Source organism: Pocillopora verrucosa, chromosome 8 (assembly GCF_036669915.1).
Source record: "Pocillopora verrucosa isolate sample1 chromosome 8, ASM3666991v2, whole genome shotgun sequence".
NCBI lineage: Eukaryota > Metazoa > Cnidaria > Anthozoa > Scleractinia > Pocilloporidae > Pocillopora > Pocillopora verrucosa.
Window position 1 is genome coordinate 12,383,102 of NC_089319.1, and position 229,369 is coordinate 12,612,470.

The following is a 229,369-nucleotide window of genomic DNA, read 5'->3' on the forward strand; positions in this document are numbered from 1 at the left end:
AATGGGAATTATGTAACTAGTGTTTCTGGCAAAGACATATAAAGAAATTAGCGTTTCTTATTCAAATAGTAATCACATACTATAACAAAAGAGGCTCCAGACTTCCCCCAAACTGTCCCAATATTTTCTCCCCGTTTCCCACGCAAACATACAAGCTGATTCCCGATGCTTTGAAAGGAAAATCCTTGTTGTTATTTTCAAATTTTCGTATTCGTTTACTTCGTCAAATCCTGGCTTAGTCAAGTCGTCATCTTACTTTTTGAAATGTCTGATCATGAGTACGATGAAACGAAACGTGTATTTGTCAGTCTAGCTGTTAATAGTAGCAGTCGCATATTCCACTGTCTTTGTCCCCTGTTTTCTAAACAAAACCGTAAGATGTGTCATCGAGTTTGAATTAAGTTTAAAATTAAAAAAAAGTCAGGATTATCAGGTTTTTTTTCCCTTCCCTCTCGATCGGTGCTCACAAACTATATACAAAATTTAAGCTAAAAAAAAAAGTTTTTTTGAACATCTCTTTTTAACATATATTGCTCAATCTTACGGTTATATGAATCTTTTTTTTTTTTCATATCGCCATTCATTTCCACTAAATTTGAAAATTCAAAAGTTTGTGGGGACGTCCTGGGTTCAAGTAACAACAATACCTTTTGACTTTGAAAAATTCATTCCTGAGTGGAGCAAATGGAAACTTAAGGTTATTGCATGTTTCGTTTCTTTGCGGGCAAAAGAATTCAAGCGAGGTAATTTGACAAAAGAAATATTGAAAAGAAAAACAGCTTAGCAGGGAGGAAAAGCTAAAATTCACTCAAACAATATACTGCATTATTTATTTATCACCCTACTCTGAGTTTTTCCAAATCGATCTTTCGAGTGGACTATAGATTTAGTTTGAAAACGTTTTTGCCTTCAGAAAGACAAAAAAATTGAGATTTGGAATTGCCGTTTCACTGAAAATCAAAATAATGTAGAAGGGAGCTTTGTAAATATATGTTTACCTCTATACGATCTAACCAAACATTTACTGTTTATTGGTTACTGTAACTGACTCTATCGGGCTGAGTTGGTCTACCCAAGTTACGAAAATGTTCTACTTACGAGGCACTTGATCGCTGCAATTACTTGAGCCCTACAAGGAAAAAAATATATAAATCGATAAACTTATTTGACATCTTGAAAAGATTTTCAACGAGGTTATAACTATGAACTGTACCAGAATAACTCTGAAGAAAGATACGACTATTATTTGAAGTAAAAGAGGATCTCTCCACTGCATTCTGTGAACAGTTTTATTTTAAGTTGTTCGAAGCCGATCGCCAGTATCTCTTTCGAAAATATTGCCGCTGTCAGGGATGCCGAATAAATTTCTGTTTAAGAATTTTCGCCTCTTAAGCCACGGATCGCTGTCATGACATAACACACAAGCCGCTGAGTAATTGACGCAGCGAATGTAACTTTTCTTCCAGAATATTCTCTTGATTGGCTGCAGAAAATCATTATAACCGTATCTAACATGCAACCCCCCGGTGCGAAGGTACTCGGTTTATTTCAACCTCATTGAATTCTGATTATTACCGTGCTGATACTGAATTTATCAGCGTGATTATCATTGTGTCTCGAGTCGGGTAAGGCTCAATAAAGGAACCACACCTAACGGCATGGTAATTTGCAACAAGATAAAACAACGCCTGTATAACTGTAACTGTTAATGAAAATATTGATGCATATGACTTAAACATAATCCTGTACTTTAGTGATGTCCATCTTCGAGAGCGAAAAGTATTATGGAGCTAAACTTGATTCAGATGACGCGCTGAAACACCTTAATTCTTAGACACTAAAACAATACTTTCCCCTTGTCTTTACAACAGTAAGTCTTGGGTTTTGACTAATTCTACTAAACCTCCATCTTTTTAATTACACTTGTCACTATTTTATAAGAGCTGAAATTAATTATTTAACGCCTAAATCCATTTCGTACATCTGGCGACACGAGAAACCCTCGATGGAAGATTTATGTAAAAATCACATCTATCTTTGGTTTAGCTTCTATCTAAAAGACCTCTGTTACATCTCCAAGTTAAAACATGGCTTTCGAGTTTTTTTAATTATTCCAGTTAAAATGATAACTTTACGAGCACCAAGAAATGAAGGTTGGTGTTGTTGTCAAACTCTTTCTAGGGTTTTGAAGTTAAACAAAACATATAATCATAAAAATACAGACTAAAGATCTTCTCTGAGTTGACTGTAAATTCTGAGGATGTTTCTTAGGAGCAAGTTCCTCACTCTAACTCACTGATGCAGGTATCCAGTCATTCCAAAGGCAGTTTAATTCTTTGGGGGATTTTTTTCAGTGTTTAAATAATTTTTATGAGAAACCTAGTTTGAAATTTTTTTCTTTATAATTGGTTTTCTTGAATGAAAGACAAGCCAAAATATATACAACGAAAGTTTCTGGAGTCATATTAGTGAAGGATAATTTTCAGCTCGCTTGGTGGTAGGGTGCACGGCTAATTCGTTTTTGCAATTTTTCCACCTCCACTTAAATAACATGAGTCAGGGATCGCTATGTGTTTTATGCTGCTTCTCTAACTTTCCACGACGATTTTCTCTTTTTTCCCATACGTGTAATTTGTGTTTCGTATATTTGACCATCACCTTGCACGAGAAGTACGTGATTTCATTATCCTCCTACCATGAAAGGTCTTAATGGTACATTCAAATGCCAGGTTTTGAAATTGTAACTTTTCTTGATATAACTGATTATTAAAAGAAGTCGACAGCTCATTGCACTTGGTTTTATAACGCAGTGTTCAGTTGAAACTGTTTTTGACAGTAACCAGGCTAGGCAATAAAATTACACGCGCGTCTTGCGTTTGATCAAAGAGAATTCTACCCACTTTTTGTGCGGAACATTAATAGACCGCTTTTGTTTCGTGTGAAACGTGACTTAAGCTTTAATTAATCTGTGATTTTTGATTGCTAATGAGGATGTTTTCCCTGCACTTGAAGTAGGACTTAGTGCAAATTAATTCAAGTGGGTGAGGGCAAAACCCACAACTTGAGATAACAAGTGATTTCGCCCCATTGCAAGTACGCCCCTTTTAGGAAATTTGCATGTTTATCGAACTTTGTTATGTTGGTCATAACATATCATGATTTCGACAGGAAATGAATACGTTCAGCGGTAAGGAAAAGAGTCGAAATATTTGGCTGCGCGCTCGTTCGATTTTGATATCACACGTATGATTTCAGAACTGTTGCACTCCAATCAGTTTAACTACCATCATTTATAACATCCATTTTGACATCACACGTAATCCTAGCAATCTTATTTGCTCTCATCGGTGCGATTTATCCACGAATCACACCAATTTTTACTCTAAATCACATCTTTTACCGATTCAATGAGACAGCTTCACTAAAACATAACAACCAATCAGATTTCAAGTCTTCTTTAAAATAAAGAATCAAATTAGAGGAAAATTACAGAAAACTTTTCATCATCATCATAAACTCTATTAATATGTCTTGAATACCTGGCCGATGGGGTTAAAAACCCCTCTACTAGTAGGGGACACTTTATATAGTTAATAACCAACTAACTATTTTCTAATGAACTATTACATACTGACCCTATGTCATAGCGTTTTCACAGAACGGTTTATTTTTAGACTATCCTTTCGCGTAAAATAGGCTACTCGAGCTCACTTGGGTTATACGATCCATGGAACGCGAAGAAAAAAATGGCGGCCTTATGCGGGGACGTCTTCATATCAAAACTATGCAAATTCTGCCTTTCTTTTGCTGTATTCCAGTATTCCAATCCTTCCTTTCCTTATATATCCCACTACACTTTGCAAATTTTTCACACTTGCGAAAAAATACGTAGGAGTGCGGATCATCGTTATATTTTTATTTGTATTTATTCCTTTTTTTAATTTTCGTGTGTAGCAAAGGTCATTCGTCTTCTGATTCTGGCTCCTCTAAAGAAAACTTCATTAAAAAAGTCCAAAGATGATGAAGAGGCGAAATGCCAGCGATGATGGAGAGCGCGGAAACAAGAAATTGCGTGAGCAAGCTGTGTGCGAATTGTCTTCATCTCAAGAACTTCATCCACACAGTCTGTAAAGGAAATTTTGCGACATAGGATTGAACAGAAGCGGGTGCAACAAAATGAAGAGCGTTTTTCTAGATAATACTACTCTTTCGAATTAGGCTTCGATCTTGTCAAATCTTACTTTATTTTTGGGAAGTGCGGTCGATAATTGCCGCATGCGGCAAAATTCACGGTGCCTATTGTCGCTTTGATCATTGAACAGTCAAGAGTCAGGTTCATCTTCACTAGAAATTTCCTCGGAACTGCCGCTTCCCGAGGTATTTTCAAAACATTCACACTGTAAGCGTCCCAAGCTCACTGTTATTCCTGTTATGAGACGAAGTCAAGGCTGCGCACTTCGATTTCGACCGTCGTATAACAGGAACAACAGTGACTGCAAAGCAAGCTTAAAACGGTAGAGAACGCCGGAAACCACAACGGACACAAAAAAATGTGAGTAAATTCGATTGATTTAACGCGTAATATGTGCATATTTCGAAATATTTATCGTTGTAAATCGACCATATTTCGTTCCCCATGCTATTCCTTATATCATGTTCAAATTCTCAACGGTTCCTCCCGTAAGTTAACACCGAGTCACACATGTGACGCTTTCATGAATTAATCGTTTGCTTTTTACCGAGACGTGAGCTTGGGACGCCTTTGTTCACACGAATCTGCACTCGAACTATCACAAGAAGTCTTGCATCTCTCTGCTGTTTCTCTTTCGATATGTTTACGAGTAAAATTAGAAATAAACCAGGCGCTAATCTTGATTGGTCGATGTGCTCTCGTGGGGAGTCCTAGTTCGCGGTAAACTCAAACTAAAAATAGACTTGTCTGTGAAAACGCAGTGACAAAAATACAGGGCAGTTGAAGGCTCCAAGTGATGGGCTCCTGACTATTAAAAAAAAGCCTAACGATATAATTAACAATATAATATAGTTAAAAACCTATTAACTATCGACTAATGGAATAAATTATTAAAAAGAGAAAAGATTAAGAATTACAAAGGATGCAACTGGAAAAATTGTCATCTTCTACCATTACGCTCAAATCAAATTTTCGGATACGATGTTTAAAACGGAATAATGATGGGAGGGTTCTAATTTCGCGTGGTAACTTATTCCACAACTTTGGTCCCAGGTAGGTGAGCGAATGTTTACCATACCTCTTTGTCCTAAATCTGGGGATGACAAACTCCGCCACCCTCAGATCATCGTCGTTAGATCACTCTTGTCCAGTAATGCTTGGTAGCTTGATTGCTTATCGAGGAAAACTGCGTGTAGTGCTCTTTCCTGAATAAGTTCGAGCTTTCTTTTTTTCTTTCATTTCACAGAAATGCCAAGTCAGGTGGCCATAGGTTGAGTAAGGCAATATAGCTGATTTATAGAGAGTTAATTTAGCATTGGTAGGAATAAGTTTTTTGAGCCTCAACATTACGCCTACCTTTTGACTCGCCTTCTTACAGATTTCAATAATGCGAATGTTAAAATTCAACCTAGCAACTCAAGACATTCAGAAGATTCAATGGTGCTTCCTTGAAATTGTAATGGAATGTTACTTTCTGCCTAGTTATGCTTTAAAGTCATAGTTTGATATTTGCTCAGGTTTCCTTTTAGCAGATTGCTAGCATACCATTCGGTGGCCCTATTGGCATTCTTCATAAGATTGTTGTAAGCCATTTTCGGGTCCACCGCTGTTTCATACATTTGATGGTCATCCGCGTATATGGAGAGATGCGAAGTAATTATGTACGTCAAATCATTTTGAAAAATGTTCCAGAACAATGGGCCTAGGGCCGATCCTTGTGGGCAACCCCTATCTGTCTGCCTCCACTCACTTCTGAAAGCTCCCAGTTTCACTCGGTTCAATCGATTACACAGGTAAGATCGAAGTGGATCACGCAGTTCGTCATGAAATCCGTACGCTTTTAATTTGCTGATCATTAAGGAAGGATGGAGCGAATCGAAAGCCATACTAAAGTCGGTAGACAAGATTTTAACAGTTTGCTGGTTGTCACGTGCTGATTCCCACGCTTCAGTGTTGTTTCACAACTATAGCGTTTACGGTATGCCCTGATTCGAGGGTCCAAACGGTTGTCAAATCGCTTTGAAATCTGGTCGCTGGGTAGCTGCTCAAACACCTTACTAACCACTGGAAGGACAGTTATTGGTCGATAGTTCCGCCAGTGGTATAGCGAGTTTTTCCGCTCCATACCTCAGTACTCTGGCTGGCAAATCAGTATGTCACATCCAGATACTTTTCTCGTATTAAGTGACTCCAGAGCATTTCTGACTTGTACTTGGTTAACTGGATTGGACTTGATCATTGGGTTTGAACTATTCGCCATTCGTATTTGCAAGACACCTAGATGGTTATTTAAGTCACTCTCCGAGGAGTTTCTTAAGTTGACATCTCCGGTATCGCTTGCTATTGTTGCAAAATGATCTGCTAATATTTCCGCAATAGTCTCTTGGCTGCCAATGATCTTGCTGTCAACTTTTAAGTTAATATTAGTTCCCATGACCCCTTCCTAGATCCAAGAAACGGTTTAATAGTTTCGAAAAAAATTCTTGGGTTTTCTTTAAGGTCAGAAGTCTTTTTCTTCCAGTATTGCCGTACAACAAGTCTTCTTTGTCTGACTGCCTCATTGCGACATTTCACTTTCTCTTCCCAGTTTTGTTGTGCCCTTTCATTTAGATACTTCTTAAAAGCTCTTCTCTTTGCTGGGATGGCATGTTTCCATGCAGTCGTCATATAGGGTGTATTGTTATCCCTTACTCGCTTCTTTTTCTGAGGGAAGCATTCGTCCACGATGTCTTGCATGATTTCTATCCCAATAGTACAGCTCTACATCGTCAAACAGGTTTCCGACGTGCCAAGGCGCCGTCATTAGTAGGTTATCATATTTCACCGGATCAAAATTTTTGTAGCTCCTAAAATGGATAATTTTACGTGAGTCTTTCCTCGCTTTTTCTTTCACTATACCATAGATGAGCATACGATCACTTAGAGCAGGGTCAAAAACTCCTCCTCTAACGAACAGGTCTGGTTGGTTGGTCAGCGGTACATCACTAATAATTTTGCAAATTTTCATAAACCAGCTCAGCCTGGAACAATAAAATGATTGTACAGACTAAAAATATTCTATATTGGGGTGACTGAATTTTGCGATTTCAAAATGAATGTGATAAAGAGGTAACTGAACTTATAGTCGTGCAATTTTAATCTGAATTCATACTTGCAGTTTGTAGTCAAACCTGCGCTGCGCGCTCGTTCAATTTTGAAATCATTCAAATAATTTCAGACCAAACTGCACTCTTCTCAGTTCAATTATCATTATTAATTTATGAGCCCTTGGCCTAAAAATTTTTGCATAAATCAAGAGAAAATAAAGAATTAGTTTCTCTTGACGCATATCTTTAGGTCGCTAAAGCAAAATAGATGTGTCTCCAAAGAGTCACATTATTACCCCCAACCAGACGATCACAATACTCGCCCGGAGAAAGATCTCTTCGGTTGTAAAAAAAAAAAATTTCCCCGATATCGATGAAAGATTTGATAAATTTGAGTAACTGCTTTATCGAAGACAGGTATTTATCATCAAAACCATGAACATAAGAGATATTTTCGAAATTGGAAAAACCATCATTCAAAAATGCCACGACTCCATCCATCAACACCTCTTCTCCCCCCAGAGAAAAATATTCGACAACACATGGACAAAGAAGATTAAGAAGGCTTAGATTCGAGGCAGATCGATCTATTTCATGGCTGAACTGTCACTTACTAAAATTCCCTGTCTGAAATTCGATTTCGCATTCATCTTTGAAAATATCAAAATACTGCTGAGATATATTTAAAAGTATGCTATTGTAATGCAAATAGTGGTTGCAGCTTAATCACGGGAACATGTTAAATGCATCTCAAGGTTGGCACAAGGAAAATCCTCTTTCTTGAAAATTTGAATTTCCTTACCGATTTCGCCTTCGAATGCTCCAGAAACCGAGCTGTGGAGAAGTCGTTGGTAAGCCAAGCCATGTTAAACTTGTTTCATATGTGATAAGTGCGCGTCCTGCATACTGGACTAACTAAGGGTGTTTGCAGGGTTGCACAGTTGCCCTGGAAACCATTCGTCAAGTTAAGAACCTTCCTTTCAAATCACTTCTTTGACAAACACAATCATCTTCTAGTTTGCAAATTGCAAAAAAAATATCTATTTTCCAGAATTTCCTTTGCTAATGTATTTCTATGAGGCACTGTGGAGCAGCAAAAATTCTGGCTTTTATGTAAAATTATTAAATTCCATGATTCCGTGTGAGTACCCATTGCGAGCGTATTTTAAAAAGTCAATCGCGCTTGGACTGGAACCGAGCCACGTTTTATGAAATTCAAATGAAGACTCAAGCGCCGTCGGCCACGTCTCAGAACCCCCCTCGATCAGCTGATCCAACACAACAAAACATCACTGAATGTAAATCGCAAAGAGATCGTTGGAAAAGGCTTTATAGTGTTTAGTAAAGCATCTGATATGGAACTTCAAGGATTTCAAAGCAAAAAGAAGCCGTCTTTGATAAACCGTTCACTGCTACCCGCGAAGTTGATCAACTTGGTCCTGTCGGCCGGCGAAGCGAATCTTCTGCCGTTTTTGCCGATGTTTTATCGTTTCATTGGACTAACAGCTCTTCAAAATGGTATTTTGGGAAGCGCGAGACATTTGGTTTCTTTTTGGGCTTCCCCTTTGCTGCGGATCATCGCCGAAAAGACAAACAAGAGAAAGTTTCTTTTTCTTGTCTTGCTGTTAGCCTCAGTGATTTCTAATATTTCCCTCGGACTAGTAAGAACGGCAGTATCCACAACAAACTTCCGAGCTTATAACTGCGAGCATTTAGAACTTAATCACAGCATTTCAAGAGTCAATGGGTCCGACATAAATCACTTAAACGCTTCAACAAAGAAATCAGCAGAATTCTCTCCAACAGGTGCAATCAATAAATCGCTCGCCACATTATTTTCGAATGAGCCGGAAGCTGCCGTGGGAAATTTAACGCTATTAAATAACAATACGTCAACGACAAACAAAAGATTTGACATCGGATTGCGGAAAATTAAACGAAGAGACTCTGAAAACAACGGAAATATTTTAACTCTTGCGAGCCTATCGCCTCTGGCACCCCAAGTTAATAATTCAGCAAGCACATATAACAATAACCAAATCGATTACTTAAATTATCAAGCGAAGAGCGAATGGTACAGCCTCTTCGGGTTTAGAATGGATTACACCTTCAAGGTCCTTTTCACTTTGGTACTTTTAAGTGAACTTTTCATGTCCTCTATGAAAGGAATCAGTGGAGTTTTGTTTTCTGACATAAACCGACAGAACAAAATTTCTCGCTTTGCTAACAATGTCTGGACATCTTTAGGAACAGTTCTTGGAGGTGGAGTGCTAATTATGGTCATTGGCTATTATCGGTGCGAGTTTGGCCTGATAAACAGTTTCTACTTACATTTTTATATTTATGCAATCTTTGGAGCTGTGTCCTTTGCTCTTGGCGCAGTCTTGAAGGAACAAGAGCAGAAGTCAATCTTGGTACTGAGATTTGCAAGGACATGTGGACATCTCTGTTGTGATGTAAACATGTTATGCTTCCTTGCCGTGTTGCTGGTACTGGGAATGGCAGAGTCTCTCATGTACAACTTTATGATGTGGTACCTGCAAGACATTGGAGCATCAATTGTTGTTATGGGCATAATTTTAGTAACAAGTGCATTCTCTGAAATTCCAACACTGTACATCTCAAAACACTTGATTCGCTGCTGTGGTCATCACTGGGTAATATTTGTGTCTCTCTTCTGTTATGGAGGCCGTTTCCTTTATTTCTCATACTTTAAAAACCCCTGGCTTATTATTCCTATAGAACTTCTTCATGGTCTTTCATATACAACAGTTCACATGGCTTGTTCATCATATGCAGCCACAGTGGCCTTTCAGGGAACAGAAAAGACACTAAAGATTATTTTCTCCACAGTATACCATGGTCTGGGTATGGGAATTGGTGGTATTGCTGTGGCTCTTTTGTATCAAATTTATGGTCCTATAGTGATTTTTCGCTGTGCAGCAGGAGTATGTGGTGTGTATGCACTGGTTTTTGCCATGCTTCAGTGTATTCTTGTTCTACCTGATGGAGATAGAAGTGGAGGAAAGGTTATGGAATACCAACAGATAAGCTTGGATGGAGAAAGAGGTGACTTACCTTTTCAGGCAGACTGGCTAATGGAAGCCTTACAGGCAGAGGAGGAAGGAGAGGAAGAGACTCACTTTATGAAATAATCAGCCAAGGTGACCAGACCTTATAAATTTGTAATGTTTTCTTTCTTGAGAAATTTTCAATTTGAAAATACTTCCCATGTAATATAATTCTAAGAAAAACACTTTCTTTTCTTGGGATGCTGTATTTCTACCCACATATTTGAAATCTAAAGAAGAAAAACATTGCAAGATTAAATTATTTATAGCTACCTTGTCTCTCTCTTTTTTTTTTTACCTTTAACTCTCAGTGTCCAATTTTTAAATCTCCTATTTGGCTGTAACACATTTGCTTGTGGACCAATAAAGAGAACTTGTGTAATATCAAGATAGGACCCTGTTGCTGACAAGGTTGTTTATTCCCATCAGATGTTTGTGGGATAATTTTGTCATTCCTGTCACCATAACATTTTCAAATTGACAATAAAAGTAATAAATTACTCATAATTTAACCCTTTTTACCCTAACATCAGTATGCATATTCTCCATGTACTGATCTTTATACATTTCTTAAAGTGCTAACATGGTGAATTTGTTTAACAATTTACGTGTGTAATGGGTACTCACACAGAATCATGCATTTGAGCATTTTAAAATGAAAGCTGGAAGGTGTGCTCCTCAGTGTCTCAAAGAAATGTGTCTGCAAATGTACTTCTGGAAAATAAATGTCATTTCCAATTTGCCAACTAGGAGATGATTGTGTTTGTTAAAGAGGTGAATTGTTAGGGAGGTTCTTTTCTTAACAAATGGTTTCTAGGACAACCATGCACCCTCACAAACACTTTTAACATTACCATCAATTTTAGCAACAGAAAAAAGAAGAGTACACAATCAGCTAATCCAATATGCAAGCGCTTCTTTAGTTGGTTATCATTTTCTTTATTCTCATGACCTATAAGTGTGTTTCAGGGGTAACATCATTTAAAGAACTTAGATGCTAGTTACTTTTAGGGGTCAAATGGTGAATTCTAGAGTCGATTACCCTTGGAAGAAGTCTTTCAACTATGACCCATATGGCTAAAAGTTCAAAAATTTCAAAACATTTAAATCATCCCATTTGACCACCCATTTATATAGCCATGTTGTGCCACTAGTTTGGCCATTTCCTTACCTCAACCAACCAGTTACCTCCCCTGTGTCTAAAACATTTGGATAATTGAAATTTATGGACAAATGCTTCAGGAATGTATATGTTTAGACCAGTTTTGCTTTGAAATTGAACATTTAATTTGATTTTAGATTACCTGATGGAAAACATATTTTAAATCAAAGATCAGTTGTTTAAAAAAGATTTTCCAACAAGCTTCTTGAGGTAAAATATTGCCATGGCAAAGTTGTAATTTCTTTTAAGAATTCTTAATTTTATGGCTGTGGTTGTAATTACTTCACCCTTTACACCCTAACATCTGTATGGATACTTTTCATACTGCTCTGATCCATACATTTCCTAAGGTTCTGATGAGAAACATTTGTCTGGCAATCAAGAGCTTTAATGTTTGGTGATCATTCTCTTTACTTTAACAACAACCCAGCATGATGTGTGATTCAGGGATGATACCGTATGTAGAATTTAGATGCTAGTCACTCTCTGAGGGCAAACTGTTAAAAATGAACTTGGAAAGACAAACACAATGTGAGACATGTATTGGGAAGGTGCATTCAGTTTGACTTCACAGTGACTGCATTGTATTGTCTGTTTTACCAACTATTCTGAGTGTCTATTGCATAAGCTTAAAATGTACAACACTAGCAACCAAAGAATTATTATTTTTAGCCTATTTGAAAAAGTCTGGCTATTCCCCTTTCACAGTTCATCAATGAGATGTCATGGATTAGAATGAAGAAGGCAAATTAAGCCTAACCCTGGACTTCAGCTTACTTCAGGCCTCTTCCTCAAAACGAGGCCAGTTCATATGAAGATAGGTTCAATTTGCATTTGAATGAAAACCTATAATCATATGAAAGGATGTGCACCAGGACTCACTTTGAAAAAGAGGCCGAGATAATAGGCCATTTTACAGTTGTGTACTTAGTTGCCAAGCCTTTGATTTGGAGTGAGGCTGAAGGTGACCTTGTTGTGATAGAGACCAGTATCTAGTTTGCATGATAACAAAGTAATTTGCATTTGAAAAGCAGCAAGGTTTGTATCATAACAAGGTCACCCTTAGCCTCATTCCTGTACAAAGGCTTGGCAACCAAGCACACAACTGTAAAATGGACTATTCGGAAATGGGCCATAAAATTGCAACAAACTAATATTTATGCATGAAATTGGCCCCCTACCCTCCTCTCCTCGACAGTGCTAGCTCCTATACCTGCCCCTATCCCCCACATGAAGCTCGTTGAACCGAATTAAAGCCTCGGGAATGAGTTCATCGATCACCGTACTTCTCTGAGCCACCGTGATATGTGACAGAAAACTCTATTTTCACTCCGATAAACTTTCTTTGCATTAAGCGGGGAAGCCTAAGGAAATACATCGCTACGGAACAAAAAAAGTATGCGCAATTCTACAAGATGAAAGCGTTCGTTTATGTTGTGGGCCTATGGCAAGAACACAAAGCAAGAAGCTGGCCAATTTCATATTTTCGGCATTATACTCTGATCAAGCTCAGCTAAAGACTTGATTGACCTCGTCAACCTCGCAGCTGAAATACACTAACCTGAGCTGTACGATTTCCAAACATCCGTTCATTTAAAATTGATAGAGTGGAAAATGGTATGTAAAAGTATTTAAATACCTTTATATCAGGATTTGATCGGCTAAAACAAAGTTGTGCTGAGTTAGAATCTCACGACTAAGGCGGAGACTCTCGTCATGTGACGCGCGTCTCGAATTTCGCGTCCTCGCGCGCGTTTGAGTATTAGGTGACTGATGCTGGTTAACCAGGGCTGTAATTTTTGCAGCCGTCGTATTTTGACGTCAGCAAGTAGGATTTTCCAATATCAGTGAATTCCATAATTGAGTTCCAAATGAAAATTTAATTAATAATTTGCCGTCGCGGTTTTCGTGTCAACGAGGACATGGAAAAACAAAAGATCTAATTGGCAGAAAAATAGCTCAGCACGTGCGTTTTAAAACTTTGTACATTTCTTAGCCGTCCTATGCAAAACAACAACGTGAAATCACCACAATTTGCATCGTCTGCGAACCGAAACCGCGACGGCAAATTATTTTAATTTTCATTTGGAACTTAACGCTTCTTTTATACGTTATGCTGACGTTGAGGTGTGGCGTCGTGTGAGACGGTAACCACATACAGCCATTTTTAATTTCTAATAAAAGGCAGAAATTCATTTTTTAATCGAAGTCTTCCTTGGCGTTGTCGTCCTGACTGCTTGAGGTCCCTAATGATGAAGGCCTGTTCACTGGCTACACATCTACCCATAGAACAGGCGAAGTTCGTTTCGTTGAACTCCTGCTCGGCGTGTGGCCTTTCAATCAATTTTTTATTTCGGGTGACTGCTATTCATGGTGGTCGACATCGAAATAGAACCAAAAAGGAAGCATTCTTTGTTTCCTGTACTCTTGCATGCTTGCAAAAATAACGTCGGAAATGAGGTTATGTTCGATTGCAAGTGGTTGGATAAAGTTGAACTCGTACGCCGTCGTGCACATACTATCTCACTACTAATGGTACTCGAGTCTGTCTGTCGAGACTGGTCATAAGTTTCCATTAAAGGAGTGATAAAATCTGTTTTTACTTAAGTTGCTAGCTAGCTAGCTCGTGCTGAGTCTTCTAGAAGATTTTACAAGAGCAAGCCGGTGATCACGTAAATCAAGTAGACTCCCTGATAGATAAGGGACTGGGTTAAAGTGGATACATGAACGCACATTCCCCAATCTGAACAATTTGTTTGATGCAATTGAGGAATTCTCAGAAATTTCCTTTCATCAAAATGAGAGTACAAATAAATATTTCGACTACCTTAAGCCTACTTCTATCAAACTTGATGCAAGTGTAAGCTGTTGTCTATCGTCATAAGACGCCCCCGCTTTTAAAAACAGGTGAGTTCAAGTTTCGTCTACCAAGTTTATGAAAGTAACTTGTGTGCATTTAGTTTTGAAGCTTCTATTGTTCTCCCTTCGAGATTCTTCGATCTATTTACATCACATGATTATTTAAATTGATCTTTCAATCCAGATTGGACTCGAAGTGATTCCGGGGTCTTTGAGTTTTAACTTTTTGTCCACAATGTCTTTTTTCCTGGAGAAAAAAAATATATTTGAGAGCATTTTCATTCTGTCTCACTGATAGAGAGGTTATTCAGCACAATTAAAACGATTTCGTTTAGGTAAAAATTCCTAGACATTTTTACGGTATTCATTTTTAATTAGGCTCATTACGTCAAGTTTTTCTTTATTTAATCCAAGGAGTTGGGTATTCCAGCGCAAGCCTCACAGAGAATCTGATTGGGGCGATTGGTCATAGCTTCCACCCCCCCTCCCCTCCCATCTCCTCTGCCAACTTTAATTTACTCCTTATCCAATGTAGTTTGAAGTGAACTCGGCACAGTCTCTACTCTCATCAGACTGTACTTTTTTTACTTCATTTATGTCAAACAGTTAACCTTTATCAAAAAGAGAACTTTTTTTAACAATCAAATTTACTGCTTCAGGACTTTTGATTGCACAGTTTTAGGAAATCACACACTCAGAATGAAATCGGCGAAAGAGGGACTGTTAACCCCTTTGCTTGTTCTCACCAGCTGGATGCTTCTTGCATTGAGTTAAGTTATCCTTAAAAGATATGAAAAAAGTTAAGTAGCATTTTTACTACGTAATGTAAATTAGACGATGGTGTGGCATAACCAAAAACTGTCAAAGTTCTTTTGAAGTTTACTCCAGTGCAAAACGGGTCCTGAAATATGAATGGGCCGCAACTATCACAGAAGTTCAAAAGTTTTAAGCTACAGCAAGTATGAAAGTAATGAAACCTTTTTAGCTAAGAAAAAAACTTGTTATTTCCTATTGAGGGTGGAGCTGAACGGAAGATTTCTATAAAGAATGAAATTTCTCGTCTCATTAAATTTTTGAAGTCGATAATCAATCAAACCTTTATTCGTCAGTCATGTTATGACATCAAACTAAATTTGGTCTAGATATAGCTTTGATTGTTAGGGCTCAAATTCTTAGGCGAGATTTTCAAGAAGTCGTAGCGAATACGGTGGAGTGCCAAACCTGCACTATTCCCTTTTTACTTAAGCGTACGCTCCAAATTCCCGGATAATCGAAAGGATAAAGTCTCATCTGAGACTTATTGTAGGCATTTTCTTCGCGCCCAAGATAGATGAATGCTTTCGTCCGTTAATTAAACAAAGCAGCTAATTATGTGGCGGTGCTAAAGAATTGTTGCTGTAAACACGGCATTGTGCTTGAATGATAGCAATTCAATCGTGCAATTTTAAGTCTGATAATTCATCTCTGAATTTTATCCATCGGGCATAATGCTACTTCTATGTCAGTTTTAAAATTTTCTTTTAAAGTTTGCCCTATGTTCATCGAGCCTCGGTCAGGACAGGTTTAAAAAGGCCTTAAGTGATTAACCCAATTAGACATTTTCAAATCTCTGGGAATTATATGTTTGGAAGTGCAGGTGTTTCGACATTGTCCGTAAGCAGGCACCCAGCCAATTTGTTTAACCAAACTGCATTTGATCAAGAAATATTCAGAGCTTCTGTTGTTTCGACTCCGTCAAGACTCGTTTAGCAGACTGCAAGTATTCAGTGGCACTTACAGTTCGATCAATTTTGTCAAGACTCGACGATCCACTGCATGTTGTTGTTTCGGTGGTCTGATAAGTTGTCAGAACAGACTTTGCCTGTGCAAAAACAGAATTTTCAAGAGCGCTGTAGTTTCAATTGGTTCTAAGAGTTGACTGAGTTTTTCGACGAAACTACGATTTTACTGAGTGAAAATATGAAAACGTACACATAATTTAAGATGAAAAACATTTTAGGTTTTCACTGGAGCACAGTTTTTGTCGTCTTAATTTGTCATGTAAGTACTAACTTCGTAATGACCAACAAAGTCCTCCTGTTAATGTGGGTTTCTTGTAGAAATAACTATCTTGTTCCATTCCTTCTTTTCAGGCCCGCTGGGCTGAGTCAAGCTACACAGTACCAAGTAAGCTTGTAATTCCTATCCATTTTCAATATTTACAGTTTTGTTATCGGTTTTAAGGATTTGTCAAACACAGCACGCTTGTGCCTTCGTGAAACGAAAAAACTTCCCTTCGTGAGCTTGCCTAATGATTGTGTTCAGTTTTTGACATCATCATCACAATTTTATGTTAATTTTTACTAGATCAAGTTAAATGTTCACTACTCAGAAAATTTTTTTCAACTTCTCTACACATGCGATAAAAGAAGGTCACCAGCAAACTAATTAACTCCAATAAATCGAATAATATGTCTAATTACGACTTTACTTTGCAATCTTTAGTACCATTAATTGACAATGTACAGTGCAATGATGAGACTAAATGATACGGTTCTCGATAGTTTCAGCAAGTTGATTTTATTATAAATTTCGTATTTTAAGTTTCCAATAATTTATTGCACAAGATTCTGCCGACTTGTGAAATATTTAGTTCACGAGAAATGAACTTAACCACAGGGATTCCTGAAAGGATGAATTATGAAAGAGTTCTAGAATGATATTGAGTATATCTGACGGGAGGACATTTAGTTCGGAATGTTTGTCTGGAGTAATTAAATACGGTTGTGAAAAAAGTCGGATACTTATTTGAGGAAGTTTTTGTTGTCGGTCATTTTTAGAAGACAGTGTTTTGTTCTGTTTTCTTATTTCGTTTATTTTGTGCCATGCGAAAGTTTCGTGATTAAACAAATCAGCATACAGCGTAACTTAGATCTTTTTCAACAATTACAGCCGACTTAATCCAGTCAATCTGCTGCAGGATTTTTTCTTTTGTTTACAAATTAAGAGAGCGGTAGTTGATATTAGAAGATGTCTATCGAGTTAACCGTTAGCCTCAAAATGGCCAGAAAATTTAGTCGTCATGCATAAAAATTGACAAATTTTAACCGTTGGTCGTTAAAAAAAATTAGGCGTAAAAGTTTTCCTATCTACAATATATCATTTTGAAAGTGTCAAAATTTTAGACTGTTTTGTGTCTTGTCGCGTGGCCAACGTGGGAAAACAAAAATTACTGTATATTACTCAACACCGGCTCGATTTGGAATCGTCCTTCTTTCTCGACTCTAATGGTAAGAGCGAGCCAGTGAATGTGTTTTAGAACAATGAAAATTTATCACTAACTTTTTTAAATACAATTGAAGCTAATTTTTAACATTTCTGTTAACTGCTACTGAAATAATTTTGAATCCTACTCATTTTTAGCCGTTAAATGGCCAAAATTTTACCGTTGATCGTTAAAGCGATCTCCCGATTGATACCCTCGAAGGGCAATCCGAAAATTCAACGCAACAGCGAAAATTACAGAGCTAAGTGGGATAGCTTTCGGATGCATCCTCAACGAATATTACAGGGAATTGCAATTGTGCATGATTAAATTTATTTTAGCAAGCCTTCGACAAAACAGCCCTGAAAATTGATAGGCTTCTCCTCGAACTTTGAAAACAATTGTGTATCTCGAAATGATATTTTTTTTCACAGCATAAGAAACCATACCTTGTGTAATAGAGAAATGTTTTAATGCTATGGGAAGCGGAGATAATTTCAAGAAAGGCCGGAGTAAAATTATCATCGCACTTGTCACATATGCAGCGATAAGATGCATTACCTAGGTTTACTTTGTCAGTTTCTGAGTTATACCATTTCACGAGTCAACTTCGGGCCCGAGTCAAGTTTGAGTCAATCGCAAGGCAATACTTCTATGGCCCACGACCGTCACGGAAATAACAAATACCTCATGGCAAAACCAAAAAGCTCACGGCAAAACCAAAAGCCTTGTGAGTTGGTAGGTATACTGATGCTTCTCACCAGCTGTATATTAGCTCCACCGGAGCTAATCCACTGTCGCGAATACCCCCGCATGTTATGAAATCCACGATAAACTCCGCTCACTTTTAATCGCAGAGAATCTTTGGTAACTCTAGTCACGGTATACGATAAGTCCCTAGTTTCATAGTAATAGAACAACACCTACGGTCTACGATTCCTGTATCAATTTTCTATATATGTTCTCCACAATTTTGGCCGAAGAGACGATGGGGTCCCTATGGATGTAACATGGCGGTCGAGTACGAGAAATCAGTTTCATACTCCGAATCTAGACGGTTTGTCGTTGAGTAAGGATTTCTGCCTCAGGTGTGTGTAAGCAAAAAGAGGTTGGATTCTTTGGGGGAAACTCGTAGACACCTTGGAATGTTTACTTCTATGAACGCAGCCATGAATCAGTGCAGAATTCACCCTCGCAAACGGTTGTGAAAAACGTTTTAAGCTTAAAACTAGGTGTTCTTGTATCCCTGATACATCACTTTGACACAGAATCAAAAAAAAAAAAGAGAAAAAAACTAAAAGCAGAAAAAAAACGTTCAATTTGAATTCACTCAAACTTGACTCGTCACTCGAACTTGACTCGTGATATGGTATAACTCGTCTTTTCTTGCTAAACTGTCAAGCGTATGTCAAGCGGACGCTGAGAGGACTCGCCCAATAGTGTTCGCCTAATACACAGAGTTTGTCTGATAAAGATGCTAGTGACCTGTGAAATGAGGAGAAACTACTTATTTAACTGTTTTGAATCACTTCTTGTTTACTTTCTTTTATGACTGATCGACACTTAACTAAGAAATTTGTGTTGGTAACAACATGATTACTAGTGCAATTTGGCGTAAATAAGCATGAGTAATTTTTCAAAGACAACATAGTTGGACGAGTGCTTATCTACAAGTGTTTATTTACCCCAAACTGCACTCGAAATCATGAAATTTACATGAAAAACGCATCACAGAAAGTAAAGACGGATGAAATTTTGGCAGCACGCGCGCTATTTGTAATTTGCACTCGTGTTGCATGAAAATGCACTCGTTTTCAGCCAATCAGACGCGCGTGGTTTTTCCATGTATATCATTAGACGGTATGACATTACACGGTATAACTTTACATGAACTGAATGCCATTCTGTTCAGGTTTCATCAGTCGGGTCACACTGACATGAGTTAGCAGAATACTGCAAATTAAATAACTGTTGCATTTTCTGTACTTCACGAAAACTAGAAGGAAGTTCATTTATGGATCTGCTAGCATGCTGCACGTCTTAATCAGTAGTTGTGGGGAGCTACTGGTTTAACAGATATTAGCAAAGTTATAAACTTCGCGCTAACATGAGTTTAAAACTGATTTCTTCTTTAAATAGGGATCTGATTTAATCATTTATAATGAGTGGCTATCTCGTTTTAATGAGTAAGCTTCCAATTTCATTCGCTGCCTATGAAAGTGACGTCTCCTCCTATAACTGGAAAGCCATATTTACTTACCACATAATATGTGACCAATATTTCTACCTCCACGTTCCTCTTTCTCTCTCTACCTTTAAACTCTGATCCTCATTTGTCTCCGATTCACCTTTGTATGCTTTAAGGTTTTCAGTCCTTGTCAATGCAAAGAGAGTATTCAATATTGTACCCTAACGTATCTCTTTCTATATTTCTTCACACTTCCTTCAAACTATATTCACATTTGTTTCCGATTCACCTTTGTATGCTTTTCAGGTCTTCAGCCTCTGTAAAGAAAAGTGAATAGCTCTTTTATTTGTCTTTGGGAAAAATAAAGAGGAGATTCCTAGTTCAGGCCCGAGTAGGATACGTTTTCTCAAAATAAATTCCGTGCTCAGAGACCTCCTTGTGAAGGCTTATCCCGGCTATCTGGTGTTCTGAGTGATAACTAGATTGAGGCAGATAGCATGCAAATCAGAATTGTTGTGGAAAACATCAACGAAAAAGAAGAAAATTGTATCTCTTGAGCAGAAATTTACATTAGTATACTAAACGAACATTCGGTAAACAGACTTCCGTTTCTGACTAAACCAAAAAATGTCTTCGGTAGATCCCAGCTAACTTCTTGGCCGCCCATCTCTGTCATCTCACTCTAATATGCTCCATTTCAGACTACCTTCGCTGCACACACATCAACATAGCAGCAACAAGCAATGGTGGGCAGTGTACTGAAGCCTCGCACAATCAGGGTACATGTGGACTGGTAATAGACGGAGGCACAGCAAACGGTTGGGCCAGTAATGGGGGAATAGGACAGTGGATCAAAATCCAGTTCGTTCGAGCTTATCTACTGAACACCATTCGTGTGATGCAAAGAGTTGAACTCACTGATCTTGCTAAAAGTCTACGACTTGAGTTTTCTGACAGTTCTGAGGCATACGTGAGTAGATCAGGAGAAGATTATTTTATTTTTTTCATTAGATCTTGGAGGAACAACGTATAAGTTTATTCATCAGAGGATGGGTGAACGAATCTCTGGATTTTTTTCCATCTTTTTCTTCCGAGCATAGCATCTTAAAGATGTTGAAGCATAATAGTTTGCGAAGAAAGAATGCTAGAATTGTATTGCTAGGCTGCTATTTTCGTTCGTTTCGCGATGAAAAGCTTTTCCTTTGGAAATAACAAATCTTCAATCCATCTTTTCTGCACAGATTTATTTTGCTTGTTGGTCGTATCCTCGTAGTCGTCCTAATTACATCAGAAGGTTCTGGAACGTTGGGGGACAATCCATGCGACTCAATAATTTCCACTTAGGCAAAAAACGTCATTTCATTCTACTCTTATAAAATTCTTTAATACTTTATTTTTAGCTTAAAATTGTATGCAAGTGCCTACCCGTGAATAAACAATTCAAGATAATTTGGTTTTATCAATTTGGTTGATGATGTAAACTGGTCGCGGTAGAGTCTCTGACGTTTCGAGCATCGGCCCTTTGTCAGAGCATAATACTCCCACTGACGCCGGCAGCACCACAATCTCTTTCGAAACTTACCCCCTATATTGAATTCAAGTCTATTTGCTATGACGTTCTTTGATACATTTAACTCAGTTGAGATGGATTTCCTAAAAGTCACAAGGAAAAAAAATAAGAACGCGATATCTTGCAATTATGCAGTTGTAATTTTTCAATTGCTAGGACGACTACCATATCACCAAGAAAGATTGCTTCATTCCACAAGCTATGAATTATTCTTCTCTTGCATGATTTTGGCGATAAACTTCGATGATGCAGCTGTCAATTGTAATTAACTGTAAAAACAACGATCAGTATGATGTCGTGATTAAGTCTAAGTTAATTTTAAAAAACAAAAATGCCCAAAATGTACTGTGAAAAGAAAGCCAGGGTGCTAACGAATAGTAGTTTTCATGAAATAGTAGAGTTTTTGTGTTTTGACTTACAATCCTTTCACCGTGTGTCATCTGTCCAAGGTTGACCTCACCAAAACGGATGGTTCGACACCAATCTGGGACGTACGAACGTTTGCTGATGTCAGCACTTCTTTCGTGAAGGTCGTAGTAGATACAGTGTATGCGGCAGGACAAATAGGGTTTAGAGAAGTGGAGTTTTATCACGATAACTGCCTCAGAGGTTTGTTTCTTGTCTTCAAGTTAATTTCAGTGGTTTTATTTTTTTTTAACTGAGAGCTATTCGTAAGACTGTAAGTGCCTAAGTTAGCTATTTTTCTGAAGGAACAATATGAGAGGCCATGCACTTTGCAATTCATGAACCCCGACAACCGACATCAATATTGGCGGACGCTAATTTTCAATGTGTTCAAAAACCTCGCCACCACGAGTCTCGATATTGGAAAAGAAAACGGAATTGACTGCCCCGTGGTGTAACTATCACTGTAGCCTTTGTCCTTGCGTGTGTCATTACAATTGGTATCGCCAATGTCATTCCAATTACCGTTTCTGTTACCATTGCCATTAACACTACGATTACAATTACTACTACCATTACTTTTACAGTTATCATAACTATTTTTGTTAGAGTTGTCATCGCTACTATTTTTACGTTGTTTTTCAGATAAGCTTTGCAGCAGAGTGACACTTCCGGCAGGAAAGAAATCCGAGATACATCCCCTGTTCGGGAAAACCATCTCGGTTTTGGTTCTGACTAGTCAAGAAGTCAGCATAACTCTACATGAAAAGCCACAAACAGACTCTGCTAGATACCGTTTTAATATTGGCGGTAATTCCAAATCAACCATTTATCTCGCGACGGAAGGTGGATCAGAAGTGTCGAGGGATTCCGCAGATATATCAAGTTATCCTTTCCACGCGAGCCAATGGCGAACGTTCTGGATTGACTTCCGTTCGAGCAAACTTGTTCTGGGGTCTGGAAGTGAAGTTATTCTTCAGTGGAATAACCCTAATCCTTTTTCCATTAGCTACGTGTCGTTCACTGCTGATGGCTCATCGGAAACACGGATTATTCTTTGCAACAAAGAGAGTAAGTCTGGACATATCATGTTTTATAAAATTTCATGCTAATGGTGTGAGAACTTGGAAAAAGTGAAAGATTAGTTTACTTAGTGAATGACACAGAACCACTCGGAGAAAAAGGCTAAACCGTTTAACTAGGTCCATGGTGACAAACTTCCTGCATACTGCGAGAATAGGAATGATGATATCCGATGCTTTTGCCCAACGATGATGTAAAGGAAGATGGTAAATCTGAATCCTGCATACTTAAGTGAAAGATGATGTTATTCATTGAATAACACAAGCAAATTCGGAGAAAAAAGTTGCAATTTTGAACAATAATTGATGAAGCGAGTCGTTCAAAGCCACCGTCCTCTTGTAATCCATTTGATCTAATAAGGTGTAACGCAAAATTATTGGAACAATTGAGATGGAAGTGAGATAAAACTGATTAACTTGAATGTTTGATAGCTAACGCTTTTGAACGTAGGGTTTCCTCTCGCTAATTTGAAGAATGAATCAGTCGCCGCAGCAGACGACTTATCTTTTATTCCCTTTTTAGTCAAATGTTACAAAGGTGCTGATCATTTCTGGCCGCTGGATAAAGTTGTAGCTGGTACTGTGTTTGATTTGATTGGCTCAAAGCACGGGAAAGCTGACAAATCATCCTTGGGAAGTGGTCCTGGGTACCAAGGAATGGCCAGCTTAGGCGTGGTACTTAAAAGTACGGAAAATAAAACCATCGACTTTGGCGACTTTTCTGATTGTGTCAGTGACGCGGCAGTATGTAATACAGGAATCGCCATTGGTTTCTGGGTGATGGTGGTTAGTAGCAGCGATATCTTTCACACTGCCGAGACATCATCTGATCGAGGGCTATTAATTTCCTACGACAAAGACTCTTCCAAACTGACTTTTCGATTTTACTCCAATGATGTGTCAGGCATGGTTGAACACAGAATAGCTACCCTAGTTTGGTACCATGTATTTGTAAGCTGGAAGAAAGGCGAGTCACCATTTCTCGTCGTGAACGGTGCGTACGACCTTTGGGGCTCCTATTCGTCCGTATCAAGACTCCAGGAGACGTACACACATCTTCTTGCGGGAAAACGTCCCGCGGGCGGGGAATCTGACGGCGGTCTTAGCCAGGTTGTCATATATAAAAGACCTTTGAGCAAGCAAGAAATGTTGGCAAAGTTTCACTGCGTTGGATTGTCTCCCGGTAGGTTTTCTTGATTTCAATCTGTCTAGCTTCCGATGTTTCTGCATTTCTCACGTTTCAGTGAGTGCTATTGTTGAGAATTGTGTCTCATCAACACGGAATTCGCCGCTTTTATTTTCATTCTTCCATATCAGGGTTGAATCTGAATTGTTAAAGGACGTTACATGTAAATATACCACACCTTGCATTCAAATGGATTGATATCCCACCTGGTAAACTGGTTTTAAGCCTCGTTTATTTCCGTAAAATTCAGCTCATCCGACTTACTGATTTTCTAGCTCCTTTGTTTCACACAATTTAGGATGTTGCTGCCTGAGTATCGAAAATCTCTTGCCATAAGAAATTTCTCCTCGATTCATTCCGTAGGTCTCAGCTACGTTGAGTAATTTATCTTGATTTCTATCCTTCGTAATGGCGATGTTCTTAATTAATATCTGGTCCGCTCCACTAAACTCGTTCCTTTATCATCGCCTCCACTCCCCCACCTTTACTGGGAGCTTCTAATTAGTTCGGTATTGATTTCTGCAAAACATGAAATACCCGTGGTTAAAGCTGTCGATGTGAAATTTCTTGTAAAACTCACCCAAGCCATTCGCATCTTTACCTATTTTGATACAAATTATCAAAGCATTTTGTGTATTTTTTTTTTGTCAGAGTATCCACCTTGTGCTAGTATTGAGACATCTGATCGTATTAGCTGCGGTTGGAGTGGTATTACAAAGTCTTTGTGTATCTCATTGGGTTGCTGTTACGATTCTGGTGCCAGCAGTTGCTTTCAACAGGACGGACTCAGTGGAAATTGTAAGTATATGTCGTCGACAGAAATTTTCAGCGATCCAGTACAAGCACAAGGTATAACTGTTAGGCCCAGTTCAAACGCTGAACTTCACGAGATGAACTAAATTGCAATAAACATTTTGGTCGACCCAAACGAATCAAATTCGACCGATAGGTCAAACATGGAACATAATTCGTCGAATCAAATTAAGAGCAGGAAAAACGAATCTTTAAATCACGCGATTTCACACGTTGTATTCATCTGAAGAAGATGGACAGAGTGTGCTGGTCCATCGAAATTCAGTAGGTCGAACTCGACCAATTCAAACATCCAACTTAACATGAACTTAGTTCTGTCAGTTTAGGTTCGACCAATGAACTGGGCCATAATTTCTTGACCACCGACTTGGTTATAGATATCATTCAGATGTTTCATCAAATCATTTGCTAAGAAAGGACCACATGTAAATTTTACCACTAATTCTTGTTTACACATATGTTTTATTGTTTTCTTTAGCCAAGCTTGGCGTTGGTACGGGGGCATCAGGGCCGATGTCAGCTTCATCAAGTGTAACTGGGCATTCCTCATCCGAAGGTCGTCTGATATGGCGATCTGAATTAGGTTTGATTCATGTTTTCCCAACTACCTCCCGCTATTTCCATCTCTTTGTGGGTTTAATCTACGAAATAAACATCGATTACTACATATACTTAAGAGAAAATCTGATCGGAGACTTTAGAAAACTTTAGATTTTGAGATGAGTACGGTTGCAACTTCGAGATCCACCAATAATGAAACAATGGGATTGCGTAAAAATGTTGCAGCCCTCACGTTTTTGCGAAAAGTGACAGTAGGAAAATTGAGATCTCAACACATTAAAAAAGTTATAGTTAGTTTTTTTAGTCAGAAAAGGGTTCAGTTGCTCCCTAAAACAATAGCTTTCAAATCATGTTGGTTGTACACAGCACAGTGCAACTTGGCGAGGTATATGTTTAGTATTTTGCTGAAAAACGGTATTCAAATCTCATATCATCCGCAGGGTGAATTATTTCAAGGAACTTAATCGTCACTAAAACCAGCCTCTTCAAATACAAACTTTAGAAAGCGGAACGAAACGTCTACGACAGCCTGCCGACACTGAAATTGGTAGCAATTGTACAGTTTTTCCAAGTGTTTCTTACGCAGACAAATTTATGTCGTTCTTTCCCAATTTTAACTAGCTATTAAACGAAGTGGTGGCAGAAGGTTCTGAGCTCTAAAAACGCTTTTATTCAAAATTATCACTTTAATTCTTTTGTTTGTAGACGGCTCATGGAATGACCGGGCGTGGAAGCCAAAAATTATCACGGGCGAACAGTGGCTTCAAGTGGACTTGAACCAAGTCAAAGCGGTCTCTGCGGTAGGCACGCAAGGCGTGTTAACAAATGGCGGCAGCTCTTACTGCCAGACGTACACTCTTTCCCACAGTAAAGGTGGCGCTATTTGGCAAACGCACAAAGATGGCAGTTCGATAAAGGCAAGTAACATGGGTCTAATATTTGAATTTAACAACAATATCCTACCTTCCTTGTTTTGATCAATTAATGTTTCTCTTTTTATTCTCAAACAGATATTTACAGGGAATACAAATGCAACAGATATTGTCAAAAATACAATAAACCCGCCTCTCAATGCCAGATTTATCCGTTTTTACTGCAAGTCTTGGTACAGCGAGCCGGCACTGAAAGTAGAAGTATATGGAAATACAACAGGTTTGAAAGCTATAAACGTAGAACTTGTGAACATCACTGAATTTTTGCATTCCAACCCGAAAGAAAGCTTGAACTTTAAAATAAAGCGATAGGCAAACATTTCCTCAACGGAAAAGGGTGTGAAATTGAACAAAGTAAGAAAATTATGCCGTTGAAATTCTTTGCTAAGTACCTTCCAAAGGAGAAGGTAATTGGTGACAAAACTGTGTTTGCCACAAGAGGTACTTTGAAATGGAGTGAAAATGTGTCAAATAAAACTAATTATACGCCAATACAATTTGCAATGTCAAATCCAGGAAACCCACTGCAATTTTTTTTGAGGGTGTAGAGGATGAGATTGTTTCCCATGCGCGAAAATTGTGTCTTTCAAACGCTTCATCCCTTATTTTGTCATTTAATCAAGATTACCACGATTTGAATTTTCATAACATTTCCAAATCGTTTATTGTTTCCTTGGAACACAGCGGCAAATTACGTTGGGTGTCTTACGAAAGGCACATTTGAAGCCTGTGGAGACTATGCATCGAACGCCTTAACAGCTGAAATCTGCACCACTTGCTGTGGGCTCGCAGGGTACCAGTTCTCCGCGTTAAGGAACGGCGAGCAGTGCTGGTGCTCAAATGCACTGGATATGAGTAGCATTGTGGGGGAACCACAATGCAACGAGCCGTGCTCGGGAAACATCGTGTTACGTTGTGGAGGGCGGGAGTCTTACAGTGTTTACCAAGCTTTGGGGAATTACAATTTTTCGTTCGAGGTGACGGTGCCGGAAAGCACATTCGTATATGAAAGGATTACCGCTACATATTCCAGTTATCCAGGCGCTTCCTACACGCTGGATTTTGGCGAAGATGTTGTTTTTACAACGGAGAACACTTCCGTGTCTTATATTTACCACACAGATGGCCGACATAGTGGTTATGGGCGTGTCCTATTGGGGGAATATGGAGAAGCTCAAACGAAGTTCACCTCATGGGCCGTAAGTCACCTTGACGTAATCTATTAATTTGAACCGAGGCAATTTAGAGGCAATTTATCCGATCCAAAATCATATAATCTGAGACTTAAACTTTGCAAGCAAGCCATTTTCATTCACCTTTTCTTTCTGCATATCGTGTCTACTTTTCTCTCCTCTCTACTTTTCTGATGCAGGTTTGTAAAGGGTGTAAAGCTCTCTATTGATCTCCCAATTTAGATGAAACTTCTTATCGAAAGATTTTCATATTTCAAACTTGGCCAATGATTGATTTAATGTGATCCTTTACAGGTGAATGTTCAATCTCGTGCGGCTTATTTTGAACTCAACTGTCCACCAGCCGTTGAGGCTAATGAAGAGTTTCACTGTCCCGTTAAAGTGTACCAAGGATCCAGCATGCATCTCGATATCCAATTCACCGGTGGCAGCTCATATTCAACACCTTTGGACGGTAATATTACAGTGTCGAGGGGGACTTTAATGTTGCAGGCAACATGAAAGTAACCACTGCATGAAACAGTCATGTTACTAAATCAAAACTTGTACCATTGCAAAACACCCAAGTTTTGGTTTCCAAGCAATGGTGATAGTTGCACTTATATCAGATTATTTAGTGTTAAAGCTCGATAGAGATCACTGGGAGTAGCAACATTAACCTCTCCTAGCTATCTCTATGTCATAACGATTTAATGAAGCAGACCAAGCTGTCGGAGGAGACAAAATTTTAATAAACGTACTATTTTTTGTAGATGCTTTGTCTAGACTTGTGGGAGAGAATTTCCAAATCGAAGCCGGTAGTGCTCTGAGCCAGTCCTCAAATAAAACAATACTGATCCCTAGCTACAGGTTTGAAGAGGATGGCAAGTTGATGGGATGGAGAATTTGTTCGCAAACCAGCGGCTTCGTTTCCCTACAGGTAGAGGATACAGTAGCTATCTTTCTCCATATAAAAAAGATTCGTTTTTTTATGATTTGTTCGGCTTTGTGACGTTACTTGATGGATCATAACGGTTCAAGTTTCTGTAAAATGAAGTGGCTCGAATTATGTGTATTCTCCTCTTCATGGAATGCCACCTAATAGAACAAAAGCTTCTTACATTTTGTCAGATTTTCGTGACAATTCATCGGGGCTCATTTATGCTCCTGGAAGGTGTGAGGCACTTTGCGTGTCTTGTTTAAGAACACATCACAATGACCTGGCCGGTGCTCTCACCTGAGGTTTGAGTCTGATTGCTTGAGAAAAAAGAGGAAGTTTTCTGGACCAATCACAAAGCAAGGTTAAGCAAAACCAAAACAATCCCGCATTACTCTCGACACTAAATAAAAAATTAGTTTTGTAAGGTAAACTTCTGTTAAGTAATATAGCAAAGCTACGCATATTTTTATAGAGATAAAAAAAGGGCTGCACGTTTTAGGTGGATTGATGAAAATGCCATATAATGATTATTGACAAAAATATTTACGTCCGTATTTTTTCAGTTCTTTTTTATTGCTATTATGTCATTATGTGTTTTGTTTAGTTCGTGCTCAAAGAAAATGTGATAATACTTGACTAGCAGAGTGTTAATTTAGAGGGCCGTTCACGATCGTAGAATTGTGTACTTGATTATGGGGCTTCACTCTATTCTAACAGTGACATCGATTTGGTATTAAAGTTTCCGTGATACAAAGCATCAGCATGGCTGATATTCTTTTTCTTTCTCCTCTCTCTCAGGTTTTCCGACCAGTCTGCGGTAAAGGGACACACGATAGGTACTGTTACTCCAACGGTAACTGTGCTATTAACATAACACCTTGTGGTAATCTTCATGCCTCTACGTGCACCAGCAGCCAGGTATTTTCAACTGCAACAGGCACGTGCACTGATGACAACATTACCCCCCAATACATGCCGAGCGCAGCTCTGGGCGAGAAGTACGAGCTGGTTATCGAAAGCCACGTCTTCCTCTCCAAGCCTGGATGTCATATTTTCCAGTTCGATGACGTCAAGAACTGCACGGATGTTAAAGAGGGTGATATCCTGGGGTTTACTTATTATGGACGAGGATTTGCAGAGATAACATCCCGGAATTCTGGAAAAAGTCAGAAGATGAACGCTACGGCATTTAGTTTCGACGAGTTACAGCCTGGCCTTGGTTCGATCATCACTACAGCTTCAAGCTCTCCGAGCGAATCACAAATACAATATGCCATTGCAGCAATTCAGCAACTTCCTTCGCTGTTTTGGTTTACTCATAACTACTCCATCGGTCGTTATGAAGAGGAAGCTACAGTCCGTGGTCCACACAATACCTTAAAAGATACAACAACAATCGTTGCTACTGAAGGAGTGGCCAATGTAACTTGGACAACGCCCAAATTTGTAGCCACGAATGCCACATATACTATCACAATACATCCTCACAAAGGTTATAATGTCACTTATGTTGTGGACTTTGGCGCCGGGAAGAGCAACACCATGCAGAAAACTCGTCTTGATAACGATCTACCGTCCAGCTATGTATATAATTCGAGCGGTTCTTACAACATTTCTCTGTACGCTATCAATATGATATCGTTTCAGATAAAGGCCTGTTATGTGACTGTACAAGATATTGTCTTAGGTCTATCATTTTACGAACCTATCCGTCCTGTACCCTTGGGAAATGACACAAAAGTTACCTGGATGCTACGACAGGGAAACGGAGTCAACATTTCAATTGACTTCGGCGATGGAGATTTCTTCCATAACGGCTCCTTTGATATCACCTACCTCTTTGCCGCCATGAATAGTCACAAGTATGCTGCAATAGGAGAATATACCGTGGCAATCAACGTGTCGAACTGCGTTTCCAACGCGTCTATTGAAGAGATAGCTATTGTGGAATTGCCGCTGAATGGCGTGACATGTAACGTCATCCATGCAAACAGGGACATCGAAGTGAATGAAACCGTGACCGTTGAAATAACAGTTCAACAAGGAACCAATCCTGAGTTTTACATTGACTTTGGAGACGGTTCGGCTACCACAACCCGAGAACTAAGTGTTAAGCATTTGTATTCATACTACGCCTTTTTCAACGTTAGTATTTCAGCTTATAATAACGTGAGCAGAGAGAACGCATCCCAGGAGATTCAAGTTCACAAGCCAGTTAAGCCACTGATCGGGTTCAACGTCACGTGCCTTCACACTAATTTTACAGATAACACGCCCTGTATGCTGAACATCACAGAAGGAACAGACTTCAAGTGCACTTGGAATTGGGCGGACGGTAAATCCAGTGAAACTCACTTCGTAGATCTTGGAAATTTCACATATCACAATTATAGTGCTGTGGGGCATTATAACGTTGCTTTGAATTGCACCAACCGCTTGTACAACACAACTGCAGAAGCCACAGCCATCGTCGAGATTCCGATTCTCGGCTTTAATGTTGATGACTCTGTTGCCAAACCGTTTCAAGCGGATTTCACGGTGACCTGGAGTACTGTTTCAGGTACCGACGCCATATTTAATGTAACATTTACGCACGTGATCGATGGGGTTTCCTTTAATGTGACAGACGTCACTACGTCAAAGGGCACGACATCCGGATCAGCTGTCATAACTTCAGACATGATGCCCTTACTCGGTATTTACGAACTCATGGTGACAGCCATCAATTATGTCACTCCACGTCAAACCATTTATCAAAGCGTCATGATCGATATTCCAATATCTACTCCAGTTCTCACGCGTGCCAGTAAGTTTGTGGAGGTGCACATAGCGACAAACTTCTCGCTTAGTTTAAAAACTGGATCTAACGTAAGCCTGTGCTGGAATTTCACTGATGGCTCACCGGTTATACAACAAAACTACCTTGGACCCTTTCCTGTCGACGGCATAACTATTGAGCATACGTTTCACGATGAGGGCGAATACATAATTCAACTTTTTGGTAACAACAGCGTCAGTAACTTTACTAGTGTTATCCCTGTTTTCATACAAAACCCCCCTAATTTAACACTCACGACGAACAGCCCACAGGCGATTCCACCGGGGACGATCACTTTTACGATTTCGGTTGTGCCGGGAGAAGAGCCCCCAACTGATGCAAACTACACGGTGTATTATGGCGATGGAACCATGTCCGCGGATCAGCCTTTTTCCGCTCCTCTCGTACTACAGCACAGCTATCAAAACCACGGCGCCTACGTCATGAATATTACCATTGTCAATCAAGTGCAGTTCGCCTTCTTGGAGACTGAAGTCGAAGTTCAAACACCAATAGCAGGTTTAAAAACCTTTCTCGCTCATACAGGACCCAAGGAGGAAGAAGGCAACCCAGGGAAAGGTCCGGGGAATACATACTTTCCAAATGATTTTCCAGTCATGTTTATCACCTTTATTAGAAATGGGACAAATGTGTCTTACTTCTGGGACTTCGATGATGGAGAAAGTGTAACTACGATGAACATTTCCTTGAATCATACTTTTAAACACCCTGGAACGTACGAAGTCAAGCTTATTGCCGAAAATGCTATTAGTCGTAACATCACAATTAGAGTCGTCAACATGCAGCGTATGATCAGAATTAACAAATTCCAAACGGATGGATCTCAAACTCTAGGCAAACCTATTTTATTTGAAGTTCTTCTCGACGAAGCTGGAACTGACTCGTGCTTTTTTGTTAACATTAGCGGCTACAAACTCATGAACTTCAAAAACTCCAAATCGTGTCCTTCAGCTTGTGACGGAGCAAGTTCAGAGGTCAAAGTCTTGAGTAATAATCCTACACAATTCTCCTGGACGCACCGGTGCTCTAAGGTTGGACCATTCAACGTGACTGTCACTGCGTGCAATCTGGTTAACACCATTGTCAAAAGAGGTGAAGGGGTGTGTACACAAAAGAAATGCAACTTCCCCAATGTGACCATGAAATCTAATTTGGTCGGACTTAGCCCTGAAAACGCGGTAGGGTACCCTAAAAAGAAGGGGTTCAAGATCAGCAACGTCATAGCTCTAGACTGCGAAGCAACTGAAAAGACTGAGTTTCAATGGCAAGTTAATAAAATGGAAACTGTCTCCAAGGAGAGGAGTGTTTCTCTAGCAACGTCTATCTCATTGACTGCTCCAAGCCTGGATGTTCCCGCCAGAGGGATTTCAGAGTACGGGATATTCCGTCTTATTTTTAGCGTGGCTATGGTCAACGTAACAGGAGTCGTCAGCTATTCCTATGGTTACATCAAAATTGAAGCATCTGACATAGAAGCAGTAATAGATCAGGGGACATCCAGAGCAGTAGGGCAGGGAAAAGATACAATAGTCAGTAGCCTCGAGAGCACTGATCCAGACGAAGTTAATAGCAATCCAAGTGACTTTCAATTCTGTTGGTTCTGCGCTAAGAAGGGAAGCTACAACCCTGACCTGTTGGAAAACTGCACCCAGCTCGACGCCTACCCCATAATACCAATTCCAATAACGGATTCGGGTAATGACACCAATAACACCTCGACCGAGCTTGATGAGGACGGCTGCTTTGGGTATCCTCTTGGAAGACTAAATACATCCGAGCCAAAGATCACATTTAACACGCTCAGGATGACAGCCCACTCAGATTATGACGTGTGTGTTCAGGTCAGCAAGGATACGCGGAAAAGTACTGCTTGCATTACTTTGCAAATAACAGCTGGAGACCCTCCTGAAGTGGCGATTACGTAAGTGAATCACAAACAAACGTTTTGGATCAGTGTCAGTATCCCTTAACCCAACAAAAGTCAACTGATAACAAGTTAGGGACAATGTTGGGTTAGGGGAGGGGTTGTTCAGAAATGTCTTAATTTCTATTCAATAATGTCTTGTTGTATGTAATCTGCTGAATTCGCAAACGCCTTACAGATTGTTTTGTCTAATCTTTTTTAGCTGTTCCAATCTAGTTCCAAACTGTGGAAGGAAGGTAAACCCCTCGGTAAACCTGAATTTGATTGGAAACGCTGTTTGTGATTTATGCGGTGATCCGAATGCTGTCGCATACCTGTGGATAATATCTGTAAAAAATGGTGATAAGTATGATGATGTTTCAAATCCAGCCGACATGGTGGCCACTCCTCTCGACGGAAAAACACTTGCCGTGAAACCCGAGACGCTTACAGGGGGAAAAACTTACAAATTCCGCTTGGAAAGCTGGGTTAAATCAACTAAAAAACAAGTGTTTGGATTTGCAGAATATGAAAAGGAGGTGAACAAGCCGCCCGAGGGAGGATCTTGTGATGTCAGTCCAAAGCAGGGTTTCGCCCTGCAGCCTGACTTCAAAATCACTTGTTCCGGATGGGTTGACGATACTAAACTGATCTACAGTGTAACAGCCAGTGTCGAGACTGGTCAAGCAGAACTTCCCATTTCGCCCGCCGAGCCACTTTCTCTCGATCAGTCTTATTCTCTGTCATCTAAAACTTTACCAGTTGGCTTAGCTCAGAATGAATACTGGATTAACGTCTTTATAACAATCAAAGATGAAGACGATGCTGACACAAAATTCCCCGTAAAAGTGCAGGTAAGACCCCCCCTCCCTTCCCCTCCCCTCCACTCCTGGGCTATTCCAGGTTGTGGGTTTTGTCTTCCTATGAAGGAATCCTCCGCTTGACGAGAGGATTCCAGGGGGTAGCCACTATTTTTCAAAAGGGGGGAGGGCACACTGGAGCAAACCTTAGATGCTGATCGTCGGAGAAGAAAGACTTCAACCTAAATCTGATAAAGAATATTCCTTACCTCTCATTTCTGAGCTGAAAACTTTCGTTTGTTTCGATATTTTCAAGCTAAAATGGCCAACTATATCTATAACATAGCGCGTAAATTTGTCTAATCAAATTCAATTGCGTGAGTGTGCTTCATATTCCTATTGTGCACGCTCATGACGCCAGCAAACAAATCTAGCACTCAAGAAGCTAGAGTTGCTCTCGGCTACGTCTAGAGCAACTCTTACGCATCTTTTATGCTCTCCAAACTTCCTGCGTGCTTCGTATCTCGATGAACGCACGCTGACGTATGAACCAATTGTTAAATGGCTTATACAGCTGCCCCCCTTGTTTATCAGAGGGCTCGTAGTAACGCGGCATGGAGGCCCATATTGACTAAATATAAGAGCCACTGGCAAAATAAGTATGATAAAAAATATATTTTAAAAAAGGGGGCTTTCCAAACATGACCTTTGCGGCCAAGATATCGTCATGGATTTTTCGCCACCTGAGTAGTAAAAAATTGTTTGTTTAAAAAAGGCTTACAAAAGGCTGGTCACGGGCGCCCCTAGACCCCCTCCCCCTTAGCTACGCTCTTGTGCCACTTAAAATGAGCCCACCCCTCAGGGATTTGTTGCGCCGAACCAGTTAAGTGCATACTAAGGGTGATTAGAATCCTTTCATGAGGTTTTAGACTCGTTCGGATCTAAAAGAACCTTCTATGCCGCAATGAAAACTTTAGAAACTGTTTAGTACGAGTGTTACATGTCAAGACACAGTTTGTGTTATTTTTTAAGCTCGGAATTTCTATCACCAACAAAAGAAAAAACAGAAAGCGAGCATATCTGACCACGATTTGGAAGTAAATTAAGTGAGCGCCCCACTTATTCAGTGCCTCATCCTTCAAGATAGGTACCTCACCCCTCCCTCCCTCCCCCCCCCTCATTCCAGGAGCCTAGATAAGAAAGGGATGCCAATAGCTGTAGAAATTGTTTGTAGGTAGTTCATTGTTAAACAATTAATTTTTTTAAAGGGTAGGGTTTTCTGTGAAAGTCGGTACCTCAGCTGTAGCTTGATGCACAGCTGTAATTGGTAGAAAGCCCTGATCGCAAAGGAAAGAATTATTTTTTACTGGCAAACAAGTCCATCCTTATTGCTGCGACTAAACAAATATCATCATAACAACGGTACAATCTGTATTCATTTAGAGTTAGACACTAGTTTTAAAATCATAAATGAGCTTGGTAAGCCGTAATTCTGTTAAAAGTAGCAAAGTTTACCTAACGGCTGTGTTTTGGTTTCCTTTCAAGGTCAAAATGCCCGCAGGAAACGCAGAAGAAATTTCTGCCAAGTTGGATGAAGCAACAGCTAATATCGATGTACTTATAAGCTCTGGTGATCCCGATGCGGCGTTGAATGCGATCGGTGGAGTTGCTTCTGCTATGTCCGCCCAATCAGCCCAACAAGATTCTGAGCAGAATGAAGAGACAACTAGTGAGGAAGAGCAGAAGAAACAGAAGGAGGTAAGGTTTGCTTTGTGTGATGCAGATGTATCCCGTATCTTTACCAAACCAATTTAATTTGCCTTCACATCCTGCAATGTCTCATAAGCAGTCTTACGGACAAGACAAAACATAGCATCAGTGTAGTTACGAGCTATTTTTCCCAAAAATCCTTTTGGCGATAGTGTTTAAGTACAGAATACTAAGTTTAGGAAATACGGTAGCTGAATGCGCCGCACTTTGGGAAAGAGTACAGCACATGCAGCCGTGATTGGCTCATTGAGTTGTTAGCTTGGCCAGACACCCCACTCTCGCTGTGTCTCTCTCCAATCAGCAATATAAATGAGCTAAAGTAAATTTCCACGGGAATCAAAAGACCAACAGACCAACATACCCCGCCCGCTAAAGGGATAGGCGTCGCGTCGTGAAATAGAAACCGAGTTGTGATGTGGATGAAGAATTACCAGGTTCAAGTTCAGATTTTCACAATGGTACTCTCTTGCAATTAATAATTGATAACTGCTCGGCTTCTTGTAAATTCTTGGATTAATATTAAATCGACGCTTCATATTCCCATTGTGCAGGCTGAATGACGGGGTGTTTGCAATGAACCAGAAGAGAGAAAAATTATTTTTATACAACGATTAAAATACAACATTGACTGAAATGTTAGAAAACAGATGCTTTATGTGATGGTTTCGCGTTCATTGAGATATGAAGCTCTTTTATTGAAAGTTAAGAGAAAACTATTGCGCATCTCTTGCCAAACTCTCTGCGGACTCTATATCTCAATTAACGAATGCCGACGCATGGATTAAATATTTTTAAAACATTTCCTGTATTTTAATGTTTTGCTTTCAGCGAAACGTGACACCCTTCCAAACTTTGTATTTCATTACTATTTATTGTCTTATGCAGAGGAAAGAAATGCTCGTTGGAATACTCACAAAGATACCTCCTCCCTCAAACCCTGAAGATGCCTTAAAGATAACAGGAGCTTTGGAAGCTATCAACACTGGACCTAAGACGACACTCTCATCTGATGCGAAGGTAGTGAGGAATGGCAACAAAAAACTTTCACACATAAAAAAAACCAGTGCGAAGTCTCAGTGTAACGGCTGATAGCACGCGTTTACATACAATCTTACAGCCCCGGGATTCCTTAGTTAAGTTCCTAGAGGTTGTTGGAGCACTTGCAAATGTAACATGAATGCGACCCCGGCTAATCGGGTCACCCCACCTGGAGACATTTACGTTTGGCAAAATGTGACCCCGACTGACAGGGTAACCCAACCCCGCTGACCGGGATACCCGCCTAGGTGGGTTATTCCACCTATCATGTAAACGTGATCAAGGTAAAATAAGAGATACTAAGTACAGTCGGGCTACCCCACCTAAGCGGGTTGCTTCGCCTACCCGGGGTTCCTTACCTCCATGTAAACAGGCTTTTACTTCTACGTGAGACGAGAGACGCGATAATTTGATCGTAAGCTTACTGGTTCAGGATGAGCGTCAGGGTTGATATCTCTTTCGGCACATTGTGGTAGATCTGACTCTCACAGTTCCTTTTTCCAGCCAAGAGCATAAAAGGGTACACAGCAGTCAAACATGTGCGCATGTTCGACGTTGTAGTGGCTAAGACGCTTTTTTGCAGACAGTCCTATAATGACTTTGTTTGACAGGAGTTACAAACAACCAGTTAGTCACAGTCCTCTAAAATCGTATTACGTTTTCGTGAAAGCTCAAAACAAACTATTGAATCAACAGGATATCAGTGATTTGATAAGCTTTGTATTCGAAAAAATCTTGAGTTTTCCTTTTCCTTTCTTTCGCTTCCTTTCGCAAATTTCTATGAACGTTTTGATTTTTTTTGCGCATAGTTTGCGTGACAGCGTGACAGCGTGACAGCGTTCTCTTCCTTTTCTCGTCTTTGGGCGGAAAAATTGACGCGCGGCTGTCCACTGTCCGAAATATGAACCGAGTTGTTTGAGATTGAAAGCTTCCAGGGTAAATGTTTCACTTTTCTATCAGAAATCAATCATTTTGTCGTAGGTATTGTAAATACTTACAGCAATTTGATGTTGACTTGCAGGGTAAAATGGCTGAAACCATGTCAAAATGTGCCGGTGTCCTCCACTCTCCAATGAGTTCCAAGAAACGGGAAAACTTAGCGAAGTCTCTTGTGACCAGCATCAGTGCTGTATTAATTCCTGGTGGTGATGAGGGACAAAAATCTTCCGAGGATTCTACCGAAGATAAGGTAAATGCTGTTTCTAAAGACACACACTGCTCATTCCATAATTGCCCTACCAACTTTAAAGGTGAAGAAAGAAATTAAATAGACGTTATCTACGCTAGGTTTCTCACTAATCAGAATGCGCAGAGCATCCTGTTGATTTTTATCCGACTTTATAATATGAGGTAGATCCAAGCGTTCAAATTAGTTCTTACTTGGTCAGGATTTTGCCAAACGGACCGTTTCCACGGATACAGTCATTAGCCGCGTATTTTTGTTTGAGTAAGCCTGCAAATTCAAGATAAGACGTTTGGTACAAGTGCCATATAATAATTTTACCCTACTATGGTATACTGGCTCGTCCGCACTATCACGACCTCGGGCCAATATTCCCCAGTGTAGCCCTCACACTCGGCTAATAAGACGTTAGTATGTGTGTGGTCTATTTTTAGGTGTGTAAAACTGCGAATGCTTTGTAGAGGGATTGTAGTTTGCTCATGGCTTTGCTTTCAACTCCTGCCATGTTCGTAGTCCGTTTTTTTATACAATAAAATTGAAAACGAGGCTGGATGATCCTCTTTAGTTGGTTGTTAGTCGTAAAAGGTAGACACGTAGTCGTAAACAATAGAGAAAGATGTTCTTCGTCTTGCCACGAGCGTGGGACGAAGAAAAACTTCTCGGTCCCCTCGAGAAATTGAACTTCAGACCTTCGGATTCCAATGAGCCACAGAGACTCTACGTTGAGCAAGGACATTACGAAGTTCATATATGACACGCGTCCTGAACACTGCAAGCATCAGCAGTGTCAGTAGCATCATGATTGTAAAGAAGAATAACAAAGAAGTTACCACGCTCGTGGCAAGACATCTTTCTCTATGTCTTCACCGAGCTTTAAATTTACCATCTTTCTTATTCGGTCGTAAACAAGTTTGCAAAGTTGCTGTTTCGAGCATTAGCCCTTGGTCGACGACAAGTTGCTAGGTTATCAAATTTTATCAGTCTTGAGACTGTTAAAATTGATCGAAAACGCCTCTTGAATTTGACTTGTTTACTATATCAAAGAGAACCAAGGATGTTGCTCAAAATTTCTCCAAATTAGCTCGAAAAGGGTCTGAAAGGACGATATTTGGTAACGAAGTGAACACATTTCGAGGAAGATTTGTTTATGATTTGGAGTCACTTGTAGCAGCTGTGTAACCATTATAGAACAAGGCTGCAGACGATAACCAGAGTTATCAAGACCAGGTTTCAAACCCACACTCTACTTGCTTTGAAAATATTGTCTGTAAATCCCTCCCACATAAATCAAAACTATCGTCCATAGGTATAATATAAGGACAGTGAGACATGGCTTCGTACTTTTAACCAATCAAAATTGAGATGGTGACCTAGATGTAACATAATTATAATAATTGCTGGAAAATATGCAAGCTAAATATCATTGACGATAACGACATAATGATAGAGTGCTGACTCTTAAAACGGGCGCACATGAAGCATTCTAAAAATGGATTTCTTTACCACAGGGTGATGACGAGGACGAGAAGGCCAAGCAGAAGACACTTGAAGTTACTAACGTGATTTTATCTACTGCTGGTAACTCTTTGGTTACTGGCGAAGAGTTTAAAGTGGAGAGTGCAGATCTTAGTCTTAAGGCAAAGAAAGAGAGCATGAGCAACGTGAAGGGGGTTGAAGCTGGCGGAAGTAAAATCAAGAATCTCGGCGCGGCTGTCGATAAGAACTCGTCTGAACCAGTTCAGATGCAAGTATGTGCTAAAGTTGTATTCAAAAGATTTTGAGGATGATATTAAATGAAACCAACCTCAAAACTGAATAATACAGGGAAAGAGGGACTCATCCCAGGAAACCATGAAAGGTTTACTAATTATGACGACTCTTGATTTTAAGTAACCAAACTTTTCAAAAATTTGCTTAAAATCCGTTAAAAACTTTGCTATGGTATCTGCCATTTTGGAAAATCTTAGTAGCCATGCCGCACACAACCAAATCGCGGAAATCACAACCCGCAGTTCGCAAAAAGCTCTTGGTCTCAATGTTTTTCGATTCTACAACGCAACGACATCAGCTAAGATATTTGCAATGAAAATTTCGTACGAGAATGATAATGATAATCAAAATTTTCTCGATCTTTTACAGATGTCCTCTTTCAGTGGCAGTCCCTATGGTAAATCCGCTGGAAAGGTTGACAGCGGGGTCACTCAATTAGAACTCAAAGATGAAAGTGGAAATCCTAAGAACATCTCTAACCTCACCTTATACATGGATATTTTTGTTCCGGCGAAAAATGGCTTGGCAAAGCCTGAAACATACACCATCAAAATGAGTGATATGCTTGTGATGGAGTTAAACGTGACGAACAATAAAAGTGCAATATATGTGTGGGCCGTCCCAGAGCATAATGGCACACAAACTGTGATATTCTGCAAGAGAGGATCCAAACCATCAACAACTGACTACGACTTTCGTCAAACTATACCGAACAATTCGTTTAGGAACGAGTCTGAGGAGACTGCGTCGGGCGAAAATTCAACTGATGCGCAGCCTGATCCGCAACTTTATCAAATGTTCTTGGACAACGATGCTTTGAACCAAACGGCCAGCGGTATCTGGTTCTGCGGCTTTTACTACAATGGATCTGTTCAACAAAATGGCGATGAAAAGCCCCCTGCGGAAAACAAGCTGAACATCACAATATTTGAAAGTACTTGCAAATACTACAACACTATCAATAAGACATGGGATTACGATGGTTGCAAGGTAATGATTATTATGTTTCCGTTTAAAAAATTAGTGAAGACATGCTCTTGTCTCAAAGAAGCTCCCCACTCTGATATGCCATTCCCCCCACCCCCTCCCCCGTCTGGGAGTTGACGAAGTATGCGAAATATATGATATAGTATGCGGCATGTAGATTATACGTGAGGAATAGATTCTCAAATGTTAACCTCAATTAAAGAAATTGCAGACAATAGAGTTTATCGACCCCACACTGTAGCTTGAAATTCGACTTGAATAAAAATTGGTTTGATTTGTCGTAATGCGATTTCTTCCACGTCAAGGCTGGTCCGCTAACGACTCCAACGGAACGACACTGTCGGTGCAACCATCTGACATCTTTCGCAAGTGACTTTTTCGTGCCACCCAACAAAATCGACTGGGATAAAGTCTCTTTGGCAGAGCTGCTCAATAACCCTTTGGTATTCTCAGTGGTGTGTGGTATATTCGGTCTGTATTTCCTTCTAGTTTTATGGGCGAGACGAGCGGACAGAAAAGACTTGGAAAAGGTACCTCGCTGTTTATTAACTCTTGAGGATGTAACTAATAATAACTTTGCGCTTTTTAACGTTTTACTGGTTCATTCTACTAAATGTTGTTCAATTTTAAAAAGAAATTTAGAACGTAGAGCGCTGTACTGTATAGTGAGGTTATTCTGATCTTTACCCTTTAAACCCCAACATCAGTATGCATAATCTCCATACTGTTCTCCATACATTTCCTGAGGTGCTGGTAAGGAGAATTTGTTTAAGAATCAAGAGTTTCTTTAGTTGGTGATTATTTCCTTTATTCTCGTGATCTTAACGAGTGATTCAGTGGTGATATTGTGAGGAGAAATTAGATGCTTGTTTACTCTTAGGGTTCGAATGGTGAAAATGCAAATATTGCCGCAGTTGAGAAGGCAGAGACCGCTTTTTTTCTCATTTTACCACAAACACATTCGTTTCCGGATCCTCACAGATTTCTTTCGTTTCATCTTTCGCCATACATAATAACTTCTTACTAACCAAGCTTGGGGGCCGTACTGTGGAATATTGGCCCGAGGTCGTTGCAGCACGGACCGAGCTCAGCGAGGTCCCCACAAGAATGACCGAGGGCCAGTATTTCCCAGCATGGCTCGAGCAAGCAAGGTAAGTAAGTAATTTATCATATGGCACTTCGACCAATCAGTTTAAGAACCAATCAGAAAGCTCGGATTCACCTCAGGACCACCTTGCCAATCATATGATAAGTGTATTTTTTACAATTACCGTCTTTAATCTTTTTGTAGAGGAAATAAGTAAATCCGTAGATTTATGAAAAAAGTAAGAAAGTTCAGCTCACTGAGTATATAATGATAACTGTACACAAGCACAAAGTAGAGTATTCTTAACTCGTTTATGCTCCCTTATTAAACATGGTCAATGACGAATAGAAGCCAGGCGGCGAAAGGAAGAGAAAAACGATTTTTTCATGAGCTTCTTAGCCATTTTCCTTACTTCACTGCTAATGATTGTCTTGTTTTGTTTTCGTTAATTTTCGCAGGTTGGAGTCGCTCCTCTACCAGACAACGACCCGCGTGACACGTACATGTACGAGGTCGTAGTTTACACGGGATACTCGAGTCATGCAGGAACATCATCCGAGGTTCGTATGGTGCTAACTGGTGGTCTAGACGAAACCTCTCCTCGTCGCTTAAAAGACACGGAACCCGGCCGGAGAAAGTTTTGTCGCGGAAATGTGGATTACTTTTTATTGAGCGTGCCTCGGTGCTTAGGAAAGCTGAAGACTTTGAGAATTTGGCACGACAACACTGGCGATGATCCGTCTTGGTACCTTCTTAGGGTCATGGTACATGATGTACAAAGTGATATCAAGACCTGGTTTATTTGCGATCGCTGGCTAGCCGTGGAGGAAGATGATGGATGCGTTGAGCGCGTACTGACCCCAGCCAGTAAAGAGGAGCTCACCAGCTTCAATCTGCTATTCTCCACTGAAGCTCGGAAGAATTTGACAGACGGGCATCTGTGGTTCTCCGTCGTCACACGCCCGGCGAAAAGTAATTTCACACGAGTGCAGCGTCTCTCCTGTTGTTTATCAATCTTACTCTGCACGATGCTTGCTAACGCGATGTTTTATCAAGTGGGAACCGAGTCTTCAAGTGGGACGTCTGTTCACATCGGGCCTTTCAGTTTTTCTATAAAGCAACTTTCCATCGGTATTACCAGCAGCTTAGTCGTACTTCCAGTCAACGTGTTGATTGTGACATTTTTCCGCAAGGCGCGGCCAGCAGAAGCCAAGAAAGGCCTGGACAAAGACCAGGATCCTCACGGACAAAGCCCAAAATATGAACTATCCGGCGAGAAAGCAAACCAAACCAGCAAAGAGTCGGAAACCGCTGAAAAAGAGGACGACGAGAAGAAAAAGGAAAACAAAAAGAAGAAGAAAAAGACTCTTCCACATTTTTTTATCTATATCTCCTACGTCTTGGTTTTTGTCTCTTGTACAGTTTCAGCAACTTTTACTGTGTTTTACGGGCTGACGTTCGGAAAAGAAAAATCTGCAGGCTGGTTGTCATCGATGATGATTTCGTTTTGGCAAGACGTACTCATTTCACAGCCTCTTAAGGTGAGCTTCTATTCCTTCAGGACCTTCCGTTATTAGTTAGTTCTCAACGTCAGGTCTGGACCGTGACTTAAGCTATTTGTTTTGGTCGATATTTCCTTCAAAAATGTGGTGAAAGGCATATGCATTCAAAGTTTTTGCTATGCATTGCTAAGTGTAATCGGATTGAAACAGCATTTATCTACCTTCTATAGCACAGCCAAGACTGAAGTAACACTGAAAAGAAAAATTGAAGTTAAAGTACATGAACTATGAGCTAGTAGAAAATGGTGACACATAGAGCGCTTTTCGATTGAGCGTCGTAAACCCAAAACCAAAGTAATCAAAACAGCCAATTAAAAGAGAGGAAAATACCTTTAAGAGCCAATGAGGACTCAAAGTAAAAACATCCAAACTTCTTAAAGCGCGGGAAAATGCACGCCACCAAGTCGTGATTGGCTCAAGTTTGTATCTGATTGGTTGAGAAAAAGGCACGAGTTTTCTGGGCCAATCACAGAGCGAAGTAAAGCATAACCAAAGCAATCACGAATTACTTTCGACTCTCACTTGAAAATTGCTCAAACTTAATTAATAGCAAGTGGTTGAGAAAGTGGCGGTCATTTTTACTTATACAAAGTATTGAACGTGTGAAGCAACGGCAGAAAGAAAGCAATCGATTCAAATTAAAGGGACATTTTTCGGCAATAAAGTGAAAATCGTCCATCACCTATTCTGTTTTGTTCGTTTGCTTTTAGGTTTTCGCAGCTGCCATGTTCTTTGCAGTGGTGATCAAAGATCCCAACAAGGCAGAAGAAGAAAATGAACAGGAAGCCAACGAATTAAACCCAGACGAGGAAACAATTCATAGCAAAACACAAAACAGCGAAGAGGAGAAAACTCTGAGAAAAATTGGCTTTGTTGATAAACCACCTAACGAAGAAAAGCTTGAATATGCCCGTCGACTCAAGGTTAAGCAAAAAGCCATGAAGGTGATCATACGTGAAATTGTTCAATACTTCGTTTTCCTTAGCGTGTTACTGGTTGTGGCTTATGGCAGCCGGGACCCGATGGGCTTCCAAGTGACAAGTGCTATGAGAAACATATTTGAGGATGGGAAATACTCAGGGCTTGGTGCATTTGACGAGGTAAAAATAATTAGCCTTTTTTTTTTACTTACTTTTAGTCTCTTTAAGTTGCTGTACGTTAACAGCTTGATGGTCTGGTGTCATTGTTGTTTTGTTGCCTCGTGCAATTTTTACAATTATTTTTTTTATAGCGCTTTTCGACCAAGAGTCATAAAACCATAGCCAAAGTTATCACAAAAGCCAATCAGACGAAAGGACAGTTTCAAGAGCAGTCAATTAGAATTCAAAGTAAAAACAGGCGAACTGCCTAAAGCGCGGGAAAACGCGGGTGACCAAGTTGTGTTTGGTTTCAGTTTGAATCGTATTGGTTGAGAAAATAGCGCGAGCTTTCTGGACCAATCTAGTGTCCATAATTCAAAGTACCAATTTGGGGAAATGCCAGGCTGTTTTATTGTTAATAATATACATGGAAAAATTACTCAGTTCTGATTGGTTAAGATAAATGCAGTTTTCAGGTAATTCAGTGCAGAAGAGGGTTAATTCAGTGCAAAGAAAGAAACAAATCAGACATTCTGATTGGTCAATAATCATAGAAACTCACAGATAGCCAATCAAATGCGAGCCTTGGATGTCGCAACAAAATTTGAAAATTTGCGAGCGAAACAATGGCCGGCGTTTTAAGTAGGTTTTTTTTTCGCCGCCGCAGCTGAAAAACAGCTTAAACAACGAAAACACTATAAAAAGCACTGCTTTGTGGTTGTCAGTTTGGAAAAAGTGGTGTGTAGAGAAGGGAATTGCCAAGGAAATCGAAAATTACGAGCCGACCCAGCTTAACACTTTGCTCGAGCGATCCAACGCCGAAATTAAAAACGGTCATAGTTAAACCTCGGAAACAACAATTCCGTTTCATCGAAAGTGATTCGGACACAGACTGAACTATTCCTTGAACTGTTTAGTCGGACTTTGAACTTTCTTGCACCTTAAAGATGTGAAGATATCATTGCCTATTATTGTTTTGATCCTACGCGGTTGTTTTGACCGAACGCACGGTTTGAATAAATTATTTTTTGCACTTGATGCGCGCGCTTTGCTTATGTTTAATTATGATAAGCCATCTCGTATTTTTCCATGTATATTATTAACACGTAATCACATGATTTTTCTCGTGCAATTTGGAATAAACAAGCACTTGTTAATTTTTTCAAAGACCACAAATTGCACTCGCCCTACGGGCTGGTGCAATTTTGTTAGTCTTTAAAAAAATTTACTCGTGCTTATTTATTCCAAATTGCACTAGAAATCATGTGATTACCTATACAAATTGTCCAATTTCCTGTCAAAGAGGGGGTGATGCTCATCAGCCCTTCGTCCTCTGATAGTGTCTAGCATGTAACTTCTCCTCACAATATCACCCCTGAATCACATATGTAGGTCACGAGAATAAAGGAAACGATCAACAGATAAAAAAGTTCTTGATTGTTACAGAAAATTCTCCCTGTCAGGACCTTAACAAATTTATAGAAAACAGTATAGAGAATGCACACTGATGTAAGGGTGTAAAAGGTTAAATCAATCTTACGAGATCAACCTAAGAAGTAAGGAACCGGTCATTAATTATCGCCTGATCACTTTGAGGGGGGAGGGGGGGTTGGAAGTTTTAGGTTGTGTCACGATAATATTTATTTGATCCTTCCCATAAGGCTCTTTAATATTCTAATGAATGATCTGCCCCCCCCCCCCCCTTCCTTCTCATTGGCGGTTAATTAGCAGTCAATTTTCTATAGTCCCCCTTTTATACTATGTTGGCGGACACCGATCCCCCAAAATCCTCCTCCCCTCCACGGGCAATAAGAAGTGACCGGCGCCAAACATCCTCTCATTCCACATCAGGTATCAGATTATCGATCTTACTGGGAGTGGGCTCAGCAAACGTTCATCCCTACTCTGATGCCACGGTACTGGTATGGCCCCGTTGCCATTGATAACAAAGACATTGTGAATGAAGAAGCTACCAACAGTGATACAAAAAGAACGAAACATAAAAAGGTTGTGAGCACGAAAATAACTGGTAGCAAATATAATGATGGTTCGTCCTTGGTGTTGTTTAGCTACGAAGGCAAGTTTGTCGCTGATCATAGCACGGCGTATCTTATAGGAACGCCAAGACTTCGCCAACTCAGGATACAGAAAAGTAAGTCAGTTTCAGTTCTCAGAGGTTAAAGATTGTATAACCGACTGACCGACTGACTGACTGACAGACTGACCGATGTAATGACTGACTGACTGACTTATTGACTGACATAATGGCTTACCGACTGACCGACCGACCGATTGACAGACTGACCGATGTAATGACCAACTTACTAATTGACTAACCTAATGGCTTACCGACTGATCGATTGACCGACAGACTGACCGATATAATGCCTGAATGACTAATTAACGGACATAATGGCTTCCCGACTGACCGATCAACCGACCGATTGACCAGCTGAACGACACAATGACTGACTGAATGACGTACGGAGAGATAGGCGAATGGATTGATGGACTTACGTATTATACTAACGGCCGACTCATTAAGTGTTCGACTCTGACCAGCCGACGAGAGATTAAGTCACGGACTTCCTGGATGGCAGGACTGGTTGATTGATGAACTGTTGACAAGCGGACGGACGGACTTTCCTACCGATTCACAGACTGAACAAACTAACTGAATGACTACTACCTGATTGTGCGGCTGATTAAATGGCTTACCAAGTAAATGGTTGACAGACAGATGAGCTGGCGAAATGAGTGACTCGCCGACTGACTGACTGACTGACTGACTGACTGACTGATTGACTGACTGATAGACGGAAGGACAGTTTGTATCATTTCTTTTCCATTTTCTTATCGAGTTCACATGTTTCAGACAAATGCAGCTTGCTTCCGACATTCCGTGCTCTGTTCGACGAATGCAACTTAGCCTATGATTGGGACTATGAAGATAAAGAATATTACGAGGAAGGCTGGGTGCCAGTGCCATCTAATACAAGCACTGAGGAAATGAAGGAGACCCCATGGACCTATCAGACGCAATGGAAACTAAAAGGAACTCCTTACTGGGGAAAATTTGCTACTTACCTGGGAGGAGGTGAGTCGATATGGTAAAACTGAAACGCATACACTCCTAATTGGACTACTGTTCCCCTTAGACGCCAAGGACATTGCAGTTAAAGATAGAACAAGAAGCCAGAAAGACGCAATAGTCTTCAACTATAAAACGTTTTTGTTTACTGCCTTTTTCTATCGAAATGTGCAAAATTGTTATTATAGTAAGTCTACAGACTCTCAACTACCAAACTTTATCGAATGAGAAATGGCCGTCACTGTTTTATGGTAGTAGGTGAGAAAAAGAGTTTTTAGACCAGTACTGTGGCAACAGGCGAATGACTTCTGATCTAACAGCGAGCAATTGTTAGGACTAGACTGTAAAAAAGGACCCCTTCCACACAACGTGCATATTACCTTAAGGACACGATATCATGTCATCTTTTGAAGAGTTAAGCAAACAATACTGAACTTTTCTCACATTTGAGTACGAAAAAGACACCACATATCAGTAATTTTTAAAGCGCAGGTGCAAGAGGAACAGAGTGAGGGATAGTGCTTTGTGAAAAGATACAATAAATGTCAGAGGTATATTAAGTAAAGTTATTATTGGAACTTCCTTTCAGGTTACGTGGCAGACTTTGGAGCCAAACGAGATGAAGCCGAAGAGATAGCCAAAGAACTCTCTTCCTTAGGCTGGATAGACCGGTATACCAGAGCAATCTTTGCAGAATTCGCGATTTACAATGCTGAGACGAACTTCTTCTGTGTCGTTACTCTGCTAACCGAGATTCTTCCATCAGGAGGTTACCATTTGAGCCCTAGAATTCAAACAATCCGACTCTACCGCTATGTAGGGCCAGAAATGGTGTTCGTAATGGCCTGCGAATTAGGCTACATGGCGTTTCTGCTTTACTTTCTCTATAAGCAGGTCAAGAAATACAGGGCTGAGCGACGAGAGTATTTCAAAGACCCGTGGAACTATCCAGAGCTGTTAGTTCTTGGATTTTCGTTGTCAGCAGTGGGGCTTTATTTCGCGCGTCTGGCCCTCACTAAATACAGTCTTCGCAGCATGCAAGATACACCAGACAAGTTTGTAAGCTTTCAGTACGTGGCATTCTTGGATGAATGGGTGTCCGCCACAACAGCCATGGCAGTGTTCTTCTCAGTATTAAAATTCCTCCGTCTGTTGAAATTCAACCGACGCGTTTCCACCCTAATGATAACCATTAAACTTGCTAGTAAACCTCTGTCGTCGTTCATGCTGTTGTTCTTCATACTGTTCTTGGCTTTTTCGCAGTTTGCGTTTGTGGTGTTTGGAATCGATAACGAAGACTATGCGTCATTCCCAAAGACTTTGGGAAGCATGATGTCCATGACGTTGGGAAGTTTTGACTTCGGTTCTTTGACAAGTTCGAGCCGAATTCTTGGTCCCGTGTTCTTCTTCTTGTACGTGGTGACGGTCTTATTTGTTCTCATGAACGTTTTCATCGGCATCTTAAATGACGCACTGAGCGAAGTGTCCAATGATTCGTCCATACAGTCCAACGAACATGAAATTCTCGACTTCATGTTACACACCTTCAAGCGTACCGTTGGTAAACAGGTTGGCCCTGCGATTAAACCCAACTACAAAGAACCAAAGAACCAGTTTGAGCTGAACTTGGACAGCATCGAGGAAATCTCAGAAAATGTTCAGTACGCTTTGAGAAACATCTGCATGGAGGACATAAGGCAAACAAACTGGTTTGAACCGGAAAATACAAACAAGAAGAAAAAATTGTGATGATGCTGGTTTTGGAAACAGACGAAGACTTTACGGAAAACGACATTTGTGATAGCATTCCCGTTCTTGATGATTTAATGGCAAAGCACGATGAAAACGAGCTTTTAAGGAAGCTCATTTATTACCGCGAAGAGAAAAGACTGGAAGAGGAAGCCTCCCAGAACGAGGACGACCAATCAGGTAAATCTTCGGATGATGACGACGACGATCAGTCGGAGGACGATCTCGACTCGGATGACGACAACGCAAGCGTAGCGAGCGGGGACAGTGAATCGAAACCCCAGAAGCAGAAACTGAGATTCGTGGAACCTGCCGACACAGGATCCATGGACGGAATGGATCGAGGCTCCGCCCGGTCAGAGGCGAGGCTCAATCTACAAGCAAGTGGCACGTCTGAAGTGTGAACTTGGACTGAGAATTTTCCGACTATTGTTCATCTGAGGGTTCAATTCACATCTCATTTTGCACTTGTACTCTTCTCACTGCACGCTAACACTTAACTTTCAAAAAACGTGTCTATTAAATGGACTTCTCTAGAGCATGACTCGGGTATACATACTGTCACTCCAAGCCTTTAACTCCCAAGATCTCTTTAGTAATTCTCCTTACTGTCTACCATACAGTTCTTGTGATGTTAGTTTGAAGAATTTGGTATTGGATCAACTAATAATCCCCTTATTTATATTTTTCTTCATTCTCATCACTTGTCAGCTCGGCATTGTATTGATATTGTAAGGAGAAATTCTGTCTTGGTCACTCATGGGAGTTGAAAGGGTAACATTAACCAGAGACGAACTAGTGAGTGAGGGCTAGTGAGTTCAGATAAATCATTTTCTGCAATGGTCGAATTGATCACTGGACTGAATTAATTTTTAACGTGTGTGATTCAAATGTCGAACAAACATCGAAATCATTTGGCAAATTGAAAGGTGAGATATTTTCAAGTAAGCCAATTTATTGCCATTGATGAAAGAAGTTGCTAAAAGGCGACAAAGATCGCTGTTTATAGCGGTGAATTCAATTGTCAATTTACACTGTACCTTTCATAGCTCACTTGAACTCATTGGTTTTCCGTGAAAACTCCTAGCGAAGGTAAAAAGAAAAACACTCCTGAGTTTTAAAGTATAAAATAACACGGATGGTAAACTGTGACCCATGAGTTGCACATAACATATTCTTTTTACCAGTGGACTCCTTCATGTTCACTGTAAGGGTAATTCGATTTACACAGTTTGGATTCGTGACTTTATTAATGTAAATAGAATTTACACTAGCTCACAAATGGCAAATTAAAAAATAGATGATTAAAAGTATGGTCTCTATGGTTTAGTTCTGAGAGGTATGTAGTCAAAGTTGAAGTGTTTCCGTCAAACCGGCCCTCCCAATTAGAACACTCCTGAACATTCAGTTCACAGACAAATATCTAAGCTGATGTGAAAAACTTAAAGCCGTGAGTATCCAGCACCGCAGAAGTGGAGAACTTGCAAAGACAGTACAGTCCATGGCCAATGAAATATCTGTTTTTTTCGCCACAAAACAGGATTACAATGACGAACTAGAAACTTGCAATTTGGTAATTTGGAGTCACACCTTACGGGTTAGAATAGCAAAAAGTTCAGTTGCGGTCACCATCTGGTATGTTTTTCTGGGGAATGCGCGTTCGGTCTTAATTGATAAAGATGGCTGCCAAAGACATAGCTTTCCCTCACCACTCAGTACTTTATAGTTACTGTAGGTTTTAATCTATTTTGCACGAAGAATGGAGAGGTGTGGGGAAGAAAAGGGGTCTGGGTCCTTTACAAGTATCCGAATGGCAGACTCTCCCATTTTACGGTCCTATGGTAGGTATACCGCTAACCGACAGAGAACTCTTTAGTGAGCGAAGACCTTTGCTCCATCTGCTCCATTCATAAGTGTCCTAGATACTCTAGGATCAGCAACGTCGACAGCGTTCGCGTCTGAGATTGTAAACTTTAAGCGGTCTCGCGACAAATAAGGGATGTCTGACATTTTCACCCCTGTAGGCGTTCTAGAATTTTTCCCAATCCCACCTTTTTTAAATACCGAAATTGTACCAAATATCAAATCGATCAACTCTTCACCAAATTTTTTATTCATTTTCGATCACTTCTTTTTACGTTTCTATGGGATGTTTTCGCCGGTTGCATTTTAACCCGCGTGTTTCGCTTTGTTTTGCTTTTGATTTTTTTGTTCTAATTGCAGACGATGCGTACTAAAGAAACTGAAAACGAAACAAGGTTTAAACCTAAGTTGGTCGACTTTACTAACATCAACAGTCTTTACTGCTCAATCACCTTTTAAATTTAGTTTAATCAGTCTACTTTAAATTTACATATCTATTAGAGCTTGTAAACGATCTTTATCTGCATTGAAAACAACTTTTACCAACCAACAATTTCAATGATTATTTTAAGTTCTGGGGCCCAGTTGTTCAAAGGGCAGTTGACGCTATTCATTGCATAAATTTCTATCCAGTACATGCTTACTGACAAAACGCTCTGTGCTATCCACTTGATACAGATTTCTCCAGGTGATAGGGTTATCCAGTCTTCAAATCAGGGCCAGATGTCTGGCTGGGCTACCAATACAGGTTTTTGCTTGTGTAAAGGGGCTCATTTCCTTTACTCTATCGCTTATCGGCCCTGGGCTCAAACAACTCTATAACACGCATTTAGATGGGCTTAAAAGTTAACTACAGCAATGACGAGTAAAATATGTTTCTCAATCACAGCTTTTTTGAGCTCTGTAACAAAACGTCGGTTGTAGGCAGTTTACAGTAATCTTTAACTTAAAGAAATTGAATTTGAAGGGTTTTGCAACACTGCTTGCAAAAACTTCACTACCTTTACCCAAAGAGGTGGCTGGTTCAATTCCCCAACACTCTGACAAGCTAAAAAAGGAAAAACTTTCCCATAACATTCATATAATAGTATCGATGGGTATGCCACGCCCACAACTTCAATCTTCGATCCTTTGATCAATATGTGTTAGAATCGTTTGACCTCAAAGTGGTGGTGGGTGGCGGTGGGGGGGTGGGGTACGAACTAGGGTTTTTGAGCGCTCTAAAGATATCTGATCAGAGTAGGAAAACTGTTTCCATTCACACTAAACCACTTTTTGACTATTATATAAACTTGGAGAATCCTAGATTAATACAATTAAGTGCAAGTGTTTTTATCTCTCACCAAACTGGAGTTCTTAAAAATCATTTCTAGTTAAAACTTGGCTAAAAAATACAAAATCACGTTTAAAACATTGTTAGGTCACCATAAGCTTAAAAGTAAATATTTTGATTAACAGTCTTCCACTCCTAACAATTATCATACTAGTGGTTATATTGTATCAAATAACAGTACTTCATGGTCACATTTTAACTTCTGTGATCTACTTCATAATTCTCACTTTAGCGCCCATAAACTTTCTTGTAAACTGATTAAGAGAATGTGCAATTATATTAAGGTATATATTCTCATCACTTGTTTGCTTGCTGAATGATGCATTGATACCAAAGGGACCTAAATGTCAATTAATTCTAGGAGGTAGGGGGTTAAATGATAGTCCAGCAGCATATCAGGATTTCAGTCAGGTGTTTCAGGTGGGTAAAGAGAAGACATGCATCCTTTTGGTCTAGACGAACTGGTTCCTGGCTGCTCAAAGGGCTTGGGCTCAGGTTTGGTTTTAGCATTTGCAGCTTTCTTGCTGTAATTTATACAAAAGTAGAATCAGTCCTACTAATAATCATAGCTATCTTTCATATTACAATTAAATATATTCCTAATACCCATCTTCTTTAATTTATGTTAATTTATTTTTTAACCTTTCTTTTGTTAATTTAATTTATTCATGGTTTTGACTTTGGATTTGCAATGTAATAGCTGTTTGCAGATCTTCAAACGAAAAACAAACACCATTCCTAAATTTTTAACAAGATCATCAGCTATTTCTATTAGGATCATTTGTGGTCCTGCAATCACCTGGAAAGCTTTACAGTCCTCATACAAATATATCAGAAATGTGAAAATCTTCTAAAAGTATACTACCTCTTATCTTTCAGCTGAATAAAAAGTGTGACAGCCTTCTTCCTTGAAAACTTTCGGTCCATTGCATCTTCTCGAAATTGTTTGTAAACACTTTCTTTATTTCCATAGAGAATAGCAACACCATTCTGTGTAAATATGTGAAAAAGCAAATATCACTTTGTTATAAGACACTTTTTTAAAGGCTCCATACATTACAAAATTCATAAGCTGGTACCTTTTTTTATCTGGGCATGATAATGTAATAACTTTCTTAAGGGAAGGTACCTAAATCAATACAATCTCATGGTGTTATTGATAAATTCACAAATAGTAGCTACCTGGTCATTGTCTCCTGAGTCATTAGATTCCTCATTCAGTTTACAGCTGTCTTCAGCTCGGCTCCCTTGATCTGTAATTGTGATCATGTAAATGAAATTGATAATGAAATTGATGGCAATAGGACCGGGTGGAGTCCAATTTAGGTCTGTAATCATGCAAGTGATTAACAAAATTGGATGACTGTGAAGCAGGAGTCTGATTTGTCAATTACGAGTATGATTACAGAATTTTTTAACCTCAGTTTCAGTAAAAGTGGCGGATACTTACCTTCAGGCTTTGCTTCTTGATAAATATCTACCACTATTTACCTCTACTTTAATGAATAAGTGTTAACTGTTAATGACTACCTTCGCAAGATCTTGCACTGGTGTCCAATCCTCTAGAGTCTTCGGCTCTTTGAGCGACAAGGAATATATGGAGTAAATCAATCAGCAAGCATCAGACAAACAATTGTTTTACTCAGGAAAATCGAAACACAACAAAATAACAACCCATCATCACAAACAGACAATAAAAATTATTGCCTTGTCATTTTGCCTTTGTTTTGTTTGTTTAATTTGCTAGATGCATGTAATCCATGTATGGTAAATTACAAAGGTAAGAAATTTGATGTTTTGAACAATTTTGACAACATTTACTATCAAATAACTTACAGATTATGAAAACACCCACATTCTAGTAGGTGATCAACCATTGTTATTGAGGGTTTATCTAAGCCTTTAATTCTTTAACCCTGAGTGTCTTGACTAGGGGTGGGGATGTCCCTCCCACTTCCTGTACATTTATTCATTTATTTATTTTTTTTTTTGTGTTGCTATGTGAATTGACAGGTTGGCTCGTTGCCATGGGCCACGTGCTCATGTGTGAGATAAAAAACAAGTTGAGTTCAGGAGTTTGGAGTAACATGAGCGAATAAAGTTGTTTAAAAAAAACGAATCAGCCAAGTCCAATTGCCATCTGGCAACGACACTGAGAATGACTAGTTCCTAATTTCTCCCAACGGTATAACCCCTGTGCCACACAGTAAGGTCATGAGAACAAAGGAAATGATCACCAACTAAATATTTTATTGATTGATAGACAACTTTTCCATGTCAGCACCATAAGATTTGTATAGAAAACAGTATAGAGAATATGCATACTAATATTAGGGTGTAAAGGATTAAGAAGCATTTTCCCAGCAATTCCTGTCGCAGAGAGGTGTTGATTAATATGACAAAAATGTAACATACCCAGGTTCTTCTCTGCTAACCACCAGCACTGGTTTCTTCTTTGACGTAAGAAGCATATGAGTGATTGACTTGGAGTCTACAACACCATCCTGTTCTTTGAACTGGAGAAGCTGTTGGTCTACTGGTATTTTGAATTGTGCTGTGATGAATTCTTTAAGAGCTTTCACAGAAATATTTTTGGGATCCACCATCAGAGTGATTGGGTCTCTCCCAACTGCTTCAATAGTCAGTTCCTCTGTAGCATTAACAACCTCAATCACTTCATTTTCACCCAAGTCATAAGAGCTTAAGAAACAAAACAAGCTAAGTTTAGTACTAATAATTTTCATGAGAGCTTTAAGTTTCCTGGCAATGGCTATAAGGCAATGCTTGGGAAACAACACAGCATGATGTGGAACATTTATATAGTAAACTTCTAATAAAGATATCAGAAACAACCCTGTTTCACTAAGATATACTGGTTAAATTATAGCCTGGGATACACTTATGCAAGTCTGAGACACCAAGTCAATTTACAGACCATGTCCATCCAAAAAACCATCTATGCAAGATTAAAATAACTTATCTTAATTGATCACTCCTGGCACACTCTACATAAGGTAAAAGACTGTACCTGATGGTTTCTTCTTCTTGTAAAACCTGGCCCCCTTTCAACAGGCAGGAGATACTGGATCCCCAACTTCCTTTAATTTCTTGTTTCAAGTCAGCAATAGTTGCTGTCCTAGGATCAGCCACTGTTACTGGAACAAGACGATAACTTCCTTGTTCTCGCACATGATGCACAAACATTTTCATGGTATCAGCTTCAGGCTTGAATTTCAGCTCAATCAAACCATCTACTTCTGCTCTCTCACCATAGATATCAGCATTAGGCTGTAGTTTCTTCTTATCTGAAGCACTGAAGAATTTGAAACGACCTGCTGCCCAAGTACAGCCTTCAATAATCAGTGGATTAGATAGTGACTGCTTTGCCTCCACCAACCAAACACCAAGGTATATTCCACCAAATGTGATGTCTACCTCAGCAGCTACAGTTAAGAGAAAGAAATTGAACAAATTAAACTTCTTTAGTACAAAATAATTTATAGCAGAGTTTAAGAAATATCTGGCAATGCCCAAAAATACTTTTTAATGCTTATTATTGTCCCTCAATTTCAGTGTTACTGAAAAGCTTTTTGCTTAAAAGTGAAATAGTCTCCCCCCCTTATCTTTCCTACATGCACCAATTACAAGAATACCACATATTCTTGACTAAGCACCTGAGGTGTTTATTTCAAATTTAGGATCAGACATGAAGTATGTATTCCTAAGGTGCTCTTGACACTTAACTCCTATGAGTGACCAGGACAGAATTTCTTCTTACAACATCAATACAATATCAAGCACATGAGTTATGAGAATGAAGAAAAATATCAATTAGGAGATTATTGGTTGATCCAATACCAAATTCTCCAAATTCACATTATAACAAGATGTCTGGTAGACAGTAAGGAGAATTACTAATTAAAATAAATGAGATCTTGGGAGTGAAAGATTTAACTGAACATAGCACTACCTCAATTTTTGCCAAAAATGTGACTTGTTATGATTTGTTTTTTTCTGTTGATATATAGCATTGCTAAGTCCGCATAAGTATGATCCTTAGTTTATACACAGAAGCAAAGTTGTTCAGGGAAGTTATTTGTCCCAACTTAATCATCAAGGATTGTTAATAAACAATCAAATACATGGATCTCGAAATTGTTAGATGCAACTTGAAAAGGAACAAATTGGTTTCTTCAGCTGTAATGATACATAATTGGGATCTACTAGCAGTATTTTTTTCAGGATGAGTGAGGGTGATAGCCAAAATCAATATCCACATCCTCTGTCATGTAAAAGTACTAATCCAGTAAAGCCAGGGAAGGGGAAAAGGCTCCTACTTGAAAAAATTCTCCTAGAGGAGGTGCCCATGGAGAATGACAAAACATTTGCCCATTATTAACCTACCACGATCATTGTTATTTCCAATTGATATGAAAAACTCTGTTCCACTCTCCATTGTGACCACTGCTTTCTCCTCAGTGCTTTCACAGAGCTTGCTGTTGCTGATCACCACAGAATAGCCTGCTTTGCAGTATGGTTCAGGTCGCCATGAAATTTGGTCTTCTTCATCTGATGAGGCGCCAGATGAGGCTCCACCCTCCCTTGAGGCGATCATTTGAAATAGCAATGCTGACCCAATTTCCTCAATTGATACATTGGAGATTCTGATAATACCCCGTCCAGTGGACTCAGATTCCCCATGATCTGAAGAGAGAATACTTGACAGGAGGTTGAACTCTTGAGACCCTACACTGGCACTTTCCTCTTCCTCTGAAACAATGCCTTTGTTAACATCAGATTCACTTGTTTTTTCCACAGGACAGGACTCCTCAGAATCTTCACTTACTTTTAGTTGTGTTTTTACATTTCCAATTCCAGCTGGAAGCATTTCACTGTCTTTTGAATTGATTGTGGAGGATGTTCCTTCAATGATTGTTTCTGGAATTTGAGATTGGATGAATGCTTCGGGGCTTTTATCTCCATCAAAACTATTCAATTCTGACTTGCTTTCGACAGGAGATAATCCGTTAGAATTGGTGCTTTCAATTTGTCGAACAGACTTTTCCTTTTCAGGAGGAAGTATTATTTGTTCATCCAGGTTGTTCATAACAGTTATTGTACCATGTGGGTCTGTTTCTGCAACATGAAATTCAGAGAACCACATCTCACTCAATGAACATAGGATCTCTAGCTGTCTCTTCCAAGAAGACTGACTTAACCCTTTAACTCCCAGATCAAATTTGTAATTCCCCTTACTTTAAACCATACAATTCTTATGATGTTAGTTCAGAGAATTTAGTATTGGATCAACTAATTTTTTATTTGGTTGATATTGTATTGATATTGTGAGGAGAAATTCTGTTTTGGTCATTCATGGGAGTTAAAGGGTTAAGATGAATGTATATACTTTTTTTGGGGTTTAGATCAACATAACTTTCTCATCAGAGCTGGTTAACAAATCATTAGTGGTTTAGCATGGTCTGTACTGTTATTGACAATGATATTTGTCATCATTGTGGTCAAAATGTTGTAGACTCACAGAATGCAGCTGTAAAATTTAACAGCCATCCATGTTTGAGAGCTACATGTAATAAAGGCATTGCTTGACACATTTCCACGTGCAGCATTGTTTGTACTATCATCAACAACAGCAAATTGGCCATTCAGATTATGACAGTACCCCCAAATTGTGGTAAAAACACTTTGCAGGATTAAAAGTCACTATACAATTGATAATATTATATTTCATAATTATGTAGTTTTCATACCTGTTGTGCTTGTAGTCATCACTTCATTGGTGACTTCTGATTTTTCTGCAACTGAAAATTCAGAAATTTTGAGAATTCAAATTAACACATAACATTTTCATAAAAATTCTAAGTGCATTTATATGACTCATTAATACAATGTCAATTAGACAAGTGATGACAATATAGAAAATTCCTATCAGGAGACTATTAGTTGATCCAATAACAAATTCTCTGAACTAACGTCACACAAACTGTACATTTATGACAGACAGTGAGGGGGATTAGTACATGAAATCTTGGGAGTGAGAGTCCTTCTTGAATATGTATCTACAATTAAAATGTAATTATGCCTTTCCTAGGAGTACTAAACACTGATACACAATACAAGCTGATTAAACCCAGAAGAAATACTATATCACAATACAATGCTGTACATGCTAATGGGATATGTTACAGAAACTTTGAAAGTGAGTGTAACTCTCCTCTTGTTTGTTTAAATATGGAGAAGGTCAGAATTAAAAGTTGTTTAAGCAGTTAATGTCAACCCAAACTTCTAAAGAGGCCCCCCCCCCCTTCCGACTCTAAGGTATCCATTTTTCATTGATACCTTCTTTGGTTGCAGTTTCCTTATCATGCACATTGGACTTCTCAAAGTTTCCCTTGTTATCTTCCTTACTAATGGTGATAACACCAGCTTGTGGAGGAATTGAGGACATGTTAGGAGGCATTGCTGTAGGGACACCAGTTCCACATTTATCAGTGCTCAAATTCTTCAGGTCATTACATTCTACCACTTCATCACCACTGGGATTCTTTTGAGATGCTTCAGGACAGGTTGTCATTTCTACACTTGCAAGCACTGGTTCTGTAGAGTTAGATTTTACACAACAGATAGCCATAAGTTTCATTAGACTGATAACAAGGCACTTGTTAGTTTAAATATGGAGGGTTTTACAATTAAAAATTGTTCACCACAAACAGTTCACTTCAACCCAAACTTCAAAACCCCCCCCCCCCCCCCCCCCCCCCGACTCTAAGGTATTCATTTTTCATTGATACCTTCTTTGGTTGCAGTTTCCTTATCATGCACATTGGACTTCTCAAAGTTTCCCTTGTTATCTTCCTTACTAATGGTGATAACACCAGCTTGTGGAGGAATTGAGGACATGTTAGGAGGCATTGCTGTAGGGACACCAGTTCCACATTTATCAGTGCTCAAATTCTTCAGGTCATTACATTCTACCACTTCATCACCACTGGGATTCTTTTGAGATGCTTCAGGACAGGTTGTCATTTCTACACTTGCAAGCACTGGTTCTGTAGGGTTAGATTTTACACAACAGATAGCCATAAGCTTCATTAGACTGATAACAAGGCACTTGTTTGTTTAAATATGGAGGGTTTTACAATTAAAAATTGTTCACCATGAACAGTTCACTTCAACCCAAACTTCTAAAGAGCCCCCCCCCCCCCCCCCCTGACTCTAAGGTATTCATTTTTCATTGATACCTTCTTTGGTTGCAGTTTCCTTATCATGCACATTGGACTTCTCAAAGTTTCCCTTGTTATCTTCCTTACTAATGGTGATAACACCAGCTTGTGGAGGAATTGAGGACATGTTAGGAGGCATTGCTGTAGGGACACCAGTTCCACATTTATCAGTGCTCAAATTCTTCAGGTCATTACATTCTACCACTTCATCACCACTGGGATTCTTTTGAGATGCTTCAGGACAGGTTGTCATTTCTACACTTGCAAGCACTGGTTCTGTAGGGTTAGATTTTACACAACAGATGGCCATAAGCTTCATTAGACTGATAACAAGGCACTTGTTTGTTTAAATATGAAGGGTTTTACAATTAAAAATTGTTCACCACGAACAGTTCACTTCAACCCAAACTTCTAAAGAGGCCCTCCCTCCCCCCCAATTCTAGAGTATGCATTTTTTTCATACCTCCTTTGGTTGTAGTTTCCACATCTTGCTCTTTGGACTCTTCAACATTTCCCTTGCTACTTTCCTTACTATCAGTGATAACACCAATATCTGGGATAGGTACACCAGTGTCGTTGTCTCTTTTAGTGCTCATTTCCTCCATGTTATTACAATGGACGACTTTGTCACCACTCAGATCCTTTTGAGATGCTTCAGAATGGTTCAAGCCATCTTTCACTGACTCTAGAGTTTCATCTAGAGAAACCCTCTGTTTCTCTGTGTTTGTCATGTCGCATTCAAGCAGCTCTTCACTGGCACTTGCTCCCTGCACAGACCCACGTGAGAGCAACTTTGATTCTTTCTTCAATGATCCAGCATTCTCACCATCAGAATCAGAGTATAAAGAAGACTCACTGGTATAGCATTCTACTGGAGATGATGGTGCAGACTCCCCCTTTGCTGTATTTAAAGAAGGACATTCAAATAAAATGTATATTTTAACAAATATAGCATAGTTATTAACATTAAGGAACAAAAACCCTTGAAATTGAAAATACCTGCACTGAGGCAGTGCTTGTTAGAAATTGCCATTAGTGAGTCAATGGGACTCATCTCTTAAAAAATAATGAGTACCAGACTAAAATGAATGGATCTGTTGACATAGTGCATGGTTTTGTTAATACATTAACTGTACAGGGTCTATATTTCAACCATAACCAAAATACATTTTATAATGAAGTAATATGACATATCATAATGCAAGCTGCCAGTACACATTTTCACAGAAAATTGAGAATGTATATATATTGTAAATAAAGAAGAAATTCCTTGTTGGTCACTCCAGGGAGTGAAAGGGTTTCAGACAAGACATTAGTTTTCTCCTTACCTTGTCTGTCTAAGTTGCTAACATTTTCTCTGTTGTTTTCCAACGTCTCTGTAATTTTGAGTGTTTTGTCTTTTGATTGTGCTCCTGCATCATCACAAGTGCCTGGATCTTGCCCTTCACCTATGAGCAAAAATTTAAAAGCCCCTCATGATGTACATATACACTGTAAGTTTATTTCACAAAAGTAGATTATATTTAATTTTGGCTAGTAATGAAGACAGGTTTAACCTCATCTTTGGCTTTTGTTACAGGCTTTCACAATCTGATTATATATACACTAAATAATGACCAAAACTTAGGCAATACTTAGCCTATTGTCTAAAAAAGAAAATGAAAAAAATAGAAATAAAATAAACAAGAAAACTATAAAGAGCAATATTTGACGCGATGGGTAAGGTAATGATCATCCTAAGTGTTCCTCTATTTCACTCAATGCTAGGACCAGCAGTATTGGATGCACCATGTATGTGCAAAGATTGAAACAAATGGTGATTTTACGCTCACTTATTGAACATAGAAACATAAACTTGTATAATTTGTTTCTGATACAGTAGGATAATTCTGCCCAGAGGGTTTCTAGAATGCACATTTTTAGCATGTTAGGAAAATTAAACTAAATTGAAACTGTCAAAGAAATGCATCTAAAGCAGAGAGAAAGTTGGAGCTACAACAACACTTTTTACTGTGAAAAATGTCAGTGAAAACACTCATTAACAATAAATAAAATCACATTAATTCATTAGTTTAAAAGGAGCTAGCACCCCTTAAGAACATTTTTTGTATTAATCATCTAACATTGTAGTGAACAGCTAAGCCCTACATACACTATTTAACACCTTTCAAAGATGGCTGAAGTAATGTACCTTCTTGGCTTCTCTCCTGATTATCTACCACTGAATCTGTAACATTTCCCTCACCATCTTCAAATTCCCTGCTCTCAGATGAATTATCATTCACCGGAGGATTTGTTGTCTCAGTTAGGACTGAGTTACCTTTCCCATTGCTCAAATCTTCTTGGTTCTTAGAATCTAAGACTTCCTCACAAGGCTCCTTTTGAGATGTTCCAGATAGAGTTGTTGTCTCTACATCTCCCAGCTCTGATTCTTTAGTATTTGATTCCACTACACTATCTTTAGTCTTTCCCACATCAAAAATTTCTGTCTGTTCACTATTGGCTGATTCTTCAGGCCTAACATGTGGGACTTCCATGCTCTCTGTGTTATCCATGAGCTGATGGAGTACAACATCAGCTCTACTAATACTTTGCTTTCTGACCAAGATAACTGTGACTGCATAGACAACCGTTCCCTTTTTAGAAAATGATCATTTTTCTCCTTCATTTTCTTCTCTTTCTTTCTACTCCTCTGCTTCCTTGAGTGTGTCATGGGATAATTATAAATTGATTAGAATTTTCTGTCTTTATATTCAGGAGTACATTTTATTGCCATATCTGGTAAGCAAGAATAACTATTTTGGTAAAAATTTTCTTTCTTTTGTTTTCATACAATACAGCACTATACTATGGAATCTTTGTTAGATCTTTCAGTTTCCCAAGAAATTATCATGCATACATACATGCTCATTTGAAAATAAAAGTAACACAGTAATATATGTACACAGGCTTAGAAACTATAAATCTCAACACAGGTGGCCCAAGTTCCAGCTGTAAGGTGATCATCTTGTGAAATAAGAGTCATGGCAAAATTAAAAGAGTTTGTATGGGAACATTTATGATCACTCCTAGGAATAAAAAATTACAGTCAAATTCTTACTAAAAATACCTCACCTTAGGTCCACAGTGCATCAATGGTTAGAGAAGCCATCTTATATAGTAACCCTAGAAATGGATAACTAGCTAAAATGGGTTCTTTTAACAAAGTAAGCAGCTAGATAACAAGTGATGCACCATGGAAGTAAGGTGAAGTGTATTTATTGAGAGTTTGACTATATTTTTAATTCTTAAGAGTAGTCGTAAATATCCCTATACAAACTCTTATAATTTCACCATGACTCTTATTACGCAAGATGATCATCTAACAGCTGGAGCTTGAGCCGCCTGTAGTATCAATTGTATGAACTTTCACAAACCATCAAATCCTAAAAATCAAAACATTTCTTAAAATTGAAAAAAGATAATTGCAAGCATGGTGGTAATAGTGCAACCTTTAAAACTGGATTGTGTGGTTAGCATTCACAGACTGCACAAACCGCAAAGCAAAGACACTAAGTGGGGATATTAGCAGACACAATCTCTCAGCAAGAGTTAGTCCATGTGACAGAAAAATCCCAAGGTAATGATATGAGACCCAAACCATCAGGTAGTTAGGCTGACAACTGAAGTGAATATATCAGCCACGTTGGCAAACTTACCCAGCAGAGCAAGAAGCCCTACTTCCCTTCATGACCCAACTGTGTTGTGGGTAACTTACTACATTGTAAAAGATCGGAAGGTACCCGCCAAGAATGCCAAGGTGATAGGTACAAGTGAAAGGTCTGCAGTTCATTCCCTGGTTACTTCCTGCAGTTAAAATTTATTTAAGGAAAGGGGAGGAAGTGGTGGGTGGAAATCAACCTAACAAGCAGAAAATAATGTGTCTAACTTATATGTTAAGTGTTCACTAATAACCAACAGATGTATATGACCAATTGCTTAATTAAATCGTAAACATCCAGACAACCACTTGTACAAATCTAGCAGCCATTGCCACTTGGATATATAGTGTTAATGACACTTGAACGGGCGAGCGCCAGTCTCTTTTTTCCGATCAAGCTGGTTTCTGCTGGATTACGACTTGATTTTGGCTCCTCAACAAAACTATCGCGATGCCTACATTTCCAAGTAACATGCTTGAGCAAACAAAGGTTAGCATCGCGAGGTAAAACACAGAATTCTCTTCTTTTTTAATAAAGCCAGTGAAAAGCATCGATATTCAAATGGTCTGATTTTGAGGAAAGCGACTTTTACAGCGATTTCGTTCTCAAGTTTGCCATATTAATTGCGTCAAAATAATGAATCTCTTCTTAAAACTCTCGATAGCCACAATCTTTTCCAAACGTACTTTAAACATGTCATCTTATGGATTCTCTTACGAGTCATTCAAAACTTACCACTTATCTATCGTGAAAACTTTCCTAGAAAGGCGAGCCATCGAAAAGGTTCGCAACGCGACTCTGAACTCCGCCATATTGCAAGTACAGGGCGTATAATAGTTCACTTCCGGTTCGACGACTTCCGTTTTTCCGTTCAACTCACTTTTTTGATGACTTTCAGCATAGTTAGTAGAGTCTCCTCTACTAACTATGCTTTCAGCAACAAAAGTTTGCACTGTTTCTCTTTAAGAGCACTCTGTGTTTAGCAAAGATGATATTTTCCAATGAGAGCCTTTATCAAGTCAAGGTTACTAATCAACTAATTTTTTCATTTATTTAAGAAAGGTTCATTTTACTTAATAATCAAATTGCTACTTACATATACTGTGAATAGAGAGGCTTTCTGATACAGAAAACTAGAACAGATAAGAAATACCACCACCAAAATGAACAACTGGGAGGGATGGGAGGGAAGGAAAATGGCTTCTAGGTGTACAAATGAAGCACATCATGCCTTAGAAAGCTTGGCAATTGAGAAACTGAACTCAAATCCCCAGGTGATATCTTTATTACCTAACATGACTGTACTTTTACTCACACTAGAAAAACCTACTAACAGCTTACACAACAGTCTGGTGATGTTAAATTGCTTTTACTAAGTGAGCTAGCATGAACAAAAGTATGATGCAAGACTGCCTCTGTACTGATTCCCATGTTTGTGATTCAGAAGCACATCACCTAGTATTTAGTGATATTCCCATTTGTTCAAAACAACTACATATAAACAATACCATTTATTTTATAAAATACATAAGAGCATTCAACCTTAACCCTGGGGACACTCAAACATACAGCTGAAAATAAGAGCCATGAATCAGCACTGCTGTCTTAGTTTTCCAAGAACTTGGCATGTCTATTCAACACAAGAAAGATCAAATTTGTGATTGCATGACAACTGGGCTTCAAATTTCCCACACAATCAAATCTGTCATACTAAACCAGTAAGAAAACTGCTGGACTACCACTATTTGAGTGTGGCTTCTGTAACAACAATGTATGCCAACTGACTATGGGCTGCATAACCCAATCCATGTACAGTAATTTTTGAAATGTTTTGGAAAAAATTGAAGACAGCAAACCAAGCCAACCAAGCCACTGTACTCAGCCTCTAGCTATAACACATTCTACTCTTACAAATAATGTCAAAAACAACAAAACTCATTATTATTGAAACAACAACAAAAAGTTTGTTCCATAAAACATACTATCTAGAATCACCTTAAAACTCACTACCTAACATTTCTTAATAAACTAAATATCTACCATCTTTCTGCTAATTACTGCCATGGTCACAATTTTTTTTTTAGTTAATGGTTTTTTCATGTAACCACAATATTATGCTCATTTGCTCTGACAAAGGACTCATGCTCAAAAAACCCTTTAAGGAGACCAATTTACACTATCATTTCAGTTCATAAAACCAATTACCTCATATTAATCCTAACCTTTGATTTTTTTAACGTTTCAAGATTTTACCTGCAAGTCACTAATTTTAAATCTGCTGTTCCCTGGATTAATACTTCCACTTAACACAGTCAGCAGAATTTGCTTAATAACTTATAAGCAGTTTACTTCACAGCCTTAATTGATCATTGTTATAATATAACTTCTCCTAAATGCAGTACATAACATCAAGGAGTGGGACATTCTTGATATTTAGTGATGGATGCAGATCAAGTTGTACATCAAAGCTTAGAAAGTTCTTTGAACCACATCATCAGATTACTAAGCCCAACTCAAAAAAAATAGTTGTAATAATAATAATAATAATAATAATAATAATAATATCTACCACTGTTGTATGTGACAACAATCTCAAGATCTAGTCAATATTATAGTAACTATACTCAGAGCCTAGGAACTCCAATAAGAGTTCATTCTGCAGCTAGCTTCAGCTTTCAGTTTCACCCACAGGAATATTAATTACCAACACGGCAGAGGTTGACTAAGTAAGTATTTACCATGCTATACTCTAAGCCACTGAATGTACACAATGCATAGCTCAGCTTTATGGTAGTTGTCATGGCAAAATAAAGTTATATTAATACACCAGTAAAAGTAAACTCCCCCCTCTTCTTTTCCTGGGATATAGGTAGAAATTGGTTCTGATTAGCAAACAAACCCTGACAAGTGCTCCTCCATGTCACAAAGTTTTTTTGAAAATATGGGGCATTAAATCAATTTGCTGAACTTAAATTGTTTTCCTATATGAAACTTCACAAAGTATTTCAATTTACAATTAATGTCAGTTTGCTTCAGTTTATAATATGGGAACCTTGACAGGCAGTTGCAGTTTATTTGATATTCAGTGTAACTTATAATACATTACAGCACCATTTTACTTGGAAATCTTGCCATCTAAGAATCCCCATAAATCTATGAGGTAGAGAAGCCACAATCTCATGTATTCAATTTTCCAGACTGCAGGTGACATAAATGTATGATTCCCTATCTACTCAAGACAGAAGGGCTGCCAGTAACTTACAGAATCCCTACCAAATCCTCACATATCTCACAATGGCATGGGGTTGGGTTTACTTTGACTGACACATTACATCTACATTTGACAGCCTTACAGCTGCCTGAGGAATCACTATGTAGCACAGCCCCTCAAAAGGCTCCTTAACATGTTAGCAACATCTTCACTCAGGCACTGGAGGTGGATATGGAGTGGACTTTGGACCTGTGGCTCCTGAGCAAGCTCTTGATGGAAGGTGAGGCTGTGAAGAGGTTGCACCCCCTGTGGCACCCGTACTGCATTTAATGAGAAAAAAGAATCTGTTCAGTGGATAGATGTATTTTTTTTAATACAACACTTATTTACTCAAAAGAAAAGTTGTTGCCAAAAAATGATGGACAAAAATAAATGAATGGATCAAGTTTGCAAATATAATGTAGGCACATGGAATGAATGCCCAATCCTTTTTTTAAGTCCTTTTCATGGTGCTACAGATGAAAATGAATTTTTTATAGATGACTCATACTTGCCTAGTAGACTAATGTGACTCTGAGCTTTTTTACTGGTTTCTGCTTCATTTATAATAGATGACCTATGTGACAAATCTTCTTTCCTGGCAAAATGTTGTAGCTCTTTTTTTTTTTAAATTAGTTTCTGATACAGAAATGAAAGACTTCCAAGGAATGACTTCAGAAAAAGGAACACTTTTTGCATTATTATAATTTCTTCCAAACTAAGTGCAAACCAGCAAAAGTTTTTATTCTCTCTTATCTAAAAAAGTTGAAAAAAAAGTGAGGTGACTACATTGTCCTGAGCTTTTCAGTTTTGGTAAAGTTGATGTTCAAGATGGTTCAGTTTAAGTACAAAGTCATGTTTAAAGTAAAGGCCCCAACCTCAGAAGGTCTGAAAGGCAATTCAAATTAACTTGACAAGTACTTTGACTGCTACCTTTTAGCTTTCAGCAGAATTGTAAGGGTAACAGCCTTCTCCTTGGAAAACTTTTTCTCATAATTATCAAGTGAGAAGTTTTTGAAAACCCTTTCTTCATCTCCACAAAGCATGGCAATACCATCCTGTACATTTATAAGACATGAATAATGTTAAAATGAATGAAGATAGACATAGCAAATATCTCTCATTCGTTAAACAGTGTAACAAATCATCTCAGTCCCAGAAGACAAATGAAACCCACAGTCCCAGGTTAGGGAGACACACCCATACATAATCCATATTAGGGTGGAAGTGTGATTGGTAACATTGATAAGTACCTTAGCATGGAAAAAGGTTTACAAAACTAGCTGTAAGATGGATGATGATATTAATGGAGTTTCTTGAGAATAACAAGCCTGTAGAGTATTGGTAAGGTTTTGTTAGTGTCTGCATATACTCTACAAAGGGACAGCAAAATGTCCCAAACAGTCAAGACCAATAAAGCCTCTTCAACAACCCAACAGTGGATGTACTTGTATGTTAGCTTTCCTAGCAAAATAAAACAATTGAATATGGTCTGCTGAATTAATCTGTTGACACTACACACCTCCCCATCCTCTTGGGAACAGTCATATGCTGCTTCACTTGCACAACTGCCTCCAGCACGAGTCCCTGAATAATCATTTATAAATTCACTCAAGTTCAGTCAAAAATGTGTAACAGACTACAAGTAAGTGAAGGTGGTAGGTGGGTGCTAATCCATTATGGCAAAAACTAAGGGCAGCCAAGCAAAATATGTGTGGGAAGGGAAAATGAAGGGGACTTAGGGAGACAAACTCTTTCCATTAAATTGTCCTTCAGTCCAGAAACACATGCATGTTAACATTTCTAACCATAACAAGCATGTCAACATTATTTGCACCAAGTCTATTCCCTTTTTCTGCCTTTTAACTTAGAATATATTGGAAAATATTTGCTTCTGGGATGTGACAGAAAATCAATTTTTTAAATATGTGCCTGCAAACGTTAGGAAAACCTTTATTCTTTCATGACTGAAAGCAAAACACAGTTGTATATCTCTTCTTCCATCTGTTTCACATTTCTTGGTTCATTAAAAATACACAGGAGACAGACTTAAGCCATGCTGCTATGTATTGTAAAGAGTTGTACAATGGAAGATGTCATGACAGTGGCTTTGTGGGAAGGAAAGGCTTTGCAGATTAGGCAGTTCTTACAGGAGTTTATATTATGGTTTTCTTTCATCATTTGGGTTCAAACCCTATTTTCTTTGGTTCAATCTCAAACATTACAGTAACTACATGTTCATGTATAATGATTACCATGCATTTGAACAATACAAAGAATACTAATTACCCGCAGAATCTGGAAATCCTCTCATGCTTAGACAAGCTACTGTTGGCTTGACCTGACCACCAAGTCCCCGATTTGTTCCAAATACTCGACTGGGGTCCCTAATCAATTAGGAGAAAAGTTCATCAGACAAGTCAAGTTCTTATCTAAATGATTTCAAATGCTCAACTATTATTATGTAAAATTTTGAATACTTAAGGCAATTTGTCAATCAAATACTGTTTTCACAGAGAAGTTTCAGCCCTATAATAATTATGGCAATAGAAGCAAAGTGCTCAATAATGGATAAGTGGTCATTACTATGGTCAATATGATTAATTCTGTGATTGGTGGATTTGGCTGAGTGGACTTAGTATGATTTGCTACTTCAACTGTCCAATTACAGGTGTCTGATTATGGTTAACTGTTTGATTATACTGTACAGAATGATTGGTGAAAAATAAAGCAACTAATGCACCAATCACATTTGAAGAAATAATTGTAAAGGTTATGACTAAGAAGATAACAGAATTGGATATTTATGCTTATTAAATATATGTACATTTGACAAATTAAAAAGTGATGTCTACATGTATCAATCACCTGATCTTGCATGCTCTGGTTATGGAATACATTCACATTGGTTAGCCTGAATTTTGACATTCTTTCTCAGTATGATAAGAAATTTATCAACATGCAACTTCTAAAGAAGAATCAAGGACAATTTGGTTCTTTCTTCAAATAGAATAGGAAACAAATAGATATTAAACATACCCACTGAGAGAACTCATGCTAAATCCACGGTGAGTGCTGCGGGCTCTATTTGAAACGACTATCTTGGTTTTGTTTCTCAAACCCAAGTCAAATAGTTTCCTGTTGCCCACCCCACTTATATCTTTGTTGTTCTCATCAAGGCTTAACTTAGCACCTCTATCACAGATGCCTCTTTCTACCAGCCTATCCATTAGCTCCTGAACTGTGGCAGACCATTTTATATCAACTTTTACTTCTTTTCCATCATGTAAGATATCAATGTTAATGTTCCTGTCCTTGATAACCTTCAACTCAGGTGTCTTCTTTGATGTTAAAAGTGCCCAGGTGAGTGTTTTGTCATCAATGTCCATATCTTGTCCCTTGAAACCCAGAAGTTGCTCATCAGGTGGGATTTTGAGTTTCTCTGCAATGAAATCTTTGACAGTATCCAAAGAAACATTTTGTGGATCCAGCCTCATGATGATCGGGTCCATCCCACTGGATTCAATCTTGATTTCCTCTGTATCATTGACAACTTGAATCACCTCATTTTTGTTCAATGCATATGACCTTAAAAAGGCAAGGAAAGAAATATGCTTAAGTTTAAATAGTAATTATCATATGCTGCCTGTTTTAGGAAAGATTTCCTTATTCTTTTGCTTATTCATTAGTGCTACAGTACTAACAGTTTTCATCAGTACTACTAACAGTACAAACAGTATGCATGAAGCACATTTTCCTTTAGTATTTTGTTTATTCATCAGTACTACAGTACTAAAAGTGTGTATGCAGCACTGTACAGTATTTGTTTATGTTTTAGTCCAGAAACCAGATGGCAGCCACTGTAGTCATAATCAAATGGATTTTTGCATGACAAAAAAATAATAGTCATTGGATGATTATTTTAGCATTAATACTTCGGTGAAATACCCAGAAACAGTTAATTACATAGTTGGTGAAAAAACCAAAACCAGAACCCTGCCTGGTGCTGGAGGGTTTGAGATCATGAGACCCAGGGGGGGGGGAGGGGGAGAGGGACCCAGCTTGCCTTATTGGTTTCTCAGAGGGTAAAGCAAATTGCTCAAGAAAATATATCACATTGCTGTGCCAAGATAGCCTGAAGTATCCTGTCCAAGAGGAACAGGTTATATCCTTGTCTTCCAGAGAAAACAAAGTGTTTCTACAATCTAGTTAAGATAAGGAGGAATGTAGATGAGCACTAACTGTACTTGTAAAAAATTGATCCAGGATTGAAACCCCCTGTGAAACTGTCATAACAACATCTTTGCACTAAATTGATGTAACTTTCACCTGATAGTTTTTCCTTCATCTAAGATTTTGCCACCTCTCAACAGATATGAGATCATGGAATCCCACTTTTTGCTGATCTCCTGTTTTAAGTCACCAATGGTTGTTGTACTGGAAGGGGCTATTGACACTGGAATGAGCTTTTCTTCCCTTTGATCTCTCACATGCTGTGCAAAAATTTTCAATATGTGAACTTCAGGTTTAAACTCCAGCTCAATGAACCCATTAAGTTCTGGTTTTTCACCATAGAAGTCAGCACTGGGTTTGGGTTTGTTGTCATCTACATCACTAAAGAACCTCAACCTTCCATCAGCCCAGGAGGAACCTTCAATCACCAGAGGGTTATGAGATATTGACTGCTTAGCTTCTAATGCCCAAACACCAAGAAACATTCCACCAAATGTTATGTCCACCTCAGCAGCTATAGGTGCAAGTAGAAACCCAAACAAGAAGGATTTATTATAATAGTGAATCAGAATTTCTGAAGAGAAAAATGTTTAAGGGAGAGTGGACACTTACTTGGTATGTCCCCAAAGGAACAATAGGGGCTTTAGCACACTATGAAAGTATTCAGTTAAACTTAGACAAGATTGGGATTTGATTCCTCTGTTTGTATGCATTGGACACTTGCTGTAGAGTGACATAATACACAATAATGACACTAAAATTTAGTTTTTTTCCACTGAAGTTACCACCTACCATGATCATTTTCATTTCCAACAACAATACAAAACTGCGTCCCACTCTCCATCATGACCATGCCCTTGTCATGCGTGCTTTCAGTGAGCTGGCCATTAGTTACCACCACAGAATAACCTGCCTTGTGATAGCAGCCAAACTCCTGTGACCAGTCTGTTTGACTGTTGGGCATGTAATTCTGTGATTGCATAGCTAAAATCTGTTGAAGAAATGCCATTTGTTTTTCAACACTAAGTTGTTGGGCAGAAGGGTTTAATGCTGCAATAATTTCACTCAGTTCTGCCTGAGAATGAGCACTGTAGCCAGGAAAAGCAAGGCCACTGTGCATAGCACCTCCATGAACTAGAGCACTGGAGCCAGGGGAAGCAAAACCACTATCCATAGGACCTCCATGAACCAAAGGTGGAGCACCAGAGCCATAGAAACTAAGGCCATAGTCCATAGAACCTCCATGAACTGAAGGTGAAGGTGTTGAAAAAACACCAGGTGGATGGTAGCACTTGGGTCGCCCCATGCTGGCAGGTGCTGGATCATGCGGTTCTTCATCATACGTCACAGGCCTTTTTTCACCAGAAGTGGATGTGGATATCCCAATGTCTGAAGGTGGAGTGGAGAATCCATCTACAGAGGGGTTGTCCTTAGTGAGCTCCATGGTGACAGGTGTTCCATGGGTTGAACCAGACAAGAATACCTTAGGTTCTTCATCTAATGTTACATCACTGTTATCACTGATGAATGGGTCAGGCCCACTTCCTTCTTCATGAACAGTTCCAACAGGAGATGATGGATTAGAATACCCACTTTCTGTAGGTTCTTTAGAGCTTTTGGTATCAGGGGGAACCAATTCACATTCTTTTGTAGATTCATTTGCAAAAAACAATGTACCATGGGTATTGGTTCCTGTAACTAAAAAAAATTGAATCATTGAGCCTGTAATCAATTTTCCAACCCCCCCCTTTTTTTTTTAATTAAGTCAGTCTTGAGTGTGTCAATTGTTAAATCAACAGGGACAAAATTCATTGATTTGAACTCACAACTTTCTATTGACTTAACCACAACATTTTATCAACTTGATTTTAAAATGTTAGAATCTGTCCACTTTCAGTTTTGCTCCAGTCTCAGCAGAGACATTGTATCATAAAGCTGGCCAAGTCACACAAGAGTTCAGGTCCTTTGCAGCCTCTCTTCGCGCCAGTTGACACAATAGGCAAAGAGAGGGAGTGTGTACTCAGAGTAATTGACAGAATTTTGAGTGTGAAAAATCTTTTAAGCAAAGAACTGCATTACCCTCAGTGATTTGGGGGGGGGGAGGGGGGGGCATTATACAAATGTACCTTTGTCATCCACCTCCATGGCCTTTCCTTGGTCAGTTTTAGATGGCCCGGTAGTTTTCACTTTTTTCTCTTTGGGACGTGCTCCAGAACCATTATCATCTACAGGACTTTTCTTTTCAACTGAAATTAAAATTACAAACCAGAGAGTTTTCTTTTTAGAGTTGAAGACATTTCCTTATCAACACAACAAACACACCATTTGCTTATAAATTCACATGAGCGTATTACTGTTTTTTTTCCACATATTTGGTGTGACAGTGGTTGTTGCTTTTAATCCTCTTAGAAATTTTGTGCAGGAAATTGGAGCAGCACTGGCCGAAATTGATCCCTTTGCACATGCCCTATGTTTAACTGCTGTGTTTATAAATAGAAATAGTGTATGTATAACCTTCCAAAAATTATATTATAGATGTAATTTATATAACTTAAAGACAGCCAATTGTGACTGTTGTGCTCCATTATCTTTGAATAAAACTTACAGTTGCTCACCAAAATGCAACTTTCTGCTTGTTAAAAAGAAAAAATAAACACAATGGAAATAGTTCAAAGTTCATCCAGAGTTTAAGATGCAACAATATCATTACATGCACTCTTACATTTCTCTCCATCAGCCTTGGATTCTGCTGCAGATTCTTCTCCATTTTCATTACCATCAGTAACAACATCGCTATCCAGATTACTTGAGGACATGCTACTAGTAGGCACTTTTCCATCAGGTAAACCACTGTTATTAATGGGAGCGTTTCCACTATCAGATTCCACTGGACCATTATGGTAAAGGATCTTATCGTCACAAGGCCCCTTTGGAGATTGTTTGAAGGTGCTTTTCATCTCCACATCACTAACCTCCTCTTTTGTGGTGTTAGATTCTGTGATTTCATCTCTAGCTGCTTCATCACTTGTCAGTTGTTCATTGCTGTGTAAGTCAATGGACCCATCATGTGAGACCTCCATGCCCTCTTCCCTTTTCAACAAATAATCAGCTTGGGTTTTCTTTGTCTTTTCTTTCTTTCTCTCCATCAATTTTTCATAATTCTCACTGTGGTTCTGCAACAACTCATTTTGCACTGCAAAATAAGAATAATAATTATTCAAAGAGTAATTAATCATAATCAAACAGTACAAGTATCACAAAGAGTACTTTTCTTCCTCCTCCTTCCTCCTCTCCACCATTAACCCTCTACACCCTAACATAAGTATGCATATATTCCATATCATTTTCAATACCTCTCCTAGGATGCTAAAAAAGAGAATTTGTTCAACATTGAAGAGCTTCTCTAGTTGGTGATCATTTCCTTTAATCTTGTGACCCTAATGTTTAATTCAGGGTGATATTGTAAGGAGAAATTAGATGCTGGTCACTCTTTGAGGTCAAAGTGCTCAGCCACTTTGTAGGATGTTCTTTCCTCTCCTAACCCATTACTCTACTTCATACAGTGAATACTCAATCGCACTTACAATCAGGACTGTTCTTTCCACTGTGTCTTCCATTAGCAGTGCCATCAAACTCTATATCAGAATCTGAAATAAAAAAAAAATGCTACATCAACCCAGAGACTGCTTAGTTCAAGGTGAATGAAACTTGAAAAGCAGTCAGTACATAAAAAAGCTTTAAGGATCTCAGACAGAGACAAATTCATGTGTGTACAACTTATACTTAAATTGTGACCCGGAAAGGCAAATGGACACTAATGGAAAACCATTCAAACAACAAAAATGCACAGATGACGAACAGTTAAGAACAATCCTTGAAGCATTCAAATGGTTTGTTTAACTGTTTGAATGGGTGAATAAATTATTTGAATGGTTTGGTCAGCCGTTTGAATGGATGAGTAAAAGTTTCAAACAGACAGGCAAACCATTTGAATGGGTCAATAAATTATTTAACCAGTTTGATTAGCTGTTCAAATGGTTAGCTTAGCTGTTCGAATGGATGAGTAAAATGGATAATGCCAAACGGACTGGCAAGCCTTTCGAATGGATGGAAATATTATTGATTCATACGATTGGTTTACCAATTGTACAGATGAATAAATTGCTTAAATGGTTTTGGAAACCATTCCGAGCACATGGCTTGATCATAGAACGGGTAATGTTGCTGTGCATTGTTTTCATTTCATTTGTCATCATTGTCAATTTCAAGGCCTTTATTCTCAAGATCGAAAATGGAGACTATTTCAATTTCTTATCAAAATAATGTTTTTAAGTTATTGTCTGAAACTACTGAATATCTCATGAAAGTGTTTGTCATCATGGTTTAAAATGATGGCTGAGTTAATCGTTTGTCTCACGATTTAGTCACATAGATATGGGTTGTGACATTTCAACTGCTATACTGACTAACTGGAGAAACAACTAGTGCAATTTTTTCCTTTCAGACAAATGAACAAAATGGACGTCAAACCATTCGAACGGATGCCATAGGTCTCAGAATGGACATTTCTAGTTAGTGAATGGATGCAAAAACTGTTCAAACAGATGTTGAAACCATTTGAATGGATGTCAGAACTGTTCAAACAGATGTTGCAATACTTCGAACAGATGCTAATGTATTTTGAACGGATATGCAAAGCATTTGAACAGTCTGTCAAACGCTTTGAACAGATTTTTTCAAAATGAACAGTTTGCCTTTTCAAATGGATAACCATCAGTGTCCGTTTTGCCTTTCACGGTCACAATTGTTTAACCAGTCTCCACTAGTAAGAAACATTAGCTATAAATTAGAGCAAGATGAATTGTTTCAACCAATTTAAAAGAAAGAAATCTGGGCAAAATACTAAGCAACACTGTCCACAGCAGTGTAACAGTATTGTTTTCTTGTCTCTCTGTGACAGGTGCCAGACTGATAGACTGCTTTTAGTGACAAAAAGCAATAACTTGTATCTAGGTGCCTAATTATTAACATGATCATAATTTATTAGATTAGTGGCCTGAGCATCCCAATATTTATTTTAACTTATTCAAGTATTAAATACAGTACAAGAAACAAGGTACTAGGAGAATAAACAATAGCTTTAGGGGCCAGGGTCCCCAACCCAACCCCCAAAAAATTCCTTTGATCCTTGAACCCAATGAACTACCATAAAAGCAAAGTATATACAATAAACTAGATGTAATATGATATTACCACTAGATAATATTGTGAACAATTTTGGAATAGTTTTCACAGAGAAGTGTAATGAATAATGTTGGATCAATGATCAAGTTATATCCAGTAGTGCGTAGATCAATATAACATATGATAATAGTAAAACCTGTGTCAACTGTTTAACTACCAGGGCTGGGTTGTTCAAAGCTGGGTTAAGATAACACAGGGTTAGTGTGAAATCTGACTTCAGATCTAAATGCTCTAAAAGAAAATTCAGTCAAATTCTTTTCATCTAGAATATGACTATTTGATGCCTTAAGGGACACTAAAAATTATTCCAAAGAAACCCAGATTAAAATTTATCCTTGGGTCAGCACTAGTCAGCTGTTGAACAACTGGGCCCAGATTGTCAATAACAATTCTATCCCTTGTCTGTCATGCATTTCTAATATACCGTATTTTTTCAGTTATAAGGCGCAGCATTTTTTCAAAAAAATTTTGCATTATCACCTTTGAACTTTCTCAGATTGGAGGTGTGTCTAATAGCCAAGTATTTTCATGCAACTAAATTCAAGAATGTCCTATTTTCTAACTTTAATAGCCAAGTATTTTCATGCAACTAAATTCAAGAATGTCCTATTTTCTAACTTTAACCTGGTATAAAACAAGATAAATGGATAGAAGGCTGGGAATATTGGTTATTGACTTCACTCAACTTGGTGGTTCTGAAAAGAACCATTCTATTAATACTGCTGCAGGTACGTTTGTGAACCATTGACTCGGATATTCCATACTCATGTGCAATTTCCCGATTGTTTTTCACTGCCTCTGCTTCCGCTAATATTTCCAACTTAAAGTTCAGATCGTAAGAATGACATTGCGTACTAGGCATGATTTTTGTTTTGAACTTAGCAATGCTTGCTGAATCACAGTGAATGAAGTTTTACAACTAGGAGTTCGACCAGCTGAGACATGATTATAAAGCTTAAACTGGATCAATTAGTATTCATAGCTTTAGAAAGTAACACTGTTTCCTAAGAAGGCAGACTGTATTCATGGTGTCTATATCTCTTTTATAGGTGTGATTTTTTTTCACTTTGTTCGTGCAAATGTGTTGCCTTTTGTTAAAAAAAGGTGACATGACTGTAATTAGGAACTTTGAAAATGCTATTGTTTTTAAAGTGAAGATAGTGAAAAAGCCCAAAGTTAAGGTTGCATCTTGTAACTGGGTATTTAGGCAACGTTTTCGGTTTAATGACTTGAAAGAAACAAGTTCAAAAATTCAGGGTGCGTCTTATAACCAAGAAAGTATGGTATGTTCAAGGACATCAAAATCAAACAACATCCCCTATCTGAAATTCTTTGTTCTCCTCATCACCTTTTTGCGGAAAATACACTGATGAACTTCTGAAGGAGGACAGCTTTTTTATCTCTGAACCCCTTCCCCTTTGCTTTTTTTTTTGCTCCAGGCTTTCTCCCTCTTAACAAACCAATCTGGAGGCTGCTTCACGTGGCCAGAATTAGCAGCACTCTGTTATCAGAAAATATGCCTATTGCATATGGGCCATAAGAGACCAATTGATATCCACTTGATACATAGGCAAGACTTCTGTACAACCTCACACTACATTATGCATACAGTTCATTGATAAATAACAGCTATTGAACAAGAAGAATGCAATTTGGTCTGAAATCATACTCTTGATTTCAAAATCAGACAAGCATGTGTGGGAGTTTGATTCAAATCAGATAAAGACATTTTAGTCTGTGCAAATATTTTATTGAACCAGTGCTGAGCTGGTTTGTAAAAAGTTGCAGAAGTTGTCTTTTATATTCCTGAAATTTGACTGGTTACTTTAAACAAGCCTTCAAGTCTGATTGGTTGATTGCTTTCTCATTGGCTAGGAAAAAGGTGCAATTTGGGGCAAAGAAGGTGCTATTCTTGATTGAATAGCATCGATGAGGGCCAATCAGATTGCCAGGATCACCAGTTATTTCAAAATGGATGTAATTAAAGAAAACTATTAATGGCAAAAAAAGAGTATACCCTTGGGGTTAATAGTGTGGGAAAATACGAAAATCTTTCCAATACATATTTCTCACAATTATTAAAACAAATAGTAGACCCATCCCCAGCAAATAACATAAAACAGCTACTATACAGCAGGGCAAAGACCCAATTCCACAACAAATGTAAAGCGCATCATAATGCAAAGTTCTTCTGATACATATACTGTAGCTTATGAGAAATGATGTGCATGTAAATGTTAAGAAAATTCTATATACAAACCATTAGTTCCCAAGTTCGGTGCACCAATTTGATTGGAAATCTCTGAAAAGTACTGTTCTTTAAGTACTATTTTTTCCACAAGATCTTCTCGCCCTATTTCGTTGAGACCATTTTTCAAGACACCAAAATTAGTTCGACTGAGATGACACCTTCTTTTCAATTCCTCAAAATATGAACAAAATGACATTTTATCGCACTCAGCGGATGAGACGTAAGGCGTCAAAATAAACTTTAAATGTTCAAGGTCTTGTGACTTCAATTCCCTTCCAAGTTGAAGCAAAAAGCTTCGAAACTCAAAGTTCAGCTTTCGTTCCTGTTCCATGGAGAATATGTTTCAATCACTTCCGCTTTAACCAAAGTTGCAGGATATCCCGCAATCTTTCACCAGGTAGAAAACATTAGCTATAGAGCCCTCTGATGGACGAATAATAGCGATTAAATGAAATTTCAGTTTCGAACAAACGTCAGTGGGATTTACACAACACCAAAGAGAAAGAGATTTCAGCTCCCCTTCAAAAACGAAAGGCCTCGCCGGGGTATTCCCCAACCTCGATTTCACGAGTGACGTCACTGGAGATCACGTGGTACTTGCAAGGTACGTCTTTGGCGGGAACCACGTAAAGAAAGATCAAGATGGCACTGTGAACTGATTATCCAAGAAGTTAACCTTGAATCGCGAAATCCATGAGTATGGAAGAGTGGGAAATTCCCTATGAAGAGGATGATTTTGAATCTCGCTACGCGGATGAACTGGACATGCTCGAAGAATTCGATGAAGAAGGTGAGATTCTTCTGCAATGAATATGTCGAGGACGAATTGAAAGAGGTTCCCTTGAAAGTTGAAATGTCGGCATACTTCTCGGAGTTGGGTATTATATCGGGCTAAATTTTTGAAATTGATAAATTTTTGCTCCATTGTATCGTGAGCTCCTGATTTCAATCACTCCATACAGTTGACTGAAATGTCGATCGATCAGTTAGCTGATGGAATCTGTAGAGGATCCTATGGAATCTGCGATCGAACAATTTGTAATGAAATGGTAATTGTACCTTTCAAGCAGTAAACGAATTAGATACATTTTGGGGCTCGTATGTTTTTATCGTCGCTTAAAGAGACACGGCCAGCCTAATTGCATCAGTAATTCATGAGAAAATGCTCCAAAATCAAAACACAACAAACCAACTAATACGCCCCATTCCCCTTTGTAAAGGAATCTCTGTTTTTGGTTCCATAATAAGGATGGTGCACAGGGAATAGTATTTGAGCTGCATACAAAATTAACGATGAAATGTCACTGATGGTTATATCAGTCTTTGATGACCTATTTTATTACCCTTGTTCATGTGTTTTTGTGTTACAGTCGTTGCCCCATCTTCAAAAAAAGGCTTAAATTTTCATAATGTCAAAGAAGCAGTTTACAAGGGAGTAGATGTGGATAGTGAGTCTATCAATAAACGCACCGAACAACCCAACTCAAAAAAGCGAGATTGTGATGAGATGTTCCTGCCCCTCTTAGAGGATGATGAAGATGATGAACCACATCCTCTTGATTCAGGTCTGTACATTAGCTAGTATGCAGTTAGTGTTCTGTAGTTACAACAGCAGTACTCTTTACAAATATTGGAAAACTTTTATCCCTGCCTGTGATTCCTCCTTTCCCTCTTGTCATATAGATTGTCCTTTTTTTTTTTTGTGAAACTTGCAACATGTAAGGTTCTGAAATGGTTTCTTTGATACTGATGGTATGATGCATTATTTGTAATCTGTACTATCCAAACCGTTCCACTGGGATCAGTTCTTACAAAATGTAACTGCTAAACAGTCTTAGAAAACTAAACTGTCTTTAGAACTTATCTGCTGTAAACCCCATACCTGTGTCTAAATGTTGTTGTTTAATCCAGACAACCCGTAAAACACACCCCTACAAATAAATTCCATATCAACTTAAAAATTGAACAATGGAAAGGGGAAAATAAGTTGTGACTTGGACTTCTATTATTTTGTTGTCTTAACATCTTTTTAGCTCCTTGTAAAAAGAAGGCTCGTCTCAGCCCAAGCAAAAATGGTGCAAGTCATGAGGCAGATTACCATCTTCCCAATATACGAAGTCCACTTAGAGAGCTACAACCAAGTTTAGACCAGTCTCAATTTGTGGCCACCATGGACAGTAGACTGAATGAAATTGCTTCAACAAAAGCAGAGAGAAGGAAGGTGTTTCAAAGACCCCCTATGAGCTGTGAATCTGTCTCCATAACAAGAACAGATGGCCAAAGGCTTTATCTGTCAATCAGGCATGAGAGAGAAGAGAAATCTGATGGGTTGGAATCTAAGGTATACTGTCCAACATCTAATTTCTTGTTACTGTAATACTGCTAGATCCTTTATCAAGATCATTAGACTAAAGGAAATAATTGCTAACCTAACAAGCTTTGATTGTTAAACAAATTCTCCTTGTCATTACTAAAGAAAATGCACAGGGAAGAGTATGAGGAATATTGATACTGATGATAGGGTTTAAGGTGTTAAGTGAGCCTTGGAAAGTTGCATAAGAGGTACATGTGGTGATAGGTGTGATGCAAATGCTACAGCAAGCATGGAAGAATCCCCAGGACAAAAAAAAAACAATTGGGGGCTGCTAAGAGATATGTACTACCTAATGCTTTCAAAAGCCAGCCGTAGGAGACCCTTTCGAAAATTATGTCCTAAATACATGTGGCTACTCTAAAATGTCCCTTTTCAGAAGCACATTACTCAAATTTCATGTGGCATTTGTGCAATTTTGGTCATAAAATACACCCTTATGGCTGAAATTGTTTTCCTTTCCAAGCAATAACCAGTAAAATTTACTGCCAGTAGTACCTCTAAATACTGCCTAAACTCCCTTGGAATTCTTGAAAGTTCAAGAGCTGAAAGGATTGCCCTATCAGATTGGAAATTTCTTTTACCAATTGTTCTTAAATTGAGGAAGGATATTGTGGTAAACATTAATTTCAATGCAAAATTGTTACATTCATGAACAATTGTAAGGCAAACTGCAAATGATATATGCAGTCATTAAATTTTTTTTGCAGAAACATTGTGGATACATGTAAATTATGTACTAGCAGTATTACATGTACTTGAAAAGGCTGAGAAGATGATAAAGATCAACTTTGAAACTTAATATACAACTGAACACACGCCATATTTCTGTAAATCCTCCTTCTTTTAAACAGAAAGAACAACTTTTTGCTCTCTTTCCAGGGATTGAAAAAGAAACTCTTTAGAAGGGGAACAGGAAATTCGCTTCAGTTGCTGTCAGTACCATTTTCTGTGCTACGCGAAAGTGTGGAGGAAGAGGTATGTGCATTGTAAGTTTCATTTTCAGATAGGAATATCAAATCATACATCTTTGTTAAATCTTTATAGCCATCACTAGGACAGTATTACAATAAAACCTCCACTAAGCAGACCCCCAGTTAAGCAGAAACCTTCTATTAAGCGGACACTAAACCGGGTCCCAAAATTAATGACTCATATTTCCTTTCATAACCAACCCCAATTCAGCTGCCACCTCTATTAATTGGACACAGACACTAAATTAAATTGTATTTGACAAATTTGGATCATTTAAAACCTCTATTAAGTAGGCGTGCTGCACGTAATTTTTGCACAAACTTTGAAAGAGTCAATGTACTGCAGATATTATTGTTGCTGTTTTGCTGTCTTGTTTTTGCATTATTACCAGTAAATTAAAGTTGGTAATGAAAGGTAGTGAACTTGAACTCTGGATTGCTTCGTTAGCAACATGTAACTTTATCACAGTACAGAGTAACGGTTGAATGTTAATCTTTGACAATTATTGGAAAGTGGACCTCTGGGAAGCAGACACTTGGCAAGGGTATATGCATAATAGATGTTTCACTGTAATTTTAGACTAAGAAATAGACTGGAAGTGACTTTTTCTGTGATTGTGTTTTTTCCCTTAAATTTCAAGAGAATGTATTTTTGCCTAAGGTATGTAATGAAATTCATAAAATACCACTGTAAAATGTGCTTTAATCTTTTAATCCATCTTATTTGTTCTATCAGAGACGGAGAAGGACAATTGAGGAATCAGAGAAGCTAACAGAATCTTTACAAAGGTAGTCTATTGAATAACTACAGAAACTGAAAAATTTAAAATGGAATTAGAGAGAGTTTCAAAAGTAAATCCAATGGGCAATATATTTTGTTTATATTTTATTTCCTGTAAAAACGTTAAAGATTAAGTGATAATGATACAATTGTACTTGATAATGCAGTTAAATTGTTCTCAAACTATTGTTTGCCCAGTATGCTTCCCCTACATGTACATGCACATGTACATTCTTGGTGATTCATAGATTAAGTCTCGATTTTATTAACTTTAGAATGCTTGATGATGGTAATTCCAACATTGAGGAAGTTGAACTGAAAGAACCCAGCAGACATGACAACCATCATAGTATTCCACAACATTCCTTATGGGTTGAAAAGTATACCCCACGATTTTTCACAGAATTGCTCAGTGATGATGTGAGTAGTGTGTTCTCTATCTAATAGCTTGGTTGTTGAAAAACTCTCCCATAAGGAACTGAATTTAGGACCTCAGGATTTCACCTCCTGATGCTCAACACTGAGCTATGGAGACCCCAATGGTGGGCCAGGGATATAGAAGTTCATATGAGACATGCATTCAGGATACTGCTGGGATCTGCAAATTCCTAAAATCTGTTTTAACACTGCCAATGCCTGCGCACCAATGAGATATATATAGCTTAGTGTTAGAGAATTTGATCACAAATTCCAAAAGTCTGTCTTCTTGCTTGGAACAATGAGTAACATCTTAATATAACAGCATCCAAGCTTTAAGGTGATTCCTCAGAAAAAAAAGTTATCAACAATTTTATCTAAACTTTTCTTAAATGTTTGTTATCGATGCCAGTTTCAAAACATACAATAACAAAGATAGGTCTATAAATGCAGGCGTTTACACCATAGGGATGTCACAATTCAAAGTTCTCACAAGGACATCAATGCACTAAATTTCAGAGTAATAATCTGATGACAAACACGTCAAACTAAAACACAAGCCAAAAATACCTAATCTAAGCGACATTACATAGAGTTAAGCTAAAACAATAATTATTACATTACAATGCAAGAAAAGACAAGTGCACAAAAACCTAACAATAATCGATCAAATAATAAAACAAAAACAACAAGAGGAGAGAAAAATATGTTTAGCGATTGTCCTCTCTGTACACCTGAATAGAAGTCACAAATGAACACAGTAATTAACTACGCAGATAACTCTCTCGCACTAACTCTCTCTCTCAAGCAACAACACACGAGGTACTATGATAGCCCTTTTGATCTTACATGTCACTAATGTCTAACCAAACTTAATCTTTAACTTAAAAACAGTTACAAGGTTACTGTGCTTGTTTAGGAGATATGATGGGCCAAACTTAACCCATTTATGCTTGTACTGGCACTAATCACATGTGTCATTACATCGATTCACAGTACATTTTGCTGCAATTGGAAGCAAGGGTTTTTAGAGTACCACTTAAAAAAAAACTTGATAGATGGAAAGTCTTGAGTGTATGGAACAATTTGATATATAATTTGTGGGAAAATGATTCAAATTTAAATGACATTGACTCAAAACATTCCTCAAGTCATTCCTTTCAAGGTCATAATTTGCATCTTTGAGTAATGGGCTTCATGCATGCTTTCAGCTTTATCTTTTTTTCCCTTGTAAGAATTTATTTTAATTTCCCCAATTTAAAGGGGATGAATTGTACAACAAAAATATGAAGAAAAAAAATTTGATCACCATGCTCATTCAAGAGCTATAGACCATCATACCTCTTTACTTGGTCCATTTATTGAAAGCAATGCTGTGTTGTTGGAATTTGTGCAGGCTTTTTCCCCTGATTATGCAATTTTTATGGACAGTAGAGGATGCGCTGTGCAATACTTAGGAATCACCTTAAATATATTTCCCCTCTTAATCTGTTTCACCATCAGTGCCCATGTTGCTCTGTGACTACTCAGTAATAGATCACAGATGATGTCAAAACATAGCGAGAACAAAAAAGTGACACATTAGGTGCAGCTCTGTTACAGAACTGCATGGTGGCATGGCATCTATTTGTTTAACAAAATGAAGGAAAGAAATTTCATAATGGTGAAGTTATTTATGGGTCTTTCCTCCAATAAATCACACAGTGTAAGGCATGTACAATTTAGCTTAATGTGTACATATTTTAATATTTGTTTTTTCCACTCAAGGCTATAAATAGAACACTTTTAAAGTGGTTAAAACTTTGGGACAAAACTGTGTTTGGAAAAGGGCAGGACAAGAAAGTCAAGGTCAAAGCTGACCAGGCAACAAAACAAAAGACCTTTAACTCTACAAAAAACAACAAGAAACAGCAGTTTACAGGAATCCAAGATGAAGCTGACTGGAATGTGAGTACCATCGATGATATTGCATGAAAAGTATTTTTACTTGAGGGGGAAACATTCTGTCATATAGTGACCATACAATTTTTTCAAATTGTTTCATTTACAATTGAATCTCAACAAGGAATAAGGAGTTTTCACATGATGCAGAGGCACTGATAGATACTTAGCTCAAGACTGCAAACAGTTCTAAATACAGTATTTGTGTCTTGATACAAGCCCGAAAATGATTAAACCGTTTAGAATTCCATGCCAAATTGATTTTACCATAGGCAGGGTTCAATAAATTATAACAACCAATAGGCATCATATTTTCTGTAAAATTCTAATTCTTTGGTGAAAAATCACTGGTAAGTGAACTTTTAGCACCCTTACCAGCGATTTTTCACCAAAGAACTAGAATTTTACAGAAAATATGATGCCTATTGGTCGTCAAACTGAAGTAAATGTTGCTGTCATGTTATGGTGAACATTTCATATCAGGCAATAAAGCAGCCAAGAAATGTTTCAAAAGCTTTCTGGAAACATAAACAAGTATAAGTATATTATAGGTACACCATAAACATATAAATTTTTTATAAATAAAAAAAGATTTCTTAAGAAAAAGAGTAATACATGTGCTGACTGTGTATTTATTATTGACAGTGGGGAAAAAAAAGAACCTTGACAAAAGCCTAGACTGATTCACGCTAAAAGCTTAAAAATTATTTTGAACCCTGAACCCAATGATACAATATATAAATATATAATATTCACTGTTAAAAAAGAGTATCTTTGTTTTTGAAGAAGTGTCATTCATTATTACTTGCAAGGATTTTTTTTGACACTGGCAACTTTATATTTTATTTTCTTCAGAATATATGTTAGAATTTAATGGTTATGCTGGAATTTTTGTACTTGCTATGTATTGGTAAAGGATTTGTATGATATCCGTATACCTATGTTTCCTTGATTTTCATTTGTTAAAGCACAGTTGGTAATATAAACCCTTGCTCACAACAGATTTTCTCTTTTAGCAAGTTGATGCCTCTGGTCGGCCTGTTCACAAGGTATGGATTAATGTGATGTCCAGAGGTAGTAATTTTATTGTCTCTCACATTTAGACAGACTGGTTACCGTAATTTCCGGTCGTTTACCCGCACGGCCGATTACCCGCACCGGCCGATTATTGCATATGGCAAAAAAAAACAGTCAACAGATTACCCGCACTGGTGGATAACCCGCACGTTGTTATTCAACTTTTTGGTGGCAAAAACGTGACATTAAGGTGATACATTTCAGTCTTTTAAAAGTTGTCTGATCCAACTTTCGAAAACTTGAAAGCGTCTTTGTCGAGTTTAAAGGTCAAAGAAATTCAGACGCGTGCACAATTCTGTGTCAATATCAGCATGTACTTTATTGATAAGATTATACAGTAAAAACGCTAGCGGCCCATGCCCAAATCTCAAAGTTTCGTACTTGACAGAATGCGAATTTGTGGCCACATTTTGTGCGAGCGATCGTTCAGCGCCATGTTGATTTGTTGAAAAAAAGCTGGGTGAGTATTAAAACTTGAATTATAAAGTACTGTCGGCGATTTCTGAAAAAAATCGATATCTCCGGTTCTATTGGGCCTAACAAGTCCCTTAAAACGGGAAAATTCTCTTTAGCTCAAGCTAGTGTTAAATGGAAATTTGTTACTGATGCGCCGGATATCTATGCATAATTTTTGTCACCATCAAGGTTTTGTTTTCACGCATGCCGATAATAATTTGTTCGTCGCGCAACTAATTATGCGTGAAATAAACTCGAGTCGGCATCATGTTTTCGTGCCGCTTTGCGGCACTATTAACACAATAAAATTTACTTGAGAGGTGGAAACGCATGTTGGTGATATTTTTTTTCAATTCAACTACCACTGGATTTTAAAATTGTCACATAACCCGCACCTCCCTATTACCCGCAGTGGCGCGCGTTTAATGCAAAATCAACAGATTACCCGTGGGTAAACGACCGGAAATTACGGTAATTATCTAGCTGAATGATTTACTGATCAATAATATACATATTCAATGTGCTCAATCACTGAGTTCCAAAAGATGAAAAGGAATGTAGAAAATTAAAATTAAATGCTGATTATTATCACCTGACAATATGCCTATTGTTCATATGGAGGCAAATGTCTTAAGGATAGTTTGGAATAGAATGCATTGAAAAACAAAGGTTAAAAAAAAATTCGTAATTTGTAAATTCATTCACACATTTTGTAGTTTTTTAAAGTTGTACTTGGAATTATTTGATTACCTATAATTCTGCCTAATGTGCCTTCCTTCTAGGAAGGCTGTAGATACTATATTATGTTGTTGTGTAAATCCATAAACCTTCCCCCAAGTATGTTGTGGTTTTAAAAATAGTGGACAGTATTTTTCCAAAAATACTTTACAGCTTTACAGCAGTAAGTGCATTTAGTCCTAAACTGCCTTTTACTTTTACTTAGCCAACAAACGGATTGAGTTAGTACATGAAAAACAGAAAAAATTGAACTGTAGCAATCCTTTTAGGTAAACAATAAAAAAATCTAATACATTTTAGGTGGCACTGTTATGTGGTCCTCCAGGACTCGGTAAAACAACTCTATCTCATGTTATTGCACGGCATGCTGGATACAATGTGGTTGAGATGAATGCAAGGTGAGAACTGTTATAGCTACAAAGATCTAACTGACAGTTCAAGAGCAAAGCAGAATTGTGATCTTCTATCACCTTTTACTGAAACGTCATTTGTTGGGAATAGTTAAGATCTTTCCCTTTTGAACTAAAAGTTGTCAGGCGACAACATTTTTTTCTTAAAACAGATTTATATTTGTAATTTGTGACTCAGTTGATCAACCAAATTATTTTGTTATGCCCGCACCAGGGCTTGAAATTTAAAAAAAATTCTAAGTCACCTTTTGGTGACTATTGAAGGAAAAATGGTTGCCAAATGCAAAATGCAGTCACCAGATAGTACAAGAACAGAGACTCAGATTAGAGCCTCATTTAATTGGAATTGTTGTTCAGCTTGTGGAACTAAACATGTTTAAAACATGTTTAAAACATCCTGCGGTAACTGCTGCATGAGATTCACGCTCTGAACAAATGTTTTTGAAAGGCTTTGAAATGCTTCTTGTTTGCATACTAATAACAATCTTGCTTCATGGTAATTTCTAGACTGCAGTAAATTACGAAAAATCGCTCAGTGTATTCTTCTCTTGTGATAAATAATTCATGACTTTCGATGTAGACTGGTCTCACTTGATCAAGCCCATGGTGAAAGAAAGCATGTGCTTTGAAATCCGGTTCCTTGCATTGGAATCTGTGACAGAACACTTTTAAATTCAGTGGTCTTTCAACAAAATGTTGCAGTCACCATGTTGAAACTGCTGCAATGTTGTCTCGGAAGTAATGATTTGAAAGCAATTTCAAGTTTTAACTTAAAGGTAAACAGACTTAATTTGCATTTCCTTTAGCAGAAAAGCAGAAACAAGAATGAGGAAATTGTTTCTCACCTATAATCTTTTATTTATGAGAGGAACATAGTCACCAAAGTGGTGACTAAACTTGAATGTTTAGTCACCAAGTTGTAGTCGCATTGGAGACCTTATCAGTTGCAATTTTGAGCCCTGCCCACTGACTCAGCACCACAGTTTTTATAGAAACTAACCTCCTTTATATCTTTTTTCAGTTTTGGTGAAAACATTTTGTTAGATATGTTAATAAAGATGTAGCTCTTGGGTTTCAATAACGTGATTAAGTCTTCCAAGCTAATGGCCCTTACCTCTTTGAGCTTCTCCTAATTTCTGTGGCATGAGAAATCTGGAATTTTTCCAACAAATTGATTTACATTTTAAAAGCAGCAACATTTTTATCATAACAAGGTCATCCTAGGTCCCTCTCCTGTTCAAAGGCTTGACAACCAAGCATGCAACTGTAAAATGAAGTATTGTCCTCCAAGCTGGCAGTTTGTGAATACCTTTCTATATTCTTGGGCAGAAAGTGGCACCATGAGTAATGAATTGTGTCACCTAAAGCCAGAACAAAGACCCCAACCACATCTTAAACTTAAATGAACACATATTTGTAAAATTGTTCTGTTTTAGTGATGATCGCTCCCCAGAGATTTTCAGGAATACCCTTGAAGCATCTACCCAGATGAAATCTGTACTAGGAGGCAATGAAAAGCCAAACTGTTTAGTAATTGATGAAATTGATGGAGCACCAGCTGTAAGTTTAAATTCCCCAAGTTAACTATGTGTACTTTCTTTGTTTTATCTACTTATTGTGATGTCGTTCATGATTATTAACAGCTACATAAATTTCCATTTTAAGATTTACATAGTGCTTCTTAAAGCGGATATCATATATTTCCACTTATTTACTGAGATTGTTCTCTGCTCTTCTTATAACAGCCAGCTATAAATGTCTTGTTATCAGTTGTCAAGCAAAAGAATTCAGGTACTTGTCTATTCTTTACAATACTGCAAATTATGTTGAATCTGTTAAATTTAGTCTTTCATTTACTTATTAATGTCATCATCCTTGAAACAAGAACGCATTTTTAAGTTTTCTTCCCTTTAAATTTCAAAGTTCTGGAATAAATTATATTGTGAGAGGATTCATAGTACCACTCATGTAATCTACATGAAATATGTGTCATGAATCTATGACTTGAAGTTGTAATTTTTAGAGGTTCTTATAAGTGCTTTTCAAGAGTGTCCCAAGTCAGTTTTAATAAACTTAACTCATTCATATACAAAAGATTTAAGGTCTAAACAACTGGCTGTGACAGACTCACGGAGCAGCTGATTAATCTACTGACACAGCTCTGTAGAGGTTATTATGAAGCAATTATCTTTACAGACACTGATCCCAGTCAAAAAGGAAGAAAGAAGAAGAAAAGTGGACCTTTGTCACGGCCAATCATATGTATTTGTAATGATCAGTAAGTTGAACAAACAATTTTAATAGATTTAACCTGCAGCAAACAAGGTTCTCTCAACTGTAAATTCCTGGGAAAATAGGAAGGCTTATTTGTTAATTCTTTTTTTCACAAGATGACACTGATGCTTTACTGCTGGGCTTGATCTTTAGGGCACATTTTCATTAAACCTTATGGAACCAAACCCAAAGTAATCACAAAAGCCATCATCATAAGAAAGAAAAAATATCCTAAGGAGCCCACGAGAACTTATTTAGTTAAACAAGAAAACTGTCCAAAGCTCTCATGCTAATTTATTTTAAGATTGAACTTTTTTGTAATGCTTACCATGTTTTAGATACAGGAAGACTTTTAATAGCTTTTGCTGCATTGTGGTGAGAAACAGATGCCTGGACTTGTGTCTCAAAAACAAAAAAATAAAAACATTGTAGAGCTCACCCAACAGTTTTAATCTGATTTATTCGGATTAAAATTTGTTGGGTGTGCTTTACATGTCTTGTATACAGAAGGGCTTCTTGTTTTCTATCTATACTTCATAAGATAAACTTGAAAACGCAACAATGATGTAGAGCAGAATTTTTTTACAAAAATGATCAAAGACCACTGAAATCAGCTTTTGAGAAAGCTCCATTTTGGTCAGAGACATAGCCTGATTCCAGTGCACTGACAATCAAAGGGGTAACAAGAACTGATCAAACTAACTGTCTCCATGATGATGCACCAGACTCTCATGAATAGCCAACTATGTAATGGTCATCCCTAGCGGAATTAGCTTTCAGATCATTGGAGTTGACATGTCCTCCTTTAATTTTAAAAGGACATTCTCCTTACATGTATTCTATCTGTGCACTGTAATGACTTGGTGACTGTCCTGTAAATAAATAGATTATTTTTGATAGATCCAGTACCTTGTAATCTACATTTTTCAGCTTGCTCAGGGTTTATCTTATGCTCTTTCAGCTCCCATAGCAACTATGGAACCTGGAGTACTTATGCTGACAGGCAGTCCCCTATTCCTCTAAATTAGAACATTTTATGATAGGTTTACACAAGACTAAACCATTCCTCTCTACTTTCAGCTGGCAGATCTCTTATCCATTAGTGGCATTAAACTCATGAATTATACTTTTATTTCAACAGTAAATCCTGATTGATCTACCATGCATGATTAAATGTATTTTGTTTTGCTATAGATATGCACCTGCTCTTCGTCAGTTACGTCAAGTGGCCTTTGTGGTAACATTTCCACCCACTATTCCCAGCCGCCTTGCCACTCGTCTTTTAGAGGTAATCCTGGATAGAAATAGGTTGAAAATGTCAAATCATGATTGATTTTAAGGATTTTCAAGATTCTTTACAAGGTCCTAAGATTCACCCTAAAATCATTAAGGATCTCACAATGCCTATGTGTAGCAGTCTTGTGGATATTTGAATATCTTTCAAGCCTTTCACTCCTGAGATCTCATTAGTAATTCTCCTGACTGTCTGCTACACAATTTTTATGATGTTGGTTTGGAAAAATTGGCATTGGATCAACTAATAATCCTAATTGACATTTTTCTTCATTCTCATCTCTGTAATATTGATATCATTTCAAAATTGTAAGGAAAATTCTTTCACTGTCTTTCATGGGAGGTAAACTGTTAAGTCCTTAGGTTGATCTTCTAGAAATCCTTGTAGAGATTTATTGATATTCTTGATTTGTAAGGATCTTGGTAAAATAAAGAGTCATCAAATATTTTTGTTGACTTTCATGTTGGTAAAAAAGGCTGTCTCATTACATGAAGGGAACTTAATCAAGTGATATACACTATTAACTATCAACTCTTAATCACTTTCAGTATTCCCACAGACACATGACTGTTTGTTATTACTTAGTTTCCTGTTTGATGTATCTGCTCAGGAGTTTATCAGCTTTTTTTTAAATAAAAACTGATAACAAATAGCATGAAGTTACTGATAACCTGAGCCAATGCAAGTGGGTCATATCCTATCTGACTACTACAAGGAAATGAAAATAAATCAAAAGTGAATAAGTGACAAGATTTAGAATGATTTATGTGCCGATCAATTTTGCTAATGATCTATTGGAGCCTCAGCTAATGCAAGTGGGTCATGTCCTATCTGAATACTACATGTATTAGGAAATGAAAACTAGATTGAAAGTGAATAGCTACAAGATTTAAAATGATGTATGTGTTGATCAATTTTTCCTAATGATCTATTGGAGGAAAAATGCATAGAGGATACCACCATTAACAACATATGAAATAAATGTTGCTGTGGGTCTGTACAGTAATAGATCCTCAAGACATCAAGATGTGGTAAGAACATCAACGACACACTTGGCTAATCCTCATGTGCCACTTTTTGTACTTACCACATTTTGACGTCATCTGTGATGTATTACTCAACAGATACACAGCAATATGGAATCTATTTATTAGTTAGAGCATGCTAATTTGTAAGTACACCGTACAAATGCATCACTATCATTATTATTAGAATTTCTGTTAGTAAAGCCAGGAAGGTGAGGTAAAGTTTAATGTGATTGGTAGACTTGACTTGTCTCTTGATCTGACCCTGTGTATGAAACATACAGTAAATAATCAACTTCGGAATCTTGTTTTACACAATGATGATATATCTTCTCCATGTGTATAGATATCCAGACAAGAATCAGTTAATACAGACATGACAACACTGACATCTTTATGTGAAAAAACTGATAATGACATCAGGTCATGTTTAAACACCCTGCAGGTTAGACATGAAACATTTTTGTTTGACCTATAAATATTCTGCTAGAATTTTTTACATGTATCTGCATCATTGTGAAAATGGATGCTCAAACTGCTCTCTCAAAAAAGCATTGTAAAACTCTCCGAACAGTTTTAGTCTGATGTTTACACCAGACTGATACTTGTTTGGAATATTTTACACTTGCAAAAAGTCCAACTGGAAAGACAATAGAATATTTATTTTAGTGTTTGACTGTTTAAAGCATTTATGCTGGTATTATGTTATTTGTTAGCCACTTATACCATGCCTCAAGGTTACCTTTTTCTTTCCCTTTTTCTCTCTTGAGGAAAGTATTCCTACATGAATAATAACTAAACTACAAGACTGAAAAATTTCAAGTTATCATTGGGTCAACCATGGGCACTAGAGAATAGATACCATACCAAAACTTGCTGTGTGAGTCTGGGAAAGATCTTTTTTCTCCATTATGTACCTGTACCAATATTTATAATTACTGAAGAAAAACTTATTCCTGGGCCATAGGTGTAGGAACAGCAATTAATGTTCACCTCTCAAAGGGATAACACTCGTCACTATCATACAGCATTACTTTCCAGCCTCCTAACTTGCCTCTCCTCTATTCAAGACCATGTTAGACTCGTGTATTCTCTTTGCAGTTCATTCAAAAGAGGCATGGACAAGTAGGATTACAGCATGTCCAAGCTACGGACATTGGTCTGAAGGATTCTCATCGCAGTCTGTTCTCAATCTGGCAAGAAATCTTCCAACTTCCCAAACCAAAAAGACGTCGTTTTGCAGACATTGCAGACATTGAAAACCATAAAAGTTTAGCAGATAACAGAGGAATGCCCTTGGGTGAGTTTCAGGGAAATATGAGCAGTGTTGGTGAGCAGAGAGGAATGACATCACTGGCAAGTCGTTTCCACACAGTTCTTCATTCTGCCATGTCAAATGGGCAGTATGATAAAGTAACACAAGGTAGGTTGCTGTTGTATACTTTCTATCAGCAAGAGTGGCCCAAGGGAGGCTTGGAATATAAATCCTCCCCTGCTACCCCTTCACAATTTCAAAGTGAAATAAAGTAGATTTATCAAAGGAAACATTCTTTAGAATTTAATAAACTTTCATTTCTCTTCATTCTGATTGAAAGTAGATTCTTCCTCCCCAGTTCTTAGATATAATATCCTCTGAGGCTGGTCATAGAATGTAAAATTCTGGCTGAGTGAAATTTTTGTGAGGTATTTGAGATGTCTCTTATAGTGACTGACATGCTAATGAGAGCTGTTAGAGAGTATTTGTATTCCATGTGCGACTGTTTGGCATATCTTTAACCCTTTAAACCCTAAGAGTGACCAGCATCAAATTTCTCCCTACTGTTATACTGCTAAATCATTCATCAAGATCATCAGATTAAAGGAAATGATTGCCAACCTAAGAGGCTTTGATCTTCACATGAATTCTCCTTGTCAGTACCAAATGAAACATGGGAAAGAGTATGGAGAATATGGATACTGATGTTAAGGGTTTAAGATGGTGGTAATGTGACTGCATAGTAAATGGATGTACAACAGACAAACATGCTAACCTAGGATCATTTCTTGTGATTATTCAGGACTGTTTGAGAATTATTTGCAAGTGAAATTTAAAGATCCCAGATTTGAAGTGGTAAGTGGAAAAAATTTGACTTACTTACTGATAATGGCAAGGGCATTGTGAATGATTAATGAAATGACTCTAAGGAGTCCATACAATTTGTTACCTGATTTGTGACTAGAACTATGAGGTTTGTGGTGACCTTATGGTTTACATGGTGGACTTCAGATGGGACTTTTGTCATGTCTTTGTGTCATGGTTTTGGACAAGTCGTGTTAGTTTCATGGCTTTTTTCCTTCAATGGGAATAACTGAGTACTTGTAAATTGTCAGGGAAACTTACAAAATGCAGCATGGGTGGGGGAAGGGGAAGGGGGTTGGAAGTATCTTGTGTTATAGAGGTATCCTATGCTGTTGGATTAGTAATGCTTCTTATTTCTTTTAACAGGTGGTTTGTGGAACAGAGTGGCTGGAATTCTCTGACTTCATTGAGCAAGCGGTGATAGGGCGCCAGAGTTACATTCTCCAGGGATACAGTCCTTTTATATCAGTGGCATTTCACTTGTTTTGTGCAAGTCAGTCACACTCAAAGCTTAGCTATCCCAGCAGTCAATATGAGGTAACAGAAGTGTTTATAACACTGTTTATGACCACAATCCAACCCTCAGTTTATATGTTATCACATATTATTAAAATTAAGAAAATTATCAAATGGTGAACAGTTGGAAGAACCTTTTTAATTGTAGTTGGGAGTGTAAGTTGTGAGATCATGAGGGTTGAAGGAAACATTCCCCCCCCCTCACCCTGTAGTCTATTTGAGGCATGCATAAAGAAGGAAACTTAAGAAGTGGTTTCTAAGATAGAAAACTAAAAAAAATGGTTTTTATAAACCTGAAGAAAAGAGAATACCCATGAGTTTCAATGACAATTGTGAGACTTTAATAATCTGCTGCCTCATTTTAGATGCACTTGATGTAATGCAAATGCAAATGCAACTCTTTTGAAAACAATTTTGATATTTCAGTAAATCTTTTAAGAACAGACACCTGTTCCTGAAGTAAAGCTGTTTGATTGTAAACATTTGACCAAGGGTAGTCACTATTCCATTTGTTCAAGATCATCCATTTATAAAACAGTAACAAGACAGTTGACCTGTTTATTGCTCACTTTCAGAGCCACCTTAAAGAAACCAAGACCAAGAACCTTGTAAATGCTATCAAGAATGAGTCATCTCCACACATTAGGAAAAATATTAGTCTGCGAATAGCCTGTCTGGACTTACTTCCATTTATGTTGGAAGTAATCACCCCCACATTGAGACCTGTAAGCATATAATTTGTATTGTTCACTTGAAATCAAATCAAATCATGATATTTATTACACACAAAAATACATAAAAGGAAACCTCATAGGTTATTGCCATTAATGATGCCCCCTAAGACTCTTAAGGGATTGGTTACATATGGATGACAATATTTTTAGGTTACTCTGTTCTGTTCAGATTCCCCAAATGGCACTGAGGGAAAACAAGGGGAGGTTGGGAAAAGTTGTTAGACAGTGATGGAGTCGTAAAAGGAGAAAATTACCCTGTTCTTCAGGATTTGTTTTAAGTTTGTTCAAAAACAGAAAAATTCTCTGAGACTTAATAGAAAAGGTAAGACCAAGGACCCTACTCCCCCACTAATAGGTAATTGTAAGGCCAATAAAGGGTGTGTTTTGGAAAGGGTCCTCTCAGTCGTCAAGATCATTCTAGGAGTTATGAAAACCAAGAGAGATCTACTGAATAGAGTGGATCAGTTTCTAAAGAAACTGTGGTGCTGCTTCAGTAAAGGGTATAACAAGATAATTTGGTTTTATTAACTGAGTTAATAATGTAAGTTAGAAATACGCTTTCTTTCTTTGGTTTTATTAACTGAGTTAATAATGTAAGTTAGAAATACGCTTGAGATGTCAGCTTTAGAAACTCTTTACAGTGGCCAATTAACATCATCAACTCAGTTGGTAAAACCAAATTATCAAGAGATATATTGAGTTGTGTTGCCTTTTTTTTTTTCAGGTTAACACTCAGTTGTTTTCAGCAAGTGAGAAAAAACAATTAGCAGAGCTCATTGATACCATGATAGCCTACAATGTGACTTTCCATCAAGAGAGGAATTTTGATGGACAATACACATATGTTTTAGATCCGTGAGTGTTTGTAGAACTCCTTTCATGCTGATAGTTAGTTGTATGTTCACTGCTAAGTTGATTGAAGTTACATCCTGGGCTTGAGGGTTTTTTTCTCCTTAAAAAATATTGTTGAAAACTGAACCTTTATTTGGATAGAGAAATCTTAACACCCAATTTTGCAAGCCTTCCCCTGAACCCTTTAACTCCAAGAAGTGATTAACTTGTAACTTCTCCCTATAATATCCATACATTATCAAGCAAATAGGTAATGAGAGTACTCAAACTTATCAGGTAGAAGTCGTTACCTTGGGTGCGGCAGTGAGTGGGGAGAATTAACAATCAGATATTGGGAGTTATAGGGTTCATACTTCACTTCAACCCAGGGCAGAAGGTGACCCAGTTACCTCCACAACCTCTTGAAGACCATGAAGGTTATAAAGATTCTGATTTCCTCTTCAATTCTGCTCTAACCCTGCTGAAACGTGGAAGGGTTTTTTTTTCTTGTACTACAGAAACGTAGAAGAAGCTGTAAAATTTCCTGGTTTGCCTCGGCACAGGCAGTTGACGTATGCCATAAAGCAGCTTATAGCACGAGAGGTAACACTACTCTTTTTTTCCTTTTCTACTTTAAAGCACTGGTCTTCAGTAGGGTTTTTGTAACAGCAAAGACAACAGGACCTCAACTGGACGCTCTATGTTATAGAGTTAGGAAGTTTCAATGGAGAGAGTCCACAGTCAAACAACATTTTCATTTCCTTATTTGTTTTATTAAGTAACGTATTTCAGGAGAAGGAAGTCAAGTCCATCTAATAACATTTCTTTGGTAAAGCTGTTGTAACATCACTTTGAAACTGGAACACAACAGTTTGTGTTCTAAACGATATCTCTGAGAGAATTTACTAATGCATTTGGGATCTTTGTGATGCAGATTGAGTTGGAAAAAATGAGAAGAGCTGAGAGAGCCTTTAAATCTCGTGCGGATGAAAGGTAAGGATTGCGAATCCATTTTGATTACCTCATAAATACCAGTGATAAGACACTGGTGCTTTTTCTTTTCTTTCTTGAACATCGTTTCTGTGGTTAAGTCAATACTGTATTGCAGTATCCTCCATTGACCACGAGAGTTGAAACAGTTAACACACATGTACTGTTGAAGATGGGAGGGGGGGGGGGAGGGTTGATGGCAAGAAATCTCAGCAGGGAAAGGAGAATGTCGAACTATCTTTTTCGAAAAGCTGACCTCAACAAGACTGGAGTGAAATAATCAGCAAGAAACTCCTTCAACTTGTATTTAAACTTGAGGAGTAAAAATAATTTTGATAATTCTTTATCAATGTTATACTCCCATTCCACAGTTCAATATTCAAACTGTTACTGTAGATCTGTTTTCTTTAGAGTTCCCACCACTACCGCTTTGTTTGCTGAATTTAAAGTAAAATTTGCATTTCCATTTCTCTGTGTTTCAGTTGGAAAGGTTGATTTATTTGTAGCTCAGCTTTAGCCCATCACTGGAGAAACTTATCAATCAGGTGTATACTTAAAGATTTGAAGATAATTTTCATGTATGTGCCATTGTTATTTTTCTTCCCTAGATATAGTCCTCCCATAAATACCAGTGACTCCAAGAAGCTGGAACAAGAAAAATTAAAGAAGCCTGTAGTTGTTTTGTCTCTGGATACTAGTAAAGCAAAACCGCTAGAGACAAAGGTACCGGAATCTCTGTTAACTTTCCCCCTTGTGAGTGGGCAGACTTGTGATAGGAAAGTAAACTTTAGGTCTATTGAATTTCTGACGAACTAACCAATGGACAGATGAACATAAGCAGGAAGTAATGGACCGACTGACTGACTCGCCAACTGGTTGTTGAACAGAGGAGGAATTTTTTTATGCTGATCTGACTATTAGGTTGATAGACTGACTAATGGCTTGGCTTGCAGTCTTCTTACTTTTATCAAAACGATCTTATCGCAGTGAAACAAATGATGCTTTGTTTAATTCTCTTCCCTATTTTCAGCCTGTTTTAGACTTCTTTGGACGTCCAGTGAAGGTTAAACCTAAAGACACAGGTAATATCTTCTGAGATGTAAACCTAGGCTTGACACTACTTTTGAAATTAAAAATCTGAAGCTTCCACTCTTGTTTAACTTTTTTCTTTCCAGGAGACAAAACCAGCTCGCAGTCAGCTCGATCACAGCCAAGCCTTATTTGGTTTCGGTTTAATGAAGGATACAGCAATGCTGTTCGAAAAAGCGTCAAAGTGTTGGAGTTTCTCTAAAATAAAATAGTCGCAGTTGGAATAATAGGCAAAATTTTGTTGAGAACTTTTCAAATCATCTTGCATGACAATTTCAATTAGTTAAAGGGATGAAACGTGAAATAATAATTTGGAAGATCCCACATTGACCTTAACAAATGAGGGGAAGAAGATTTTTCAGCCATTTAAACAGCGTAAAATTCTTGTTGTAAATTGATTGTTCTATGTAGCTGCTCCTGACGAGATTGAGCAATAAAAATGTCTTATTTGTATGGATTCAGTGGTGGTATAATATAACTTATCAGAGTTTCCTTTTATCTTTGAACACATACATGTCGATCTACGTATGGTGTGTTTTGTTTTCCTCATTTTTTCTTGATGAACAAGAAAAAAGACTCGTACTACTCATACTCCTCATACTCACACTCCTCTTCAAGAGGAAACAATCTCTCATTTCTTGCAATCAATAAAGCATCCTCTACTCTAAGAACATCATAAAGCATACATGTGGGAAAATTTTGAAATCTGAATAGAGATTTCGGAAGCAAAATCATATACGAAAACACAAAGGAAGAGTGGATTGAAACGAGATCCCGGACAGAGAGTCAGCTCGATTGATTCATCAGTCTCAAAACGGAAAGGATTCGAGATCTCTAAGGGACAGGGCTGAAAATGTGCCTAGATCTCTGGAATAACGGTTGAAACGTCTTGATTAGTTATCACTCTGACCATGCTAAAATTCCCCAAATGAATAATTGACAATCACGTCGGTATCCGGTGTACGTCCTGGGAGAATTTAGGAGTAACCTAACTGCACCCTAATCTAGTAACCAGATTGTACCGTGTAACTGAAATGTTACAACCGCTAGGCCGTGGAAGGTCTGGATTAGAGACTACTTGCAAATTTTTAACTAGTTTTATATTTTTGTGTGATTGTAATTTAGTATTTCATAGGGCCGAAAGGAAGACTAAAGTAGAAATTAAGAGATAATTTATTAGGCTGTAATTATGTACCCAATGCAAGTAAATTGTAAATACTTACCACCTAGTTTATATCCGGTTCTACTGTTAGTTCCGGTTTTGTGACGCAGACCGCAGAGGGGGAAATTTTCGAAGTGTTAATATTTAATGGTATTTTTAATTATTGTTATCATTATTGTTCATTCACAACATCTAGACTGGTATGATTTTTCCAAAGTCGATCGGACAATTTTAAAGGCATTGTTTTCGTAGAAGAAAAACTCTCATTTTGTTGTCTTCTAGACTTTTCCTTCCGTTTCTCAAAACTGATAAAAGCCTGGGTACCATTGGTGCTTCTTCCTGCTATTTCCTGCCTGGGGAATGCCCTTTTTTCCGGAGCTTGGAAATATTTGCTAAATGTAGACAGTGACAGCTCTAATAGCTGTTAAAAAATGACCCGGTTTCAATCAAGGAACTCAGTTTGTCTGCACTGACCTGTACGTTACAGCTTCGTTTGGACAGCTGGGTGGTTGATCGAGTCAAGAAGCTCGTCTTCACGATTGCCCTGATACATCCCGGAAGCAGTAAGGATCAGCTAGAAAGCGATATTCTTCCTTTCCCCCTTAACGATGAACTTAGTTCCGGCGAAACCGAAAAACTAGAGCTGTCGTTAAGAAACTACAAGGCTGAGACGAACTGCGTAAAGACTGATGCTCAAATTCTGGAGCACTTTGATGGGATGGAAAGTGAAAGTATCGTCACTTCAGTCAATTTAGGTTTGACAAAAACGGCGCTTGTATCAGTTTCACCCTGTGATCTTACTAGTTTTATAACCTGAAGTACTTCATTACTAAGAAAATCGAAACCTTTCCAAGTTGTCGATCGTAGGTTACGCTATTTGCTTATATGCTTTTTTGCTTAGAAATCTGATTTTTCTTTTATCGTGAGGCGCAGCCTTGAATTTATTTGGAATAATGTTTATCCTGGTTTTAAAACTATTATTGATCTGATTAGTATATATTTAACGCCACAAACAAAAGGATTCAGAGGGATGAAAAGTTTTAAATTTCAACTCGATCAGCTTCCCTTGTCATGGATCGTAAGGTAAAATTTCTACACAACCCCATACTTCATTATGCATTCAGTTCTTGAATAGAGAAAACAATGACAAAAACAATACATTTCCATTGAGAAAATAGATTTGTTTTACAATAGTATGGGGCTGTGCGGAAACTTCGTAATACTTCATCTATTGAGACTTCTTACCCTTGCAAACTGGTGCTTCACTTTTTCCTTAGAGCAAGAGAGTTCAAAACCAACAAACTCCTGTAAGAAAGGTGAGTTTCAAGTGGAACAGACTGAGGAAAACATCCAAGCAGCAAAGAAACAGGGATTATCAGAGGGAACCGTGCTCTGTCAGATTACAGAGAAGGCTAAAATCTTAGCATCTAGGGGTCCCCAGCAACGCACTGTTGAAACTATGGCGGAACCCACTTCATTCTCTCTAGGGACTGGCCATGGTAAGCAATTCAAGCTCATGCTAGAAGCCAAACAATGAATTGAAATGAGTCTGATACTAAGCTTAAGGAACAAGGCAGCGAGAATGGCGCCTTGAAGAACAATGGGTTTGAGGGTGTTAAGGCTAAGGAGTCTAAGGAGACTGCACTTCATCTCAGGACCTCAGGTCCACTGGTTGACAATTTACATAATTTTCTCTCAGTATAAGAAAACCTTGTTCAATTTGAATTATGGTAAACCATGACAAGGAAAGGAGAATACAACATGGCTTCCTGACTAGGACTACAAAAAAATTGCTGACTGTCAGCTTTTTCAAACACTTAATTTACAACATATCTCAGGATATTAAATTTAAGGTGCAAAAATATGATATGGTTATGGAAATAACTATTGTTATCATTGTTTATTCCATTTGCAGATTTGGTGCCCAATGAGAGAATTGATCCACCCTCACAACCAACAGAAAACTTGTCTTCTCTTTCCAACTGTTACAGTAGGGCAGGTTATTCAGTGCTGGTTAGTAATGGAAGTCTCTGTGAAAGTACACCTGAGATGGGCCTAGTTGAGATGGAAAATGGAACTGCATTTCACATTAAAGTACAAAATAACAATTATTATGGTGAGTTATTGTACAAATGGGCCGTTAAACGATTAGCATTCACTCACATTGTGTTAAATGCCATATCAGTCCACATTATTTTCAGTTAAATCATACAGTAGGGAGCAAGTTTGTACTATGAAATCTTTTTTTTTTAGGTTGAGTGACAGTTAGTAATTGAATTGTAAGGTGATGACTTTAACTAGAATTATTACCTGACTGCATTACAAAATTGATTTATCTTCTAAAACAGCTTACAAACAAGTGTACAAATATGCAGCAGGAGAGAAGAAGCAATTTTCTCAACATAGTGTCATTTTGAATGATAACTTATACTTTTGTGGTCATGATTTAGATGAATACTTAATTGAATTCTTTCTATGTTTTTTGAAGCTGTGGAGGTGGACGTTACATTTAGTGGCAAGTTCCTTGGTGTTTGGACTCTTGAAGCTCAGCAGTTATATCCACTGGTCATTGAAGGTTCTTCTTGGGAGAGTGGCAAGCTAAAATATTTTAGCAAGCCAAATGAAACTGAGTATGGGATGCTTGATTCAAATGGGAAAATAGAATTGGAATTTAAGCCTGAGGCAATGGTGCTAATTGCTAAGCATTCACGATTGCAGAAAAGACACGAAGTATTGTTGACTGATTTCAAGTTGGCAACTGTCAAGGATCTCAGAGAGGAGATGAACCGAACACTGTGGGACCAGCTCGGGTTTATAACTTGTTTGATTAAAGGTGGAGAAGTTCTTGATGAACGGAAGTTCATAAGGTAATTGTAAATTTCAATGATTAAACTTTTAACGGGAAAGAAAAAAAGAACAATGAATAAAATAATAATGACAATGATGAGAATAATTGGCCCTCAAATTAAAGCCTGATTGGGGGAGTAAATGGTTCATTTCACAGTTGCGTGCTGGGTTGCCAAGCCTTTGAACAGGAGTGAGGTTAAGGGTGACCTATTATGATACAAACCTTACTGCTTTGCAAATGTAAATTACTTTGTTATCATGCTAACTAGATACTGATTTTTATCACAACATTGTCAACTTCAGCCTCACTCCAAATCAAAGGCTTGGCAACTCAGTACACAACCGTAAAATGGCCTATTAAGTATACATAAGTGTACACAGTCACAATTGTTGTTTCCTAAAAGTAACTTTCCAAAAGATAAATTTAGTTTTATTTTAACACTATTTAGCCTGTTTCCTGCAATAGTAGATTGGAAATACACTTAATGATGATAATGGTGATATCCTCTTTCTTGTTCTTTGTAGATCGTACTCTTTAAAGAATGGTGACATTATTGAAGTCCTTACCTGTGAGGAGCCAATATTGATAGAGTCCAGTTTCAGGGATCCCTTTACTCTTTGGGTTGATCCTCATCATGATTCCACTGAGTCAGTGAGAGGAACAGTAGCTTCAAAGATGAATGTCGAAGACCTTTCCTTTCTGCTAGATGAGAAACATATTGCAAGGAGAGGCCCCCTGACCAAAATCTTCTTACAATCAAGAAAGCCAGTTTTAAAGGCCATAAAAGCTCGTGATGTACGCATAAATGTGACTGTGCACCTCCCCAGTAAGGAAGCAAAGAGAGTTAGAGTCTGCCAGTTTGCAACTGTAGATGAACTCATGAGAGATCTCAATATACCAACCTCTGGTGCCTTGCTAAGGGTCAATGATGAAGAGATTCAAGACAGCACAGGTCTGAAAGAGCTCTTAGACCTTGGCATAAAAAATGGATCAGAGGTGACAGTGACCTTTGCCACAGAAGGCAGATCATTGAGTTCTTACAGGTAGAAAAAAATAGTAGGTAACTTGAAAGTACCGCCTTTCATAACATAAAATGTACCAAAAATAATGCCAGACCTTTTTAACAGTACAACAGTTTAGCACAAGGTACATCTTTAACAAGGATATTCACTGCAGTAGAAATCTTTAAAAAGTTACTGGTAAATGTGTTTTTGGGCAAGATAAATTTTTTTGGTGATACTTGCAAGACATATGGGTAAAAGGGTGATATGCTTGAACATTTGTTCCTTGGAACAACAAGCACTTACTCTACTCAGGATTAGTCACATAAGAGATGTCTTTCAAAATTGGTATGGGTTGATGGTAATGAATTATTACTTATCTCGATCATTAAAAGGCAGAAACCAGGCAGGAAAAAAGCTTATTACTCTGATCTTAACTCACAATGGTATTAACCCACTAGGGTTTGTGATGGCAATTTGAAAAAGTTTCCTTCACTGTGGATATACAATGAGCATATGAAAAAGTGTTTTTCTTAGTTTCAATAAGAACCTACATTTAATTCTTTAATTTTAGAAACCCAAGCCATGAATCAACCCAAGAAGAATGGGCTGACAGTGAATCTCCTTCTCCATCATCACACAACTTTGATTGCTCAGCTGGTAATTTTTAACCTCTTCAGTTTTTTAATTACCAAATCAAGAGAGCTGAATATGACGAATAATGTCACTGTGAAACATAGTCATCTAATAATAGTCAGGTCACAGTGAAAAGTCTTTTAAGATCTCACTATCTCTTTCTCTCCATGGAGTAACCAAAAAGTAATGTCCTACAAAATTATCACCACACTGTCAAGCAGAAAGGTGATGATAAGAAAAGAAAACTTTGATGAGAGAGTATATATATGGTCTGGCCACCAGAAAGAGAATCATATGGCAGAGAGTAAGGACTTCAGTTAGAAGAGTTGATATTGAAATCTTGAGAGTGAAATGTTGTTCCTTCATTTTTGGCTCTTTTCATGGTTAACAATCATTTGACATTTACAATTGTTTCCAGTTAGTGATCTTCTAAGAGATATTACATCATCTTTGTATTAATGTTTCATTCAAGAGAAGAAAAAAAATTATTCTAAATAAATGAATTGATATCAAAATATTTATCCTTATATCAATTGTTTGTGAAGGATAATCATTTTATCATAATGAGGATATTAACACTATCAGTTGTTACTATGTATTAATCATACAACCATTAATGAAATATTTTCTTATTTAACTGTCTGTTCCCAAGTCGGGTTTATCATTTTAAACTGAGTGGCATATTAAGTATTCTTAAAAATACTGTATGATATCTTCAATCTTAAGTAATTTATTTCTATGTGATTTGTTTCCAGAATTTAACCCTTTACAATATATTCCAGAGGAAATGTATGGAATTTCAGGTCACTTCAACAACCTGGTAAATAAATATTTTTGTTTCTCTATATATACCATCACAAAATTTTTTACCACTCTGAAATTCTTTCATCCTTAATTATATTTTTATTGAGCATGTCATCTTTGCCATGACTTGTTTTTATTTACTTATTTATTTGGCAATTGCAATGAAGGAGTTATTCCATACTCTCTAAGAAAACTATGTCTCCTTTATTGATGTACTTTCAGGAATGGATAGAAGAGGATAAGTCTTTTTGTGGCTGTTATCAACTGGACACTAGGAGAAAAAGATTCACAAAAGATAAATTGAAGTCTGTCACCCTGGTTGTTCAACTGTGCTCTAAAAGGTGAGAGTTATCAAATACCAAGACCCTACTCAGAGACATTAGCACAATTTCATGCAGGGAAAAAGCCACAGCCAACACATATCAGACAGGGAAACACTATAATTAAACAAACAAGGCCTAGTACAACTTGATTTTGAGTTCATGCTTCGGGGACCATTAAACGGCCTTTCACTAATATGATCTAGAGTGTACATCCCCTCTTGCCATAGTTCACATGCTCCTTTGCGTTTGAGGTGGTATGCAAATGATTCATGCAGATCTTTACTTTTTTATTTAGAAAATGATCTAATTTCACATAACTTTTCTGATTACTTGAAAATCGTGAGGAGAGGAATGGGTATTCCAACGTTAACAGGAAATCAAGTTATGTACAAGTGAACAAAACAGTTGTAACTGAATCCCTCAGATAAAGAAAAACTGAAAATTAAGGTAACCTTTGATTGCAAGAAATAGATGCAGAGCTAGGTTTGGTCTGTTAAAAAGACAGAATTCTACGGTCTGTTGTTTTTGACGTGTATAGTTATAACTGAAGCTGTTGCTTTTCAGTTGAAACCTAGAAACTCCTGCTTATCCGGCCACCCTTATATTTTAATTATCACAGTTTCTCTTCTCTAATTATTCTCGACTGTTTTTTGTTGCTGACCTCTAGATCTGTGACGCAAATGCTGCACTCGTATGAGCCTCCTGTTCACTTTGATTCGACTTGAGACTGAAAGAAACTAAAGATGATACAACATCGAATCAATTAAGATGGAAACATCCGTGGTTTGAAGTCACGCCAAACACCGAAGATTTCACGCAATCAACTCGTTCCTATGCAGTTCCTTGTTAAGAAAAGTTTCCGATTGCGAATGTTTGGTTTTGTAGACTGTTATTTGTAGAATTTTTCTGACTGCCTAAAAAGGTTTGTAAGTAAATGAGTGGTGAATATAATGATAATTTATTTCAACCATCGAGTTATTTAATAGTTGATTCCTATAATATATATTTTACTGTTTCATGCGTAATAAACCTATATTTTACGCTAGCAGGCAGGGGATACATAGGATATAAAAATATTAATCTTCCCTTCTTATATGAGATCAGCAGTTCAAAGAGCAGCTGAATTTTTCAGTCTGTGACGAAATAGTAACATTTTACTGGATAGGGCTGTCGACGGGGGCAAGGAATTCTGGGTTATGGCCTGTGGTTTGATGCCCGTTTGAAGTTTCCTGCCCACAACTGGCTCAAGCTATGACCTATATTCATAACTAGTTATAGTTCTCACTAGAGCTGCCCCCGCCCTACAGTACCATTTACTTTTTTTTTTTTGAGTTGGGCTTGTTGTTTACAGTTGTGTAGTTATGACCATTTGCGGGAAAAACGTTGATACCTTGCGGCCGTGCAAGCGATCAAATCGAGATTTTTTCTGGTTATGATCTACCGAAAATACCCACATTCCCTCTTCTCCAGTCTTCCTCTATATTACGCGGGGAGTCCTAAGGTGCCTCCTCGGGTTTTTGGCCCTCTGGGGCCAAAAACCCTGCGGGGGCAATAACGATGATAACTAATATGGCAGTACAATAATAATAATAATAATAACATTTGTAATTATATTTATAACAATTTTGATGATAACGATGATGATGATTATCATTATTACGTGTATTATTGTTATTATATTATTATTATCATTGCAGTGATAGTAATACTATAATGTTAGCTTAGCCTTTCAGCGCTATTTTAATCGTCATTCGACTGTCTTTGACTAGATATTGTAAAGCTTAGATAGATAACGGGTGAGATTATTGTCGTTAAATAAAATATTTATGAAAAAGGCTCACCACTTCACTGTGCCTTTTCGGAGTTAAGATTTTTTTCTACGGGCACTTTAACCTTGGTTTTATATTCAACATAGATACAATTTTAGAATATTTGCGAATGCGACGTTGTCACGGTACATCATTTACATATCGAGAAAATCTGAATCGAGACAAAAGTTCTACTTCAAACCGTTGTTTATCGGTTTCAGGAGTTTCAGTAACGTTTTCCATGAACAGCTACCGATGGTGTAATGGGCGGCTCTCCTAGGAAAAGGCACAACCTCGAAACCAGAGCCTACTTGCTTGCTAAACAGACGGCGGTAGGAATCTTACAGGCGGCGATAGAGCGCCTTTTATTGAAACCTCTGGCCAGTCTACCACAGGGAGTGAGGATGCACTTCAAATTTTGGCTCAGTTGAAACAAAATCAAAAGTAGGCGAATAGAGGGAGTGGAATCGAACTCAACGAACTTTCACGAAATAATCGTTTTAAGCTAATTTAGAAAATTTCCATGCTTATCGACGCGCATCCGCGATTTCCTATGTCTGATTAATACGATTTTTTATTCAGAATCAGAACAATCTTTCGAACTGATTTCCTGCAAGTAAAAAAATGATCATATCCTGGGAACTTGAATTTAAAAGTAATAGGTTTTTTGATCGAACGATCGTTGGAACGAAGGATAAAAAATAGCCGTATTTGATCAGCTCAGTTTGACTAGCTGCTTAAACGATTAATCTATTTTTTTTTTGTTGATTTTTTTTTTGGCTTATCGTAATGCTTTGGACTTTAGTGTTTATTCGAAGGTTCCTACGATAAAAATCAAGCCGTGTTTTTCTAATTACCTGGCTTGCTCATAACAAAAAAAAACTAGGATACTGGCGTACATCCAGATCAGATTTAAAACGTGGATCGAAAATTTACACATGAATGTGTTACACGATGATTTGATCAACCTTACAGCCAGAAATTTCCGCTAGCTTTTGCAAGAATAAAGGATAGACTCGCTTTGAATTGAGTCGTCAATAAGCATTAACACGGTGTGATTTCTCATGAGAAATTTCCTTTTCCTGTCAGGTGCCGAGACCATGTCCTCATTAAAAAGAAAGTAAAAAAGAAGGAAAGACTGAAAGAGAAAAAAATACCTCACAAAAATATAGGGTCACTCGGCCAATAGGGATCTCAACAATTGTACTTCGGGTGATTTGATATAACACCTTCATAAAACAAGCATGTTACATGTCTTTCAAACGGTTGTTCGACATACTTCCTGTTTTTCGGTAAGCTTGGATATTTTCATCAACATTCTCGCCTTTAGTTATGGTTGATAAAAACTGAATCCTAGACAAATGTTAACTGTATTCATATTGTCATACCGTTTTAGTTTTTTCCTTCATAATAATTTATTTTCTCTTTCATGTATGGGGCTTGGAACTTGAAATCACCCAATTATTGATCACGAAAATCAACTTATTTCTTTTAACGATCGACTCATTCATTGCTTAAGATAATTTATACTTTTCTGTTTTGATTCCTTATTATATCGATTGAATATTACCAAGAAACGAACAAGCTTTTTACTACAAACGCAGCAAGCAATTAAGGGATTCATGAAAGGAGTCTTCCTTTTCTGGACTACGTAGTAGGAGAAAAACTTACGTTTTCGTTTTCCAAATAAGGGTGTTAGGAACATTTTGTAGTTTAGCGCGCTTAACAAAAACGATCGAAATCTTCCACGGTTTCCCAGCGCAGCTCTCACTCTTGCTCAGATCAACGTTACGCTGAATACTTTTTTACTTTATTTAGATGTCCTTGTGAGCCACAAATTATCTTGGAAAACGGTACACTTCAGTTAAGTAACTTGGCAGTGTTGTATCACAGAGTCGTAAGTTGATTTACGCAAGGCCTATTGCTCTCTACTTTCTGCTCTTAGTACTACCCAAATTGAACAAAAATTGTCTGAACATTATACATATAGTTTCCGCTCTACGCAAGGCAAAATATCGAAATTTTTACAAAATTGATTCATCATTCAAAGTAAAACGACGTGTTCATTCAAAAATTTTTCCGTCGGTAGTGGTATAAGTCGGCGGCAGAGACATCTCATGATCAAGTCTCTTTTGTTGCGCTTCCTTTCCTCCATTCTTTGCCAGATATTTCTTGCGATGTCTCTTGTTGCAGGCAAACCATAAATGAAAATATCCCAGCATACAAAGGAAGCAAGCGATCAAAACCAGTATACATATCATGACAGGGACGGAGATGGTTCGTGGCACCATTGTGATGGTTCACTTCGTGTTACGATGGCTGTTACAGCACTGAAATGGGTTCTCTTCCACGTCTTAATGATTTTCGAAACATTGTGAGTGCGTAGGATCAAAATAAATTTTCTTGACGAATACAATAGAAATCAGTCAACGAATTTAGAAGGCAGCTGATTTTTCTCTTTAGAATTCATTGAGTACCTGAAGAAAACCTTGACGCGTCAGTTCTAACAAAGGAAAGGATGTCATGATGAACCATGAAAGAACTGGAAGGATGCTTGGTGACGAATAGAGCGAAAAACTGAAAAAAAATGAAATTAGAGCTTCCATATATATCTCAACATAAAACAATAGGAGAAAAAAATTTCTACGGACTCGTTTAACCGATAATTAAGGAAAATAGAAATAAACAACTCGTTTCTAAAACTTTAACTTTGTTAAACGTCCGTAGCTTCGTGATAACGATATGATTGAAATAAATTTCAGATTCGCGAAGAAACTTTTTGAAGACACGTTTCAGCATGACTTATGCCATCATAATTTAAAAGAGTAACTGACGCCAAATTTTTCTCCTTTTCTTTTGTCCCAATACATTCCTCTTAGGTTAAAGAATCCTCAATGAGCCGCTGATCTTTTTTCACACGTTACACGCGTATACGTTGGAAGGTTTGTTAAAACGATTCAGTAAGAGCTTTCCTTCGCTTGCCCGTGCAGGTAATCTGGCACTAATGATTATATTATAAGTGCCCCTTCAAACCTCTCGCTGGTTTGCTTTGGCAGGGCCCGAAACTTACTCGCGGGTGAAGCAATGCTATAACGAGGGCCTATTTGTAAGGGTAGGTTCTTTTCTCGAAGACAAACATTTCCTCCAGAGAAATTTGCTTGGATATCATGCAATTGATTGCGTGCCGTATTTCCTTTCGTCCCATTGCAGAGTATGTGACGGTACTTGAGGACTTTTATCAGTAGCTTAATTGCAAATGTTATCATTTCTCTCAGACAAATACTGTCCAGGAGTAAAAAGGCTATTCTGCTAGGTATGGTTGCCGGATATTAACAGGCAGAAGGAATGACTGGCATCATGAACTCACTTAATTTCTTAAACCTTTAGTATGATCTTCTTGCAACGCTATGATCTTCGATTAAATGCTACGCCATGATTTTCGATGATTTGCTTCTCACTTGATGAGGAGGTAAGACCTTAAAAATTCTCAAGCTACGGTGATCCCGGTTTCCAACCTTGACGAGCAGAGAGGGGTGGGGGAATCGGGGAGGAACCCTTGGTGAGAATAATAAATTTAGACACCACATATTTTTAGAAAAGTTTATTTCATTAACCCTTTACACCCCAACATCAATATGCATATTCTCCATACTGTCATTCATACATTTCCTACGGTGCAGATAAAAGAGAATTTGTTTAATAATCAAGAGCTTGTTAATTTGGTGATCATTTACTTCACTCTCATGACCTTAATGAGTGATTTAGGGGTGATATTGTAAGGAGAAAATAGATGCTTGTCACTCTTAGGGTCATATGGTTAAGACCCATGTTAATTCATGTACCTTCACGAACAGTTAACCAACGATAGGTGTTGTGTTCCTCCTTCTAATACTTATCAACAAACCTCAGTAAAAAAAATATATAAATACCCTTTGCAGCAAAACCGCATGTAAAAATTTCAAATATCTTCTAATATGGTTTCTATTTTGATATCTTATTTCTGTGAAATAATGTAGTTCAAACATTAATTGACAATCGGAATAAAACTACTTACAATTCCCATCTCCAAATTCCACTTTCAACGAATGACAAAATTTGTAATTGTCTTTGATCTACAAACACTTCACTTTGACTACAGCTACCAAATTTTCGAGACCAGTATTTTCCAAGTAATCTGTAGTGCTTCATCTAAACATAACACTCATTAAAACCAAGTCTACTTAAATCCACTCCTATGAAATGAACTTTAGACGGCTTCAAAGATGGTGTCATGACAGACAAAAATGCACTGTTGAAAAATTTTTTTTGGCTCAATTTTGTGCTTTAAGCAACCTTGATCGCTATGGCAACCTCGATCAAGTTCAACTTCTCAAAGCCTTAGTTACGATGTTTGCGACTTCCATGCTGCTCTCGTTCTGAAGGAACGTCTCGTGATCACCCTCGACCCAGCTCACGCTCAACTGACCACTGCACACCTCGCGCAGACTTAAGTCGTCACCAAGACCCCTGCCCATCTCGTTTACAGTTTTGGCGCGAACAAGATGTACGTTGCCATGGAGTCGCGAAGCCGGCTTGTATTCTTCGCCCATGCGCAACAAAGCCATAAAACTCGTGATGAACCTGACAACACTCTCTTTGGCTAACGCTGAATTCGCTTCAGATATAACGTCAGCTGTTAATTGAATTTGTTTGTCAATGATGGTTTCTTTCTGAAGAACTTCTAGGAGTTTGGCTTTGTCAACAGGTGCGTACTGCAGTGCTAGGGCACTCAGGCCTTCTGCCACAGCCCTTGGTTCCCAAGATCCTTTGGGTTGAAGGGACAACCTGTTTCTATGCCACACTGTATGTGCTGCAACATAGGTGTGTGATCCATCCAATAAGATTAAGCTCTCTACCTCGTTTGTCTTTTCCAGTTGCAATGCCATTTCTATTGCCACTGACGCCCCAAACGAGTAACCAGCCAAGCGGTAAGGGCCCTGAGGGATAATCTCCCGGATGCATTTAATATAGCTGGCCGAAAGAGACTGGATCGAATCCTTGGGGGACGTCAAGGAGTACTGCAGGCCGATCACGGGGAAAGAAAGATTGTTAGCCAGGGTACGCAACGGCTCCACTGTGCCATTGATATTGTGGATTATAAAAAGCGGTTTCTGTCCATTTTTTACATCATTCATTTGCACCAATGATTGTTTGCCAATCTCTGGAAGGTAAACTTCGGTTTCTTCAATGATCTTTCCTTTCTCAGATTCCTCGGGTGCATCACCGCTGGTAAGCTCCCGCATTTTATTCACCGTCAGCAGCCGCACGTCTTTCATAGTCATTTGAATGTCAAAGTCTCGTTCCAAGGTCTGGCGGACTTCAACTCCCATGAGAGAATCAAGGCCTGTTGGGTGATAAATCAAACATGAAAGAATATTGTTTTCTGATATAAAGCCTTTAACCACCTTTTAACCAGTTTGGCTAAGTTTTATTAAATCTAAAGCATTGAAAATGACAATGTCAAGACTATGTCAAGATCAGTGTCAAGATCACAGTCACTCAACCAACTAGCGGTAAAATCTTGGGAAAGGATAAAAGACGTTCTTTCTGCGTTCTTTCTGCATTCCTACCTGACCTTCACCATCCTAAATAAGTGTTCAAATCTTTTCAAAATTCCGTGGCGTCTTAACTTATCAGTTACATTCCATTATTTGGATATTGTTAGATAATTACATGGTAGTCTCATTAAAGACGACTTTGATCTATCTTACCAAGGTCAGCTAAGGTCGTGTCAGGCTTAATTGTAGAAACATCTTTCACTCCAAGAATATGTGCTACAGCTCCAACCAGGTCGGATCCAGACCCCTTATCTCCCTTGCTCGTTATCTTGGATGCTAAAATGTACGATGACATCACTGGATGAGTCTGCGATAAGAATCTGTCCAGCACAGCTAAGCAGCTACTCATACGCTGTGGAAGAGTACCACCAATGACAGTCTCATTTGAGCCACCCATGGTATCCTGTGACACATAAAGCACGACAAAAAAGTTAATTTGGAGACTGATAACCTTCTTAACAGGAAAACAAAAGACAAACAAAAGGGAAAGACTAACATTTTCGAATGATGTACCTATGATTGAACAGCCTACTGAGCAGGAAGCGGGCCCAAGGGGAGAGAGGCTGGGGGAGGGGGGGTGGGTGTGTGTCAGAAAAACGTATTCCTTTTTCAAATGTCTCTTCTAAACACAGACGTGCCTTTCAAAATATTTCTTCTAAACAAAGATACACCTAGAAGCTAGTTTAGCCGCGGGGGGGTGGAACTTAACCTTTTGACCCCAAAGAGTGACTGGCATATAAATTTTCCTTACAATATTAGCCCTGAATCTAACCCTAACCCAAGGTTACGGAAGGAGAGGAGATGAACACCAACTAAAGAACTTATCAGCACTTTGGGAAATGTATAGATAACAGTATGGGGAATATACACACTGATGTAGGTGTAAAGGTCAAAGACGAACGGATTTTAAGTTATCCCTTACGGGTCCAGTGAGAGTTACCAACCTGAATAAGGCCCACGTCTCCAATAGCACCCCACTGAATCGCGACTCCAGGGAGACCTTTCTTCACACGATCTTCACAGACTCTCTCCATAGCTGAGTTGGCAAAGCCGTAGTTGCTCTGGCCAGCATTACCGCGCCCACTGGACACGGATGAGAACACCACGAACCAATGAAGCTCCTCAGCAATATCCTTCTGTCGAGTCATCTGATCAAGGTATATTGTGCCATGATACTTAGGTTTGTTGACCGCCTGGAATGCCTCGATGGTTTGATTCTCGAGCAAACCATCCCTCAGTACCACTGCCAAATGGAAGATTCCTCCCAAGGGGCCGAGTTCGCAAGCCTTTCTCAAGATACAAGCCGCGCCTTCTTTTGTGCCAACATCATCCGTGAGTGAAAGTACTTTCACACCCATTTCCTGCCATACTTTAATGCGACGAGCCTGGTAACCGGTACGGATACCTGTGAAAAAAGATCATAGTCATTGCGTGTGACAGGAAAAACAAACAAACGAGAAACAAAATCAGGAAATGACCCAAGCAGTACACGGAACACTTTTCCACACCTCGCTAAATAATACTTCCTTATCCTAACCACATCACAATATAACAATCAACTGTGTTCAAATCTCGTTGAATATCGCTCTCTAAGAAGACCCGAAGTAGCAATTCTCTGCGACAACCAGAACGTTGTTTTGAATTCTATTTGTTGTTACGTATTCAACTTGAACACGACTGAAAGGAAACGAAGATGTCTACTTCAAAAGCATTTTTAAAATCATGCCACAATCTTGCGAGACCCCTACCTCTGCGACTTGTCAGAACCAGATTACGTGCACCTCTCTCAACCAGCCAATGCGCAAGTTCCAGACCAAAGCCACCCAGGCCTCCGGTGACTACATAACTCTTACGCGGGTCGCACATGCTGCGCGCATGCGCCATAAGTTTGACCACTGATTTGGTCTCGTCTTCTGGTTTGACTTGAATGACTACCTTTCCAATGTGTTTGCCCTGAGCCATGAAACGGAAGGCGGGCTCAATTTCGTCGCGGTCGAACACTGTGGTTTTCAAAGGTCGTACTGCACCTGTAAAGATAACACCGAAAAATCCTTTTCAGACACCTTCTTCGAACCTGTTTGCACCAAAACGTCTGCGCTCTATCTTTTATAAGGTAGCATACAAATAAGTGATATTCGTAGTTCCTTAATTACCTGACTTAATTCCTTCTGTAAAAAGTTTTGAAACTTCAATCCACTCCGGGTTGTCCTCTTCAAAAATAGCATCCAACAGGATTCCGTGGAAGGAAACGTTTTTAAGAAACAAAGCCAAGCCCAGAGGAGTGTTGTTTGACAAGTCATATTTTCCAATTTCGAGGAAACGGCCATGTCGCGCCAAGCATCGTAAACTAGCTTGCAGCTTTTCCTCGGCCAGCGAATTGAGCACAACGTGCACGCCACGCCCATTAGTTCTGTGCATCACCTTAATATGATTGAAAGGTAAACTTTAGCGAGCTTTTCAATTGAGAATGGCAAAATTGGTGTTGAGGCTTATAATACCATAGAGCTCTTTTAAACGTGATTTTTTGTCAAAATGCTGCAAATTATCATCATACCCAAATAGACTAATCCCTTTTCCACCGATGAGATGCCACGTCGAAAAAGGAAAGAACTACAGCTAACGTCTAGCGTAACGTCAAGGCGTATTAACTGTTCAACAAGAAGTTCGATGATGTCAAATTGGAAATTTGACATCACCGAATAACGCCAAATATCGTCTAGCTTACCATTTGTTCAAAAGATAAGTCTCGAGAGTTGCCGATGTTCTGTGGTTTCAGATCAAGGAAGGTCGCCATAAGGTATTCCCTCTTCTCTTTCGTCCCTACTGTCGTGAACACTTCACAACCCATTTTAAGACAGATGGAGATGGCTGCCTGACCAACTCCCCCTGATCCGGAGTGGATGAGGACAGATTCCCCTGGCCTGAGATTTGCGCGGACAATCAAAGCGTAGTAGGCTGTAGAGTAAACTACTGGAACAGAAGCTGCTTGCAAAAGGGTCCAGGTTTCAGGTACCTATAAACCAAAGTATGTCAAGCGAACAGAGAATGTACACACAAGAACACTTAAAGAGATGTAGAATATAATACAGGTGATACACATTTTACCCTACTATTAACATTTGCCTTACAAGTGAATTACCTTCCAAGTAAACCGCTGATCTGCCATGACTGTAGTTGCTAAGGCCTGCGCCGGTAGCAATCCCATGATCCTCTCGCTCTTCTGATTTCTACCAGAAAACTCCATTCCCAGGATACAATCCTGATGTGCTAGGTCTCCAGGAAGGGCATCCGGTGGCAATTTACCTGTAGCAAGCATAATGTCACGGAAGTTTAAGGAAGTGTAGTTGACTGAACAAAGTTCTGTGGTTCCTTGAGTTCTTGGGGAATACTTCAGATGAGAGGCAATCCATCGCAGTGAAGAGAGATCTCCACGTGTCAGTACATTCACATATGCGTGCTCTGTTTCTTCACTAGCGCTGGGCGAATCCTCGAGAAGAACATGTCTGAAAGGAAGATTTAAAAAGAACGATAAAAATTAATGAACTTATAATGCAATGGTTCATTAACATTGTCACGAATCTATTCTTTAGATCTCATTGCGTGACTACAATTCGTAACAACAAATAAATTGTAATTCAAATAGAGATGCAGTTTTTACGACTGAGAGTCTTGGCTTGGACATTTAGAATGAAATGCAAAATGAGTGTACGTACCTATAGGAGCCGAATTTGCCACCTTGGAACAAGTTCATGACCAAATCTAACTTAACCAAAGACTCAAAGTGTTCCATCACTTTGGCCTTCTCATCAGGGCTGGCGAAGAGACAGCGGATCTTCTCTCCACCCAACTCCTGTCGCAAGCAATTTGTCATGCCCACTATTCCTGTGGGGGACGCGGTGAATGAACGAAGCCATATGGGTGACTTGTCACCAGACGCCATAGCAGTTTGAAGGTTGGGCAAAAACTCGAATGTTTCATCCACGTCGATGAAGACAGGTTTCTCCTCAGAGGCATTCGTCAGCCTACATAGAAGGAGACTTGACACGGAGCCGATCCTTTTCATTGACACTACATTGAGTCCAACACCTTGCAAAGTTTTCACCCACTGTTGATCCGTAAGGAAGTACTTCTGTTCTTGTCCACTTGGAGTGAAACCGTTCTTTCCAAAAATAGCACGTGCTGCCTCCAGATTAGCTGTAACTTCATGCAGCAGAACAAAACCTCGCGGGCTGAGGGCAGACTTGATGTTCTCCAACGCATTAGAAAGGTCCGATGTCATATGGATCAGATTTGAGGCGATGATAAGATCACTCTTGTTCACAGCACCTGGCGGTTGCTTAGAAATATCCCAAGTGCAAACCTCAACCAAGTCCTCTGGGGCCAGTTCGGTAATGGTACCCAAGAGTTCTTCATTCTTGTCTGTGGCTGTATAGTTTAGTTGAACCATAGGATGTAGACTTAACAAAGACACAGCACGCGAGAAGACTTTCCCTTCAGCTGCACCTACTTCGCTGATTTTCAAATTGGGACCAACCTTGTTCTCGATGACAGTGTCCAACATGACTTTCAAGAGAGGACCATTTTGTATAACATCAAAGAAGCTTTCTTTACTGACACCTTCCAAAGTTGAGCTTTTGGGCATTGGACCATCAACATATGGCACGAATGCGAACTTTTCTAAGACAGGAACTTGCCCATCTTGTCTTTTAGGTGCTACGGTCGCATGAAGACCTAGCAAGTGATGAAGAGACTATTGGTTAGTAATTGTATTTTGTTTGTTCAGTTAAGATGAATCAACGTTCAGATTCTTTTCGCCACTTAATCCCTACCAAAAGGACATGAAACGAGAATCGAAAAGATAATCTTTGAGTCCTGGGCTTACCTTTGAGTTCTACACCACCAGCCACAACCATGTCCATCTTTGGATCAACCTTTACCTCACAAGTGCCTTCTTTTGCTCTCTCCAGGTGGATGGATGGGTCAATGCGTAGTGATCGTACTCTGGTAGGCAGCCTCAATCCTCGTCCAGGAAGTCTCAGAACTGATAATTGAAGCATGGTGTCCAGGAATGATATCCACTCTCCAGTCCACTTGAGTTCACCATTTGTGCCTAACAATACAATCACAGCTGACGCTAAATTTCCCGATGCAAGACGCTGAGCCCTTCTTACAACAATTGCCCTTGTAGCCATCGTGTAGAAAGTTCAAGTTTAATCAATAAACGCTATATCTGAGAAACACAAGGAGGTAACGTTTAAAGTACCTAGTGTGGTATCTGAACTCTGTTCAGAGCATGCCAATGTGGATTTGACCTTAAAAGTTTGCCTTGAAAAAGGATATGACATTAGTCAGAAAGGACTTAGAAAGGAGGGATTCAAAAGATTGATTGAAGTCAGAGAGCCTACCTGAACTGTTTGCTCCTAAAATTCCTTGAAAAGTGGGTCCGTAATCATAACTACGTAGCCTAAGCTCCTTGTAAATGCAGTCTGCTGTCAAGTGCACCTCTTCTTCAAGTGGAGGGTCTGCCTTAAAGTCTTCACTCAATACAGGCGATTCTGGCATAAAGATTTTGCCAGACACTGCTAGGCTGTCTCCTTCAGACACATTGAACTTGTTGGAAGCTGGCATAAGATGAACAGTTAGAGTCACCGAGCCAGTCTTTGGGAGAATGGTAGCCCTGTGGATAGTTACATCTTCAAAGGCGACTGAAGTGTGTTCCAGAAGAAGCCCAGCAGATTTGGCAAGGGTCTTCCATGCCAGGACCAAGTAACCTGTGGCAGGGAAAAGGACTCGACCATCAATACAATGTCCTTCAAGGTACTTGTCTACTGATGACGGTGATATGTCAATCTCAAAATTGCATGATGTTGCTGTTCCACCACTGCTACTGAACTGAAAGCTGCTCATGGTGGGAACATCCCATTCCTGGGAATGGTCCCATCCCATGTGAGGAGCAATAGAAGGAGTTGAGACATGGACAGGAAAAGATGCCTTGGTTGTGGTAATCAAGGTTGGATCAAAGTTAATTCCACCCGCATAAAGTCTGCCGAGGCCTGTCAAAAAGAACTCCAAGTTGTTTGGATGATTCCTTTTCATTAAAGGGATGTTAACTGACTGTGGGCTGAGAGATCTCTTGAGAATGGCCTGAAGAAGGCAATGTGGAGCGATCTCAATGACAACAGCATCCGCTGGAACCTTTCCTAGTGCCTCTTGGAATAGAACTGGGCTTACCAGGTTGTTCACATGGTAATCTGCAGAGGAATATTTTGCCAACTTGGTGTCCCACCTGTCTTCAGGAATAGATGTACTTATCCAGCGTGGTGATCTCTTCTTTGGTACAATGAACTTCATCAATGACTCTTTGAGCATAGGGGCAATAAGAGCCATATACCTGGAATGGAATGCAACACCAGATGTGTTCACTTCCTTCGCAAAGGTTCCTTCCTCCTTTAACTCCTGCACAAATTTGTTGACAGCTATAGCATCACCAGAGATGGTGACAGTGTCCTCAGCATTGTGGCAGGCTGGTCGCACACCTTCAGGACACCTCTTCTTGGCTTCTGCCCAGGTTAGACCCACTGCAGCCATAGCTCCTGGAGGAAGTTTAGCCTCCTGGACACAACGACCTAAATCAAAACAAACAACCCATGTTAGACTTCTGTTTTTATAAACTTAAAAAGCCTGTCCTTTCCTAATTGAAGGATTGCTGTAGTTTCCCTTTTTGTGTTGTCACGAGTAAAATTGATTTCAAATAACAGCATACACTATTTCTTCTTCAGACTGACACGGCAAAGAGATTTTATCTGTAGCATATAAAAACTACACATCTTACAACAAGCTAAGCCTATCCAATATAATTAGAGGACCTCACCTCTCCAATAAGCAGCCAAAATTACTTCCTTGGCAGTAAAACTTCCATCAGCATATGCACAGCCAAGCTCTCCTACACTGTGCCCAACTATTCCATCTGGGGTTATTCCTGAAAACCAAAATTTGGGACAACCATGAGCAGAAGGTAAAAAAAAAATGCATAGTGATCAGAAAATAATTTATAGGTAACAATAAGGATTGCTGTTGCCAAATAGTCATACTGTAGGTCCTTTTCGAAGTTGTTAGCAACAATGATGCGCATAGAACAATAAAAAAAAAACACTTCTAGTTAAGATTTCAAGTAACATCTAGGGTGTGATTTCCAACTTCTGGTATGAAGTCACTCCAGTTTGCCTTTGAGCCAACTTAAGCACTTAGTACCCTGACTAAAAATCTTAAACAAATTCTAACAAACAAAAAAACCTTACCCAAAGCTTTCAAGCAATCAACCAAGGCAATCTGAATGGATGCTAGTCCCACAAAAGAGTTGATGGTTTTGGTGTATGTCTTATCATCACTCTTTGTAATAATCTTGACAAGGTCAACTCCAAACTCCTTCAAAATCTCAGCAGTCTTGTGGATAGATTCACTGAATGTTGGAATCTGCATCAACTTCTCTCCCATGCCAGACCACTGAGTGCCCATGCCAGAGAACACATACCATATTGGACGCCGATTGGACTGTACCTTGAGGACTTCTTCAACATTGCTCTCACTTCCAACAATTGTGTAGCCTCTATGTGAGAAAGTATTCAAGGGTGTGGATGAAACCTCTGTTAACAAGGCCAAAAGATCTTTATTTGCAATATTCTCTCTTGCAAACTGCAGCATTTTCTTCACTCCCTCTTCTGTTCTTCCTGATGCAGGGACTACTATTGGAAGAGTGGGCTTTGAAGATATTTTAGGTTTAGGTGCATCTGGTGACTTCAAGATAACGTGAACATTGGATCCCCCAAATCCAAATGAATTGATTCCAACAATGCCACCTTTCCAAGGCAAGGGTTCTGTCACAACCTACATGTACAATTGACGAAATACAATAATGATATACATCATTACTTAGGTTATTACTTTCTAGAGATACTAAAGCATCTTTTCTGTGTCTAATTTATTCCTTTCTTGACACAAACCAAGTAAGAAGTGGTGGTGATGTCACCATTATATTTGGTATCCAAAAGTGTAATACCAATTCAATTGTGATCAATTCAACCACTCTGTAAAGACCCCTGTGCTTCGACTCACATAGCTTAACCACTTATTCCAACCAGGGAAACATACTTTCAGTGAGTAGAACTGCGAAAAACCCTTTACCATTCTCTCCCATTCTTGATTCCTAACACAGTGTGGCTTTTAACCCTTTAGACCCTAATTTCTCCTTAAAGCAATATGGCTCAGTCATTCATTAAGATCATGAAAATAAAGGAAATGATTGCCACCCAAAGAAGCTTTGATTGTTTAACAACTTCTCCTTGTCAGTATATTAGGAAACATACAGAGAAGAGTATGGAGAATATAGATACTGATGTTAGGGCGTAAAGGGTTAACAGAGCATGGTTTAAAAAGAGATGAGTCACCAACCTTCAGTCTACCATCAAGAAGACCTGGAATGTCTGGGTTTGGCGAGTTGAAATGTAAGTTGGGTGGTAGGATGCCATGTTGCATAGCAAGCAACACCTTGGTCACTCCGCACAATCCTGATGCTGGTTCAGGATGCCCCATGTTGGATTTAACTGACCCAATAAGAAGAGGTCCTGTTTCAGGTGCACGTTTGTCACAAAAGACAGATGTGAGTGAGTTCAGCTCCTCGGGATCACCAGCCTTGGTACCTGTACCATGTGCTTCAACATAAACAACATCTGCCGGGTTAATGTTGGCTTCTTGATACACCTGGTCCAGCAGTTGCTTCTGAAGAGCTCCACTTGGGTAGGTTACACCTAACAGACAGATAACAAGATTACTACAACCAGGCTTCTTGAATCCTATATCATACCTAAATGTTCAAGTAAATATGTTAAAACAGTTTAAACGTAATCATTCTCTCGTTACAAAGGATTGATGCCAAAAGTTCAAAAATGAAATTCTATCTCCATTACTTAGAGTCAGCATCAACTCAATGATTCTTTTCACCTGATTTCTAACATCAAATCTGAATTCTAGGTTCTTAAGTTTTTAAATAAATATTTTATGAAAAAATTTTGATATTCAAGATACAGAGAAATAGAAAGGTTAAACATTGGAGCTGCAGTGACAGTCTGATCTGTTAACAGTACAAGTATGACACCTTTAATGTCTTTACCTTGTGTCTTGTAGCCATCAGAATTGGTTTTTGAATTAACAACATGAGCATAAATCCTCCTGGCCACAGATCTCTTGGTCAGGTAAATGGCAACACAACCCTCAGAACGACAATACCCATTACCACTCACATCAAATGATTTACATGCACCATCAGGGGACAACATGTTGAGCTTTAAGAAGTCCACTGAAGTGTTGGGCTTCAATGTAAGACTCACGCCACCCACAATAGCAGCATCACAACTTCCTGATCTGATTGCTTGTACTGCACAGTCCATAGCAAGCAGTGACGAGGAGCAAGCAGTGTCTAAAACAAAGCTTGGTCCTTTGAAGTCAAATGTGAAAGACACACGATTGGCAAACATTGAACGTGAACAACCAGTCATACCATAGCCAACAATGTCTTCAGTGTTTGCACTGAAAGCTTCAAAAGCTTCAGAGCCACTGGCACCAACAAAGACACCAGTCCTGGAATTACGAACTGTCTGGGGATCAATGCCAGCATCAATCAATGCTTCATATGTTAATTCGAGTAAGATTCTTAACTGAGGATCCATTCTATGAGCTTGCTTTGCATGAACACCAAAGAAGGTTGCATCAAAGTGTTTTATGTCTTTGAGTTTTCCACCACGTTTTGGCAGGCCATGAAGTCCAGGCACCCAGCGTCGGTCATCCTCTGTCACCATATCCTCCTTGTTCATCAGATGTGACCAGAACTCCTCTGCATTGTCTGACTCTGGAAGTCTGCAAGCCATGCCTGCCACCACAATGTCAGCTAGTTGCTGTTGGACCATGCTTATTTAGCTATCTTTCCTGTGAAGAAGAAAAAAAGGAGAATCTGCATTAAATTATTTATTAGATGACATAGAAAATAAAGAGCAACTCTTGCAGACTGCAAACATGGGCAAAAAGGCACATCAAGTGTAGTTGGCTTTCTGCATATCTCAAACAGGAAAGCTGCTCACCCCTCCCAAATGAAGGATTGTTTATGTAATGTTCAGCAAGCAAAACCAATACTGTAGTCTCTGCAGGATATCACTCTTTAACAACTATATTTAGAAACATGAAGTAATCTTGTTACACAAGCACCATTTTCTTTTGAACCCGTTTGATACCAGTGCAAATTCTCCACACGAGCTCCTGGAAGCTTCCCAAAGAAGTTTTAATTGGTAAAAATGGATCAATAATTCAACATTTGACTCTTCATATTTACGATCCGCGTGATCAAACAAATATTAGACACAAATGTATTGACATCTTGAACGGATATAGAATCCAGAATGTCCTCGTCTGATTTGTCAAGTTAGCTTGATGTATTTAGTCCGTTCTGGTACATCTGGCAGGGTATATGTGCTGTTAACAACTACCCCCCGCTGTGTATTTATCCAATTTATTTCTACTTAACGCGTCCTTTTGTGTACCACAAAGGCTACTTTGCGTCTTTCCGCCACTAAGGAACTAATACAATACTCACTAGGATTTACTGAGATGATGTATCTTATAACAGTATTGCGAAAAGCCTTCATGCTTTGTGTCATTAATTAGTTTTTCAGGCTTTTAGCGACCTCGTTCACACAATGGATGTCATTCCTAATCTGCACGAAAACTGTTTACAAGACGTCAGGTGCATACTTTTTAGGTTATGAACAAACGATGGAAACTTTACAGTATCAGATTGCGAGCAATCTCAAATAGCAGTCGTATGTGTTGGAATTAATTTCATTAGGTTCTCAGATTGTTTATTATTTTAGATATCACGAAATTGTTGAATATACAATTTGACTCTATTGATAGACTTAGCTCAGAGAGATCAACCCAAATGAGTTTCTCCTTCTCCCGACTGAACAAAGCAAATCACGAATTCAAATGTGAACTTCAAAAACTGTCTCAACGGTTACGAAAATTACAGACTAAAAGTATATGAATGTTAGCTTACGTACTTGAGGTGTTTTTTTCTGAGTATTTGTCGATGTTGAAGGCGGTTTACCACCAGTTAAAGCTGTGAGTGTAATGAACATCAACAACTCACAGACAAGAAGGACCTCAGAGAGTATCTTTCTTCCTGGAGAATCAAGAAGTCCAGTTCGACTTGATGCGCTTCGGGTGCTGGGCCTTCGACTTTTCATTGTGCTCTTGAAATCAAAATCTCTACGCAAACAGCGGAGCTTAACAAGACCTCACGAGGAAACTACGACGATTGCAGGTTACAACTGTATCGGACGCTTTTACAGGCGATTTGCAATAGTACGTGCGGACTCAAATTTCGCAAATGACGTCAATGGAGGAACCAGTGGATCAACCACAACCCCCCGGCTCTGAGAAAGTTCGCAGAAAGCGCTAACCAAATGACACCAACTTCGATCTCTCTGTGTCAAAACAACAAAGGCATTCACTTGTAATGGCGCAGTGTTGTATTGGTATGCAAATCAAATAGAGCAGCACTCGTCCGCGATAAAAACACAAAAGAACACTACGAAATGTCAAATGTCAACACATGTTGTGTTCTGTTTACGATCATCATGTTTCAGTCACGTGCAAAACTCATGTGACATTGTCAGCTCAAAATCATGTTATATTTTTTTCTCGATCAGGAAATAGACGCTGCCAAAATCATCGATAAGTTAAGATATGTGATTAACACAATCTACTCCACGAAAGCTAAAGCGCTGAAAATTAGAAAATGTGTTTTGCGAACAGTACAAATACTTTACGTTCTTGGAGTGTTGTACATGAATTACACAATCCGTTTCTCAGGCCCCTTGTACTGAAAATGCCTTCAGATTACTTGTTAGCATATTCCTATTTTGGACCATCTGGGTTTGAGTTTCGCTTTCCAATAACATGCCACTGCTTATCACGTCTGTAAGCCAGCTTTCGCCCGCGTGACACAGTAGAAGAGTTGCTTTACTCTGATTCAGTACTGTATTACTCAAGTAAAAAGATTGAAGTTATTGTTTTCAGTGATGTATATGACTGACTAAAAATAAAAAGATGTTTAAGAGGAAAACACAAGCGAAGAAGGGGTACTACTAGTTTGACATTTAACCCCAAATGAAATAGATCTGACAAATTTGCAATAAAATTCGTTACCAAGATATCGATAAACGAGATCGGGATCGGGATCATCTCGCAAAACATAAACCTACAAAATTTGTCAGCTAGACACACCCTTGTGTGCTTGATATTAATTTTTTATCTAAAAAATATTCTGTTTCACAAAAATCAGAGGGTGGATTGGACCCAGCGAAACAGCCTATTCAATCTCCTTCAAAATTCATAAATCCAAAAAACTTTCGGTGGTGCAAAAGAACTTGTCACGTACAAACTTAAGGAAGGTGGATTCCATCTATCTAAAATTGACTAAAATAACTCTGGCTAGCACATAGGAAGATATTAATTCTTTTCTCAGTAACAAAGAATGATAACTTACCTCCACGAATTAGTAAAAAAAAATTAATGTCAAAACGCAGTTTTCTAGTTCATCTACTTGGTCTGAACAGAGTTTTAGTTGAGAAAGAGTAGAAGCACAAACGAATTAGCGCTGTGCGAGTCTGACTCAAACCCAAACATATTTTGTCTTCATTTCTTTCAATTTCGTATTTTGATGTCAAACCAAAACCGCAACCGGTTGACACACCTCCGACACACCACATGTTTCGACAAATCACAACACACTCAAAAGATACATTCAAAACACGTGCAATCGAACATGACTGGGTTGTTTAATCACATGCTGTGAATGTCGGCTGGCGGTGATAAAAAGAGAATTTTTCCTTGAATCTCATCTTATCTTCTCAGACCGTGGAAAATTTGAACAATTGCCCATTATCCTTGGTGTAACCACTAAAATAAATAATTTGAAAATTTGAGGTAGCACAGTGTAGTAAGGAATTTCTTCAACATGAAATGTATGAGCGTTATACCTCAGTTCCGCTACGGTTTGAGTATTTCAAAACATGGCTTGGACAGTTCAGGGTTTTACTTCGCAAAATGAAAAAAATATATGCTGAAATATTTGACACGTTCACCGAATCGGTCACGCTTGATGGTACAGGTTGTTTGACATTCCCAAAAAATCTGCTGATGAATCTCTATATATACACATTCATTACAGCAGGTTTAAGGTAGCGCTAAATTTCTCTTACAGCCCAGAAATTAAATGCTCAAGTTGACTGATGGTTTCGCGGAGAATGTTGGGAACAAAGCCAAATACAAATAAAGATAGCGAGATCTAAGATTTTAGGTGGAGGGGAGAGGGGGGGTGGGGTGGGGTAAAGAGACTTTCAATTTCACTGTCTGAGATCCGATACATTTTGAGACCACAGCATACAACTATTAACAGTTAGCATACGCTTTTCTTTTCTGAAATATCTAACCAGCCGTTTATCTGTTCTCTAACAGAGAGCTGGCTACGAATGATTGAAATGTAGACCTTATTCATAAAAATGACGCAACGATCTAATCTTACACTTGAGCTGCCTAGGGTATCAAAATATTTTGGACGTGAAAGCAAAACTATTTGGATTCCTTGAAAGTGTTGTTCACCAAACTAGAAACCCAACTGCAGAGCAGACCAAATGAACCCCTCCTAATTGTCAAAGCAAACATATTCATCCTTCCGCGGGCCCTGTCCGACTCATCTCTAGGATACCCCTCCCAATTTCCTTAAAGTCGAAGCTATCTTCAAAAATACTATTAAGATAGAAATTAACTCCGATACGGTTTGAGACGATGAAAATTTGACATCAAAACATCAGTCATACTCCAGAGACGGTGACTTACGCAATCCCACACCGGGTTACGTAACGGAAGTACACCGGGTAAACCACGTTTGCAAAATAGTAGAGTGCCGGCGCTCTTGAAAATGGAGAATTTTTTATTTAATCGAAAATGAGCCAGTCATTAAATAAACATGTAACCCCCTTTTCAATTTTTTCGGTAGCCGCGACTTGTTCTTTGAGCTGACACAATTTGAGCACCTCCTAAATAGAACTCTTTCCTTGCTGTGTTTTAAAATGAAAACATGTGTTCTTAAAACTAAAAAAAAACAATAACAGACAAAAACAACTTACCGTTACCACGATGTTACAAAAAAATCAACTGATCAAGGTCGAATCCTCGAATCCTTCACGGATATACGAACAAATTCTTCCACTCAAAAAGACTTACAACACTTTGGAAGAAGCACTGCAACTATTCTGGCCCGAAGTTAAAATAATTCGGTCTTAATATATCTACGATTTTCTTAATTTAATCTACATTTGCACGTATCCCTACCAAGGCATGGAGTATGCCAATCAGAGCTATATGTGCTGTTTTCACGTGCAACCACAATGGTCCGCGCGTGGAATCTTAGGGTAACATTGTCATGTCGCGTGTGATCACCAGATCTACCCTCCTTGACTTCACTCAAAGGGTATCCCCGTCTAGACACAACTCTGAGAAAACTCTCAAGGATATCTCAGTTTTTAAAGACATACATATAATACGGCCACTTGTAAAGTTCCGAGTAAAAATTCTGATGAACATTAAAAAATTTAACGTGAAAGTGATCCTCTAAGAGCGTCACATTTTTATTCAAAGATGACGGACTCTCATGGGTCGGTGTTGAGACGACCTTTGGGTACTAAGAAACGGAGATTTGTCTGAAGCGTGATGGAACCTTCCACGAGTCTATTGTATATGAATAAGTGATCAATAGGTGGTTGCCATGTATGGATGAGTGGTGTTCACTGTGTCACGTTACGATTTAAGGTAATACTTCATGGCCAAATTTACAGTGGTCATTTTAATGCACGATACATGAGAGCTACAGGAGAGTGAGTCAATATGCTATTTTTTCCCACTCTTTATTGGACGTGCTTGTCGCGTGATCACCCAGGGATACTAAGGCAACGCATGCAATTGGTTCAGGCATTCAAAATGCATGGTATTCAATGAACGATTAGGGAATCTTCTTCCGAGTTCCCCCGTGCCTAGTTAAATCCAGACCGAAAGTGCTTGGGCTGCATATTTCTTGTCATGAGACTCTTATCGATGTAAAATCACCAGCGATTGGTTCGTTTTTCACTGTTTGCAAGGAAAGGTCAAATGAAAAAATGTAGACACTCGACTTCTGCCCAATTTAGACGAGAACCAACGATAGCGAAAAAAATAAAAACTCTTCATGAGTAGAACAATTTAGTGAGATATAAGCCATAATGACATGGACCTTGATATCTTCTAAAAAATGTTTTGGCAAAGCACACTGGGCCACGAATTACATACCATTTTCCTTTGGGCATAAAAACTGTAGACAAAAAATAGACTTTCTCAAATCACGTTTCTTCAGCTTGAGAGCATGTCTCCCATTCAGGGAACGAGCCAAGGAATATTGATCACCACGTGCGAGAGAAGCCTGCTGCAAGAAATTACAATACCCGGGAAAATAAAGAAATTGCACTCACAACCACGTTTTAGACAAAAAAAATATCACGCCTTCCTGTATGAAACCCTAAACCGTCGTCTGTTTAACTTGTGGCCAGCACGTGCACACTGATCAATGATCTCCTGGTTATTGTTGAGGAAAATGCTGATATTTTGGAGTCAATGCTTTCTACATTTAAAAGATCTAAAGATCAGCTTAAATTTAGCTACTGTTGGCAAAATTACTCTCTATAACTAAGAATTTTTTTATTTAAGTTAAAGCATGAATAGAGTTATCTTTTTTATCCAAGATGTTTGCGGTGCGATTTAATACACACTTGACAACATCGTTGAACTCCGTTAATATCTTGGGCTTACGTACTTTGCAATTTCTTCGTAGCCTTTTTGCTAGTCTAGCTTCAACGTTTTCACTTTCTTCTACGCTGAGAATACATTACTCTCCTTTCTTACTCGTTAAGTTGTGGAAAACATGATCAGTTCTCGCTGCTATCGTTAAAAACGTTGAAATAAAGGTGACACCGGTTTGTAAAATGTTAAAAATTAATGGATCACAGCAGAAGCTATTTCAAAGTGAATGTCTGTATCCAATTGCAATTGTCTGGTTTTTCGTCTGATGGTTCTCAAACAGCTCCTTTGATCATGTTCATAAAGCTTGGAGGTGTTGAATACAAAGCCAGTACAAGAAAAACTTTCAAATGCCGAGGACAGCAAAACGAAAACATAAATTGATAAAATGCGAAAGTTCTCTCGATTAATACAACGAACATGTTCTTTATCATTTTTTCAACGCAAACCAAAATAAAAGCACTTAAATGAAAAAGAAACAAATATTTGGGATCACTTTTATGGAAAGTATTTCTTTAGTTAAGCCTTAAACGTTCGTCAAAGTTTGATTTTTAAGTCCCCTGTGTTTTCCAAACATATTCACTCTCTTATACCATGAGAAGCGAAAACATATTGAAGTATACTTTCCCTATCGCGCTAGCTGCGTAGAAGTTCAGTTCCTCTGGGCAAAGCTAGAGAAGCGTGCTCTAAGCCGTTATCACATAATGCTATAAGGCGAAAGGGAGTTTAGGCTGTGTAGAAAACGGAAGTGACAGAACTGTTGCATATAATCAGGATACTTGTAGCGCAAAGTCGCCCTGACAGATTAAAGACGTGCCACCAAGGAGCTCGAAAAGAAAAGTTCACACAGCTGGCGGACAATTTCCTGAGGTGCACGAGCCCCTTGGACTAACAAAGTACACTTTGTCTAGACAGCTTTTCTTATACGAACATCTCTCCTCTTGTGGAGAAAGGGTAAGTTTTAGCAATGATACAAGATCAGAGTATCAACGCACATATGAATTACGTAAAGACGAGTGAACTGTGTCGGTTATTTAGCGTTTAGTTAAAAGTGATAATATTTCTGTAAATATTGCTCTGTACTTGCATAACACGATAAAAAATTTTTTTTTTCCCTGATCCATACTCCATGACGACAATCAGCTTTTAAACTACATGATTTCATGCAAAGAACAAACCATGACTACCGAGCAGCAGACTGTATCTTCCGATTAACACAAACAATATTAAGTGCGGGGAAACAAAATTTACCGTAACCAGGAAAATCATTGCTTGTGTACATTTCTTTCTTGAATGAAAAACTTAGGTCTGCTTTGCCAACATATAGAATGGATTAAGCGGTACAGAACACGGTTCACTTCAGAGTGCTTGGCTCATCAACTCCCCGGGTGCTTTTCTTTTACATCCACAGTTTTTTACTTGACCTTTCTCCTACCAAGATTATGTTTCAAAGCTAGTCATATACGTGTAAAACTAAATCAGGGTTTTTGCCAATGGACAGTCCAAATTAAGCAGGGTTTCGGGAATTCTTTTGTTTACAAAACTCAAATCGGTCTTCTTCATAGACCTTTGCAAGACCTGAATTTCAAGATTACTCTTTGTATTCCTATCATAACTTTCATCAAAGAATGACACCCCTTGATAGGAAATTCTCAATGTGAACCAAAACTATCTCTTAGTCCTCCAGCTCTGTCATCTCTTATTGTCTGAGAAAGAGACCTTTGGAACAAAGGTTTAATCAATAAAGCAATTTCAAAGAGAAGGGCTCTTGGAAATATTTGGATGGGGCATTCACATTTCAACTGTGAAGGCATCAAAACTCAGTGGAACTGCAAAGCTAAAGAGGTGTTTGGATAGAAATAAATCCACAGATTCTTTTAAATTTTCTCTGTATTGCTACCAGTCCTACCTTAAAGGTATCTTTGATTCAACAAAAAGCAAGTGCAGCCCAAATTTCCCTTGCCACAGAGTCTGAGTAATGCATTATGTGCTACATTTTGGTCATAAGTTAAATTCATTTTACAAGCTAGACATAAGTGACAAGGTAAGAGAGAACTGCTTTTTAATTATGCTTAAGAAAAACCTTTCTAGAAGAATCTTACTGTTGCCATTATATTTTAAAACTTGAAACAAGCTGGCATCCAGTTTTAAATTTTCTTTTGGAGTAAGCCCCAGACTCAACCACATGTACACTACAGAGGGATCCTCCTAAGGACATGATCTACATTGACAAAGACACAGTCCTGGGAACACATATTATTTTAGATGAAGAGGGGAGAATCAGAAGGAGGTGTATTAAAAGGGAGCAAAGAAGAAGAAAGGAAGCAATGAGGTGAAAAACCAAGGGGTAAATATGGCAAGGTGGAATGAGAACTAATTATTATTTTGTTCCTTTTTGTTCCTTTTCCAAAGTGGAAAACATAGCCTTGAAAATTGTTAATTTTTCTCAATAGTCTTTATAACAAATAACCACATCCTATATATTTGCCTCCTTTCATATTGGCATTTCAAAATCTTCAGTATAATACCACATTCACACCAAAGCTTTATCGTGCTTTAAAGCCATTTTGTTAACCATGGCTTTAATTTGTATTCTTCATAGAAGCTGCTTAAACAGATGTTTTTCCAACTTCAAATTTAGCACACTAACTGACTACTAAATCTCATGGAAAATTTAGCCTATCAGTTCTCTGTTTCTGAATTTCATTCATTTAAACCTGGTTTACAATACCGCAAAAAGTAAGTTGACATTCCCATCAAACTTGATCATCAAAACTCAATTCTTGATCCTCACCTCTCAAAACCTTAGATGTTCCAGACTCGAGTTCACTTTCAAGATGTTCAAGTGTAGTATCAAGATGCTCAAAATGAGTTTTGAGCATCAGGAAAAGAGGAAGCAAAGGAATTTTCATGCAATTAATTTAAAGTTTCTTACCTTTTTTCGTAATTATAGGATAAAAATCCTTACAGTGTGTATTGTTGCCAATGCAGCAAAACTTTGCTAGATCTGATGTTTTGAGTGGTATTATAACTAAACATGTTTTGCTGGTGTTAATGGGGTGTAACATTGCCAATCAATAGTTTCAGTGTTAGATTTTACCATAACCACCCCTTCTGTTAGTAAATCTACATGAATCAAGTTACATAATATTAGTTGTCATACCTGGGGAAATACAGACAAGATCTTGCCGAACCTGGCAAATTTGCAACATCTTTTCCCTGTGTACTTCCTCTAAGCTTCTGAGTTCATTTTGAAGTGCCTCTTTTTCTTGTTGCAACCTTGATATTTCATCTGATGCCATGGAGGTGTTTGCAGTTTCTTTGGTTGTCCTTGATGCCTTATTGGATTCTCCTTGAGTTAATTTTCTCAAACAAACAGAACCTCTGGCTTTAGGTTTCTTCTGACACTTCAATGAATATTTCTGAAGTTCTCTTATTTCTGACAAAAGTTTACTATCAAGCAAAGATAATGCATCTGCTAAATTAGCTCGTCCTTCCTCGCAAGATTGAAGACTTGCTTTGATCTTCTTCCATGTTTTAGAAACTTTCCTGTAGGTTGGTTCTTGAGCGTGCAAGATTTGGGAAAGTGTTACTTGATGCCCTTTGGCAAGTTGCAAATCACTGCTTGGTGAAAACTGCTGTTGCAGTCGAATATCATCACTTTGTTCATCAGTGTCCTTTCCTCCCTCATCTGATATTTTTCCATCCAATACAGTCTCCATCCATTTCCAGAATGTAAGCTCATTTAAAGACCAGCAAATAAGAGCCTTTGCATAGCCACAAAACCATTCAAGCTTCTCTTGATATTTTTCAAGTTCATTTGGGTAATGCAAAAAGTAGATATCTTGTGATGAAAAATGGCCAGAACTTTGGGACTTGGAGCTTTTTGGTATTGAATGTAACTTGCAGATAACTTTTACGTGTTCATTTTTTGCACCCAAAAGGCTTTTCAACGAAGAGTGTAATTTGTTGTACCTGAAAATTAAACTTTCAGCAAGATCAATGGCGTTGGTATGATCTTTTTTATTTTTCAGTTCTGAAAGAGCATCTAGTCCTCTAGGTAAGGGAATCTTTTCATACAAAGACGAGTCCAACGGAGGATCCTCAAAAACCACCGGCTCCAGCTTTGTCAATGAGGCAGACATGACATCTTCCTTCGCAATTAACCAGCCTAGAGCTAACATCAATTCCCTGCTGCCACAAGACATATCTTCTGGGAGCTGGTAAAATTTCCTCACTCGATATCCTTTGTGAAACAGCTTATGCTTACAGAAACTCACTATGTTATCTCTTCTGATAGATTCGGGTTCTAAATCGTCCACAGAAAGAACTGTCCGAAGTGTCAGCCATAGCGACTCTGTTGCTTCATCTTTATCGAACTTGGCCAAGCGAAAACTCTCTGCAGAGACCTGTGTAGTGGAATGGTTGCTTAGGACGTTGCAAAGTGCTTCAATAGTTTCCCGAATTTGTGTCATAGCGAAAATTAGTTTTAAGTGAGAGTTTTTTGAAGTTTTGCCGCCATCTTGATTGTGAGCGCATGCTTACACGGGGAAAATACAACTGAACACAAAGAACGTGGAAACGTGACTTTGGAAACTGTTGAAACTGTCCCGAAATCTCAAAATGTTCAAGAAATTCCTTTTCTTATTATTTTCCATGCCAGTGAATCCTGCTCCAAATACTTATTTGGTTGAAATGATCCATCAAATAAAGGAAAAATAAAGAACAAAAGCTTCCGAAACAATAAAAAATGTTACTCGTTCCCAGGCTACTTTTACTCGATCCCTACACTTTCGATTTCTGTTTGTTTCAACCGTTGGCGCTTTTTACAAACTTCATTTATAATTTATGGACGCATAAACAGATGTTATTGTTAACGGGACCATTATCTGGGGGATTTTATTCCGCTCAAATGAAAATAAGGATACAAACGAAACAAGAGATATCAGATCCCAGCGTAAAAAAAACTTCCACCTAGTGATACTCAGGGAACCTGCTGCGCTTCACGGACTGTCTGCTCGATTTGACGTTTCTAATCTTTTAATTAGTTAAAACTGGCTATCGCCTATAGTCATTTGAAGTCAACTGATAAGATGGCATCTCATCGTTACGGGGAGCTCAGTGGATTCGATTCAGGATCGCTTAGTGAAAGACAAGACTCAATGTTTGACCGATATCTCGATGAAATGAAACCGTACGTACTTCGGCTGCCCCACAAATCAGGTATAGCTTAAATATCTTGCCGAATTTTTAACCTTGCATCTGTAGATTTAACAAAATTGTATATTTTTTTGTTATGAAATTGAAAACAAAACATATCAAATGATGTGATAGTTGTTGCATGCACTCAGGGCTTGGTAATCTTTTCATATGCACGGGGATTAACTCCATAACAACAACATTAGGTGCTGAGTTGATTTAGACTGCATATCCGTTGATTCACGTTGAACATTCTGTCAGCAGACACTTGGTTGATCGCTTGGTTTTTTGTCTCAGCAGATTGCTATTCAGTTAAACAAAAGGTCTTGGTTCGATTTTGCGTTGCAAAAGTATCAGAAAAATATTTTCCCCCTTTGTAAGATAATTTTTTATCAGTCTTAAAGATACGAAGAAACCTCTTTGAACATGTTGAAAAGATGCCCTTCGCTCTCAGCGTAATTTTAAAATTAGAATTGATTTCTCTTTGTGATCTTAAAAATTGGGAATCAATACACCAACTTCTGTTGAGATATTTCATTCTAAATACTGGTTTTCCCTAATGTTTTTCTGACTGCTCAAGAAAATTTTGGTGTTTTTTTTTTTTAACTAGAATAATTGACATTTAACTCTCAGAACAAACCAGGTTTTGCTTATCAAGAGTGTTAATTATTGGTGTGACAAATTTCTTACTTCCTTTTTGACATTAAAATCAATTTTGTCCTTTACTTCATTTAGACAAAGCTGTAAATCGGTCGACTACAAGCAGAAGCAAAAAACCCCAAACGAGAACCAATAGCAATTTTATTTTCATAGGAAAGGCAGAAATTTGTTAGGCCTGCTTCCCGATCATAACAAGCTGTTCTGTTCCCTTACACCCTAGACTATGTTCTCATAAGCGGCATAGCATTCATAGTCTTAATTACAGATGTACCATATGTTACTTAGGATAAGAAACAAATTTGAAAAATAGAGACATTCTGAATATGCCTACAGTCAACATACCAAGGATATAGTATAAGGATTTTGCTTATGATTTATATGCTTGTGTCAAAGTTGCAGGATTAATGTTAAAGTTTATAATATAGATATTGATGTGATACCTCAAACTCTCCTGTTTCAAAACACGGTATCTCTACTAGGTATTGTCAATGTACCATCTCTATCTTCACATGTGAAGGTAATAATATTGTCATGGTTACCAGGTTTTAATCAACATGGTGGTTTCTTGTTTCCATACCCAACTATGTAATATCTGCAAAATGTGTAGAATCTAGGGTACATTATACAGTTTTCAATCATGTGACATTTCAGGTTCAACTTGCCAATATATATTTATTGGTTCATCATTTATTGAGCAATCTATTTAATGATTAACTCAATTTAACTAAACAGCTAGAAAGTCTTACCAACTTTGATTCAAATAATAATTTAGTTATAAATTACTATTTTGTGTAGATGTATGCTAAAGATATCAGTAAAGTTTGGCTAGTTTATACAGAATGATTAATGTGACAATCAAATGCAAGAAAGCAGGGAAACATGGGATGAATAGAAATTGATAGAAGTGTTCTATCAGTTTCATCTCCTACCAAATAATGCGGAAATGAATCTGTTGTGTTATATATTTTTTCAATGGGATTGGAATTCTCTGACTTAATTTTTTGGATTTTTTTTCCTTTTGCCTTATTGAGAATGATAATTGAAGGTAAATATTTATTATTCCATTTTTAGAGAAAAATGAAAATTGCATATAAGGTTTCCCTTTAATTTTTTCAGGAAAGAATGATTAATTATACATTGGTGTTCCATTTAACAACCTTTTGACATGAAATCTTAAAACTTCACTATTTTCAGAGAGGCAAAGAGTTGCACTATGGATTAAAAAACTGTGTGAGCCTCCTGGTCCAGGAACAAGTGGAAGGTAAGTTGACGGCAAATAAAAGGATCGAGTAGAGAGTATAACAAATAAGGACAAATGAAATTCCTACATTTCTTCATATTCAGAAACATTTTAAAATTTTTACATTTCCTGTAATTACATGGTTGTAAATTTGATGCAGAAAAGTGAAAATTATGTCCTACTTTTTTGTCTAATAATTTTTTTTGGTGAAAATAGTGGACACTAAAACAAACTCGATGTAACCTACTACTTCTCCTACTAAATCTTTTGTGTGTTGATAATCATCCTACAGGAAAAACCGCAACCTTTATGCTCAGTTGTTGCTCCATATGGTTAAACGCAACCTGTTAGAGGAACCATTTACCAGACGACCTGAGGCAGGACCACTCAAAACCTTGCCATCATACATGGTACATAAGTGTACACATATTTATACTGTGACTCACAATCACCAGAAATTTGTTAAAAATCAAACAACCTTTTTTATCAGAAAGGCTATCTATGGTATGTAAACTATGTAAGTATGTGCTTCTCAGCCCATGAAATGTAAATCAGACAGCTCCAAATATATATAATTTAAAACAATAGTATAAAATGTTAAAACAATGAATGTAATGGACGAATCATTCACCACTTGATATTTGAACATCTGAACCTTTTTGCAGTCCATTTATCTTGATGAACCTATACAAAAGAGAAGTGCCAGTGCAGAACTTGAAGAGGTATACCTATTTGTCTGAACTTCAGTGTAATAAAATCTGTACTGAAGTATACAACAGTTTTTGGAAAAAAAATTATTGTATGTCTACGTGGTGTATTTGTGGCAGTTAAATTTAAACTTCAGATAGAAAAATTTCTGTTTAGGTGGCTCCTCAGTTTCCGTATCCTCTTTACCTAAGTTGTGAATGAGTAGAAGTGGAAGGAAAAATAAAATTGGCATTTATCAATTTCAGATAGATTTGTTTCCTCAACTGAAGAAACTTCATTGTAATATAAGCAAAAAAGTAGAGAAAATATGGTTTCTATGTATTTTAAATGAAAATTGTTGTTGAGAAAAAAATTTGTCTGTAGTTAAAACTTCTCTGGGAAAATTTAGACATAAGATTTGCAATTTTGATTTTTGTATATTGATTTTAAAGTGTCATGTATTTACATGTATGTGCTTCAAATTTCTACAATTTTCTTTTGTTTATTTGAAAGGAATTTGGTCATAAACCACCAGATTGGCTCAGAGAAATCCCCAGTTCATCAGGTATCTGAAGTAAAATTGATAAAATGAAATTGATTTTCTTGATAAGCTGCTTACTCAACTGAAAATCACATGATTAACATGTACGAGTAATTAATTTTTAAATTTTTTCAGGAAGTGCTCTTTCAGATATCTCAGGAAGCATCCCCTCTACTTCAAGAAGGTGTGTAAACTTTCCTCAGAAAATTGCCTTTAAAAAACTCCTACATTCTCTCTGAGAACCTTTTAATAAATAGATTTTGGTTGGCTAAGACTTTTTCACATAATATTATGTATTTAAATAATAGGGGACTTTTTTCTTGTTTATATGGTCTCATATGAACATAAGGGGGAAAGAGAATTTGAGAAAATTGTCAAAAACCTAATATTTGCTTTCAGGGAGTTGCCAACTACTAGTGGTGTAAATCCAGTCACTGGGCCACGATCCACAACTTACAGCACTTCTAGCAGAGAGGAGAAAAATGGTTATGAAGTGGCTCCTGGATTTGATCAACCACTTGAGGAAAAACGTTACAAGGGAAGACTGTCTTCTGGCTACCCAGGCTCTGATGATATTCTAGAGTCAAGATATGGCGGTCGTATTTCCCCACCACCTCGTCGGCATTATGAGAGTCCATCAGAATATCAGCACACCGACTCAGGGTATCCTTCTACGTCACCAGTGAGTCACATGTTTTATCACATAGACCTTGCTTTAGTTGTCACCACTGATAAATCTCTCTTCAGTGGATAGCGCAGTACATTGTTTGTTTATACCTATCCACTGGATAGCAATTTATCCAATTGAATTTTATACCATTATCTGCCCTTTGAGCAACTGGCCCCTGAAATATAATGTGGATGTTCAGTTAAAGCTTTTACACGATAAATGATAGTCTTGAAGTGATATGATGTCATTCCATTGCGATCAAATAGCTGTGTTACATCACTGTACAAATGAATGGCAGAAATTGTCCCTTGGAATAGTTGTATGCTCATGTTGAGAACCTTTTGTAAATCAGTCAGTTGGTGAATGTCATGAAGGAAAACTTCTAAATCTACATGTCTCATGGTTATTTGCTCTGATAAGGGGCTAATGCCTGAATTGTCATGAAGGAAAACTTCTAAATCTACATGTCTCATGGTTATTTGCTCTGATAAAGGGCTAATGCCTGAATTGTTAGCTCTAGAAACTCTTTACAGTGGCCAATTCACATTATCATTGACACAGCGATACAATTTCTTTAGAAACTTACCCACTTCCTTCAAAATTCCTTCTACATTTACACTCTAAGGAAATAACATTGAGGCCTTCTTGTCATGTTTTCTAAGGGATGCAATATTTCTGATTTTTTAAATTAATTTTTCCCATTTTTTCTTGTCCTGGTCCAAGAAAACTGTGGACTATTATTGTTATATTTCTTGTTTCTTTATTTTGTAGCCATCGAAAACAAATCACTACAATGGGTTTACCAAAGGTAGGTTCATTTCCTCTCTTGGTGTAAGGACCAACTTTCCCTCCTCTTTCACTTTTTTACTGTCAAGCACTGTAATTCTTTAAAACCAAATTACATGATGATGAATAAAATTGGTGGTAATCAAATTTGTTATTTTGATTCTCATTACACAAGTCACTTAACAGAGAAGATAAACATCTATGGACCTTGGTATTCTCCACTCCTTGTTGTTCATATGTATCCCAGGTTACCCTAAGCATTTTTGTGATCCTTCTTTAACAGACATTTATCAAGTGCTACCTGTTTCTGTTTTTTGATTGGATGTATGTGCTGTGAGTATCCAGTCCAAGAACACAAATAATATAATAATGATTGCAGCCTTGAAATGAACCTAGAAGGATTGTTCTGTTGTCTGCTGTACTACAGAGCTCACTGCTTACTGCGCTGAAAACTGAAGAAAGTCTCTTATGATAATTTTTTCCCTATCTTTTTTATAAAGGAATATCATCTTTAAATGGAACTTTGCGAGAAGACCATAGCTTCAATCGTTCCAGTGACAGAGAGGTAATTATTGTTTTTATTTCCCCCACTCCAAGGAGCCATCACCATATGTAACTTTTATTGCCTCTTGAATTAATAAATTTATTAATTACTGTATGAGCTTTTGTGCAGATATATCAGCAAATTATCAGCAGCAACCAAGAAAGAGTTGTATTTAATACATAATCTGAATCACTGAGTGATTCCATCAAAACCAAAGGGAACTCAAACTGAAAACAACTAAACTGCCCTATCTGATCTGCATCTGATTGGTTGAGAGAGTAGCATGAGTTTTCTGGACCAACTCCTCTCACATCACTTTTGTATTGAAATGGAAAATTTATCTGAAGCATGATTTCTGTGAAGAGGATCAATTATTACAATTTATATTATTAAATTTGGCATTTTGTAAAGAGATTGCAGACTGATTAAGTGTACTCAGTCTCAAGATATATATATATTTTTGGTAGATTGAGCTAAGAACAAAGATGGTTGAGGCCAAATATCATGAAGATAAACTTAAACTTCAGCAACAACATGATGTTGCAGTTCAAAAGGTATTCTGAAATAAATTAGTGATTTCACATGTCAGAAAATAGTTAGGGAAATAGAAAATTCCTCAAGGTTAGGGAGAAGTCAGGGAATTTTTTTTCAGTTAGTTTGAGGAGGTAAATTGAAATTTTGATCAAAGTTAGGAAAAACTGAAACACCACTTTGATCACATCAATGTTTTTCCTTTACAAAGAAGACAAAATTTTTCTTCCACTTTCTTAGTCTCTTATGTGAAGGCCATAATAGGAATGCTATTGAATTAAATATTGCAATTTGCTTAGAATATTTCACTGGAAAGGATGGGCACCTCTGAAGGGAGGCTAAAGACCATTGCAATGTTACCCTTTGTATAAATTTGTTTTGATAAATTTTACTTCTATTAGAGGGGGAAATCAGGGAATTTTTGAAAACCAAAGTCTGTGGAAACCAATTGCTTTCAAAAGAACACCTGGACAGTAGATGGTGGCAGCCAAACTTAAAATCATATGTTGCTCTGTATGTATCATTTTATGGTTTATTTTTATTAATGTGGGGTTTTGTTATAAAATGCCATGGTTCAGATTCTAGATAGAAAGAACATGGAGTTGGAGGAAGTGAAATCACATTACAGAAACAAAATAACTGAAATGGAAGCAGCTGCCAAGAAACAGGAAAGGAAAGGTGAGGAAGGAAGCAACACATGCTCTCAAAATAATACAATTACCCTTAAAGTTAAACATCCATATTTTCATAACTGTTCTTAGCAATCAGAGCTTCTTAGGTTGGTGATCATTTCCTCTATTCTCCTGATATTAATGAATGATTCACCAGTATTATTGTGAGGAGAAATTAGATGCTGGTCATTTGTAGGGTTTAAAGGGTAAACCAGATGAAACTTCATTGTTTTATGTTATGCACATCTTTTGAATAGTGTGATATAAATATTTTTGGAATATTTAAGCAGTAAAGTGTATAATTAGGTATATTTTTACATGACCGTGTAGCTTATAACCTGGCCATATGCTCACCAGCCCATAGAATTTTTATATTGTGTGTTTGGGTCATCTTTGTCTTGTAACACAATTGAGAAATTTGGCCTCACAGTATGAGATAATTTAATATGTAACATGAGTAACAATGACAATTACAGGGGTTTTGTTAAAAGCCAGGTACCGGCAGTCTACCACCACCTATAAGACCTCTTACTGCTGTTTTTTTTTTGCCTGTAAGAAGGCTCAGGCTTTTGGGTTTTGCCTTACAGCCCCTTTCCAGGCACTGCAGCCTATTACACCATCAGCAGCTGCTTATGAAAAAAGTTATTGAATCCCCTACATTATCACTGTTATAATTTTACCTCACTCTAATACATGTCTTAGTGTACATAAACTATATGAAAGATACAAACATGTGTATACACAGTGATGCTGATTATGGTATTCTGTGTTCAGTCTCCCAGCTTGTAAGAGATGCTCAGACAATAAAGGAACAAAGAGATGCCCAATTAGCAGAGTTAAAGACCCTTGCAGAGCAGAATGGTGAAACAGCACAACATGACTTTGAGAAAAAGGTCAGTGAGTGTTGTTATAATACTGTTAAATTGTGATTATATCGCTTTGTACTGTCTAGCAAACTTTTCTGGAAATTGATTTGTTGTAATTGACATAATTGAAGTTGGTGGAATGGTATCAGAATGCAAGTTAGTTATTAATGTTACTATCCAAAGTAGTGTTAGCATAGTGAGTGCTACGTGATATTCAATAAAATTAGTGAAATTTAGAATCAGTTGATTAAAAAAAAAAAGTGTACTGATGTCAACACCTCTGATCCTTTTAGTGATAACTGATTTCAAATGGAAATATTGGTGAGCAAAGCAAGCAAAGGAAATATGTGGAGTGTCAAAAAAAAAAAAAATTAAAAAAATAAGATGACTCTTTCCTTTTTGTTTGCTAGTTCTGTTTCACCCTGTCCCTCCTTTTTCTCTGAGACCTTGAAACACCCTTCTTACCTCAAAGCTGATATTTTAATTATCAACCTTAATGATTGTTTTCCACGTAGACATTCAAATTTATTCCATCTTAGCATGATGTTCAAAACACAAATAAATTTGACCCCTTTCAGTTGAATGACAAGGTGGCTGAGTTTGAGCAAGAGAAGTTTGAGATGCAGAAGCAACACACTCAAAACATTCAAGAATTGCTGGACGAAACAAATCAGAGATTGCAAAAAATGGAGACAGAATACAACCAACAGAACAGTACTACTGTAAGTACAAACACCTGTATAGCAAACTGTTTGTGAAACCATTCCACTTGTATTGCCCCATAATCTAATTGCATGGCGCTGATTCTCCCAATGTTTGGTTGTAATTCTCCTCTGCTCAGAGACTTGTCATTCAGGAGTTAGAAGCACGAGTACAACAACTTACCCAGGAATCAGAAGAACTTCAGAATTCTAGATCAAAACTTGCCAAGGACAAGGTGTGTATAAATGATATCACAATTGTTTTAGTTTCCTTTTATTTTGTAACTACTTTTGAAAGAAATCCTAGCTGACATAATGACCTAATGCTCCTTGCACTGGACTCCAGGGCCGGGTTCGAAACACAATAAACGTAACCCAGGGTTAGTGCAAATTTTTAATACAGTTTAACAGCTTTTTAGAGAAGTTTTTCTTTCTATTTTTATCCTTTTAGTTTCAAGTCATATTGAGATAAAACCCAACAAAACTCTAGCTCTTAAACACACTCATCTGCAAGGGAAATTAAAGTCAAGGTTAACTTTTAATCCTGGATTAATGCTAAACCCTTTTCTAACAACCTGGCCCTGCAGGTCGTAGGTCTAGGTTCAGCACCTGACAGGCCACTGTGTTGTGTTCTTGGGCAAGACACTGTTCTTTCACAGTGCCCCTCTCCACCCAGGAGTGTAAATGGGTACTAATTGTCAAAAAAGTCTATAGATATGCTTGGTGAAGGGGGGTAAGTAACCTTTTGATGGACTAGCATCTCATATCTCATGGGGGGGGGGGGGGGTAATTCACCTTGTCACTTCATGCCATGGGTTAAACCAGGATGAGCCACTTGTCTCGAGTACAGACGTAACCTTACCTTCACCTTTGAATAGATTGATAAATGAGTGGAATTTTTTTAAAGTGGACTTGACAACCTTTTGGTGATTACAAAAGTGTAAGGTTATAATGCCTTTCCTTACAAACAACTGTATAATTATAAGCAAGGAATGCCTATTGCTATAACACTCCAGGAAAATACACACCTGCTGGTATATCTTTCTGATTAGGATTCTTCGGTTTGGGACCCCTTTTCCCGTCAGAATTCAATTTAAACATCATACTTGCCTTCACTGACGATCGTTATGATGTCGTGTGGCTAAAGAAAGAAATTTCTTGTTATTTTTAAAGCAGTTTTTTCTTCTGCTTCAACTTGCCTTTTTAGGAAGAACTAGAACAGCAAGCATCATCTTTGTCAACTGAATTACAGGAGGCAAAATCAAGGTAATGTTCTTATTGCTGTTGTTGTTTCATCTTGAAGTTTTAGGGGAAGGTCACTCAGATTTTCTCTTCATGAAAAACATTTTCGTGGTAAATCCATGGTAGTGCGATGTACTGGTTTACCCTGAAAATGAACTTACACGATGTGGGTTTCAAGTTTAAGTTCCTGTGGCTGTGTGGTTAGCTTGAAGTTGTAGCGCTAAAGAGACAAGAAGACAAGATGAAGTGAACGCTGTCTTAAGCCCTACAGGATTGCTTTCTTTGTTCAGCAACAACAACAAAAATTATTGTGGCCAGCTTACAATGAGGTCGCAAAAGACAACAGCCTTCCTTTTTTAAAACAATTAAGAGAAAGAAAATCACGAAAAGTTGCCTCAAATATATCTTGCGGTTCTATAGTGAAATATTTTATAAAATCCCGCTACCTCATCAAAACAAATATGGGTCTTGCCCTTGAGGACTGGATTTAACGGATGAGATGTTTCTTTTTTGTGTTCATCAACTTTACCTGTGCCCATTAAAACGCAAATAGAACTTGCTCACTGTGGTGTAATTTTGACCTCGTGCTTGTTCAATGAAACATGTGTAATACCCCTGTGTATTGTTTTTAGTCTGTCCAAAATGGAGAAAGATCATTCGCAAGCAATTAATGAACATAAGACGGTAGTCAAACAGTTGAACAAGAAGACAGATTCCAGTATGGAGAGCATGAGGCAACAGCATACCGCAGCGATTTCTAAGGTACAGAACCTACGTAATACTGTTAACAAACATAGCTAGAAGAGGAGACAAGCAAGGGGTCGAGTGCGAGTCGAGCACGAGGAGGGCGCAACGGTCGAGACAAACGAGAGGAAGAGGAATTTTCGTCTATCGCGTGCCTCGCCTGAAAAACCGTTAAAAAAATAGGGGAGAAACGGTACAAGGACTTAGGACAGAGTATGTTAGGGATGACAATGATAAGGGTTGTCATGACAGAGCTCGTTTGATAGTTTCAAGAAATGTTTTAACTCGTAGAACCTCTTCTTTCCTTGAGGTAAAATTAAGGTATTTTGATTCCCAGGCCACCGACACTATAGCAGAATTGGAGACACAGGTCAACCAACTTAAACAAGCTCTACAAGATTCAGAGTTTCAACGACAGAGGCAGCTTAGGGTAAGAAATGTACACACATTTCCTCTTTGTGTTTTTGTTTGTTTTTATTGCTTTTTCCATTGATGACGTTAAGTTCCTGGTTTTTTATTTTATGGATCAGTGGTTTTAGCGCTTCTTCGCTTAAGCAGATTTGCTGCTTTGTTCCTCAATCGTTTAGCGTTAATTTCTTCAATTTAATTTTAATCCTTCGTCATCAACAGGAACTAGAATCTGCCCACAAACAGGAGAAATTGAATTTAGAACATTTACACGAGAAAAAGGTGGGTAAAAATTAAGGCTTTCTGTTGAGCTGAATAAAAAGATACCTGTCTTGTCATCTAGTCATGTGTTTTCTTTAACTGTCTGTGTTATTTTCTTTAGATTCGAGGTATTCAATCTGAGCTCGAACAAGGCGAGGCAGAATCGGAGAAGCGGATGAGAAAGTTGGAAAATCTTGTCAAGTAAGCCCCTTTATTGTGCTGTATCCTTGGAATGCGTCTTTGCCAATGTTCAGCTGTTTTGTTTCGGGCTCGTTACTAAGTTTCCTAATTGTAATTTTACACCTCAGTTTATATTGTTTTGCACAGAGAACGCGAAGATCAAATCCAAAAGCTGTCAGAGGCTCAGAAACAACAAGCTCAACACGCTGAGCATGCGCTAGAGGATTTTAAAAGTCAAGTGGAGAGGAATTCTGGGAGGATGTTTGATGAGATGAAAGCCCAGGTAGATGCCTCAATAGTTGTGCAATTAACGAGTAAAGAACTTGCTAAGTTTGAGTACTAACGGCTTATCGACACGCAACTTTCAGGATTACTTGCCACACACATATGACATTGTTTTATGCTAAAACTTGATAATTAAAATGCTTGATTGTTTGCAACCTTACAGATGGAGAAGGTCGAGGAAGACCTGGCTCGCTCAAAGAACCTTCGTGAAAAGCAGGCGAAGGAGTTTAGCCGACAACTGGATGATCTTAAAATCAAACACGAAAAGGAGGTAACCTGGAGTGTTCGGTCGTTAGAGGAATGATGAATTTGGTGGCATTTGAAGAAAGTCTAATAACTTATGACGACCTTGTGATTGAAAAAGCACGAAACAAGGCACTTCCTTATTGCGAAAATTTTGAAATTAATCGTTTGCCGCCATATTGGATTGAGAAGCGTCTTTCTAAGTAAGCATTAACGAAAGCAATTTGACAGATTCCTCAATCAATCTGTAGAGAACGACTTTATTTACACCAGTTATGTGTTATTGCTTTTAGTTCCGTCTGCAGGCTGCCGGTGGGCACAATTTGTCGTCTCGTCGGTAGACTACGAGCAGTACCTCCTTTTCGGCGAAGTCCGTAGGGCGAGTCAAAAAAAAAATCAGTGGTAAAAAAATTGATGTTAGCGCGCTGCGCGAAACCCTGGGAGCGATAGAACATCTGTAGACTATTCTTCGGGCGAAAATTGTCATTTAAACATGGTGCAGTCAAATTTGTCCGTCCGTTACGTATTTGTGGCACAATCAATATTTGACCGAGTGTACCAAAATTATACGACATCCTTGTGAAAGAAATTTTGTTTTGTCCCAGATTGCAGAGATAAACATTCGTCATGAACAAGAGAAGGCACAGACTTTAAGAGCGCACCAGATAGAAAGGGACTCATCATTAAAAGAACAAGAACAGGAAAAGGTTAGTTAAATGACCCAGTTATTTTATAATTCGCAGGTTATGTGGAATAGGTCGCGAATAGATCATAATCATGTAAAATTTGTCTCGTCAAATTGACAACAGCTTTGGATGCAAGAATTTGGCACGACAACTTTCCTTCAAAGCGCGGAAAATTTTTATTGCTATTCTGTATTAGTATATATACTAAGACAGTGGACTGCGTTGAGGCGCGCTCTGACTGGCTCTTCTAACTCTGAATATTCTTCGCTATTCACTTCTAAGCAACTCGTGCGGGATTTGCACCCGAAAATATTGTAACCGTTGCAGGAATAAATGAGTTAAAATCAGTGATTGAATTCAGTGTCGGTGGCTGTTGCTGGATATTTACCTCGCCGCTTCTCGTGAATAGGTATTACTGGTACTAGTTACCAGTGAACTGTAGCAGTCGTGTTTTATGTCAGTGGTTGTGATGGTCCTGGATATTCCATGCTGGCCTGAAGCGTTTTGTTATTACTGACCTAATAGAAAATAATACCTGATATTTAACGACTTGCAAAACATTTATAAGATCGCATTGTCGCACAAGCCCTGATTATTTGTCCCTTTTGTCTTTTTGTTTTCATTTTTAGGAAATACAGTTGGAGAAACTTCGTCAAAGAATGCTTGAACATGAAAATCAAACGAGAAACAGAGCAAACAAGGACGCCAAGGTAACACAGAAACATCTTTCATTTTTTACATATCTGTTACGGCATGAAGTTTTAAGGCTCAGTGTTGCTGATATTTTGTTTTCCAGACTATCGCTGAGTTGGAGCAACAAGTACGAGAATTGCGAGAGGAGGTATGATAGGTTTGATGGAACACAACAGGGTAATTAAGTATTATCAACTGAGTTGATAACGAAAATTGGCCACCGTAAAGAGTTCCAAGGCGTTTCGAGCGTTAGCCCTACGTCTTTCGCTCTGACGATAACACTAAAGTTGATGATACTAAATTACCCTGTTATAGTCTCCCACCGACGTAGCACCACAGTTTCTTTAGAAACTTGCCCCCTTTATTAATGAATCACAGTCTGCTTTAATTTTTTAGTATGAAATTAGTTTGGATTTAATGCAGAATCATGAATCAATCGTTTTTCTCAAATACTTTCCACATTTATTGTTGTGTTTAGTCGTTCTGTGACTCTGCGTAGATCTTTTTCTCTTGGCAAATATTTGTTTACCTTTATCTGTCTTGTGGTTAGCTCATTCAAGCGAATTCAACGCATAAAACTCAGTTGATGGAGCTGAGCCTGTTGAGAGAAGAGGAGAAACAAACGTTCAAGAGACAGGATGAAAACTCGGTTAGTTGTGCTAAGGAAATTTACAATTGTTGGAAGCATTTTTTTGGCCGCAATAATGCTTGACTTTTCCAATTGAATTTATTGTCCTAAGCTCAAGCTCAAAGGAGAGGGGAGCTCAAAACTTACCGTCTCTCTTACTTCTATCTACAAACATTACGCTATCGACATTGCAGATCCTAGCAGTATGCAGGACGTGTCTCGTATGAACTTCGTAATAGACTTCGCTCACCGTGGAGTCTCTATGGCTCAGTGGTAGAGCATCGGAGCGCGAATCCGAAGGTCTGAGGTTCGATTCCTCCTGGGGAATCAGACTCTTTTCTTTGTCCCACGCTCGTGACAAGACGAAAAACATCTTTCTCTACTTAAAAGGGAAGTTGTCAAGAAATGCAAGCCGGGTCCCAGTCTGTGCGCTTATGCGTAAGTGAAGGGCCTCGCTTACTAAATGACCATAGATTTGAGTTGTAGCATTCATGGTGCTCCTGTAACCAAAGGGAAAAAAGCTTTATTTTTGTTTCGGCCAAATTGTGCTAACAAATGCTCTTTCTATTTTGACAGCAAATGAAATTCAAGAGTCAGCTTGAGCAACAGAGATTACAGTTACAGCGCGAACATAGCAGCGAAATGGAACAGATTCTAGATAAAGTGAGTAACAGTTTTTCGAGTTTATTAGAGAAAAATTAGTCCAGGAGAGTCCAAAAGGAGTATCAGTGCTAACTTTTGGTCGACATCGCTGATGTCACGCCCCTATCGCCGACTCCACTAATGTTATAGAATACAAAAAGTGTACTGGAGGATTTTGAAAAGTTTGAACTTGTTCCACAACTCTACTCAGCGCTGGTAATTGTAGTATGCATGTGATTTCAGGTGAAGGCAATGTTTTATTTCTCGTGCTCAGTGTTGGAGAAACCAATCAGAACTCTTTTTTTCCGCTATATTCTGATACAGTTTTTTGACAAGTAGAGAGAGAATTGTTTGTTTGTTTTTTTTCTAGACGAACAACAGGATAAAACAAATGGAGGAAGAGTATACAACACGATCTTCAAAGGGACATCAGGTTAGTGTATCAAGTCTTGCAGTATTCAAACCAAACTTACTCATCAAACCGCGTAGATCGGTCAAGTCTAATTTCCATCGAGTTAAGAGTAGCCTACGTGTAGCCGTACTCTCCCCCCCCCCCGTGAAACGTTTCACCTGGGGGGGAGGGTACGGCTACACGTAGGCAAGTTAAAGAGTTACTACCAAAGATGGTGGCAGTCAATGTTAAGTCTTATCTCCAGTCATAGGTGTTTGCTTAGTCTAGCACCCAACATGTGAGTGATGATGAGACGAAGGCTGAATAAACGTGAGTAAGATGTGTTTTTGTTTGTCCATCGTAGGTTGTAGAAACACTTGAAGAAGAAATAAAGAAATTAAAAGAAGAGAACAACCGGTAAGTTTTGCTGACTTCTGCTTCAAGCAATTAATGATGTCCTCTGGAACTTTGCCTAGAATATGTAGATTCGTTTAGGAAGGCCAGTCATCAGTTCCAATTCGTCGTTCACGCGGTGTTATCGCGGCAAAACGAGATTAATATTCTTTGGTTGTGAAACAACTGAAACTATGTGTTACACCATTTATTTGCACTTTGTTGCGTTTCCTGTTCACAGCACAAGAACAAACTTGGAAAAGAAGCTTGCTCAGACAACGGCAAAATACGAAGAAGAGAAAGCGTCGGCGAAAAAGCATCATTCTTCAATTGCTAAGGTACGTTAATGAGAGAAATTCGTACACCGTCTTCTGGTAAATTAGAATAAACTCACGAACCAGTGCGCATTTTATCGTCCTTGGTACTTGTTACACTTTTTGCTTTGCTTTCTGATTGGTCCAATGCCAAAAATCCGCGTCTTTGAGTCTATATTTTGGTAATGTACATACAAGTTGAAGTCTTCAACTCCACACCGACACAAACTCGTGGTTTTTATGCCAATGTAGTCATTCCTTCTTTTTTCCATATGATCTCAGTCTTTGCAGCAAGACGTAGAAACACAAAAAACAATGGTTCGACATTTAGAGAAACGAATTCAACAAGTGGAGCTTGACTCGCAAGAAAAAGTAAGTTGAATTTGCAGTTTGTATTTGCTCCATTGGCATGTGTACTTTCGGCCTTGCTTGCGTTGTTTTGTTTTCGTTTTCGTTTTAATTATCTAGGTATATACAATAAAATACTAGACGCAAAATGTTTTGTCCGAAGCTACAATTTACAGCATGTATTTTTGTTTTCCTTTTTGATTCTTTAACCTCTGAAAATAAATGCACGAGAACTGGACACGAATGACGAACCCAGTGGCGGCGGGGGTGGGGTGGAGGATGCGAAAATGTAAAACTTGTTTCCAGTCGTCTTTATAAAGTTTGGCTTCCTTAATGAAGGGTCTCAGTTATGGAAAAGCAAAACTCAATTTTTCTCTTTTTATTCCACAGTTGTCCAGATTGCGTCTGCAGCATGAAGAGAAAATAAAAGGTCTTATGCCGGCTTCTCTTCGAGAGGTAAATAAGTGCACTTCTTAATGAGACTCGAACATAACTCATCAGGAAATATCTGTTTGTTAGGTGGCTTTTAACCCTCCACAACCTAACATCAGAATACATATTCTCCACACTGTTCCCTCAACATTCCCAAAGTTCTGAAAAGAAGAAATTGGTCAACAATCAAGAACTTCTTTAGTTGGTGATCATATCCTTTTTTCTTGTAACCTTGATTTGTTGATATTGTACTGAAGGAGAAATTAGATGCTGGTCACCCCAAGGGGTTAAAGGGTTAGGTGATGTATTTCGAAGCTCTGCCACGACTGAATCTGATTTTTCTTAAGGGAGGAGTGTCGCTCAAGAGGATTTCAATTCCAAGTAAATTCAACGCGGATTTGATCAATCAGATTTACCCAAAAGCATCTTGAATACAGACAAATTGTTTCTAGCTTTTCCATTGGCTTTTAAATAATCTACATTTTGTGAAGCCGATAAGATCATAATTAATGACTTTTAACAGTTTTGAGTCAAGTGAGTTGTGGACAAGCCCCTCATTAGGACCGTTCGTATTTCATTAATAATTTTACTATTTCGCCTGTAAAATTACCAGGACCTTGAGGACACCATTGAATCTCTTAGACAGCAGATCTCAGTGTTACAGTCCCGCACACGGGTGCTACAGGAAGAACTGGATACCAGAAACCAGTTCTCATCGTCTTTTAATGTATCATCGGTTCGTGACCAAGATGAATCATAGCAACTGCTGAAGGGACTCGTCGTGAAACAAAAGAGACCTGGAATTCGTTTCCTAACAAAGCAAAGTGTATTGTATGACAATGTTGTTACTTCGTCTACACCATACCTATTAGAAGCGCTTTCCTTTTCTTTGACCATGCCTTTTTACCTGCAAATCTTTCGAAAAAAGGCGAATTGTAATATATGTAACGTAAATAACGAGTGATTTTACGATTGTATGAAATTAATGTAATTTAATCTATTTTATAAACCACTGCGTGAATGATGTCGTTGTCCCTTAGTGTTTTAATGTTTCAAGGTGTCAAACACTAGAAACCGAGCTTGACTCTTCCCCAGTCAGCGCACAAGCTGATGGTAGATGTTCCTTTATCTTACATTAACAATGAAGCTATTTGATAGTAAGTCACTAAAGGGCCTCTATTATCTTAAACGTGTTTTTTTCGGTGAAATTTGGGTGATAAACTCCCGATTCCATTTTACTTTTCGGAGCCTTGTACACCAAGTCCTTGCGCACTACACGAAAGGTTTTCAACGAAAACTGGACGATTTTCCATTTTATCTAGTTTCATCCATAGTAAAGAAAAAACCGAAAAGAGTGAGTTTCTCCTTACTGCGATTGAGAAACAATAGACGTTAAAATTAGCGCTTACTTTTCAATGTCAGCAACCCAACGGGTATGTCCCTCTCATCCTCAGAACCACTCCCACACGTAACCAAACAAAGTGAAGACTCAGGTAAAAATAAGTTTTGAAACTAAGCTTGAAGTCGTTACTTCGCTATGACGATATATTAGGTTGTGGTTGTAAGTTATTTAAGTGGCGATTGCGAATGGTACTCTCTTCCATTTCCTCTATGGCACAACAACCAACACACGATCTGAAAGCAAACAAGTAATTTACTGTGGGTGGACCTGTTGGGAACCACCTTCGATCGCGGAATATCTCGCAAACTAACAACAATCAATCTCCTTTACTGACTACACATCAGTAAACATATGCTCCGTACAAATACCTTACAGAATTCCTTCGCTTTGGCAAATTTGCAATTATTGCAAATAATTTTCAGTTTCCTATTACCAGCCAACCTAGACATGCATTGTCAGGTATTTGCTTTTAAACTCAGAGCCATTCAGGCTGGTGATCTACAACTTTGCTAACATTACGGAACACTTTTAGAGTGAACCCTCAAGTGAGCACACAGGCAAAGTGTCACTCAGCGGGGAGACCTGGGACTCTAACCTTACAGACTGGTAACTTCATTCGTTTTACCGTTTAAACACCCAAGCTTAGTCTCAGTGAGGCTGCCACCTAGGCTGAGTAATTGCAAGACTGCTGATATCATTAGAAATCACTCTTGACGACAAGCTTCGTCGCTAGAGCGAAGGGCTCTGACAAAGGGCTAACGCTCGAAACGTCAGCTTTGAAACTCTCAAAGGTGGCCAATTTACGTTATCAACCCACTTGATAATACCAAATTACCTTTTTATACTCTCCCACCGATGCAGCACCAGTTTCTTTAGAAACTTATCCTCTTTATTTAAGATCACAAGAGCGACATCACTAAAGATTGGTGCCAGTTACGCTAAAAATTGGGCAGGGGATTTGCTAGTAAGGATTTATCCCCAGCTAAGGATCAACAAATCTGACATTCCAAACAAGATAAGTAATTATTAAAAGAAACTATTGAATATTGATAACTCAAAATGTATCATTAGACACTATACGGAAAAAAAAACGTTCACAGCTACACAACCTGACCCAATTTGAAACCTCAAAGAACCTAATTACGTAAATAATACAACCGCATGGATATGAACAAGTATCAGAGCTGAGCTACCGCTTACAACAAGCAAACGGAGGCTAGCAAAATTTTTTTAAAAAGTGACCCAAAGGTAAAAAGGTAGTCAGGTAATCTAGCTTGTAACAATTAAAAAGAAATTCGTCTAAAATCAACCGAAAGTGAGTTTTTTCTCTAACTGTTATACTGGAGATCATTCTAATAAAGTACCCGAATAACTAAAACCTCCATGTTTGATTTAGTTCGATCATTGCCGAACACAGTCGCACTCAGTCGAGCGGTTGTTTTAAAAGAAAGTTCGTTCGTTCTGTTACGCCGGAGATCATTGAAGAGAGTCATAGCCGAGAAAAGTACTCGAATAACATCGAAGTGGTTCGAATCTATTAATTTTGATCGGCAACGCGAGGAACGAATATCACTTTCAGAATTGGCCACGATCAATTGGTGAGGATATATTAAAACAAACGTTGCACAATTCTAACTCCGTTCTTGTGACACATCATCTCATCTGCAACAGCACTTTGTCAAATTTGTATTGTCACGAAATAACCAAGGAATCCTATTTAGTTGAATAGCGAAGCGCATATGTTTCTAAATTACCCTTGGGAAGAAGTGGATCTCTTGCCAGTCTTTCTCATGTGACCGAGCCAAATTACGTTGTCCATCTCCTACTTTTCATTTCCGATGCTTTCCATTTGTGATTTGTATTTTGCATTCTGCAATTTCGTCAAAGGGCGGTGACGCGGTCGATGCCATTTCGAAACTACCTTAGTACGGAGTTGACGTATAAGCTATAAGAGGGTCTGAATGAGGTTAACTGACTTGTGATAATGGGCGAAAAATAGATCTGACTACCAACAAAACGAAAAAACAATTACCTAATAGCGACAAGTAAATACCAACCGACAACCGACATGGTCTAACATTATCACTATTTTTATTCAGAAAGAAGAGTATTCTAGCCTAGACGTAGAGGAGTGTCTGTATGGGGTTGACCGACTAGTGATAATGGGCGAAAAATAGACCTGACTACTAACAAAACGAAAAAACCAATTACCTAATGGCGTCAAGTAAATACTAACCGACAACCGACATAGTCCAACATTATCGATATTTGTATTCAGGAAAAAGAGAATTCTACAACAAACGGCCATATTATGGGTATATTTTTGAAGGTAAAATTCAAAAGTTCATGTCTCTGTTTGCACTAAAATTGCTTTTCCTTTCTCTTTCAAAAGCTTCTGCAGTTTTCTTTCAAATTAAACTGTCACAGTTTTCATTGTGAAAAGGCTAAGATATTGTTGATAAACGTAGGAAATCGACTTTCGTTTTAGATATCGACCTTCAATCAACCTCTCAGATTAAAACAAACCAACAAATTTTTGCGAAAAGCTTGAAGTACTTTGGCAATGAAACTCTTAAGAGTAAATAGCTGAGAGGCGGTCTTACAACACGCTTCACACCGCAGAACACTGATAACATCTGTTAGCTGCTGTTCTCGCTTCATTTTCATTGCAGAAAAATTTGTTTATCTCTTTCAGATTATCAGTCGCTGATGTTCATGTCCGTTTACTTATTTTACAAGACCAAATATGTCACATCACGGCTATCAAACTTTTATCGGCCAACAGCAGCCAATATACCGTGGGAAAAGGAAAGATAAAATTTATTTCGAACCGGTGCCTTTGTATATATGTTCTAGTGTTTTCCTTTTTTTTTTATTAATTTATTCTTGTTTAGTTAATTCAGTTCGAAGCAGATGTTCATCAATAGATTGAGGATGTCGAAAGATAAATTATTCAAACTCTTCGGTCTACAGTCGACTCTCGCCCTTCGGACAACTCGATCGTTATTACGGACACCACGCCATTGGGGACAAGAGCCAGTCCCCCCTGCGAAACGCACAAAGAAATAACTGAAATAAACTCCCGTCATTACGGAGTCTCGCTATGACGAAAATGTGAACACTTTCATGCTCCCAAGCGCAACGTTTTACTTATTTTTTCCTCTCGCTATAGCGGACACCTCGTCCCAAATCCTGGCTCACATAATACAGAGCGACATTACGATGAAGGAAAACAAAGAACCGATTTTTCAATTGGGTGCGAACTTGAGAATTTCCTGCTTATGGCCGTATCTTTTTTCCGAATCGTTAGAAACTTAATGTTGGCTCAGTAACATGTTATTTCATATGTTTAGAGACAATCCAATATTTCTCTCGCGTACTCCGCCATTTCGGACTCTCGCTTATGGACACTAGATCTCCCCCCGAGGGTGTTCGCAATAACGGACTTAAATCCACTAATCAGGCTTGCTTTTTACAATCAATCAATCATTAACAGAAAAGTCAACCATTCAAGCTGGATACAGCTTTAATGTCAAGTGTAACTCAGGTTTTTCAAAAAGCAATTTTTACAGTGTAAATGAAGTGTCCAACGCCTATAAATACAAGGAAAGAACACACGAAAGAGTATTGACAAACTTGTGCAGTTCTTCCAAAACATCTTTCCAGGTAACTTAAGATTATTAATAGCTGGCATATCTTGCGTTGCTAAAATACTGAATTCACTTTCCTCTTTAAGCCCCTGTAGAATTTTTGCGCAAAAGCTGCAGCTTTGAATGATCTTGAAATGTAGGAGAAATAGTTCGATTCAAATTTTTTACCGGCGCAATTTTACTGTGGAAAGGGTAGGACATCTTAACAACAATCAACAATTATTATCATAGTTAGTGAAGTTTAAGGCTTTAAAAGCAATCTGAGAGGCATGCGGAGGCGAAAGCTGGGAAGTGGCAAGTGAGAGAGAAAGTTAACAGAGGGCTCGAATTGTATCGGACAGAGTAAAATAACTGTTTCGAGACTTCGGTTGTTTCTCTAAACTTCGCTCCATATCATGATGAGAAGCGACAACAAGGGACTTTCCTTTGAAGTAGATCATGACTATGAAATAGATCATGACTATGTCATTCCATGTCCACCGCTGTATGTTTCGTTTCAGTCAACTAAGCGAGAAGCCCAAAGTGAGCGTGCAATGGTCTGTAATAAAACAGAAGTCTGTGAACTAATTAGTGGAGCTTCTGATAATTCATACCATGAGAGTCGCACAAATATATGCCTGAAACATGTTTCTTAACCCAGGGACATGCCCTACACCGCTTTAAAATCTATTATTCTGTTATATCTAATTGACTAAAAAAAAGCAAGTCAGTCCAGAGTGATTTTTTGTATTCTCGGTTGCGCCAAAGACCATTCTTTGCAAACGGAACCGCATGGGTTGAAAACCCTGAGGCTCCACAACCATTGACGGTTGATGGTTAATTTTTTCGGTCGATTTTGACGGTTGACAAATTATTTTTAGGCCTTATGACGATTGAAATTAAATTTCAGAGCCTTTGATGGTTGACAATTATGAGATGTCTTTCCCTGAGTAAACAATGTATAATGAATGTTATGTTAGTTTCCTACGCACCTTTAGGATTCTCTTTCATTGAAATGTTACGTAAGTATCTCGCACACTTTCTGGATTCTCATTCATTCGATTGGAATGTTACTGTTTCCCTTACTTTTAGTATTTTTAGCACGGTTAAAAAGGTCGTTGCTTTAGAAGGAACCATTAATATGCTGACGAAAACTCCCATTAATGAGTTTAACGATAAAAGCTATCGATAAATTTCGAGACATGATCTAAGTGTGCTCTCAGTTCTTGTCAAACGGCAGTAGTGGTGCGTAGTTCAGTGTGCAAAGACAAGTAATGACTTCCTAACTTATTTATTAAAATGTTTTCAAACTAACGATTTTATAGGAGAAAATGACGGTGAGAGTGAAACTGAGCATCTTTGGAAATCTGAAGACTAGCTTACCGTTCCAAAGATTCTTTCAGATCTAAAACTGTTGGTAGCGACCGGCTAAAATAGAGAGCTTCTCTAGGCCGTTTAAATGTTGATATTCATTTGCATTTTGATGGTTGACAGTAAAAATACATCCTTTTTGACGGCTGACAAGTAAATTTTGAGCCCCATAACGGCTGATGGTTAAAATTAATGAAGACTGTCTCTCATAGCAGCAGCTGTTTATAATTAAAACAACTTTTATTCCAACAAGTTTTTTAATTTGCCGGAAGGTTTTCCGACCCGACTCAAGCCTCGCTCATTGCTATTTCGCTTCGCATGATTTTACCAAATGAACCAGACTTGGAACAGGTTAGAATCGTAAAAGTGCACAAGATACTAACCTAACATTAATTATTTATTGATTACGTATAAAAATATATCTTCCTAATAAATGTCAACCGTCAAAGGCCCTGAAATTCAATCGTCAACTGTCAAACCTAAAAAGAAATTATCCGCGAACCGTCAAAGCTATCTCCCATTAAGATCCTCTTTCGAGGAGAACGGAGGATAGATCAGTCGTGGCTCACCCGGTATAAAGGCGGCGGGGGGGGGGGGGGCTATAGAAAATTGACTACCAATTGAGGGGAGAATGTTAAGAACATAACGGAGACTTAGGGGGAATCAGGATAATTCTCTCCTGGGTAACAGCCGGTTTCGCTACTTGTCGAGTTCGCTACATGTTCGCTACTAACATGCCGAATTCGCTGCTTAGTTCATCCTACCATTCTATCATTCTACTTCCACGACATTTTAGATCCAACTTCTTTTTTTAAAGAAATCTGCCTTATTCAACCCGAAATGGGCGCCATGTTTTAGCATATTATCGTGGTAATCATCGAGCCCGCGCATCGCTCACAATGAAACAGCGGCATTAACAAGAGAGAGAAAGCACAAACCAGTAAAGAAGAGCCAAAATTATTAATTTCACAGTACTTTCTTTATTATTAAACTATATATTTCAGAGTCTATATGCATGCTTAAAAGATTTCTACTCAGACTAATGTAAACGAATTGAATCCAGGGGTACCGAATTTAGGTGAGAACATACAGCACTTGAAGAGCGTATTACGTAACTTTTGATTATCATATAAAATCTTACTTTGATTACAATGATTATATAAATCCTAAATCCTACTTTACTAGGCATTGAAACCTAGGCTATCTTTGCACGCTATAAAAGTTCTTTACTTAATTCACTTATTATTAGGAAAATATCATAGAAAAACTACGGTTTCTGGCAATTCATCGGAGGCTCCGTGATGGATGATTCGTCTTGAATGGCAACATCACAATTTTAAAACAAAAATAAGAGATTATTTAGAGGTGTGTTAAACAGAAAAGTCATCTACCATTAAAGTTTACCATTAAAGAAGACACAGGCTAATAAATCTTTTGGCTGAGAATGCTCATGGTAAGTTTTAGCGATGGATTATACAGTAAACTGAGTACAGTTATCTTTGTGAAAATCAAGCTCCGATGAGTATTACATTTAAAAACGGCAACTTTCTACTATCAGGGAGATTATAAATCGTCGACTGGAACGAATCGCTTTGGGTCGAACGAGGGTTGGACTCTGACGACTCAAGAATTTCGGCTGACGCATTTAGTCATAGATATTCTGTAACTCTCGGCCACTGGACAAAAAAACTGTCAGGCTGTGCAAACCCAATCTATCCCGGTAGCTGTGTGTACAGCTGCTCGATAATCTTGTTGAGAAATTCCCATGAAAAAAAAAAGTAAGCTACGGAACGATTTCTTGCAGCAAAATACCTGACATCACTTCAAAGATCAAACGGGGTTTTACAAACTGAATGTAAATGAAGTATGAAAGGTAACTTACCAGTGATACAAGTCCCGTGGTTCCACTTTAAGCAAACGGAGCATTGAATTCCTTGTTGCCGCGTGAAACAGGTCTTTCACACGTGATGCAATTGTCAGCCATTCTTAGAATTAACTTAACATGATCAGTTCAACTGACCTCTAAAAACGGCAATCACGCAGTTGGGAGTATAAATTAGTGATATTGCTGGTGGTTTTATGGTTAAAAGAGAAATTAAAACTGTGAATTAACAGAGGCAGCGAATTCAGCATGTTAGTAGCGAACTCCAACGTAGCGAACTCGACGAGTAGCAAAACCAGCGTAAAGCCTCTCGTGACACAACCAAAATCCTTCAGCATCCCCCCTCCTCCCCCTCCCCGGCGATAAGTAATGATCGGCTCCTAAAATAGATAGGATTATTTTCTTCATTCTACGGTTCTATGAAAAGATGTAATGGCCAAAAGTGTTCATCAATGAATCAAAAAACAGTTGGAAACAATTCACTGCAATTGCTGAGTGTGAAGAACGAGAACCACCTTATCTTACCTTGTATAACTGATTTTGAGGTTAAAGAAATATGCTTTACTTTGCACTGTTAATTCATGGTTAAAATTATGTTTTTGGATTAATTTGTAACATTATTCTCAGCTTTGTTTCAGGTTTAAACCACAGTAAAACGACGCTTAAAACTTTCGATCACTCAGTGAATGGCAATGAGTGGCATGATGGCGGTAAATAATTCTTCTATTGCAGGTACGTTTTCATGTCTTATAGGTCTGAAGATATTTTTTTGATACGTTTTGGATGAACAAGAATTCGTAGTGTTACCATGGCTGCCTCTGTGTGAGTCGAAGTCAACATAAGTGAGGTGATTTTAGCGATACGTGGGCAACGCCATCTGGTACAAACCGCGTGGCATTAGTAGGCCAATCAGATAAGCAGGCGTGAGTTATACGAAGGAAGTAAGGAGTCACAGATGTCTCTCTGCCCTCAAGCGCTGTTATTAATGAACTCGATAACATCGGATGAGAGGTTTTCTCCTAAAATTAGGCAAAAGGAAGGGGGGGGGGGCAAACTGGGGAAAAGAAATCTATAAACCTTTCTGCTTTCCTCTTTTATTAGGCAGCGTCATTATTTAGGCTTGGCTAGGTTAAGTCAGCTTCTTACCACATTATCTGTCAGAAAAATAATAGAAGTCTCAAAATCAAAGGCGATTTATTTCTCCTTTCTTTCCTCAGGTGTGGCAAACTTGAATTCATCAGTTGTCAACAGTTACTTTCCTGTGAGCGCTACTGTATGGATAACTGTAGCATATGTGGTTATCTTCGTCTTCGGCTTCTTTGGTAACATCTGTATCATTTACATTGTGGTTTCTCGTAAACAGATGAGGACTAAATTCAATTTCTTAGTTGTAAATATGGCAGTTGGAGATCTACTTGTTTCTCTCTTCGTTATGCCGTTCGAGGTGAGTAACAATTTTTCAATTGTTAAGTGTTAATTCATTGTTTAGTTTCGTTATGCAAAACGTTCTCACTCACTCCCAGTAGTATAACACATTTTTTATTTCCCACGCTATTAGGTCGTGTTATCAATGGAATACCTATCTTTAGTACCTCCCTGTCTTTGTAGGTGAAATATCTTTACATTAGCCTGGCATGGATTCCAGGGGCAATGGGAAAAGTCACGTGCAAGCTTGTTGGGTTCCTGGGGATCTTGTCAGTCGCTGTCAGCATCATAACACTTGTCTTCATGACAGTGGATCGTTACTTCGCCATTCTTCATCCACTTCGAGATATACGTTTCATTCGAAACACAAAACTGGTCACTGCTGTGATATGGATCTCGTCTTCCCTGTTTTTCTTGCTGTATCTCTTGCTTTATGACGTTGTAAAGAGTGCTGATGGCTTTCATTGGGAATGCACAATGGTTTGGAATTTCTTTTCCTCAGACAGAAGTGTCCAGGTTTCTATCGCCAGAGCCTATTTCATGACCATGTTCTTGATACTGTATTTGGTTCCTCTTGTTGTCATAGCATGGGTTCATATTCTTATTGGTCGACATGTTTGTTCACGCCAGATCCCAGGGGAGCCGACAGCCCATCAGAGACATCAAAATGAACTGTCCAGGCGCAAGGTATTGCGCATGATCATCATCGTGGTGGTGACGTTTGCGCTGTGTTGGTTGCCAGCTCACATCCAGCATTTACTCATTTTCTATTTTACTAACACTTATAAGGCTTTGCTCAAAGTTGAACGCCTGAATTCCGTTTTATATTTTCTAGCACACGCCAATAGTGCCATAAACCCTTGTTTGCTTCTTGGTTTAAACCAAGGATTCAACCATGGATTCAGGGGAATTCTCAGATGTCTTTTTTGCCGAAATCCCGTTCCCACGAGAAGAAGCATTGGCACAGAACCACCCGTTGTTCTGACTCACATACGAAAGACTGTACGTCAAAGTAGTAACACTGTTATCCCTCTTCGTATTCAACAGCGTCCACGGTCTCAGAGCTGTACGTTTTGAATTTCTTTTTTCCACGAGTTAGACAACACAATGAAAACCTATCAACACCATTACGATTGATATTATAGAAATTTAACCATCGCTGATCTGTTCTCAGTAGTACTTGTTTTGTTCAACAACGGAAGCAAAAAGCGTCATAAATGATAAGCCAATCCAGGGGAAAAGTTGCATAGAAAATTTTCAAAATATATGCGAAAAGCTTCATTTACTTGGTAGGACGTCAAAAGATGAGGTTCGACCAGTGTACTTTGTGCACTGTTGTTCTTGTTATCATACGGGGACTCCTCGCTGTTCCTTAAAAACCGTGCTTACCTGAGTGGCCGTAGCGCTTGCCAACATTTTCATGGCAAAAATAGAACACGGTATTATCAACCAGAGCACAACTAAACCGCCGATTTGGAAGAGGTATAATGACGAATTTTCTGTCTATGGAAGGCAACCAAAGACTTTGATTGAGTCACAATAAAATTTACTTGATCCCTCCCTTCCCCCCCCCCCCCCTCACGGCTCTGTAGCATTCTACTGATCCTCCCATCGTTTGCAGTCAATTAACGATAGTCGCCCCTTTATATTCTGTTAGCGACCACCGATATCCCCTCTGTTCCCCCAGAAATCCACGTGATCCCCCCAAGTCCTCTAACTCCCCTCCCCCTTCGTTTGTGAGAATGTATGAAATGAATCTAATCTAATCTTATTTTATAAACCACTGCGTGAATGATGTCGTAGTTCTTTCGTGTTTTAATGTTACAAGGTGTCAAACACTGGAAACCAAGCTTGTACTCATTCCTTAATCTGCGAACAAAGTCGATGATAGTTGTTAATAAACAATGTATCTTTCCAATAGAAACTTAGTAACGGAATATATTTCCGATTCCGTTTTATGTTTTGGAGGATCCTTGTGCAACACTGAGACAGTTTTTGTAGAAATTGAACAGTAGTAGAAAGTTGCCTTTTCTATTCTACCTTTTTTTTCTTTATCTTAAACGAGTAAATCAACGTTCACCCTTCTATGAATCTTGCATATCCGGTCAAGCATACCCCATAAAATTTCAACTTTCAGTTACTCCTCTGAAAAACAGACGAACATTCTATAGCCTGTCTCAAATCCTTACCACTGGGACCTCTGTTTCTACATGAGCTAAAGGTTATACAACTGGTACCACAGTTAATAGTAACAAACCCAGTGCTCATGTTGGGTGTCAACTGTATAGGAGAATCACTGCAGTGGCCATAACAGACATATCATCGCCATCGCGACCTGATTAACTCTCGAACGCGAGTTATGGTAAGTGCGAGTGTGCTCTGACGTTTGAAACAATATGCGTGGGCTGCACGCAGGATAGTTAAAGATTTCGTCCACAACAATTTTTTATTTAAAAAAACTGCAAAATTAATCGTATTTGCCGTAAAAGGGGAACATCGAAGCTCATTAAAACAAATCAATTAAGCGAAAATGATTTGCTTTTAACTGACATAATAACGATAGCAACCCTACGTACATACCACTCTCTTCCTCAAAACCACCCTAAAACACAACCAAACTAAATCAAGACTCCAGGATAAATAATGCTCTAAGCTAACCCTGGAGTTTGTACTTCGCGATGGCGACTTACTTAGTTGTTCTAAGTGGTTTTAACGAGGCGATCGCGATAGATGATTGAATACGAATTTTAAAAGGAGCAGTCTCTCTAAAAGTGGTCCGGTGCATTGCTGTTCGAACAATCGACCACCTTGGTTTTTCAAAATTTTTCAAAATAAATTTTTTCCGATGGAAAATCGCCTCAGCCCTCAAAGGCCCAATTTGAACAGTGCCGATCATTAAATATGGCACAAACTGCTATGGTCGTCTTTTCAAAAAACTCTGGTTTGAGGAATTTTTTTTCTTCGTATATTTAGCTGGATCAATCCTTTAGGAGAACAAAGTACATGAGTTTGGCCTTTTTTAACGACATTTTACATTCAAAATTATTTTTCAGTTTGACACCTGCTTTGCCTCTGCCGCTAGGACCAAATTTTATGTAAATAAGCAACTTTTAATCTCGGCTCAGCACAAATATCCAACTTCTTTCCCATGATATTTTCATTCAGACTAACTGACATAAGGTAGAGGAGTATGGAATTGTAAAAATATGACGTCGGAAGTTTTCGGCGAACTCCTGGCTCGGCCAGCCAACATATTAAGCACATTTTCGAACATTTCACCAAACAATTAATTTGCACAAAAAGCGGACTAAATTATACGAAATTTCCATCGCCAACCCATAGCTGACGCCCGAATTGAGCACTGTAAAGCTTTTTTATGATAAAAAACGTCGTTCAGAAGAGGAAAATTCTTCATCCTTATCTAGAAAATGCAGCCGACGAAAGCTGACTCTTCGCTTCTCTTTTCGTTGGCTGTGCCTTCATACGTACAAATCTATCAGATAATGACGAATTGTGATATAAATAACGATTGATTCTTTGGTGTATGAAATAAATCTAATCTAAACTCTTTTACAAACCATGGCGTTAATAATGTCGTTCGTTGTTCTTTCGTGTTTTAATGTTTCACGGTGTCAAACACCAGAAACCAAGCATGCACTCATTCCTTAATCTGCGCACAGAGTCAATGATAGTCGCTCTTTTATCATTCATTAATAATTAATCTATTTGAAAGTAACTCACTAAAAGGCTTTTATCATGTCAAACGTGTTTCTTTCGGTAAAGTAAATTTTGTCGATATACTCTCAATTTCGTTTTACTTTTCGGAGCCTTGTACACCAAATCCTTGCGCAAAAAGACACCGACAGTTTTCGTCGAAACTCAGAGTCACTCGCACACACAACGAAACAAAGTCAATACGATTTATTAGATTGTGATTTAAGTTATTACGAGGCGAGTGCGATGGATACTTTTCTCTATCACGCAACAACCATCACACGCCGCCTTAAAGTAAACAAGTTCTTTAATGTTCGGAAACCACCTTGGCGAAATATGCTGCAATCTAACAACAATTGTTCTCTTACACTAAATTTGCATCAGCAATAATATGCTCCATACCAATACCGTACAGAATTCCTTCGCTTTCGATAATCTACAATTATTGTAATTAAGTTTCAGTTTTCTTTCACTAGACAGCCCAGACCTGCATTCTCAGGTATTTGCATATAAACTCCGAGCCAGTCAGGCTGGTGATAACATTACAGAGCACTTTTTAGAGTGAACCCTCAAATAAGCACACAGGAATTACAAGGCTGCCGATACCATAGTAGATCACTCTTGACGACAATCTCTTTCATATAACAAGCTGTGACATCTCAAGGTCAACATCACTAATTTCGTTGCCAGTTACGCTAAAAGTTAGGCTGGGGAATTACTAATATCTTAGGGATTTATCCCCAGCTGAGGATCTACAAATCTGACAATCCGAACGACGTAAGTAATTATTACAAGAAACCATTGAATATTGATAATACAAAACGTTAATGCCATATATCATTGGATTATAACTACATAAGCTGCAATAAATTACGTAAATAATACAACCACATGGATATTAACGACTAACCCTGCTGAGCTACCGCTTACAACAAGCAAAGACTGTTATACGGAGGGTAGAAAAAAAATTTCTTTAAAAAGTGACCCAAAGGAAAAATTTGAGCAGGAAATCTAGCTTGTAACTAAAGAAACTCCTTCTTACAGGAACTAAATAGGAAATGGACGATTCAATGAATAAATAAACAAGGGAAGGATAAGACTCGCAAACTTAAATTTGGACCAGAAACGCGGTCTGTTCTGAGGCCAGGGTGACCTCCACTTGGAATAAGGGGCTCATGACCCCAATATTGCTACCTTTGACGCCCATGGCCTGATTCCCAAGCTCTGATGCGTCCCGAGCCAACAAAATATTGATTACGGCCTTCTTCACGAGCTCATTTGTCAGAAATAGCATTTCACTGTCTCTCTCACTAACCTACTATTCACTAAGACTACTGCCAGGAAGAAGAAGAAGAAGAAGGACTTTATTTATAGAGGGGGACACGTAACAGCTGAAAAGCTGACAAACCTGTGGCCCTCCGAATCAGTGGCAAGTCATTCTGGTGTGAATCTAATTGAGTTCCATTCGTGGGAATTAGTAACCTATAGTGCTCGACTAAAATGATTATTACGAGCTACTAGAAAGGATTCATCGAAGCAGGTTATATAATGTAACTTTATTAGAAGGAGCACTAAAAAAACTAGATGCTCAACTATTATTGACGGGAAAACTAAAGTAGTGTTATTGATTTAATTTTTTACAAAGGTAGAAACCTATATTTGTGTTAAAGCCAGTCTACACGAGTTACTCTCAAGTTCGTCTAAAAAGCAATGGTAACTTAAAAGTATACGTTATTTATTTTGCGACGGTTATTGCTTCTTTAAGTGTCAGCTTTAAGGTATTGTTCCGTAATTGTATTTTCTGAGTCCAAAGATGATTTCGAGTTCGAGTGAAGCTAATCCCAAATGCACCCAGCAACTCTCCTGCACTCGCATCCATGTCAAGAAAACATCTCATGGGCAAGCTTCTGTCAACGCGTCCTTCTGTCAGAAATGGCCTTCTTCCACGTACTTTCATTGTAGGCTTAGGCAGTGTGAGAGACCACTTGAAACTTTCAATCGCTTGTTTACACTCCTCAGGGTAATCCCAGAACAACGCAAGGTAGACGTCTTTTCCAGTTATTGAACTGATGGGTACGATCAGAATGTGTGGCAGGTAGTCAAGATCCATATGAAGCTGAAGAAGTCTTGCGTAGATTAAACACAGATGATGGTATTTTCCAAAAGCGTTTTTGTTCTTCTCCCAGGAGTTCAAGATGTCGAGAACCTTCCAATCCACCATGACATACCTTTCTATTCCCATTTTCGGGTCTTTGTAACAGCCAATTGCGTCAGCTTCTCCGTGTCAGAAATGAACTTTTGGCAATGCATCTGCATGTTTCGTCAGAAGCGTAGCCGTATAGTGGAAAATGTTTATCGAGAATATTTATACCGAAGTAACCGAAAATTTCCTCAGTTGTGTCTTCTTTTTTTATCGTTTTTTGTGAACCAACGTTCAGTTCCGCCGTGATCATCTTTATTTTGGCAGAGAGATTTCCGTCTCAAGCAATATCAACACCGTTCCTACTCAATTCTGAAGAGCACAAAAAATTTCTACTGAGTTTCATGCAACACTTGAAAAATAAAATATAAAGTTTTGGCTGTTAACTTGTCAATCAATCTTTATTGTACTCACTCTCGCTCAAAAATAAATTACAACAACGAAAATATTAAAAGTAAAAATTAGAGTACTGGCTACTTGGAATAACCATGGGTGCCAGCGGAGCCAGGCGGCCGGTTGACATTAGCATTAAATAAAATCAAATTACAGGTTAGCAAGAAAACTGAAGCAAAATTCAAGGGAGAAGAGGAAAAACGCAATTTCTACTTCATCAATCGATTTGCGTAGAGGCTCTAAGGCCTTCTCCAACAAATTCTTGAATTCTTCTGGGAGTTCCTTGGATTGCTGAGCTAGTCGTGCGAGTAAGGGATTGCGATGACTTCAATTTGCTCAAACCCGTATCGCACAGCTTTGTGATGAGGATTTTACGAGAACTTTACGAGATAAGCGTAGCAGCTTATCGAGTGTTCTCCCAACCTCCCAAGTGTTTACATCAGGCTATGTAAACACGGAAACCATTTTACATTTCTTTTATAAAATAACTAATGAGAGAGGAACGAAAACCGTGTTTACATACGCTCATGTAAAATGGTTTTATGGCCAATCAGATCGCGCGTACCATTTGAATTATTTTATAAAGCACTTTGTCAAATTTGTATAATAACATTTGTATTAATAACGAAGCACATATATTTCTAACTTACCCTTGGGAAGAAGTAGATCTCTTTCCAATCTTTCTCATTTGAAGGAGCCAAATTACATTGTCCATCTCCTAATTTTAATTTCCGATGCTTTCCTTTTGTGATTTGTTTTTTGCATCCTGCAATTTCGTAAAAGGGTGTGGTGACGCGGCCGACGCCATTTTGAAACTGCCTTAGTACGGAGTTGAACGTTTAAGCTATTAGAGGGTCTGAATGAGGTTAACCGACTAGCGACAGGGGGCGAGAAATAGATTTGACGACCAACAAAACGAAAAAACAATAACCAAATGCCGACAAGTAAATTACCGACAATCGACATAGTCTAAACAATATCACTTTTTTTTTTTCAGAGAGAAGAGCATTCTAGCCTAGGCGTGAGGAATGTCTGAATGAGGTTAATCGACTTGCGACAAAGGCGAAAAATATAGCTGACTACCAACAAAATGCTGAAAAAAATTACCGATTGGCGACAAGTAAATACTAACCGACAACCGGCACAGTCCAAAATTATTGATATTTGTAGTCAGGAAAATAGAAGCAAACAGCCACATTATGGGTATATTTTTGAAGGCAGATTTCACAAGCTCATGTGTCTCGGTTTGCACTGAAATTGCTTTGCCTTTCTCTTTCAAAACCTTATGCAATTTTCTTTCAAATTTAACTGTCACAATTTTCATTGTGAAAAGGCTAAGGTATTATTGATAAATAATATACCGTGGGAAAAAGTAAGATAAAATTTATTTCTTTTTCGAACAGGTGCCTTTGCATATATGTTCTTGCGTTTTTCCTTTTTATTTTTTTTATTCATTTATTCTTGTTGATTTAATTCGAAGAAGATGTTCATCAATAGATTGAGGATGTCGGAACATAAATTATTCAAACTCTTTGGTCTACAGTCGACTCTCGCTCTGCAGACACCTCGCTATTACGGACACCACCCCATTAGGGGACAAAAGCCAGACCCCCGGCGAAACGCACAAAGAAATAGCTGAAATAACTCCCGTCTTTACGGACTCCCGCTATTACGAAAATCTCGCTTCGTCCAAACTCCAGACTCACATGATATGAAGCGACACCATGATAAAGGAAAATAAAGAACCCATTTTTCAATTGGGTGCGAACTTGAGAATTTCCTGCTTTCAGCCGGATCTTTATTTGGTCTGTGAAGCCACGTTAGAAACTTAATGTTGGGTTATTATATGTTTGGAGACAAACCAATATTTTTCTCTCGCGTACCCCGCCATTTCGGACCCTCGCTCAAAGACACTAAATCTCCCCCCCCCCCACCCACCCCCCCGAAGGTGTCCGCAATAACGTTAGTCGACGGTACTATTAAATCCATTAACCAGGCTTGCTTTTCACAATCAATTATCAGCATGAAAAGTCAACCATTCAAGCTGGATACAGCTTCAAGTGTACTGAAGGTTTTTCAAAAAGAAACTTTTACAGTGTAGTATGGTGTTAAACTCCTTTCAATACAAAGAAAGAAGACAGTAAACAGTATTGAAAAACTTGTGCAGTTCATCCAAAACGTCTTTCCAGGTAACGTAATATTATTAATAGCTGGCATATCTTGCGTTGCTAAAATAATGAATTCACTTTCCTCTTGTAACTGCATTGTAACAGACAAATCAAACTTTCGAGACTTCGGTTGCTTCTCGCAACTTCGCTCCATATCATGATATGATAGACGACAACGAGGGGCTTTTCTTTAAAATAGATCTTGATTGTGTCATTCCTTAGTCTGTCCACCGCTGTATGTTTTGTTTCAGTCAACTAAGTGAGAAACCCAAAGTGAGCGCGCGATGGTCTGAAATAAAACAGAAGTCCGTGAACTTATTAGTCGGGCTTCTGATAATTAATACCATGAGAGTCGCACGAACATATGAAACATGTTTTTAAATCCAGGGATATGTCATACACCGCTTTCAATTCTATTTCTTTGTTATATCTAGTTAACTACGAAAGAAGCAAGTCAGTGAGTGAATTTTTACATTCTCGGTTGCGCTAAAGGCCATTCTTTGCAAGCGAAACTGCATGGGTTAAAAACCCTGAGGCTCTATTACCATCACAAGTGGCGCTTGCATTACCACATTTTCATCTTTCTCTGAACCTCTATCAACACTAGTTGCACTCTTCGTGACGTTTTGTTTCAGACCATTTCTGCACTTGTGATAACATTTGATCTCAAGCGAGCAGTTTTCCTCGCAAGAAGAGTGGAACATCTTTAACTTCGAAAGGGAAACAACATGGCTTCCCCATAATCGTGGTCCAGATTACGCAGAAAATTTTATGAATGCGCATTAAATCATATTTTTTTTTAAGCAATTTCTTCTTTTATGCGCAGCAACTTCATCACTGCAGCAAATGTTTACAATTGCGACAACTTTTATTTTCGCAGCAACTTTTATAATTTGCAAAAGGTTTTCGTTAATTTGTAGCGCCTAAAAAACTGCCACAAGTTTCAAGGTGCAACAAATTTCATTTGTTTGTGAACAAATAGCGGCAACTTTTAAGTTTGCGACATGTGCCCTGTGGCCCACTGTTATGTAAATTTTTTTCAGATAAGTACGCTTATTTTGAGGGTCTTTATAGGAGATAGCTTTGACGGTTGATGGTTAATTTTTTTCAGTCAATTTTTACGGTTGACAGATAATTTTTAACGCCTCTGACGGTTGACGGTTAAATTTCAGAGCCTTTGATGGTTGACAATTATAAGATATATTTTCCTGAATAAACAATCTATATTGAATGTTAAGTTAGCATCTTGCGAACCTTGAGGATTTCCTTTCATTGAAATGTTACGTAAGAATCTCGCACACTTTTGGGATTCTCATTCATTCGACTGGAAAGTTAGTGTTTCCCTTACTTTTAGCATTTTTGACACGGGTTAACGATAAAAACGTCGTTGATCTCGAAGGAATCATTAATATCATTAAAACTCCCATTGAGGAGTTTAACGATAAAATCTATCGACACATTTCATGACACTCTAAATGAGCCCCTCCAAGGGATTTTAGGGAACAAGGGAACTGGAACATTTATTTTTGGTAACAGGGATATTTTCAAACTATTTTCAGGGAACAAGGGAACTCTTGAGTAAATTGTTGGGAAGAAGGGAATACCGATCTACTTTCAATAATATATATTTTTTTAACTTTCTGAGCCCCTAAAATATAAAATCTCTTACGTTCTTGGGTGTCAGGCGAGATCATGCCAAAAACCAGTTACAAATAGTAACGCTCTTGATGAAAGGGAACCAGCAACTGGTTTTGCTGTTATTCCTTACATACAGGGTGTTATGGAACCCATCAAGAGAATTTTGAATAGCCACAACGTTAAAGTTTCTCAAAAACCTTTTCAGACTTTGGGGCATATTTTCGCCAAACCTAAGGATCCTGTCACGAAAGAAAAACGAACCGACGCCACTTAATCTATTCCTTGCAATGACTGTGACAATGAATACATCGGACAGACCAAACGTCAGTTTGGTACACGGTTGAAAGAGCACCAAAAAGCGGTTTTCCTTTGCAAAAAGGAAAATTCAGCTTTATCGGAGCATACATGCCTAACTAACCATAAAATTGGGTGGGACAATTCTAATTATCACCACTAATCGGCGTTACCACCAGCGCTTTTGTTTGGAGGCTTGGCATATTAACTCCGCCCACGCTCCTTTAAATCGTGACGATGGCGGTTTGCTTCCTGACGCCTATTTACACCTCGTCAGAAAAAAGGCCGCTAATTAGTGATCATATAAAAGGACCTCTTGTTGCAGCGTTTAGATCACCCCTGATGAAGGCACGAGACAGGAGTGTCGAAACGTTGGGTCTATGAATTGTAACTTCTTCGGTTATATTCATTAAATCTGCAAACCAGAGTAGCATCAAACTATGTCAGGCGAGATCATTTTCGAGATGACTATTGTTACGAGCTGTTTTCTCCTCTGACAAAAAGCGTGTTGATGCAGTCATGAGCCTTATTGGTACCACAACTGTGACACAAGGCCCTCAAGGAACTGTTTCCTCTATTGTCGTGGAAGATGGAAGAAAGATCCTGAAGTGTCTACGTGACATCAAGGACCTGCTGGACCGTTTTGATCCAAGCCTTACCACCAAATTTAGTATCAAAAGTCTTCTAGTGAAGATACCTTAGAGCTTGAAGAAGATGATCTTATCCTTCTCCTTGATGTGCTTCACCATACCAATGAAGTCGTCGCTGTCGCAGAGGCAGCTGAGTCAGTTGAGATGACACAAACGGCAGTCGATGAAGTACAGCATGAGGAGAAGAAAGAGGCGGTTCGAAAGCGATTTTTTCTACTATGAATAGAAGGGTAAAACAAGCAAACAAATATGGGGAACAATGATAAACATTTTTGGGGATCGAGGGAACAGCGCAAAAATTTTCGGAATCAAGGGAACAAGAGCTAAAAACATTTTTGGGAACAAGGGGTTTTATTAATGGGGAACAAGGGATAAAATCCAAAAAGATTAAGGGATCAAGAGAACATGTACCCCCCCTGGGAGGGGCTCCCGGCCGAAATGAGCGTGATCTCAGTTCTTGTTGAACGGCAGTAGTGGCGCGTAGTTCAGTGTACAAAGACAAGTATTACAAAGACAAGTATTGACTTATTAACTTATTTATTAAAATTTTTCAAACTGCCGGTTTTAAAGGAGAAAATCAGACGGTGAGAGTGAAACTGAGCGCCTTTGAAAATCTGAAGACTAGATTACCGTTCTAAAGATTCTTCCACATCTAAAACTGTTGCTAGCGTCCGGCTAAAATAGAGAGCTTCTTTGTGCCGTTTAAATATTGATATTCATTTGCATTTTGACGGTCGACAGTAAAAATCTATCCTTTTTGATGGCTGACAGTTAAATTTTAGGCACCATAACGGCTGATTGTTAAAATCCATTAAGACTCTTTCTCACTGCAGCAGCTGTTTACAATTAAAAAACTCTTATTCTAGCAGCAACTTTTTTAATTTGCCTAAAGGTTTTCCGACCCGACCCAAGCCTCGCTCATTTTTTCCCCAAGTGCTACAATCGCGCCGTTTATTATTTCGCTTTGTTTTACAAAATGAACACTTGAAACAGGTTAGAATCGTAAAAGTGCTCAAGATACTATCCTTACATTCATTATTCATTGTTTACTCATAAGCGTCAACCGTCGAAGGCCCTGACATTTAATCGTCAACCGTCAAAATCGGAAGACAAATTATTCGTCAAGCGTCAAAGCTAACCCGCATTAAGACCCTCTTTCGAGGAGGAGGATAGATCAGTCGTTTCCAACACGATGTAAAGGGGAAGAGGCTATAGAAAATTGACTACCAATTTAGGGGGGGGGATGCTAAGAACATTAGAGAGCCTTAGAGGGGATCAGGTAAATTCTCTCGTGACACAGCCAAAATCCTTCAACATCCCCCTCCCCCCCCCAGCGATACATGATGATGGGCTCCTAAAACAGATAGGATTGTTTTCTTTACTCTACCGTTCTGTGAAAAGATGTAAAAGCCAAAAGTGTTCACCAATGAATCAAAAAACAGCTGGAAACAATTCACAATATTTTGCTGAGTGCGAAGAACGAGAACCACTTAATCGCTGCGTAACTGATTTTGAGGTTAAAGAAATATGCTTCACTTTGCACCGTTAATTCGTGGTTAAAATTATGTTTTTGGATTAATTTGTAACATTATTCTCAGCTTTGTTTCCGGTTTTAAACCACAGGAAAAAGACGCTTGAAACTTTCTATCACTCAGTAAGTGGCAATGAGTGGCATGATGGCGGTAAATAATTCTTCTATTGCAGGTACGTTTTCATGTCTTATTAGTCTGAAGATATTTGTTTTTGGTACGTTTTGGATGAACAAGAATTCTTAGTGTTATCATGGCTGCCTCTATGTGAGTCGAAGTCAACATAAGTGAGGTGATTTTAGCGATACGTGGGCAACACCATCTGGTACAAACCGCGTGGTATTAGTAGGCCAATTAGATAAGCAGGCGTGAGTTATACGAAGGAAGTAAGGTGTGCACGCATAAAACGGTACGACAACACAAACTTGAACACGCGTACTTGTAATTATGAAATGGACTTTACAATCTTGAACGAACGTTGTACGGTTTCGAAAACTAAAGGAAACAAAGGAAATTTACAACTATAAATACGGAAAAAGGCTAGACAAACAAGAAACGAAACCAAAAAAAAACTTACGTTTGTGTCCTTATAATATAAACGATGACGTTAAACGGGCGTTGAAACGATTCTCCACTTCGATCGAGCACATGTATTTTTTAACTCGCAGCGCCTCTCGGGATCTAGCTAATGAGTGCGTGACATCACGCATAACGGCAGTAACATTCCCGACCCCTTAAGCGATGCTTAACATGGAAAGTTCTTAGCTACAAAATAAAGTAGTAATTATGAAAAATAACTTGTCATGTCCTTTGCTAAAGCTAACGGGTCTAGTCCGTCACACAATCCGCTTAAAGAAATAGGGACTATGAATATTCCATGAAGGTTCAGCCCTTACGAGCTTCCTGTTTCATTGTTCATTATCGAGGCACGATTGTTCTTCCTTAGCTAGCAAGAGGACAACCTTGTCAACTGGTCTGCGTAGTTGGGAGGTTTGGGTCTTCAAATGAACCGTGCGTACCAACCCCTTCTTGTCTGATTCCGCGCTTATGACTCGTCCCATCGGCCAAACACTCCTCGGGCAGTTGTCGTCTTTCAACAGGACAACGTCTCCGACAGCTAGATTCCGTTTGGGACTGTTCCACTTCGAACGAGGTTGGAGAGTTGGGAGATATTCTCTCTTCCAACGCGTCCAAAATAAGTTTGCCAAGTACTGCACTCTCCGCCAGCGCCGCCTCATATAGACATCTGCGCGTTGAAAAACTCCTGCTGGGGGAAGTACAACGCTGGTTTTCATCGTCAGGAGATTGCTGGGACTTAGTGGGTTGAGGTCATCGGGATCACTCGAAGCGAATGTTAGCGGTCTCGAGTTAATGATAGCTTCAACTTCACATAGTAGAGTTCTAAAGGATTCGTCATCCAGACGGGAGCCATGCTCATGGAGTAGAACAGTGAGTACTTTGCGGGTAGTGCGAATCTGCCGCTCCCAAATGCCGCCCATGTGGCTGGCACTCGGTGGGTTGAAAATCCAATCTGTACCCTCTAGATGCAGCCTGCTTCTGATTTGCTCGTTGTTCATTTCGTAAACTGCTTGCTGTAACTCTGTCTTGGCGCCTACAAAATTTGTTCCGTTGTCGCTCCGGATCTCTCGGATAGGCCCACGACGAGCAATAAATCGCCTCAGAGCCTGGATAAATGAATCTGTTTCGAGAGAATTGGCGGTCTCAATATGCACTGCTCTACTTGCTAAACATGTGAAAAGGCATCCGTACCGTTTGAGTCCCTTTCGACCTTCTTTGATCATGTACGGACCGAAGTAATCCACGCCAGTATACGTAAATGGCGGGGCTGGAGTCACTCGGTCTTTAGGCAAGTCAGCCATTTTCTGTTCAGCGACAGGGGCACGATTACGGCGACAAGTAACACAATTTGCGATTAGGTGACGAACAGCAGCATTGGCACCGGTGACCCAGTACTTCTCCCTCAATTTAGCAAGTGTGTGACCGCGGCCTGCGTGTGCTAGGCGTTCGTGTAGGCGTTTGATAATCAAGTTCGTAACGTGACTCTTGCGAGGTAAGATGATGGGGTGTTTCGTTTCTTCTGGAAGATCGTCAGCGCGGCTAAGGCGGCCACCAACACGAAGGAGGCCTTCATGAATGTAGGGATCCAGCCGAGTTAGGGAACTTGCTTTCTTCAGCACCATTTTCTTTTGCTTTGCCCGACCCCGTTCGTCTCCACCGCCTTTGTCACTGACTTGTCTGAGAGCGTCAAACTCTCTACTGAAGGACTGCAACTGTACGAAGCGAAGGATGGCCATCTCGGCCTCTTCAAACTCTTGAACTGAGAGCGGTGCGCAGCAGTCACCCACTACCTTCGTTTCAGCTTGTAGTGACTTCACGCCCGACCTTGCCTGACCATGGTCCGAATCTATCTCGAGAGAACCCTGGCCTCTAATCTCCTTCCGTTTTCGCAATACAGCCTTGATTCTAAGGAATGCGGCCACCGACAATCTCAGGCGATACCAACTCGAGTGGTATTCTATTAGTTTGTTAACTGACGTAGCCGTGGCTTCCATTACCATGGTACCGGCGGAAGCAACTTTTCTGACCTCAGGGTCGTCATCTGGGACCTCACCGACTGGAAAGGGCTGCTGCGGCCAGTCCTTTTCTGATTTCCCTAGGAAGTGTGGACCATTTGACCAGCGTTGCTGCTGCAGAAGTCCAGCGGCGGAAAGTCCTCTTGAGGCATCATCTGCCGGATTGCTACTGGTGTCCACGTATTTCCACTGCATAGGACTAGTGAAGTCCCTGATCAATTGCACACGATTTGCCACGAATATCTGAAACCTCCTCCGCTCGTTTCTTATGTAGCGGAGAACCGTCGTCGAGTCGGTGTGATAGATGATAGACTCAGGCTTAACTTCAAGCTCTTCATACAGCATTTGTCCCACGCGAACAGATACGGTTGCTGCAGTTAATTCTAAGCGTGGGACTGTTACGGCCTTAATAGGTGCAAGACGAGCCTTCCCCATTAAAAAGGAACAATGTATGCGACCCATGTTATCCATTAGACGTAGGTAGGCAACGCATCCATACCCCACCTGGCTTGCATCGGAGAACAGATGGAGCTGTCTGGAGACAACTGGGCCAAAACCCGGCGGTTTGTGACACCGATCAATGTGAAATTGCTCTAGTAACGGAAGCTCTCCACACCATCTTAGCCATTTACTGCGGCAGTCTTCCGGAATGTCGTCATCCCAGTCGAGATCTTCATTGCGGCAGAGATCCTGTAACAGCTTCTTCGCTAGAAGTGTGAAAGGAGCGATGAAGCCCAGGGGATCAAAGATTGATGAGATGGTGGACATGACTCCTCGTCTTGTAAACGGTTTGCTGTTAATTGTACGCACCACTGTATCCCTAAGGCACGCTCGATAGGGAGGTCGTCACAGTCAAGAGTTATTGATCTGACTTCTTTCGATCGCTCATCCTCTGGTATAGACTCTAAAACTGCACGACTATTGGAAGTGAATTTGGTGAGGCGGAATCCACCTTTCTTACAGGATTACCGAAGACCTTCAATCAGCTCGACTGCTTTACCTTCCGAGCTTACGGAACGTAGACAATCGTCCACATAAAAGTTATTTCGCAGCGTGTCAGCAACCAAGGTACCGTACTTATCTTCGTTATCCCTTGCGGTTCGCTTAAGGGCAAAGTTAGCGACACTTGGCGACGAGGCCGCTCCAAATAAATGTACAACCATCCGATACTCTTGTAGCTCGGCTTCTAGATTGCCATCTGGCCACCATAAGAAACGGAGGTAATCATACTGTTCAGGAGGAACTGTAACCTGGTGGAACATGGATTCCACATCTCCCATGAAGGCTACGGGGTCTTCACGAAATCTGGTTAGCACGCCTACTAGGGAGTTTGTCATATCTGGACCTTGCATCAGACAGTCATTGAGCGACACGCCCTGAAACTTTGAACTACAGTCAAATACGACGCGTATTTTTTCTGGTTTTTTCGGGTGATACACCCCATGATGGGGTAGATACCACACCTTGCCTGGGTTCGGTATCAGCAACTCATTTGGAACTCTTTGTGCATACCCTTTGGCGATGACATCGTTTACGAAGGAAACGTAATCAGAGCGGTATTTAGAATCTCTCAACATCTTTTTCTTCTGCCAGTTTGCTCTTTTGATTGGGCATGATAATATCGCTATGTCGCAATGGAAGAGGAACTTGGTAGTGGCCGTCGACAACTTTCGTCTCCCTTTCAACCATAGTTAAAAACTTTCTGTCTTCTTGAGAAGGCCCACGCTCGTCCGGTGCTTTGCTTACGGTGTGATCGTTGAAGTCCATCTGCAACATTCTGAGCAATGACGTTGGAGCAATGATTTCCTTCGGCGTTTCCACTTCTCTCACTGTAATTCGGTTCGCGATTATTTTGTCCTTGTCATGATCAGTTCGGATATGGAGAGGTCCACAGACTGTCCAACCATGGCGGAGACGGAGGGCAAATGGGCCATCGCTTCGACAAGGTACAACTTCTAATGGTTCTAAGGCAGGCGGGCAATTGCTGCCAATGAGTAGTCCAATCTCCAGGCGAGGCTCAAGCTCAGGGATTTTCTTCGCAACCTCGGAAAGGTGTGACCACTGATTTATGAGACTGGGCGTGGGAATTTGGTGATGTTCTGCTGGGATTTCATCTCTTGTGTATGAGCGAGGCAACTCAATGGGATTCTCATCATCTAGGCTCGTAACGATAAGATCGTCCAGAATGATGCTTTCCACTTGACTCTGTCCATGCATGGTGGTGAGTTGTAGCATAACCTTGACACCGTCTATTCCTAACTGTCTCCTGATATTTTCGGTTGCAAAACAGCCGCCACTACCATTATCGTAAAACGCGTACGTGACAACTGAATTGTTACAGCCCTTCTGTTTAACTTTAACTGGGAGTATGGCATGTAGCACTACGGACTCCTTGCAACTTGGTGCGTCCTGTACAGGTTTAGAGACATCAATGCGCCTATTGCTAACCGCTATAGATTGAACTTCCGTCGCTTGGGGTTTGTTACTGACGCTCTCTCTATTCATTGTGAAACCATCAATGTGCAATGCTGTTGGGTGCCGTTTCTTGCACTTCTTGCAGGTGCGTCTCTTTACACAACCTTTGGATACATGATCAGATTCGTAACAGGCAAAGCATAATTTTCTTTCGTAAAGAAATGTCTTCCTTTCATCCATGGTCCTTTTGAGGAATTCCGCACAATCATCCAGGTCATGGTTCTTGCTGCAGAAGGGGCACAACTTTTCCTTGCCACCAGCATTGTTTCGGTTCGCATGGTTTACAGCCTCTATGCCGGGAATGGTGATACCAGTGGCAAAACTGTTGCTTGTTTTAGTTGCTGACGAGGGCTTCTTCTTGCCATCTCTCCCACTGTTATCTCTGCGCCTTTCCTGGGTACTACTTAAAGCCTGCACGCCAAATACAGGGTCGTTCGCTGATTCGGCTGCTGACACCACAAAATCAGCGAGATCCTTAAAGCTCGCTATCCTTCCGTTCTCTTTCAATTTCGCAGCACGATCACGCCATCTTGACTGGAGATGCGAGGGAAGCTTTTTTGCAATGGTCTGCAGGTTCGTAGGATGATTTAACTCATTCATATGAGACACGCTCATCATAGCATTTTTACACTTAATCAAGAAAAGCGATAAACGCTTTAGTCCTGATGCGTCATCTGGCCGAACTGGGGACCATCCGAGAGCTTTGTTCACATAGGCCATTGAAACTTTAAAGGGATCCCCATATTCCTTCTCCAGTAACCTCCTCGCCTCCTTATATCCTTCAGAAGGGTCCATATGCAGACAGCCTCCAATAAGTTCTCGTGGTTCCCTTTCAAGATGTTGTTCCAGGTAGTATAAGCAATCTGCCGCCCTGAATGTTCTGGACTCTATCCTTGCCTTGAATGCCATGATAAAGGTTCCATATTCGATGGGGTCTCCTTTAAACTTGTGCACTTCAGGTTGAGGCAGAGTCATTGCTGCAGCCAGTTGCCGATGGGTTGCAATCATTTGCTCATTTTGCTGTCGCTGCATGGCCATCACTTCTTTGAAAGACCTTTCATGGGGTTCCAATCGATAGGGATCATCAGCTGCAGCGATAATTCCTTGTGGTATATCAGTGGTCCCGTTGTTAGCCGGAGGCGATATCTCGCCGGCTAGACTGTTTGAGTGAAACTCTGGGGCAGCAGGGTTGAGATGAGCGGCAGGTGTTGAAGCCATGAATTTAGGTTCACTTTGCTGGAGACAGGGAACAATACCATCCTTATTTTCTAGGTTACCATCATTTTCCAAATCGGCATAAACCCTTTCTCTGGCCTGGGCTTTCGCTATTTCAGTTTCCAGTTTCAAGGCTTCATCTGCTGCTCGTAGAGCTTGTTTGCGTTCTAGCATTTGTTTTTCAGCTTGTAATTCCGCTAGCTTAAGTTTCTCCTTTGCTCGTGCAGATGGCGTTGAGCTGGCTGAAGACTTCTTCGAACGGGTGCTAACACGGGACGATTTGGATGAAGCCGATTTTACTTCTGAGAGCAGATCAAGTTCTTCTGTTAAGCGACGTTCTGCTACATTCATCCATTCCATAACCTGTTTCCTAAATTCCAAAAATGACTTCTCCTTACTTTCATAGCGATCAAGTTCCCTGTCTTGATCCTGTTCGGAGGTCAACTGGCAATAATAAAGGTCACGTGCTTCTTGATACTCCTTGAATAATGTGTTCAATACAATAACCTCTGATTTCACTAAATGAAGATTGTTCTCATCTTCCATTAAGTTTGTGAGAGCATTCCTTTGCTTTGTCACAGCAGTCGTTTTGGCAGTTTGATCGTTTTTCAGTCGCCTTAATTTCTCTTCTTGACCCTTTTCAGTTAATTTCCTTACACGAGTATCGGGACAGCTTTCGTTCGGAGGAAACCCAGGCCCAGCGCCCTCAGCGACAGGTTCATCGTTCATGGTGGACTAGGCACTAATTAATCCTTCGGTAGTCGCTTCAAATTAGCGATGAGTGGCGAACAGTTCGCCCAACATTGCAAATAAACGTAGGATAAGTTCCAATAAACCAGTATGCGATGAGGGTTAAACTTTTCGAAACGAAATGTGCACGCATAAAACGGTACGACAACACAAACTTGAACACGCGTACTTGTAATTATGAAATGGACTTTACAATCTTGAACGAACGTTGTACGGTTTCGAAAACTAAAGGAAACAAAGGAAATTTACAACTATAAATACGGAAAAAGGCTAGACAAACAAGAAACGAAACCAAAAAAAACTTACGTTTGTGTCCTTATAATATAAACGATGACGTTAAACGGGCGTTGAAACGATTCTCCACTTCGATCGAGCACATGTATTTTTTAACTCGCAGCGCCTCTCGGGATCTAGCTAATGAGTGCGTGACATCACGCATAACGGCAGTAACATAAGGAATCACAAATACCTCTCTGCCCTCAAGCACTGTTGTCAAGGAATCAAGGAACTCGATAACATCGAATGAGATGTTTTCTCCTACAATTAGGCAAAAGGAAGGGGGGGGGGGACAAACTGGGGAGAAATCTATAAAAATTTTTGCTTTCCTCTTTTATTGAGCAACGTCGTTATTTAGGCTTGGTTAGGTTAAGTTAGCTTCTCACCACATTATCTGTCAGAAAAATAATAGAAATCTCAAATCAAAAACGATTTATTTCTCCTTTCTCTCCTCAGATGTGGCAAACTTGAATTCATCAGTTGTCAACAGTTACTTTCCTGTGAGCGCTACTGTATGGATAACTGTAGCATATGTGGCTATCTTCGTCTTCGGCTTCTTTGGTAACATCTGTATCATTTACATTGTGGTTTCTCGAAAACAGATGAGGACTAAATTCAATTTCTTAATTGTAAATATGGCAGTTGGAGATCTACTTGTTTCTCTCTTCATTATGCCGTTTCAGGTGAGTGACAATTTTCCAATTGTTATGGGTTAATTCATTGTTTAGTTTCGTTATGCGAAAAGCTCTCACTCACTCTTAGCAGTATAACGCATTTTTTATTTCCCACGCTATTAGGTCGTGTCGTCATTGAAAAACCTATCTTGAGTAGTACCTCCCTGTCTTTGTAGGTGAAATATCTTTACACTGGCCTGGCATGGATCCCAGGGGCGGTGGGAAAAGTCACGTGCAAGCTTTTTAGTCTCCTAGGGAACTTGTCATTCGCTGTCAGCATCGTAACACTTGTCTTCATGACAGTGGATCGTTACTTCGCCATTCTTCATCCACTTCGAGATATGCGTTTCATTCGAAACACAAAACTGGTCACCGCTACGATATGGATCTCGTCTTCCCTGTTTTTCCTGCTGTATCTCTTGGTCTTTGACGTTGTAAAGAGTGCTGACGGCTTTCATTGGGAGTGCAGAACGGTTTGGAATTTCTTTTCCTCTAACATAAGTGTCCAGGTTTCTATCACCAGAGCCTATTTCATGACCATGTTCTTGATACTGTATTTGGTTCCTCTTGTTTTCATCGCATGGGTTCATGTTCTCATTGGTCGACATGTTTGTTCACGCCAGATCCCAGGGGAGCCGACAGCCCATCAGAGACATCAAAATGAACTGTCCAGGCGCAAGGTATTGCGCATGATCATCATCGTGGTGGTGACGTTTGCGCTGTGTTGGTTGCCAGCTCACATCCAGCATTTACTCATTTTCTATTTTACTAACACTTATGAGGCTTTGCTCAAAGTTGAACGCCTGAATTCCGTTTTATATTTTCTAGCACACGCCAATAGTGCCATAAACCCTTGTTTGCTTCTTGGTTTAAACCAAAGATTCAACTATGAATTCAGGGGAATTCTCAGATGTCTTTTTTGCCGAAATCTCGTTCCCACGAGAAGAAGCATTGGCACAGAACCACCCGTTGTTCTAACTCGCATACGAAAGACTGTACGTCAATGTAGTAACACTGTTATCCCTCTTCGTATTCAACAGCGTCCACGGTCTCAGAGCTGTACGTTTTGAATTTCTTTTTTCCATGAGTTAGACAACACGATAAAAACCTATCAACACCATTACGATTGATATTATAGAAATTTAACCATCGCTGATCTGTTCTCAATAATACTTGTTTTGTTCAACAACTGAAACAAAAAGCGTCATAAATGATAAGCCAAGCCAGGGAAAAAGTTGTATAGAAAACTTTCATAATACATGCGAAAAGCTCCATTTACTTGGTAGGCCGTCCAAGGATCACGTTCGACCAGTGTGCTTTGCGCGCAGTTGTTCTTGTTATCATACGGGGACTCCTCGCTGTTTCTCAGAAAACGTGCTTACCTGAGTGGCCGTAACGCTTGCCAACATTTTCATGGCAAAAATAGAACACGGTATTATCAACCAGAGCACAACTAAACCGCCGATTTGGAAGAGGTATAATGACGACTTTTCTGTCTATGGAAGGCAACCAAAGACTTTGATTGAGTCACAATAAAATTTACTTGATCCCTCCCTCCCCCCCCCCTCACGGCTCTGTAGCATTCTACTGATCCCCCCATCGTTTGCAGTCAATTAACGATAGTCGCCCCTTTATATTCTGTTAGCGACCACCGATATCCCCTCTGTTCCCCCAGAAATCCACGTGATCCCCCCAAGTCCTCCAACTCCCCTCCCCCTTCGTTTTTGAGAATGTATGAAATTAATCTAATCTAATCTTATTTTATAAACCACTGCGTGAATGATATCGTATTTCTTTCGTGTTTTAATGTCACAAGGTGTCAAACACTGGAAACCAAGCTTGTACTCATTCCTTAATCTGAGCACAAAGTCAATGATAGTTGTTAGTAAACAATGTATCTTTCCAATAGAAACTTAGTAACAGAATATATTTCCGATTCCGTTTTATTTTTTGGAGGATCCTTGTGCAACACTGAGACAGTTTTTGTAGAAATTGGACAGTAGTAGAAAGTTGCCTTTTCTTTTCTACCTTTTTTTTCTTTATCTTAAACGAGTAAATCAACGTTCACCCTTCTATGAATCTCGCATATCCGGTCAAACATACCCCATAAAATTTCAACTTTCAGTTACTCCTCTGAAAAACAGACGAACAGTCTATAGCCTGTCTCAAATCCTTACCACTGGGACCTCTGTTTCTACATGAGCTAAAGGTTATACAACTGGTACCACAGTCAATAATAAGTAACCCAGTGCTCGTGTTGAGTGTCAACTGTTTAGGAGACTCACGGCAGTGGCCAGAACAGACATATCATCGCCATCGCGACCTGATTAACTCTCGAACGCGAGTTATGGTAAGTGCAAGTGTGCTCTGACGTTTGAGACAATATGCGTGGGCCGCACGCAAGAAAGTTAAAGATGTCTTCTGCAACAATTTTTATTTAAAAAAACTTCAAAATTAATCGTATTTGCTGTAAAAGGGGAACATCGAAGCTTATTAAAACAAATAAATTAAGAGAAAAAGATTTGCTTTTAACTGACATCATAACGATAGCAACCCTACGCACATACCCCTCTCTTCCTCAAAACCACCCTAAAACACAACCAAACTAAATGAAGACTCCAGGAAAAATAATGCTCGAAGCTAACCCTGAAGTTACTACTTCGCGATGGCGACTTACTTAGTTGTTCTTAGTGGTTTTAACGAGGCGATCGCAATAGATGATTGAATACGAATTATAAAAGAAGCAGTCTCTCTAAAAGTGGTCCGGTGCATTGCTGTTCGAACAATCGACCACCTTGATTTTTCAAAATTTTTCAAAATAAATTTTTCCGAGCAAAAATCGCCTCAGCCCTCAAAGGCCCAATTTGAACAGTACCGATCATCAAATATGACACAAACTGCTATGGTCGTCTTTTCAAAAAACTCTGTTAAAACTCTGTTAACGGTAAAGTGGCCGTAGTGTTTGTCAATATTTTCATGCTAAAAATAGAACAAGGTATTATCAACCAGAGCACAACTAAACCGTCAATTTAGAAGAGGTATAATGACTTCGTTTCTGTGTGTGGAAAGCAAGCGAAGATTTTGATTGCGTCACAATAAAATTTATTTGATCCCCTCCCCCTCCCCCCACTACGACTCTGTAGCATTCTACTGATCCCCCCATCGTTTTCAGTCAATCAACAATAGTCGCCCCTTTGTACTCTATTAGCGACCACCGATATCCCTTCTGTTCCCCCAGAAATCCACGTGTTCTCCCGTTAAATCCTCCAACCCCCCTTCCCTACGTTTTTGAACTCATTCCTTAATCTGCGAACAACTCAAGAAGTGGGAAGAAACACTCGACTACGTCTCGTGTTTCTCCCTACACTTCTTTCGTGCTCTAGCCGCTTCCTGCGTGCTTTATAACAGAACAGAGCACAGTCAAGGCTTCTCTATTTGTTAATTAAACAACGTATCTTTTCAATAGAAACTTAGTAACGGTATATATTTCCGATTCCGTTTTATGTTTTGGAGCCTTACACACACCAGATCTTCGTGCAACACTGAGACATTTTCTGTAGAGATTGGACAGTAGTAGAAAGTTGCCTTTTTTCTACCTTTTTTTTCCTTTATCATAAACGTGTAAATGAACGTTCACTCTTCTATGAATCTCGCATATCCGGTCAAACACAGCCCATAGAATTTCAACTCTCAGTTACTCCTCTAAATAACAGACGAACAATCTAAGGCCTGTTTCAAATCCTTACCACTGGAACCTCTGCTTTCTACATGCGCTAAAGGATATACAACCGGTAACACAGTTAACAATAACTAATCCAGTGCTCATGTTGAGTGTCAACTGTACAGGAGAATCACAGTAGTGGCCATAACAGACATATCGTCGCCATCGCGACTTGATTAACTCTCGAGTGCGAGTTATGGTAAGTGCGAGTGTGCTCTGACGTTTTAGACAATACGCGTGGGCTGCACGCAGGAAAGTTAAAGATGTCTTCTGCAACAATGTTTGATCAAAAAAACTGCAAAATCAATCGTAGGGGAACATGGAAACTTATTAAAACAAATAAATTAAGAGAAAAAGATATGCTTTTAACTGACATCATAACGATAGCAACCGTACACGCACACCCCTCTCTTCCTCAAAACCACTCTAAAATGCAACCAAACTAAATTAAGACTCCAGGAAAAATAATGCTCGAAACTTAGCCTGAAGTTTGTACCTCGCGATGGCGACTTACTTAGTTGTTCTTAGTGGTTTTAACGAGGCGATCGCGATAGATGATTAATACGAATTTTAAAAGAAGCAGTATCTCTAAAAGTGGTGCGTTGCATTACTGTTCGAACAATCAACTTCTTTCAAACTTTGCCTATGAATCTGTCTGAGTCTCAAAGTAATGGAGACCACCTTGGTTTTTGAAAATTTTTCAAAATAAGTCTTTTCTGAGCGAAAATCGCTTCAGGCCTCAAAGGCCTATTGTTAACAGGGCCGATCATCAAATACGGTACAAATTGCCACACTCGTCTTTTCACAAAACTCTGGTTTGAGGAATTTTTTTTGGCGTATTTAGCTGGATTAATCCTTTAGGAGAACAAAGTGTATAAGTTTGGCCTTTTTTAACGATTTTTTACACTGAAAATTATTTTTCAGCTTGACACCTACTTTGCCTCTGCCGCCATGACCAATGCCCCCGTTTTTCCATGCACTCACAGACACTTGAGGAATTGGTTGTTGGTTATTGTGCAAATATCATAGTATCCTAACAACAGTCTGATCACACAAGCATTGTGATGCGCTGTATATTTTATTACTTTAATCAAGATTCTCCTGTCAATTACAAAGCCAAGAGCAAACTTAAGAAAAGTCCAATTTTGGAAACTGGTCAGAACAAACTGTACACAGTCGAACAAAAACTGGATAATGGCATAGAACAAAAGTACATTATTCTATGATGATGTACTACTGCACATTTCAAATAATCCCTTATAGTTGAAAATATTTCGCTTGATTGGCAAGCATTACATCAGCTTTTAATAGTGATGAGGATCTTCACAATTTTATGAGGGTGATTCTATTAATATACTAATAAACTCATGCATAGTCATGGTCTCCATACATCAAAAAATGGGCAAGGAAGAGATATCTTCAAAATCACAATGTAGGGAAAATTTAACGATAGAATTGTCATCACGTGTTATGGTCCAAACTTAGAGAAGATTAATGAATGAACAAAGGCATTTTTATCGTCGTTTTTACATTTGTAACTGTTTATAAAACATTGGATTCCAACTTGAAAGCATTTTGTGTGAGCAATATGTACTTCTTTGCGAGCTCCTATCGGAAAAACTTCAAATTTCAATTATGGTTTTTGGTCCAAAATTCAATAAATATACATGTGCCAAAGGATGCTTTTTAGACACTGAATATATCCCTAATGGGAGGTGGTAATTTTTCCAGCAGTTAGGCAGTCATGATGCATAGAAACATAGCTTCAATGACCTCAAATCATCTGAAGTCAAATTTTCCAAGCTTCTTTTAGGGGAAATTTTATTGAAGGTTGATAAGAATGCTACTGCAGATGTAAACCAATGTGGTAAATCACAGATTCAGCTTCCTCACAAATTCAGTCAACTCAGCCAAAATACCACATCCATCAGAATATTTTATTTCAATTACTATATTCACTTATAAAAGACCTTTATAGGTAGTTCTGTTAGTTTTTGAGAGAAACCTTTTAGGATTTGAAAACTGCGTTTTTTCCTTTCAATACTGTCTTCCCACTTAACATAATCCTTTATCAACTCAGTTACTCTCCAGGTAATTAGTGGTTCACAATACAACAAAAGAAAGATGGTATTTTACATGACTTGTTCAGATGCTGGAGATGCAAGAGTTGTGCCAACTCACTGACCATTTCCCTCAAGAGAATAGTTACTCTGTCAATCTCAATCCCAAGTGACAGCCACATTGCCAACTAAACACTGGTTGACAAAGAGGAGCAGAAGATGCATTTTACATGTGCATCTTCTTGGCAATTATTGATCGATCACTTTAGAACAAACATGAGGAAGTTTTGCCACACTGTTATTGGTACATTGCATAAACAAACAGATAGCACCCTCCATCTGCTCAACATTCTAGATATTCTAATAGTAAATAATTTGTATCAACACAATGCTTTAAAGTTTTTGCATCTATGGCAGAAAGGCCTGCTTAAGTGGATCTACTCCAAAATCATTTTCAATATGCAAGCAGTATTCATGGATACAACACCAGATATGCTGCCAAAAAATTTATGTAAGCCTTGAGTGTGCAATAACTCTGGAGAACAAACAATTGCAAAGAAAATAAAAACTGACCTTGACAAAACAATAGAGAATCTCTATAAGGCAACATCGAAGTCATCACTGAAAGTCCCACTCTGAAACCAGAAGTGCCAGTGCCCACCCAAACAGAAATGGAAAAGTTTTAATCAAAAACAAAGCCTGCTTTACTGAGCATTTTACCCCGTATGCCGACCAATACATATTGCCTGGTCACAAAATCCCAATCCAAACTTAGCGGCTATTTAGCCTCCTGGCTCTTTATCTGAACTATTCCTCAGTGTCCTAGGTATTTTGTATTTTAAATTTGTAATGTTCAACAGTATATAAAGTATTACATTTTATGCGTAAAAAAATGGTCACTGAGTCACCAGGAACTGAGACCAATAATTTCAAACTTTAAATACAACTATCAGTCAGAAAAAGCAAACAAAAATTTGCTTCATATGCAATTTAGACAGCAATCTATGAAGGTCAGTAAATCAAAGCAAACAAGTGAAAAAAACTTTGTAAAAGTGAGCAAAGAGAACTAGATGCTGTGAGCCATACATTGTCAGTAATGCATATGCCCCTTGAAGATTTAATAGAATGAAATTAGACACCTATTCCTAGAGAAAAACACTGTCAGGGCTATGTAAATAGATTTTAAATCGATACTTTGAACTATTTTTTATTTGACCAAAGAATTCTTTTTATTGGTCTTGATATCTTGATATTTACATGTTTGCAATGAAGATAAAGTCATACCAAGGGGTTAGACTTGTCTTTGTATAGATATTCCAGACTATATTTTGATTTTTTCTACTGTAATTTTAGCTTTTATCAATTTTTTACTTTCTTATTTGGAATGGGTAATGATATAATTGTAAATGGATGACATACATGAGTAGCACCATGCACAAAAATTTGCCACTCTCATGCTGACAAACACTAAGTAGATCAACACATCTCCCCAGCCCTACAGGGAAAAGGTTCCCCCTATTTTAAGAAACGGCTGCTAGTATGCAATGCCACACAGTTGCGTAATGCTATGAACAGCCTTGAGCCCTCATGTAATAAACATTTTGCTTCCAAATTCAAAAATTTTCTTTAAGGAGGCATACTTAATTTGCCTCAACTATTTAGGTCACCTCTAAAATGTGTTATGAAGCCCAGATGTTAGTGGATAATCTCCTTTTTTTGCTATCTTTTCATCCCCTGAATTTCTGTTATTCGCATAAATGCAAAAGTAAACCACAAGGAATATATATATATATATAATATGCATATCCACGCCTATTATTCAAATCTGCAAATAGATGTCATGGTAAATTTCAATTCTCTGTTCAATTGTTACACAGTAGACAACTTCATTACGTTTCTTGAGTGATGATAATTCAGGTTGGTGGAAGATAAGTAATTTTTCTTTGAAGCAGAGGTTGCATCTTTTACTTGCGCTGTTGTAGGGTGATCTTCATGAAAGGATGTGCCATGAAATAAAGTGGTCAATGTTATTTTCTTGAAGGGTCCAGATATGTTTGCTGAGTTCGGTAGAGTTTCTGTGTTTTGTGTGTTAGAACGATGCGGTGTGTTTTCTGTATCTAGTCTTGAAGTCGTTTTCTGTAAGTCTGATGTATGTCTCAGTGGTGGTGTTGTCCTCACGTGCGACAGTGGCTTGGTAGATTGGTGATGACTGGAGGCAGTTTCCGTTAAGTGGACATGTGATCTTCTGTCGGCAGCTGCAAGTTTTGCTGTCTTTTGTGTTGGTGATATCTATGGTGTCATTGATGTGTTTGGATGAATTTACAATGCATTTGTTGTGGTTGTCGATGATCTGTTTGGTGTTATTCATGCAGCTGTAACTGATTTTGATTGTGTTACGATTAAAGATTCTTCGAAGTTTGTGGTCTTTCGGGAAATGCTTGTCTACTAGGGCAAAGAATTGGTGTCCAATATTGGTGCTGACAATTTTGCTGAATGGGGGGTTGTACCAGAGTATGTTGTTCCGTTGTCTGCTTTTTGGTTGTTAGTTGTGGGTGGTTCGTAGTGTAGAGTGTACCAGTATCTGCATTCTTCGAGTGCTTATTGATATGGAGCCGCCCCTCCATATCAAAAAGCATTCATCAAGTGCTTTTTCATATGGAGGAGCGGCTCCATATAAAAAAGCACTCGACAAATGCAGATACCAGTCCACTCTAAATTATGAACCACCCATAACTAACAAACGAAAAGACAGTCAACGGAACAACATACTCTGGTACAATCCCCAATTCAGCAAAAATGTCAGCACCAATATCAGACACAGATTCCTTGCCATAGAAGACAAGCACTTCCGAAAAAGCCGCAAACTTAAAAGAATCTTTAATAGTAACACAATCAAAACCTGCTACAGCTGCATGAGTAACACTAAGCAGACCATCAACAACTACAACAAACGCATTTTTAATTCATCCAAACCCCTCAATGACACCGCAAATAACCCCAACACAAAAGACACCAAAACTTGCAGCTGCCAACAGAAGAACACATGCCCACTTAACGGAAACTGCCTCCAGTCATCACTAATCTACCGAGCCACTGTCACACGTAAGGAAAACAGCACCACTGAAACGTACATCAGACTTACAGAAAACGACTTCAAGACTAGATACAGAAACCACACCACATCATTCCAACACACAAAACACAGAAACTCTACCAAACTCAGCAAACATATCTGGACCCTTAAAGAAAATAACATTGACCACTTTATTTTATGGCACTTCCTTTCATCAAGATCACCCTACAACAACGCAAGCAAAAGATGCAACTTCTGCCTCAAAGAAAAATTACTTATCATCCACCAACCTGAATTATCATCACTCAATAAACGTAATGAACACGTTTCCTCATACCACCACAGAAATAAACAATTACTGTGTAACAGTTGAACAAAGCATTGAAATTTCCCGCCATGCCTTTATGCAAGTTTGTAAATTATATAAATGATGGTTTTGAATATTCTTCACAATAAAATCCCCTGATGAGTACTGATGCTTTACTTCTACGTATCAAGCACTGTACAACAGAAAAGTCAGATCACAGACTTCCTATATGTATATCTATGTATAGTTTTACGTGAGGCACATGTCTTGAAAGGGAGTTCACGAGATATATTTCTAGCAAGCTACAATCAACCTGACAACTAACTTGCCGATACTTTTCTCTAGAGGTATTGATTGTCCTCTGAGATGACCAGTAAAAAGTCCTAAACCATTATAGAAAGAAAAGAAAGGCAAACTGGAGAATCACCCCCTGTGAATAAAGTTGTTGATGCAGACTCCTTAATTAACAGTATGCCTTGGACACTCCACTCCACCCTACTGTAATGTCGTACGTCAATCATGTTGGATCACGTGACTAGAGAGAGAGAGTATTATTAAAAAAAGCAAGGGTTTTTACTACAAGCAGGGCGTTGTGGTTCATTTTACTTTAGCTCTATTCGAGACTGATACTCTCGATACCACATCTGGCGACGAGGATTCTAAAAATTCATGAATCCCACAGTCAATATTCACATCAACACTGGTTTTCATTGAGGAGTTCGCTGTGTAAATTTTTCTTGAAAGCACGTGCTGTTTGCGACGCGCTCAACTCTGTGAGACCTCATGGCGGTTTCGCTACCAAGTTTTCCACCGTTCGACGTCCATGCCGATGGCAGTGCAGGTCCACGATGGAAAAGATGGCTAGGACGCTTAGAACGAATGCTTATCGGAATGAACATCACAGCTGCGAAAAGGAAACGGGCTTTGTTGCTGCATTATGCCGGCACCGACGTAGACGAAATATTCGACACCTTACCAAACACTGGCGAAGACGGCGACTATGACACGGCGGTCGCGAAACTTAACGAGTATTTCTCCCCACAAGTCAACACCACATATGAAGTATATAATTTTCGCCAGACGAAGCAGAAAGAGGGTGAGTCGCTTGATAGTTTTCACACCAGGCTTCGCCAACTCGCGAAAACCTGCGAATTCAGCGATGTTGACAAAGAAATTAAAGAACATATTATTCTGACGTGCAGTTCCAGCTCGCTTAGACGCCGAGCGCTACGTGAAAACCCAACGTTAGAAGGTTTATTGAATCTAGGAAGAGCATTAGAACTCAGTGAAAAACAAGCGAAAGACGTAGAAGATACCGGAGGCGAATTCCAAGCCGTCAACAAAATCAAACGAAAAGAAGAGAATCGGCAAAGCCGCCCACGATACCGGCGTGACACACAATCACGCAATCGTCGTTTTGGAAACAAGCAAGGCAATTCTCCCAGAAAATGTGGCAAATGTGGCGGGTACGCACCTCACAAAAATCCGTGTCCTGCGCAAGGAAAAGTCTGTAAAGCCTGCGGGAAAATTGGCCATTTTGCTCATGTTTGTCGTTCAAAACCTCGTACCGTGGCCTCCGTGGAAACTGGTCAAACCTCTGATGAAGAATATGAGTACGTTTACACTGTCGACCATCAAGAAAACAAGAAGCCACCCATATGTCAGCTACAAATCAATGGAAGAAACGTGAACATGATGATCGACTCGGGTGCATCTGTTAATCTTCTTGATGAAATAACCTTTCAAAGAATTAACAGTCACGGCAGTGAAAGCCTGCAGCCTGTTCACACCAAGATTTATTCATATGGATCTAAAGTCCCTCTTCCTACCCTGGGAATCCTCACTGCAACCGTGAAATCCAGTAACGCGAGCACCTCCGCTCAGCTGACTGTTGTTAAAGGAGAAAACGGAAATCTTCTCAGCTATCACACTGCAAAGAAACTAGGTCTGATTGCGGTTTCTATTAATACTGCCACCGTCACTGAAAGAAACAAAGACGACCCGGAGTCTCTAAAAGAAGAGTTCAAATCACTGTTTGGAGGCATAGGGAAAGTACCAAACAAACAAGTGAAGCTACACATTGACCCCGATGTTACACCCCGACAGCAACCCCACAGACGAATTCCATTTCATGTTAGAGACGATGTCGAAAAAGAGCTTGAGAGACTTGAGAAACTCGACATCATCGAGAAAGTTGAAGGGCCCACACCCTGGATCAGTCCAATTGTTGTCGTCCCCAAGAAATCCGGAGAAGTTCGAATCTGTGTTGATATGCGTGAGGCAAACCAAGCAATTAAGCGGGAAAAGCTGCCAACCATTGATGACCTTGTTGCTGATTTGAATGGTGCAACGCTTTTCAGTACATTAGATCTGTCCTCAGGATACCACCAGCTTGAGTTATCACCTGAAAGTCGTTATGTCACAACCTTCAGTACACATGCTGGCCTAAGAAGATATAAACGTTTGCCTTTTGGAATTAATGCAGCGTCCGAAATTTTCCAGGAAAAGATCAGGGAACTCCTTTCTGGCCTCCCAGGATGTAAAAACATCTCAGATGACATCATAGTATTTGGAAAAGACCAGGAAGAACACAACAAGAATCTCCGTGGTGTTCTCCAGAGGCTTAAAGAAAATAACCTCCGTCTCAACAAAGACAAGTGTGCGTTTTCCAAAACTGAAATCAAGTTCTATGGTCACATTTTCAGCTCTGTCGGTGTTAGACCTGATCCAAAGAAAGTTAAAGCAATCCACGAGGCACAATCTCCTCGGAACCATAGTGAACTGAAGTCTTTTCTTGGTATGGCACAGTACGTCTCCCGATTCATACCAGACTATGCCACAATCACGACCCCTTTGCGCCTGCTGACCCGACAGGACACCCCTTGGAAATGGGAGCAAGAAGAACAAAAGGCATTGGACAAGCTGAAAGAAGCCCTCGCTGGGGATCAAGTTATGTCCTACTTTGATCCAAGAAAGAAGACCGAAATCATTGTCGATGCGAGTCCAACTGGTCTTGGTGGACTGTTAGTACAAGAAGGCAAAATTCTTAGTTATGCAAGCCGTGCTTTGAGTGATGTGGAAAGTCGCTACTCCCAAACAGAGAGAGAGATGCTTGCCGTAGTATGGGGAGTGGAACATTTTCATCTGTATGTTTATGGTGCCCAGTTTTCTGTTATTACTGATCATAAACCTCTCATAGGCATCTTTAAGAACCACAAGCAAACTTCCCCAAGAATGGACAGGTGGAAACTTCGACTCATGCCCTACGACTGTCAGCTGATCTATCGGCCTGGAAGAGATGCCGAAAACCCTGCTGATTACATGAGCCGACATCCGTGTCCCACAGCACCAGAAGAACAAAATTTGGCTGAAGATTATGCCAACTATGTATGCTCTAATGCTGTACCAAGAGCAATGACGCTCGAAGAAATAAAACACGAAACCAGAATTGATGCAGAAATGCAAGCTGTCGTCAAGGCTGTGGAAACTGGCCAATGGAATGTTCCAGACGTACAGAAATACAAGAAGCTCAAGGAAGAATTATCAGTGTTCAATGGACTAGTATTAAGAAGAAACAGAATTGTGATACCATTTACTCTCAGAAGTAAAGCAGTAGACCTGGCACATGGTGGTCACCAGGGGATTGTCAAAACAAAGCAACTCATCCGAGACAAAGTGTGGTTCCCCGGAATCGACAACCTAACAGAAGAGAAGGTCAAAAGCTGTCTTTCATGTCAAGCTGCATCGACCAAGTCACCACCGATTGAACCCCTTCGAATGACGCCACTCCCTAGCGGACCTTGGAGAGAAGTCGCAGTGGATTTTGCTGGACCGTTCCCCTTTGGTGATTACATCATGGTTGTAACAGATGAATTCAGCCGTTTTCCGGAAGTAGAAATACTTACCTCAACATCAGCAAGAGTTGTGATCCCTAAACTAGATGCAATATTCTCAAGACAAGGTATTCCTGATGTCCTGAAAAGTGACAATGGTCCACCGTTTAATGGTCATGAATTTAAGAACTTTTCTGACTACTTAGGATTCAAGCATAGAAGGATAACCCCGTATTGGCCAAGAGCAAATGGAGAAGCAGAACGACTGGTTCAGACCCTCCAAAAGTCTATCAGAATTGCTCACCTAGAAGGCAAAAATTGGAAGCAAGAGTTGTACAAGTTCTTACGGCAATATCGTGCAACACCCCACTCCACCATCAATGTGTCTCCAAGTGAAGCCTTAAACAGTAGAAAACTCAAGACCACACTACCAGAGTCACCAATCACCCAACACAAGCTGCCGCGATATACACTTCAAGATCCATCCGCTAGCATCGCCCAGAGAGATGCTCTGCAAAAGCAGAAAATGAAGGTCTATGCTGACCTCAAAGCGCATGCTCAAGAACGAGAGATTAAGCCAGGAGAAGTTGTACTCATTAGACAACCCAAACAAAACAAGCTCAGCACTCCATACAATCCAAAACCATTCATCGTGGAGGAACAGAAAGGCACCATGGTCACAGCGAGTGATGGTTCACACACTGTTACGAGGAATTCATCGCAGTTCAAAGTTATTCCGAAACATCTTGCACCCTGCCAAGAGAATGGTGGAAGGAAAGATGAAGAAAAGACACAATGTCCATCCAAAATGAAAGCTGACGCCTTGCCGAGACGATCGAAACGACAGATCAAACCTCCTGTCAGGTTTTCAGACTATGTACAAATCGTCTACGAGAAATAGGCTGGAAAAGGAACTTTTCTGATTCTCTGAGAACGTTGACATTATATGAAGTGTTTGAAGGAAAAGAGATCTCAGTTTAAATTCAGTTTGAATGTTGATTATTGAACTGTGATTACAAAACGATGTACATTGTTTTGTTTAGAATTTTAGGACGTTTATCACTTAAAATACAGTTAGTCACCTTGTGTTCTTTTCATCCGAAAAAAAGGGAGGGATGTAATGTCGTACGTCAATCATGTTGGATCACGTGACTAGAGAGAGAGAGTATTATTAAAAAAAGCAAGGTTTTTACTACAAGCAGGGCGTTGTGGTTCATTTTACTTTAGCTCTATTCGAGACTGATACTCTCGATACCACACCTACCACAAGGAATTGTTAGGCCTCTGAGGATAATCTTGACTCCTATGAAAATTGCACTTTTTCAGTCATTGCTCCCTCACTCTGGAACAATTTACCAGACCAAATAAGAACTGTAGCATGCTTAAGTTTCCTTAAGAGTAAAGTTAGGACATTTTCATTTAGTCATTCCTTTTAGCTTTCAAACACCTCAGATTTGTTCCTGAATTAACAAATATTAAACTTATAATGTAATTTACATGTGCATTAGCAACTTTGATAAGTGCTTTTGGTCAATTAGTACAAATAACAATTATCATTACTATTATTATAATTATTACTATGATTATACAACACCTGATACATCAATAAGGTCATCTTTGAATCTGACATTGATCGACCAGTCGGTGAGTCTAGATTCAACCTATTGATCATAAAGCTCAGATGAAGAAAGGGATTTTAAAAGAAAAGGATATAAGCTAGTATATCTAAGCCCGTTTTCCTCAACTATCTCTATTATTTAACATATGGTCAACTTCAATTGTTCTGAACAGTTCTTTGAAAAATGTTTCAATTTTGTTGTACAGTTTCTGTTTGACTGTGTGTATAAGACAGTAGGTACATAGTTGTTGATTTATTGTTTGGCAATGTCTGCTCTGCTATAAATTACTTAAGTAATTCAATCAATAATTTTTTTGCTTTCTGCTTGTTCTGTATATTTAATGCCCTACAATTTCCTCGAGGCAAGTGTTTTTCACATGAAAAAGCCAGTTGGAAGGCGTGGCCACCTCAGACAAAAAAGTAAAGAAGATTCAGAGATACCATGGTCTAACCATTACTCATAACTTTCTGTCAACCTCAAATCCATCCGATAGTGAGATAAATGTAGCTGTTTACACCATGAAAAGGAACTTGATAGCCATCTTACACCACTCTATCCAAGCTGGAGATTCAGCAAAGAAACACAGATTTTGTCCCCCTGTCAAGAACTCCTGGTTTGACTGGCAACAAGAACGTTGACCGATAAAGGGATAACTGCTTGCCCCAGGTTTTTGTGGAATTGTTGCACCCCACCCTCGTAATGTTAATTTACACAGAACTGAAATGAATGCATCAATTCTCTGGTTTGGGTTCAGTGCCCAAAGCATAAATGTCCTGATGTGAAAGTGATTCCTTGTGCTGTGGTTTCTGCAGTGTTACAATTTTATCATGGAACTGTTAGCTGCCCAAGATATCATGAAAGACCACCATATTTTCACTAAAACATTTCAATTTTCACTAGTTTGTACACTTGTGGATTTTAAAGCATGTTGTAATTCTAAATAATTTTATTCGTAATTTAGTCTGTACTTTCCTAATAACCCTTCTAATTAGCTTTTATTTTTAGCTTTTATAATAGACTTCTAGGAGAGGAAATTAACTACTGCATAGTTACTCTGGAAGACTGGAAAGACACAAAAGCAAAGAAGGTTCAAGTTAACCAGCAAGTAAAGCAATTCTAATTCAGGCCAAACATGCAGATGAGAAATTAATGCACCCAACCAATCTCCCTACTTGGAGACTTGAGGCTATTAAGGAGCAAATGGTAGATCATGAAGACATTTAGTTAATACCATAAACTCATCTGAAGTGGCAATCCCTTCTGCCACTCTTACAAGTTCATACATATCTTTGCCTAGTGATCCTTTTTATTCTTTACATTCCCCTTTGGGGGAGCCTTCATGTGTCTGCTTTAAATGCCAAGGTTAAAGCTACCACTCAAGCCCTGACCAAAGTACTGAACATGGAAAACTACCAAAGACTGCTCACAAGAATTGACAGATACAAAATTAATGTTCTTTTATACCATCTGTGTATGGAAAAGACAATTCCTAGTTTTAACTAGTCATAAACGATTTTCAATGAGTAAATATCAGTTTTACATAAACTAATACAAATGTATTAAAATGTATAAAAATGTATTATCAAAAACTTGATACTATAATAAACATAGATTTTATAATGCAAATTTTACCATGTATAGTAGTTTTTAAGGACCATGCATAATGTTAAATTTTTTCCAAAATTACTTTAAATTTTCTGTAATTCAGCTTACTAGCTGCAATGTGATATTGTGTGCATATTTTATGCCTGATAAATCCACTAAATTTATTAAAAATTTATCCAGCTAAGAATTCTGCCAAAGTTAATCCAACAACAAAGATAAGTCCACACTTTTGCCCCCCTCAGACCGGAAGTAGCTGTATACCTTAACCAATCACAGAGACACCATCAGCGACACACATGCCTCAGCCTTGAAATCAATAATTGAATAATTCCACCGGAATTTTCAAGATCAAAGTGCCAAATTCAAGGTGGTATTAAGTAGCTAAGGTTCTGGCCACAACAGAAAATGCTGAAAGGCTGGGCAAAAAAGCATGTTTAAGTCTTCCAAAAGGGTGAAGAAAGAGAGGAAAAATGCTGTAAATTTATCTTGAAAATAAAAATTCCAGACATGGATTCAAGTAAAATTTGAGGTAGGCTATCCAGGGATACTATGACTCTATGTTCACAGAGCATTTGTTGTCTTTGGAATATTGCATGATGTGACCATGAAAGATCATTCACTCAAAAGTTTGTCTTTCCAGCTTGAGGTGTTTGTAATCTTTATTACAAACTATATTTCCTTTGTTGCCAATTTCTTATACTACAGTCTTCAAAGCGCTGATTTACCTGTGACAATGAAAGTTTCAGCAATAGAAGAGGCAGTTTCATCTATAAGATGTCATCTGAAGCACATACTTGAGCAGTCATGTTTGATTCTCGTTTACCCTTTTCAAACCATGTGACCACATGGCTAAAAAGGTTTAATTACTTAGAAATCTCAGAACACAATGTCTAATTGTTAAACAGGCTATCAAACAACTTCTTTGAAAACCAGTCAACTTTAGCATGCTGATGCAACCATCAACATCCATTCAGCATACCTTCAAAGCAGACCTATGGCGCAGAATAACTGTAACCATGCAGTTTCATCTTGTCACAATTTCATCTTATTTGCCAAATTAGGAAATTCCTTAGTCCCGAGTCCACAAAGACTCTTATTGATGCATTTATGACTTCACATTTGGACTACTGTAACTCTCTTCTCTTTGGCATCCCAAGTACCAGATAGATCGTATCCAGAAGGTGGTTAACGATGCTGCTCAATTAATATTTAGGATTCCAAAGTTTGATCACATTTCGTTCGCCTTATCGTATCTTCACTGAGAAGAATATCTGCAGCCACACTCCATTTCTGGTCATCACCTACGTTCCTGGCCTTCTTAAGATCCCAAGAACTAATTTCAATACCTTTGTTGATTGCGCCTTTGCCCGTTCCAGGCCACCTCTGTGGAACAAACTGCTACTTGAAATTCAAAACAGTCAGTGTAGCCATTTTTCAGTTGTTTTAACATTTTTCAGTTGTTTTAACATTTTTAATAGTTTTAACATTTTAATATCTTTCATATTTTTCATATTTTATCGTTTAATTCTTTTAATATTTCTATAGAATATTTTGTAAGGTGCTTTAGAATATTTTTATAATTTTGGTGCTCTAGAAATGTTAATTATCATTATCATTATTATTATTATTGTCCAAGACACACGAAAGCAGTGTGGACCTATTTGTTTTGTAGAAGGCAAGATCAGGGAACATATATTTCTTTCTACTCATTAAGAAGCAATTGATTTGACTATTTTAAAAAACTTTAAAACTTGTTTAATTGGTGACGAAAAAAGAAGGTACAGTGTATGGCCTTACATCAAAATGGTCATCTTTCATAGCAATGCAGATGACTCTCATACAGAGTGCATCGCTGCAGTGTGAGAGCAAATCTACTTGTATCACCGCTATTAAATGTCGTCTTTAAACTTCTGTAAAGCCAGTGATAACTATTAAGATCATGGCAACATGTTCCTTGCTCATCTTTAAGAATGTTTTATTCTTTCACAAAAGCGAACTCAATACCATTCAACTCCTTGACCTTAAAAATAAGACACTTGTACTCCCTATAGAAACACTTGACACCTCCACTATAAATTAACCATCCTAGGAGGGTAAGGTTTTTTTAATTCCTTACTCCCTTGGCACGAACGACAGTCAAATGCACATGAGTCGTACCACGTAGGAGGGGGCAGTTTGAAACAACACATAAGCTCCTGTGCTTTATCATAAGAATTAGAATGTTTGTACGATTAAATTTAAGATCTATCAAATATAAGATGACTCGCCTCGTTTGGCTCACCAAGTGTCCGTATGTTCCCCAGACTTCGCCTTCGGCCACAAACACTGTAAACTGGAGGGAACTCACTCGATCTTCTTTTTTTCTTCGAGGTCTTCATCCTCGTGAGGCCGTCCCCGCTTCATTACGACCCTTCCCATCACCAGCTAAAACCCCAACGGCATGAAATCTTTACTTGAAAATGCTTCCCAAGTCAAGAGTCAACCGGCGTAGTACAAGATTTCCAAGATCAGAGACGTGAACAACCCTCCGGCACTTTGGAAAGATGCTGATTTTTCCACCAAAAATAGCCCATTCTCCGAGTTAAGAGCTTCAACTATTCTTTCGTAAAAATCCAAGAGACTTAACAAAAATATTCTGCCTACATTACGATTGCTACGATGCTAACCTTATTACCTCAAAACAGCTGTTCAACCCGACACGTTAATGTAAATTTCAATCAAGAGGCTAAGCCAGTAGGTAAAATTAGTTCTCAGACCTCTCGCATCATTGAAACGTAACTCTGTTTCGTTGGAGATTTATATGCCCCCACTTTAACTTGCTAAAAGGTATAGATAATCGCTATATTTAAAATTAGAAATTATCCACCCTAGTGCCTAGCGAGTTTTCCTGAATAGACCATTTTTTGTGCATTATTTTATGCTATTTTATTTTTGTGAGCATTAGATATGGCCCTCGCAAGAGGTTCATATGTTTTTAATAGTGCTTCATGAGATATTCTTAAATCATGTATTCACATACTTATTCATCATAAGCAGGTTAGATTTGGTTTTCTATTTCTTTACTTATTGTAAAGCGCCATTGGGCTAAATGGAAATGGCGCTACATAAATTTTGCAATTATTATTATTGTCATTATTATTATTATTATTATTAGTGTTATTATTATTATTTCAGTTATAAATAATGCTGGTTAGAGGGCCTGTTCCCACACGTTCTACTTCCTATGTAGAATAAGTACGTTTAGTCGTAGGCGCTGCGTGGTAGTAGGCAATATATTAGGATGGGTCAACTAGTTCCCGATTTTTCAAGAGTATTAACTAAAAGATAACTTTTTAATGTTTTTGTGATTAGAAATTAGCTTTTTAGCGATTACTAGGATAAATGAAATAAATTTATATGTTTGTTTTAAACATTTTGTGTACGAATCGACCAGAGAGTTGGGCACGAACTAATCGAAAGTACGTACGAAACGTCTAAGCCTGGGTACGAATCGTCTGGGTACGAAACGACTGGATACCATTTATTTATATATATGTTCATCATAAGTAGGTTAAATTGACTTTTCTATTTCTTTTTTGATTGTAAAGCGCCATTGGGCTACATGGAAATGGCGCTAAATAAAGTTTGTTGTTGTTATTAATATTATTATTATTATTATTATTATTATTATTATTATTATAATGAATTCATTTATAAATAATACTGATTAGAGGGCCTGTTCCCACACCGTACACGATTGTTCAACATTCCTTTTCGGCTTACATTTCGTAAGCGAAGAATGGTGAGCTCCTTATTGTTGTTTATTTCACGCGCTTGAGACGTAATCATACTCCTTGTCTTTCCACAAGACTGCATTTACGCTTTTCTTATCGTGGGAAAATCCTATCAATTGTAGTTCCATCGTATTTTGATAATAGAAATATATCCTTTGTAATAAAGTTCAAGCCCTTTCCTGCGCTGACCGACAATACTATCCAACAGTTCCAAATCTCCAAACCTTACAAAAAATCCTTATGAGCAAGTGGCATTTAGTACAGCAACAACCATTGCTAAGAGAAATCCTCAAAAAACCGATAATATCGTATAGAAACAAATGATCACTCAGACATACTCCTCATCCTGCCAAACCTATGTTGGACCCTCTCTACCACTTTCATTCAGTATACGGGATTCACTGTTGGATTTAATACACTGAGCACGCAGGAAATCTGCGGAGAGCGCGTTAAAGTTGTTAAAAATGTTTTGATTACCTTTATAACTAAGATGCAGTCCTCCCTTGATTAGGCCATTTTCTGTGATCTTTAGATGCTGGATAAGTTTCCATCCATTCTGACGGCACTAGCTCTTTAGATGTTTATTGGCATCTTTCACCGCTCTATTGAATTCATCCCTTGTGGAGGTAAGCCTTGATATAGCGGAGGTGGCGTCGGATGAATTTTCGATTTGTCTATGATCGATTCAGCATCTTGCAACACCTTTTATATTTAAGGTTACTGGAGCCGACATAGAGAACGACTTGGTCCGGCGAATGCTTCAGTCTAGCTTTGAGGTTGGCCTTCGTAGCTTTTGAGGTGGAATAACTTGACCACTGCTCGATGGCCAACGGCTTTTTCTAGCTTTTTACAACATATATTTGTCTTTGTTAAGGAAGCTCCGATTGATAGGGTTGTACATCAGTGTTGTAGCCACAAATGCTCGTTACATGTCCAACTTCACCTCCAAAATGGCTAAACGAAATGAAGTTCAGTAATAAATACGTAACCGGTTGCAAGAAATGGATTACACGTTATAGTTGTCACAATTCAATTGCAAGGTAAAGAAATTAACAAACGAGAAAACAAAAACAAAGGAAAACAAAAGACACTTACAAACGTCGCACGAGATCTGGGTCAACTGCCAAATTAAAGACGATGTGAAGCGACGTAAAGCAACGTAAAGTGGCGTAAAGCGATCGAGAGAGACGGTAGAAACAGTTAGACGGTTCGAATAGTTAAACGGTTGATCCGAATGAATAAAATCCGCGGAAAGACTAATACAAGGGGCATAAACAAAAGGCAATTATGCAGGAAAGAGTAACAGAATATTGATGAAAGTTATGCGCACAGGACAAAAGGCATGAACGAACTGTGACAAAAGAAGAGTACGAATTTGTAATCAATCGAATTTTTGGCGGCAACAGTAATGGAATTATCGGAGACCTTAGCAACAGACTGTGTCCCATCCTCATTGTTCCTTTGTTTTTGCTTTTTAAATCTTTTTCTTTTCCTTGCTAACAACTTGCCCGTTGGTTGCGCAATTGTATTGTCAGAAGGCATTTTTGACTCCTCCTCATTAATTGGATTCCTTGCCAGAAATGCCGGACAAAATGGCGGCGGTGGTGGTTTGCTGCTTGGGAACGGAGTATTTAAAAATGGCTGGAGCGTTACAATAACATGTATGGAACAATGAACTAAATTGAAAAATAAAAATACCTCGAGATGCTTCATATGTTTCCCTGACCTCTCATTTTTTTTTAGAACATCTGACAAATTCGAAAATATAAATAGATAAATCAACGAGACTTCCTTGTAAGGTCCAAATGCATATCAAATAGAAGGCGGTGTGCGCACTCCGATTGCGTTGAAAGAAACGAATTTGTTTATCACCCACTGTCACCCTAAGATCAAAATCTGCCTTTTTTCAAGAAAGGTAAAGTAAGCTTCGATTTTGTTCTCAGGTAATGGACATATTGCCGTCATAGGAAGATCAATCCACCGAGACGGCATCAGTTTGCACGGTGGATATTTCTTCCAATGATGAGTATGATCTTTGCTTCGCAAAGGTTACTAAGCAATTAATGTGTTGTGTACGTTTTGTGTACTTTCACTGTCGCGCTAAAGGGAGAAAGTTGAATTCTCTAGCAAGGGAATTTCGTCGCCATATCAGGTCTGCAATTTTAGTTTCAGTAGATGTTGTGAATATTTTCAAATGAACTTTGTTTTTCCGGGAAAAGTCCTGTCCTTTATCTAATAAAATAAAACGAATTCCTCATCATTTATCATCTCTGCGTACAGCTTACAATTTTTCATGTTAGTGATGGCATTGAAGAGGCATTGTGAACGGTATTGCAGCGGTATTCATGAAATGAGCTTCACGATCCCATTTAGGAATTTGAATTGTAGAAGTGATTGAGGAGGGATATCATCCCAAGGAGCTTCTTGTGGCATAATATACCTAAAGAATATTTCACCAAACATAAAAGGGCGACTAAAAGGATTTCTTCGTTTCTTAAAAGAGGTACCGACGACGCGCCACCAGCACAAGGGAGGTGGCAAATGCGATCATGCGACCCTCCACAGATGCTTAGGATGGACGCACCTCCATGGAGCCATTTCCTACCAAGGCATATCCCACTAAGGTTCTGTCCCAGTCCACCAAGTAAATACAGAACACAGACTTACTGCAGCAGCTAAAGTTCATACACACTAACGTTCTAGTAATGTTATTATCAATGTTATCTCAGTTATCTCTCAATAAAGTGCAAATGCCAGTCTAAATTGAAATAGAGTTTAAGTTGTTTTTGTTCGCTACTACTGGCTTCTTCTACTTGCTACGTGACGTTACACTGGTTGTCATGTTTCGATGGTGGCTTATACCAGGAAACAATGGGGTCAGCTCCTTCCCCCTGATTGTACTTAAAATTATGCTCCTGATTTTGTATTATGCTACATTTAGTGGCTCAGTTTAAGAGTGTTTCAGAACCCTTCCACCCCTTCCCCCTCCCCTTCCTCCCTACCACCGACAGGTAAAAATTACAAGAGATAAAAGGTTTGTTGCACTTAAAAACGAAACCTTTTCCTGGATTCAATCATCAGGCTACGCATAACCAGGCTCTAATAGATTGTGGTAGTAAAAGTAGTGTATTATGGTACTAGCATTGCCCGATTTTTTCCAAATCATGCTTAAAATCATGCTCGGTTTTGAAAATTATGCTAGGTTTTTTAAAGTATGCTTTTCAAGTATGAAACACAAAACATTTCAAAACTATAATTTTTTTTGCTCCGATAAAACACAACTGCATATTTAATATGTTCTGACATTTTGTTGCCTGTGGGAGTGGGAGCAAGGACCGATCCAATCTTTACTTCTGGGGTGTGCCCAGTCCTCTAGACGACGACCAACGTAGTATTGCTGTAACAATAGACCGACCTTGAAAATGACCGACCTTGAACTGATGATCAATCTTAGCGATCAAGCAAGTTATGACTCTGGTAAAGTTCCTTTGGAAAAAAAACATATGCTGGTTATGCTGTAAAAAATGGAAAATATGAAATAGGAAATACGGTCTGGAAAGAAGGAATCTGCGATGAGAAGTGAATGTCATTGAAAAAAAGATCAGAAGCATCTTGGGTGGAATCATCTGCATGGGAGGCTGTGCGCATATTTGGCACACTCTCACAGGGCAGATGGCCGCTTAGACCTAGTAGAAGAGTTTGGGGCTTAGTTCCGTTTTCAATTTCATTTCTGCTGTGGCGGTCTGGATAGAAGGAATCTGCAATAAGAAGTGAATGCCACTGGAGAAAAGATCAGATGCGCGGTCTTGGGTGGAATCATCTGCACGGAAGGCTGTACGCATATTTGGCACACTCTCGCAGGGAAGATGGGCGCGTAGACCTGGTAGAGGAGCTTGGGGCTTATTTCCGTTTTCAATTTCATTTCTGCTGTGGCGTTTTGCAGAGATATTCGCATACTTTTGGGTAGGTGCTCAGAAACTTTTGCTCTGGCGAGTATAAACGATTACTGTATTATATGATAGTCAGACGACAACTGACAACTATATTTTAATCTATTCCACTCCCTGAACTACATGTAGATTACAACAAGCATTTTTAGATTAACTTCAGTGAACGTTTGTAATCAAAATGCGGCTGAAAATTTGTCTTTGGGGTGCGAACAATCAAACCATTGTGTGTTATCTCTGTCTAAAATCTCGTATCAGATTTCCGCATAATGGTCCCCCACACCCATAAAAGCCACAGAGAAGCTGTTGCCTAAACCTCTCATCACCTGAACTTTAATCGATAGGAAATGGGTGGATGGAAAATAATACTTTGCTGCTTTCTTTCTTGGAAGATCTCTCGTAACAGGAAAATATTTGAACGATTACCCACGGAAAACGACGATAAAAGCGAGGGTAAATAAAGCACCCGATTTTAGTCGATTTTAAATTCCAGAGAACACTGCTTGAGAGAACAGCTATATATTGGCAAATCAATTCTTGATTTTATGCGCGTATGGACTTTGATATCTTTCGTGAGTTTTTTCCCATTTAAACTGAAATCACTACTCCTCTATCGATGACATTTGATGGCAATTTAGCTAAGAGGATAGCTAAAGATTTGAATATTTCTAAATTGTTTGACCTTACAACTGCAAGAAGACTGAGTTGTAAGACCCAAACAATCCCCTTCCTTACACATTTGAAATGAGATGATGCAAAAAACTGTTCATAGATTTAACTCGTTGTCATAATCAGTTTTCAATGTAGTTAGCTCTAAGATATTAGCATTTGGGTGCTATTCTGTAAATGAGAGACTAATTTATGTTTGTATGGATGTACTGATTTGAAAATCTACAACTGATTCCATAACAAAAACCGCAATCCAATGTATTTGCTATGGGGCCCTGTGTATATAGAAAGGCCATCGTACTTAGAGTAGATATTAATCGTATTATTCGGCCATTTCTTGACCAAATGTGTTAACCATGTTCTTCCAAAATATTATCTGCCTAAAAAAACATACTCAGCTGCATTCTAAATATCGACTGAAAAATATAACTTCAACTATGACTATTTATCCAGTCCATGGCGAGATTTAGTGGAGATATGCTGCAAATATTAATAAATCGTTAAATAAGCCATCTGCCTTTGGGTAATAGGGAAATAAGACAAAATTAAGAAAGCATTACTGGGGCTCTTGAGATGCTATGAATGGCATAAACAAAAACAAAGATCGATTACGATTGTTTCTCTTTCTAACGTGGCTTGGACATTTATTACTAAATTTCATATGTCACATCTCATAGCTATTCTTCGATATCAGGTAAAGCCCGTGTCGTTCTTATCTTCCTTCTCCAAAGTAATGTTCTAAATTTCTTCGAGGATGTTGGCGTTAGAGAGTGACGGTATTAATCTTCCTTCCCTGAAGCATTTGACCAACATTACGGCTAAGAGCCTTTAGGCAGTCTTCTACTCTCATATCATGCTAAAACATAGTTAAACACACATACCATACTTCAAATTTGATCGTCGGATTGATCAAACTACATTGTAAACACTTGCTCTTGAATTTGTTAAGAACACTTCCACATTATGCGTCATTTAATTGTAGCGCTAAAATTTCGCCACATTGCGTAGAATGCCTGGACATCATTAATTATTCATCAGCACTGAAGCGGGAGATTTGAATGCACTCGCACCTTGAAAAGCCCATAATTAGAGAAGAAAGGGCCGAAACTAGCTCAGCAGCGTTAATAAAATTCGGTTTTTCAATTGCCAAAAGCAGAAATTGAGAAACCCAAGAGCGGGTTTTTGAAGAAGAAGGGTTAATCCTTAATTTAAGCTTAAAAAGGGGAAGTTTGAGAACGTATAAGGACTATTCCTGAGCCTTTGAAAATGACGAAAAAATGGCCATTTTTAGTATGAAGGACGATTTCAAAAGCGATTTTTCAAAAACTCAAACCAGCTTCTTAAAACCCAAGAGCGGGAAATAGAAGATGGATCTTTCCTGAAACAGAATCCGTTTTAACTTGGGAAATTGGTGAACGGCAACTACTATTCCTCGCAGTTTTAAAATTTGTAGTCGAAGTTCCTTTCGAAAAATGGCGCGTTTCGAGTTCGACACTATTGTTTTAAGCCCACGCTTGAATAACAATGGCTGTCAAAACTAAACAATGGCCTATTCAAGAAAACCACTCATTTGTAAAATAGACGATTTACCGCGAGTTTTAAAAATGATCTTAGCGCATCAGCTGCTTTATGCAACTAAACCACGCGATGATGAATGATCACAGAAAAAATGATCGTGACGGGAGTTCTTTTCAGAGCTCATAGAACCTCTGAATCACCCTCATCTCATACAAGTAGTTCCACCTTTTCTTGTGGAAAGCAATCCAGTGTACATGATTCAAATGAGCGGTGAAGCAGCTTGGAAATGCAGAGAGTTTTACTGGCTGCCTCATAGAGTATTTGATTTACTCCAAGCGAGCATGCTACCTCTCGGCTAGAAGCTTAATGAATCCTTCTGCGATCGCGTTGGTCGCACAGTCGGCGAAGATATAAAAGAATACAAATAAAGCACGTGAACAGAAGACAATATTTTTTTGCTACCCTGTGTAGCAGTCGTTTTCTCCCCAAAGGAAAAAGGCGAACTAAAAGCTTATGAGACTCAAACAAAGAGAACCCGCACGGGAACCAACCAGCCTGTAGCTCAAACACGAGGAGTAGACAGAGGGCACGTGAGTTGCTCTCTTTTACTGGCTGCCTCGTGTGTGACTTTTATTTCGTTTCGAAGAAACAAGTGTCAGAATGACTTACAGACCTAAAAACGTCCTTTCCATTGTAGAAATGTTATGTAAATATGCAACTTTTAATCTCGGCTCAGCATAAATGTCCAATTTCTGTCCCATGACATTTTCATTCAGACAAGCTGATATAAGGTAGAGGAGTATAGAAATATAAAATATGACGATGTTTTCGGCAAACTTCTGGCACAGCCGGCCAACATATTAAGCACATTTTCGAAAATTCCACCTAACAATGCATTTGCACAAAAACCGGACTAAATTATAAGAAATTTCCATCGCCAACTTTTTTAGTTGACGCCTGGATTGAGCCGACTCTGAACCTTTTTTATGATTTCTGATACCATAAAACGTCATTCAGAAGAGAAAATTCTTCATCCTTATCTTGAAAAATACAGCCGCCAAAAGCAGACTCTTCGCTTCTCTTTTCGTTGGCTGTGCCTTTATACGTACAAATCCATCGCATAATGACGAATTGTGACATAAATAACGAATGATTTTTTGGTATATGAAATAAATCTAATCTAAATTCTTTTATACAAACTACGGCGTGAATATTGTCGTGCGTTGTTCTTTCGTGTTTTAATGTTTCACGGTGTCAAACACCAGAAACCAAGCTTGCTCTCATTCCTTAATCTGTGCACAGAGTCAATGATAGTTGCTCTTTCAACTTTCATTAACAATTCATTCTCGTACACTAAATTTGCATCAGCAATAATATGCTCCATACCAATACCTTACAGAATTCCTTCGCTTTCAATAATCTACAATTATTACAATTAATTTTTAGTTTTCTTTACTAGAAAGCCTAGGCCTGCATTCTCAGGTATTTGCATATAAACTCTGAGCCAGTCAGGCTGGTGATAACATACCAGAGCACTTTTTAGAGTGAACCCTCAAGTAAGCACACAAGCAAACTGTCACTCCGTCAGCGTGGAGATCTAGGACTGACGTTACACACTACTAATTTCATTCCTTTCACCGTTTTAACACCTAAACTCGCTACTTAGGATGAGGAATGAAGGCTGCCGATATCATAAGAGATCTCTCTTGACAACAAGCCCATTCGTATAACAAGCTCTTAGATCTCAAGGTCGACATCACCAAGTTTGTTGCCAGTTATGTGAAAAGTTAACGCCATATATCATCGGAGATTATATAATAAGCTAAGTTATGCACACATTCTGATTGGTTCTCTCTTATGATATATTGGAGGACAGACGTATAGATGACGTCATCATTAAAACTTTTTTTAATTCTTTATTATATAAAACAAATAGATTCCAAGTTGCCGTGCGTCTGTTCAGTAATAGATCACAGAGGACGTCAAAATGTGGTAAGAACATCAGTGACACACTCGGCTGCGCCTCGTGTGCCACTTTTTTGTTCACATTTTTTTTTCACCACATTTTGACGTCCTCTGTGATCTATTACTGAACAGACGCATGGCAACTTGGAATCTATTTGCTAACTTTACAACAAAATAACGATTATAACGACATAACCTGCAACAAATTACTTAGATAGTACAACCACATGGATATTAAAAACTAGCAGAGCTGAGCTACCACTTACAACAAGCAAATGCTGTTATATGGAGGCTGGCAAAAATTTGTTTTAAAAAGTCATCCAGAGAAAAAAAATTGGGCAGGAAATCTAGCTCGTAACTTAAGAAACTCCTTCTTATAGGAACTAAATATGAAATAGACAACTCAATGAATAAATGAACAAGGAAGCGATCCTGGGGAAGAATAAAACTCGCAAACTTAAATTTGGACCAGAAACGCGGTTTGTTCTGAGGCCAGCGTGACGTCGACTTGGAATAAGGGGCTCATGACTCCAATATTGCTACCTTTGACACCCATGGCCTAGTTCCCAAGTTCTGATGCATCTCGAGTCGACAAAATATTTATGACGGCCTTCTCCACAAGCTCATTTGTCAGAAATAACATTTCGCTGTCTCTCTTGCTAAACATAAGTAACCTGCTATTCACTAAGACTACTGCCACGAATCAGTGGCAAGTCATTCTGGTGTGAATCTAATAGAGTTCCATTCGTGGGAATAAGTAACCTACAGTGCTCAACTAAAATGATTATTACTGGCTACTTGAAAGGGTTCGTCGAAGCAGGTTATACAATGCAACTATGACTAGAAGAGGAGCAAAAAAAATTAGATGCTCAACCATTATTGACGGGAAAATTGAAGTAGGGTTGTGATTTCATTTTTTAAAAAGGTAGAAACCGATATTTGTGATAAACCCAGTCTAAATGAGTTACTCTCAATTGATTGTTTCTTCAAGTGTCAGTATTCTTTCTTAATTGTATCAGTTTCAAAGTCCAAATTTAGTTTATTAATTTCGAGTTCGAGTGAAGCTAATTCCAATGCATCCAGCGACTCTCCTGCACTTGCAGTCATGTCAAGAATACCTCTCTTCCAGAAATGGCCCTCCACGTACTTTCATTGTAGGCTTGGGCGGTTCGACAAACCAATTAAAACTTTTAATCACTTGTTTACACCTCTTAGGGTAATCCCAAAACAACGAAGGGTAGATGTCCTAAATGTAATAAAGTCCTAAATGTAGTAACATTTGGACCTAAATTTAATAACATTTAGTCCTAATTGTAATAAGCCTCCAATGCAATCGTTTAACTCCTTCAGTGCATTGTTGTTATGGCGGACATCCACATTGAGATGTTAGTGATAGCTGATGCACCCAAAAACCGCTGACCAGTATACATGTCACATTACGGGTTCGCTGATATCAATCAGCGTCTTTTTACTTGCTAGACATTAGAAATATCAGCAGTCGAAGTATGGTCCATAAAGAGGTTTATTGATCGAGTTGAAGGAAATCACTTCCAGCCCAAATTGAGTTAGTGCTTGGCTGGAAGCTCAATAGGATGGAATCGATTGGTACGTAATCATTAAGACTTTTTGGAAAAGAAATTGACTACAATTGATGATGAACTAGGATTCTATTGTTGATGTTATCGTTCGTGTTAAAGTCTTTAATAGTGATGCACCATTTTAGAGCAGTTTGAATGAACATCCCCAAGAAAATTCAAACTCAGCGTTTCCTGATGGTCATTTAAGAAACTAATGTTTCCTTCCGCTCAGCTCCAATAATTCAACAACGCCCCAAGATGGCTTTGACGCGTAATGGTAATTGTAAAAATGATTTTCAGCATAACTGGTTTAAACACAGAAAAGATTTCCCAATGAATGAGTTGTCAGTAATCGGATCCTTGTGTTTGAGCACAGATTTCTAGGATCGCACGGGACAAACATTGCAACTCGCTAGAAAGAAATATATGGCGAAATATGTTTTAACGTCCAAAATAGCGATTTTGGAGAAAGATTATCGTTTTTTTTTCCCGCTGTTTTATCAGAAATGGAAATTTTAGAATATTAGCCATAAGTCGCCAAGAAATAACTCAATAGAGCCATTTTAGTTTTTAGACGTTGTTAAGTCTACTTCCAGTTTTTTCTTCACTTGGTAATACAAAAGAGCGCTACGATAGCTATCTCGAAGAAACAGGAGATCGAAATGGTATGCTTGAGAATTAAATATTACCGTGATACCTTTAAGTGACTAATTACCTACATTGCTTCTTTGTTGTGTAAATGCAAACGAACAGCGTTAATAATCAGCTCAACACTGAATGCTTTCTTCTACGACGAAAGGAGCGATGCATGACTGAATTCATGTCGACAGTTTCTGCCGGAGTTCCCGTGATCTTGCTTTTCCTGACAAGATCCTCCAAGGAGTTCGAGGAGAAAGCGGCAGCTCAAAAACCTTTGTATTTTCTCAAACAAACTATCACTTGACCAAGGGATTTCCTTACGTTTTCATCGCATATCTCAATCCAAAGAGCAACAGCTCGGTAAAACAATTTCCATCTTTGCTAACAACGACTTCTCTATTTTGAGGAGGAATATTTTCAGATGTCGTAATTTGTTTATTTAACACGTTAGCAAGAATGAAAACAGGCTGTACCTACCTAAATACGGCTGAAAAGACTTAAAATTAAGTTATTTCCATAGACCGTTACGCGATGACGATTTCACACGAGACCTTTCGCAAGGAAAGAAGTTTATTAGTATATTTTATAGCATATTTCGTGGTAATTTCAACAAAAACTTACACTTCCCTCGTATCAACATTATCATTACCCATTTATAATACAACTACGGCGAAAAAGTGTTGATCTCTCTCCAAATCGTTTTCTTTGACGTTGAAACAACTTTTCGCTAAATATTTCCTTCTAGCAACTTGAAATGTTTGCACCGTGGCGATCCCAGAGGTCTGTACGCAAACGCAAGGATCTGATAACAGGCAACTCATTCATTTGCCGAGATGGACGACTTGTTCGTGATCACAAGCGTAGATGAAAGAAAACCCAGAATCGACTCCAGTCAAACACAAGTTAAACAACATTTTGGTTTGCGATTGGTCATTCCAACCGACTTTCAGTGCTTTACAAAGTTTTTCGTGGCTGCTGTCTTGGTGAGGCAGGAGTAAGATCGAGGAAAACAAATGTAGAAATATTTTGATGGAAGACGATACCGTTATTGGATGAACCTCACGGTATTAATAAGCACACCAGTTCACGCCGAAAATTTTAACCGTCAGTAGTAAAAAAAGGTTAACCGTTAAAACATTTCTGGTGACCACAATAGCGATATATTTATCGTTAACCGTAAGTCGACCAACATTTTAACCATTAGCCGTAAAGGCAATCATCCCATTAAGACTCTCCACTATGCCCGGCTGTGGGGCGCCAGTGTGAACATAGTACCTTTTTGAAATTTTCCTTCATATTACGTTAATATGACTAATATTCCTAAACTCACGATTGCTATTCGCAATATACATAATTCGATTCTAATATAGTGGAACCTCGATTTAACGAATCTCTATAGAACGATGCTGGTTAGCGCGACGTCACACCACACAAAAAAAAATATATATATATTGACCATCCCTCGATATAATGAACATTTTAGTTATTTTTTTTGGGAATTCGTCAACGAACCAATTTCCATAGTTCCTTGGCACTTTATTAAATCTAGGTTCTACTGTAAGGTGAAATATTTATTGTAATTCGAAGTTATATATACTATAATTACAGGTAAGTAGGACAAAGTACGTTGCAATTAGTATGCAAATTGTTTTCAGTTAAAAAAACCGTTGTGATAGAAAGAAATACGTTCTAAAATGCATGCAAATTATCATCAGTTTCAAAATACATTGTAATTGAAGAGTTACAATATAATCAGCATGAAGATTATTCTCAATGAAAAACATTTTCATGCTTAGTGCAAAATAAGTGTACTTATCTTAAAGCTGCAAATTTAAAAATTGCTACTATTTTCAGTAATTTTATCCAAACAAATGAAGGGTGTTGATTTGATTAAGAAACTTGGTGCAGTTCTTTTAGGTGCTTTAGATTAAAGAGGGGCTTTCTGAAAATCAAAAAAATCGCCGAAAAAATTAAAGTTGCTTCAATGATAAAGCTTCTGTGCATAAAAGAAAAAATTACCCCAAGCATAAAATATGATTTAATTCGCATCCATGAAATTTGCAGCGGAATCTGGAGCGACCCACGATTGTGGGGAAGCCGTGTTGTTTCTAAGTTACAGAGGTTCTACTCTTCTTGCGGGTAAAACTGCCCGCTTGAGGCCAAATTTTGTCACAAATTTCACAAATTTGCCACTTCTACTGGTAAAGGAACCTCAGGGTTTATTCATTCCACAATGAAATTGTGTCATTACAAAATTTGAATGATTTTTGCGATATTTTAATATTATTTAAATCTACAACATTTGTGTAAAAAATGTTATAGATGATTAAAGAGGAAAAAGGAATTCAGTATTAAAGCAAAACGAGATAAGCCAGTTATTATCTATCTTACGTCACCAGTAAAGACTGCATTAGTTTCGGAATACTATTTACGGCTTCTTTCTTTTCATTTAAAGGTGTTCGACATTTCATCTACATTGTTGGAGTCGCTTTTTAAAAAGCCTTAAGTTCTGCACTCTTGGGGTTAAAGCTGTATCACACATGAATGGCTGACTTTTCATGTAGATAACTGATTTTGAAAAGGATGCCTTGTGGGCGCACATACAAATTGCTGATAAATTTAGTAGTAGACTGAAGAGTTTGAATTATTTAGTTATCGTAATCCTCAATCTATTGATGGTAGCGCGACAAACCTTCCGAGCAAAAAGCCTTCGCACCTTTTGCGAGAGGTGGCTCTTTACTAAATGAAAGTGGTTCGGCAATAGCGAGAACATACTTGCCTGTACTTGGGTGTACAGAGCAAACAAAGCACTTATGCCGATATTCAGCGATAAGAATGACCGGAAGCCTACCTAAAATATAACCAGAAACAGAACTGCAGATATATTATCACCCGCTCTAGCCAATTTGTAGTGATAATGATTTTGCATTTTGACAAATGGTCTCAATCAATCGAGTACTTTTTTTAACTTTTATTGTTAAATGCGCTTCGTGTATTACCTCATATCATGTTGAGGAATTCCACTGCTAAGTTAACAATGTGTGGAAAATGGAAATCATGGCTGAGTTAATTTATTCATTTTCCAAAACAGTGTGGTGATTATGGTGAAGTGCTTAACCCTTTAAGTTCCACTAGTGACCTAAACAGAATTTCTCCTTACATTATCAGTATGATATCAAGCAGACAAGTAATGAGAATACAGAAAGGGGATTATTAGTTGATCCAATTCCAATTTCTCCAAACTAACATAACATAAATTGTATAGCAGACAGTAAGGAGAATTACTTATTAAATCTTGGGAGTTAAAGGGTTAAACTCTCACAAAATACTCACAAATACTCACGCTACTCACAAAATATCGCACCGGCTCACCTTGAACACCTTAAAGTTTCTAATTAACCACAATCGGATCCTAAGCCCAATCAATTTTTGCAACACCGCGATTTACTTGATATGAGCTAAATTGAAATTCCTTCAATTGTATTGAACGTGGAATTTCCTCTCATTTCCTAATCGAAATTTAAAAAATTAATTCTAGAAAATTTAGACTAGATATTCTGCCATATCGACAAACTACTGGGTGTTTGTGATTTTACTAAAGATCATATGATAGGTAGAGTGCACCAACCGAATATCAGTGCTCTCGCTATGGCTTACATCATTTATGACACATATATGTTATTTGCCGGCTGTGAGGTCTGTATGGTGAAAAAATTAAAATCGGACGATTTTTACCTTCCAAGTAGAGGTTACCTAATACTATTTAAAAATGAATCTCTTTTGCTTCAGTTTCCCTTTAAACCAAAAATATCGAGCCGCGAACTTATTACGTCTAATAGCAGCGAAATCTGTCCCAAATATGTCCTTTCAAAAACCGGTTCAAAAATCACTATCGCAACACAAAATAATGAGAAAACTACGCAGTTATGAAGAAATAGGCCTTTTAATGCAACATCATTCGATAAACACCGAAAACCTGCAGAAGCGAAAGAAAAATTAATTTTCAAATATTGCATATCAAATTAGACGGAGCGTTGAAGATGATTTTAAAATAATTATTTCTACAATATCCAACGCTGTTGAAAGCAATCACAGTGATTAATCAGACATTAGAAGGATATACATTACGTTTCTGGGAAAACATTTTTCGGCCAACGTATATTGACCTTGTACGAAGCGTTCAAAGTTGCAGTGTTTACCGTTATGTTGCTACTTCGGCGAAACACTTCTCTGTTGCCAATATGTCCATAGATAGCGTGGTAAATGTCACTTTAAACCTCGCTAGGCGCTCAAATACCATCCTAAATAGGATGATATGGTATTAAAAGAGAAAGGAAGACGAAAAATATGTAGAAAAAGAAAATAATTTACGTTTACCATCTGCTGAGGTGAGTTGAATCTTGGAAATGTTATCGCGTGACAGCACTCATTTCTCCGAACTACGGCGGAATCCAAGCAACTGTGTAGAATATAAGTAAAAGAACTACTCACCTCGGGATTCGTTACCGTGCCCTCTGGAAAAAAATTTACTTATTTTCGTACATTTACTTTACGATTACATCATTCATAAGGAATTCTAAATCACAACCTGTGGCAATTTTCCCTGACATTGTCCCACGAAATAGAAAAACCTCCCCTCCCACGGTTGAACTTAGTCTTTCTTGGTTAGCGGCTATCGTTATTTCGATCAAGTAAATTATAACCTCGCTAAAGTAAATGTAACGTTTTAAAATTGTTCCTTTACTTATTCACATGACTTGGAGTGAAGGCCATCCGAAAATTTTCATCAGATCCCCAACCGTTGCACCTTCAGTAAAGAAATCAACCAAGAGCATTTCTTTGTCGACTTTCTCACCCTTTTTCAACTTTTCTTTGTTGAACGGCTTTTCCAGTGGAATTTTCACTGCTGTGCTCTGCTCTGGAAAAGTGACAGACCATTCAAAACCCTCTATATAGTCTGTACATTCTCTAGGGTAACCAGAGAACAAAGCAGGGTGGAAATCTTTGCCAGTTACTCCATGGATTGGTACGATCAGGATGTGCGGTAGATAATCGAGGCCCATGTGGAGCTGAAGAAGTCTAGAGTAGATCAGGCACTGGTGTAGATATCGTCCATATGCGTCTGGGCTCTTGTCCCAGAACGTTGTGATGTCAGAAAGGACTTTCCAGTCAACAATTACATATCTACCTTTACCAGAGGTAGGATCGTTGTACCAGCCAATAGCGTCAGCTCTTCCCTCCCAGTGAATAACTTCTGGCTGCGCCTCCGTTTTAGAATTCATGTAACCATAAAGTGGAAACTGGCTCTCTAAAAACTCTGTCCTGAACTCTTTGAAAAGTGCTTGCAACAGCTGCAATTCAGGCCGCTCCGTTGGTGCTTGGAAACCTAGAGGCCCTTGTGCAAAAAATATCTTACTGTCCTTCCTCTCTTTTATGATTCTTCTGAGCTCAGCGTCCCACTTTTGGCCTAGAGCGCTGCCTTTACCACGTTTCCCTGGCTTACTCAACTTGAGTGACTTTTTACGTATTTTCACCCTGCTATTCTTACGGAACTTGTCCCTGGTGCCTCTATCCATCTGGGAGAAAACAAATTTCCTTTAGCAATGAAAAAATTTTCAGCTGCGTCTTCTTTGCTACCGCGCGTGGGGGCAAGATATACCCTTCAGAAAGCAGGAGGAGAAAATTTCGCTGTCGTACAACCCACGACTAAGAAAAGGTTTGATAATCGACTTTGATAGCGTATTACCTGCTGATTCACGTCAGAGAGTTAGTTAAGTCGATTTTTGGCATACGTCTCAAGTTAAGTTTAGGAGCATGTTTTTATGGACAATCTATGGGCAATCAGAATTTTTTTAGTCACTGATCCCCGTATCTCCTTTGTTGAAATTAGAATATTTAAATCGTTTTCAATTATGAAAACAAGGCTTAATGGTTGTTTGACAATTTTTGCTTCTATTTCAACACAATATGGATGTATAAGACTAACATAACGGTATAAGACTAACATGGAATGTAGAATGGTTTTCCAAATCAAGAAGTAAATGAAATGAGCTAAATTCATCTCAAATGCAAGCCGTACCTCTAGCCTGTAGTATTTTCTAAGCCATCTAAGATTCTACCTGCTAGAGGTAGGAGACTAGGGAACGAGAAGATATTCATGAAAAAAGTGATTCTAATGAAGTGTAAGACTAAAAACGAAATGCTAAAAAGTAATATTCAAAGCAAACTGTAACAAAATATTGGGCAAAGTTTATTAAGTATGCAAGCTGTACCTCTACAAAAAACTAAATTTAAATGTATTCATGAAAAAGGTGATTTCAAGTAATGTAAGGGCAAAGTCGACTAAATATGCAAGCTGAACCTCAAACCGGTAGTAATTTCTAATCCCCTTGAGATCCTACCAGCTAGAGGTACAAGACCAAATAAACAAAAAATAAATGTAAATGTATTCTTGAAAAAAAGTGTTTTAAAGGAGTGTAAGACTAATTTGGAGCGCAGAAAAGTAAAATGTGCAGCAAACTCTCATAAAAAATTGGGTAAAGTCGACTAAGTATGCAAGCTGTACCTCTAGCCGGTAGTATTTTCTAAGCCTCCTGAGATCCTACCGGCTAGAGGTAGTATACGATAGAAATTTCATATTGGGGATCTTTCTAACCAGTAGCACCAAGAAAAGGGCATTATACATGTAGTGGCGATACTATTGATAAGTTTTGTTTACCCCTGCAAGCGTAGGTCTTAGCGGCTACACTGTTCAGCTAAAACTCTGCTGAAAAAAAAGTTAAGATCGACGAGGGTGAAGGAAACAGTCATACAAAATTTAGCCAAATTTCCTTGATTTAAACTCTACAATGAATTTTCCACGTGTAAAGCGTGTAATAATGTTCATGTCTGGTTCAATCACGTTGCTTGACTGTTGGTAAATAGCAAATGTTGTTACTGGAATAGTCCGCCATATTATGATGGCCGACAATTTCCGAGACAATTTGCGATAATCACCAGACTCGGAAACTCCTGGAAAGTATCTCTAGCCGATAGGATTTAGGCACGACCCACGACCCACGAATTGCTGAAGGTAGCAGTTTCACTTAATTTCCTGTCTCTTGCGTGCAAAGCAACTTGAATGGTTTTCGTTGTGAAGTATAAATGTAAAGCTAAGGCATAGCTTGGGTTGTAACTTTTTTCTATATTACAGATGTTTTCGACTAGGCAAAATAGCAAAGACCTCACCTCAGGAACTCTGAGTGAATTAACCAGATTTCAAGCTTTTTGAATGCCGTTTCCCTCACCTAAAAAGGCCTAGAAATGGTAGGGTAGAAGTACACGACCAACCAAAACAACGATCGAGTTTACTGAGTTTGCAGTACATTCCGGATAAGCATACGTTAGAGTCATGGAGGGATGAAATGAAGCGAGTGAAGAAATCTGATCCAAAAAGCTATTTCTATGCGGAAAGTTCTTTGGTTTGTTTTGATGACGATGGAATCAAAGGCATGCTTCAGATTACCGAGGCAATAGATATTAAGGGAGCAGTTGAGAAAGAACTCGACTGGTTTGCATCGACCTACTCTCGCCCATTTTCTGTGATTAGCCATCCAGCCACTAATTCTATCAAAAAGTTTCAAAATCTTCTTTACGGAGAAAAATTTGATAAGCAGATCGCTGGTCTTCAAATGCCACCGATGAAATTGCGAATCTCTGTTGAGATCAGTGGATATCATCTTATCATGTACATTGGTTGCTTGACAATCCAAATATTTCACAGAAAAAAACTCTCTGTGTTTACATAAATCACGTGTTGGATGTAAAGGCGTTTGTTGTTCGCTCTCTTTCAGATGGCCAGTCAAAGCCAACGAGTTTGTTCTTTGCTCTTAATGTGGGTAAGGATTCAAGTGGCAGTGTATTCATTGCAAGCAGATCACTGGACAATGTACCATGTTGATCGGGAAAAAGGAAAATAATCTGTGGTGACTCACTGGCTTGGAGCATACCAGTCGATCTCTTGCCTCGATTAGAGCAGTTCAAAGAGCTCATTTATGGAGAGAGTTTATTCAACTACTCCGCTTTCGAGTGTCGCACTTCAAGTAAGGTTACAAATGAACAGGAGCACAAATGTGGATTCAGCTGCGCATCGTAATACTCCCTTCAGACATGCTCTAATATCTGCGGCTTTGTAGTGTTGATTATGGCTGTTTACGCCTGTATAGCCCGACCATTTTTTATCACACATTACCACTTCAGGTAAACCGTAAACAGTGTCGCCTTCAAATGCCTTCATGAGTGCCCCAATGCAAAGCAAAGTACTTGCGTAAAGTGATCATGGAATGGATCGATGAGAAATCAATTAACCCTGAGCATGTGGTTCCATCTTCTTTTCTTCGCCCCGAACTTAGTCACGAGAGCCAGTCAGACTTCGATTCGGACTTGGACACTCCTAGAGTACCATCATCGAAAGGAGAAATAAATGACAACACCGCAGAGAACAATGGGATGGGACTTTGTATTCAAATAAAAGTGGAAAGGGCAGGCAGAACTGTGGGCGCTCAAAGCAGCAATGAAGCAGAGCAAAAATGTTCTTTGAATAAGAGTCTACATAGAAGTTTTAAATTTTGAGATATCATCATGATTACGTATGGGTTCTGACCGTGAGCTCAAAGTTGTAGGTGCTGCAAATGAGAATGATCTACAGCCATATTTCTTCAATATTGCTGATGGTATTGTCAGGAGTCTCTTAGAAGATGTTAAGTTTCTTGATGGTTTGTAGGGTTGCAACATTTCTGTTTTAAAGGAAGGTACTAACCTATGTAAGGTATAACCAACGTACCGGCGATAAACTTAAAAGGAGTTTATTTCCACGCCATTACCAGTGGCTTCTAATTGAAGTATTACGAACATAGTACATCAAGAACGGAACGACTAATTACAAGATCGGAAATAACATAGGAAATACAAATAACAAGAAATTTGTACAACATAGGCTACACCAATAACAAAAGGAACACGGGACACTCGACGAAAGAGGCAATTTACCAGACGATTTTTCAAATAGGGCTGAAGAACGTACTTGTGAATACCTTGACGCGAGCTCACACCTTTCTTATTTGCAAGATCCGCACGAAAATTCAAATCTAGATGGCCGTGCGGACTGGGGCTAGAAGGAGGACTGGTTTCTACATCAGGCTTTAAAGGTTAACAGAAGTATCTTGTATTTGATACGGCTGTACACGGGAAGCCAGCGTAATTGTTTGAGAATTGGCGTGATATGATCATGTTTCTTGGAACGAGTTACAAGGCGTGCAGAACAGTTTTGGACAGCTTGTAGACGATCAATCAGAGATTGAGGAAGGCCATAGAGTAATGAATTGCAACTATTTAATTTAGAGGAAATAAAAGCATAAACAAAGATTTCAGTGTCTTTTTGTGAGAGATTGTCTCTTTATTTGGCTTTATTCCTAAGATGAAGAAAACCAGTTTTACATATGGCAGTGACGTGTTCGACAAGAGTCATTTCTTGATCAAAGACGACTCCGATGTTCTTAGCGGAACTCACAGGCATTATTCGTTCATTGGATACTTCGATGGCCTTAAAGGGCGGGCGTGGGCAATGGCTGGCATTCAGAATAAGTAGGTTGGTTTTCCCGTGTTTATCTTCAGTTTGTTTCGAACCAACCAGGAATCGACATGACTCACACGTGCTTCTATACGCGCTAAAGATGGCTGTTGCTCGGCTGTAATGGGCCTAAATGCAAAGTAAAGTTGGGTGTCGTCGGCGTACAGGTGAAACTCGAGACCATCATGTCTTACAATATCGCCCAAAGGAGAAATGTACAACGAGTACAGGATCGGTCCAGGGACCGATCCCTGTGGAACTCTAAATTGAAGGTCTTTGACATCATATTTTACACCATCAATCATCACGAACTGTTTCTGTTGTAGAGGTAGGATTAAAAACCATTTCAGGACCTGTTCTCTGAAACCAAAGCGATTGCACAGTCTATCCAAGAGAAGTCTGTGATCAACGGTGTCAAATGCACTGGACATGCCCAACAGAAGGACTTCACGGCTAGAATATTGCGCAGCGTTATGTTGAAAATACTGAAAGTTCTACGTTTTAACACAAAATCTTCTATTAAACAATGCTTTTTGGACATCTCTTTACTCAAACATGATATTTACCGTGCCATGGAATCTTAATAATTTCGCTAGGTCTCGCGTGAAGTCCCATAGTTTGGTTTCACTTTACGGCCCAAATTCGCATCGCTTTAGAGAATTGTAGCTTTTTTTTAACTCGTGAATTGCGCGCATGCGCAAGAGCGAGTTGTAGATATGATTTGGGGAATGGCAATTGCTCGCTCGCTCGCTCGATTGGTCGATTCCCGTAAACTTTTTTTCGATTTCAGGCTTTTGAGTGCATTTGATAGTTTTTGGCGAGCAATAAACAAACGAAATGGCGACCTTTGTTGCTAAGAATAGTGGTGGGGAGAAAAAGAAGCCAATGATAATCTTAAAAGAGTTTTTTTTTTCGTTTTAGTTTCAACAAGCGGCGCCAGCGACTGGCAGGCATGCAAGGATTCACACTGAAATAACAGAACAACCTTCGTTTTTCATAAAATTGTAATTTACAATCCTTGAACTTGAAAACAATCCGGAGATTTATTGAAAATATCACTTACTGCGAAGCGCTCGGAGTTTACAGATGTTCAAAAGCTTTTTCTGCCATGGCGTGAGATTGAGGACAAAATTGATCATTACGTTTCGTCGCGTGTACTTTTCCTGTGTGAAACAACGGAAGACGCCGGCGACTGACGAAATTACAAGTTAACACGAAAATCAGATAACACCTAAACAAACAATTTAAGCTACCGATTTTCAGTGAATTTTTAAAGAACAATTTTCTTTTAAGTTTCAAGACAATTTATAGATTCAACATACATACAACGTACTAAAATGCTAAAGTTATACACCACAAAATTGATAAATAGGCCTGAAATGAAATTATATCTTGTTATTGAGTATACGTTGCCTAGCACGTGACTTAAATCTACCCAGGCGGAGATCCAAAATGACGGTGGCAGGCTTGGCTTAGTTATATCACTCAAAACTCGTTCCCGTTTGTCTCATTTGATCAAGAGGGAATCGTTAATGTTTTCATTAAGACAGTATTGCCTTGCTTTTCTAATATTTACAATGATAGAGAGTAAATTTCACTTTTCACCCACATTTACTTCCAACCTTTTCTTTTGAACCAGAAACAAAAATGATAGACGTTTAAAACACGTGACATCATCCACCCTTGTCAAATGTAATAGCATGATCATTTCAATTGTAATGCCTTCTTATCCCAACGTTACTTTGTTTCTTTGCTACAGTAGCGAACACTAAACTACTACTAGTCCTCTAGATATGACAATCAACCACAAAATTCCCTAAACCAGGTAACATTAAACATAATCTAGAAAATCATGTGTCAATTCACGAGTTTGCTCACAGAGCACTGTGATTTCATATTTGATCATTTCTTTTGAACGCATACAATGACACCTTTGTACTACCCCCTAAAGTCATCAAAATAAATGCGCAAAACACGGATTCTGATTTGCTTATAGATCCTCTAACAACAGAGGAAGTTTGAAGACAAAATTCTGTTCAGTAGGGGAGATGGGGGGAAAGCGTCTCTCGCGCAATTCCCCCCGCACCCGCGGTACGGGCGGTTACGGGTGGTTCAGGTCTCAATGTAGCCAGAAATTCAGAACCAAAGTGGGTGGTGCTTATTTCTGTTACGCGCGAGCACACATCACAGCCTGTCAAGAAAGCTAGCGTGTAATTGGTCCATCTGTTAAAGTAAACACTTTAGTTAAACCAAAATGGCGTCACGCGAGAGACTTTCGAAAGGGTATTTTTTATGTTAAATACAATTTCCACGGATGCCGACTTTGTCCATCCACTTGCAGCTAAATACAGGAATTGCACCGACCTGTGATTGGAAGTTAAAAATAGCATTAGTCACGCTGTTGAGCTCAAGAGACCTGTAGATCACGTAGGCATTTGTATTGTGAAGTGAACCATGAACGATGAAGTCGGGAACAACTGAGACATCAGCTCCAGTGTCGACTTTAAATTCAACGCTATTGCCGTTAATAGAGACATTTGTTTTCCAAGGATCTATGTGTAGACTATCAATTTCGTCTAAACCAAGGGCACCAAGAAAGTAATCTTATCATCCTCTACGACTGTATTTAATTTTCCGCTTAAGCAGACGGCCTGACCTTTCTTTTCACATTTTCGGCAATGGGCATCTTTGGCAGGACACTGGTTTCTTTTGTGAGCTGGACTTTTACCACATCGTTTGCAGACATCATTGTTTACATCGTTTTGGCCTACCGAGTGCTTGTAGGTTTTCCCTTGAGGATTCTATGATGTCCTTGGGGACTTCTGAGGTTTGGACTTATGAACTCTATCCACTTTTGCTGGTTGACAAACCCTTGTCCTCTAACTATAGATTGTTGGCTTCTAACTGATTCGCTCTGTCCAACACTGTTGGTGGCTTTTTCCAAGGTAAGGTCTGCATCCAACTGGAGCTTTTCTGACAGCTTTTGGTCAGCTAGACCCACCACAATACGGTCACGGTTCGTTTCGTCGTGTAACAAACCAAATTGACAATGTTCGGCAAGGCCATATAAATCAATGATAAACGAGTTAACCGGCTCACCGGTTTCTTGCTTACGTCGGTGAAATTTTACACGTTCAAAAGATATTTCATATTCATATTTCTATGAATCGTCGGTTGTGAGGGCAAATGTCGCCAGTATATCATCACTTTTGCTATCCAAAGAATATAGGGACGTATTTACTTAGCTCTCCTCATCTCTTTTACTTCATCCAGATGCAGAACGAAACCGCTCGAATCGCTTTATCCATCTGATCCATTCGGAAGGTTTCGAGAAGTCGAATTCTTCTAGTGGCGATATTTGGTACGACACTGGATTGATCATCGGTGCTTGATTTCCACTCGAAGATCCTTCAGGCATCCTTGATCCTCGAACTCAAATAATCCTTTCCAGAGCTTGATCTATTCTTATGATCCCACTCCCGACACCATGTGTTGTTCGATGGCCGAAATCAAACAAGAAATACACTAGATTGTAAACACAACTGGATGGTTTAATCCGCCATCAAGTAATCACTCTACCCGAACATTATTAAAATAATAAGCTCCGTTATGCACGCATTCGAAAAAAGGTTTTAATGGTGACGTCATCTATAAGTCAGTCCTCAAATAGATCATAAGTGAAAACTATTCAGAATGCGTGCATAACCTACCTTACTATATAATTGTTAATAATTAAGAGGACATCCGTGCAAAAATCAAACAAAAGTGAAATTTTTATGGCAAGGGTCAAAAATTCAAGTTGTCTCAAGTTTTGCACACAAGTAGACCCTAGTAATAAAAGAAAGACTGTGTATTTTTTTTCCTCAAATATGTTTTTATTTTCGATAAAAACGAACTTTTCGCTTTCACCCTCTAGAATCGATGGATCGGGTCATAACAGGTCGAAAATTGAACACTTTCGCTCGCTTCGCATTTCAAAGATATTACGTCTAGGGAAATCTTATCAACGTGTGCTCTTTCATAGACTCTTCGTCTTCTGTAAAAGGTAAGTTGTGTCGAAATTGGTTGCTTAGAAGCTTTTGGCCATGCGAAAAAACAATGTGCTCTCTTCTGTTACAAAAAAATGTCGGTGAAGAAAACCTCTTTTTTCACCATGTGCCATTATTCAGAATTCCACCAAATTACGTATGTAAATTACCGAAGGAATTATCTGCAAAATGACCTAAAGTTTCCTTTGGGAAAATGCTTTCTCGCGACGCAGGAAACTCTTCAAAATAGCACACGGAAGACATAAAATCACGCAACATGTAGATTGCGTGACCAAAGAGTTAAGGAGCATTCCTGCCTTTGAAATTACTCAAAATCTTCAAATTTTCAGAAACAAATAACAAATTTATACCCAGTTTTGCTAAATTATTATGTCTTTTATCATTTGAAGTTTGTTTCTGCAGAGATATTCTGTCATCGTTTTGTCTAGTACAATTCAGTGCCAGCGACGGTATACGATCAAAAACTTTGCTGGTCTTTCGCATACGAATCTTAAGCTTCTGCCCCTTTTTTGACTTGCTAACCCGTGTCTTTTAACTAGCCTAAGGTAAACGAAAATCCACAAAATGTTACCTTACAGAGGCCCCTGCAGGAGTTAAGTGAGAGCTTGCGTGACTAATTTACATAATTGCGGTAAGAGTCGTCGTGCTCGTGTGACGGAATAATTTGGACCTACGAGTGGGGTCGGTCGACGTCATTTAAATAGGCACGAATACGAGGAAAAGAAATAATGAGTCTAGATGTCCATTCAGCTCTGAGTTTTCCTCAATTTGTACTCGTGTTATTTTTTTTTCCGCGTGAGTAAAAACTATGATGTTTGTTGACTTCTCTATTTAAAAGCGAGACAGTCAATTAAATTAACAAAACTTAATAAACATTGCTCCATTCGATTTTTCTGGCGTGAAACTAAAAAAATAATTATTTCCCGCCCCTTTTGAATCGGAAGTCTCGCTTGTGAATGAAATGGAAGCTTCTTGCTCGTTTAAGTTTATAGTTGGAAGTGCTTGCTCGTACAACCGACGAGACAGGAGTATATTATTTGAAGTGGTTCCCTTGGTGTCGTGCAATAAGGATGTACAGGGTCATAAAAGTGCTTGGTGTTTTGCCGGAGTTGAGAACGAGAGTGAACTTATCCTTGCCCGAGCAGGTATTTTTTACATGAGTGCAAAGGATATAAACGCCTTAACAATTTGTCCATTCCACCGTTCTGAGCTTGGCACTGGACGGCGAAGGAGCCAGAATACCTGCAGAATTCCAGATGAGATCGCTTCCCACGGCAAAGGAAAAGGTGTCAAGGGAGACAGAGGCGTTAGCAGAGCGATATCAAAAGTTATATTTCAGAGAACCGGCATCCTTGTACCTCTAGGTTCAGGTGTGGCTTTCATGAACCCTATTGCAAAAGAGATAATTGTTGTGTAATATATGTGTTCTATGTATTCAGATATGGGTACTTTTAAAGAAATGCAATTTTTCAGTAGACATAAATTATTGGCTGAGTGAGTCTTAAAATTGGTTCTGGTCCAGATTAGAGATGATAGGAACTCATACCTTGAATTAAGTACGTCGAAGGTTTGACGGCTTCGGGCTAGGCTAAGTTTGTTCTCTCTGTATTACTTCGCCACGATCTGTAGTCATTTTTTCGATCATGGGAAGGAAGAGCTCCATGTCAAAGTTAACTTCCACTGAAAGTCATTTCACTCGTCATCGTTTTTGTCGTCATCGTCTTCATCATCATTGTCGTTATCATCATCATCAACATCATCAGCATCATTATTATTATCGTTGCCATTATCATTACCGTTATCGTTTTCATAACTGTTTCTTCTATTACCATTGCACAGGTATCTGTAGAAAATACAGAGAGAGTTTTGAAAGCAAGTCACAGATTGATGAACTAACGCTTGCAATCAAGGATCTAAAGATGGTGAGCAATCTAATCGATAGCTTCAATAGAATTGCACCGCCTTTTTTTAACGTAATATCACTTTCTGAAGAAGTAAATAAAGTTATACTAAGATTTCTATTTGTTTTTGTAAGTAATGTAGGAGGGCTTAATTAAGCAAGAGCAGTGACGAGCCTGCTGCAGTGCAAACAAATTCCGTAAATAGAGTGCCAAGCCATATAGCCGCTACTCAAACTTGTGCTTTGAATATATCCTCAGGCCAACAGTAATAACATACCAATGAATCCTACGGTTACTCCAGAAAAACATGAACCTCCTGCATTGGCTACGGAAACAAAGAAGACCCTTTACCACCCATCTGAGAGCTCAGAAGATTTTGAAAGCGCAAAAGAGGTAAAAGGTACTTGTAGTAGTTCTGAAATACCGCCGGGACTGACCGCGGAAACACCTGGGAGCTTTTACCACCCATCTGAGAGCTCCGAAGATTCCGATGGCGCAAAAGAGGCAAAAGATAGTTCTAGAAAAGCTCTCAATGCATTCCTAGCATGTAGGGATGTCAGCCCTGTACGTCATCAGTTGCTAACATCGTGGGATTCAATAGCCCGCAGAACACAACGCTACCACATTCGTAAAGCAAGACAAGTTGTGATACCAGCCTTAGAAGAAATTGCACCTGGGAACGCTGAAATCCTCTTGAATAAACTAGTGATATCAAACGACGTCGCTTTGACAGAGGACGAAGTTGACTTAACGCTTGTTGACGCCTCAGCAGAGTGCTACAAGAGTGCGAGCCACTGAGCACACGAAGGCAAATCCTATCCATTATTGCTGACAAAGTTAGCTATCGAACGTTACAGAGTTGGATTCCTAGTCTAACACGATATAGATATAATGTCGCCAGGCAACACGCTCACATGTATGGAGGAGGTACTGAAGTTGAAACTCGTAGTGTGCCGAGAATGTATGTCTCAGCCTTAAAGCTCGACCACTTCCTTGACTTCATCACAAGTGAACACATTATCCAAGAACTTCCATTTGGTGAACGGACATTGAAATTATCATCCGAAAAGAAAATAACAGTACCCAATGTGGTAAGAAAGGTCATCCCAGAGCGAGTTATTCAACAGTATAACCTGTTTTCCACCGAGACGAGTTTTGCCCCGATGGGACGCAGCACCCTTCATAACATTCTAGACGAGTGCTCAGCTAGTGTAAGGAACTCATTACAGGGACTCGATTACTTTACAGCGCAAGGCACACAGGCTTTTGATGATTTAGAGAGTGTTGTCGATAAGCTCGGAGAAGACTGTGGGATGGGCTCATCCTGGGTGAAAGAAAAGAAGGAACAGCTGAAGGAAGGAAAGAGATATCTGAAGAGTGATTACAAGGTACCGTTATTATCCCTATTATCATTATTATTATCATTATTACTATTATTACGATCATAACACTAAAAATAATCGAGTGTGCTTCATCGGTTCTTATCACAATACAGAGATGTGAATTATTAATAAAGACATGCAGATAGACAGGGACCATAGTCATTATCATACGTTCCAATTCGAGATTTTTGTTTTCAATTAATAGGTACACATTTCAACGAGCTCAAGTGTACCAGACCTTTGTGGAGCCTACGCGCTAAGTTGTCCAGACGACACAGACTACCTTGAAATTTGTCATCACAACCACAACCACACATGCGACCTATGTTCTCGTCTTACATCTGTTGTTGCTGAAATCGAGAGAGCTGAACAGGAAGTGGGAGGCACAACCGATACGAAAGGAGATTTGGCCTTTGTGACTTTACAGTCCAAACAATGCATAAATTCTTGGAAATCGCACTTACTGCATTCAACAAACCAGGACGAGTCCAGATTAGACGTCATCGATAAGCTGGATAAAACTTCTGTCTTACTGGTCTTAGACTGGGCTATGAAATATCTACCAAAGAGATTCAGGGAGAGCCAAACAGACTGGTTTGGTAAGAGAGGTTTGCCATGGCATATCACGGTTGCGACGAGAAAGGGAAATGATGGCAAGATTGAGATTATGACATTTGTACACTTATTTGAGACGTGTAACCAGGACAGTTCTGCAGTTCTCGCCATACTTAACGACGTCTTTCGTCGACTGAAGGATGTCATGCCTCATTTACGATCTATTTATCTTAGACAAGACAACGCCGGGTTTTACCACTGCGCTTTAACCCTAGTTACAGCCAGCAAAGTAGCAGAGCTAAACAATCTCTTCCTACGCAGAATGGATTTTTCAGATTCCCAAGGAGGAAAGGGATCTTGCGATCGGAAAGCTGTAACGATCAAATCCCATATGGCCATCCATTTGAATTCAGGCCACGATATAGAGTCGGCATCCCAAATGCAGGAGTCAATAGAATCATTTGGAGGTATCCTTGGAGTAAAAGCAGTATTGTGCAGGCCTCTTTGTCTTCCATTAAAAAGCCAGTGAAATGGGATGGTGTGAGCTTTGTCAACAACGTTCAGTATGGCGAGGAAGGTGTGAGAGTATGGAGATCCTACAAAATTGGAAGAGGCAAATTCATTCCTTGGAGCAAGTTTCATGTTCCTGATCAGGACGAAGTTCCAATTCTGGAATGCAGAGCAGCAAGCGAAAATATAAAAGCAAATTTTGTTCCTATCAAGCCGAGACCAGCTGAGGCTGCTAAAACATCTCAAAAGCACCAAGACAGCACTGATGAAGGTACCGATGATTCAAGTGAAGAATCGCGCGCTTCCACAACTAAAAATATTTTTTTCTGCTCGCAAGAGGGTTGCATTAAGTCCTATCAACGCCATTCGTCATTACAGAAGCATCTCGAATGTGGGAGACACAAATATGTTCTTGAATATGGAACTCGTTATGACCGCGCCGTGCTAGGGTATGCCTCTAGACTGAGAAGGGACCGGGTGCTGTGCCGGAACTGCGGGACACGGAATCCACCCCGTCATCGTCTGTAGCTTCTCTTGAAATGGGATGGGCCCTAAAGCAGAGTCGTTCTCGCGATATTCGTTTCACTGATAAACAAAAGGACTACTTGATAGCCAAGTTTCAAACTGGAGAACAAACGGGACAAAAGGCAGATGCTGCAAGTGTCTCAAGATTAATGAGGTCTGAGAAAGACGAAAACGGCGAGCAGCTATTTGACTACTCTGAGTTTCTTACAAGCAGGCAAATTTCTAGTTTTTTTTCTCGTCTGGCCTCAAAGCGAAGTCTCAACCACCAAGAGGTCAACCAGAGCGATGACGATGAGCAAATCAGAGCAGAAAAGGAGAGCCAGCTACAAGCAATGAAGAAAAAGGTGGTGTCTGAAATTTCTATTCAGCACGCACATCCAATCTTGTACAACGATTACAGCATTTGTGAACTAGTTAGGAATTCTAAGCTTTCAAACTTTTCAATTAAAGTGTTAAATGACATTTGTTCTTCTTTCGGACTCGATACTTCCCAGGTCATAGTTAAGAGGAAGAAGCCGTATGTCGATATTCTAACAAGCCTTGTAATGGGCTGCCAGTGTTAGGCAAATGGGGAATGAATGACAATGTTTGATGGTCGCTGCAGTTGCCATTAGTTGTGAATTCTTTGCTGTAGTCCTGCTGACACGGTTTCACAACTGTGTTTTTACCGATCGAACAAG

General features: G+C 38.8%; 13 protein-coding genes and 1 non-coding gene across 20 annotated transcripts; 8 read left to right on the forward strand and 6 right to left on the reverse strand.

Moving 5' to 3' along the window:
* The first annotated feature begins 8,525 nt into the window (after positions 1 to 8,525).
* LOC131793167 (major facilitator superfamily domain-containing protein 6) lies at positions 8,526 to 11,061 on the forward strand. The gene has a single exon (XM_059110574.2). The coding sequence runs from the start codon at positions 8,634 to 8,636 to the stop codon at positions 10,431 to 10,433; it is 1,800 nt and encodes a 599-aa protein (XP_058966557.2). The 5' UTR covers positions 8,526 to 8,633; the 3' UTR covers positions 10,434 to 11,061.
* A 7,563-nt stretch (positions 11,062 to 18,624) lies between these two features.
* On the forward strand, positions 18,625 to 50,599 carry LOC131793148 (polycystin-1-related protein). Its single transcript, XM_059110548.2, is given in 25 exon segments — positions 18,625 to 18,671; positions 20,109 to 20,131; positions 20,504 to 20,772; positions 21,822 to 21,981; positions 22,423 to 22,848; positions 23,383 to 24,042; positions 24,697 to 24,881; positions 26,430 to 26,571; positions 27,036 to 27,550; positions 27,839 to 27,998; positions 28,297 to 28,463; positions 29,262 to 33,223; positions 33,429 to 34,059; positions 35,551 to 35,763; positions 36,661 to 36,792; positions 37,835 to 38,002; positions 39,505 to 39,744; positions 40,136 to 40,756; positions 41,059 to 41,283; positions 42,299 to 43,381; positions 44,113 to 44,502; positions 46,333 to 46,633; positions 47,357 to 47,578; positions 48,162 to 49,313; positions 49,316 to 50,599. Coding segments are annotated over 25 exon segments (12,504 nt in total). The 3' UTR covers positions 49,726 to 50,599.
* Positions 50,600 to 51,535: 936 nt separating this feature from the next.
* Positions 51,536 to 64,290, reverse strand: LOC131793161 (dentin sialophosphoprotein). Of its 3 annotated transcripts, XM_066170937.1 has the most exons (16): positions 64,195 to 64,290; positions 61,950 to 62,536; positions 61,087 to 61,206; positions 60,222 to 60,659; positions 59,777 to 60,034; positions 59,327 to 59,584; positions 58,875 to 59,132; positions 58,286 to 58,336; positions 57,125 to 57,653; positions 56,922 to 57,094; positions 55,546 to 55,960; positions 54,933 to 55,217; positions 54,048 to 54,094; positions 53,700 to 53,770; positions 53,383 to 53,507; positions 51,536 to 53,041 (listed from the first exon to the last, which is right to left on the reverse strand). In XM_066170937.1, exons 2-16 carry the CDS (start codon positions 62,311 to 62,313, stop codon positions 52,921 to 52,923), a joined length of 3,513 nt encoding a protein of 1,170 aa, XP_066027034.1. In that variant the 5' UTR covers positions 62,314 to 62,536; positions 64,195 to 64,290; the 3' UTR covers positions 51,536 to 52,920. The 3 variants fall into 3 exon arrangements, with proteins under 3 accessions (XP_066027034.1, XP_066027032.1, XP_066027033.1); XM_066170935.1 differs by having other exon boundaries at positions 51,537 to 53,041; positions 56,922 to 57,653; XM_066170936.1 differs by having other exon boundaries at positions 51,537 to 53,041; positions 56,922 to 57,653; positions 61,950 to 62,457; positions 64,195 to 64,279.
* A 194-nt stretch (positions 64,291 to 64,484) lies between these two features.
* LOC131793150 (uncharacterized) lies at positions 64,485 to 78,981 on the reverse strand. Of its 2 annotated transcripts, none has more exons than XM_066170906.1 (11): positions 78,447 to 78,981; positions 74,538 to 74,589; positions 73,665 to 74,047; positions 73,069 to 73,188; positions 71,735 to 72,640; positions 71,039 to 71,456; positions 69,749 to 70,297; positions 68,999 to 69,096; positions 68,232 to 68,296; positions 67,643 to 67,767; positions 64,485 to 66,990 (listed from the first exon to the last, which is right to left on the reverse strand). In XM_066170906.1, exons 1-11 carry the CDS (start codon positions 78,766 to 78,768, stop codon positions 66,879 to 66,881), a joined length of 3,150 nt encoding a protein of 1,049 aa, XP_066027003.1. In that variant the 5' UTR covers positions 78,769 to 78,981; the 3' UTR covers positions 64,485 to 66,878. The 2 variants fall into 2 exon arrangements, with proteins under 2 accessions (XP_066027003.1, XP_066027002.1); XM_066170905.1 differs by having other exon boundaries at positions 73,665 to 74,135; positions 74,527 to 74,589.
* A 79-nt stretch (positions 78,982 to 79,060) lies between these two features.
* On the forward strand, positions 79,061 to 98,927 carry LOC131793165 (chromosome transmission fidelity protein 18 homolog). The gene is made up of 24 exons (XM_059110572.2): positions 79,061 to 79,227; positions 79,808 to 80,002; positions 80,471 to 80,778; positions 81,691 to 81,786; positions 82,519 to 82,571; positions 82,839 to 82,983; positions 84,748 to 84,927; positions 85,938 to 85,970; positions 87,493 to 87,590; positions 89,039 to 89,162; positions 89,348 to 89,393; positions 89,799 to 89,880; positions 91,071 to 91,164; positions 92,542 to 92,640; positions 93,297 to 93,618; positions 94,253 to 94,305; positions 94,681 to 94,851; positions 95,406 to 95,555; positions 96,289 to 96,419; positions 96,914 to 96,998; positions 97,330 to 97,388; positions 97,994 to 98,108; positions 98,416 to 98,467; positions 98,561 to 98,927. The coding sequence occupies exons 1-24, from the start codon at positions 79,131 to 79,133 to the stop codon at positions 98,674 to 98,676; spliced, it is 2,904 nt and encodes a 967-aa protein (XP_058966555.2). The 5' UTR covers positions 79,061 to 79,130; the 3' UTR covers positions 98,677 to 98,927.
* Positions 98,928 to 99,985: 1,058 nt separating this feature from the next.
* LOC131793164 (uncharacterized) lies at positions 99,986 to 107,078 on the forward strand. Its single transcript, XM_059110571.2, has 9 exons — positions 99,986 to 100,391; positions 100,914 to 101,135; positions 101,552 to 101,752; positions 102,125 to 102,503; positions 103,009 to 103,527; positions 104,060 to 104,145; positions 104,877 to 104,941; positions 105,148 to 105,266; positions 105,916 to 107,078. The coding sequence occupies exons 1-9, from the start codon at positions 100,355 to 100,357 to the stop codon at positions 105,971 to 105,973; spliced, it is 1,686 nt and encodes a 561-aa protein (XP_058966554.2). The 5' UTR covers positions 99,986 to 100,354; the 3' UTR covers positions 105,974 to 107,078.
* Positions 107,079 to 110,646: 3,568 nt separating this feature from the next.
* LOC131793154 (fatty acid synthase-like) lies at positions 110,647 to 131,883 on the reverse strand. Of its 4 annotated transcripts, none has more exons than XM_059110558.2 (15): positions 131,753 to 131,883; positions 121,820 to 122,631; positions 121,102 to 121,457; positions 119,952 to 120,537; positions 119,525 to 119,632; positions 118,059 to 119,279; positions 117,536 to 117,763; positions 116,367 to 117,384; positions 115,793 to 116,156; positions 115,379 to 115,666; positions 114,807 to 115,074; positions 114,402 to 114,680; positions 113,598 to 114,058; positions 112,807 to 113,056; positions 110,647 to 112,439 (listed from the first exon to the last, which is right to left on the reverse strand). In XM_059110558.2, the coding sequence occupies exons 2-15, from the start codon at positions 122,610 to 122,612 to the stop codon at positions 111,418 to 111,420; spliced, it is 7,242 nt and encodes a 2,413-aa protein (XP_058966541.2). In that variant the 5' UTR covers positions 122,613 to 122,631; positions 131,753 to 131,883; the 3' UTR covers positions 110,647 to 111,417. The 4 variants fall into 4 exon arrangements, with proteins under 4 accessions (XP_058966541.2, XP_058966540.2, XP_058966539.2 ...); XM_059110557.2 differs by lacking the exon at positions 131,753 to 131,883 and adding an exon at positions 126,891 to 127,039; XM_059110556.2 differs by lacking the exon at positions 131,753 to 131,883 and adding an exon at positions 125,249 to 125,380.
* On the reverse strand, positions 130,454 to 133,237 carry LOC131793155 (uncharacterized). The gene has a single exon (XM_059110561.2). It carries the CDS (start codon positions 133,062 to 133,064, stop codon positions 131,730 to 131,732), a length of 1,335 nt encoding a protein of 444 aa, XP_058966544.2. The 5' UTR covers positions 133,065 to 133,237; the 3' UTR covers positions 130,454 to 131,729.
* Positions 133,238 to 133,397: 160 nt separating this feature from the next.
* LOC131793156 (centrosomal protein of 112 kDa) lies at positions 133,398 to 150,578 on the forward strand. Its single transcript, XM_059110562.2, has 32 exons — positions 133,398 to 133,812; positions 135,643 to 135,709; positions 135,981 to 136,098; positions 136,354 to 136,410; positions 136,889 to 136,940; positions 137,052 to 137,100; positions 137,316 to 137,598; positions 138,358 to 138,394; positions 138,873 to 138,937; positions 139,384 to 139,470; positions 140,026 to 140,125; positions 140,893 to 141,011; positions 141,563 to 141,706; positions 141,826 to 141,921; positions 142,893 to 142,951; positions 143,560 to 143,689; positions 144,009 to 144,101; positions 144,302 to 144,361; positions 144,462 to 144,541; positions 144,668 to 144,803; positions 144,969 to 145,076; positions 145,654 to 145,755; positions 146,364 to 146,444; positions 146,531 to 146,575; positions 146,978 to 147,076; positions 147,632 to 147,718; positions 148,068 to 148,130; positions 148,453 to 148,505; positions 148,723 to 148,819; positions 149,078 to 149,167; positions 149,534 to 149,599; positions 150,189 to 150,578. Exons 1-32 carry the CDS (start codon positions 133,683 to 133,685, stop codon positions 150,333 to 150,335), a joined length of 3,000 nt encoding a protein of 999 aa, XP_058966545.2. The 5' UTR covers positions 133,398 to 133,682; the 3' UTR covers positions 150,336 to 150,578.
* Positions 147,312 to 147,385, forward strand: Trnar-gcg (transfer RNA arginine (anticodon GCG)). The gene has a single exon. It is a non-coding gene; the product is annotated as a tRNA-Arg (tRNA).
* A 7,931-nt stretch (positions 150,579 to 158,509) lies between the features above and the next one.
* LOC131784995 (substance-P receptor-like) lies at positions 158,510 to 160,361 on the forward strand. The gene is made up of 3 exons (XM_059101836.2): positions 158,510 to 158,591; positions 159,077 to 159,303; positions 159,468 to 160,361. The coding sequence occupies exons 1-3, from the start codon at positions 158,546 to 158,548 to the stop codon at positions 160,359 to 160,361; spliced, it is 1,167 nt and encodes a 388-aa protein (XP_058957819.2). The 5' UTR covers positions 158,510 to 158,545.
* An 11,900-nt stretch (positions 160,362 to 172,261) lies between these two features.
* Positions 172,262 to 175,239, reverse strand: LOC136283207 (uncharacterized). Its single transcript, XM_066171641.1, has 2 exons — positions 172,448 to 175,239; positions 172,262 to 172,365 (listed from the first exon to the last, which is right to left on the reverse strand). Exon 1 carries the CDS (start codon positions 175,230 to 175,232, stop codon positions 172,779 to 172,781), a length of 2,454 nt encoding a protein of 817 aa, XP_066027738.1. The 5' UTR covers positions 175,233 to 175,239; the 3' UTR covers positions 172,262 to 172,365; positions 172,448 to 172,778.
* A 190-nt stretch (positions 175,240 to 175,429) lies between these two features.
* LOC136282988 (uncharacterized) lies at positions 175,430 to 175,801 on the reverse strand. The gene has a single exon (XM_066171151.1). The coding sequence runs from the start codon at positions 175,799 to 175,801 to the stop codon at positions 175,430 to 175,432; it is 372 nt and encodes a 123-aa protein (XP_066027248.1).
* Positions 175,802 to 178,999: 3,198 nt separating this feature from the next.
* On the forward strand, positions 179,000 to 181,353 carry LOC136282989 (tachykinin-like peptides receptor 99D). The gene is made up of 3 exons (XM_066171152.1): positions 179,000 to 179,075; positions 179,637 to 179,863; positions 180,031 to 181,353. Exons 1-3 carry the CDS (start codon positions 179,000 to 179,002, stop codon positions 180,922 to 180,924), a joined length of 1,197 nt encoding a protein of 398 aa, XP_066027249.1. The 3' UTR covers positions 180,925 to 181,353.
* Positions 181,354 to 229,369: the final 48,016 nt, after the last annotated feature.

Bases quoted from the DNA above. Each gene is read 5' to 3' on its own strand.
- LOC131793167 (XM_059110574.2), top strand. From the start codon at position 8,634: ATGGAACTTCAAGGATTTCAAAGCAAAAAGAAGCCGTCTTTGATAAAC.
- LOC131793161 (XM_066170935.1), bottom strand. From the start codon at position 62,313: ATGGATAACACAGAGAGCATGGAAGTCCCACATGTTAGGCCTGAAGAA. The intron at 60,660-61,086 runs GTAAGGAGAAAA...CTTTAAATACAG, and splicing joins TAGCAACTTAGACAGACAAG to CAAAGGGGGAGTCTGCACCA. The intron at 53,771-54,047 runs GTAGTCATTAAC...TCACAATTACAG, and splicing joins CAGTGCAAGATCTTGCGAAG to ATCAAGGGAGCCGAGCTGAA.
- LOC131793150 (XM_066170905.1), bottom strand. From the start codon at position 78,768: ATGGAACAGGAACGAAAGCTGAACTTTGAGTTTCGAAGCTTTTTGCTT. The intron at 74,590-78,446 runs GTTTGTATATAG...TTTTTATTTCAG, and splicing joins ACCGAACTTGGGAACTAATG to ATTCTGATATAGAGTTTGAT. The intron at 67,768-68,231 runs GTGTGTAGTGTC...ATAAATGTACAG, and splicing joins GTTCCCAAGAGGATGGGGAG to GATGGTATTGCCATGCTTTG.
- LOC131793165 (XM_059110572.2), top strand. From the start codon at position 79,131: ATGAGTATGGAAGAGTGGGAAATTCCCTATGAAGAGGATGATTTTGAA. The intron at 80,003-80,470 runs GTCTGTACATTA...ACATCTTTTTAG, and splicing joins ACCACATCCTCTTGATTCAG to CTCCTTGTAAAAAGAAGGCT. The intron at 92,641-93,296 runs GTTAGACATGAA...TTCTCTTTGCAG, and splicing joins CATGTTTAAACACCCTGCAG to TTCATTCAAAAGAGGCATGG.
- LOC131793164 (XM_059110571.2), top strand. From the start codon at position 100,355: ATGGAAAGTGAAAGTATCGTCACTTCAGTCAATTTAG. The intron at 102,504-103,008 runs GTAATTGTAAAT...TGTTCTTTGTAG, and splicing joins GATGAACGGAAGTTCATAAG to ATCGTACTCTTTAAAGAATG. The intron at 103,528-104,059 runs GTAGAAAAAAAT...CTTTAATTTTAG, and splicing joins AGATCATTGAGTTCTTACAG to AAACCCAAGCCATGAATCAA.
- LOC131793154 (XM_059110558.2), bottom strand. From the start codon at position 122,612: ATGGTCCAACAGCAACTAGCTGACATTGTGGTGGCAGGCATGGCTTGC. The intron at 119,280-119,524 runs GTGAGGTCCTCT...GTTTTGATTTAG, and splicing joins TTTGGCTGCTTATTGGAGAG to GTCGTTGTGTCCAGGAGGCT. The intron at 117,764-118,058 runs GTAGGCTCTCTG...TTGTATTGTTAG, and splicing joins TTTAGGAGCAAACAGTTCAG to GCACAAATGGTGAACTCAAG.
- LOC131793155 (XM_059110561.2), bottom strand. From the start codon at position 133,064: ATGACACAAATTCGGGAAACTATTGAAGCACTTTGCAACGTCCTAAGC.
- LOC131793156 (XM_059110562.2), top strand. From the start codon at position 133,683: ATGGCATCTCATCGTTACGGGGAGCTCAGTGGATTCGATTCAGGATCG. The intron at 136,411-136,888 runs GTATACCTATTT...TTTATTTGAAAG, and splicing joins CCAGTGCAGAACTTGAAGAG to GAATTTGGTCATAAACCACC. The intron at 136,941-137,051 runs GTATCTGAAGTA...AAATTTTTTCAG, and splicing joins AGAAATCCCCAGTTCATCAG to GAAGTGCTCTTTCAGATATC.
- LOC131784995 (XM_059101836.2), top strand. From the start codon at position 158,546: ATGGCAATGAGTGGCATGATGGCGGTAAATAATTCTTCTATTGCAG. The intron at 158,592-159,076 runs GTACGTTTTCAT...TTCTTTCCTCAG, and splicing joins AAATAATTCTTCTATTGCAG to GTGTGGCAAACTTGAATTCA. The intron at 159,304-159,467 runs GTGAGTAACAAT...CTGTCTTTGTAG, and splicing joins TCTTCGTTATGCCGTTCGAG to GTGAAATATCTTTACATTAG.
- LOC136283207 (XM_066171641.1), bottom strand. From the start codon at position 175,232: ATGTCCACCATCTCATCAATCTTTGATCCCCTGGGCTTCATCGCTCCT.
- LOC136282988 (XM_066171151.1), bottom strand. From the start codon at position 175,801: ATGACAAACTCCCTAGTAGGCGTGCTAACCAGATTTCGTGAAGACCCC.
- LOC136282989 (XM_066171152.1), top strand. From the start codon at position 179,000: ATGAGGGTTAAACTTTTCGAAACGAAATGTGCACGCATAAAACGGTAC. The intron at 179,076-179,636 runs GTAATTATGAAA...TTCTCTCCTCAG, and splicing joins AAACTTGAACACGCGTACTT to ATGTGGCAAACTTGAATTCA. The intron at 179,864-180,030 runs GTGAGTGACAAT...CTGTCTTTGTAG, and splicing joins TCTTCATTATGCCGTTTCAG to GTGAAATATCTTTACACTGG.